The sequence below is a fragment of the Condylostylus longicornis genome, unplaced genomic scaffold (assembly GCF_029603195.1).
Source record: "Condylostylus longicornis isolate FDR11 unplaced genomic scaffold, ASM2960319v2 ptg000004l, whole genome shotgun sequence".
Classification (NCBI taxonomy): Eukaryota; Metazoa; Arthropoda; class Insecta; order Diptera; family Dolichopodidae; genus Condylostylus; species Condylostylus longicornis.
This window is the reverse complement of record NW_026577973.1, coordinates 3,949,595-4,237,952: the sequence shown is the minus strand read 5'-3', so window position 1 is coordinate 4,237,952 and position 288,358 is coordinate 3,949,595. Positions and strand designations below refer to the sequence as shown.

Here is a 288,358-nt window from a genome sequence, read left to right as displayed (position 1 = left end):
AGTAGACGAAGATGTTACTAGATATAATTTTGTACATATTACTGTTTTGCGGTAACCATAATCAGAGAATTCGAAAAAACAATGCGGTACTGGAAAATTTTATGCGTTCTTTCTCTTCTATCACAGAGACTGCAATATAATTTTTAATCCGCTTCCTTAATTGTATTTTTTATGTGGTGTTATGCATACTTTAAAAAAACTGAATAATTTGTAAACTTATGTAGCAATCATTTATAAAATCTCCAACGTCTCGATGAAAATGGTTTCTGCGTATTACAGAAAATGCGGAAGAGTGCGTACCACTTCGTTAAAAATTTATCTTTTATTGGCCGATGAGATATCAATAAACCCTTTGAAAGAAATTGAAATTATGATTGGCAGTATTAGAGTACTATTTTCGTTTCTGCATCATCAATACAAATTCAAATCTAATCAAATTTATATATGAATGAACACAATGTTCAGAATCTTATCGAAAGTTTTGACTTATCCAATCATATTTTATTACCCCCAAAATATTTACATAATTTTTAAATGCACATGGTCACTTTGAAGAGAAGATGATCATAAGAATATTTTCACTTTATTAAAAGTCACAAAAAAAATTTTTTTTTTTAGATTTTTAATTTTTAACATTTTTTTTGTAAACGCAAATTTGAACTAAAAAAAAAATGTTCAACAAAGAAACTTTTAGTTAGTCTGCTTTTCAATTTCAATATTTTTTATTGACTCAAAAAAAATTCATTAGTACTGCAGGTTTCAAAACAAAATTCTACGTTTTCCATAAATTTTTTTAATCTCGGAGTTTAGAGAAACTTGACATCGGCGTTAACTATAATTCTCAGTACTTTGATAGTAGTGTACTAGCAAGAACACTTATGCGGTACTGGAAAATTTTATGCGTTCTCTCTCTTCTATCACAGATACAGTGATATAATTTTTAATCCGCTTTCTTAATATTAAATAATAGCAAGACCACTTTTAGGGGTAAGTTGTATGATACTTACTATACTTCCTCTCTAATAATGGTTAATTGATATTTGGTTTTAAATTAAGCTATGCCAGTAGTCATATGCGTAACTATCCGAAAATGCAATCTGTACTTATTCCTTTTTCCTTTCTGCCCTTCTTTCTCTTTCGCAATTAAACTGCACAGTTTAATTTTAAAATTATTTAAACAACAAAATTTTCGTAAGTTTTTTTGAAAACTCTTTCTTTTTTTCAATTTCTAATCTCAACTGAATTTAGAATTTTCATTCAAAAATCATAAATTAATTTTTAATACTTGTGTAGCTTTTCTTTTGCCTTCAACCTTTTTGTCTAATCTGAAATGTAGTAGGTATTTAAAAAAAATATAAGTAAAACTTATTCTTTATGCTTTATTTGTAATATCTACTTAATAAGTCAAAAAAAAAAAAAACAAATTTCAATAAATTTTCAAAATTTATTTTATTTGTATATTTAGTGGGACCCTAGATTTTATAATATACCCAATAAATAAATGGTATAACGATACTAAGGGGCATAGTCCTTAAACTTTTCTATTAAATAACTTATGGCACGTACACACACTTGTTTATAATAATATATGTAAATATGTATTTTTTATTGTATGTAGCTATAAAAATGTTACCCATAATTGTCCCAAAGTTTTTTGATAAAAGTTTATTGATAAACTATGCGAACATTTCTGATATTTCATTTAACGGTATAATTTTTAACACGTTCAACTTTTTCTTTTTCATATATTTTTGTTTTAATTTTCTCCTCTTTTCTTCTTTTTTATTTTTTGTATTCCTGAAATAATTTTTATGAATTATGAATCATTGTTATCACGTTTTTGACCGCCATAAAACATCCCCAAAAGTTATTTGAGCGAAAATTATAATTTTTGTTCTTTTCTTTCTATTTATTTTATTTTTTATTAGAGCGTTTTCTTTTTTTTTTCATTTTATATAAGGATATGTGTATCTAAGTATAAGTATGTATGTGTTTAACTAGATACCCTACTTATAATTACACTCTCTAATAAAATAAATCATAAGAGTGAAAAATATTTCCCTTTTTTGTTTTCTTTCTTCTTGCGCTATAGTTTAAATGTAGAACTCAAGAAAAGTGAAATTATTATATGGTAAAGTAACAGAAAATGATAAAATTAAAAGATCATAAAATTAAATTCAACAAAAAAAATGAAGTTTATGTTTTGTTTTATTTTTATAATGTATGTACATACTTTAAAAATGAAATTAAATAAACTGAAAATGAAATTAACATTAAATATTGCCATAACACAACAAAAATACTATGCTGTGCCACTACAGCTATCTAGACAAATAACAGGAATAACGGGAGAAAAACATTTATTGTAGTTTTGTTTGATTCTCTCACTCTTTTTTACTATTTTTTTACGTTTTCATACTATTCTTTCGTACATAAAATCGTAAAAAAAAGGACTTCAAATTACGTTTTTAAGTAATTCAAATGACGTCATTATAGTCTTGAGTTACACATACTTATTATAAATAAATATCGTGTTAAGGACTATTACTGTTTAAACGCTCTCAAAAATATTAAAAAAATAATATGAGTAAAAAAGTGAAAAATAAAAATTAAAACTAAGAAAAAAAAAATACAAGTACGTTTTTTTCTAACTATAATAGCAAAAAAAAAAAACTCAAATGCGATTATATGAGTGAAGGGGACGGTTAATATACTTTACAGCAAAAATGTAATTAAGAAAATGAGGTGAAGTGAAAAAGAAAAAAAAATGTGAAGAACAATTATAAAAACAAAACTTGTCAGAATGACATAATTACTTAATTATTACCACCTATGAGTTCAACAAGGATATTAATAATGAAAAGGAATGAAACAGAACAACAAAATATACGAAATGAAATCAACAGAATAATAAAGGAATAAGAAAGAAAACGAAAAATAACAACAAATTAAAAATAACAAATGAATAATAAAATAAGATGATAAATGTATAACTGTATTTTTACTTCTTACTTTCTCTCATATTTTTTCTTTTCAAGTGAAACAAAAATTAGAATAGTAGTTATTATATTTTTAAGTTTTTCATGTCCTCTTTTAAAATATTTACATTAAATATGGTGTCAAAATTATTTTATAATTACAATGTGTTTCAGAAATTGCATTTGATTTGATTTCGACACAACATAAAATAATTTTCGAGAAATAAAAATCTCACCCAAATGTTAGGATTCAATTACTAATTTTGTAGCTTTGTATGTTGTACTAAACTGCAATTGTAAAATTGGATATAATTATTCAAGCAAAATAAAATAATAACCTTTTATTTGTCATGAACTGCAAAAATATTAAAAAAGTCCATAAAATACAACGGTAAATAATAAAAAAGAAAAATATTTACTATTATATTTGAAAATTTCCTGACTTTGAAACCTTCGGTAACAACTTCAGTGACTTTTAAGAATTGTATATGATTTTTTATCTTTACTTTATATGAAGTCTTTCTTTGGCCTACCTTTGGGTAATTAAAGAATTTTTTGTCCATTGACAACGACATTTTTTAGAGCAAATTAGGGTGTATAACAATTTCTCTTTAAAAGTTGATTCTATTTAACTTTAATTCTATCTTTAAAAGTTAAACAATTTCTATTTCTTTAATTGTTTATAAAATAAAAAATGCAATTTGATGATTAGTCTAATCATGTTCCACTCAAGCTCAAGTATAGTATCTAATATTGGTGTTTAAGTATAGTAATTGAGTTCGTAACTCTCAATAAGTCAACTTAAACTATGAGAAAAAAAGTTGTTCGATATTTTATTTTGAAATAAGTTTAATCAATGTTCGAATTTCAAGCAATTTCAGATATTTCTTTATGTTGCAGTGCTTAGCTACTCTTTATACCCGTACGAACGTATGTTCGAAGTGTATACTAAATTTGCCTTACCATTTGTAACGCTAAGAAATAACGGTCTTAGATATAGACTCAAGTGTATGTTTTTGATCAGCGTCGAATTCTGAGTTGATTTAGCTTTGTCTGTCCGTCCGTCCGCCCGTCCCAACGATAACTCAAAAATTAATTGAGCTAAATTCACCAAATTTTCACAAATAATTTATTGTAGTAAGTGCCAGAACCCTATTTAAATTGGACTTGATCGGGGCACTGGTTCGGGTAGCTGCCATACAACTTTAAAATTTATTAGGCTATATCTCAGAAACTATAAAAGCTGTGGTATTGAAATTTCACACAAACGAATATATTAGTAGGGCCAATGTGTTTGATAAAAGTTGTTCAAATTGCTTGGCTCTTTCTGGTAGCTGCCATACAACTTCAATAGTAGTTTGGCACACAGTATTTTAAAAAACTCAGTACTGAAATTTTGCATAAATTAATATCGTAATACGGCAACTTAAATTCATAGTCTGTCCCATAGTCAGCTATTGTATATTTATTCGCACATAGGATAACAAATTCGTATGGGTATCACAGAGTTGACAAAGTCAACTCTATTTTTTCTCGTTTTCTTCTATAGTTATAAGAGAAACTTTGTATTTCATGTTTAAAACAAATAAAAATTTGGTTAAATTTGTAAAATAATTGTTATTTTACAATGCATTCATAATTTCACATGATCACAAAAGCATCATATTATGCATTTTGTTTGAATAATAATGTGTGGGTTACACTGCTATTCGCAGTTCAGCACAACAGTTCCAATAAGTCAATTTTGGTTAATTTAAATACAAATAAAATTTTTTTATATACTATAAGCGTATATACATATGTGGATACTTGGGTTATTAAATTGTGACTTTTAAATATTTCTCTAAAAGGTTTTTTTATTGAATCTCAATACATAAAATTTAAAAAACAGTTTCAATTGGATTTTTTTTTTTCGATAACATTACTATATGACTTGAAGGATAAGGATTTTTGAAGTATTCAAAGCAATTTAGCAGGTTTTTTAAGTATGTAATTTTGCTAATGAAGTTGTTGAAGTTTATATGTTTTGTAAAATAAAAATAATGAAAATATGCCCATATCATTGAAAATGAGAATTAGTTTAAAATGAACTAGGTTTTTGAGTTGGTTTAAAAATGTAAAAATTGCTACAAGTATTTAAGACTCTCAGAAACAAAATGAGGTCTTTTTTTATATTATGTCATGAATCCTCTCCTAAAGGTTAATTAATAATAAGGACAACACTACAATACAATAAAATTTAATAATGAGATTAAAAAATATATTTTTCAAATTTCTTTCTCTATTTTTTAAGAAATTCGATCCTGTATTCAAAGCAGTTGTTATCAAAATTATTCAAAGCAGTTTGTTAAAGACAGCGAGAAAATATTTTTCCAAAGCAACGAGCATCAATTTGCGACTATTAAAAGAGCAGTTCAGACAACGAATTCGGGTAGCTGCCGTACAACTCCACGAGAATATTTTAAAAAATAATAAAGATGTTTATACGGAATTTTGTATAAGTTTGTCCAATTACATTCTGCATAAGCTCTAAAAATTTTAATGGAATGTTTGAATTTGTTCGGGTGCATGTCATAAAACGCTAAAAGCTAATTTTAGATATTCAGTAAAATAAGTAAGCTAGGTTCATGAAATTTGGCAGTAATGGGCCCCATTTTAAATTACCTATATCCTAGAAGTTTTTGTAGTATGGCTTGACAGGTTCGAGTTACTGCCATACGATCAAGAAAATTAATTTTAAATATTTTAAAAACAAGTTTTTATGCTCACATTGCCAAGGTGCAGAGTATAATTCTGTCGGATCAGATCGACTGACACGTTTTCCTTGTTTTAATAAAATGTTGATATGTGTAATGTCAAACTAAAAATATCTATACTCAATGTTTAGTATCGAAAATGTTGTTTATTTTTAATTTTACATATGCTTTTACACAGTTAATTTAAACACATTAGGCCTGTATGTATAAAAATGTCATGTTTGAAGTAAACTTTAACCTTAATGTGTACATGAAAATATTGAACGAACAATAGAGGTTATGTGATGGCACCAAATTTCGGATATCAAGTGTTCTATGGGAATGCAGTCCTCTATATGTTAGGGCAGCGTAAATAAACTATTTTTAAAGAAATAAACTCGTGTATGTCAAACTCGGGTGAACCGATTTTAATGAAACTTTATATTATGTGAATTTATATTGACTGTATCACGAATTGATAATTTTTTGGGATATATCGGAAACTTGACCTTTTTCTACACCGATTATTTATTTTTATGCAATAAAGAGAATTAATTCACGAATTAATTACAAATGTATAAGATTTGGTTAATCAAATATATAAATGTATAAGATTATTTATAAATAATTTTAATTTTACATTTGTGCTGTTAAAATTCTAATAAGAGTAAGTTTTCCACTCACGTTATCGAAAAGAAATTTACGAAACGAACTACTTATTAAAGTTGTACAGAACTTCTGTTAAATTTTTTTTCAAATATTTTTATATATTATAAAATAGTACTTATGTAATATCTAAAATCACAATGAAACTACAATATATTTCTAATAGAAATTTAATTTTTTAAGACAAGCACAAAATCCTTTAAATTTTAGGAATTCTTTAATATGAAAATTTTATAGAGATAAAATATATTGTAAAGTGAGATAATCTTAAATTATTTTGAAAAATTTTCATTTTTCTTAAAGAAGAAAAATATTTTGATAAATTTCAAAAGAATATTAACATTAAAAACTTAAAAGCGTTAAGTTTGTAAATAAATTTCGAAAGAGATTTAGAAAGAATTATGTGATTATATTTAAGCATATTAAGTGGAAATATTTATTTATTTAGTATGAAGTGGAAGAAATTCCTTTCTTATTTCCACGAAATCGAATAATAAATGTTATCGGCATTATTTAATTATTAATTTCTGAAATTTCGATTAATACACCGCAATTACATATTATTTATTTGAAAGATAGACTATATACGTAGACAAGAACACATTTATTTTTTTAAACAAATTTTTCTTTCAACTTTCAATTTTTCCCTTATTTATTTATTTATCTAACTAATTAAATTAAATTTTAGTTTCGATCGTAAATTGTTTTCATACCTCAACCTCGTTAATGTTCGATATTAACACAAAATGTATAGAGTAACTATTTTTATTACTTATTTATATATGTATGTATTAGAGCCACCTTTTCTATTCAATGATATAATAAATCACTAGATACCCTTATACGAGTATATTTTAAATATATATACATATATATAAATTTATATAAAACTATTACCATTTTATTTCAATCTTAATATAAAAGAGGAAAAAAAATATTGTTTTATTTTAATGATAAAAAATGGCACCCCTTTTTTCTAACTTAATTATAACGTACAATGAATTTTATTTAAGGATACTGCTCCTACTTTTAATTTAATAATAAATTTACTTTTTTTTTCAATGATGACACAGCTTGATTTCTTATACTGTAAATGAGTGTTTTATGGTTTCTATTTGTTAGACATAGGAAACATCTATATATCGATATCTAAATAACACTATTAATATTATAAATTATATGTATAATTTTAATGTAAAAGTAAAACTATGGCAACTAAATTAATTATAATTGAAAACTTTGAAATTCTTTTTCAAATTCATAACAGAAAGTAATGATCTGCGATAATTTAAAATAACTTCTGAAAATAATTAGCGAAACTGATGAAAAATTATGTTTAAAGCAATTTAGAAATAGAAAAGTATAGTAAAGTATTTATACATAGAAATGACAAAATAGTTTATGCAATTTAATTATAATTTCTTAATATGGTTAGCTTGTTGAACTTAGCAAGAAATGAGGTTAGCTTGTTAAATTTACAAATAAAGTAGTAAAAAATACATTTTTGAAGTAGATAACGGTATTTCATACTTTAATTGACGTAGACTTACCCTTCTACCTACATTAAAAGATATTTTCAAATATATATTTAAATTAAAAAAAAATAAACCTTACTGACGATTGTAATATTTTGACGGCGATTTAAATAAATAAAAATAAAAATTAAAGACAAGGCAGCTTTAATTTATTTCTGTTCCTAGTTCGTCCACGATGTTTATTTTTCACGATTTCAATTATTTTTCGCAAGGTCTTTGTGCCATAAAAATGTAATTTAGTACTTTAGTTGTTCCATTTACGTTGAAAATTCACCGTCTTTTTGTACTGTTAACTTAAAGAAAAATCCGTTAATTTTTTTTATAAAAGGGATTTTTCTTCCTCCATATTTATAATAGATGAAAAAGCGGCGGTTCATAATATAAAGAAGATATTTTTAGAGCATTAGGTAAAGGTAAAAAAAAATTTAAATTAAAAGCTATGAAACCAGGTAGCAAAAATATTTACTACTCATACCTTTCATATTGCTTATTTTATAAGTATATGAAAGCTTATGGCAAATTTACATATAATAACAATTTAAAAAGACACCCATAGAAGAGAGATTTAAGGGTTCGTAATAGCTCAATGTATTTTAATTCTATTCGATTTCTAAAAATCAGGTTTGTTGTATTGCATAAGTATAGGATACAAATAAAATTTTATTTAAAAAAACAAAGCTTTCATAAGAGTCTGCTTAAGCATATGGTTTGTGTCTTTGTTATTTTCATGTTTGAAATTACTTCTCAAATTTTCATTACTTTTTCATTATACTTTTTTATTCTGCTACCTTAATTTACTACTTGGGTGCTTATTTTGTTTAAAAAACAGCTAAAATAAATATAGACTTTTAATTAGAAAAAAAAAAATAACAAAGCAGATGCGAAAAATTATTAAATTATGAGAATGCTTTGCATCGTCTCAACGGAAGTGCTTCAGTTTTTTAATTACTTGTCCATTATGAAAGTCGGCGTTATTTTTGTTGATTTTGTATTTGTTTTTTCTTTTTTTTTCTTTCGTACCTTAATAAACAAAATGAAAAATTTGATCCACTATATTTTCATTCTTTTTTCTAAACATTAAAAAAAAAAACTTCTTTTTTCCTTTATAATTTTTACATTCAGTACAGTAGTAGCAGTATATAAAAAATGGAGAATCTAAACAAGGATATCTACTATTAAAGCAGCTCATAGCAGCCGTAATTAATTAAGTAGGTTTAAAATTAGAAGAAACAAAACAAGAAAATGAAAACAAAAAAAAAACAAAATAAATTAATCAATTATATTTTTACAGCCTTTTCACATAACAATTTCAGAGGAGACCTTTGAACACATAATAATTTCATACGGAGATAGAGTGAATCTTATATACCTACTTCCTTTAAATTAAGCATAAAAGTAAAAAATTGAGTGCAAAAGAACATATTCAAAATTGCCTAGCAATTTGAAGGAAAATTTATAATTAATTGCATTAAGAAAAAAAAATTAATTTATTTTAAAAAAGGTATAAAATTTTAAAATCAAAAATGCATTATCAAGGTAAGAGAAAAAATACCTTTGAACACCTAAAATTCAGGTAAGCTTTTATCATTACGTAATACGTAGTTTTCGCATTAGTATGAAGTTAAAAGAGATAGCAGTAATAGTGAATAATTGTATGAGACAATATTAATTCTAACGTTTAGAAACACGTGCCAAAATCATGCATAGTTCTGGCAGTACAAATGCTTTTTTGAATTTATTTTCATATTACATTTTATTCAAAATTTCATATCCGTATCTTTTTGAGCAGATGAAGCTCTATGATCATTAATTAGTCAATCATAATCAATCAAATTAAGCTCACAATCAAAATAAAGTTGGTTTTGTTGAATGAAATTTGAAGAAGTTATATGTAAGCATCAAAGTATCCATGTATTGTAAAATATGTTGAATAATCAAAATGATTATGCTTTTTTTAAAACCCTCTTATTTATGATAAAGAGCATTTAATTTTTTTTCACTTTTGTTTTTGTTTTAAGTGACGGATTATGTTCAACATTATCACAATGGAATGCGGAATGGATGGAAATTTAAATAAATTGTGCATGTATATATGTATGCATATTGTTTGACTAAAATATGTATCACATTGTATACATAATATGCTATTTACATTTTCATTAACCTACAATATTTAAATGATTTATATAGCTAAAAAATATAATTTTAATATACATAGTTAAAATAATTTTATATGCCCCTGAAAATATGCAATTTTATTAATAATTAAATATTTATAAAATTCAAAAGAAGCCATTCGGTTACGATTTTTTTTTATCTACTCAACTTGAACACAGTGTCAAAATCCTTTTCATTTCTGAATTTCTTTATTTATGTCTCTAATTTTAGTACAAGTTCATTTAAACAAAAAAGCATGCTAACAATATATAAAATCAAACAGAATTTCTTTTGTTTTATTCAATAACATATTTTATAGTATTGTAGTCTTGTAAAATTGGAACAAGTACAAAATATTGTTATATTTTTTATCAAACGAATGTAAGGAACACAATTTAATAAAAGTATCATTCGTTATTAAATCAATCCTTGATGTAGGTACAAGCATTATACTGGAAAATACGTATACCTACTCACTTGTATGTGTATATGTATGTGAGAATTGAAAATAAAATAGAAGAAAACCTTCATCGAAATTCATCCTATTTATGATTATTTTCTTTTTTTGTTATATTAAAAAATTCAACAAATACAATAATAAAATGTATTTTAGCTACTTCTGAACAAAAAAATGACAAGACTTTTCGATTCACGTAGTGGTTGAATTGAATTCAATAAATAAGAGAAATGATAAACTCGAAAACTCGATTTATATAAGTAGATGTTTCAATTCTGTACATTAAGCTGAATTGGTTTTAGGATTATCCCTTTGCCAAAGGACTGTAACAATTAATATATCTATCGTAGTTTTGTAATTTTAATAATTAATACATATATAAAACTACTATCATTTGATTTGAAATGACCGCTTAACCTTCATTTCCAAGTTGTGACTCATGATTAGAGATTGATTAGAGATTTCTTACATAGAAATTTCCAATATCCAAAATATTTAGCTGTAGTACTTCTCATTGATCTTTCTCGACTTTCCCTTTGTTCCCGGCTTTTATCTTATCTAAAAAACTATAAATACAAAACTTATTTCTAAAACCTTTAAGATTGCTCATTGACTATGTACGTTTACATTGTTACAATATGAATGTTAAAGAATTCAAGAGCAATATATTTAGAATACAAGTGAGACATTATTGCTATTGAAACATAAAAAAGATAAAAAATCAATATAAAATTTGTATTCAATACAACCTATCTATACTTTTGAAGCTAAATTTCAATTTGAAGGACATTAAAAAGGTCTTCTATGAAGAATTTTGAATAGCTAATGTTATATTGCTTTTTTGTTTCCTAGATTTTAAAGCTGTTAAGGTATACTTATAGTAAGATGCTTGGCATTTAAATTAGTTTAGATATATTATATAGATATAATATTATGTATAAATTATGCATAGAAAAATACAAACTTGTGTGATTAAACATTATTATAGGAAAATGTAAATAAAATTTCGTTTACGTTCTCCTTTTTTCAATATTAAGAGATGTAATTAATGTAAGGGCAAACATGGAAGAGCTTAATTATTACCAAAAGTTTTAGATGCAAATGACATGTTATGTAAAGAGAAATTTTACAGGGTACTTATGGGGAAATTTTGATATATTTGTAAGTCATAAGATTTTAAAGTTAATTGTGTTTTTAAGCTAGATTCAGGTTTTTAATTAATATTTGATTATTGTACATAATATTAACGGATTAAGAGTAATTTTTGCAAATATATTATTATTCATGCAAATTATTGGATTCTTTAAATTTGTGTAATCCAGTAATAATGATCCAAATTTTTGAATTTGTGTGTACTAATCACACTAATAACAAATTTCATTTATTATTACCTTAATTCATAGAAAAAACCTGCTATTTTTTCATTTTTTCTCCTAAGGAATTCAATTAAATTTTCTATTGATTTGCTCATTTGATTTTTCGAATATATTTCTACTTCTTATTTCAGGTCCTCTTTCAAGTAATTTTTTTGATTCTGTTTTAGTTTATGTTAAGTGAGAGAAGACATCGTACAAAAATCAAATGTGATAACAAGGTAAATGACCGGATTAACCTAGAAATTATGCATGCTGTTTATATGAACACTATATTCCACATTCGGTAGACAAGTTATTGAAACTGCTATCATTTTAAAATTTTGTTCACTTCAAACAATTTGATTTAACGCTAATTTTGAACACATTCAGTTTTATGTTAGGAAATAATCTTTACCATACATGAAATAATTTAGAAAATTATTATCTACAAAAAGCGCTAAAATTTCATACTAAACTATATTATTTATGTCTTCGAGTAAGAGATTTTATTTTTATTACTAAATAAATTAATTATAAACAAAATTCTATAACATTTTTTATTGATTTCATACGAGTATTATAATATTAATAATATTTGTTTTAAATAATTTTATATCTATTTTTTACACTTTCATGTGACAAGGATATTTTATTTTTTATTGATCTCTTAAGAATAATTTTGTTAATTGATTTAAATTTCCCAACATAACTATAAAATAAAGAGAAGAAGAATGTTATGTATGGTATTTTGTACAACATGTCTGCAATATTTGTTTTCATATTCTCAACATAAATATTATTAACCTCCGACCGCATATTGCTGTAATAATATTCATTTATTTTTAAATGCTCCCTTAAGAATATATGAGTAAACTAGTGCATGGAATTAAGTTCACAATATCTGTATATACAATATATAGCATTTATTTCGATTTAAAGTTCCGAATGAGTGTAAAAAGAACTTAAAAATTATTTTGGGCAATTAAGATTTTATTTCAAAACTAATATTTAATATTTATTTTTATATTGGATAACTACTGCTATACATTTGCGATATTCTAGAGATGTTTGTGCTTGAAGCTTTTTGAAGATGACTAATTTGAAAAACATTAAATTTGTTTGTAAGCAAAAGTTTACATATATACGACTGTCGCTAGGAGAAAAATTATATTTAATGGCTTTTTAGTAGCACGAACATTCATTATGTGTAGTAAATTTTAAAATTAAACGCAATGTTTTGCAAAAGCTATTTTATTTTTACCATCATTATTATGAATGACCAACTGCATAATATTGCCCAACGGAAATGTATTGTTAAATTTTTGGAAAGGACATAAATACCATAATTTTAAATTAAATAATTAAAATTTTTAAAAAATATTCAAATTGTCGTTTAGTTTGCATTTATTCAACTGACTAAAATAAAACTGTTATACAAATATGTGATGTTAAACAATAATTTAAGATTTTTATTTTATTTATTTTTAAAGTTTGACCTCAAATTTGCTATATTAGTTAAATTAACCAATTTTAAACATAAAACTTTTAAGATTACAAAAAATTTTGATTTGTCGTCTGATATTAGTTGACGGTATCGAAATTCAAAGGGACTTGTAAGATAAATAGATCTTATTTTTGTAAAAGATTCATTAGATCCATTTTTGGAAAGTAGGTTTCTTTTACGTCAATTCAGAGAAGATATAGCAGAACTTTAATAGTTTATTTAACAATGACAAAAATTTTATTTCACTATAGTGAATTTAATTTTATATCCTTTGGAAATCAATACCAATCAAATATTGTCCAATGATAGTTTTCGATAACCTGCTTTTTTTCCTATAAATTAATTTTATTAAACTCTTTCATTACCTATAATATAACATACCCTTATGCATTATGTATACCCTGCTGTGTTAAGGAAGCTGTATACCCTTATGTGTTAAGTAATCTAATTCACTGTTTAGGTATTTTGCCAAAATTATAAATATTTTTACTTAATTTGCCTAATTATTCCTAAATTTGTTTCTATAGAACGTTACGAGTATTTCATTCCTTAAAACGCTATATAAATACAAATTCTAGAAATCAAGTGTTCAAAGAAACAGTTGTGCCATTTAACAAACAATGGGCTTAGTTGACTTAATTTTTTATCGTCAATTTATTTTAATTTTTAATATTATATACGTATATTATTGGTTTGTTGGAATTTATATTAAATAATTTATGTTTGTACTCATTTGTTTTTAAATAAATTTTAAATTTCAATCTTATTTGCATAATTATTTTATACAATTCGTGTTTAAATTTTAAATTAACTTAAAAAAATATACACATTTACATAATACCATCAATTCGTACTTTAATTTATTAAGTTTTCTAAAAAGTTATAATTATTTTTCTTTAAAAATAAAAAACAAAAAAAAAATGAAACAAAAAGTAAGAGAACTATTAAAACTTTTTGTGTCCATGTTATATTCCAGATGTTGAACGTCCTTAACACAATTAAAAGGATATTTTATATTAAAATAAAATTTAATGGCTGTCTTTATTTTATATTGTATAATTATATTGTTGGTTGTACATGTTCTTGTGTACATATATTTTCTTTTATGTCGAAAATTTTAATTTTTTTTTTGTATTTTTAGATTCTTGTTGTTTTTTTATTTATTTTTCGTAATCCCATATTAATTTATTAGTTAACATTGCCGTAAAATAAGAAAATTGTTTCGTATATCCTTTTTGTGTAAAAATTGACTATTGGTGGTAATTTTATCAAAATTGTTATTATATATTTAAGTATTATTATGTTAAATTAATGTATATATGTACAAAATATGTATACAAAATGAGAATGTATGGTTTGTTCTTGCAGCTTAGAAAGAAGGGTCTTTTTTTTTGGTAATTTGATATCTCATTAATTTATTTTGAAATTTATTAATGGACTGGAAGAGAATCAATTTCAGAAGTTTCGTAGAAAATATCTTTTTTTTTTTTTAATAATATTAAATTAAATATTAATTAAAAACAATGTATATGGATATTATGTTCAAAACTATATTGTAATACAGAATATCTAAGTATAAATTTGTAAATTTATAAGGAAATTATGAAAGTATAACTAACTTTAATGACAAAAATTTTAGTGTTTTCGTAATTTTTGATTTTGTGTTTTATAAATCGCAAATAGATGCAGGTCAACAGTTCAGAAAAGGATTTGGTATTATCGGAAATACAAAGAATTATCATGAATTTCGGGAAAATTATTTATTTCATGTTAAATTTTAATAAATTAAATTAACTATAATTATATAATACGAGTATAATATATAGTTATATTCAACTACTATACTAACTAAGATTTATGTGGAAATTTCCATTAAGATAAATTTATGTGGAAATTTAAAATATTTTATTGAAAACATTCTCAAATTTCATATCGTATTCTACTAAATAGAATTTTCTAACGAACATATTCCATAATCTGAAGTCATTTTTAACAATTAACTAAGTTTTCAATTGAAAAGTTCATCTAAAATTCTAAGTATATTACATGTTATATTTAAGACAAGAATTTCTCGTAAAAAGAAATGTCTGCAATTGTTTAATGAAATTTAAAAACAAATTTTTTAAATAGTTTTAACTTGTACAGTGACTTTTATTTGAGAGGTGTATAAACCTAACAATTTAGTGCAAGAGTCGGCAGTTTTCGCCCAGCGGGTTACGTGCGGTCCCATGAAACTAGTCAGTGAATATGGCGGTTCATCCAGCAAGTGTAGCATTATTTCAATTCGCCAATTTGCTACTGTTACACTGAAAAAAAAATGCATAGCAAATTTTGTCATATTTTATGGTAAGGTGTTTATAGTAAATTTTCATATAAAATGTGGTAAAAATTTTCATATACCATATGAAATCCTACTATTTTATAGCATCCCATACAACATACATAGCAAAATTTACATATGGTAAAAGTTGTTATATGTATAGCTAATTTAGCTATGTTATTATCAGGAATATCACAATAAAATATAGCTGAACAAACACAATATTTTTTTACATATAATGCTATAAAATATAACAATATCCTTTATGTATTATATGAACAAAAATAATGTTACAAATTGGTTTATACAATATTTTTATAGTAACTCATACAATATTGTAGTACAATTTGCATATGGTAGAAATTGTTATATGGATAGCTAATTTGGCTATGTTACTATCAGAAATATTACAATAAAATATAGCTGAAAAAAGACTAATTTTTTTATAGGTAGCGCTGTAAAATATAGCAATATATTTTATGTAACATAAGAGACACAATAATGTTATATAATAGTATATACAACAATTTTTTTGGAAAGAAAAGTTCGATTAAAGTTCAAGACGCTAAAGGTAATTCAACTATGTACATACATATGTATTTTATATTGTTAATGACATACATATATTGTGTGTATGTCATTATAAAAAATATTACCATAAATATCTGATTACATAAAAAATATTACATAAAATATCTGAAGAAAGTTTCCCTATAAAATACAATAAGTTATTATAAAAAAATAAGAGTATTTTATTTAACAGAGTGTAAAATATTTCTTGAAAATCAAAGACGTTTAAAATTAAATGTATATATGTATGTAAGTATGTAGTTCAAATATTTCAATTTCAGAGACCTACTATTAAGCATAAATATTCTTACAAAAAAATAGATAAACAAAAATTGTTTCATATTAAAACAATAACAAAAATATTTTACTGTTTGTGAATCATGACCGTCAGGAATGTTAATGTTTTTTTCTCTTTTTTAACTTATTTCTTGTTATTTACTAAGAATTTAGAGAAAAAAAAATAGATCAAAAAATAGCCACATACATATAATGTACATGCATATGTATTAGCATACATTAGAAATTTGTAGCGGTTAGTGAAGCAATTTCAAAATACAGAGTTGGCTATATGGATGGACAAGTGTTCATTTTTTATAATTACGTACATATATCAGTATTGGCATAAGTATATGTATGTAGTTACTTTGCTTCCAAAAATCAAAGTATATCTATTCAATAAGTAATTCAATTCGTCCAATGCCGTTAGTTTTCTAACGAAATGGAAATAAGATTTGTGTAGGTAAGAAAGAAACAAAATATTCCAATTAAACGAGTGAAATAAAAGTAAATTAAGTAGGTAAAAATTTTGTTATTTTTATGTTGATAACAACAGAATTTATTTTTCATAATAGCTTAGTATGTTACTTTTCATTTTAAGTATGTTACTTTTCATTTAAACGTATATCTACTGCTTTCATACGAAAGCAGTTGATATACGTTTAAGCCTTCATGTACACATGTATGTACCTGGTATAGCAGATACACAGTATCAGGTAATGATATAGAAATAATGAGATTTTATTCTTATTCTTATTTTATTCTTACCCTTTCCTCTCCCAAAAATTCCTATGTGTATAAAAATGGAAATAAGAAGGTATACAATAGGCTTAACTCTTTTAGCTAAGGGAATTTTTGGTATACAAATAGTGGTGAATGATTGCACCAGTGCGATGTAAACGCAGAGTCGAATTACTTATTAAAATAGACATACTTTGCTAAAAATGTCAATCTTATGCACATATTGATACAAATTTGCTTATTAAAATTGCTCAAATAAATATTCGTCAAAGTAACGCAAAAATATTGTACATACATATGTACATACATAAAAAAGAAAGCGAAATCTGATTTTTCATAATGTTTTTTTAATTTTTCGAAAGAGCTAATTTTAAGTCTGTTTTCATACCAAGAATAAAAAGGTTTTTAAGCTAAACATTTCTCCTTCTATTTTTTAATATGTACAAACATATGTATGTATATACACACATAAATAATTATATTTTTATAACATATCACACTTTAATTTTTAAAAATTTTTTATTTTGGCTTGTTTGAAAAAATTTGGTATAGAGTAAAAATTATTTTACAGCTAGCTAAAGTAAAAGCATGTTAAAATGAATAAACGACCAAGTTTATTTATGTATTTGCCAATTTTATGTGTAAATACGTACATAAGTATGTATGTGTTTATATAACACTGCAAAGCCTTATATGTATGAGCATTTTTGTATTTGCATATTTGCTAGTATGTATGTAGGTACGAATGTTAAATTGACGACAAGTCAAACCATATCATATTCAATTTACAATATTTGTGTTTATAATAGGGATGGCACAGAAAAAAAAGTATCCTAAATTTTTAAAGAAAATTTGAAAAAAAAATTAAAATTTTAATTTTTGCTCTTGTATGTATGTAAATATAAATTAAATAAACTAATTATACCCTTTCTTTTCACAACATATGTACATACATACATAAAAGTAAAAATATGCCATTAAAAATGGCACTACCGAAGATATATTTTATTTTTAAGGGCATATTTTTGCTTTTAGGTGTGTTGTATGGCAGGCAACAGAAAAACTGAAGAAATTAATTAAAAAACTGAAATAAGCATTTACCTTTTTGCATAGAGGTAAAAATATTAATTTACTGAAATTATTTTTAAATTTATAAAATTTTTCGAATTTTCAAAACAATGAATGTTTTAGGTAAAATTAGTAAACCTGCATATATCATATTGTCAACCCTGTTTACAACAGGTTCATACTCGATTGTAAAATAGATGTGTATGTATAACTCAATATGCATATAAATATTGAGTATGTATGTATACATATATTTTGCGTTTTGCTGTACATTAACATAATAATGTTATTTCAACAAGAAAGAAAGAAAATTTTTTATTCTTATATTATAGTTTTAAGAAATGTCAAATTCTAAAAAGAAAATTCAAATGCGTATGAAACCTTTTCTAAAATTAAAAATCTCAATCAATTTTCTAAAATATAATTTCCAGCCGATTTCACAATTCACTCCTTTTTGACAATGTATCAAATACTTATTCGCATAAACAAACTCTGGGTTATTTAGAAAATATGTTTTAGTATAAGTAACGTAAAGTAAGTATACAAAACTGTGGCATGAATATCTCAACAGGTTCAGAAATTCTTTTGTACTTACAGCACTTTTAACACAGTTGAAAATAATCGTTCTTACATACTAAATAATAAATGTGCAAATTTTTAAAATATATGTAGGTGATTATGTATAGTTTGACATTTCTTTTTTCTTTATTATATTTCTATAATGTATTAATCATTATCTAACAATTTATTTAATTTATTAAACAATTTTATAAAAGAAACGATCTTATTTAAAGAAACTGAGGCTGTTTCTATGTTTGGACCGTGCTGATTCGTAAGTGAATCAGTTGAATACCTCCAAACAACCTTTAAAAATTTACAAATATCGATTTATGTACCTATGTACATGTTTAAGCAAAACATTAAATGGAAAACGATATTAATTATAAAAGTGAAGAGTAAATTATAATTAAAATTTAAAAATTATCGAAACTACTTCCGCAATCAATCCGTAAAAAAAAAAGACATTAATTTTGTTGAGGATATAATATACATATGTACATAATAATATGCACACTCTGTTCCTTTAATTGAAAAGTATTTAAATAATTTAACATCATTCATAATATCTATTTAATATGTTATAAAATGTTATGCTCAACAATTTTTTTATAATGTATTGTACATTATTATTTTTTCTTTTTATGGAGTAAAGGGTTAATTTTTTTTTTAAGAACAAAGGGTTAAAAAAAGTTAAATAATGTTGTGAGATTATTATTTTCTTTATTGTTTTCTTTCCCTTTCCAAAAACTAAGTTGTGAGAAAGAGGAAAAAAACTTTGCTAATTATTGGTGGAGTATATTGGTCAAATGTCATATTTTTGACTATTTTTGCTTAACATTTTAATAAAAATAAAAATATGCAAAAATTTTGGAAAAAGTTTAAAAAGCTTAAGCTTTAAAAAATTAAAAAAAAAAATAATGTATTTAAATAAAAAATAAATTTTAAAAAATTACAATTAATCAAATTCTTTATTCCATATAAAACTGAAACTTATTCCATTATCATCCATATGGCAATACTATTTGCAACATCAAATATCAACAAAATATGTTCTGATCAGTCCAACAACAAAATGTCCAAAAAAAACAGTTACCTCTGAGTTTTTGTTTTTTGTCAGTATATGTACGCTTTGCTCGCATTTTTGTCAGTTATATTTTATTGATTGTGAAAAGTGCGCGCATCTCGTGTTAACAAGTTTTTTTCGTAAAGTGTGAAGTGTTTTTGTTTGAATTATTTTCAAAATTAGAAAAGAAATAGTGCTTTAAAATTAAAAAAATAATATTACTAAATAATAATACATTACATTATTAATCATTAAATTAATAATATTACTTCAAAATAAAAAAAACTAATTACATACATAAGTACATGTTATATGCCATTATAATACTTGTACGTATTATATATTATATTATACTATATATTATCTTACATTATATTATATACATATATATGTATATATATGTATATATTTCATACAAATGTATACATATGTACATACATCCGTGCAATGGACACAAAAGAATTTTTAAAGGAACCGTTGGGGCTTTCCTCATTTACTGGATTTTTTTTGAGTAAGTAAAAATTTCCTTTTACTTTTAAGAATTTAGTTAAGAGTGGCAATCTAATTTTTTTTTTTTTTTTTGAAATAATACTTAATATTTTGCATATTATTATGTTAATAGTATATACGTACATACCCACATGTCGTCGGTTTAATCTAGTAGCAAATAACTCATTTTTCTCTACTTTACAGGAGACAAAAAAAACTATTTTGTGACAATATTTTATATGGTTGCTTGTGAATGTTTATTTATTGTAGTTAATTTAATGTTTAAAAAGAATTTTAATTAGAATATAACCTTTATTTACCTTCATTGATTTATTTACCTAGAAGAATGAGTTACACGAAGTTATGAAAAAATTTATGACAAAAATGAGTTATTTGCTATTAGAATTAAGCCGACGATATGTGTATATGTAAGTGTACTGTGCTTATGCTTATTGTATATGGACGCCAGGTTTACCAAATATAATATAAAGATTTATTTGAAATGAGATTAAAGTTACCCGATTTTTGTTTAATTAAAAAATTTGTTAAAATTTGTATTATTATTATGAATTTTGTTGCATTGACATAATGCTAAAAACCTTCAACAAAGATGTTTTTGAAAAGAAATTTTTATTTCTGAAAACTTTAATTTTTTTTTTTTTTGGTTACGTCACAATTTACAATTTTTGAACATAAACTCATATAAATTAAAATTACCTGAGGTTTGGTAACCGTGATGCAGCCATAAATACGTATTTAATAGCTAAAATTTTTTTGATTTAATACAAAATTTTAAAATTTAAATATTATATTTTAGCGGAGGAGTACACAGTTCAATCTTTTAAGTGTCTACACTACGAAGAATTGAAAAATTTTCTCCCAAAGAGTGGACCACGACAACTTTTCTGGAGCGCGTTTCAAAAAGAATTTGGTAATTTAGAGGTAAGAGAAAAAATTATTTTCATTAATTTATTTGTACAGTAGCAAACATTTTTAGACTACCATTTTGTTTTTGTTTTTTTAAAAAGCTTTAAAAAAATATTTATTAAACCTTGTGAAGGGTATATTACTTTTGGTATAGACATATGTTTAAACATTTGTACATACATAATATTGCTCAGCGCCAAATTCTTCGTTGTCTAATTATAGGTCGCATATATTCTAGAAGAATATTGGCTTGACAGGTTCGAATACCTGCCGTACAACTCCAACAGCTTATTTTAAATATTTAAAAAAAATAATAAAGTTAGGTTCGTTAGATTTAGCATTTATGTGTCCAATTATAGGTCACATATATTCTAGAAGTTTTTATGAGATGGCTTGACAGGTTCGGGTACCTGCCTTACAACTCCAACAGCTTATTTTAAATATATAAAAAAATAATAAAGTTAGGTTCGTAAGATTTAGCATTTATGTGTCCAATTATAGGTCACATATATTCTAGAAGTTTTAATGAAATGGCTTGACAGGTTCGGGTACCTGCCGTACAACTCCAACAGCTTATTTTAAATATTTAAATAAATAATAAAGTTAGGTTCCTAAGATTTAGCGTTTATGTGTCCAATTATAGGTCACACATATTCTAGAAGTTTTTATGAAATGGCTTGACAGGTTTGGGTACCTGCCGTACAACTCCAACAGTTCATTTTAAATATTTAAAAAAATAATAAAGTTAGGTTCGTAAGATTTAGCATTTATGTGTCCAATTATAGGTCACATATACTCTAGAAGTTTTTATGAAATGGCTTGACAGGTTCGGGTACCTGCCGTACAACTCTAACAACTTATTTTAAATATTTAAAAAATAAATAAAGCTAAGTTTGTTTTTTTTATTGTTTTCATTTATGAGGTACTTGTTTTTTTCTATTTTAACATTTGAAAATTTTTGAAGAAAAATATTTTTATAAAAAGCTAAAAGTAATAAGAAGAGGTTTGTTTAATTAATTCAAAAGATATAAGAAGCAAAAACAATTGTTTCGTTAATATGAAAGTTTTAGTCCTTATCTCTTATATTAATTAATAAATTTATAATTTTAAATATATTTTACTTAAATAATTAATATTTTTATTAGAACATATTAGTACTTACTGAATAAATTTACAATATTATTTTTTTCGAAATTATTAAGTTTTGTGAAAACATTATTTTTATTTTTCCGAAAAAAAATTTTTAAGAAAAATATTTTAATATAAATATCCTTTTATTTACCTAGATGATATTCAGTGTTCTTACGTATTTGTGAATGACGTGCTTTATACATTGGATAGGTCATTAGCCGCCATTGACGTTTGTTTCAAAATAATACATGCAGTAAATGTAGAATATCAGCAGGACTGTGAAATTATTTGGATGTTTTTGCAGAAGTTTGTGTACGAAATATCCACGAAATATGATAAAACATACATCAGAGTTAATTCATTGATGTTTAACTTGGCTGTGTAAGTCAACTACTATTTTTTTTCCTCTTGGCAGTATGATTTACAAATAATTTTTTGATACAAAATTTGATTGGTTGTTTAGCATATTGTTCAATTATTTGTATTCAAACTTATTAGTAGTTAAACTAATTCAAATTATATCAGTATTATTTAAGCTTTACCAAAAAAAAATTTTTTATCAAACTTTTTAATAATATTAACAAGAATATTAATTTGAACTTACATCCGACTAAAATATTATTTATTTGAAACAATTTTAAAATAATGGATTGCTTTAAATGTTCGGCAAAAGAATTTAAAAATGTCAAAACATTTTTAAAACAAGTTTCATATTTTCATAAAAATGAAGCTATTTTTATTGATTGATTTTTATTAGTTGAATATACCGATAAATTTGATTTATTGAGAATCGATGAATATTTACATATACATATTTACATAAAATTAAGTCGGAAAAGTATGTGTTACAATAGTTTTTTTATGTTTCAATTAGTCGTTAACAAACTTAGTATCAATTTTTGAAAATTTTGTGAATATAATTTTGCTTTTACATATATCTTTCGTAATATATATCAAAAATAATAAAAATTTAATTATGTAAATGAAATAAATGCTTCAAAATTTGATAAAATAGAAAAGAATTGCTTATCTGAAAACAAATTTTTTTGTAATATGTAAAATGATAATGTAAACTATACTGTTTATTACAAAATATTTAATATGTATGTGAACTATGTTAAAAAACATTTAAACTATCTTACATAAACTGTGCATCTATCTTAAAAAACAATATGCACAATGTATAAAATCCGAAAAAAAAATAATAAATATAAATATATTCAATTTATGAAATACGTTACCTACATTGTGAAAAATGTAAATGATTTTCTAATGTAAAATAAATCTAAAATTAAATGTAAAATAAATTCTTATGTATTAATAAAATTACCAGAGTTTATTTTATAACAAATTTTTTAATGATATCTGCTATATTTATGGTAAGGATTCATAATTTATTAAGAACTCGCATAGTTATTGCAAAGAATGCAATATTTTTCACGTACTACGGTTCTACACATGTTACCAATACACGTTTTTCATTGCATAATTTACAATATATATAGCAATCGCTACAATTGTTAATAATGAAAAATGGTACGTTTGATGCGATTTTTTCATATTTTATATAGTAGTGTTTCCGAAATGCATATGATATTCTGCAATTTATTTATACTAAATATGACAACATTCATAGTACTGTTTACTATTTCTCATAGCACAATTTTCAATACTTTTAGCATTTTATACTATAATGCACATTAATAAAACACATAAGGTATAATAAAATTTGCTATATTTATAGTAACCATTGCAATTACGTGTAACAACAAGCGCTATGTTTATTAAAACTTTCGTTATTTTGTATGACAAAATCTGCTATATTTATGGTAAGTATTCATATTTTTTAAGAACTTGTACTATTTATTATAGTAAAGATGGTAATATTTTTCATATTTTACTCTTCTACACATATAACCAATGCACATTTCCCATTGTACAATTTACAATATTCATAGCAATTACTACAATTGTTAATAACGAAAACTGCTATATTTGATGTGAGTTTTGCATATCGTACATGACATTGTTTGCTAAATTTATATGATATTTTACAATATATTTATATTTAATATTGCAATATTTATAGCATTATTTACTATTTCTTATAGTACATAATACTGTTATACATAGTAAATAATGCTAAGGTGTATTAGATATATGAACATTTAATATAGGAAAATATACTATATTTTTAGGAAATGTGGCTATTTTGTATGGAAATTATTTGCTATAAAAATATAGCAAATACAGCTATACAATTCCACTATCCCAAAATATCCTATGTATATGGTAAAAATTGTACATAAATTATAGCAACGGCAGTCATATTTTTTTTCAGTGTACTTTTAATGCATGTAAAATTTTAGAAATTAGAGCTTTTGAAATTTTAAAATACATGCCAAGATATAAGATACCAAGATCTTTTAAATTAAGCTGCGTCATTCGGTTAACGTCGAAATCAATCTTTTCGAAAAATATCTTTTGTTTTTTATGTGAAATTTTTAGTTTAAGTTTTAAATGTTGTTTATAGAATGTTTTGCGAACATTTTGCATTAATTTCATAGAAACACTGCAACCAAATATACTAATATTAACTCCTTCTTAGCAATTTATAACAAAATAAAAATGTTCCTAAATTGCGTTCCTTATTAATTTCAAATTAAAAAAAAAAATGATATTAAAAAGATTCTATGTGATAAATGAAGGGTTAATGAATTCATACTGATGCGGTCACCCTCAAGTTCAATCAAAATGAGAAGAATTTTTTAATTATATTTTGAATACATATTATTGTAAATATATATATATATGTAAGTACGCACAAAATATGTAACATAACTCTCAAAGACAATGAAAATAACTAATTTTTTAAAGTAAATGTTTTGATATTTAAAAAGAAAAAAAGGATTAAATACTTTTCTTCATGTTTTGGTAAGGAAAAAAAGGAAATATTTTATAGGTACATTATTTTTGTTAGTGGAGTAGGATTTTTATTTAACAAAAACAAAAAATGGTTAATTAAAAAATAAATTTTGTGGCAAATGAAAATATAAGATTTTTATTTATTTTATTTTTAAAAAAATTCTTTTGAAAGAATATTTGTTTCAAAAATGAAAAAGTAATAATTTTTCTTTTTGAAAAATCTTTTCCAAAAGGTATTTGAAAAATTTGCTTTGTAGTTCATTATTAATTTAATTTGGTTACCTTTTTACAAAAAACACAAAACAATAAATTCTTTTAAACTCAAAGAAGTGGTCTAATTTCGAAATATTATTCATTAAAGAAGGAATCATAGAAAAATTTAAATATGACATTAATTCATGTATGTATGTGGATATGTAGATTGCCACTCAAGAAATGGTTTCATTTTTCCAATGGTTAAATGAAAAAATCTATTAGGAAATCGATGTAATAGGTGTAACAGTAAAATTATAGGGAAGTACATATTTACACATGTATATTTAAATTTAAGTTCATTGATTTAAAATAAGGTTTCTTCGGAAATTAAAAGATTCATACGTCACTTCACATCCTAACAACAAAAACATGAGTAAAAGTAAAATTGGAAAGATAATTGGAAATTTTAATGTAGATAAATTCCTCATTCATTCATAAATGATTAGTAATTTCAAACAAGTTATTTTCAAGAATTTATAGATTCTTAAATAAAAGCTACTTAAAGTTCGCTGTCTATAATATTCTAAATTAAAAAGCACGTTATCTCAACATCAGATGTTTCTATCGTAAAGATGATCTCTTAACTTCTTTTTTACCCATAGAAATTAAAATTTCCACATAAATGAAAATTGGAAGTATGAAAAAATACACAAAATTTCAGTCCATGAAAATAATTTTGAATTATTTTCAAATTTCACCAGAATAATTCACTAGATTTCACAATTCAGTAGAAGTTTAGCAGTTGGATAATAAATACATACATATATAACACCTGATAATACTCTATTAATGCATTATTCAACAATAATGTGTAGTATTAGTGAGCATAATATTGTTTATAAGAATTATGAGAAATTATGTATAAACGTACTTCGATTTTGAATAACATTCTTTGAACTTGAAAAATATATCAAATCAACTTAATACAATAATATTAGAAAACATGAAATTCGATCAGTCATTAACCAATGTGGTCAGTTATTTTAATATTTGACAAACGATATGAAATCAACTTTATTTTAAATTCTACGCGATTTACTCGTAATAAAAATAAAAACAATATTACATGCCATTTTGTTTAATAATTAATATTAAACGTAAATTATGACGTTGTCTGCTTTTTTTTATGGTTTTGCTTTGATCTGAATCTACAAAATATTTTATTTGTACATTCATACTTAGATTTTTGTATTCATTTATCTTAGAATAATTTCCTTGAAATTATAAAAGTGTAAAATGAAACGCTTTTTTTTAAGGACTTTAATATTAATGTTGAGTTAACTGAAAATTCTAAAATACTCCAAATAAATTTTAATTTTTTTTTTGTTTTTTAGCACATTTTCGAACAAAATTTAAAAAAAATATGCTTATTCGTTTCACACTATTGCTTCACTTATAGACATAAATAATTTATTTCATTAAAAAAAAAGTTTTCTCCTAGTTCCGATCTATAGTTTTTCAAATTTAGCAATAATAATTCAATTTTCAGTTTTATAATTTTTTTAAAGCTATAAAATTTTAAAAATTTTGACCAAACAAAAAACTAATGACAAATGCATTTTCAGCAAAAAAAAATGTGCTTGTTTATTTTTATTAACTTAGTCGGCCATCAAATTCAATTATTTTGTAAACGCTTCTTTAAATTTTTGTTCTCATACTGAAATTCAAAGTATCTCTATTTTATATTATATGTATGGATATATTCGGAAATAGATCTACGATATATCAGACACATTGTATCATTGTATGAAATGTCAACAAAAGAATTTGACGATGTATTATGTTTAACATTTATTTGATATGTGTCTGAGTCGTTGTTAATATTGAAATGTCCGTTCAATCGTCTGTTTAGTGATCTCAGTGCTTTCGTTAATGCATAAAAATTTAAGTCCTCAATAGTCAAATAGTACAATATGTTTAATACAAAAAAAAGATGTAATATATTAAAAATTAAATTGAAATTCAATTTTCCAACTTTTATTTGATGATTCCCAAGAAACCCAGCATTTAGCTTTTCATTTCTTATTTTAATGAAATGGCATAAAATAAAGAATAAAGTCGTATCACGCGAACGCTTTATAATTTAGCACGTATTCTTTGGACAAGTGAAAATACTATAATATTATTAAACTTACTTTCATTCATGTACGAATATATTTAAAAAATTGCATACGTTTAGGATGACCTGGAATTTAAGGGTAAATTTTGTGAGTAGAGAAAAATAATTTTATAAAGTTTCTAGTAAAGATTTATAGATGTGTCTGAAATTTCAGATTTTTATCTTGAAGGGTCTAAAAGTTTTGTAACAATGTCCACGGGCGAACGGACGGCGAACAGAGTGAAACTAATAATCCATTTTTTTCAGAATTTTTTGAAAAAGTGCTTAAAAGCAGGAAAGAATTACATATTTTCCATTTAAAATATCTTCCGCAAGCTTGTATCAGTAAATGTTTCGAAAACACATTTAAACCACTTTTTTAAGCATGAGCTCATAAATTTTTTAAAAATTTTAATACGAATTTAAACCTAACTCTAAAATACGTAGACAATCATGAAATCTAGTTTCCTTTTCAACATTTCCTTAGTCGTGTTATGTATTACAACAATGCAATAAATAATTTGTAAAACTGACTAATACCTATGCATTATAATATGATTTTAAGGATAATAACCACCTGTAGGTTGCATTCTATTATATAATATATGTTATACTATACGTATATGCATTATAACGTGATTTTTACACTCATATAGCCATAGTAACATAAGTTCAAGTATGTTTTACAATTAAAACAATAGAAGTGATTATTAAAAATATATAAACCTACATACACACATATATGTGAGTACGTTTTTATTAGTCTTACATGTATGTATTTCCAGCGTAAGTAATATGCTGACACGTAAAAAAAACAAATAAAAATTAAATAATAGCTTGGAATTCCAGTGAATGGTAAATAGAAAAATAAAAATTAATAACATAGAAGATTCAATACAAAAAAGCTGTGACCTATTTTAATTTAATACGGTAAAAAAGGAAAACAATGGTTCTGCAAGATTGTTTTTTCAACACTCTTTAAATTAAATTCACAAGAAAATTTAGATTTAATTTTTATTCCAGCATATCTTTTGAATTTAGTGATATTATTTTGTATGTGTAGATGCTTATATAAATTTAGTTAAACTGAAAAGGAAGCAATACTATACAATCAAAATGTGACTGGGGAGTAAAATAATAAATTTTACTATTAAACAATTTTTAGATGGAATGTTCAAATTCTGTATATTTAACCTTATATTTTCAAGAGCAATAAAATAATTTATTATTTAAGAATAATAATGTGTTGATTTATTAGAATAGCTTTTTTCTTCTAAAAAGCTATGTACCACCGCATTTTCATATTAGCTACTCAAAAACAATTTTAACAGTAAAGGAATTCAATACAATACACACCTAGAACATTTTATTGTAATTCTCTTTCACATTTAATTGTATATTTCTTAAAACATGATGTATAAGTACATGAAAAAGAATTTTTCATTTTATTTTTTTTTTTTTCAAAATAAAAGATTTTTTTTCTAAATTCGATTCAATACATTTAAATATGAAAAGGTTTTACAAAAACGAATGTTTTTAAAATATAACTTTAGAAATACAATAATACCAATTCAACTAAAACCCACTTTTAAATTTTTGAACTCATAAAAATGTCACCGCGCTCTAATATAAATATACCCGTTTTAAAAGAAAAGCCAACACAATAAATGATAATGAAAAAAAAAAACAAAAAGAAAATAAAAAATAACTGCATGCAAATAGAATTTGCAGTTAAATAATAATAACAAAAGGATAAAAAAGGAAAACATAGAGAGTCCTGTATATACTAAAGCGTAAACCACATTAAGGCGTCTTGAACTCAATTCAACTTAAAAAACAAAATAAAAGAATATTGAGTTCAAGAATGTAAACATAAAAAAGGAACAAAAGAATAACGATAAGGATCAACTTATTACTGGATTCCATTTCGTTAAATAACCTATAGATGGGAGCGTTTATTTATTTTTCATACAGATGTGTACGTAGTATCTTATAATAAAGTTGGGTCAAACCAATGGTTTGTATTGTAGCACTTTTCCCTTCAACAAGTGAAAATTCTGCTTTTAAATACAGTCTATGTATAGCTATCACACTATTAAAATTATTTTCATTCATATACAAAACTATTTCTAGGATTGCATATATTTAGGATGACGCATATATGCAGTCTTTGAAATAAAGCAAAAATTAATATAAAAAGGGGTTAACATAATGCTCGATTTTAAGGGTTAATTGTGTGAGTTAAGAAAAATAATTATATTTTTTAATTTCACGGAATTTACCGTTAGCTTTTTGCGTTTATAAAAATTTGGAAAAGCTTGCGGTTTCGGAAATATAAGGTGTCAAAAATTCAAATTTTACGAATTTCAAGAGGTGATAACTTGAGAGGGGGTGGAGATGGAAAAAAATTTTCTTCTAACAAAATGAACTATTTATTAATATCTAAAAGCTCCTAAAATTTCAGGCTTTTACAGTCTGGGGTCTAGAAGAAAAACGAAATCAAAAATTTGGAAAAAAAGGACTTTAAATAACGGTAAAAAAGGCCATTTTTAAGGTTTTGGGGGGGTATAACTTCTAGAGGGGGGGAGATAGGTAAAAATTTTGTTCTACGGAAATAAGTTTCTAGTGAAGATCTATGTACGTATCAAATTTCAGCTTTCTATCTTCAAAGGTGTAGAAGTTTTGTAAACAGACACACGGACAGACGGACGGACGGACGGACGGACAGAGTGAAATTAATAAGCACTTTTTTCAAAAAATTTTTTGGAAAAGTGCTAAAAAGAAAATGAATGTCATTTAAAATTGTTTTAAATTCATTGGTTCTTTTTTTATCATATCGCAACTTTCATCTATATCACAATAAATTCATTTTTATTTATTAACTTCTTTTTTAATTCATAACAATTTTTTTACCTTTCTTATGCTTTCATTTTATTTATTTATTTTAGAAGATCTATATGTACAAAAATAATGCAAATACATGCATAAAAAAATACGAGACTAGATAAAGTGTAGGACTACCACACAAATTCATGTTTATTTTTTTATAATAGCGGCAATTGTCTTTGAATTTTATCACTTTGACTAAGGGGTTTTTTTCAATCAGGTTTGAAATAAAATTTGTTTATGAAATTGTTAATTTATTGTCCTTATTTAATTCGTAATTTTTAAGATTTTAAAGCCAAATCAAAATTTTTAAAGTCAAAATTTAATTTCTTAAAATAAGTTCTCATAATGTTAAAACAAAATTTTTGTAAAAACTGCATGGAGAATTGATCTAATAAAGAAAACGTTCAGTTACAAACTGCAATTTAAAGTGGAAATAAAATAAAATTTTTCCATTTATTTTGTAAGCACATTCCTTGAAATATTTTGTGAGCACGTTTAGCTTGTCAATTTTAAATTTACAAAATAATATTTAATTAGTACTTCTTACCTGATAGTAATTATTAGGTGCTACTAATTATAATTTTAAAACTTTCCTAATTTTTACAAGTATCAGAAGCCATACACTAAAAAATTCACTGATATTATATTGGTAAAGCACATAATTTTAATTGCAAAAGAATAAACGTCCCGAACATATTTAATTCATAAATAAAATAGTCTTGGCTATAATTGATTTTAAACCGTAGAAAGAGCCAATTGAATTTACCTCAACATCTTCATTATACTTGTGTGATCTCTTTTTTCCAAATTTAATTCAATTATTCATATTATACTTTCAATTTTGTTAAAATTTTACAAGTGGTTGCGATAATACCGTTTCCAAGTTTTTTTTTTTACCTTTATATTTTTTATTTAATATTAGTTTAGTTTTTTTATGTAAGTTATAAATAGCCCAATTTAAGTAACAAAGAAAAAAAAAACTAAAATTCAATTTTAAGAGGCTTCCATAAAAAAAGCATTATACAACTAAAGTAATAAAAAGCTATGAGAACTTTCAAAAGATTTTTCCTGGTCTGATGATTTTTAAAGAGCATTTATAAAAAACTTGCAAAAAAAGGAGAGGGTTGACTAAGAAAAAAAAAACACCGAAAATCAAAATTAGAAATTAAACTATATATACATATACATTACTATATCTTTGAACACTCAAAGAAAATTTGTAGTAAATTTTAGGAAAATTTAAAATTATGATTTTTCTATCACAATGAGTGCAGCAATTTTTTACTAGATAGTTTTCATCTCGGACTTCATTAAAAAATAATAGGAAATAATTTAGGTATTAGGATTATAAAAGTAAGTAACATAAAGCTGTTTTGAAATTAATGGAACATGGACAAAAGCTATTCTGAGCTGACATTGAAAATCTTATTATTTCTAATGCGTGCTACGGTATTTTTTCGTGCTACGGTAACAATACCGTAAAACATTTTATATAAAGTCTATTTTAGTTAAAAAACAAGTTGAATTGTTGAATCATAAAGGTTTTGATGCTGTAGTCAATTTCAACAAAAATTTTTAATAGTGTAGCAGAATATGTAAGAATACATAGGTATGTATGGTAGTACTAAAATGCATAGAAGACAATATTATACTATGGGAGGAAATATTATTGTACGTAAACTATATAAGGAAATGTTTTATAAAATAAGATGACGGCAGTTAGACTGATATTAAAGTGAAAATGAATATTTTATTAAAGTTTTTATATACCATACGATTATAGTACCATCAGTATTATCACGTGATATGCTGGTACAACATTGAAATGAATAAGAACGACAGTAACAAGAAGAAAATAGTACACCAGAAAAAAAGGAGTAGAATAAAAAAACAAAATATAATTTTTGTTCACAGTTTTTTCTCCTAAATATCCTAAAAGGATAAAAAACTGCAGAATTAAAATGGGAAAAAAATCTTTTCTTCTTTATTTCATATAGAAGCTCGAGTTCACCATTTTATGGTTTTATCACGTTTTTAATAAAATTGAAGAAAAATGGGCTTACTATTTTTAGCCTGTCCATTCGTTCTTAATCAAAACTTCTGTATCTATTTACAAAACTTCTACACCAGTTTAGCGTAGCAAGCTGAAATTTTATATGCAAACGTATCTTGCCAAGAAATCTAATTCTCTAGAAAATCTTTTTCATTTATCTCCGGAATTATGAAAATTATTTCCCATTTGATAAAAAAAAAATACATTTTTCGGCAATTTATTGTGTCGAAATCACCAACATTTTTGAATTTCGAAAATGCCGAAAAAAGTTATTTACCTTTATTGGGACATTAACTTACATCTTAAACTGATTTTTTTCTTGATCAAAGTTTCATTTTAGTTTTCCGATAAATCTACCTTTACGCTTAATAGTTAAAAATGTTTTCAATTAAAATATCTCTCTTTTTAAGGTGTTTTCATTTCTTAAAAGGAAATATGCTATTTTATAAACCCTTTATTTGAGCAGAAATTTCTTCATGGCACTGCTCTGAATGCTGTTAAAATTTTTATTAATATTGAGTATTTTATAGTTAAGAGACTGTTGAACTCACCTGAGTTTTTAATGGGTGGGTAAAAAATTTCTTATTCTTTTTTTTATAAAAGTCTCTAACCTTGGGGAGGAAATAATATTAAAACTTTATGAAGTACATCTTAAAATTTAAGAAAGTTTTTGTTTTCCTTCTAATTTTAAAGATTGTTAAAAAGAAGTACAGGTACTTGCATGGTTTACATAACGCATCTATACAATAATTATAGGCACAGAGTATTTATAGTTACATTTTGTTTAACCAAAAAAAAAAAAAAAGCCATTAAATGTAATGGGTTAATAATTGATTTTTGTTTGCTTTTTTTTTGTTCTTAATATGACTGAGTTCTTTTAACTCATGTTAAGGATGAAGAAATTGGTTTTTTAAGTTAAATTACATAAAAATAAAGAAAAGAATAAAATTAACATCGAAGACTTGAATTTTTAATATAATTATTTTTAAAAATTTATAAAGCATTTACCTGTAAACAATGTAGCTGGTTATTATAAAGTTTATAAGATGAATATTAAATTAATATTTTATATAATAGGAAAAGAAAGGAAGAAATTGGTTAAAATAAAGAAGTTATTAGAAAAAAATTAGTAAAACCCTTCTCGGTGTATGCAATGCGGTCGATAAAAGCAATAATAATAAAAATTCATAGAAGGGGTCATTAACATTCTATTGTATTCAAAGAGTAATCAAAATTTTATGTTTCTCATTGTAATAATAATCAAGTTTAAAATTGATTTTTAATTTTGAATGTGCTACTTTTAGAAATTTTCGGAAATTAATGGCAGTTTTTGTGTTATAATAACCTCCAAAATAGTAATTCTAAAAATTCATCAAAATTTTCTGGGTAATATGTAATTAACAAAATCTATTAAGCGTATTGAGTTTATTAAATGAAACAACAAATTTTTGCAAAAATAAGAAGTTACCCGAAAAACTTCATAGTTATTAAAGGTTACTTACATCACTGCTAAAATTACAATTGTACAAAATACGGAGAATTATTTGTATTTTGAACACTCATAGGAATATAAGAATTTAAACAAAAAATTACACGTAATATGAGTAGTTTTATAAATTTGTCATTTAAAATATGCTTTCATATTCAAATTACTTTCATACTACGCGTTGCCTATTTAATATTTATAATCATAATTTGTTTTTACACTTGACTACGAACCTATTGCACAAACCACTTCTTTCTTCATTAATCAACTTATCAAAAAATTTGCAAGATTCTGTCACCGCAATATTTAATACGCTAATAAAATTAATTTTTTTAATAAATTTATTAAAAACGAGAAAAAAAGTAGAGTTGACCTTGTCAACTCTGTGATACCCGTACGAATTTGTTATCCTATGTGCGAATAACTAATGTGCCATAACTAACTATGGGGCAGACTATGACTTTAAGTTGCCGTATTACCATATTAATTTATGCAAAATTTCAGTACTATGTGTTTTTCAAAATACTGGTTGTGCCAAACTACTATTGAAGTTGTATGGCAGCTACCAGAAAGAGCCAAGAAATTTTAACGAATTTTATCAAGCACATCGGCCCTACTAATATATTCACTTGTGTGAAATCTCAATATCACAGCTTTTATAGTTTCTGAGATATAGCCAAATAACTTTTGAAGTTGTATGGCAGGTACCAGAAGGAGCCAAGTAATTTCAACGACTTTTATGAGACACATTGGCCCTACTAATATATTCGTTTGTGTGAAATTTCAATACCACAACTTTTACAGTTTCTGAGATATAGCCAAATAAATTTTGAAGTTGTATGGCAGCTACCCGAACCGGTACCCCGATCACGTCCAATTTAAATAAGGTTCTGGCACTTACTACAATAAATCATTTGTGAAAATTTGGTGAACTTAGCTCAATTAGTTTTTGAGTTATCGTTCGGACGGACGGACGGCTAAATCAACTCAGAAATTGACGCTGATCAAAAACATACACTTGAGTCTATATCTAACACCGTTATTTCTTAGCGTTACAAACGGTAAGGCAAATTTAGTATACCCTTCGAACATACGTTCGTACGGGTATAAAAACTAAAAGTGTTTGCTGCAGTAAGGCTCAAGACTTTATTTAAATGCAAAAAATACTCCAAATGCAAAATAAACAATGTGTATAATTTCCAACTAAATTAGCTCATACTCGTATAATATAGAGACGAACAATGACAGAATTTTTTTTTTGCAGCAGATAATTTAAAATTTTTTACAACAAATTTATTTAAATATTCATATTTCAATAATCTGTTTTAAAATTTGAAAATTATAATTTATCTATACAGTAATGTTTGTCAGTTTTATAAAACTAAGAAAAGTTTTAAAATTTTTGTGTTTTAATATTGTACTGAATATATGGCGAGATAATTAATTACATCATGTTAGCCAAGTTAAAAGAGTTATTAAGAAAAGAGAGAAAATTACTGGACCATTACTCAAAAATAATGATTTTTTTCGAAAATGTCATTGTATCAAAATTTTTAAATTGCATAGCATTGTGTCTCATTGGCAAACATTAAATTAGCTTCAATATCCTTTCTGTTTCTTCCTTTTCTTATCATTAGAGGTTAATTTCAGAAACACTAACAAAAAAAAAATTTAATGTGGAAAATTTCAAAAAATTTGTTTCCTGTTTTTTACATTTTATTTTTTTACAATAATTTTGCATAACGAGCAACACAACACAAGGATTGCAAAGTCAAAAGGGATGTTTTGTTTTTCTGTTCAAAATTCTAAACAAAAAATAAATCAAAAACCACATGATGCCATTTTATGAAATTATTCAGTGATTTTCTTTTTTTTTTTTCATTAATTTTCTTAACTTTATTCTTCTTCCTTTAAATTCATTATCCTGTCTAAATTATCCCTAATTAATGTCATATTCCTTTTTGTCACAAATTGTGGTCACAAAAGCAATTCCGTTACATAAAAATGAAAAACAAAAGCAGAAAAAAATTTATGAAAACAAAAAACTTAACTTAAAGACAACAAGAACAACAAAAATTGTAATGATTTTAACTATACAGAAAGACCCAAACTTCTTTTACTTTTTTTTTACTTTTTAGACCTAATACAGTCAAGGCAACAGGAAAGTTTTCATCACATTGTAAGGTCAAATATGAAAAATAAAAACTAAATAGCAGAAAAAAGGGGAAAACAAATTTTTTAATTATGAATTGGTGAAAAAAAAGGACTCGAACAGGATGGCTTTGAATAATGAATGATAAGAAACAAAACAAGTTGAAAACAACGAAAAAAAAACAATGACAAAAAAGCAAAGAACTTAACTTGGTTAAAATGCAAAAATAAACAAAAAAAAGTATCATTAATTTTCTTTTTATTCTTTTACTTTTTGTGAAAGTACAGAGTACAGAGTGGTCATCAGAGCGGCTGCTCTAATTTTATAACTTAAAATAATAAGAGAAAGTTTTAGAGGACAGTCATCTTACATAATTCTGATTTCTTGAGTTTAATACAAATTTCGATTGGTCATTTTACATTTTGCATTGAATTTTAATATGTTAAAAATTGTAAAGCAGCTTTTTAAAGGGATATTTGATTAAATAATTCTTTGTATTTTCCAAAAAAAAAACACTATTGTATAAAAATTCATTTAAAGTCAACCCTCACTTTTATGAACGAAACATCTTCTCTAAATATTATTGCAAAATCGGAAAGGTGTGGAACTATTATGAATTATTCCTCCTTTTAAAGGGGGTTTCCGATGCGGCAACGAACCAGCGAAGGGACATTTTTAATAAAAATCAAATTTTTTCCCCTATTGTCCTTACAAAAAATATATTTTTTCATATCAAGATGAAAAAAAAAAACAGAAAGAAAAGCAAAAAAAAAAAATCGTAATAATAATAATCATAATAGTATTACAGTTATTTTTTTGTGGCATTTAACAAATTATTCAAAAGATAGAAAAGAAAAAAAAGGGAATGGAATAGAAACAAATGAAAATCAAAAGAAAATAAGAATAAAATATTCAAAAAAAAAAAAAAAATGAACGGAATGAAAACGGAATAAAAAATATTAGATCATTAAAATTTTGGGTTATTTCATTAGCACAAATTCTATTATAATTTTCTCTCTTTAAATGTACTTAAATATACGTATACATACAAAATATAATTGAAGCAAACGTTCGTCATAAAATAATTTAGAGGTCTTTTTGTTGGTAATTAAAGAACGAAATAAAAAAACTTTCCTTAAAATACTAAGAATTATATTAAGGTCATTATTTCTATACTTTTGTATTTCATATTGAAATTTTACTGAAATAGAAATTTGAAAAAGTTTTCTTAGATAGAATATTAGGTATGCATGAAATGATTAGCTTTGATGAAAATTTACGCAAATAGAAGGCTCGGCAAGTTCTTTAAAATTTTTGTACTGACTTCTTGTAATTGTATGTATCAAATTTTTCTGAATTTCTATTAAGAATTCAATAAATTTCACCGAATAGAGCTCCATTGTGTTTCGTTTTTATTTAAGTTTTCTTTTCTCATAAGTTATTGCCGATTTCGTGCTAATTGGAACTAATAGAACGTATCGATTGGAACTAATCATAAAGTTGACCTTATTTTTAATTTTTGACTTTTATGATTTTATACAAATAATTCTCAAGAATTTGTATTCAATATTAAAGCAAATATAATATAAAGAAATTCAAAATTGCATATCGAAAATTTTCAAAATTATTCATGTATTTCAAAATGTAATAGTTTTCTAGTTAAAAACGGGACTTTTAATGATTTTGATTGAATAATCAAAAATTCTAGTTAAAAATTTTATTAAAAAAGTACATATAACGGAAACTTTTATTTTTTTCCAGTACTCATTAAAAATTTATCGCGTTATATAACTAAACGAGCGCCCGCTATGGTAACCATATCAAAAAAAATAATTTCTCATATTTCCAAAGTTTTAATATAATAAAAATGATAAAAGAAACAATACAGCAGTAGTGTGGTATTCAGAAATATGGAAAATTTTCAAATATACTTGTTAAATCAGTGGCCTCAAACACAAACCGCCTAACTCGAGTTAAGACAAAAATGAGATATGTTTACCAGCGAATTCTCCGCTTTGAGTTTCATATGCTCACAAAATTTGGTGGTTCTACGACTGTTGTAGCCGGAGTTATTGTCGAATTCACACATGACCTAACTCGAAATGGTAGCTATGTGCACTTGCACTAACCGCCTATTTCGAGTTAGGAGCAGAAAACATCTTTTTTATGTTTTTGACAAACCACTTATTTCGAGATAGGCTATTGTTGCAAATCAAAATTAGTGACATTTTTTTTTATTTGTATGAATTTTTACAACCGCTTATCTCGAGTTAGGCTTTTGTTGCAAAATTAATTTTGATTTTTTTTAAATACTAACTCGACATAAGCGATTTGTGTAAAATAATAATTGGTGGTTTTTTAAACTCATCTCGAGTTAAGCGATTATTGCAAATACAATTATATTCCAAAAGGCTTCTTATGTTGAGTTAGGTTTTTATAACGCGTGCAAATAAGAACCAAAAATCAAAGTTAAGCGTTTAGTGTTCGAAATAATACATGATTAGTATAGAATATTTTTTAGTTTTTTATAATAAAAAATATTTTATAACGCTTAACATAGTATTATTTTATGTGATATATAGTGTAGGTACTTTATATTTATGATTTACATTCAGCGACAAGTAAAATTGTTGTATTTTTTAACACAAAATATAAAACATCTGCAGAAGTTACCTGCATTATTAATGCTCTAATTACCCAAATATCCCATGTTTAAGATTTGAATTTTTTATTTAACAATAATAATCTTGTAGGTCATTTCGTGATTTACCTGCGGCAAATGTTTTTTTCAATTGACGGAGTTCCCATGTTAAAATGACACGTGGCTAGCTACCTGATGGTAGATTGTTTTGCCTTTGTGGTCTAACATAATTGTATTATTAAACAAAGTGTTGTCTTATTACGCCCTTGTAAAACACATGTTATTAGGAAGATAAAATTTTTGTGTTTAACAAGAGTTTTTATTTTAATTATTGTATTACAAAGCAATACTGTTATTATACACTAGTAAAACACATTTTGTTAGGAAATTCAAATTATTATAATATGCAAGGGTTTTCAATAAATAAAATTGTTGCATCTGGGAATAACAATATTTTGTTATACTTTTTATTACTCATTTCCAGTGAGATAAAATTTCTTCGATTTTCAAATATTTATGATATTTTTGTTATTTCGAAGGAAGTATTTTTTACAAAGACAGTTATTTATTATTGTTTTTAAATGTGCTGATGTTGGAAATTGTTAAATAATGCAAAAATTATCCAATATAAACTTTATTCACGCTTAATAAATGTACATTAAAAAATTTGGAACTTGCTAGGAGAGCTGAGATGATTGTGGCGGATGTTATAGGTATTGCAATATATTTGAAACTAACAAAACGGATTCAAAGTGTTTTAAAGCATAGAAATTAGCGAAACTGGTCCTATAGTAAATAAACAAGTATTTACACAACAGATCTTACTTTGAAAACCGAAGTTAATACAGTTTTGAAAACCGCAATTGACTTTGGTCGTGGTGAGTGTATTAATGATCCTGATTTTAAAATTGACAACATTCAAAAGCAAGTTTTCGGGTCCTATTGGGCATGTGAACATATCTGTAGAGATAAAAAAATATGAAGGGCTTTCTACTTTTATTCTTTTAAGAAAAATCCTGTTACAATTTGCCGAACGGTTAGAAAAATTCGCTTAATCTTTCGCGACCGGGCTTCCTGAATGCACTCAAGTACATGAACGCTCGAAACTGACTCTTGGTCAATTTGTACGGAGTCTTAATTGAAAAGTAAATGCTGACAGCTAAAATAAAAATGTTGAGCAAACTTACAATATTCTTTGTTTATTTGATAATCAAATACTTATATACTCTATGATAGGAGAGCAAATTTCGAACCAATTTACTTTGCCACAACTTTTTACGGAGATCTATATACTTTTTACGGCAGAACTTGGAGAAAAACTGACGAACAAACCATTTTCTATACGTAATTAATAATACGTCTCCAAGATTTAATTTTCACAAGTATCGAATTATTATTTTCTATACGAGTTCGAGTTCACTATCAAATTTGACTTTTCATTACAGTAGTTGTAATGACTCACACTCGATTTTATTTTGTTTTTGATTTAAAAATTTTAATTAATTCGCATTTAGTATCATTATGAACAAGTAAGAAAGTCATATGGACTATAGTACATAAATAAAATAACAAACACAAAACTCATAAACTCATTTTAGAGATTACTTTATGTGCTCATTTTTACAATAATGTAACAACTTTGTCAGATCCGTTGCACAATGAAGCCTTTTTGTAATTAAATTACTTTTTGAAATTCTCTTAAGTGAAAAGAGTCGCACCACAGATTTCAAAAAATTGACTTCCAAAAATATTTTACAAGAATAGTTTATACAAAGATTTTTTATATTTTAAGACGAGGTGTTAACTAGTTAGATTTTCAAGATATGCTCCAAATTGAAGAAGAAGAGAAAATTAGTACCAAAAAAGAAAAACTTAGAGTACTTGATGCAATTTTTTAATCTGTTGGTTTACAAATTTTACAAAACGAATAAGACTGGAGATTTAGCAGATACTCCTCCATATTTAGTCGAAGAATTCGAGAGAGAATAAAAGATACTGTCACCTTTCTTAAATTTAATGAAAAAATTATTTTTAAACTTTTAGAAATAATTTTTACTTGAAGTTTATTCATTTCTTACCTCAATTTATGGTTTTTATGACAATGATTTGAAAAAAGAGTGAAAAATCAAATAACCTAAAAATAATACATATATTTCTTCCCTTTTCAATATAACTTAAGTCACCTAAAACCATATTTTCAGTTTTGCAACAACAGCTTAAGTCGACTTAAATTTGACGAAAATGCAAAAGTAATTTTTCACAAATCGCCTAAGTCGAGTTATGCTTTGCAAAGTGCTTTTTATAAATTTTGTATAACCGCCTATCTCTCTTTTTTCATAATTATGAGAATACTATTAGTTGTTTTACTTCAGATTATGAGTTAATCGCTTCCTTTTTTAATTATCTTTCAATCAAAAAAAAAATTGGTTCAAAAAACTTCATAACTTTTTTCAAAATTTAATTTAAAGTTTAAAATGCATTTATCTTGAAATCACTAAAACAGACTTAAGTCGTTTGTGCTTGAAGCCACTGAAATACTCACATATATACACACATGTATATACATAGATCAATTTGAAAGTGCGAGAATATTGAAAAAATTTACTATTTAACTTTGCATAATCAAAAAGATATACTATATTTTTAGCTTTTTTAATAAAAGTAATTTAATAAGAAAAAAAGGAAATTTAGTACTAAATGAAATAATATTTTACAAAATATCTTTTTCAAAAATTTTAATTGAAATAAAAACTTTTAATAAAACTTTATGAATCTCTTATATTTAAAAAAAAAAATGAAAATTTTATCAAATATATACAATAAAATTTGGTCAGTTATTGCACGATAAATGAAATCAGAAGTAAATATGAAAAAAAAATTAGATCAAACCAATAGTAGATAATAGGTAGAATTAAATCAAACCGATACAGGGTAAATTTCGAACAAGTTGGGAGCCGTCTTTAAAGAACAATCGCCTACTCAAATTATCTCATATTAATATAATACTATGTAGCTAAAATATTTATTCATTTAGAAAAAATTGCATACTTCTTGGGGGAAAACAAAATTTAAAAAAAGCGTTACGAATTTTGCTACCTTTAAGAGCCAAAAGCGTGAAAGGCGAGATAGTAGTAAAAAGAGATATTTGTGCCGACAAAACCATTTCTTAATTTCCACAAAATGTTATAATCTTTTACATGAAGTATAATAGTATACCTTAATGATTTCGGATGGTCTTTCCAATTTTTTGATATTCTACAAAGTACTTCTAAAGGACAGAAGGTTAGTAAAAATTTGCCGATTTGGAAGTAGGTTTCCCGCGCAATTTGTATATAAAATTGATGGTTTCTATCTCACAGCGGTAGCAAATTTGTAAACAAAAGTAAGACGGAAAAACGAAAAAAAATTAAAAGGGAGACGGCCAGTGTGAAATTAATAATTTTGTCTAATTCAGAAAGAAAGTAAATGATTTCAGAACAAAATCCAAACACGAAATTTAGTATTATTCTGATCATTTTTTAAAATTTTGCTGTAAATTCAACCGCTAGATGCTTTTATTAAATTACTGTTTTTAATTGATACAACTAATACTATTCTACAATAATTAAAATGATGACTTATAACTAGATAGAATGGTAGTTTTTAATTATATTTTTTTTAAAATTTATTGGAAATTTAAAAATTTTTTATAATGCAATGAAAGTTTTTATTATTAAAACTTAAACTAAAATATTCTCTGAGCTGCATTTAAATGACAATAATTGTATAGTCATATATACATATGTACATACGTATAATTAAACCAAAGATGAATAATATTGAACCTATTATTGGAAACTAGATGAATTTTACAATTAATTTAATCTGTGCTGTATATGTGAATACAAAAAATCCTTAATAAGAATTCTTTAAATTCTGTTTTGAAAATTTTATATACACAATATAATATTTTAAATAATAACAAAAAAATTCTTCAAAAATCCTTCTTAAATACACACATGAGGAATGTAAAAAAAATATTTTCAGCATATTTTTAATTTAATTTATTGCATTATAATTAAGGGCACCGCTTATTTTATGTTTTGGGAGAGTTTTAATATAAAATTTTACTTATTATAGTTACTAAATAAAATATAATATGCTCGTATATGTAATCATTTTGAATAATATAGTTTTTTTTATGAAATTATGTACACAATATTAACGTATGTATATTATATAAATATAATCAAGAAATAACGAACCCCTCAGTATTAATGTACCAACATAGTAAAACTTCACGTTAGGTTTGCACCACTGAAATGTATGAGAAAAAATAAATTACAATGACATTCTGCTTTTTGCTGTATGATAATATATATATGTATATACGTTAGTGATATCATTACATTAATTTTTCCTGAAAATTTCAAAGAAAAAAATACTAAGGTTATGCAAGGTATCATATGAAATAATATTGCATAATATACTTACATATATGGGAGTAGTTTCAAAAAACGGGATAAATAAACGTTACCTAACTTTTATATCATTCGTATTATTATTATAAATAAAAAAAAACAAGAAGAAAATAATAAAAAAAAAATTAATTTTTTACTTTTTTTTTGTTTTTACTCAAAACTTTAACACAATACTGCACCAAAAAAAAATCACGAAGTTAAAATTTTCCGCTCTATAAATCATCTGATGATTGGTGCATGTATGCACTCATATACTAAATAAATATATTAAATATATTAAACACACATATAGGCACATACATGCACTTTCATATAATATTATATATGTATTATATGTATGTATGTTTGTATTATAATATATGGTGTAATAATGTTTTTCACATTTCAAAATATTCAAACTTATTCAGTTTTGATTGAAGACAAAGAAAATTGGGGAGAAAGAAGGTGTGTTTTTTTATAGGCGAAAATTATTATCATTACCCTGACCCGAATATCATTTTGTTTTATCATGTTTTGGATGCAAGAATTTTATTTTAAATGCATATTATAATTTTTATATTCCATTAATAATATTATATTATTCCAATAGATCAAGGAACAAAATTCGGAAAGTAATACAAGAATGTTAGAACATGCAATAAAAGTATTTTGAAAAAAAAACTGTGGTAAAGTATTTGTTTCTTAGAATAGTCATTAATGTTCTCTTTTAATATACACATATCATGTAAAAAAATCTATAATTTTCAAAGCTATTACCAAATTTAAGACGATTTGTTTTAAATTTCGATATGATATTTACTATAACAGAATATAAATTCTTTAACTTTTCAAGTTTCCTGAACTTTTATACAAATTGATGTACCATGCATTCACTTAAGAATTATCAATATTTTGCTGAAATAATTGCTTGTTGTAGATGCCATATAAATATTGTTTTCCATAAATTTACACATTTCGTAACAATACGATGAATTAAATTTAAAAAAAAATTATTTTAATTTTGAAATTTTAGCTTTCAGGTATTCCTTATGGCTATTAAAATCAGATGGGAAATTTTATTTTAATAATGGGTACGTACGCATATATGCTGTTGTACTAAAAAAAACTAGGGTGGTTTTTTTTTATAAACATGTTAAAATTTAATTATTAAAATTTAAAGTGAATCGTAAGGCTATGTCAAAATATTTTGGAAAATATTTTAAATATATGATTATGTGCTTGCTCTACATTAATATTCTACTATTATGAATAGTATGGCAAATTAAAAGGTCTGATTAATATTTCAAAGTGATTTTTTGGTCAAAAAACTTGTTCAAACTTCAAAATCGTTTTTTGAACGATTGGATTTATATATTGCGTTATACATTTCACTAATTAAATGATTACAATAATGGAAGAACAATTCTGTATAGTGCAGAATATCCGCTACATTTTAGGCAAAAAAAATGTTTTACATTGAAACACAACATTTAAGATTTATAATTTAAAGATAGTAAAAAATTATAATTCAATCACAATAGTAATTTTTAATTAATAGTTAAGTAACAATAGCTAAAGGCACATAAGATAAGCAATTTCTAAATTTTAACATAAGAACAAACATATCTAATTTTCTAGCTACCTATTTTAAATTTTATTAACCTTATAAAAGGTGAACATTCTTTTGTACTATATAATTTCATATAGCATATGTTTATTGTTATAGGTCATTGTATGATTTTTTGCAATGTAGGCACTCATTTAAGCATAAGTACACAATCATATGTAAAGTAATTTTGATGATACCAAAGGAGCGTTTATAACGTTGCACTATCCTAGTAGAATATTTTGAAAAGTGATTTTTTATGTTATTCTTACTCATTTTGCATGCTATAATATATTTAATATATTAAAATAATGTAAATATAATATTATGAATAATTGTGTACACACAATTGTACTCAATATGTGTGTATTCAATATTGCTTTTGCATATAAAAATTTCGCAGTGTGTTTTCAATACCATTATTTTTTTTTCTGAAAAGAGACTCAAATATACATTTTAATATTACGCCTCATTAATTTATTTTCTTTACAGTTTTCATATAATATGGTTAAAAAAAAAAATTTTATTTTTATTATGGAATATTGCAGTGTTACCATAATAGGTTAATTATATTATTATTGAATCCTAAATAAATTTTATGGTAATATTAAACTTTTTAATACGTATTTTCATAATATTTTAATCCAATAACCTGGATTAATGTATACAATCATATATGAGCATATTAAAGCAAATTAATCCTTTTTTCATTATTAAAATATGGAAATATATAGGTCGGGAATAACCATATTTTATTTCGATTAAATTTGAAAACTCAAGAGAATACTAGGCTATATTTTAATATTTATATTTATAAATAAGCATATTATACATACTGCAGATGAGTATTTGTTTGACTGTATATAATTATCTTTTTGTTAAACATGGCAATCATTCATGTGAATAATAAAGGGAACTTACTGATTAAAAAATGTTCAAATATAGAAAATATTTTTAATAATTTATTTTTATTTAAAGAATGACAAAAAATCACTTTCTAGACTTTCTGGAAACTTATCAAGAATTAACGTTTTATTTAAAAAAATTTATTAGAAACAATCAAATTGAAATTATTATTGAATATCTTTAACAGGTTATTTATAAAACTGAATAAGAAATCATTAAAAATTATTTAATTTAATAAGATATTCAAATTTTTTTCATACTTGTATAAGAGAAAATTTATTAACATTATCTTGATTTTTACCCCTAATTAAAAAATTTGTGTTTTTTCCACCTATTTTTCCCTAGACATGCCTGCATATATGGAGTTTGATAGTGTGGGGTATATGCTTGCTTATATATGAAAAAAATACTTGTTTCTAACAAAAAAAAAAAATAGATTAATTTATATGTACTTCAAATTTAAGCTTATAATAAAATTAATATTTAACACAAAATTTTTACAATTTAGCTTGTCTTCAAGATATTTTATGCAGACAATTCCGTTATGGTTTTTTGCGTAAAATTTTTCAATAAAAGGTGCAAACGTTCTCATACATATAATTTTTGCTGTTATTTTTTATAACACTTAAAAAGAGTATGAGTTGAAAACCATCACGACATTATAAGTTTTCAAAACCCATTAAGATTTAGATTGTTTTTAAAGAATGGGCCCCTATTGGTTGGATTAATTATGGCGGTTTTACAGTTTCTAAATGCTTATACTCGTATATATATATGAATCCAGTACGTACCAACAACTCAAACTTCGAAGCATATCTTTCATTGTTTGAAGGTAGCTTCATCTTATCTTTATTAGAGAATGTGACATCACCTACGGAAACATGGTGATTTATTGTAATCATAAGAGTACATTCATTGTGTAAGCATGCAAGCAAATTGGATAAATTTCCCACAAACAAAAATGTATTCTTAAGTCTCAAAGTATCAAACATTTTCTAAACGAGTGATTTGAGTTAGGTAGATCAATTTTTATTTTACTATTTTGGCTCTACTTATCAGTCCAACTGATTTGTATATCAAATAAATTAAGAGATCTTTCATTTTTTAATATAAAATTAAAAGTCGCAACTAATATAAGTCATGAAACCACTGATGAAGAGTTTTTCCTATAAAGTTTTCTCTTGATTTAAATGCAAATATGAATGTGAAACAATCTAAAAGCAAAAATTCAAAAATCATATACTGTCCAAAAATTCGGCTTAACTTTCTTCAAAATGACTTGATTAGAAAAACTTGATGTTTAATTGTTAAAATGTCACACTGGCATGAAATTTATTAATTTTTATTTAGCCATTCAACATATTTTTATAATAATAAGAATCCAGTAAGAACAATCAATGCATTTAGATAATTTTAAATTTTTAGTAATTCAAAAAATTTGTTTGTGTGTATATATGTGTATATTTTAATACAAATAAAATTAAAGCGCACAAAGAAAATTTAAAAATTTGTAATATGTATGTAAATAAATATATGTGAGTGAAAAAAACACCAAATTAAAAAATCTGATGTGATCAGCACATAACCGACCGCATTGTGTATTGTCTAGTTAAATGAAAGTGTTACAGAATATTATAAAACTGTCTGTTAAAACTTCTTTCCAATTTTTAGGACATTAGTAAGCTTATAGTTAATATACCTAGAAAAATGTATATTTGGCTCTTAGTAAAGTTTCGCTTTGTGCTACCCGAATTCCCTGAAATTCTCGCCAGTTAGTTTCGGTAACAACCAGAACTCAAATATAAAATTTCAAGAAATTCCATCAATTCGTTCCGTAGATATGGTGAAAAATGTAAAATCGGCCCGCAAATCAGTTCTCGAGCCCTGATCTTTCCAAAAAATTTATATGTTCATTGCTTTAATATGAGGAATTCATATATTAAATTTCAATGAAATCGTTTGATTATTTCTCTTTATATACACAAAAGTGTATGTTTGGCCCGTAGTAAACGTCTAGTTGCCGATGCCTGATTTCTTCCAAAACATAGGAATTTTCGCGGACGGTCGAGCTGAGCTTATATATAAAATTTCAAGTAAATCGGTTGAATATTTTCTTTAAAATGTTCCAAAATGTAAAACAGGCCCGCTAAAAAGTGCAGTTCCCGAGGCCTGATATATATACCAAAAGTTGATCAATCCGTCGCATGGTGGAAATAAACTTACATATAAAATTTCATCAAAATCGGTTCAGCCGAAATTGAGATACACGCGTGCACACACAGACCGACAGACCGACAGGTTGCTAAAAATAGTTTATTTACACTTCCCTACTATGGAGAAGTACGTTCCCACCGAAAACTCGATGTGCAAAATTTGAGCCATCACATAACCTACCCTATTCTTTACATAATACAGTCGGTAAAAAGGATAAAGAAATGTTATTCTTTCTTTTTTGAAGTTTTATTACAGTATTACTTTAACTTTTACAAATACAAATACCTACATAATATATAAAGGTTTTTAAATTCTCTTTTTAAAATGAATAAAAATTTACATGGAAAAGGTTACAAATGCGAAAAAGAAAAGATAAAAATTATTTAACATTAAAATGAAATCAATTAATGCCACAGGAGATTTTCTTTTGTACAACTGAAACCCATATAAAAAGTCAAAAAGCCTCCAATATAAAAATTTGGGAAGTATATCATAAGGTACACTAATAATTCGTAACTGAAATAAGTTTTTTATTTGAGATTTATTTATTTAATTGAATCAAAAGCAATTAGCAATTCAATTTTTATCAAAAAATTAATTTCATAATTTTCGGAATTACACAAAATGAAATTCGGAATTCCTGTATAATTCTGGAATTATTGCGAAAAAAAATTCAAAAGGACAAATAAGTGTTCAAAATATTTCAAACTAAATAAAATTTCATTTATATTTAAAAATTTTAGTGAAACATCACATAACTCAATGATTCAATGAAAAAATGTTGTTATGTACAAAAACATTTCTTTTAAATTCTGATTTTTAATAAAGTTGGGTCAAACCAATGGTTTGTATTGTAGCACTTTTCCCTTCAACAAGTGAAAATACTGCTTTTAAAAACAGTCTATGTACATCCACCACACTATTAAAATTATTTTCATTCATAAACGAAACTATTTCTAGGATTGCATATATTTAGGATGAACGATTTATGCAGTCTTTGAAATAGATAAAAATTAATATAAAGAGGGGTAACAGAATGCTCCATTTTAAGGGTTAATTGTGTGAGTTAAGAAAAATATTTATATTTTTTAATGTCATGGAATTTACCGCTAGCTTTTTGCGTTTATAGAAATTTGAAAAAGCTTGCAGTTTCGGAAATATAAGGTATCAAAAATTCAAATTTTACGAATTTCAAGAGGCGATAACTTGAGAGGGGGTGGAGATGGAAAAAAATTTTCTTCTAACGAAATGAACTATTTGTTAATGTCTAAAAGCCCCTTAAATTTCAAGCTTCTACAGGCTGGGGTATAGGAGAAAAACGACATCAAAAATTTGGAAAAAAAGGACTTTAGATAACTGTAAATTTGAAAGGCCATTTTGTTTTTCTAAAGTTTAACTATAGTATATCGCGCTAGGGAAAGCAAGTGCTGCCTTTCTGCGTTTGCAAAATTTCAAAAATGCTTATGGTTTCATTGCAACAAATAGTTAAAATGGGCCATTTTTGTGGCTTTGGGGGGGTATAACTTCTAGAGGGGGGGAGATAGGTAAAAATTTTGTTCTACGAAAATAAGTTTCTAGTAAAGATCTATGCACGTATTAAATTTCAGCTTTCTATCTTTAAGAATGTAGAAGTTTTGTAAACAGACATACGGACAGACGGACGGACGGACAGAGTCAAACTAATAAGCACTTTTTTTCAAAAATTTTTTGGAAAAGTGCTAAAAAAGATTCTTGCTATATACACAAATTATTCAATGTTGGTATTATACCTGATTTTTGTTCGAAATGTTCCAGCAACAAAAAAACCACTAATTGCTTAAACATTTTTTGAAGTAATACACGATAGATTTTTGTAAACATTTACCAAAATTTTGAATCTTATAAAACTTATCTAATATGCTTTAAACTGAGGCTTATATTATTAATATTATTACAGTTTTGTAATTACAGGATTAAAAGCAATGAAGACTCCTACTTTTCATATTTCAAATTTATTATTTGATATTTTTATAAATACTTTTATAAAATAATGCTTGAAATATTACTATGTCGCAACCCCATATTTTTTCAAGTTTAGAGGAAAGAAGTGTAAAGTATAATTTTGATTTTAACATTACAATCGTTGCAGAAAATTTTGTATCCAAATTTTCTAGTTCTTTTAAAGCTAATTTAAAAAAGGGAAATCGGTAGGTATGCTTTTTGAATTTAATACAAAAGTTGAGTAGTTTATGGTATGCCAAGTTATATTTCGTTCTTATTATTATTTTAAATTTTTCTTCATTTTCTCTATTTCTTGTAGATGGTGTAAGTTATATTATAATGAAAATCTTCCATTTTTTTCTCTTTAATTAATACGAGTATATCCCAACTTATAAAACAACATGCATGTGTTTACATTAATAACTTCACGATTAAACTGTTCTATTTCCACTTATACTTATTTAAAATAAATAAAGATATGAGTTTCTGTTGTAGGCTAATCTAGTTGTTCGACCTGAAAAATATTAATAGATAAGTTGATGTTATAACTCGTCCGTATGATACTTGAATTTTTTTGTCTAGAATTTTTATTTATTTATTCTTGTTTAATTTCAGACAATTTATGTAAAATTTACAAATTTTCGAATTTTCAAATTAATCGAAAAAACTAATCTGTCTTAGCAAAAAATAAGAATGCAAAGAATTTGAAGTTTTCTTATGCAATTCTATTTTTATTTAGTTAGTGATTCTATTATTTTATATAGCCCAAAACTCAATATTTTATTTTAAATTTTTCTAATGTCCCTTAAAGTACCTTCCGATTTCGATTTGGTTAATATATTTTAATTACATAACAAAAATCACAACCTACACTCAAATGACACTCATTTATACACTCATATGCCTTATTTCGTAATTAGAAAATGCGCAATATTTCAACGATAACACTAAAATTGCTAAAATTATTCGCAACTTACTGGAATTATCACTCTCAAATTAAGCAAAAATATTAGTTGGAGCCTTACAACACTAAAGATTAAAAAAATATACATACAGTAAAACTTTTAAATTACATTTAACTTTAAAAAAAAACGAAAAGAACAATGAAAACAAAAGAAAATTTTATGAAAATGAGGATAATGACACCTGAAAAATGTTATTTCCCTTCTTTATATTTAACTAATTCTAAATTTAATGAATCCTTGCTGTAGCCAAATAATAAAAAATTAAACCAGAAAAAAGAAAAGGCGAAAAGGAAAAATTTAAAGATATTAGAAAAAAAATGGAAAAGGTTCAAATAAATAAAAGTGTCATGATTTTCAAAGGATATTAAGGTGAAGAATTTAAATTGATTTTATTATGAATTCAGAGACGGAAAAATATTTTAATTACAGCTTATCTTAATTGGGCTGAATATAAATTACCCTGGAATGTAGAAAAATAAATTTAAATATAGAGAGTATAAAATACCATTTCACCAATTTAATGAAGTTTTAGTAATAAAGTAGAATTCGCAATGGAACTAGAGCTTTAATGAAAATTCTGTGCCAATTTAAGCAATATATTATTATTCATCATTAAATATTTTTTTCGAATTCCTTTAAATAAATGAAAATTTATATTTACGAATAGACCTGAATGCTCATCAAAAAATCATAATATGTAATAAGCACCTATTGTTTCTTTTCACAATATAAGTTCCAAGACAAATAATATTTATGTTCAATAATTAGTTGACAAACAAAACTTACATTAAATTCCAGAAACTAATGAGATTAAAAAAACTCCTCAAAAACTAATTACGTAACTGATGTGAAACTTTCCTTCCGAATTTCTATTAAGTTTCGGAAATTGCTTCTCATTTTTATTAAAAAAAAATTATTATTTTTAGTAAAATAAGAGATTTCGAAATTGAAGTTTTCAATTACTTTCAAGGCAAAAATATCAAGGTCAATATTAGTCTCGATCGAAGGTCGGCGAATACATTCATATTTGGGTAATGAAATACTCTGTATTTAATTCAGCAACATTTTTGAAATCCAAACGTTCAGGTATGTATGTTTAAATATCAGTTTGGATTTTAATTCTTAACAAAAACTTATATACATATGTTACTGCAGCCTTATAATAGTTTTCGAAAATTGTAAAATTTGAGTTGGTTTTTGATTTTTTTTAGATATTCAGAAAAAATAATCATAACAATAAATATAAAATTGAGTTCCTATAGACAAAAATAAAAAAAAATACTCTAGGATCAGAAACTTTTTTTTTAATATGAAATTGTAACTAATTTGAAAATTAATGCCATATATCTACAGGCCATCAAGCTAAGAGAGCAAATCAAAAATAAAATCCAAACTTATATGGAGTTTAAATAGAAGGTGTGTCGGAAGTTATTGGTGTGCAGGGAATTGATCAATATTTTTGTCTCCACTGATTTTATACATATATTTTTTTTTAAATTGAAAATTTAAATTTTAGAAACAATCGGTTGGTGAATTCCATCTGAAAAATGCATCTTGTCTTCCAAATGGAAGGGTAAAATTGAAGTTAACTGAATTAAAGAGTAAAATTTTTGATTTTGAATAAAAAATATAATTTAAAAATATATTGAAGAAAAAAGCAAAAAAATAATAATTATAACCTAGTTGGCTTCTAAAACTATACTGAACAAAATGAGATTCATAAAGAATACTCAAATATTTCACAAAAAAAATTAAAAATTATTTCAATTGGAGTGTCAAAATTTCGGAAAATAAAAAAATTTCAGCTTGGAGGCCTGGTAGATATATGGCATTATTGAAAATTTATTTAAGCATTTAAAAATTATTTATTATTTTATCTTATAAATAGTACAAGTATGTATGTATTATTATAAAACATTTTGTTAATGAATTAATACCAAAAATATGACAAAACTAAAAATATGCTAATCCATTTTTATATTATGAAAATATGTACAGAGACTAGGATTTACAGATGAATACCTTTTGAAATTAATCAATATAATTTTCTTTTACTAACACTTTATTAAAAAAAAAATATTTTTTTTAGGAAAATCCTTATGATATTTTTAACAATTAAAATTATTCTTATATTACTATATTATGTGCTATAATAATGTGAAGATATAATATCCAGTTTTCAGCATAAAAATATAAAACTTATTGATTTTTTTTTAATAAATTATAAGTATATAAAAGTTATAAAAATATCTGAAGAGCTCTCAATATAATATTGAAGATTTCTATTTAATAATCATAAATTCTTAACCTGAAAAAGTTTTAAATACCACATACACATATACATATATATATACATATTATATACATATTATATGAGTAATATGCATATTTATAAAATTACTTTTAATTGAATGAGTTTTTAAGTAAAAGAATATCTTATATTTTCACCTGTACAAAAAGAAAAAAACATAAAAAAATAAAATTAAAATATGAAAAAAAAAAGATAATTAGCATATCTTAGAAAATTTCTTATAAAACGATTTACCCCTCAATGAGCACTTACTGAATTGAATCATATTTAATGGATCACTTATTTAGCACAAAAATTAAAAAAAAAATTTTATTCTTTGTTTTTCTTTTTCATAAGTAAAACAAAAAAAGAATATTATTTAACCTTCGCACAGGTAAATGGGATATTTTGATTATATTATAAAATTGTAAATTTAGGTGAATATTTATTGGATGATACAGAGAATTATAAAAAAAAAATTCCAATCTGAGAAGAAAAACTAAAAAATATTCAATTTCCTATAGGTACTCAATTATAATAATTGTAATTTTTTATATAATAAACTTAATCACAATTCTCCTGCATATTGTAAATTTTAATTTTATGTAAATTTATTGGTGTAATCGAGAATTTTTACATTTTTAGTGGGCATTCTATGTTGTATATAAATTAAAAATGATTTCACCTTGAATATTCTTAAGTTTTTTTTTCAACATCTTTGAAATTATCTGTTATACTCGAATATTTTTATATATTTTTCAATGTTAACATTATTCAAGTATATAATTGAGTAGATAACTTATGAATAATAAATTAATTTTTGATAAAGTAAAAAAACTTGTTAATTACTCTTAAATATAATTTTACTTTCTTATTCTGTTAAAAATACCAATAAAAATCAAAATTGGACTTCGTATTTTTAAAACAACTTGACAATAATTTTAAAATTGATGATATAAACACTCCGGATTTTAATCAGGCTTTCGTTTTATTCGGAATATAAAATTGATAAAACGCCTTGTTCTCGAAAGTTAACTGCCACTAAAAATAAAAATATCATTCTGTGAAAATTTTAATTTAAAATGAATTGGACGGTTTCTCAAGTTTCTAAAAGACATCTAAGAAGAACATATATAATAAATTGCCATTTTATATGAAATTTTGAATACATGTGTCCAATTATATTCTTTATATGCTCCAAAAATTTTAATAGGATGGCTGCACCGGTTCGGGTGGTTGCCATACAACTACAAAAGCAAATATTATATATTCAGAAAAATAATAAAGTTAGATTCATAAAACTTGACAGTCGTGCGTCTAAGGGCAGATATATCCGTGACGTTTCTATAGAATGGTTTCATAGGTTCGTGTAATTGTTATAATTGCATCTTAATTAATATATGTGTTTTTATTACGCTATAAATATATAATTTAAATTTAATAAATAAATCAATTATTTTTATTAAATTTCTAAACAGAAAAAATAAGATTTCATTAAATTTAAAATTTACATTAGGTAATAAAAATTTATTTTTTAATATTTTTATACTTAATGTAGGCATAATTAAACAATTTAAAAATGACAAATATTATAAAATTTAAAAATTAATCTTAATCTTATTATCTTTTTTTAGACCATAAAATCCAATAAAAAGAAAAGAATATAAATTTAGAGAAATTTTTATGAAATTATCTGTGAACATTTTCTTTAATATTTAATAAAGATTTTTAAATATGTTTATAGGTATTATTATTGGGTATAATGTGTAAACATAATAGTCAATAAATTTTTCACTTCAATTAAATTTTCAATAATTAAAAATATCTCAAATATTTATATATGTACATACATATTGACAATATGTTGTTACATAATATAATATGTAAGTAATTGTAGATATGCACATATTATATATGTAAATATGATACTGCACAGTAAAAAATGCATTATACAAAATGTTGAAAGTTGATGCATTAATGTATGTATGTATGTATTTTTAGAACAATTTTTTTTTCGAATATTTAAAAAATATGAATTATTCTATATAAAGTTCTTTAAAAATATATAAAAATATTATTATTTTACACATAATATATTATTTATGCAGCTTTAAGAAATATAAAATAACGTACATTGCTTAGCATACAGGGTGGATTAAGTACAAACTACTACTAGCAAATAAGAGTTTAATTGAAAGTATAGAATTAGAGTGACGAATAATTATAAATGTAATATTTTTAGTAGTGTAACCGAAAACCGCGCTTAATAGAATATCTTATAAAAAATTTGGTTTTTCTTTAATAAAATACAATTTATACTGACCTTATTGATTCTCAAATATTTAATTTGTTTTCTTTTTTACATTTTTTGACAATTTGAACTTATTTCTGTTAAATTAATTGTGATTCTGGCACTAAACTTTCACGAGTGATTTCTGTTTCTGTAAACGAGGGTTGCTATTGTAATTAGATTAAATCGGACAACGACTTCGGGCAGCTGTCATACAACTCCAACAATTAATTTTAAATATTTGGAAAATATTAATATAAGATTCATGAAATTCGACAGCTGTGTTTCCAATTATACGCCAGACATATCTGTGAAATTTCTATAGAATAGTTTCACAGGTTCTTAAAAGTGCTATACAACAACCAAAAACGAAAGTATAATTCAAAATTTTGTAATGCAGAAGTATAAAAATGATTTTTGAAAATACCTTACACAATTATTTTTGATTCGATTCTTAAGTCGTTACTCTATAGTCTTTCATATTGAGTTTTCTACTAATATTTTGTCGCAAAATATTAATGCTCGGCTTTTGACGTTTATAATGTCAAAAACCAAACATACCACAACAATTTTAAATTATTTATAATTGAAATTATAATTGTGAAAAAAATTGTGAAAAAAGTGTGCACGGATGCTTAATAGTTATCAATAAAGATATAAACTTAAAGCTTGTTTCAATATTATAAAAACTAATTTATTATACTATATCTTATAAGCCTTTTACGTAGATTTGTACATATTGAAAATTTTATAAACTTTTGACGTAGTACAAATTAAATGAATTCGTAACTTTTGTTCAACAAAACTGTAATAGTGTGTAGGCATATAAAAATGAAATTTTTAACAACAACTTTATTATATTTTTCAAAAATTCTTACTTTTAGTTTTCTTCAAAAGTCTTTTTCTGGGAAAATTACAAATGTTATAAAAAAAATAAATATATTTTGATATTCTTAGTAAAATATGGAAAACTGTGTACAATATAGGAAAGTATATTAACTTTCACTTTAAAACGATTGAAATATGCAATTATAACATTAATATCATAGAGCTTATTCAGGTATTATGGAGCAGGCTGAATGCTTCTAAATTATAGTTAAATTCATAAATTTGTTTTTGATATTAATTTTTTTGAATTACAAATCTATTCTAGAATTTTATTTACAGAAAGTAATAAAAGCTAAAATAAAAAATATTAATTAATAAGTATTTTTCAAGCAAAAGTTAGAAATTAAAATTGATTTTCAAAGCAGATATTTTTAATTTTCTATAATTCTAACGAATTTGCAAAATAAAATTTTAAATTTTTTCTTGTTTGATCGCCTAACATTTCTTAGTAAAACATTTTTCTGAGTGTGAGTGTATGTATATACATAAAATCATTCGAAAAAGTCCATTGATTGTTAAATTAATATTGTTATGTATACGTTATACTTGTACATATATTATGTATAAGCTTGTTTGTTTTATGTACGTGTTCTATATACATACATAGATAAACATAGGCATGGACATTAATTTTCTGACATAAATATTTTAAATTTAATAAAATTTTCAATCATTAATAAAAATAAAAATGAAAATTTACGAATATTATAAAATATAGGAATCAAAAATTAAAAAGGAAAAAAAATTTAGTATAGAAAAATATCCAAAAAAAACAAAAAAACAAAAAGGAGTGAAAAAAGTTTATTTTTCAACCATGAAACATTAATAAATTTTCTGATTTATTTACATTATTTTTATTGGTAAAATCATCAAATAAAAGATAATAAATAAATCTAAAATGAAAGCACAGAGGAAAAACCTATAAAAATTTTCCCATAAAAGTTTTTTTTTTTGCTATATTCTACGTTTACTGCGTTATAGCATGTTTAAAAAAAAAAAAAAATTTTTTTTTTGCTACTGGTCATCAAAAAACCATAGGGAATGTTATATTTAACATAATATGACAGTTACAAATATGTTCATAGTATAAATATGTGTTTGTTTATACATACATATGTTGAAAATATAATGGATGTTCATGTTACACACATGAAGTGACCATTCATTATAAAAAATCATTCCAATATTTTGAAATGATGGTTTTGTGGTTATGTAGTTTAAAATTATTCATATTTTTTTTTTTTTTTTAATTCAATATAATTATCATTTACTTAAAATGAATTGCTTGTAATTTAAAAATGATTTTTTATCTATCAACATTTTATAATCATTACGTTAAAAAAAATGCTTCATAAAGGAAATTGTAGAATATTTTAATTTTTTAAATTTAATCAATACATTTGATTTCAAAAAATAATAATTATTATTACATTTATAGCTTACATTTAAAAAAAAATTGTCGTTAAAATGATTAAAAGTTGATTAATTACATTTAATGTAAAGTTAATTATGACGACCATGTTTAATATTAAAAATGAAGTTTAACAGGGTGTAAGAAAATTAGGCAAATAGAGTAAAGGTGAATAACATCACAGTTTATTACCAACCGTATTGTGTAAACAATATGTAGGTTATGTGATGGCAACAAATTTTGAATATCGAGTTCTCGGTTGGAATGCACTGCTCCATAGTGGGGAAGTGTAAATAAACTATTTTTAGCAGCATGTCGGTCTGTCGGTCTGTATGTACACCCGTGTATCTCCAATTCGGCTGAACTGATTTTCCTGAAGTTTTATGAGTTTATTGTGTGTAATGCATGGATTGATCAACTTTTGGAAAGATCAGGCCTCGAAAACTGATTCGCGGACCGATTTCAGATTTTTCACCATATCAACGGAACGAATTGATGGAATTTCTTGAAATTTGATATTTGAGTTCTGGTTGTTACCGAAACTAACTGGCGAGCATTTCAGGGAATTCGGGTAACACAAAGCGAAATTCTACGAAGAGCCAAATTTACATTTTTCTAGGTATGTTAACTATAAGCTTACTAATGTCTTAAAAATTGGAAAGAAGTTTTTAACAGACATTTTTATAATATTCTGTAACATTTTCACTTAACTAGACAATAAACATTGCGGTCGGTTATGTGCTGATCAAATCAGATTTTGTTTTTAAAGTGTAAACTGGAAAATTTATATTTCAAACTGGAAATTTTATGACTTAAACTTCTCTAATTTAAAAACTTCCTGTTTACTAATTTTCGACTTTTTTTCGGTTTAAATTGCATAAATATAGAAATTTTTATATTTAAAAATTAAATTAATTTTTTTTAAACTGAATGATCTAATAAAATCTTATGCTTCTTTAAGATTTCTAGACAACATGATCTAGAGGTCTTACATGATTTTTGTTCAATAGGATTTGGCTACTCCATTTGCCGTTAGATTGCAAAAAAAATTTCGTAAATAAAGATATCGCGCGTACAAAAAAAATCAAACTTTCCTAATAATAATTTTTAAATAAAATTTCCAAAAATAAATCGTAAAGAAAAAACAAACAACCATAAAAAGTAAATTTTTTTTTTTTTAAAAGATGTGATGAAAATTATGAAGAAAACCAAACATTTCCTGTTCCTGTTTTTATTTTCTCTTAACCAGTATGCACAATATTGTAATTCATGGGACATAGCAAATTTCAGCATTTCGTGTTAAAAAAAATAAAAGTAAATTAAAATGTTTTCGGCAATTTGTCTAATTCAATTATTGTACAGATTTACGGAGGTTTGTTTTAAGAACATTAGAAGTTTAGATTAGAAGACATTAGAAGCGTAAGGAAGTGATGACTAACTAATATGAACACTTTTGTAATTGGTTTGTTTTGTAAATATTGAAATATTTTATCTAAATCGAAGATAGCAGTAAAATTAATCTGCTTTTCGATTATGAAATCCGAAAATAGCATGAAACAAAGAAAACTGTTTCTAGTACGTAAAAGTTGCTTCAAGATATTCAATAAATTAGCTATAAGATATAGTTATGAATTCTCAAGACGAATATCTAAATAGAAAATATATGTATTTAATAAAAAGACCTTTTTAACATAACCTTTCTAAAAAATCTAAAAAAAGCCCCAAAATTATAATGTTCTCTTCAATATCTTGACAATAAAGAGTTAAAGCATTCCTTATTATATAATATACTCGTATATGTTTGTGTTTATTTATATCTCTATCGATATCAAATTTTCTTCAATAAAAGAAATAAGACTTCTCTCATCAGTCGATAAAATTTATTCGGTGAATAACTGCTAAATTTTTATTATATGATTCACTCATATAATAGCTGGAGCCTTCATCATATACGTAGCTACTAGTTCTTATTATACTAGCTTTTTATTTTCATCATATTTCAATTTATTTTAACCACAATAATCTATTAAAGATAAAAAAAACAAAAATGGTATCGAGCCGTGTAGTAGAAAAGAAAAAGGGAAAAATAAGAAAGTGGGGGAGCATGTTAAATTTATGACGGTTCATAAAAAACAAATTTTGCAGTCTTCTTCCTTTTTACAATTTTATTAATTTTTTAAGTTAATATTTATTTCGTCAAATATTTAAAATGAAAAAAAGTTAAAAACGAGAAAAAAAATAGAGTTGACCTTGTCAACTCTGTGATACCCGTACGAATTTGTTATCCTATGTGCGAATAACTAATGTGCCATAACTAACTATGGGGCAGACTATGACTTTAAGTTGCCGTATTACCATATTAATCTATGCAAAATTTCAGTACTATGTGTTATTCAAAATACTGGTTGTGCCAAACTACTATTGAAGTTGTATGGCAGCTACCAGAAAGAGCCAAGAAATTTTAGCGAATTCTATCAAGCACATCGGCCCTACTAATATATTCACTTGTGTGAAATCTCAATATCACAGCTTTTATAGTTTTTGAGATATAGTCAAATAACTTTTAAAGTTGTATGGCAGGTACCAGAAGGAGCCAAGTAATTTCAACGACTTTTATGAGGCACATTGGCCCTACTAATATATTCGTTTGTGTGAAATTTCAATACCATAGCTTTAATAGTTTCTGAAATATAGTCAAATAACTTTTGAAGTTGTATGGCAGGTACCAGAAGGAGCAAAGTAATTTCAACGACTTTTATATGCCATATTGGCCCTACTAATATATACGTTTGTGTGAAATTTCAATACCATAACTTTTATAGTTTCTGAGATATAGCCCAATAAATTTTGAAGTTGTATGGCAGCTACCCGAACCGGTACCCCGATCATGTCCAATTTAAATAGGGTTCTGGCACTTACTACAATAAATCATTTGTGAAAATTTGGTGAACTTAGCTCAATTAGTTTTTGAGTTATCGTTCGGACGGACGGACGGACGGACGGACAGACAAAGCTAAATCAACTCAGAATTTGACGCTGATCAAAAACATACACTTGAGTCTATATCTAACACCGTTATTTCTTAGCGTTACAAACGGTAAGGCAAATTTAGTATACCCTTCGAACATACGTTCGTACGGGTATAAATATACATACATATATATATAAAATAGGGAATTCAAAAAAAATCAACCACAGATTTAAGAGGAAATGCGCGGTTGAGGCCATTTTTGTTTTTTAATAGAACGTTTTTAATTTAAAACAATTGAATTAAGTTTTTTATAAATTAAATACAAAAGTCAATATAAAGAAAAGAATAGTTTTAAATTTGCATAATTAATTTAAGAATATTAGCTACACCAATTGAAAAGTTCACGTTCTCATAACATACTTTTGACGCTAATGATGAATGTGTTAGAAATGGCATGAAAAGTTTTCTATATTATTTCAAAAACGTAATCAGAAATTATTAAAGAACGTAATTAGATATTTCATTGTGAAAATCTTTTAATAACGGTAAGTATTCTTTAAAGAATTCCGAAACAGTGCCAAGTTTTTAATAGTATTTTCCGCTAAGCTGAATCGTATATTTATTGTTCTTTTTAAACTTAACTACTTTATTACTTTTTAAAATTACTTTTTTTGGGAAATATTCCCTAGCATACTTTTTTGCTTACATACATATAAAAATTAAACATGACTAAATTTTGTATTGAAATATTAACACTAAATGTAACAAAAATGATAAGTATGTAATTTAGTCATACTATTCTCGATTCATATATTCCATAACGCCCAATTTATAGTAGTATTTCCAATCAGTCAGTTCAAATTATTTAATATCCCGTTCATTGAATCTAAAATCCAATATGTCTGTTCAGTTATCATAATATACTCAGTTATTTCATGTCTTATATAAGTGCCACATAAATAACGCGTATAATGATAAATAAAATGTGATATACATAAATACGGTCAAAGAAATTCGGAAAAACTGTGTTTTTTCCGGTTGTATTTTTTTAATATATAATAATATTTTTGAAGTGATTACAATAACAAGAATATAAATCACAATAATAATATTACAAATTCCAACATAATTATACTTTCGAAATAACTAAGGTAGGAATCCATTATAATTACAAAATGTGAGTATATGTGGTAACAAAATTCAAAAAATGTTCAAACGTATTAAAGGAAAAAAAAGCCCATACATAAAACAATAGAGTTAAATTCGAATACATGTGTTAACAATATTATTTATTTATTCGTTCCTACATCTTTGGTTCCTCTTTATAAGAAAATATAATAATAATAATATGTTGTTGTTTTGAAATATTATACGAGTAACCCAAATTTATTGAATTATTTTCATATTTTCTCATATAATATATCACCTTAAATGGATTTCTCCACATTTGTTTCTTTCCTTTGGTTTTTTTGTCCTTTTTTTATTTTTTTGATATTAATGTGACATAACCTGCCTAATATATTTCATATTTTGGCACCCCCAAGTGAGCTCAGAGGTCAATAAACATACACAAAAATAATTTGTTTTTTTTTTTTTTTATAATTTTAATATTTTTTTGGTATAGTGTCAAAAAACGTATAAGAAAACATTTTTCACAGTAACACACTAAACTAAGAACAAAAAAAAGCAATTTAAATATATTTAATAATTTTAAGAATAGTGTTCAAATTTGAAGAAATTCGTCTGTTTGTTTTATCGAGAATCGGTATATGCTATACATAAAGTATAATAGCAGAATGGCCTTTTATGAACAATTTCTATGAAAAATTTTCAATTCTATTTTAAATCTCGCTAAATTCTTTATAGAAACTAGCTTATTTAGTGGTATGCTCTTCGAATTTAGATTTGATTTTCAGTGTTTGAAACACGTAACCGCACTGTAATTCATTTAATGGCTTGAAAAATTGCAATCAAACCCATTTTTCAACTGCATTATTTTAAAGATTCATAAAAAAGAACAAAACAAAATATAAAATTTAATTATACACAAAACCATTTTAATTTGTTTCTTATTATTCATAATAAATTTGGCACCTAGTTTTTAAGTCATATTTTTCAGTTCTTTTTAAAAATTTTACAAGAGATGAACAAAAATCGATAAATTTTCATTTAAGATGCAATATTTTGTTTTGTCACTGAAGTTCAAAATTAACATGAATATGAAAACAATTCAAGAAATTTTAAAAATTGAATTTATTAAATTTTATATATTAAATTTTAAAAATTGAAATTTTAAAAATTTGAGGCAAATGCAAAATTCTGTGGCTTTATCCATAGTACAAAGTTAATGTACAAAAAACGAGTTCCTAACTGACAATTTATTCAACTATAAAATTCTTCACTACTAACATTTCATTTTCTTTTTTGATTTTTGACGTTTATTTACAATAAATTCATATACGTAATATATGATATGAAAATGACACCTTCATATGACATCTATAATCTCATTAGAATATTATACATTATATTATTATTATTAATCGTAAATTTCTTTTCATTTGAATTCGCGTGATACCACCAATCCTTAATTTTTCACTCTTTCATTTTATTCTAGTATAAAGTATAAAATATTTTTTCTTATTTTAAATATACTTTTAGATTTTTTAGGACTTTAATCTCACAAAAAAAAAATAACCTTCACAAAAAAAAAAAAAATTTTAAACCATCGCGGAAAAACGCAAAATCCAGAAAAGGAAAAATAAAGTTGCCACTCCCCTGTGACAAAAAATGAAATCGTGCTATAAACTGTTAGAAAGAAATGAATTTAACATTTCCATTAATTTTAACTACAGAAAAACAAAATAACAAAATAAAAGCAACAGTATGTTGAAATTGAAATTGGAATGGAAATGTTAAAAATTAATGCTGAGTTTTGAATAAGAAATGAAAAGGAAATAAATGATATGAAAAAAAAAAATACATAAAAAAATGGAAAAAAAATTATCCTATTAAATATGGCGCTGAAAAAACCGAAAGGAATTTAGCTTTATAATTAAGGTGGGTTAACATTCCGCGAATTTACACCATCATTACAAAAAAAAGCAGGGGTGGAATAAAAATTTTTTCTTTTGCTTTTGTTTTCGGCATTGCTCACAACAACTTAAAAATAAATTTTCTTGTCATCAAATTCTGTGATTTTAAATTGCTAAAAATTTTTTTTTTCTTTACTTGAATTAAACAAAAAGAAAGCAAATATATAAAAAAATAATTACATACATAAAAATTAATTTAGAATTTTTTAGGATTATATAGGTAGTTATTCGCAATTCCACAAATTAAATTTTCGCTATAATCTCAAATTAAATATTCTTAAACCAACTTAAGGCACTCTTGCATCTTTTACATTTCTTTTATACAGATCTGTTGGTGTTAATGTGTTGGTATTCTAACAAAATTTCGAAAATTTAAATTTTGATTTAAATATCAGGACATAAGCGATAAATACTCAAAAATGTTAAAATTTTCAGAGATAAATCCTTAAATTTTATATAAATAATGCTGCAAAATGAGAAATGGAGAAACAAATTTTCTATAAAAATTTTAAAAATATTAAAAGTTTGTATAGTTTTCTATTTCCTAAAGTATGTTTGTACCTAATGTATTATAAAATCCTATATTTACACACATACATGTATTTACAAGATATTTAGTAAATGTTATTGATGCAAAAGTAAAGTGTAATGAAATCGAAAAAATAATGTTAACAATTTTATTTTTGCGTAAAATTTATTTGTTCCCAGCGTTTTGATTTCTTACATAGACTTGCATATTTACTCGTACATTTTGTATAGGTACTCATATAATAGTGTATATTTTTAAATTTCTTATTGTTAAAAAAATGGGATTGAAAAACGTCTGTTGGACGAATATCAATTACAGCTTTAAAGCTGTTGAACTTAGAGCAAAGTTTTTTAAATTGATAAATCAACATAGCAGCATGTAGCGATAATTGGTTTTTAAGCAATAACTGCTCTACACAAAACTTTGGATTGAAAAACTGAAACATTTTCAGAGAATTCTAAAATTTCACTGTAATTTTTAGATGAAAAATTAGAGAATTTGACATAAGTTTCAAAACAGCGGTATTGAATTGATGGTACCGACAGAGATAAGTAGAAGCTATGTAATAATATAGAACTTACAGTTTATTTTACAAAAAGCTTGTATTAGTTCGGTATTTTAGTTAGGTATTTTAAGAAAAGCTTGTATGAAGATTTAATTATAGAGAACTCCAAATACGAATAAGATTGAATCATGGTCTATAGACAGATTTAGAAACATTTTGTATCTATTTAAGAAGCTTGAATTTTTGTTATTGCATTTTATTTGAATTGCAGCATTTTCTTTTTAGATTTTATTTAAATTATTTTTTATCAATAATAAAATAATAAACTTTAAAAAACTTAATTTTTTTCTTTGAATAATTCAGTTTTCATATAATCATCCCATTCCTTTAAAAACTTATTCTGTAATTTGAACATACTCTGTATACCCACTGCTTTAAGGTTATTTTTATTGAAGAATATTAAAAATTATAACGAATTTAAAAATTTATATGACCCCAGAATCAGCAAATTTTTTTTATGAGAAAATTATTTATCTAAATTGAAAAGAGAAAACTTTATTTTTCTAAGAATATAACTTTGATGTAGTCCGGAATCCTTTTCAGAATTTTTTAGAAACTTCAGCATAATATTATTTTCAAAGTTTTGCTATTGCCTTCAATGTAAGAATACGATATAATTTCTTAACTTTTCAATATAATAAAGCTGGGTCAATGTAATGGTTTGTAAAGTAGCACTTCTCTCTTCAACAAGTGAAAATACGGTTTTTAAAAAGTACGTTCTACATTATTATAATTCTTTCATTCATATAACAAATTATGTCAAATATTGCATACATTTGGGATGATATAAAAAAATTGAAACAGGCGTCAACACAATTCTCGAATTAATTGTGTGAAGTAAGAAAAACAATTTTCTTTTTCAATCGCATGGTAATTATTGCTGATTTTCTCTATTTTTAGAAATTTCAAAAAGCTTGCTTCGGAAATGTAACGTGCCAAAAATTTTGAGCGATAATAGCTTCAGAGGGGATGCAGGTGGAAAAAAATTTTCTGACAGCAAAATAAATTTTTTTATTATTATCTAAAGACTGCTGAAAATTCAGACTCTTACAACTTACGGTCTAGAGGAAAAAAGATATCAAAAACTAAAAAAAACCGGGTTTCAGATAACGGATAATTATCTTAGTAGCCATTTATACTGTACTGGGGTAAAAGAAACCAACCATTGCAAAATTTCGTTTGCAAAATTTGTAAAATATTTTAAGTTTCTTTAAAATAAATAGCTTAAAAGTGGAAATTTTAGGTTTTTCAGAGGCTTAAACTTTTAGAGGAGGTAAAAATTTTTCTCTACGGAAATTAATTTTTAGTAAAGATTTATGATTTATATATGAAATTTCAGTTTTCTATCTTAAATGGTGTAAAAATTTTGAAAACGGGCCAACGGACGGACAGACGAAATGAAAGTAATAAGTACTTATTCTGAACATTTTTTTGGAAAAGTGCTAATAAACTGACAACGTGATAATTTCAATAATAAGCTGACTGTCGGTGTGTGCGAGAAAATATTTTACTCAATTTGAGATTTGAAATTTTAAATGTAAGTTTATTTTGGCTATGACATAGATTGATCAGCTTTTGGGATATGCAGGCCGATTTTGCTCAATCTTTTCTCTTTACGCATATAAAACCACCAAGCAATTTTCTTAAAATTTAAATTTGGGGTGTTAAAACAACGAACCTCTAAATTTTTTGAAAATATCAGGGCTCGGAAACCAAACTATTGGCTGATTTTACACTTTTCACCACATCTACGGAACTAATATGATCAGAGTGAAATTTACAGTTCTCTAGGTATATTAACTAAAATTTTAAATTTTCTGTTACATTTTTGCATTAACTAGACAATACAAATTAGGGTCGGAATTTGTCAATATGGAATGTTGAATATGAATATTGAAATTTGTCAATATGAATGTTGAATGTTCAAATACCAATTTATTTTCTTGTTTCTCAATTAAATTCAGTTTTTTAAATGTAACTTTATGGTGTCAACTTTCGATATTTGAGCAAAAAAGACTGAAAGATTCAAGTTTTACTTACTATTATGACAATTAAGATGTGTAGTATTTTATACCGGAAATATTTGGCGTACAACATAAAGGCGTACAACACTCTACATCTATAATACTTCTAATTGATAAAGGAATAGAAGAGCTTCTTTACTTCAGTTGTCACATTAGATTTTCTATAGAAAAGAAGTGTCAAATTCTAAATGCATATATAAATTTATAGATTAGTGGTGTTTCCTATATATTAAAGAACTTTATGTGCTGTATTGAATTTTGCAGTTTTTCAAATACAAAACTGTGCTTAATATATTTTTCCCGACTTAAAGAAATTTAAAAAATTTAAATACAATGTGAAAGCGTCTATCCACTTATATCTTCAATTTATAATATTATGCATAAAAATTTCAAGGTTATCATAATACAAGTAATGGAGGAATTTGTTATACAATTATTCTTTAAAGCAATTTAATCTTTTGTTTTTTTATATGCATTAAGATTCTTTAAACTTATCTAAATTCACAAGATCTTTTGTAAAAACTATCTGCATGTTCTTGCAGTAACTTTAAAATTATTGTCATTTCTGTTAAGTCCAGAATTGCTTAATGAATTTTTGAAAATTTTAAATTTCATACATTGTTATCCCGCAGTCATTACTGAACAACTACGTATATCTATCCTCATTTATTTTATTATGGATAAGATTTCCTGCAATTATTGTTGCTATTATTATTAAATTGCTATTCACAAATTTAAACCTTTTCAACTGTACAATACTTGTATGCGGTTTTTATTTATTTTTCTCGTTAAGGATAAAATTGAACGAGATATGAAGTTATAAGATGAACTCAAAACCTAAATTTTCAAATGAATTGAAACGAATAACAATAGATTCACCCTTAGGTGGGATTATAAGTTAACCTATATAAAATTGTTACAATTATATTGTCCATATAATTTATTGGAAAATTCATTTTGACCGGTTTATAACCTTATTTTGTTTTTATTTTCTTTTGTTTTGTTGGTTTCTTTTACAATTTCATTGTAGTATGCTTTTCGAGTTCCTTTAGGAAAAATATTTTCCAATTTATAACTAACGAAGTGCATTATTGAAGGTCCTTTCAGTTTTATGCGGTTGTGTATTTTATATGAAAATTAAAATGAATGAACACTCCGCTTAATTTCACTTCCCCTTAGTTTTTTAGAAAAACTTGCTCATTGTGTTGTGACCCATAAAAAATTTTTATTTCCCATTTTTTTAAACAAAACTATTATTTAAAATAAATTTTGTATATGTATTCGTCAATTCGTAAGATAATACAAGATTATCTCATGAGCAACGTTTGACTTAAGACACTGTTATAATATTCAGGCGATAATATTCATAGGTTAGAAAACGAAATACTTTCTAAAAAAAAGTATTACTTACTTATTTGTAAACTAACTCGAAATGAACCAAGCGTTTGTAATAAAGCATATTTCCTTTCAAAAATTCAATTTGTTTCATATTACATTATCTCATGAAAAAGGTACACTCATGGGAAAAAGTCAGTAATTCTGTTGTAATAAATGTCAGTTTGCGTTCTGTTGAGGAGATGGGTTGTGGGAATATCGTTTAAATAGTAATATCTTGTAGACATTACCTTTTTAATCGATTAGTCTATTTAAAAAAAAAAGGCGCCTTCAAATTGTTTTTCATAAAAAGAGTTTCGAATAAAACTCATTGATTTTCATGTGAAAACATTACATTATTATCACTTATAGTATCATGTACTTAACTTCCAATTTAATTAATACTTTGGATTCCCGCAGGTTCTCTTAAGAATTGTACTCACTTTTTTAAATTTAAAAATATTGTTCAGGAAGTCACTGAATGTAGTAATTAATATTAACATTGCAGCTAAATCTATTTTATAATAAAATTGGTTTCATATAGCATTATAGCCGATTTATTCATTTTAACTTGAATTTGCCCCCAATTTTAATATTAAATCGAATTTTGAACTTTGATTTCTTAATGGATTTTGCAATTTTGCTTCTTTGTCAAATTAAACACTTGTTATCAGAATTTTTTTGAAAGTAACAATGCTTAGTATAAAAGTTTTATGAAAATATAAAAGTTTATAAAAGTTTTATCAAAGTTTCTTGAGAGTAGCAACGCTTAGTATAAATGATAGTCTTGAGATATTATGTCACTTTTTAAGAGTAGGAACTAGTTTTTAATTTTGTTAATGTCTTGGAAGATGGATACACTTTATATTGAAGTAGCACTAACAATTTTTGTTTTTATTGGAATTATCCTATAGATAATATTTTGAATTAAGCTCAAATAATTAAGTGACAAATTTCTGGAGAATATACATGCCTTATGTATATGTGACTAATTTAACTTTTTCTGCCGTCGACCAGAAACTTTGAATGTTGAAAGATAGAAACTAAACATTTGTCTAACTTGACTTTTAGATTTTTGTAACTTGTCGCGAGTTTTCAATTCTATAAAGTGTAAATGATAAAAATTATAAAAAAAAAAAACTAATTAAAGGATAAAAATTAAAGTAGTCTAGGTCTTTGTGTTTTTTTTTATTTTTGATTCAATCATTGGCGATTTATTAATGAAATCAATTATTAATTAGTTGAAAATATTTATTTTTAAATTTTTCCTTTGTAGTCAGACTTTTTCTTTAAAAATAATTAAAGAGTTTTAATAAATTTTATCAACATAATATTTTAAAAATGGTAGAAAATTAAAAATGGACGTTTGATAAAACAAAAAGAGGAAACATTCACTCTTATATTTAAAGTAAGAAAGTAAAATTTCCCATTTTTAAAAAGTGAATCAAAGAGAAGGGGAGAAAATTTCATTTGAAAAAGAAGATGTAATTTTTTTCTTCTTTTTCTATTTTTACATTTTTCACTCCAATTTTCTCTCATTTTTTTTAACGTTTTTATAATAATTTGCATATTTTTGTGCGCCTTTTTATTTAATTTAAAAATTGTGCTGAGATTTTTTTTTCTCGCATTTATCCTTTTAAATTATGTTAATTTCAAAAGATTAAAAGAAAGGCTATAAAAAATGAAAAATCTTTCTTTCTTGGAAAAAAAATTTACAAATCTTTTTACTGTCTTTGAAAGTCCCAGCAATGAAAGATGCTTTGCCTTAAACATTAAAAGGAACTTAAAAAAAATGAAAGGATCAGAAATTTGTTTTTGATGAGGTTAAGAACATGAGGCGAATGATTTTTTATACCATTTTTTTTTTGCTTAAAATATTTTTTATGTAATAAATCTATTCAGATTTTTTTTTGTTTATTTTTTATTATTATTATTATTTTTATTATTATATTTAAAGAAAATTTTGAAGCATAGAATAATATAATCAAAAGATATTATTAAAGTTTGAAAGCACATGGATTGAATTTTTGATTTTGTTGATTTAATTTGAAAACTTTTTAAAAAATAAAAAAAAAATTTCTTTTTTTGTTATTTTGTTTTCTCTAAAGTGTGACTAATAATCTATTTAAATTCAAATAATATTTATAACTTTGCCAATATTCATTGCAGCCTCATCAGTTATTTAATGTAAAATATTTGTATATATGAGAGAAAATCAAGGACCGTTAAATAATGACGTGACTTTTAAGTCATAAATTAAATAATCCATTTGACTTAATTAAGAATTAAGCGAGTAGATTGAAGTTAAGAAAATTTTTTTTCAGAATTATGGCTTTTACAATTTGATTGTATGGATTTTTGTTATAAAAATTTTATAATTTTTAAGAATTTTCATTGGTAAACTAAGTGCTTAGTTTGAGTTTAAAGATTTAATTTAAAAGTGGCGACAACAATAAGATTTATTTATAGTGCCCTATATGACGTGTTCAAACTCTAAAAAAATGTCATTTTGCTCGTTGAAATGATTAATATAGTGCAGCACCATTTAAAACATTTTTAAAATAATGTGCAAGTATTTGAACTCCAAAATAATAAAATAGTTAATTTTAACATTATGGCAGTTTACATAATTTATTATAAGCATTAAATTTAGACAAAAACATCCTTGCATTTTTGATATTGTGTTACAAAAGTTTAAAAATATGGTAATGAAAACTATGTTTTATAGTCCGATTCATTAGTTTTAATCATTGGTATATTTTATAATATTGATATCAGTTTATAATCATTGGTATATTTTTTGCATTGCAAATAATATATTTTACCATTTGATATGTGTTTTAAATTTGAAGTTCTATGTAGTACCGCGATAATTGAATTGTTCGGTAACGAATTTGGATTAAACTCCAATTTATCCGTTATATCCAAATCGATCTACAGGGTGTTTCATATAAGGTTGCCAAAATTTCAGGGATGATTTTTTGATCAATTTTCAGCAAAAAATTGTGTGTGTATAGCGGGGAATTGTGTGTGTATAGCAGGGGGAACTTGTATGATCGCGTGATTCCAAAGTTATAACCGTTTATTCATATGCAGGAGAAATCCAGATCTTTTTTAACAGGCTGTAGCTCGAAAACGAGTATACGAGTATATGCAAATAATCATCCCTGAAATTATTTGCCACCCTTATGCCAAACAGCCTGTATATTTAAAATTAACTTAAAACATATGTATAACATAAAAGTTATTACAAAAATTAAATTTTCTAACGAATTAAACATACATAAATACATAAATTATATCTAAATACTATGTTCAATGAAAATTATGATTTTGCAAGTATAATTTTTGTATTAAAATAATCAAAATTGATTTAACATTACAATAATTAAATTAAAAAGCACTTAAATCAATTGCTTTTTAACAATAATAATATTATTTCGTTGGAAAATTCTATTTTTTATAATTTAATTAACTTTATTATTGAATTTCAATCACAATATTTGAATCATGTAATACTCGTATTGTACAAAAAACCTAATTGTTAATAAGGATATATTTATTATTTAAAAAAATTGCTATTATTAATGCATTTTCAATTTGATTGTTATACAGTCATAAATATACACACAATATTAATATAAAAATAATACCAAAAATTTGAAAATAATTTTATAATTCTATCACTTTTAGTTTATTAACTCCGACTACGAAAAAATAAAAAATTCATTTAAACTCGCAGCTTATTTAGGTACATTGTTAGTGGAAGACTTTAAGACGGAAAGAAAATCACTTTTATAAAGTTCTTTACAAAATGTACAATAAAAGGAAAGTAGAAAAATTTAGATTAAAAATATAGTGAAAATACTACAACAAATAAAACAGCGAAGAGGAAAACGGAATCTAGTGAAAAATAATTTCATCACAAGTAATAAAAAAGAATAAGTCTGCATTTTGCTGGATGAATTTTAATATTTTCATTGGAGTAAAAAAAATCTTTATTTGTTTTTAATAAAAATTTAAAAATATTGCAATATAAAAATTCCATTCATAACATAAGTTTTAAGTTTGATTTTAAAATTATTGTCGTATAATTAAAAATTCTTGTACTATATTCGTAAGGGAGCTATATCCCCTCGTGGTATTTAAAATATTTTCAGAATAGGTTTATTTTGCACTTTACTTTTATCCTAATATTTTGTCAATAAAACCGATTAAAAGAATTTTTTTTTTTAAATCTAAATGAACAGGGAAAAGCAATAGACTTTCATACTAAAAGCAATCATATAGCATAGGGTAATAACATGTCACGATAATGCTATTTAGAATAAGAGAATAAATTTTGAATTTAGTTTGTTAACGAGTATGAAAACAGTTTGTCAAAATAATACTATATTTTTTTTGAAACATCGTAATCAAATTACTGATTTATTGCTGATTAATTGAACAATTAATTGCTGACAAATTACTGATCTTAGTAGAAATTTTCGACTGATCACAAGTTTTGTTTTTCAATTTCAAGCAGTTGGCTGTCTATAAAACGTTTTGAAATCCTTTGAAAATACAGAATTTTGTAAATTCAGGCACATTTCTAATCAATGCAGAATTGAAATGAATTCTACAGGAACGCGACAATGCATATTACAATTTGGAGGTGTTCTTTATTAAATCAGCTTGGGTACAGTTTCTGATTATATTTTTTTTAGCCGAACTTTGACAAATTCTTTCGTAATATATAAAGAATTGTCCTAGGATTTGCACAATTCACTATCTCGCTCCATACACAAATTTGATTTTGATTTAACTATTTTTTTCTATCAAGGAATTCGCAATTTTCATAGAGATTTTTTCAAAAATGGACTTCGCCGTTTTTTTTTCTATTTTATTTATTTTTTTTGTCATTAAAAAGGAAACTGACGACATTTTTTTTCCATTTGAAAATTCTTACATCTTGATTTCGTAATTTTTCTGATGACAAAGTAAAACAAAAGAGGAAATATGTATGTATATAGGGTGAAAGAGAAAGTAAGGGAAGAAAAATGAAGTTTATTTTTTTAATTCCTTCAACGATAGAAGAATAATTTTAGAGAGAAAAAGGTTGTCCATATGACGCTGGATATTTAATTTAGTTATAATTAACTTAAAACTGCAAATGCATTATACAATGATATACTTTGAATGCAAAAGAAAAAATCTAATTGATTGAAATGGAAGTGTGCTGCCCAATATTTCTTTTAATATTTCAGTTCATCTGTGTTTGTGTTTTAGTAATGAATGTTAGCGAGAATTTGCGAATTATGAAATGAGAATTATTTCAAAATTGAAAATGACTATAAAGTAACCAGGCATATAACAGTTCTTACTTAACAATTTTAGTTAAAGAAAAAATAGATACCTACATGAAATTACAAAAAAAAATCTACTTTTTTGCATTTATGGATTTTTATCTATTGACAAAATAAAAAAAAACCTATTTAAAATTAAATTTATGCTAAATAATACTCCGACTTTTATTTGATATTTCTGAAATAATAGCAAAAGTTTTCATACTAATTGGTTTCAGATTTCTAACGCACCTATAAAGACACCTTTAACATTTTTATAAATCAGATTATGCCACAATTTTAATATTCTTTGTATCAGATACAAAGCAATCAAGGTTATTAAAGTCAACTTATTAAAATTATATCTGAAAAATTTTGTTTTGGCATTCTTTCTTTTATTCATTTGTTTTATAAGAAAATATCAAATAACACAAAAAGCTAATTTCACGTTAATAATTTAAATTAAATACAAGAACTAATTTAAAATTAATTGGTTCAGATGCAATTATTTTTGCAATACAAGGCATCCGAATTAATTTGAGAAACTTATAAAAATAGGAGCTCCAAATACGTGCATTTGCTGAACTTACAAATATTCGAAAAAAGAAAATTAAATATTTTGAAAAATATTTTTTACAAAATGTTTTTAATAAATTATTTAAAACTTTCATTTTTAGCACTTTTCCAAAAAAAATTTTGAAAAAAATGTTTATTAGTTTCATCATGTTCGTCTATGTAAACATATTCACAGACACCTTTGACTGTAGAAAGTTAAAATTTTATTATGTACATAAATAGAAAGTTTATGAGAAACTTATTTATATAGAAGGAGACTTCACCTATCTCCCCTCTCTAAAAGTTTAAAGCCATCCCAAACTGTAAAAGTGTTTTTTTTTATTATTTAATGCAACGAAGCCATAAGAATTTTTCCGTCTAAATCCGTTTTTTCCTAATTTTTGATATTATGTTTTTTCTAGTTATTCTAGTTTATTTCGTTAGAATAACATTTTACCTTCTCCTCCTACTCCCAAGTTATCGCCTCTCATCAAAATTTCTACAAATTAAAAAAGCTTACTTTAAATGTCATGTCATTAAAAAAAAATAAATATTTCTCTTAACTCACACAATATTTAACCCTTAAATTCCAACATTATATTAACGCTTCTTAAATTTTTTTATTTCAAACATTGGATACATTGCTCATCCTAAATGTATGCAATTTCTGAAATATATTTGTGTACGAATGAAAATAGTTTTAATAATGTCGTACATAGCCAGATTGGTTTTAAAATCAGTATTTTCACTTGTTGACAGGAAAAGTGCTGCATTGCAAACCATTGATTTGACTCAACTTTATTTCAAATTATTTACAACATATTCTTGCAAAATAACTTTTTTTTTTGGAATTTAAATATAAATATCTTTTTTTATATAATTTCATATATTTTAATTTTTCTTTATTTTAAGGTTATTCAGAAGACTTTTTGTAATCACTTTTAAATTTCTTTTCATATTATACGAAAACATACTGTGAAAATAAATTATTTTGTTAAAAAAAAAATTTCAAAATGAAATAAAAAAATATTTTTGTATACAAAAGGAAAATATTTATACTATATTTCCTTGGAAAAATTAGTATTGAGTTTCACTATTCATTTGTAGTAGTTGCACTACACTAAAACAAAAATAATAAATTTTTTTTTATTTCAAAGAACTATGTTCGATTGCATTAGTTGTAGCTGAATGGTGAAACGAAAATTTTGCGTAGAAATATCTTCATTCGTCTTACATATTTATAATTCAATTCTCTCTGCTTCCAACTAGCTTTGTTGATCCAGTTGGGTTGAAAAATAAAAATATTTCTTTTTCACTTTAAACCTTTAATATTCTTTGTATCACTAAATTGAATATTTGATATAAACATCAGCAAATTTCTGGAAAAAATAAATTTTGTTGAGAGAACGAAAAAAAAAATTTGATGCAGCCACCATTCTAACCATAAGCATATAGCATTATAAAAATGTATTTTAAACACTTTTTCCTCTCTTTAAATAGTTTATTTTCGCTTTTAGTAGTGGTTCGTTTTATGTCATCCTGCGTCAGCTACTTCTGGTAGCAAAGGGAACTCTAATATTGAATTTTAAAAATTTTCAGCAATTAGTTTCTTAAATATTATAAAAAATATAAGAATACTCAAAAAAAGTTATAAGTTAAATGATTTAACATCCTAAAATCAAATATTAAGCGCTTCAATTATTTCTTAAAAGTGTAAAATCAGCCCATGAAAATATCCACTCCTTGAGGCCTGCCATGTTCCAAAAGTCAATAAAATTTTAATACAATAAATTTTCATCACAGCCAAACTTGAAATATACGTGTGCACAAACAGACCCATATCTCTCTAAAAATATTCTACTTAGGCTTCCCTACCGTGAATAAATGCTTTTCCACTGAAATCTGGATCTTAAAAATGTGGTACATAAATACAGAACTTCCCAGTATTGTTTACAATGGAGTTGGTAAACATATGTAAGCATATTACGCATAATATAATATATGATTCGCACAAGCCTTATTATGAGACTTGCAAGTTTTTTAGAGTGATTTCGTAATATTTTTAGATGCACCCAATTACGAATCCTGGTGCAATACTAAAATTTACTTAAGACGAGAGATAAGGCTTAAGTGATTTGGAATTTGAATTAGAGTGAATAATAGATCAAAAACTTGTTCGAAATACCGAAACAAAAGCGCAACAGTTTAACTGACCAGAATGCAAGCTATAATCTGTAGAATAATACTTTAAACAAAAAAAGAACAAAATGTGATGGTTTAATTTTTCATCTTTTAGTTTTTCGTTTCTTCATTTTTGTCAATCTCAAAGAAAACTACGATACTCTATTTTATAAATAAACAGCGTCAATACTTTCGTTTTTCATAATATTTCAATTTACTAGATAAAAGTTTCTTTAAAATCTTACAATATTATAATAATAAACTCTTAATGCAGAACTTTATTTCTTCAAAAGATTTTAAATGTAATATAACCTACTTTCATATTACATATAAATGCCAGCTTATATACATATAAAAAAATTATAATAGTTTTAGTTTATTAACCTTATTTCCATCTTATAAACGTATGCAATGTTTGCATTGCACAAACATATACACTTTCATATAAAAATAATATGCAAATGCATAAGATATTTAAAAAAGAATGTATAAAAAAAATTCTTCATTTAAAATAGTTTTTGCTTTTTACATTTTAAGATATTTTTGTGCTACAAAGTTTTTTACATTTTTTTAAATTTTTTTTTACATTTTCTATTTTTGAAGCTTTTCATTTTTAAATTGTTTCAACTCTTTCTGTTTTACTTTAAATATTTCACTTTTCATCTCCTTTGCATTTTTTTTTTTAATTTTCCAAAAGATTCGGTTTTCTGCAAGTTCACACTTTGTACAATCACGTTCCTAAAGTAGAATTTCATTAACTTTAGTCTATTTTTTAGCTTCCTTGTTCTTTATGTTTTCTCGTCCTTTTTTTTTTATTTTTTTTTTTGTATTTTGTTAAATCGTAAGAACGTTATACCATTAGTTTATTATATTTTAAAACTATGCGCTTATTTATTTGCCTATATACATACAAATATAAGTGTTGATATTATGCAAAATATACACAATAATATATATTATTATATACCAACTATATATGTACTCGTAATATAATATCTACATAAAGCGTTATGAATCCTCATAATGGTTATGTACTTAAATTTTCCCTCTTACTTTTCATAAATTGCTCGTTTGGCATGATTTTTACCATCTGTATTGGATTTTTAGGGCAAAAATTATATATATTTATTTAAGCATAAAAAACGTATGTAATGAAAGTGAATAAAAAAAAAAACAAATTGTAAAAAAAAATGCTTTTTTTAAACTAGTCCTTTTAATCTTTAAACATTACATTAGTTTACACTTTGCGCCTATTTGGTTAGAGAAATACAAAATTTTTTTTTTATTTTTTTTCTTTCTGTTGCTCTTCCGCATATATATTTTTACATACTGCATACATTTATATTTTAAATTGTATATAGACTTAGCAAATGCTTGTATGTGAAACATAATATGAAAATTTGTGTGTTTGTATCCATAATAGAAAAAACGAGTAAAAATTTTTTTCTATACTTCTGTTATACAAGAATAACTCGAAACGATGGATTATCCTTATGGAAATGGGAAAAGCCTTATAGAAGTGCATTTAGCATACATTAGATTAGCTTTGATATTATCCTTATTTCATATAACATGATCTGATACAATATCTACGTACATTATTATTGTTATTATGTATGTATATATATAATAGTATAGTTGTATAAAAGAGTTAACTAAAATTGCTGTTGTAGCAAAACTATATATAGAGGAAAATAAATGTTGGGATAATAGAAAGGAAACAGAATAATTTTTACTGTTCACTTGATAACGGTAATTTACTTTATTTTTGTACACATATCATGTATTACATAAGATGTGCAATAATATGTATATCTTTTCATACGGTGTAGATTTGGATATTCTTTTTGCATACATACATAATATTACATATAGCTATCCTTTTATATAAAATATCATAATTGTATAACTTATTGGCTTTTTGACACAAATTTTTAAAAGGTTTTTCAGTGTTTCGTTATCAAATTTATTTTGAACATGTAACATGTTATTTATACATTTTTGCGGATATGCAATAAATTATATTGAGGTGATAAGATTTTAATAGCAAGAGAAAATGATCCTTAATAAATACATTTAATAGTCGAATAAAATTCAATACATTTTTATAAATGAAATAGAACGTAATTGATAAATTCTATTGTAAATTCAAAATTAAGTGGAATCTGTCTGGATTTAAAATTATCAACAATTATAACGTGGTACAGAGCCTAGGTGGCAATATATGATGAACGTTCATGAGAATTTTTCAAAAAAAAATTCAAAATGGATTTTAAAATATGTCAAGCGCTTCAGTTAAAAAATTTTAAACAACTTTAAATTTGACGATAAACCATTGAAAAACTGACTTTTCCGAATATTGGAAATAAAATCGAGTTTTAATTTAGACATTATTTCCACAAAAATTGCTTCTTTCTTCTGTAATATTTAAAACTTATATACCTATTCGACTTTACTTCAATTTTTAGCACTTTTCCAAAACAATTTTGAAACAAAGTGCTTATTAGTTTCACTCTGTCCGTCCGTTCGTGGATATGTTTACAAAACTTTTTACACTCTTGAAAATAGAAAGCTGAAATTTCATACTTTAATTTCTTTCTTCTTTCTTTCACAAGTTGCTCCTCTTCTACCAATGACGCCTGCTATTGTAGTTCGCACAACAGATTCTGGTAACTGTCACACAACTCCAAGAGGTTATTTTAAATATTTCAAAGGCTAATAGAGATATCAAATTTTATAAGAGTATATCTAATTACATACAAGACAGAATATGTCTGGTAGCTGACATATAATTCCAAAAGTTAATTTTGAATATTTGGAAAACAATAAAGTTAGATTCATGAAACTTGGCAGTTGTATGTCCAATTATGGCTCCATTATGATTTCAAAGGTTCGAGTTATTATATTTAAGCAATGAAAGTTAATTTAATATATTTAAAAAGGTTTTCTAAAATTATTGTATCTGGATACATGATAAATTTAGTGGTTTTTTTAATTGTTTTAAATTGGTTGAATCTACCACGAAATTCACTTATTATCGCAATCTAAAACTATGCTGAATTGTTTAATTTAATTAGCTTTTTCTAAATTTTCTGCTTCAAAAAATTTTTTTGTTTTCGAAAAGAAAGTTCACTCTACTTCAAACGCTTTTATCAAATTAAACATAACAAACACTTTGTTTAAACACTGAAGCTGAAAATTGAGTTCGTTGAGGTGGACACATAAATCTCTGAAAAACATAAGTTTATATACCCATTCAGGGTCCACTATCTCTTCAAATCGTTGAAAATCTCGTTCTGTTTTCAAAAACTGTTCGCGTGATTTGTTTTAGTACATCAGGAAACCATTGTAAGCCGATTCCACTTCAACCAGTAGCAATGAAAATTTTATTTTACTTAAACTACATTCAGGTATAAAATTAACCATTTTAGTTACTTAAATCATTATACTCATAGAGATGTATAATACAGTGAAACGGTATGATTGAATGATGAATTTTTTCAGAGAAACTTAAAAAAACCCATTAATAAAAGAAAAATAATTTTTAAATTACGTTGAGAACATTTTCGATAAAAAGAAAATTTGTTTCAATACAAAAAAAATTTCTTAATAAATTAAGTAACAAACATACAAATAGTTAAAAACTTCTCATGCGTGTTATAGAAAATTTGAAAATTACCAATCTCGACACGTGTGTATTGAACCTGGTTATAGATTATGACAATATTTAAATTATAATGTAATTCCATAATAATGGGTGAAAAAGAAAGTATTTGCAATTTTTAAAAAATGCATACTTTTAGGGGTCTTACAATATATTCAACGACTTAACTAAGGAACTATTTATTCATTAGTCAAATAAAAAATTTAAAAACTTTTGCAAAAATCTTGTTCAAAATTTTCTAACTGGCATTATTACAGTTATATTATTATTATTTAAACCAATTTCATTAATTTTATTAAAGTAATTGAAAGTTCGCTATGTTATAATATGCTGTTATACGATTTCATGTTTTTGAAATTTATTTTCGTTTATTTGCCTTTTTTACCCTTTTTGCCTTTCTTTTTTTTCTGTTTATAAGGACCTAAATGTTGTCTAACCATTGTACCACGCCACCATGACTGAATAACGATAGTTGATTCAACACGTTTTTCTTCTTCCCGTAAAGCATCCTCTTCTAGACGTTTTTGTGCTGTGTATTCTTCAATAAATTCTTTTTGTTGTTTATGAATTTCTAAATGCTCTTCATGATCACTTTTTATTCTATTGATATTATCGAGTAATTCTTTTATTTTATTGTTATGCTTTTCAATTTCTTCTTCATATTTCTTAGTCCAAAATTTTAATCGTTGACGTAAATCTTCTATTCTTTCTTCATAATATTCTAAAAAGAAAGAAAAAATGGGATTTAAAATTTTGATTGAAATAATAATTAAGAATTCAAATAATTACTTTCAACATTTGAAATTGCATTTTCTTCTTGACGAATTTTCCAATCATAATAACGTAATTCATTCAGTAGATCCCTTTCAACATTTTTAGCATATAATGTACCTTGATCAAAACGTGTTGCTTCCCAATTTTTAACTAAATTTACTTCAATTTCATTCACTATTTTTATATTCTGTGAATGAAAATATAACATCATTTAACAAAAAAACTATATTGAATACAAAATTCAATATAATTTACTAAAAGAATAACTTACCGTCAATTCTGCTCTCAATTGCCTAAGAATATCTTCACGATGATAAATTTCTTTTGCTGCATTTGAATCATGATGTTTCCATTTGTATCTAACCTCATTATAATGTTTATGTGTTTTATTATGATTAATAATTACTTTATCTTCATCATCTGCCTCATCAATTGAATCTTGAATTACTTGTAATAAACGATTAAATGTTCCTTTATCTCGTATTTCTTCCATTATTTCAATATAAAATGTAATTAATGAATTGCTACAATTAAATTGTAATAAAATTTAATTATCTTATTAACATTTGAACCCAATGTAAGGGTATAACATATTCAAGCAAAAATTTTTTCAATTGGGTTTTCTTTATTGCCAAAATATTTTATTTTCTTTGTTACATGTACGTACTTTTATTATTTAGTTTATTTGCTTGCCAATGTACATTCTGGATAGTGCAAGTTTTCAATTAATTATTAAAGTCAGTTACATATATAATTATGAGCTATAATGATTGAATTTTTTTCTTGTTCACTCCTAGGGGAGCATAGGGCTAGTTGATGATATCATGCCCAAGTATCACAGCGTCACAGAGTTTTAACTAGGTAGGTGACTAGACTGTCGTAGTTTAATTATGGTTCAAATAGTGGTTCCAAATTCGAAATAGAAATTTTATACTTGATACATATGTCATTAATAATAAATTTTATATCAAGAATCGAATTGTTATCTAGAATTCAGTAGCGTTCTAGTCGCACTTCCTGAATTTTTAACAAAGTAATTCTCTTTTGATTTTCTCAGCATATTAGATGTAGAATTCAGGTTAGAAACTTTAGAATGTTAAATTTAAATTAATTGGACTGAAAGTAAGTCTAACAAAGTCGAATAAAATTCAAGAACCAAAAGATGATTTGAAAGTCGAAGATGGTATCGAGCCACAACGGGAAATTAGTCGTTATTACATTGATTGTGTTTAACAGTGTTAGTTAAAAACTGGTTCTATATGAAAATCACTACAAAAATATTAAAATAACACATTAGAATTACAGAATTCTATTCTAAATATCACTCTAAGAGTTTATATTCAAATGACCATTTTTAATTCAGTGTATTTTTGGTATCTAATATTTTGATGTAATTTTCGTTTACTTCAAAGATATGCGTTACGTTCAAATTTTTCAAAATTTTTTCACACTAAAATTTGATCATTTAAAAATTATATTGCCATTCGTCATTTTTCACTCAAATATTATACCAATCTAATTTTGCAAAATTCCGACAAGGCATACCGTGTATATGTCACTCGTAGACAAAAAAAAATTTCATAATTACCTATCTAGTTTTTCGTATTACTATAATTGCTTTGTGCAAGTAAACTAAATAACTAATAGTATAGTTCGGCTAACAAAGAAAATTAAGTATTTTGCCAGTAAAAAAAACCCACTGAAAAAAATTTTTGCTCGGGTGTGTTATACCCATGTGTAGCGCTTAAATATTAATAATTAAAATTAGAAATTATATGATTGTGTAATATTTACATACGTTTCTTCTTCAACTTCTTGTTCATTCATTGCTTCCTCTGAGGGACGTAGTGGATCTAACTGTTGATAAACGGATTCATGTATTTTACTTTTAAATCTTATTTCACATGGGTCTTTAACTTCCATTTCACATGGTGAATAACGTCCTTTATTAGTTATTTTTAATTGATCAATCGCACAATTGAATATTTGTGTTACTAAATATATTTGAAGTGGGTCCATATTGTGTGTATTTAAACAATTTGGTACAATTTCATTTTACTAATTAATTACAATATTTTTGGATGTAATGTTTTGTATTGTTATGCTACAATTGTGAATATTTGAGAAATGCTTATTCAATTCATTAATTTATTAAGAAAAAACTATGGAAACATTTCTAAAGTTTGGTTACCATATCCACCGAAATAAATCAATAATAATATTGAATTTAATAAATGAAATTATTTTTATTAAAAAACAACAATAAAATAGAAATTTAAATGTACTATGAAGGTTGGTTTATTATGTTTTAAACCAAATTCACATACATCTATATAATTTATTTATTTTTAACGCAAGTGCAAAAGTGAAAACGGTGCAATTAAAGAGCTTCCTTTATTTTGAACCTGTTAACTTACATTATTTGATATTATAAAACGAAAGCAATTCATGAGCATATTTTGTCATTAGATTTAGTACAATATTTAACTTCATATTATATTTGGTTTGATATTTAGCTAATTACACATTTAATTCTTAAAGCCTTAAAATAAATTTAAGCGTCCGTTTACGGTCTAATATGATTTTTTTTGTAATTTTTCACGCTTAATTTAGTTCAGTTAGTTTTTTTTGCTATAATAGCTAGTTGCTTCATAAAATGAAGTTCACAATATTTTTTTTTCAAATTAAAATAATAATTGATTCCGAAAAAATTAATTAATTTAATTGTTAGCAAATATGTATAGTTAATAATATTAAATCCTGTATTTATCTATGCAATATTTAATTTCAATTTTGTTAATTATTAATAATTTGTATAATTCAATTTAAATGAAGCATATAATAAAGTAATTTAGGTTAGATTATGATAATTTCAATGAAATAATGAGGAGTCCTTTTTTTTTGCGATAATATTTAAATTAATTTAAAATTTTAAATTACCTATAGTATTTACATAAAAACATTTAAAATTCTCTTATCCCTAATTATGATTTTTGGTGATCACATTTTATACAATAAGAGAGGTTATGTGATGACACCAAATTTCACATGTCAAGTTATTGTTGGAAACGTTAAGGAAGCGTTAATAAACTATTTTTAGAAAGATGTCGGTATATGTGTACTTTTTTATGGATCGAATTTACATGTTTAATCATTGTTTATAATGTTTATTCAAGAGGTTAATTGAAATTTTATACATAATCTTCCTGTAACAATTCTAGGAATAATACTTAACTTTTGGAAGAAACCAGGTATCAGCACCTAAACTTTTATAACAAGCCAAATTAACATATTTGCGCTTACAAATAGAAATAATCAACCAATTTCCTTGAAATTCAACACTTAAACTCATGGTGTTAAAACAATGAACTACATTTTTTTTTTTTGGAAATATAAGGGTTCAGAAAACTAAGTATGTGATCCGACTTTACATTTTTTACCTTGTCTAAAAAACTAATTGATAAAATATTTTAAAATTAACTCAGCTAATTTTTAGATTTTTTTAAATACATCGGATGGCATAATGGGAACCTGCGAAATTTACATTTTTCTAGGTATGTAATATAAAAGAATATTAACGTCCTTAAAATTTGAAAGAAGAAATTTTAATGTTTCAAACTTTTTCGTTAAATTAGACAATACCTTGCGGTCGCTCATGTACTGACGTTATCAGGTGTTATTTTTATTTATTTTTCATAATCAAAATAGAATAATATTAATATTTTAATTAAAAAACGAAAATTTAATAAATCAGAAAGATATATTGGCTCAAGCATTATTAGAGAGACATTTTGTTTACGTGATGTTAATATAGGCTTTTAGAAAAATATCCGGTAGAGTCATTCTATAAGATTTAGTAGCTCCTTATAATGGTTAATTTTGTCTTAAAATATATTGATTTTATTCATACGCAAATTTCTTAATTAAATTAAAAATTAAATACATTTGCAACGTTGTTAATTTTATTTAATGAATTTAGGTATACCTCAAACTATGGCGGGATTTTCAATTATTGCAGCTTATTTTTTTCTGTGAGATTTTGCAAAACTCCTATAAAAGCGTAAAAGTAGAAAGTCCTTCTTTTCCTGAAAAATTAACTCGGGCATTTTCTCCGAGGTAAAAATTTGCAAATGTTATTTTTAAATTTCATTTAAATCAACCTTATGTTGGAAATTGAGTTTTTATTTTTTTCTTAAATTTAAAGAGTAAAATCAACTTATATCAAGGTAGTGTATAAAACAATAGAGGGGTTGGCTGCAAACTTAAAAAAAATTCCAAAAACTTTTATAATAGTTCTAGAAAAATTGCTAAATGCATTAAAACTAATGATTTTTCCATATAAATTCTACATATCCCTAAATATTATTTAACAGATATACAATGTTGTTCAAAGAGATTCAAAACTTTTTCACACTATTATTGTATAATAAAAATGACAATAATGATAGTAAACTATTAAAGTTATCCTGGATATTTATTTAAACTTTTTTAATATTGTTCCTGTAAAACATATGTAGAATCTAATATAAATTGTCGAAAAAAACTTTTCAAGACCATATTGTGTAGGAAAGTATCTGCAAAGTGAAACTTAACGCGTCATTACAATCAAACAGGATTAGAACACTTTCCGATATTGTGATTTATTGATGGCAATTATTAGAAATTCCTGTTCAATTTATGAGCAACTTTGAGCCATAAACCATTTATTTAATCTTTTTTTATATAAATGAATTGTCAATTTTATCTTCCGCAAAATTTTGTAAACTGTAAATATTTCCAATGTAATTTGTGGAATTTATTGATTAATTTAAAATTGCGCTTGATTTAATTTTAAATCAATAATTTGGTGATAACTTATAAAAAATATTTTCCTAAATTCTTCAACATACATGTCGTATTTCAATCCGATCCCTAATTCACTTCTTTTTTGATCAATATTCTATAACATAACCTGAATTAATTTCCCATTGTATATTACGACAATCACTTTAAATTAAGATGCATTTAGAACATATAAGGAAACATTTGTGATGAACTCGGGCTGGTTCTAGTGAGGGAGAGACAAAAACATTATTTTTTTTTAATTTTTTACATATTCATAGAAATTTATTACTCAACGTATACCTATGGAGCCAACAACAACCCAATATAATACAAAAAATTTTTTGTTTTTATGGGGCAAGTTCAATAAGTATCTTGGAAACTAAAACTGATAAGAGAATTTCGATAACAGAATCTGAAAGAACACGCCTCAAAACACATGGGACAATTTAGGTGATATTGGCACAGCCCACACTAAGCTAAAAGTGCAAAATATAGTAAAATTGAATAACAAATTTTTTCTTAACTCTTTTATCAGAGTTTTGAACCATTAGAAGAGGGGAACTTTTGTCGATTAACGGAAACCTTGTTACGTGTAATTTTGAAATACTTTCTCTTTTAAATCTTATACACATACAATATATAGATATTAGATATATTGTACATAAATATAACTAGTTATATAACAACTAAACAATTAAAAGAATAAAAAATTATTGAAAATTGAAATATATAAAAGTGCAGAGGAAATGATGAAAAAACTAAATAAAGTAATTTAAAAAAAAAATTCTTACGTTCTATAGAGAATGTCAAAACTTCAATATATTTGACCAAACTTTTACATATAACTATTATTTTTCCCTTCAAAATTTTTCTTTATTTTCTCTTTTTGGATGATTTAGTTTGATTTGGTTGACAACAACAAAAGTTAAAAACAAAATTCTAAAAACTTTCATCCCTTATTGTTTTTATTTTTGTCCAACAAAAGATTTTTACTTTTTTGACAAGTCATTTGTCATTAAGAAACGGTGACATAGTGTCATGACAACATTGCCATATAATATTGAAAGAAAACAATCGTTCATTTGTTGTTTCTAATATGGGTAGGAGTATGTTTGCGTATATTCTTTACTACAATCAATAATAAAATACATTTATTCGAACATTAACTGGAAAAAATAAAGGAACAAAGAGAAAAAATAAAGTAAGTAAAAAAGGATATAGAAAAAAAAAATCAAAAAAAAGTTTTTTTTATTTTCCTTTTTGTAGATAAATTACTGTTAACTACTTTAAACAGGGAGTGCAGAAACAATTGATGAAAATTTATAAAAATAATACAAAGAGAAAATTCAATATTAAGAAAATAAATAAAGTTGGGTCAAACCAATGGTTTGTATTGTAGCACTTTTCCCTTCAGCAAGTGAAAATTCTGCTTTTAAATACAGTCTATGTATACCTATCAAACTATAAAAATTATTTTCATTCATATACAAAACTATTTCTAGAATTGCATATATTTAGGATGACGCATATATGCAGTGTTTGAAATAAAGCAAAAATTAATATAAAAAGGGGTTAACATAATGCTCGATTTTAAGGTTTAATTATGTGAGTTAAGAAAAATAATTATATTTTTTAATTTCATGGAATTTACCGTTAGCTTTTTATGTTTATAGAAATTTGAAAAAGCTTGCGGTTTCGGAAATATAAGGTGTCAAAAATTCAAATTTTACAAATTTCAAGAGGCCATAACTTGAGAGGGGAAGGAGATGGAAAAAAATTTTCTTCTAACGAAATGAACTATTTGTTAATGTCTAAAAGCCCATAAAATTTCAAGCTTCTACAGGCTGGGGTCTAGAAAATAAACGACATCAAAAATTTGGAAAAAACGGACTTTAGATAACGGTAAATTTGAGCGGCCATTTTGTTTTTCTAAAGTTAACCTTTAGTATACCCCGCTAGGGGAAGTAAGCCACTGCCTTTCTGCGTTTGCAAAATTTGAAAAATCCTTATGGTTTCATTGCACTAAATAGTTAAAGAATGGCATTTTTAGGGTTTTGTGGGGGTATAACTTCTAAAGGGGGGGAGATAGGTAAAAATTTTGTTCCACGAAAATAAGTTTCTAGTAAAAATCTATGTACGTACAAAATTTCAGCTTTCTATCTTCAAGGGTGTAGAAGTTTTGTAAACAGACACACGGACGGACGGACGGACGGACGGACGGACGGACGGACGGACGGACGGACGGACAGAGTGAAACTAATAAGCACTTTTTTTTCAAAAATTTTTTGGAAAAGTGCTAAAAACGAAAGAGAAGAGTGGCTTTTACCTTTTATTAATTTTTCTTTTTATTTGCATTGTTTCCACTAACATTTTTTTTTAATGTTTCTTCATTTCTTTATTTTTGATTGATGAATTTGTTTTAAGTTTGCAAATTCGTTTTTAGCACATTTCAAAAAAAGTTGGAAAAAATATGCTGTTTAGTTCCATTCGTCCGTGCTAGGCCTCTGTTTTCTATATTTCTACATATTTTAAGATAGAGACCAAAACTCTTATGCATACAATGGATTTTGCAGACATGCTTATATCTATAAACGAAATTTTCAAATTTTTCCAAAAACAAATTTCAAATTTCGGAAAAGTAAAAAAATAACATTGTAATTCTTCTGTTACGAAACAAAATTTAGGCCAAAATTACCAATAAAAAGGCTGTGGAAATCTAAAATTTTAATAGTTTAACTAGGATTAAATTTTTTACTACATCCGTTTACTCCAAGTTATTGAAACTCGATATTAGCAAAATTTCCGTTTTGTTTTTATTTTTCTGCAAGCTTTCTATAATGTTGTGGAAGCTTTTTCAAATTTCTGTAAAAAGAAAAAATATATTTATTTGAATTACCCTGAGTAGCTTTCTAATTCGACCACTTTTTCTATTTTAGTATCATCCGTCATCAGTCAAAAAAGTAGATAAGTAAATAAGTAGAAGACAGCATTATAAAAAATATAACTTACTTGTTCACTTGTTCAAAAACATGTGCCTCTTTAAAAAGTACCGAAATATGAATGGAAATTTCGAGAAATTTATTTCTTCATATTTATATATTTCACTATGTTTAATTCTATCATTCAAGTACATTTAAATTTTAGAAATTTTGACATGGTATTGAATAAGTCCTTGAGACAGGATTTCATTTTAGTTTTTCATTTACTTAAACATTATTGTTTTTATATTGAAGAGCATTTGTAAGTAAAACTGATAAAATTTAGTTGAATACGACGATTTGAGTAAAAGTTTTTTAAAATTTATCGTCGTTACCTTTGTTTATAATTATTTCTTTTATTCCAAAAAAGAAAAAGGATTCGAGTTTATATTTGTATAAATGCAAAATTTTGTAAAATTTAAAATATTTTAAAAGAATCCAAAAAAAAAACTATTTATTACTTCTGAGGTTTTTAACTTACCTACATAGAGAAGAGCAAATAAAGTTGCAAATGCAAGTGTTTACAAGTTAATTAAAGATTTGGAATTCAACAATGAAAAATTCAAGTTATACCAGATAAAGATAGAAAATTATAAAAAATTATTAAGCCATTTTTAATAACAAATTCAATAAATGGCACATTCGAATAAAAAACAATTCGACCACATTCCATTGCGACATAATTTCCTCGATATTTCAAAATATTCTTGGAAAATCAAACAAAATAATGAGATAAAAGACCTTCACTGAGCATATTCAATGTTTCAAAAATTCATTTTAAAGTAATAATGAACACAACTCAATTTATTACACTTTGAAATACAATATTTGAACTTGAAATATTTATAACACCTACGTGTATCAAACGCCTATCCAAACCAATATCTACTTTTTTTTTAGAAAAATTGATTTCTCATTTTCTAATATAATTTGTAGGTATCTAAATTGTAAATTAAAATTTAGAATATTTGAAAGATAAGGAAAAAAAAGAGAAGATACATTGTTTGCACCAAATTTGAATAGTGAATGTGTTAGCAATGTCAAAAATTTTGTTGGGAATAATTTTCCAAATTGTGAAAGTTAAGGAAAACAATTTTAATTTTAATATTCGTTTTTTATATAAATAAGAAATATTTTATATAAATAAGAAGTCTGATTGTTTGCTATTTGCATTTTATAGTATATATGTCGAAATTTTAAAGTTACATTTGGGTTTCTTTCTCTTTTATTGTTATATATATTATAAATATAGGGTTAAAATATCGGAACATTTTGATTAAGAAATTCGAACTGGACTATTACTACATATAATTTTGATGTAATGTAATATTGACATAACAGAATTTTCTTTTTAAATTTAATTGGGTTTAATTAACCAGTAGAAAAGAAAGTCATTTATTGGTTTTGAAATATTTGTGCTACCAATTTAAAAAACGAAATATTCTCATGTGTAATATAACGAATAGTATTGACTTGTATGACATACCGTTGATAGAAATGCGACAAAGACTAATTTACATTGCCAAAATTTGGAATGTAATTATACTTCCCTTACCATATTCTAAAAAATATTTATTTATGTAAAACTTATTGAATATGCGTTTCAAAATTGTATCTATTCTAATCACAATATTTTCAAACGCTATCTATCATAATAAATATTTTCTAAGTTAAACGAAACTAACTCCCTGTGTTTATCCATTTAAAGTATTAAAAAATTCAATGATTAATTTAATTACCGCAAAATAGTTTGACAATAAAATTTTAAACATCAAATTTCCAATCATTACACTACATTATTTCTTTCATCACATTTTGCTCTGCGTGAGTTATAAATATGCAAAATATATGCGCTTTTTTTCAATTTTCAAAAGTTGAAATATTCTCTTTACAGTTTCTAATGCAATTTATATAAAAGCAAACATTGAGTTCAATAAATTTTGAAAATTTTTGAAGCAAGAATACTAGCTACCAAGTAGTAGGTTTAATTGAATAATTTTCAATCTTGTTGAACCAAGAAAGTCATAAATTTGTATTTTTCTCAAATTGATATTGAAAAACTTTAAAACTAAACCATTATAAATTTATAAAAAGTTTGTTGTATTAAAATTTATTTGGGGAGCTGGAAGGCGTTTTTAAAGAAGTCGAAAAAACTCGTTCGTTTTCAGTTTATTTCAGAAGATATATTTCTTGTGTTCTTTTTTGTGTTTACTCTTACTCAAGTAGAAAAAAAAAATTAAATTTTATTTAAACTTTCTTGGAAAAAAATATATTAAATAAAAATATTAAATATGTATACAAATATACAAATATTTTAACTAACAAGTACTACTTGTACACAAAGTAATTTTAGACAAAAACAAAATCCATATGTACGAAATATTACGTTTTAATAGTCTTAGATGCCTATACCATAGTTATTTTTTAATCACTTTACCCATCACAAGAACATGAAAAAGTTAAAAATGTTGTCTGGTTGACAACAAGTATCATTGAAATGAAGTAGTGAAAATATTGGTGAACCTGACAAATTGAGAAGGAAAAAAATTCTTTTTAAATTCTCGTTAAAAATATTTCGATATAAAAACCATTTAAGATATTCAAAAGAAATGAAAAAGGAATTTTTTTTCGATAATCTCAATTTTCAAAAAATTTACTTTAAAAATTTTAAGCTTAAAGTTAATTTTTCTGAATACTGTAGGATATTATAATGCACAGAGTACATTTGAATGATAAATATTTAATTGAGAACCCTATTGTTGTAACATAAACTGGGAATTTTGTAAAAATACTGTGCTTTTTGGAAACTTTTTGAAATATATAGAAATATTTTTAACATTTATCGGAAAGTCAATTAATTATGCTTGGTTTTTAAAAAATTTTTTTCTATCTCCACCCCCTCTCAAGTTATCGCCTCTTGAAATTTGTAAAATTTGAATTACCATATCATGAATATGCAACGTTAACTTTAGATCAACAAAATCTTTGATCAAAAGAACTGCTTCTCTTTGTGAATAAGTTCAGTGCTTTCACACCAACTATAATATTATAAAATACTTTTATTGACTTATTTTTAATTACTTGTTGCTCATTTATTATTTGATCAGTTGCTTATACCCCACAATTTAACACCATAATTAGGGTGACTATGAAAAAGTGCGTAGTAGATACATCTTTTGACACTTTCTGACAATAAAAGCGAAATATTACTAAAAACGTTTTTAGAAGAACGTCATTTTGTGTCATCCGAATTCACTGGCAAAGAGAGCTCTGTTTAAAATTACATTAAATTTTAGAAAACTTTGTTAATTAAGTCCTTAGGTGTGCTAAAAAATGTAAATTTTTCTTTAAATTAGGTTTCCGAAAATAAAATAAAGAGGATTCACAAAATCTTCAACACTACTGGTTATGGTTGTAATAAGAGATCTATTTTTTCATATTACTTATTTAATTCTTATTCTTTAACGAAAAATGTAGTAGTTGAATCAACTTTTTAGGATCAAGACGCTTTGATAGATCTTTGTTATTCGATAATGTAAATAATGAATTTCTTCATGAATTTTTTCTTAGGTGGATTATAAGACCTATATACTACACAGTGCCTTGGCTAATGTTTACAAACGTTTGAAAAAAATTAATATAGTCCTCGGAATTCAATATATCCCAAAATTATAAGTACGAGTATGTACTGATGTTAATAAATCAAATAACATGCAGAAAATTTTTTCATTTTATAACATAGTGTTATAAACGAAAATCTAATTCTAAATTCCTTTAAAAAAACTAAAAAATAAAAAATGGATTGAACATTTATTAGAAAAACACTTGACAATTATGCAGTTCGATTAAATGCATTCTGCATTTATTATTTTTATTTTTTTTTTTAGTTTTTCCAAATTTCCATAGCGAAAAAGAAAAATCAAAAAAAGAAAATAAAAATTACCATACCGAATAACATTGAAATTTAAGCTTAAAGCTATAAAAGAATAAGCAAGAAACAGTTATTATAGCTGATGCATAAAAGTATTGACAATTTGGATAAAACTTTGAATTGCAAATATCAATCCGATAAGGATAATTTTTTGGAGAAAATGCAAAAAAAAATAGAAAAAACACAAAATTTAAAGTAAAAAACATAGAGAGTAAAGAACTTTTAATGATACTGACATACATACAAACATTTACGATAAAAAGAGAAAAAAAAACCAAAATATGAGAAGTGAGAAGAAAATAAAATAAAAAAAGGAGACTTAAATTCTCTGATATTGAACTAAAAAAAATTTACAGAAGAAAAAATAATACAAGTGGAGGAAGAGAAATTGCTTTTAAGTCCAAGGATAATCTTAAAAAACGAATCTTTATCATCAAAGTCAATTTCACGAACACAGAAGTCATTTTAATGATTCTGTTTCAAAATAAGTACATATTATAATTTTCTATATAAATATATAAATTTTTTTCTTATCTTTAAAAAGGATCATCTAATTTTTCTTCCTCTTTTCGTGTAAAATGTTGAACATTTTTTAGAAGTATGTGATGGTATAGCAGTGTTGTTATCGCATTTTTTTATTATTTTATTTCTGGGATAGTATAGAAATTGAAGTAGAAGGACTTGAGAATTTGAAAGGCTGTCTTCCATCTTATTTCTAAAACTAACACATTCCGATTTGGGCGGATATTCTACATTTTTTCTCTGTTTTCGCTTACTTCTTTTTTATTTCTCTTATGCATTAATTTTTTTTTCTTTTAAAGAAAAGGAGATTTCCCTAAAGGATAAATGGATGAATATTATGTGCAAAATCAAATATGTACATATATTAAATTAGGTTTTAAAAAAAATTGAAGGAATATAATGTATGAAATATTATTGAAGAAAAATGAATAGGCAAAAAGTTGTAAGGTGAACTTTAAGATATTTTGACAAAAACGGGTAAATGTTATTATTGATTGCGGCTAAATTTTACTTATTGATTTCCTTAAACGAAATTTTTGATTATGACCAAAACGGTGTATTAGGCCTATCCTGTTTGCTAACATTTCCAATATCAGATTTTTCTTTGCACACTCCTTGGAAAGTATTATCGATTACTCCTTATTTCGTGGTTCTCGTTCGTCAATTCAATAAATTTTTTTTTCAGGTTTGTCGTTCATTGCATAGTATGGTTCTGGGTTTGATCACTTTTGTACGTGACTTAAAATTTTTTTATGTAAATTTAAAAAGTTATGTAACTCAAACCATATGTTGGTTAGTTGCATTTAAGTTTTAATTTGATAAATTTAAATTAACTTGTTTGATATTATAAATGGAAAATTTTTTATTAAATAAAATTACGTTTTAGAAAAATTTTTTTTTTATTTATTGTAATTTGGAAAAAATAACAGTAAAGGATATTGTGCAGAAAATCAAAAAGAAAAATAGAATGGATAAAAAATTACTCTTCTCTGTTATTCTTCTTATTGCATTCTATTTTTATTCGATATAAATCAATTTTAGGAAGATGAAAGATGGAAACATAAGTATTAAATTGATATTCCGTATATATATATATATATATATATTCTTATTATATTCTATACTATGTAGGTATCTATGTGTTCCTATCTAAATACAAACACCATGTTTTATTATATAATTTATATTTAAACATATGTACTGTATATAATGTATAAGATTAAATAAGTACAACATACTATAAAATACATAGGTACAATATAGGATTCAATAAAGATTTAGGTCAAAGGTTGATATTGGCGATTATTGTTTGAAGATCCAATAATAATCAATCATTTAAGAAGATGATGATGTCCTGTGCATACATTTCAGTTTTTATACAATTTTCAAAGAACAAACGCAAAAAAAAAATATTCTGTAAAAAGGACTTTCAAAGATAAAAAAAATAAGTTTTTTTTTATTTGACTTCTTTTATATGTATATATAATTTTTTTCTCCTGAGACAGAGAGGAAGAGATGAAATAATGAAAAAAAAAGAACAAGATATCCTTAAGGAATTTGTGACAATATAGTAGTACAAATCTAGTAACCTAGTACCTACATACCTATACGAAGTTGTTGATTATATACCGTTTGTATACATAAAAGAATATGGTATAGATGAGACCATTTTAAAAAATAATTTTATTTGCGTAGGTAGTTAAATGGATATCATCGATATAATGGGTTATAAAAATAAAAATGGTATGATTATATAAGTATAAACAAGGAGAAAAATAAAAATAAGGGTAGAAGGAAAATTAAATTTTCATTTTATATAAAAGAAAAAAAAAATTTATTCTCAAAGAGTCTAAATTAACTTTAATATTAAATTTAAAGAAATTTTCACAAATAAAGAATTTATTTTCAAATATAATCTTTTTTTTTTCTACAATAAATAATTTTTAAAATTTCATGTGATTGTTGTATAAATTTACATAGGGGGTGAGTAGAATTGTGTTATCAAATGACAAGATATGTTTAAATTTTTTAAATTATTTGCAAAAATATGCATAAAATTTTATGCTAAATTTGTTTTTTTGGTTTTTTTTTGTGTCTCAAATGAAAATTTCAATATTATGAGAGTAGAGTTGATTCTATGAATAATTTAAAATATCAAAAGTATAATCTAAAATTTAAGTTAAATGAAAAAAATTTTTTTCAAAATATTTTATAGTTTATGGCAAAAATTCACCATACGTACGAGCACAAATCAATAATATCATGTCCGATTAATTTTTATGGGTACAAATATGGTGGTATTATTAATTAATGCATACATAGAGTCACTTATAAATTGGTGTATAATTTTTATACGAGCATAAATTTGTTTTATAATATTACATCAATTGTTCTATTCAATCATCTCGCAGTCATTCTATATGTGTATTTAATTTTACTCATAAAAGCAAACAACGTGTTCACTTTCACGGGTACTTTTAGTAAAAATAAAATTATATTTTATATTAAGGAAGATAAAGTGACAAAAAGCATCATATAACTGAAATTAAATTTAATAAATTTTAGTGTTCAAAAATTGAGAACTAGTTGAATATATAGCTCAAATAATAATATTATGCTTAAATTGTGTCAAAATGCACTTTTTTAAACTTACTTCCAAATACAATTAAATGAGCACTTCTTTCAATTAGATTTATCAAACTTTGAAGGAATACCTATAATATTTATGCATGTTTTTCATGTTCCCTGTTTTTATAATGTAAAATGAACTTTTAAAGTTGAAATTGTTATATAATCGGACGATTGTTAGAATAGGGGTTTCCTTTTATTTTGCATATCATTTTATTCTCAAATATTTGTTTAAATAATAGTAGCTTAAGTAGCGCAGTAAATATATTTCAAAACGATATAATAAAATTTTCCTTAGTTTGAAAATTAACACTCGTCTCTTAATATAGAAGACTATGAAAGGCTCTTAATAAAGAAGACTAACAGAATACAGAATATGTTGGGTTCAACAACAATGAGTAATAACTAACCCGCGATGTTCAGGAAATTCTTTCATTCTCTTGCTCTTATCGCTTTATTAAAGTTGTGAATTTAAAATTTATACAATTCAGTTAGATATATTTATTAATATTTTTTCATTTCCTGAAAAGTTTTTGAGTTGAAAATGTACGTTGTTTGTGACAGAACCGATAAGTCTAATCTTTGAATACACGAAGAATATGGTAAAACTTTGATTTCTTTATAAGTAAGAAATACATTAAATTTTGAATTTAAATTCTATCTAAAAAAAAGAACGCTACGTTGCCCCCCGTGAGTAATTCCTCGTAACAGAACGGCTTTAAATGATCTATGTACACGTTAGTGTTTTTTTTTATTTCAATATTGCTACGATATCGTTATGAAGATAAACGAATTTACTAGTTCTTTGATTGCGTGGAAAAAATACGGAAACTGAAGATTGTTTTAGCCGAATTGCAACTAAATCACTTATTGTTTCCTTTAATTGTGTAACCAAAGCATCTTGATTTACTTGAGAGTTTCAAACATTGGGCGTAGACCAATTGTACAAGTGAAACTTTCAAATCATCTTTTATCACAGAGCAAATTTCTAACAGAATCATTGTTGCATGAACCCATGACGCAATTAAGGTCCTTTCATCGCGCGCTTCGTCCTAACATCAAATCCTCAGAAGCCTCGTCCGTTCCCTAAAAAGTTTACATCAAATTGCCTTCTCTGATCTGTGATTATAGTATAGGGAAGTCGAACCTTGACACAGAGTTTTAAACGAAGACTTTCGCGATTGTTGAAACGATTATGTGGGATATGCATCGTGTCGCCTTGTGAATCGATCGATAATTGTGATAGTGTGTAGAGTGTTCATATTCGTCAGAGATTGGAGAAAGTCTCACAATATCAATATAAATAGTTTTAAATCGTGAACTCGATGGAAAAAATGTTCACAGGTGTTAATTTTTGAAATTTGACGCTGAAAATAAATTTTGAAATTTTGGGTCAAATGTGACGCTAAGTGATTAACTCACGTGTCACCTGAACTTCGGGATGAAACAAAATTTTGTAATTCTTGTACAAGAATTTGAAAATTAGTTTAATTATCATATTAGTAGCGTAAGTTTTTTTTCGTGCCACATCATCAATTTTGTTTCATTATTTTGATACACAGACACAATTTTATAATGTCATTATTTTGATAATTTCATCGTTTCAATAAATAATTATATTGATGTGAAAGGTGTAAGAACTTTATATTTCTATAGCAGATAAATTCAAAATGGCCAATCACTGCATTAAGTTTTAAAAAAATTTTAATTTAATTGATTTTCTGTTATACTCTCCACTTTACATTATAATTTTATTCTTTATTATGGCAAAATGATGTCAATAAATGGGTTATTAATAAAAGTTCTCCAGAGATTTAAATTTATGATGCAGTGTTTCACAATTTATCAAAAGTAAGCGGATATTTCTGACTTATGAATAAGTTATGATTATGACTTTAGAAGAATTACCTATTGTAGAATTAAGAAAATAAAGTGAAAAGTTTGAAATTTTCTGTTTCGGAATTTTAAAGCTCGTTTCATACAAGTTGCAAAAAAGGTCGCAAAGTTCATTTCAAATAAGATCCCACATAAAAAAGATTAAACTTTTATATATTGTGTTTTTATACTCTGGAATAACACTAACATTTCATTTAAATTAAAGCAAATATTTTAAATAATTACTTTTTAAACAATCCTATAAATATAAATATTTCGATGGAACATTTTTTTAAGAATTTCCGAAGATTTTTATTACATAAGCAGAATAAAAGTTTAATTCGCAAGACAAAATTGAAAAAAAATGTAATTATTTATTTTATTAGTGAAAAAGAATATTTATTTATTATCTAAATATTTATAAAATATATGTACTGTAAAATTTATTTTGGTTTGGTTTTTGAAAATTATCGATATATGTATATAGTAACCAGCAACAATACACAAAATTATTGAAAATTATGTCGATAATTTTAAATTAAACAAGTAAAAACGTTTCAGTCGGTATAAACCGATTGAATTATACCCTGCATCTTTCGTTGTTGTATAGCAATTACTCAAACCTGTGAAATCATTCTATAGAAACTTCACGGACATGTCTGACCTATAATTGGACATCCGACTGCTAAGTTTCATGAATCTGACTTTATTTAAACTTTTGAACTTGTATGGGAGCTACTCGTAGCTGTAGAGCAATTCAACTAAAACTTCGGAAATATATCTGACCTATAACTCGACACACAACCGCCAAGTTTCATGAATCTGACTTTATTATTTTTCCAAATATTTAAAATAAGCTTTTGGAGTTGTATTTCAAGTACCCGAACCTGTCAAGCAATTCCATCAAAACTTCAGAAATATGTCTGACTTATAATTGGACACACGACTGCCAAAGCTCATGAATCTGTCTTTATTATTTTTCCAAATATTTAAAATAAGCTTTTAGACTTGTATGGGAGCTACTCGAACCTGTCAAGCAATTCCACCAAAACTTCAGAAATATATCTGGCCTATAACTCGACACACAACTGTCAAGTTTCATGTATCTGACTATATTATTTTTCCAAATATTTAAAATTAGCTTCTGGAGTTGTATGGCATGGCAGATACCCGAACCTGTCAAGCAATTCCTCTAAAATTTCAAAAATATATTTGACATATAATTGGACACATGACTGCCAAGTTTCATGAGTCTGACTTTATTATTTTTCCGAATATAAAATATTTGCTGTTGGAGTTGTATGGCAGCCACCCGAACCGGTGCAGCTATCCCATTAAAATTTTTAGAGCATGTGTAGAATATAATTGGACACATGTATACAAAATTTTATATTTATAGCTTAATTAGTTTTTGAAATATTTAAAATAAACTCTTTGAGTTGTATGGCAGCTACCCGAACCCGTTGTCCGAATTAGTCCAATAACAATAGGGCTCGTCCTTGGCACAAAAGAAAAAACTTGTGAAAGTTTTGTGTCGATTGCATTATTCGTTTTTGAGTTATCGTGCGATCGGACGGACGGACGGACGGACGGACGGACAGACGGACACGGGACATGTCTAAATCAACGCAGAATTTTACGCTGAGCAAGAATATATGCATATGTCCATACCGCAGATGACTCCTTCAAGTAGTTACAAACTCCATACCAAAGTTAATATACCCTTGTTATTGTGCTATAGACTCAAAATTGTGGAAGAATTAAAGGAAGCTACAATTAAGTTTCGACCTTAAAACTGAAACTTTTATAGACTCAATTCAGTCAATTCTGTTATAAAAATTCTTAACATTGCTTTTCCATGTTATTCATGTTTCCAGAATTATTTCTGTGAGGCGATTTTCTCTTTAAAAAAAAATGTTTTTTATAATTCTTTTTAGTTGTTTTTTTTAATTTTTATAAATAACGTAAATTTGTTTTATATATTTTCATCAATTTAAGTAAATTAATTTTTGGTTGGTTTAATCTCTCGCAATTCATATAATTTGAGTGCATTTTATAACTTTTTTTTTACATTGAAAATAGGACAAGAAAATATTTTTTTTCGGACACATTCAATACTATCGATTTCAACAGTGTGCCAAAAAATACAAATTAAAAAACAAGTAAAAACGTTTCAGTCGGTATGAACCGATTGAATTATACCCTGCACCTTTCATTGTTGTATAGCAATTACTGAAACCTGTGAAACCATTCTATAGAAACTTCACGAATATGTCTGACCTATAACTGAACACACAACTACCAAGTTTCATGAATCTGACTTTATTATTTTTCCAAATATTTAAAATTAGCTTTTAGAGTTGTATGGCAGGTACCCGAACCTGCCAAGCAATTCCACTAAAACTTCGCTAATATATCTGATCTATAATTGGACACACAACTGCCAAGTTTCATGAATCTAACTTTATTACTTTTCCAAATATTTAAAATAAGCTTTTGGACTTGTATGGGGGCCACTCGAACCTGTCAAGCAATTCCACCAAAACTTCAGAAATATCTTTTACCTATAATTGGACACACAACTGCCTAGTTTCATGAATCTGTCTTTATTATTTTTCCAAATATTTAAAATTAGCTTTTGGAGTTGTATGACAGGTACCCGAACCTGCCAAGCAATTCCACTAAAACTTCGCTAATATATCTGATCTATAATTGGACACACAACTGCCAAGTTTCATGAATCTAACTTTATTACTTTTCCAAATATTTAAAATAAGCTTTTGGACTTGTATAGGAGCCACTCGAACCTGTCAAGCAATTCTACCAAAACTTCAGAAATATCTTTGACCTATAATTGGACACACGACTGCCAAGTTTCATGAATCTGACTTTATTACTTTGCCGAATATAAAAAATTTGCTTTTGGAGTTGTATGGCAGCCACCCGAACCGGTGCAGCTATCTCATTAAAATTTTTAGAGCATATGTAGAATATAATTGGACACATGTATACAAAATTTTATATTTGTTCCTTTATTAGTTTTTGAAATAATTAAAATAAACTCTTTGAGTTGTATGGCAGCTACCCGAACCCGTTGTCCGAATTGGTCCAATAACAATAGGGTTCGTCCTTGGCACAAAAGAAGCAACTTATGATAGTTTGGTGTCGATTGCATTATTCGTTTTTGAGTTATCGTGCGATCGGACGGACGGACGGACGGACGGACGGACATGTCTAAATCAACGCAGAATTTTACGCTGAGCAAGAATATATATATATGTCCATACCGCAGATGACTCCTTCAAGTAGTTACAAACTCCATACCAAAGTTAATATACCCTTCACGAAGTGCAGGGTATAAAAAGGAATTTTGAAATTAATATTTTTCTTTAACTGATAATATTGCATAACAATATTAATTTTTCATTAATCAATTCTTTGAATGATTAATGAAAACAGGAGAAATTAATATTTTGCAATTAATTTTATAATTATAAAAAAAAATATTAAAATGTACAAAAAATAAGGTGTAAAATAAAGGAAAACAAATTAAAATAAAATTGGTATTTTGCCAAAAGCACATTTAATTCGAAAAATCGAAAATGTGCAATTTAAAGTTAAAAAAAAGTTTAACCAATATTGACAAGGTTGAAAGTTCGGATAATACGAGTAATAAAGCGGATTTATTAATTTCATAGTAGTGAAAAATGTTATTTGGGAACAAGGCAATGACCTTCGGAAAATTGTTCACACTTGTAAAATATATTTGAATACTATAGCAAAAAAACAATTAAATTGGTTAAAAACCAAAAAATCTATGCAAAGTTCTGCAAATTTGCAACTCTGCATATTATGAATAAAATATGCTTTTAGGCCTATTGAATGAAAATTGATAGAATTTTGGGCAATATATTTTACGTACTCGTATTAGGTATATGAAGTGACAAACGACGAAATTCAGCGCACTAACGATAATTTTACAAAAAATCTTTTACGATATTCACTGAATTTAAAAATTTCGAATATATTAAATTACATTAAAAATATCCTGTTAAAAATATAATTAAATTAAATATTATTTGATTAAAGTAATAAAAATTATAATATTTTTTTATATTCGATTAAATTTACTTTGATTTTTTTTATTTGAGTGTTAAAAATAACCTGGTTTTATTATTGTTTAAGCAAAATATTTTTTTTTTAACCATTTTTTAATATTATAATTTTAACCACCATTATAAAATATTTTTCATTTGTAAATTAACCAAATTTTCATATATTTATTTGTGTTGTGCGTTCATTATTATTACAGTAATGAAAATAATGAAGATTTTGAGAAATTTAAACAAAAATTGTGTAATTTTACAGATCAATAATTACTTTCAAGTTTTTATATATGTATACAAGTATAAACCCACAAAAATTATTTTTTGTTCGCTCTATATTAAGAATTTCATCTTTAGTTATTATTATTGAAAGTAGGTTATATTATTTATATAAGGTTGAGTTGAATAAAATAAAGACATAACCAAAATAATCAAGATATTCCAGTTCAGTTATTCAAAATAATTAAGTTAAGACAAATTCATTTAAGTCTGATATAAAACTCATAAGAAGCTATGGCTTTTGTCTATTTTTTCGGTTTTTCTATTTTATTTTTTATTGATTATTAACACAATTTTATTTGTTTGTTACTCTATATTGTGTTCTTAAATTGAAAAGTTTTTTAATTAATAGCGAAAAATTCGCGTCTTTATCGCTGAAAACAATAAAAATTTAAAAATAGAAAAAGAAAATTTTTCGCGTTTTAGCTTTTTATGTATGTATGTATATAGAATTATAATATTCTGTCTTGAAAATAAAAATTATTATTAGAATTTTGAATATCGGTATGTACATATGTATAAGAAAAATCAAAATGAAAACCTCAATGTAAACTCTTTTAAAATTGTAAGGCTATCCATATTATACATACAACTTAAATATTATTTATTTTTTTAATACAAGTCTAGACGATAAATTATATTGTTTGTGTTGTCAAAGCATTTTGAATGTTGCTAACCATTTTTACTAGATATTTAAACACACAAGATGTATGTAAGTATGTATAGTAATTTGTATATAAAATTTTCCTTTTTTTTTGCATGAATAAGTTATATGAAAATTGAGTTAAATAACGAAGAAAATTTGTTTATACTTTTACAACTTTGATGAGAAAATACCAAAAAAAAATGAAAATAAATGATAATGGCAAATTGAATTCAATTGATGACAGAAAAAATAAAAGGGGAATAAATATAACAGGCTTCCCTATTATACTCATTAACGCAATCAAAATTAAAATCCTTTTTATAGACTAGAATACAATAGTATCGTATAATAGTTTAAAGTTATTATAATTTTTTGCTCGAAATAAAATTTTAATTGCTAATTTTAGGATATTTATTATAGAATAATAGTATTTAGGTAAACTTCAATTCGGAATATTTCTAAATCTAGCAGATTTTTGTATGAGCAAGACGTGAAAATCAAAGTTGTATAAAGAACTACAAAACCATATTCTGATTCAAAATAAGTTTGAACCCATAAAATTTTATATTTGGAATTTGGACAGCCTTGTATATTAGATATTTCAGTAGTAATTAAGATTTCATTTTAAAAAATTTAAATTTTGGATTTGGACGAAACTCATGGGATTATTTATTAAAAATTTTATATGTAACCGAGTTTGTGAAATACATAAAGAGTACACTTTGTTGACTTGAAAACATATTTTTGTTTTGATTTCAATATTAACTGCATTGTGGTTAATCCGTTAAAATCATCTTATATACTAATACACTTTTATAAGTATTGAATTAAGAAAAATCAGTTATTAAAAGTACATACTGGTATATAAAACTGAAATAGTCACTTTTTTATGACACAATGAAAATTTGAAATGAGTTTTAAAAGGATAACAAAGTGTGTTTTTTAAATTATCTTGTAAATACTCCTGTTACTACGCTCTGCAAAGAGTATATTAAAAGTTGTCAAATAAACAGTTATTAAAGCCTGATGTCACTTTTAAACATTTCTGTTTTAAAGTTAATTTTTTTCCAAATTTCAAGCATATAAAAGAAATTAAAATTCTTAAAATTTTATAATTTTTCTTTTTTATAAATTCAAGACAGTCGGCAACAATATAACAATCTTTAACAGTTTCACAGTATAAGTAAAATTAAAGTTTCATTAAATTTTTTTTAACAGAAAAAAAAGATAAGGTGTGATAACGGTAAATTATAATTAAAGACTGATAAATTGTTGCAGTGCACATACAGAAAGAAAAAAGCTCCAAACTTAAATAACAACGACACTGTAACAAAGCAAGAACACCAAAATAAAAAAAAAATACTTTTGCATAAGAAATAATTTTCAAAAGTAGAAAAGAAAATAATCATGAAAATTATGACTATAAAGTACTCTAAATTTACATTTTAATAAGGATAATGGAAATATTTTATAATATAGTCTTTTGCTATGCTAGCATAATATTTAAATATTCTTCACTACTCGTATATTGCACGTAAGTATATTTTATAAATATAATAAACTACATGTACTCTACTCAAAGTATTCGTACAATTTTTTGTTAAAAAAAAAAGTAATCATGTTTTAAGGTAACCGAAGATGATAATAAAATAGTCGCGTGATTACATTTATTTTTTTATTACAATTTATGATTTACAACATAATAAGAATGCGTGATTATCCTCAATTTACTTCATTGTTACTCACAACATAAACCTCAAAATAATGACGTTGAATATAAATCAAATTTAAGAATTTTTTTTTTTGATATATCAATAAGTAATCAAGGAGAAAAGTGTTTTTTGTTTTGACTTTGAATCATTTTATTCAATTAAAATATGGGTGAAAAATTTTTGTGTATATGTGGGTATTTAACTATTGGTACGTAACATTAGTGTGGGTCATAAAAAATAAGGTTTCTTTATATTATGAATTTTACTAATACAACATTATAGTTGCGGAATCAATAAGAATGTGCCTATTACACTACTAATTTATCTTAATGGAAATTTCTTCATGCAACTGCAGAACAGATGGATGACGTAATCAAAGGAACGAGTTAAAGGCAGAAAAATTATTCATTAAAAAAAATTTCTCCTCGAAGTGGACCATCTGTTCTGCAGTTGCATGAAGAAATTTCCATTAAGATAAAAAAAAGGTTTCTTTAATCTAGGTGGTGGTTAAAGAAAGTTTTAACTAAATATTCTGGAACTACTACAATGACAAATGGATGGATGTTAAATTTTAGATTGCATTGTTTCTATAATTGCGAGAAAGTCAACAAAGTATAAAGTAGCTATTGCTATTACTCATTTTTTTATACAAATTCATTTTATTTATTGAGACCTACGGAGACAAAATTTCATTACTAATACTAAAGCAAGAGTATAATAAAAAATCTTATTTTTTTTTTCGAATATACCAATAGCCCACCCTATCGTAATTATACCGTTATTATTAAAAACAAGACGTACATGTTATATGTAAGTTGTAATAAAGTAAGAAAATAAGTTAAAAATAACTTATACGTACGTTAGTCAATAGTTTAAATAAGTGTTATAATTTCTTCCCCCTTTCAAAACTAAAAATATAAATATGGAATAACATCGCTGGGAGAAATATTGATTGAAAGGAAAGTAATTTTTGGCATTGTTGCGTTATTTTTTTTAGAAGCATATTTTCGGTTTGCATTTATATTTCATGACACATTTGTATTTGTTTCATGATACAATTATAAAATAGCATGCAAGAATGTTTTTGAAAATAATGTTTAAAGTTTGTTTTTACTTAATTTAATTACGTCATATGTACATGAGATAATTTTAGGTATTTTGAAAGAGTAATATCATCTCATATTGTTTTCCAATTCGTATCATGTCGGAGAAGCCTGATTTCATTGATTAAGAGCTTGAAAACAGGTTAAGATGATTCGGATATCAGGCAAACACCTTATGTTTTATAAATTATTAGGAGGTTGTTATTACGTACATAATAATATTTCCCTATTTAAACATTACATGAACACTCTCTCATCTACTCTTCTTTTATTAATTCAAAATGAAAATGCTTTTTGTTAACACAATCTGTTTTTGACTTATCAAAAATGATTTAGTTATAAGTATATCAAGCAACTCTAGGTCATTTAAATAATTTTATAATTTGTATTGTATTAATGACACACCTGGTGAGCTTAAACAATTCATATGTGTATGTACATATATAATTAAAATGGTAACTTGTATATTATATGAGATTTAAATACATTTTCGCTTTTAAAATTAATTATAAATGCAAATTTTAATTATATGATGCGATTTTTCACCCTTTTTAACCAAAAATACACCCAAACAATTTTAACATTTTTTAATGTACGAACGAATAAATATACGAATAATTTAATAAATTTTATTTCCATATAGATATATGTATACAAAAATTTTCTACATAAAAATTTATAAAATAATATTTTCCTTTTTTTTCTTTTTTAAGGTTTTGTAAATGGTGGGGCTTTACGTAACGTAAAATTAATTATAGAACCTTCATTAGTTGAACGTGGTAATCATGCAATATTTAAATGTATGTATGATATTCAAGGTGCATCACTCTATTCAGTAAAATTTTATCGTGGTCAACTAGAATTTTATCGTTTTACACCGGATGAATTACCCGGATATAAAGTGTTTCCGTATCCGGGATTTCATGTAGATGTAAGTATAAAATAAATATAAAAATTCATGGAATTTTTTGAAAACAAAATTTTTAGGGAAATTTGTTGTACAATATAGCACATTATAGGCACAAAATATTATATTATTATATTTTGTGTATAGTATTGCATTAAAATTAAATTATAAAAAGTATGTGGTTGTAAGTCGCGTCGCGTGCTACAAAATAATAATTATTATGGAGGAAGAAATGTGGGTATTAAAAACATGTAAAAACACCTAATTGTGTTTGTAATTATTTTTTAATGTTTTATTTGGAATTGTTTAGATTTTTTAAATTTTAAAGTATATTTTTTTTTTCTTAGTATATTGCTGGACAAGCAAATAAGGGAATAAATTTTCAGTAATTTCTTTATAATAACTTCTTCTTATTGGTTTTGGAGAGCACCAAATTAAAAAACGTGACATTAATTATTAATTACAGTTGAGTTTTGGGACCATTTTGAGTTTAATTAGTATTGAATTGATTATTATTTGACACCAAGGTATTTTACCTGGCAAAAATTAATATAACATCGAAAACGCATTTCTATTAAATTTCTTATAACAAGTTTTCAATAAAATAATTTAAATTACTAATTTAGACTTCTATAATAATCTAGTTGAAAGAAATACCGTCTTAAAATTCAAAAAATAGTCTATATTTTTTTCTCATTTTATAAATCACAAAATATTTTGTTAATTCCGAAGAATTTAACATTTAAATATTTACATAAATTTTTTGTTAAAGTATAAACTTTGCCCATGTAGGATTAGAGAAAAATTTTTGAAAATATTGTTGACCATAAATTCTACATGAATAATTTTTCTGAATTTAAATTAAGTTTGATTAACAATAGATTTCTATATAAAAATAATGTCGGTCTACTGAACTTTATATGTAATTTGCATTTTTAACTTCTATTTTTAACAATTTTGTATCCTTTACAATAAACCACATTTACCACATACAAATTACGCTTAATAAATGGAAAATAAAATAGGAATAAATTATTTTGGTTATTGCAAATGTAAATAAAATAGTTTACAATTCAATGGTATATGCTGCATACTTAAAATCAAAAAAATTAAACAAAATATTAAAATAGGTTCTAATTTACAAAATTGTTATTTTTCAATACCATGTTTTAATTTTAACATGGAAGCCAATGGTGCTGGCTTAAAATCAATTTTAATTCCTCCTTTTCATGTAAGATTTCAAAAGTCGTCCCACGCTAATTTATTAAATTTGTACATCCTTACCAGCTCTTATTTTGCAAAAAATATCACACAATTATTTGAAAATTGAAATTTTTAGAATAGAGGACGATTTCTTAGGGTCAGTATTTAATTTAGTCGTTTCATTTACTAGTTCTAACCGGAAATTTTAATGAGTTTATTTTTGAGTGAAATTAATTGTGTTTTAAAAATATTATACCCTACATTTCAGTCTATTCCTTTAAATATGAATAGAATTCCAAATACAATTACTGGTACAACTATTATACAATATTTTTTATTATTTTCATCATTCTAGATTTCAATGTCAAATGTATCTCAAGTTGTTTTACGTAATATCGGTTTTAATCTATCTGGAAATTTTTCATGCGAAGTAACAGCTGATGCACCATCATTTTCAACCGCTACAGCATTAGCATTTATGCAAGTAGCTGGTAAGTACACTATATTAAATTATAAAATAAAAAACAAAAAATTAAAAATTAAAAAAGAAAAGTCATAATACAAACAAAAACCAAGCTGTTTCAATGGATTTGAATAATCCTAGAATGTAAATGTAGTTTTGTTATTGTAAATGTAAATAGCAAAATAAATATGGAGATATATAAAGGACTTTGGAAAAAAAAATGTAGAGAAATGTTTGCAGTTTATAAAAGTTTAAACACAATATTGACTTTAATTTTATTCTAAAAATATTTGATTTAGAATTTGAAATTGCAAGTGGAAAATTAACTATAATATGTAGGTATGATATTATGCATATTATAAATTTTTATCATTTATATAACAGGAAAATGTCAATGCCATTAATATTTTTATCATTGTTATGAAAGCTTGCATTTTATATACTTATATTGCAAAATAAATGTTAATATATAAATCTTAAGAACTATAAATTTAAAATAAAAACTAAAAATGTATCGGGATATGAAAATATTTCGACATTCACTTTAAGTAAATGAGTTTAACAACAAATCAGCAATTATTAAAGAAATTTGAAAAATGGTACAATTTATTGAGAACAGTTAAATTAAGATAAATTATGATAATAAGTACAATTTATTGAGAATTGTTAAATTAAGATAAATTTTTTACCTCCAACAGAATTTAGATTAGATTAAATTTTTAAGGGAACCGAGTAGGAAAGGAGCAACCCCCCGAGTCACCGCAGCCATTCCTGAACCGACAGAATTTAGGTTTTTGATGAAAATTCCACCACAACATATTAATATTGCTGCATGGTCAAGTGCAATTACCTCGTCAGCGTTAAATTTACATAAATCATCTAGTATTTTTATATAATCAACGATATTATTTTTCCGAACAGAATCACAAGTTTTGAAAACTGTAATAAAGAGTTTTCAATCCCTATTTCTCACTAAAACCCACTTAAGTTCTTTTGTAAAGTCTTTAACTTAACTTATTTGCTGAACAATAATTGAAGATTGCCTAAAGAAATTATGATTTTCTTAACGTCAATTGTAACGACATAAGCAACATATTACTTCCAATTCTTTATTTTAGAATGCTTTTAAAAATATTTAGTTGAAAAAAATCTTAATATTCTTGAAGTACATTTAAATTAAACCCTTTCAAAATTAATTATTAAAAGTTATTTAGCGATTTTACAAAAAAAACACAAAAAATCATAAATAAATATTAAATCCTAATTACCGTGCTACTTTATTATATAAAGTTAAAATCATCCTTAGAATCCACTTTTATATTTATAATACTTTTTTAATACAATTATGTATTATGGTGTAAATTAAATAATGATAGGGTTTTACAAAATTAACTCAAAATTTTAATTAAATAACCATTCTTATAGTTTATTCATATACAACACCACCACCACAGCATTAAAAACACTGAAAAGGATTAACAATGGAACAATAAATTTTCATATTTTTTAAAATTTATTTGTTTTTTTATAATATACTTAATTTAATCACGTAGGAGTGGTTAGCTTTTTAGATTTGAAACGTTTTGTTGAGAATCGTGTAAAATTATAAAATGAATGCAATATTTTTTTTTGCTTTACATTTTGGTTTTGTTTTTGTTTGTATTATAAGAGGTTAAAATAAATATTAATACTTTTCATAATTTACAATGTCTGGAATATAATCATAATAATAATAATATAACACTTAAATAATTTAAAATTAAGCACAAAATCAAATATTCAAACAAGCAATACTGAAAGTCTTATGCCATACCATATTTTATTGTATAATGGTGTTACAGCAAAATTTAACGTTATTATGTATTTTACAATTTGTACAACTTTATAATGATAAATAAATAGTCATTTTAATAATGTTAAACAAAAAAGTATTGCGAGATCTGCTAAAATAGATTTAAATTTATGTCAGAAAAACAAAAATTGTATGAAACTACAAAATTATTATGGGTCCTTTTTCTAAGGGTTAAAAAAACAATTTTTTTTAATTTGAAAAAGATATTTTATTTTAATTAAAGTAAAAGTTTCGTTTTTCGTTCTAAGTATTTATTCTTTCCGAAAATATTCGGAAAACTATCAATTTTGTGGAATTTTTTATCAAACCCTTTAAAATTATCAGGTTTTTCAAACTGATTTGTAAAAATCTCATTTATTTGAAGGATCCAATATAAAATCAGATTTTTATTGTTAAATTCAGTTCAGCTATTGCTAACTAATTGTTAAATTCAGTTCAGCTATTGCTAACAATATGATTATTCATTTGGTTTTTCAAAAGATTATCTATGACATAAAGAAAATAATATTGTATTGGCAAATGAAATAGTTTCAACGGCCAATATAAACAAGACTTAAACTTAAAACTATAAATTCAACGAATGGAGTCATTATTTATGCATTTGTAGTGAAAATGGTAAAAGGAATGAATTACATCTTAAATGTTAAAACATACAAAATAAAATGGCAAAATAATAACGTAGTTTATTTGGGAAATGAGAGAACATGGGAATTTGCTGTAATGGGAAATTGCTGTAAATTAAAGAACTTTTGAGCATAGCTAAAATTTATGCATAGCATAATGTTACAGTGTATAGGATATCAAGGACAGACGGTCATATTTATTATATATATAATTTTCAAAAACAAAATTTCCAAAAAATTTTTTTTTCTTGAAGTGGTTTACATAATTAGTTTAGAAAACTGAAAATTCAAATAATCAAATTTTACTTAAATTCACGTAATTATGAAAAACTTTCATTACTTTCTTGTATTTTTGCTAGACTCAAATTCAAGAACAATGAAATTTTTTGAATTGTTGATGATTCTTAAATTTTTTGAAAAGGTTACTTATTAATTTAATATTTCCATAAATTTCACAGTGCACCATAATAATATCTATGATCGATGTATATGTTTTGTACTTGTAGTTATAAGGTATTGAAGGTGGGTGTTAAATTGCTTTTCAATTTTAGTATGTACGTGAACTAGTTATTTTAGAAAAAGGACAAAAATGTTTCAAATATTAGATATTAAAATTTTCATTATGCCAATTTGTGTACAAAAATAAATTTTAAATTTCTTATAGAATTTCTTTAATAGAAAGTTTTTTCCTTTAAAATTTCATTTTTTAAAAAAATGTGCCTAGTAAATTTTTTATTGGAACTTTAAATTATTTAAATGTTTCACAAAGTTTTGAATGAAAACGTAACTTTAATTTTTGTATTATTACGGATATTTCAAATGAAAAAAAAATTTGTTTCGAATTCAATTTTTCAAACAAAAAAAAAAAAAATATTTTGAACTTTCTTTTCAGCAGTTCAGAACTTTTCAGGTGAAAATCTTTTCTTTTTTTTTTGCAATAAAAAATTTAAAGGTTTTTCTTTTTTATTTAAGTTTATGGAAGGAAAATATTATAAGTTTTGCGGTAAAAAAAAAAACCAACATTTTCAATATTTTTTCTTATGTGATATGAAAATGAAGAAAGTTTTTATTATTGCCCCAAATTTTTCTCAAACAAGTGTGAAAAACTTCAAATTTTTCTTTGTAGGTTGGCAGCAATTTTTTTCTTTTTATTCTATTTCTCTGAAAATTCGGAAATTTTCTTTAAACTTTGCAACACGTTTCAAATTTTTGTTTTTAATTTTTATTATTTAAAAATTTAAAATTTAATAAATTTTCATTAAGTATTTAAATTTTAAATAGCGCATCTACTGGACAACTATTTTTCTTATCCCACTTCCTAGAGAAAACTGAAATTAGCTGTATTCAAGCTTAGTTTATTTACAGCTATGGTCAAAAAAATAGAAACACTTAATATACGTTTTTAATTTCTTTCATATCTTTTGTTGAAAGATGGAATTAAATGCCATCTTTTGCAAAATTATTTTGCTATATTATGCTCTATTGTGAATAATATATTTATTGTTACTAAAAAACTTTAATCTGTGGGAATTCACCATTTGTAAGTAAAAATACCGTATTTCATCTGGTCAAAATAATAGAAACTCCCGACGAATGTAGCTTTATTGATGAATAAAACTAATTTTTTTTAAATTATTTTAGCAAATATTGAAGAATATTTAAATTATAATACTCAAATTATTTAATTTTTTGAAAAAGTGGCAAAATATTGCAGAATTATGGGTCGATCGAATCATTGTAGTATTAAGGAAAAAGAAATAATTAAAAACTTAAAAAACCAAGGAAAAAGTGTAAGAGAAATTGCCACAATTATTGAACGTTCAGTACATTTAGTTTTTAACGCTTTAAAAAGTACTCGTAATAAAAGTCCTGAAACACGAGGAAAAAAACAAAAACAAGTGAAAAAATGAACAGAAAAATTGTAATGATATGTAAAAAAGCCCCATTCATATCTTCAAAAGAAATTTTAAAAGAATATGAGGCTAATATGAGTGATAGAACCATACGTAGAATATTAAGCAAAAATAATTTATTTGATCGCAAAGCTAGAAAAGTTCCCTATGTCAGTAAAAAAAATATTAAACATAGAATAACTTTTGCTAAAAATCATTCGGAGTGGATTGGGCCAGAGGGTGTAAAGAAGTGCCGCAATATCCTTTGTTCGGACGAAACAAAAATTAATTTATTTGGGCCAGATGTTCCTACCTTCGTTAGACGTCCACCAAATACTGAATTAAACCCCAGGTTCACACGAAAGAACGTAAAACATGGTGGCGGCAATATAATGACTTGGGGTTGTTTTTCTTGGTATGGTGTAGGGCCTATATTTTTGATAAAAGAAAAGATGACTCAATATCATTATCTAGAAATTTTAGAGAATATTATGCTTGTTTATACGGCAGATAATACGCTTTTGATTTGGCACTACCAACAAGATAATGATCCCAAGCATACTGCGCGAAACGTACAACAATGGTTTTATGAAATCAATATTTTGCTAGTAGAATGGCCAGGGCAGTCGCCGGATCTTAATCCAATAGAAAATTTATGGAAGCATCTACAAGAAGCCGTTTCTAAAAAAAAAGGAACAAAAAAGGAGCATTTATTGCCAGAAGTTAAGACTGCATGATTCAATATTCTCGTGGGAAGGTGTCAAGCTCTAATTAACTCAATGCCAAGAAGATGTAGGCAAGTTATACAAAACAAAGGTTTTCAGACCAAGTACTCGTATTAACTACGTAAAAATGAAATAAATTGAAAAAAAATCTTTTAGACATAAAAATTTGTTAATCTTTAAGCTTAAAATTAGGTGTTTCTATTTTTTTGTCCAAGACAAAAAAGCAAATTTTTAAAGGCAAGAAGTGGAAAAATTCTTCTGTGTTTTTATTCATATGAATTTTTAAATTTTTTGTTAAAAAAATAAATTAAAAAGACCTTATTTAACACTTCACTTTCGATAAATAAACATATTCAACTTGCAAGAAAAATTTTTTTTTACTTTAATTAATTTTAGGAACAAAAATATTAGGTGTTTCTATTATTTTGACCATAGCTGTATATAGGATTATGTCAAATATAGACGGCAAATTATTTCAGAAATGATTCTTTGATCAATTTCAAGCAAAAAAATTGTGTTGATGGAGGGGTTCAGATATATTCGCTTTCGAGCTGCAGCTTGTTGAAAAAAAAAGGTACCAGATTTGTTCTGCATATAAATAAATGCTTATAACTTCGGAACCATGCCACTTAGAGTAACCACATTTTACTATGAGAGTAACCATGAGAGTAACCATGTTTGTGGGCTTGTTTTACAGGCAATTGATCGCTCTTTATTTTTCGTTTAACAATAAATTCGATCTGTATCATAGTTTTCTAGAAAGAGCTCGCCATAGTTGCAATTTTTATTTGACATAAATGCTGAAAGCTAACGGTAAATATAATGAAAGTAATTTGAATAATGTGGGAAGCAAATTTCTTTAAGAAACTGTTCACTAACTGAATAGAAAAGTGCTGCATTACAAATTTTTGGTTTGACCAACTTTGTTTTGTGAATTTTGGAAAATTTAGAAAATAGTGTAAAAAATTTCAGTCCTCAAAAGCTTCAGTAAAAAACCTTAATATTGAAGAGATATTTTTGTAAGTAAAATTTAATAAATTTAAAAATCTTTGATTTTTGATGTTTTTTTTTAATACAAAAGAAATGACTAAAAAACATTAATATTAAAGATAAATCTCCACTTTGGGTAGTGCTGCAGGTAAACATGATTATGATTTTTTTCTTTTCCATGCGGGTATATTTATTAAGGATTTAAAATCAAAATTGTGTAAAAAATTATTCATTGTAACAATTCAAAATTGTTTACTATTGCCAGGGTATCGGTTTGCTGTAGTATTGTGTGTACATTATCGACTTCACCTATTCAAATTTATACAAATTTAAAATGACCAATATGAAAATTTTTTAACCCAATTAACACACTGAATAAAATAAATAAATCGATTATTCATTATAGCTCTATATTTAAAAACAACCTAGATTTATATTTGTATACTATTCAGCTATTTAATTCTATACCACATTCATAAATTGAAAAAAATGTAAAAATATTTTTCTATTTAGAAAATCTGAGAGAGCGTGAAAATTTTTCCTTCAACGCAGTAAGTATTTAATGTAGCTATTTGAAACGGTATTATTCTTCATATTTTTAACATTGTATGAATAAAAATGGAAATATAATATTTACGAGTACTCATATTCACAGAATTTGTATATAAAAATTATAACACGTTGTAAAAGCAAACGCTTCAAAAATTTTATAATTGGAATAAAAATTTTTTTATTATTTTATGTTGTGTATTTATGCTATCAGTATGTTTTCCTTAATTCCATTATTGAGGTTTTCTTTTGAATTTTACTACAAAAATTAAATTACAAAATTGTTAGAAAAACGAAAACAAAAATATAGTATTTATATTGGTACCTGTTGAAGAAGGCTAGGTTCTGATTACGTGCAAGTTTTTTTAAAAATAGTATATTAAAACAATATTAGCTTAAATAAATGGTTAGATTATTATTTATAGATACTAAATAAATTGGTCATAATTTTTAACTATTTTATTTTTAAAATAATAATTGTAAAAGGTGTCCTATATACAATAAGTCATTAAGGTCTTTTGTAATGATAACAATAACATCTAGGTAGAGCAACTTCTAGGCAGAAAAATTAACAAGTTTTTCTACACAAGCTGGACTTAAACCCAGTACTCATAGCTTTTTACCCCTCCGCAACACGTGAGAGTGGCAATTTTTTTTCCATTATACCTAATACGAGCAGAAAAGGTTCTCAGCAACTTGTGAATGTCATGAGTTTTGATCAATGAAAAAATGTATAGATTTTTTAACTAGTATAGATCAAATAAATTACAGAAAGCAATTCAAAAATTACTTTACTACTTTAATTTTAATATGCTTATTTCAGAAAATTAAAATTACTTTAACATAATCCAACAAATTATCAAAACTTTTACATTATTGATTTTCTTGATTGTCTCTAAAGTTTTTATTTTGAAAGAAAAACAAAAATTAAATTAAAGTTAAAGAAACTCAAATAACTAACAGAGTAATCATATTTAGAAACTTTTCTTTGTCTCCTTATTCTATTATTTTATCTTTCACATACTTGAACTTTGTGAGCTGGACAACTTATTTCATATCTACTTTGTATTTTAACATCTGTATTTAATTTTTATTTTCATAATACAATAATTATTATTTTTGTACTTTGTAAGAAGTAAAAGGTAAATGGAAAGAAAAGAGAAAAATATATTATTTTTCGGTCACGTAAAACATTAAAAATTTAATTAAGCGATAAAGAATCCCTGACCTTTTTATACATACCTTATGAAAAATAATTATAGAATGAAAGAAAATATTTGAATCTCTGCAGCAAATGCTTTTAATTTTTTTCAATTGGTAGAGAAAATTTTATGATTTCCGATGAATCGGGGTCATTATACGTTTATATACCCGTACGAACGTATGTTCGAAGGGTATACTAAATTTGCCTTACCGTTTGTAATGCTAAAAAATAACGGTCTTAGATATAGACTCAAGTGTATGTTTTTGATCAGCGTCAAATTCTGAGTTGATTTAGCTTTGTCTGTCCGTCCGTCCCAACGATAACTCAAAAACTAAGTTCACCAAATTTTTACAAATAATTTATTGTAGTAAGTGCCAGAACCCTATTTAAATTGGACATGATTGGGGTACCCGTTCGGGTAGCTGCCATACAACCTCAAAATTTATTTGGGTATATCTCAGAAACTATAAAAGTTATGGTAAATTTCGCACAAACGAATATATTAGTAGGGCCAATGTGTCTGATAAAAGTCGTTGAAATTACTTGGCTCCTTCTGGTATCTGCCATACAACTTCAAAAGTTATTTGACTATATCTCAGAAACTATAAAAGCTGTGATATTGAGATTTCACACAAGTGAATATATTAGTAGGGCCGATGTGCTTTATAAAATTCGCTAAAATTTCTTGGCTCTTTCTGGTAGCTGCCATACAACATCAATAGTAGTTTGGCACAACCAGTATTTTGAATAACACATAGTATTGAAATTTTGCATAAATTAATATGGTAATACGGTAACTTAAAGTCATAGTCTGCCCCATAATTAGTTATGGCACATTAGTTATTCGCACATAAGAAAACAAATTCGTACGGGTATCACAGAGATGACAAGGTCAACTCTATTTTTTTTCTCGTTTATATATGTAGATATACATATACGATATACACCTATATCGTTTCCAATATAATGTCATATTAGCAAAAAATAATTTTTTAATCTATTGCCATCAAAATGGTATTTTATTTAAAGAATAATTTAATAATAACTTTATATATATAAGCACTAGATTTAATATTTTAACGTTTTCAATAATAATATATAAAAGAAGTTAAGATATAAATTAATTTGAGAACGCAGCAATATGTTTTCCAATATCAGTCATAGAGGTTTTAATGGAGTATTGTTACGTGTTTTCTAAAAGTTTAATATTATTACTATTTTTATCCGAAATACCAACCACATGCCAATCTAAAGCCTATGGTTTTTTTTCAATCTCTAAAACGGTACGGGATTGAAATTTTAAACTAAGTCTTGAATTCTAAACACAAAATTAATTTTATTTGAAAATTTATTATTATATATTATATTAAATTAAACACTTTAAATAAAATTTAATTTTTTAACAAAATATTTTTTAGTATAAAACAATTTCTAAGTTATTTTTATTGAAGAACTCATAAATTCGATTTTTGATTGAGTACTCTTTGCGGCACACCATAAAGAGAATCGTTTCTTCATAATATTATTTCTATATAATAAATTGATATAATAAATAAACATAAATATTATTTCTAATTTATGTTAAATTGTAAAATTTTTTTCAATATTTCATTTTGAAAAATTTCAATAATTCTGCTTACAATTTATTTATTATTTTATTGATAGTTTTCCATTAAATTTTCAAAATTTAATATTATTGGCGTGCCTAAATATTAATATAAATAAATAAATTTTCAAATTCATATAAATGATCTTTTATGCTTATACATACATATTATAAATATTATAATGAACTTTATACTTTTTAATTATTTACTCCACAAAATTATTGATGTGGTGGTAATCCGCGCTCACCTAAAAATTTAAAAATTAATTTGCTAACAGTCAGAAGGTGATTGAAAAATTTTATTTTCGAATAGCGATAAGCATATTCGAAAAAATGCAAGTATAATAAGCATGTATGTATATATTTTAGTTTTTAGCACTTTTCTAAAAATTTTTTTGGAAAAAGTGCTTATTAGTTTCACTCTGTCCGTTCGTCCGTCTGTATATGTGTCACACCCTTAAAGATAGAAAGCTAAAATTGTATATAGGAAAGCTATATGTACTTAGATCTATACTAGAAACTAATTTTTGTAGAACAAAATTTTCACCTATCTCCCCCCCTTTAAAAGTTATACCCGCCAAAACCCTAAAAATGCCATTTTTCAACTATTTATTGTAGTATAACCATATGCATTTTTTAAATTTTTCAAACGCAGAAATATATAGGCTGGCTTCCTCAATTGCGGCATACTATACTTGAACTTTAAGAAAACAAAATGGCCGCTAAAATTTACCGTTATGTGAAGTCAGTTTTTTCAAATTTTTTATCACGTTTTTCTTCTACACCGTACGTTGTAGAAGTACGCCAGAAATTTTTTTATCTGTTAGACACTAATAAATAGTTCATTTATTCTCTCAAGTTATCAGCTCTCAAAATTTGTGAAATTTAAATAATTGGCACCTTATATTTCCGAAACCCCAAGGTTTTTCAAATTTCTGTAAACGCAGAAAGGTAACGGTAAATTCCATCACATTAAAAAATATAATTATTTTACTTAACTCGCACAATTAAATCTTAAAATCGAGCATTATGTTAACCCCACTTTATATTAATTTTCGCTTTATTTCAAAGACTGCACGTGTGTATCATCCTAAATATATGCAATCCTAGAAATAGTTTTGTATATAAATGAAAATAATTTTAATAGTGTGATACGTATACATAGACTGTACTTAAAAGCAGTATTTTCACTTGTTGAAGGGAAAAGTGCTACAATACAAACGATTGGTTTCACTCAACTTTATTTTGTGCAATTTTAAATATTATGTACCCACGTTATGTTTTTTTTATTCTTCGTGTAACCATAACACCAACCACAACCGAAACAAACGTAAGCCAAAAATTTACTATGAAAATTAAATTCCTCTTTTAATGCTTGATTATCCTGAGTTTTACATTGAATGAAAATTATATTTTCTATTTCAATTTAAATTATATTTTTGTATCGACATCCAGATCTAATTTTAGTCTTTTTAAACATTAAAACATATTGTCGAAAAATTTCATTTAATTCCTATTATAAAGCATGTACCGGGAAAAAAATGTTTTTTAAAGTATGTACGTACATATATTGTAATGTATACGTAGAATTAAAAATTTGTTTTAGAAAATTACATTGAAGTTTTATTAAATTAGGATAAAACAAATTTGAAAAACAAAATTTTGCAAACAGGATAGCTTTGGTTAAAAAGTTTTCTATTTTGTTAAACAGAAGCATTTTGTTTCTAATAGGTTTTGGGTTAAAATATTTAAAAATTATTTAAATGATTGATAATTGTATATAATGAACTAAATATTTTACGTATTAGTGTATTGACCAGAATTTTTTGGTAGAAAATATTTATGTTTATACAATATTCGAATATATATAAAAATAAAAATTATACATAAATGTGAAGTTTTCTAATGAAAAAAAATCGAATTAATTATGAAATATTTAAAATTTTTACAGCAATATTTAAAATTTCGTGGAATGCAAATTGTGGTTATAAATCTACTGGGAACATGTACACCAACCGTAGAGGGTGTAGAGAGTCCCAAAAAAATATTCGATTGTGACTACAAAACAATCAATAAAATCAGTTGAAAATGTCATTTTTTCTTGCAAGTAGAAGTAATGTAAAAAACTTGAGTGGCCCATTCTCATACTCACATAGCACATATTGAGCTTTACTCTATTAAATACCAATTAAAGCGAAACTTAGAATATTTTTTATTTTCCTTTATAAACATACATACTAGTTTCATTTAAAACAAAGCTCTTTCTTTATTTATATACCTCCATTTTTTTGATTTTTAATAATTTTAAATTCTTTAAGAGATACCTACTGAACTTATGAATTTTAAAATAAACGTAAATATCTAAAAGAAAATACAAACAAATAGGGCGTGGTTATTAAATGTAATGCCTACTAAGCGAACTAACATTTGCAGTTGAAATAGTACTAATAACAGTAAAAAATATAAATTTGTTAAGCAAATGATTTTCTAAAAATTTACAACGACTTGATTTTCCTTTATCATTTTCCAATGTAGTTTGTCCAAAAATATTCTCCTCAAAATTTTTATTTTGTTCATTTTTCAAAAGGTTAAATATTGTACTTCTCTATAACATAAAAGTAAGTTCTAAAGTTAGACCATCCTTCCTGATACACTTTTTTGCACAATATCAATAATGCGAAAATAAACTTTAAAATTTTACCTTTTTAGTGCCCATTTGAGATGCAAGTATACATATTGGATAATATCAGCCTTATTCTCGTATTAATATTATATTATTTTTTTTACTCTGTAAGGATTGAATATGTTAGCCGACCGTATTGTGTATACAATAGGTAGGTTATGTGATGGCAACAAATTTTGCACATCGAGTTTTCGGTGGGAATGTACTTCTTCATGGTAGGAAAGTGTAAATAAACTATTTTTAGCAACATGTCGGTCTGTCGGTCTGTGTGTGCACGTGTGTATATCAAGTTCGGCTGAACCGATTTTGATGAAATTTTATATGTAAGTTTATTTCCACCATTACACAGATTGATTAACTTGTGAGATATATCAGGCCTCGGGAACTGCACTTTTTAGCGGGCCTGTTTTACATTTTTGAACATTTTGAAGAAAATATTCAACCGATTTACTTGAAATTTTATATATAGGCTCAGCTCGACTATCCGCGAAAATTCCTATGTTTTGGAAGAAATCAGGAATCGGCAACTGGACGTTTACTACGGGCCAAATATACATTTTTCTGTATATAAAGAGAAATAATCAACCGATTTCATTGAAATTTAATATTTAAATTCCTCGTATTAAAACAATGAACATATAAATTTTTTGGAAAGATCAGGACTCGAATCGGCCCGTTGATTTGCGGACCGATTTTACATTTTTCACCATTTTGAAGAAAATATTCAACTGATTTACTTGAAATTTCATATATAAGTTTTGCTCGATCATCCGCGAAACCTCCTAACTTTTGGAAGAAATCAGGAATCGGCAACTAGACGTTTAGTACGCGCCAAATATATATTTTTGTGTATATAAAGAGAAATAATCAACCGATTTCATTGAAATTTAATATTTGAATTCCTCGTATTAAAATGAACATGTAAATTTTTTTGAAAGATCAGGGCTTGAAAACTGATGTGCGGGCTGATTTTACATTTTTCCCCATATCTACGCAATGAATTGATGGAATTTCTTGAAATTCAATATTTGAGTTCTGGTTAACTGGCGAGCATTTCTGGGAGTTCGGGTAGCACAAAGCGAAACTCTACTAAGAGCCAAATTTCCATTTTTCTAGGTATGTTAACTATAAGCTTACTAATGTCCTAAAAATTGGAAAGAAGTATTTGACAGACATTTTTATAATTTATTGTGCGGTCGATTATGTGCTGACCACATAAAATTTTTTTTATTGCTATACTTTTTTTAGCGACCGAATTGCTTACAGTAAGGAAGGTTAAGAAGACTTACTTCCTTGCTTACAGTAAGGAAGGTGTTAGGTGGGAACACACTTCTTAATAATAGGGAAGCGTAAACAAATTATGTTTAGAGAGGTGTTGATCTGTCAGTCTGTCTGTCTGTGCACGTGCGTATCTCAAGTTCGGTTGAGCGAAATTTAATGAAATTTTATATGTTAGTTTCTTTTGGCTATGTCACGGATTGGTATGTATCAGATCTATGGGACTTGACGCTTTTGGGGGTAGTTTTAGATTGTTGTCCATAAACGTCCAGTTGCTGACATCTAATTTCTTCCGAAAGTTAAGAGGTTTCGCGGACGGTCGAATGAAGCTTATGTATGAAATTTCAATTGAACCTGTTGAATATTTTCTTCATAATGATCAAAAATGTAAAACAGACCCGTTAAAAAGTGCAAATAGTTTATTTCCACTTCCCTACCATGAAGAAGTGCGTTCCCACTGAAAACTCGATATCCAAAATTTTGTTGCAATCACATAAGCTACCTACTGTATACACAATGCGGTTGGTAAAAATTATTTAAATTGCATATTAAAGATTGAATATTTTGTGAAGTAAATATAAAATATAAAATAATTCAAGATTTTTTTAATGTGAAATTTTTCTGAAATGACCTTCTGAAAAATCTATATGATTGAACCCTTCTTGTGTTTAGTTGTGCTCATTCAACAAATATACTAGTGTTGTTTCAAAATAATTAATTGATTAATCAAAATTTCATTAACTTAAGCCTTGTGATCGTTTGTAGGAAACTTTATTATAATTGAATCATATTTTCCTTTTTATCTTCATGAACGTTTTTATTGAACCACAGAAAAAGGTATAATGTACAATAAAAAGATATATGTAAACACTTAAAGCAGAATGGTTATATGAATAGAGTATATAAACATTATTCACTGTTAGACGTAGCAACTTTAGCTACATGATGTTGTGTTTGTGAACACTTTTGTAAAATCTTTTCTTCTTCTTTTATCTCTCTGTTAAAAAATATTGAAAGCTAAATAATATATGTAGATGTAAAGCACATTTTTCTTTCAATACATTTAAAATAAAATCGTTAGAAATTTTATAATGAATTTATAAATTATAAGAAAATTTATAGTTTTTTTTTAACTAATTGATGGTTATTCTTCTCTGACAATAATAGAATCGTATATATGTATGTACTTATGTGTTATATTTTCTATATATAAATTCTATTATACATTTTTTATTCCAGAGAAAATTTTTAATGTCCTTGAAAACGTATTTATTAATTCTTTTTATAGAAGATACTTTCCAAAAGAATTATCATCCGCAATATAAATCAATATAAAATTCAGTTCCATACCTTTATATTAGTTATTATGGAAAAAAAAATATTTGAGTAGAGTTTTTCTTTTTTGATATTTAGAGCATAATATACCCACGTGTATGATATATGTAAATAATATGTAAATGTATGTGTACCTTATAATATCTATTTTGAAGTATTCTGTCCTTTCCATTTATAAAAGTCAATAAAAGATAGAAAAGAATCTTAAAAAAAGGTGAAAAATGTAAAGGTAAATTGTATGTGTTTGGGTTTATAATACGTACCTATATACAAAAAATAAATTATCTTTGTAAGAAAGGTCTTCCATAGGTAAGAGGACGATATCCATTTAGTTCTTTTTGTCCCTTTTCTTCCTAGTATTTTTTTTTTGCTTACAATTTTTATTTACTTCATAGGAACTTTCATATAAACAAACATTTCGTTGACCGGACTGGTTTAGTGTAAATACTGTTGGGATAAAATTTCGTTTAAACAAATTATTGATATATTCTTCCGTTATTCTTACAGTATGTTTCATATGATATAGAATTTATTTCAATATTCCTTAACAGTGTGACAGTCTAAAAAAAATTATTTGAAATAGAATTAGAAAGAAATAAATTAGTGTTTACACCTAAAATTATAAATTTGAATGATTAAACTAAGAGGAAAATATGTTTTTCGGCTTTTTAAAATTTTAAGAATCTACTAACTTTAACAATTGTTTTGAGGCCTTAAGAAAATAATTTTACCAAAATCAATGACCCTACTATGTAATTACACTTTGTCTTATATTTCTGACGTATCAATTTGTTCTATTTACAACGAATTTACGGCATTTTAAATTAATAATCACCCTGTTTTATTTTTTAGTAAATTATCTACGGTTTTTTATTTTTTGCTTTTACTTTCTTCTTTTGTTTATTTAATTCCATTTTAAGGGCAAAAATTTTCTTTCTTTGTTTTACCTTTTAAATTAGCGTACCTTTTTCGGTACCCTCATTTCTGAAAAAAAAATATATATCTATAATTTCTTTTTCCGGCAGTTTTGTGGTTGAAAATCTCAACAAAATACTATAGAAAAGATCTGCCTCAAATATTTAATAAAAACTGGGTATAAAAAATGAATTGAAATTTAAGTTTTAATTTTGGGTTAAAAAGAAAACCAAAAAAAAAAGCTCAAAACAAAAACTCTTCATTTCAAGTGCTTAAAAGATGTATGTATATCCAGTTAATATTTTGAAATTGCTCATTTTACCATAGCAGCACATCATTACAGAATTCACAGTATTATCGGAGCGAATATTAGAATGGAAATGCAAAAATAATGTTGATCTTATGCATTTGAGCGATTTTAATTAATAATTGAATTTTCATTTGCATATTTTTTAAAAATGTGAAATATAAATATGTGACATATGATGGAGGAACAAAGTTTCGACGACAATCGAATTTTGTCTACGTTATATAATGTTCAACCTAACAGATTTTAAATAAATTATTATATTGCTTAATATTGCTAAATAAGTTAAATTTATGATAATAAGTGATTTTGGATTTTGATACATTTTGTTGAATGGGTTTAATACTTAATCAATAATTTGTCAGTCAAGCCCTATAATTTTGTTATTGGATGAGTTATTGCCCGTCTTAATAGTTCTGTTTCCTAAAAATCTAATATGGGAAAATCTTTTATTATTAAAATAAAAAATTGTATGTATTTCAACAATGTATGTGCCATCATTATACGTCTTCACTACAAAAAATTTCAAACAAATCTCAATACAAGTTTTGAAAAAAATTAAAATCTCTAAAGCATAATATCGTCGGTTAAAAGGCAGAAAGCACTAAGTGCATTTTTCGAGAATTTGGATTTCATAGATAAATTAAATCAGAATAATATAATCTTTGTTGTGTCAAAAAATCATGCAAATCCAAAATATAGTTTATAAATCCGGAAATCAAAGAGACCAATCCCATCGCACTAATTGATTAGTTTTACAATTTTACGATTTTTTAAAATTGAATTTAGTCAAAACACAGTTTCCTGACTTAATGCTTTCTGCTTTTTAACCGACGACATACAGATATACAGCTAGAAAATTAGAAAAAGCAAAATACACTATCATATTTGTTTACGGAAGCCACCCATTTATATTGCAATAAAAATGACTCTTCAATTTAATAAATTTATACTCTTAAAATTTAAAGTCCTTGTTATTATTTATTCTCCATAATCTATATTCTTCTTTCTATGATTTTATAAATTCTTTACAATATACTTTTTAAAAGTTTGCCATTATAATTCAAAATATTTTATAAGGAGTGATGAAAAATTATAGCGAATTTGTAAATTTTGTAATATTTGTAAAATATTGTTATTATACCTAAAAATAAGAGTATGTAATATCCATATAAGTATTTCGATTTACGTACATATACAGAATTTTATGAAAATTGTATAATATTACGACACGTTATGACAACGTGTCAAAATAATTTCAGTACGTGAAAATATAAAGAAAAAAATAATTTGACAATGATTTTTTCGTTTGATTTTCTCCCGTATCTCTCATCAATTTTTAAAGTGATACCAAAAAGAATGATTATGCAATATTCGTATATTGTACAATTTTCGGTACAAAATTCAAATTTTCCCATTTCTCATTCTAAATAAATATTCGTATTCCAAGAAAAAATTTACATGCATATTTAGATTATATTGTAGGTATGAAATTATATGGGACCAAATACAATATAATTTTATACCATCGTACATATTTTATTTTAAATTCAAAATATTTTAAGTACTCAAATTTAATTTTTAGTCAATTGACAGTGAAAATTATTACAGAATATTAATAAAAAAGATTTCATATAATTTTTAATTTCAAGTTTTAATTTGAATTTTCGTTTTTCAGAAATTTATTAAAGAAAAATATTTTTCGTCGAATTTTACTGAAAATTTAACGGTTTATTTTTATTTCATAGAACATAGCGGAAAAATTTTAACTTTGAAAGTGAAAAAATTATTTATTTTGTAATTAAGCGAAGTTAAATTTTTGAATTTTTGTTTTGTGCTACAAAGTAACAGCAGATTATACCTAAACATAAAGTAAACGGAGACACCTTATAAGGATATGCAATTATTAAACTTGCAATGCGAATATTTTGTATATGTGTAATATAAATTTTTAGTAAAAATATATTAAAACCATTTGCATTGTAATTGGCAGAGTATTTCGGGCAAACCATTTTTTAAAATATTATGTAATTTTTTCATAAATAATTGACATACATTTCGCGGATTTTACAAAAATTGAAAGCAAATAAATTATTGGTATATTCGGAATGTAGACTACGGAAGCAATAACATCGAAATGGAAAAAGTATAGCTAAAATAAAAAGTGAAAATATCCAAATATCTAATTTGGAATTAAAATTGTGATTAGAGAAGTCGAAATTTTATTTTTTTTGACTTTTTATGCTTTCGATTTCTCACGGGAAATGAAAAAAAAAAAAATTATATGAAAAACGAATAGATAATAAAAATTTTTAATTATTTCTTCATCTTTATAATGAAACTCATATGTCTATGCGGTGAAGTATTTGTATACCGAAAATATTTTTTGCTCAGACATAGTTTAAACTTTCATATACTACAATTTTTTTTATCTCTTCTCTTTTCATTTGTCCACATTGTAAACCATTTTCAGAAGCGTTATTCTATTATACATACAAATAACACAAAAACCAGTTATCCTTATTTTGGTAGGGTCTAACAATAATAACATGAAAAAAATGAAAAAATAAAGGAGCATAAAGAATACAAGAAAAACGTAAAAGTGTGCTGGGGAAGGAATGGTAAAATATTACGCTTTAACTTCATTAAAATGTGATTCTTTCCACTTTGTTTAACCGCAATTTACAGGTCATTTTTGAGTTACTTTTAAATGTCACATTTTATTTTTTATTATTTTTTTTTATGCTTGCTCTTATTGTTCTTCGTCCTGTTTTTTTATTACACACTTTTTTTTTATTTTTTTTTTGGCATTTCTGTGTGTTCTTTTCGTTTATCAGTTTTGCTAAAGTCGATTGTTTCCGAGTTTTAAAAGCAATTTACTCGTTGTGTCATTTATTCATGATATTTGAACTTTAGAAATGGCGTTGTTCTTTTTTTTATTTTTGAATTTTTATTGTTTTTTTTTTTTTATTTAAACTTTATATTTTAGACACTTACCGTCTAACTTATGTCGGTATTTTTGGTTGTGATTTTGGTTACAATTTTACTTTTCATTTTATTTTCGTTGTCATGGATTTGTTAAGGATGAATAATATTATAATCTCGATAATCTGTTGAATATAAGTGAATTTTATTTTTTTTTGGTAAAAGTTTTTCTTTGAAAATTTCACAAAAAAATGGCAGAAATATACGATGTGTTTGTTTTTTTTTTTGCTTCTTCATCATACAATTTCCTAATAAAGGTAATTTAATGGCATTTATATGGCGATAATTGAGCAAAGTTCACCTTCAATTGTTAGATTTTTTCTTTTTATCAAAAGATAAATTTTCTTTTTTATTATTAAGTTATCGGTTGGAAAAATTTAATATTCAACAGGTGTATAATAACATTAAAAAATGTTACGATGATAATTTAATTTAATAGAAATTGATATTTGTGACCAGAAATACTGTTACATATGGTCACTAGAAAATTTTTTGTTTTCAAATTGAAGGATACCAGTTGAAGGATTGAATAATACGTTTATTTATAAATTGAAGAACTGAATTATATTCTTTATATCTTATATGGAAGGGTCAGCATAGGAAGTGGAAGGCAATCTTAATCGAAAATCTAATGGAAATGGAAATTTGTAAATTTTTTATTACATTTGATTTATTTTTTTTTTTGTTTTCGCCTTCACACTGCTTGTTATTGGTTTGCTAAGAAATTGTCTTTATTTATTCAGAACAAATAATTAGAATTTCAAGAAATAATCAAATCTTTTTTTAAATAAATTAGAGTGTTCACAAAGTGACATTGGTATGTTTTTATAACCAAAATAGCTTTATTGCGTTTTTAATAAATTCTTAATAAAATTTTCACTAATTTTATTAAAAATGTTAAGATTTCCAAAACTACGTTGAAATTGGCAATTGAAGTAACGCTTATTAAAATAATTACATTACTGCACTGTCTTGATATTGATTTCTTTTGATCATTTAAATTTTAATGCAATAATTTTTCACGGTATATGTATGTAGGTATATTATATAATTTGTATTGAACGTATTAAAACAATTCATATATTTTCGCATTAATTAAAACTATAATTTTTATACACTTTCCATTTTTTCCGTTTCAGTTTTACCTAAAGGACATCCAATAATTTGGACAGATCAAAATCATTATGAGCCGGGCGACATTTTAAGAGGAAATTGTACATGTCCACCATCACGTCCCAAAGCTGTTTTAACATTCACATTAAATAATATTCTGGTATGCAATTTATTTAATTATTTTTAAATTTAGAACAAAAATAACTTTACTCTATAACAGTTTAATTTTTTCGTTCTAAAATTTAGTTATAACTTTCTGTACATTTAAACTGTTTCTTTTAGTTTAATGAAATTTCAAATTTTATAATACAAAAATCAAATAATCATAATATAATTATAAAATAAAAACAAAAAATATAGTAAAATTAAAATAAATTATTTTATTTTTATTTTTTTTAAATAAAAGTTTTTCTATGCATATACGCGAATTCGTTAATTTTTATAGCTATTTTTTTTTTTCATAAATTTTAAAATAACTATCCTAGAACAATTTATTTTAATTAACAGAAAAGTTTATTAACAAAAATTGTATATTTTAACATATGTAAATTGTTTAACGTGCTTAAGCACTGCAACTGTAATTATGTAATATTTAAATGGAGATACAAAATAGGAAGCAAAAACATCACAGCAATAATATGGTAATTTTCTTTCCATAACAACTAACAATTTGTAAGCAAATAATTATAAATAATGTTAGTAGCGAATACTTCTGGTCTTTATGAACCTACTTTATGGTTTTGATAGTAAATTTATTAAATGCTAAATTTTAAAGTTTCATAAAGAAAAACGTAATAATAACCAACTCAAATTCGAAAATAAATACCACATAATAACCACATTTCGAAAAAATATTTTCACTTAATATATAATCAAAATTCGTTAGTTCTTAAGACCTTTAATAAAGTTTGTTAACTTTTCATTTACCTCCAATAATTTTCGTCAATCAAAAATTTTCACCTTAATTAACGTTCCTATGAAACAATAAATAACTTTTCGAAATAAAACTGGTTTTAAGTAATGTTTAATTCCAACAACCATTTTGTTATTCAAGTTTTTATTTTGAAATGAACAAAAATTATGCTAGAAGGCGCAAGATCATAGACGAACAGAATTTTTTCTAATTTTTCTAAAAATTTGCTAAAAATATTTTATATTTCTGGAACTAGATATAAATTACTTTTAACAGTTTGCTTGAGAGTTCGCACAGAAAGCAATGTAACGTACATATATATATTGCTTTAAAATTTTTAGCAAAAATGTTAAGGTTTTTCATTATTTCTGTTATTTTCTTTCCCATTAGTATTGAAAGTAAAATCATGCTCTTCTAAATTAAAACAATGCCACTGACACAAAATTCTAATTGACATGCATATTAAACCATAATATATTTCATTTCAATTTTATACGAGTATTGCTATTATTGTTTGAATTAATATGTTGTTATGTTATTTATACAAATTATGACATAGTATAACATAGTACGATGTTATATCAAACAAAATAATTTTTTATTGCAAATTATATTTTTCAAACTGAATTTAAAACACCTTAATTCTGAAATCGCAATTGAATAAAACTTAATTCCCATTTTAAATTCCCAGGGAAACTCAGCAATACGAAATTCTATTTATATACACGAATCACAAAAAATGTTTCTTAATATTTCATTTATAAGTACGCGTCAGCACTGAAATCTCATATGTGTATGAACTGCACAAATACACGAATTTTAATACAATGTAGAGTATGTGCGTTATATGTTTGTATTGTATAAACATATAGCATAGTATACAATGAAATATTGTTAATAAAATAATAAGAAAAAAAAAAAAATAAAGAAAAACTTGTGCGGCAGGATTCTCTACGGTTAGTGAAAAATTTAAATTGAAATAAATTGACATGAACATGGCATGTGTTTGGTTGAATTCTCTCTGCTTCTAAAAATTAAAATGATTTTTTAATTACATTTGAATAATTGAAAGTAATTTTAAAAAGTGAAAAAGTTAAAATTTTATAATATTAATAATATAATTTACGTACATATATGCATAATTTTTATTCAAAATAATTATAATATAATTATTATGGAAAAAAAATACTAGTTCATGAATTCTAACATGTTTTCATCTGTGTTTGTACAATATATATCTATATACTACAATGTTTATATAGGTTTGTTATTGTAGGTCTTTAAGAGTAAAACTTTATACGAGGTTTATAAATAAACTCACATAATTATTTAAAATATGATTCTAATACACATATCATTTTTGCTTTCCCGTTGAAGCGAAAAATTCATTCAAAATTTCTATAAAATTAGATAGAATAAAACAAAAATTTAACAGGAACGTATGTATAACAAATGCTCTCACGGTTGTCATCGCAATTTAATTGTGCTGCTTTAAAAATTTATGTTTAAAATCCTTTCAAAACTATATAGTTAAAATAATTTTAAAGTACATTTCAACATTATTTTGTGTTATGCTAAGCATACTACATGAGTTAATCAAGTTCTGTTTCCTTTTTAGCTTAGAACTCTTATTGTGTCTAATTAAATGCAAACATAAACGTTTATTTTGCTACAATATGTAAAACTTTAGTTGAATATTAGTGTTATTATTAATTTTTTGGGAAAAATATTAATAACGAGAAAAAATAGAGTTGACCGTGTCAAATCTATGATACTCGTACGAATTTGTTATCCTATGTCCAAGTAAATATGCTATTGCTGACCATGGGACAGACTAAGATTTTAAGTTTATATATAGCTATATCAATTTATTCAAAATTTCAGTACTGTGTTTTCAATGTTTTCTAAGATATGGCCAAATTGCTATTAATATTGTATGGCAGCTACCAGAAAGACCCAAGCAATTTCAACGATTTTTATCAAACACATTGGCCCTACTATCACAGCTTTTATAGTTTGTGATACATAGTCAAATAAATTTTGAAGTTGTATGGCAGCTACCCGAACCAGTACCCCAATCATAGCCAATTTAAATAGAGTTCTGACATTTACTATAATAAATCATTTGTTAAAATTTTTTGAACTTACCTCAATTAGTTTTTGAGTTATCGTTGGAACTGACGGACAGACAAAGGAAGATCAACTCAGAATTCGACGCTGATCAAAAACATACACTTCAGTCTACATCTCAGACCATTATTATTTAGCGTTACAAACGGTAAGACAAATTTAATATACTCTTCGAACATACGTTCATAAAGGTAAAAAATACTGAATTAGAGAGAAAGAATACTTTGGATTTTAAAACATTAAAAATTGTTTTTTTAAATTTGGTTACTTCCGAATACTTGGGGAAAATATTTTCCGTTTGGTGACCTGATAAGCATATAAGGCATTTTTTATATGTAAGATTCAAAGTTTAATTTTTGAATTAAAAATAAAAATTTTAATTTATCTAGCAATATTAGCGTCCTTATTTTTATTTACAAAATTCTATAAATTTTGTTTAAAATTTTTATTGCATGCAATTAAGAATGTTGATTTTACATTGATTTTTATTCTTTTCAGTTTCAATATATCGAAACTTTTTAGAGACCTGTGAAATTCTATTTGATTGATTTTAAATTAGTTGTATTTATGTTCTAAAACTTTCTTACATAACACATTTCATTCTTTTATGTTATAAAACGAAAATGATGAAACAATTCTACTTAAAAACTCAGTAAGTACCTATCGAAGACATTTGTTGTTTTTGTTCTAGATATTTTTTTTGTTAAATTATATAGAACAATATAAAATATAAAAATAAAAAAGTTGTATATAGTAGGAAAGATATCCTACTTAAAAATAAATCCTTTTTTTATTATTATATGAAAGTGTAAGATAAAGAAGGGGGTTTTTAAAGCGTTTTAAAAATAAATGAGTGCTAAACTGTAAATAATATAATGAACTGAGTTTTTAGTTTTGAAGAGTTTTTTCTAGAATTCCTCGTAAATCATTCGTTCCTGTTTTATAAAAATCTTTATAATTGTTCAGTAAAATATTGCCTTAGTGAAATTGACCATACCGTTTGTGTTGGTTCTGCAACGGTCTGACGGAACGCATTCTTTGTGTGTTACCGACAATGGGCGTCAGAAATTGTAATTGTTTCAAATGCTTTCTCAGCATTGAGAAACTAGAAGAAGAGGGTTAATGTGATATGTTCTTATGCATATATCTACGTCTACCTAAACCTTAACTTTGTCTGCCTAATTAATTACAGTCCCTGTTTTATTCGTTCTTTATTGTAATTTCCATTAAGCTTAATGTACTAAAATTGTAATCATTCTGAACATAAGTTGATTTAAAAATTATTCATATTTTTTGATAGTTATTGGTGATTTGTGTGCAACAATTTTTATAAATCTTTGTGCTTCAGTTTTAGCAACAAATCTTTAACATTTCAAATTTCAAAGCTAAATGAATTATTTAATTTTATAAACTGTTTTATGGATTCCTATAAAATTTAATATTTGACTACATTGAACATCAATAGACATCAATAAAGGTTTACGAATCTTATTTTTCTGAAAAAGAAAATTTTCAACAATTTTAAAACTTTATTTTACATTTTTAAAATTAAAAAAATTACCTATTGTAAGGAGTTTTCTATGTATACCATACTATTTATACTATAAAAAAAGTTGTAAAAGTTCTTGTTTTATTGTATAAATTTAATTCACATATAGTTTAATGCAAACAGTATAAAAACAAATCAGATTCACTTAAGAAGAAGATATGTGTGTTTGATTTTGTGAGAGATGAGACTTTAAGAGTGGGTTTTTAATTTAATTACAATGTTTCCTTTTTTTCCGTATTTAATCTTTGCTTTATTCTTTCTCGCTATTTCAATATTTAAAGATTTAATGCATACTTTAATCTTAATTTATATTAGGTTAAAAATATTCAGATTTAATTTTTTTTTACACTTTTACTCAAAGTTATTCTAGTAAACGCGTAATAGCTAATGTGAATAAATTTAAACATGAGAATAATGTATGTTTGTATGTAAATGAATTAAACCAAATTTTTCATTTTGCATAATATGCATTATGCAACCCAAGTTTTATGTGTGTATTTTACGTTCACAAAATCAATGTGGGTTTTTTTGAAAATTTTAATTGAAATTCTTTATAACTTGTAGTTTATAAAAAATGTTAAAAGTACATAGAATTTTATACAGCTGCACATGCATATATACAGTATATACACATACATGATGTTATGTAGATTGCGGCTTCAATATAACTATTATTGTGTAGTATGTGAAAATTCTAAATGAGGAAAGAAATGTTATATTGAAAAAACTTATTTCTTACAACAAAAAAACAAAAATTCATTTTTTTTTAAATATTAAAAAATGTTTTAAATTTAATTTTTTTTATTTTTAATGTTGTTCAACAATCAGTGGGTGAATAATATTTGAGGTGGATTAATGTAAAAAAAGTTTTTCTCTTAATTTCAAATAATTTCAATCCGAAATATTTTAGTTTTAATATTGCTAATAGCTTTCAAATATTTTTACGCGCTGAAGGTCAAAATATTATGTTATTTAGGATTATGTTAGTTATTATTTCAAATATTATCCAATAAAATTCTTAAACTGAACAGAAATACGAATTTATTCGAAGATGTTTTGTCAAATTTTAATATTAATGATAGACGATTTTCGACGGATATTTTAAATAGACCTGATTTTCGCCTGCAATTCAGGTGTCAAATTCCGCTCTACTCCTCTTCAGTTTAATTTGATTTTCTTAATTGATTATACTTAAAATAATATTTTACAAAGTTTCTGCTGCACTAAGAATCAAAACACCAACGAACTTTATTGAATAAATTTATTAGAAACAATGCAAAAAGTATATAAAAAATCGTGATAGCATCTCGTCAACGTTTTATTGTTAAAAATTCATAACAACGTCTTTTGGTGATTTTGTAGTTAATAAAAATGTTTAAAGTATGTATTTACGTAAGTACTTCATACTACAACAATCTATATGATTATTTTAAGTAAACCATTGATTTCAATATCTCAATAAATACTTGAAGATAAAAACCATTCAACTAGTCTCCCAAATCATTTGGCTTAACATAATCTGGTGCTTTTGTTGGAAATATGAATGTTAAAAAACTTAGTTCTGGAAATATAAATAAAATTCTATTGAAGCTTTGAAAAATAACAGCCGGCTTATTAAAGTATTTTGAAGTTAATAGAATATTATATATTATTTTCGAGAGACCTCTTTTCTTGTACACATTTTCAGAATCTCATGCAGTACTGCAAATTTTCCTTCTTGCAAAGCATGTATAATAATTACCTGTTACAACACAGAGTTACTGATAAAATTGCTAGTGACAAAATGTTGCTAATAATATATTATAAAAAAAAAATTAAAAACTCAACTTTTCGCTTTAGTTGACAAGTGGATTTTCTTTTTGTATATTTTATATACTTACATATATAAACTATGTAAGTATATTATATTTTTTTGTTATGCATTTATTACGTGGAAAATTTCTTAAATTATCCGAAAGACGAAGGAATTCATTAAAATGTAATTAACTTAGAAACATTTTTTTTTTTTGCAAGATTATTTTTCATTTTATTCGCTTTCATTAAAACACACACACTTCCACATAAATAGTGTTATACTTATATATAATATTATAGAGCTACATTTATCTTCTGCTTAATTTCACTCTCATACTCGTTTGTAAAAAAAACAAAACCAAGGTTTTTCTTATTTAACTTTTAATAAAATTTCCCTTACGTTAAAGGATTTGTAAAAAAACCTGTTATACTTTTGAATTAAAAATAAAAAATCGTTTAAATTAAAACTTAAGAAAAACACAATTTTAAGATCGTAATTTTAGTAGGAAATCATCCAATAAATTTATGACTCCTTTAATTTTTAAAAATTTTCCATTTATTTTAATTCATGTCAGTGTTTTATACAATTTGGTCAACTTTATAGAAAATTTCTGCTCGACAATATTAGCCGCTTATTTTTTTATGTCGACAAGAATAAATCAGTTCCAATTTTATATTAAGATAATATCGTACAAAATTTCTAATTATACATATACATATGTATGTACATACATAAAATTTTGGGTACCAAAATGCATATATACAATATTTAAATCTAATTTGGAAAAGTAGCTGAGTTTAGTTTAACTCAACCAGATTAGAGATTATAGCTATATTATAAGGACTGGAGGACATTCAATTCGATGGCAGACTTTAAAATCAGAAGTTTTCCTGCGAAAGATGTACACAATATAGTTCCAAAAATTCAATTGATTTCTTTTAGACTTTACTCAAATAATTTCTAAAACAGTCGTAGGAATAAAATATTTCAAAACAAGTGCGTGTATACAATACAAAAATGTTTTGCTGGTGCGTATGGTTATGTGCGTAGGCATACAATATCCAATACTCGCAGTTCGTTTTGGTTCGAGCAAATTTGTAATTAAAATATTAAGGTAAGAGAATTTTTTTTTTGTTTTATTTTTTTTAAGTCATTTATTTCTTTTTTTTTTGTTAAGTCTGTTTCCGTAATATTTATTTGTCATTCTTAAAAAATGTTAATTTAATTGTGGTATAAATGCGCGAAGATATAGAGGGAAATGAAAAAAATGTATATATATGTAAATTTATAATGAATGAAAAATTTCATTTGAATTCATTAAAAAAAAAACAAAAACGACAAATAATAAGAAATAAGAAAAATTAACTTCGCAAAAAATTAAAAAAAAAATTTACGAAATAAAAAAAAATTAACAAAAAAATTGTGTAAAAGAAAAATATTCTTTAGAAAATCACTGTGAATTTTCTTTCATTTGACACGTCTACATAACAAACATTTTTTGTTTGTTTTTTGGTTTCTTTCGTTTTTTTTTTTTTTTTCAAAAATACCGCGCGTATACAGTTCCGATGATTTTTTTTCTCTTATTCTGGGTAGGTACCTACTTGCATATATTTTCTATTCTTATATACATAATGCTTATTTGATCAATATATTGCACTTAATAGACCAAGATTAATTCTAGTACCTCAATTTTACAAAAGTTCGGATTTAAATCTAGAAATATCCATTGGTTGACTTAACTGTCTGTTCGCCAACTTTGTAAACTTTCATTTGAAAACGGAAAACTAACTGGGAACTTGATACTTGACGTAGATGTATGTTTATTTTTAATGGTAAGTAACAGGAAATAAATAAAATTGACTTATTCTCGAAATTTTTTGTACAGTATGTTCTCGAAAGAGATGCAAAAAATAAAGCTTTCAGGGAAATTTTACATAAATTTTATTATACTATGCATCTTTTGAGGTCTTCTCTAATATATGTATGTGCGATATAAATTGTGCATATACCAGAGAAGTACCGTGTTATAATATCGGAATTTTACAATATTACACTATATTGAAAATTAGGCACGTACCACTTATATCAGACAATCAATCCAATCACATTCATCATATTCTACTCTAAATTCTTTTACTTGTACAGATGTATAATGTAGATATGTATACATAATTGTAATGAAATGAGGAAACGGAATGTACTACGGAATGCTTACCTTAAATAAAAAAAAATATATATATATTTTTTTCATTTTTGTCATTTTTACGCTTATTTTTTTTTTTTATTTTTTTTTATTCGTTAATCTTGACAAATTGCTTAAACATCGTTTTCCTTGAAATTGAATCCTTGTAGAGCTTAAGATTTTTTACTTTGCTATTTATTATTGTTCTTGCTATTTTTATTGTAATTTTTTGCCTTTACTTTTTTGAGCTCAAGGAAATTCATTAATAAAGATTTTCTGAGCTCTAATTACTTCATGTTGCTGATGTTGCTGCCTTATACAAATATTATATAGGTTATATTAAAATGTACTTACATAATATATATTTAGCAAAAATGAAAATACAAAAATTTATGCATATAATGTGTATGTAAATATGTTTTTGTGAAAACAAAAGTTTGAGAATGAAGTAAAAATGCATGAAAATTTTATTCCACATTTTCCAATTAGATAAAGTGGAAACATGAAATATACACATTTTTTTCGATATTCGTACGAAAAAAAAAATGTAAAATGAAGTTTATTAATTTGAGATTTATGTATAACAAAGTATATAGATATTCGAAGTAAATAATTTTTCTACGCGTACCTATATAAAGAAAAACCTATGTATCTACATACATATAAACAACTTTTGTATTAATGTTCTTCTTGATTATTGTTTTAAAGTGTTCTTTTAATTTGATAATTCAATTTAAATTAATTCTGGAAAAATGTAATATAAAATGATTAGAAAATAAAATTTGAATAGAAAACCAAAAAAAAAGAAAATAAAAAAATATGAATAAAATTGAAACTAAGTCAAGAAATGAATTTTATATTAATTTAAAATTATGTTTTAAATGTCGGTAAAATAAATTCTCATTTTCCTTTTGGTCTCTGGAAAAATCATAATTAAATAATAATTTTAATTAATTCTAAATTAAAGAATTTAAACTAATTAAAAATTTATGCTTCTAAAAGAAGAATTGTCTAATGAAAATTTCATTAGACAATTTCGTTTTAAAAATTATGCCGCATTTTGAAAATTCCAAATTATGACTATAGGGTATTCTATGTCCTTGTATTTGAAAGTTATATAAAAGAAAATTTCGTAATGATAATATAAGATAGGGGAAAATTCTTTTATACACCTACTTGGATTTTTTGGGAATATACATGTATTAGGAATATTCACATAAACATTAAAATCTATTTATGTAATAATGTTAAAGCTTTATATAGTGTTGGAAAAAATATATAAATAAAAGAGAAGCAGCTAAAATAATAATTTTCTTTAAATATTAAATTTTGTTTAAGTTCTCGAAATAAAATGGGTATTTTATCGATTTGTGATTTATAATACATATAAATTGCAAAAAAACTTAAAATTTTATTACGAAAAATATGTATGTATAGCTTGGTTATAATATGTAGCAAGCTTTGATTAACTGTACGGTATAAATGTACTTTGTTAACATTACAAATTTTAATTTTTTTTATATTAACAAATTTTTAAAATTATTTCAACACAATATCAATCAGAAAAGCAGTAGCTGATGATAAAAAATTTGGAAAAACTAAAATTTGCGAAAAGTTTAAAGCTTTTCTTAACTACATAGCGTTATTTTTAGAAATATACTGGGCCGCAGTGCTACCCAAATATTTTTATACCAAAAATTAGATCTTGCGTGATGGTTTGAAAATTTTTTAAATCGTTATTTATTGAAGTAAATATGAAAATTCTGTTTAGATACACCATTTTGGTCGAGACTGTATTTATGTATTGGTATTATTTCACAGAGCCATCAGTTTGTGTAATTCTTGTTTTTCGTTTCAGTATGAAGAAGTCTAAGACAAATGCTTTACTTTCATGTATTAATGAGATATACTACCATTGTTATTACAAAAGAAACCTGTCGTATTGTGATAAATCTAAATGCGTTTAATTTGATTAAAGACTGAACTTTATATTTTAATTATTATATAGCTAGAATCTATATTAAGCTATACAATAAGAAAACTAAAAATAAAATATATCTTAAGATAAATCCGCTCACATATACATATAAGTAATGTTATATAGGTACTTTATTGGGATTAAACATGTATGTGTATATATAAGTTGCGTTGAAATTCCATGGGAGGAAAATATGAATAAAATCATACTATATAATTATCGAATAATAAAAAATAAAATTTTAACATAATTTATACATAAAATTGATAAAATTTAAAAAAGATTTTGTAGAAATAAATAAATATGGTTAAAACAATAAATTTACAAAATATTTTTGTAAAACAAATAGACACAGTTGAAAACTCATAACAAAATTTTAAAAGCAAATATACACTAAAAACTCATCACACAAACATACCTTCAGTTGCTGCTGGAGTGCTTAAATACATAAGTAATTGCAATTATTCAAAAATGGAAAAAGTACTATCTACATAATATGTATGTATATAGTTGATACAGAAGTTGCTAAAATAAATTTGTTGCTAATTTGAATCATTATTAAAACCTAATCTAACAAAAAAAGGAAAATCAAAAAAGAATTTAGTGAATACAATGTTTTGGTATGCAAAGAACAAAAATTATTCTCACTAACATTGTAATTTCCATAAAATAATATAAAAATACATATACACATGTACCACAACAAATAATTCATTTAAAACAAATTTTCTTTTGCATGTGAAAATACAGAAATTTTTTCAATTCCGTAAACATCCCAAATTTTCGTTTCGTTTTTACTTTAAATAAAAGAAAAAAATTAAACATGAACCAAAAGTTTTCCTCAACATTATTACAAATTCTCTACCATTTTATATTACGAGCACTCGAATGTTAGTTAAGGGAATGTTAAAAGCAAAATATAAATATTTAAAAACTCATGGATCTAAGACGACTGAATTCACATAATGTAAAAATATAAAAAAAAAAAAACATAAGAAAAATCATGCATTGGCTATGAAACATACAGAAAGACACCATGATATATATAGGATACTCGAAAAAAACCTACCACAATGTTAAATAAGAAAAACTTGTGTGAAATGGAAAATTGTAATTCTAAATTCTGAGGAAAAATCAAAGTCCTTATGTCAGATTTGTTTGTCTGAATTTTTTTTGTTTTTGTGTTGTATTATTAGTATTTCTGTTTTGTATTTTTGTGTTGTGTGACCAAGAATTTATGGGGTTAAAAAAAAAAATAGAACATTGAAACAAAAATCCGTAACGGCCATAAAGCTTAACGAGGTGGGTTATTACATGAGTCCTTTTCATTGTAGATTTATAAACAAACACACATAATATGTACAATATTTTCTCTGGTTGTGTTGATGGGCAGAGGAACGGCGGAAATTATGATGGAAAACATGTTAAAATATTCGTTTAACGTTTAGGAATTTTACTTTTGAGAAATGTTCAGTGAAAATTTTTGCTCTTAACTTCATATAATCTATAGAATTTATTAAAGCATTTCGTAGTTACTAATTAATTTTTAAAATTAATTTTGTGATAATAGGATTTATTGTTTTACAATAATCATTAGAAATACTTAATGTAGGTTGGTATATATTATAGTTATAACTAATATACTCGTTTTATTTAAATATGTAGATTTAATTAACCTTGTAAAATTTATTAATTTTGTTTATATTAAATGATAATTGTAGCCATAAATGCATAAGTCTTTGCTGTTAGAATACTCTATAATTTAGTTTTTGAGATTTGTTGCTACTTTAACAAATCCAATATTTGTTTATATAGGACAAAATATTCTTTCTTATTCTTAAATTATTTTATAGGTAGTTGCATGAGATACAGAGATCAATCTATTCATTTGAAATTCAAAAATTATTGGAATATCAAAATTTTGCCAATTTGTATGACGTAAAATAATATTGACTTCAGTAAATTAAAAATTCAATGGCATATACAAAAATTTGATATTCTTTTCCATTAGTGCATTTTTTTTACATTGCCAGCTAGTCTTCCACAGTTTAAGACGTTTCTGTAGGATTTTTTTTATCTCGTAATTGTCATAGGAAGCTGAATTAACTTTGCATATCATTTCATAATTTATATAAAAATTTAATTTTGAAATTATTTTTCGTAAGAACTTACCTTCAAGCTTATATTCAGAAAATTCTACATTAGGCTCATTAGTTTTAAAAAGGAATTAACGAGAATTTTACAAAAATAAATTAAGTTTTTGTTTCGCAAAAAAGTTTTTATTTTTATAAATTGCTATTACGAAATTCTAAATCTTTGGACAAAAAAAATATTGGGCCTCACCTATTTGATTTATTTTTAGAATTCAAAAAAGAAAAATAAACTTTACTAAAACAAAATTTAAAAGAAGACGAATTTAATCATAAAAAGATTAAAAAATTTACAGACAATTAATGGCAAAATTTTTGGTTTCCAAAATATGTTGGTTTTCTTTTGTTTCCACCCTATAGTTGAGATACACGTGTAATATTAAAGTTAATATTCGTATTTCAACTGAAATTAAAAAAAAAAAAAAAATATGTTTTTCGGAGTTATCCTTCATCTTATGGATGTGATTTGAATTTTTGTTTTTAATTTTTTTTGTGTAAAAGAAAGGAAATTTTGCTTTTAGCACTTGCCACAAATTAAATGTTTTTTTTTTTTAACAAATTTCTCTGGTACTTCTGTTTTATGGCATTTTTCTCGAATTTTTGTTTGTTTTATTGTAATTTAGGCATACATGCAAGTATAACAAATTAATCCTATGTTAGGTCAATATTGAAATCATTTCTCAAAAAAAAAAATAAGAAACAGAAAGGACAATGATTTTTATTTTTAAATTTCTTTTTCGTTTTTTTTTTAAGTGTCAAATGTATTGAAACGAAAAGTAGGATTAGCTTTTTTATTTTGGTTATGTCTTTTCGCTTTTTGTTGTTGATTCGTGTAACGTTTGTTATTTTTGTTTTTGGTCCATAATATGGTGTTCCTTTAGCACACACTGTTAAAAAAGTGATGTGGTGGTCAAGTTTAAAACATATGAGTAATAAATTTAAAACAAAAATGTGTATAACTATTTGTATAATAATTTGGGTAATAGCATTTAACGACTCCCTGAAAAAATTGTTATAAAAGTAATAATAATGAATATGGTGACAAGATTAAAATGTTTAAATTATAAAAATTTCAATAGAAAAGTTAATAAGATCGAAACACCAAAAACATGCGTTTTTATATCTTGAATTTGCAAATTAGCGTTGGAAAATTATACAGTATTAAATATTTTATGACTTAACTATGTATATTTATCATATCATATTATACGCATATAGCCCACACATGTCTATGGATTTTGAATTCGAAGGCAACAATATCATGTGAAAAAGCCATAGAATGGTGTTTTGTGTACACAATTTTAGAAATTTGCCGCAAAACTTAGGATTACCATTTAAATAAAATTATCTACCAAGTTTAATCTACAGAATCACAAATTAATAAAATAATTATGATAACCCATATATATGTATACATATAATATACAATTACACTGTGCGTGTATGCACCACGTTATATGTGAAGCCAATTTAATTTTGTACGTATATATATATGTATAAATTATTAAGTACTTTATAATTTAATATTAGAATTTCATTATTCGGTTAATATACTAAACTATTTTGATTATTAGCAAATGAAAAGAACGTCAACCAACTATATTTTATTATTTGCTTTTATTTTGTATATATTATATACTTAGACACAAAAAATATATGAGAATTGTACACATTAATATTTATTCAAGAATTCTGTTACACTGGAGTAATGCAACAATGTGATCTGAAAACTTCATACGAAAATTCCGAGTTTAATTTGTGCACAAAAATTTGTAGGTGTAAACTTTTCCAGTTATTCTTCAACAATTCTTTTAGTTAAATATATGGGCTGGGCTAGAATATTAAAGAAAGGAAATAAAGTACACTTTTATACCTCTAATTCTTACAATGTTGTGTACATAAAAAGCAAAAATTTTGTTAATTAATTTGTTTATAAATGACATATGATGGATGGCATCTTCGGTGTACACACCCCTTCATTGGTTTTGAAGTCATTTATTGTAATAATATGTAAATATAATTGGAAATTTCGTTAGCGATTGATTTTAAGTTACGATTGGTTCTATTACCCCCGCCTGGTCCTTTTCTTTCTCTTGTTCTTAACAATGAACACAATTTGTTTTTTTATTTATTTTTAAGGTTCTGAAATTTGTTTTCTTACAAATTTAATATTCAAATAAATAAGTGACGCTACAATGTATTTCTCCCGTTCTGTTTTTTCTTTATGTCACTACCGATACTGTTTAAAATTTTGATTATAAATGTTAGAAATCCATTGAAGCATACAAGCTAGTGAGCTAGTAGAGAAATTCTAATTCTAATAATATTAATTAATTTTTATTATTATTAACTTTTTGCTGTACTTAAAATAGATACGAAATTCAAAATTTTGATGTAGTAAAATATGACATTTCGTATTTTATGTTTTTGCATTTGTGATGCTGTCTACAATCAGGAGAATGAAATTTTCTATATTACGAGTATTTATGTTTGAAAATATTTTCGATTTCGATGATACAATAAAAACTTGTGCAAACATTTCAATATTTATTCATCTACCTACAAAATATATATATGTATAAGCATATACATAATATGTATGTATATTATATGGCATATATTGCTTAAACAAACAATAATAATTGTAATTGAATTTCCATTGAAATTATCAAATTTATTGAATTTTGTTTTTTAAACATGAATCGAGAGTATTTTTGTTTAAGTGTGAGTATACATACAAATTCACAATAGGTATACAGCACAAATGTAACAAATTATTGTTAAGAATAAAAATATACACATATTACATTATATAAAAATTATTATGTACTCGTATAATTTTAAAGATCAAAAAATTTACATTTCTTTTCAATAAAATATTGTGTATGTAATTTTACAAATGCACAATAATATTTTGCCATTTAAAATAACTTGTTTGACATTCAATACAAATATTAATTTATATAAAGTTGGGTCAAACCAATGGTTTGTATTGTAGCACTTTTCCCTTCAACAAGTGAAAATACTTCTTTTAAAATACAGTATATGTATACCTATCACACTATTAAAATTATTTTCATTCATATACGGAACTATTTCTAGGATTGCATATATTTAGGATGAACGATTTATGCAGTCTTTGAAATAAAGCAAAAATAAAGTTGGGTCAAACCAATGGTTTGTATTGTAGCACTTTTCCCTTCAACAAGTGAAAATACTGCTTTTAAAAACAGTCTATGTATATCGACCACACTATTAAAATTATTTTCATTTATAAACGAAACTATTTCTAGGATTGCATATATTTAGGATGAACCATTTATGCAGTCTTTGAAATAAAGCAAAATTTAATATAAACAGGGGTTAACATAATGCTCGATTTTAAGGGTTAATTGTGTGAGTTAAGAAAAATAATTATATTTTTTAATGTCATGGAATTTACCGTTAACTTTTTTCGTTTATAGAAATTTGAAAAAACTGGTGGTTTCAGAAATATAAGGTGTCAAAAATGCAAATTTTACAAATTTCAAGAGGCCATAACTTGAGAGGGGGTGGAGATGGAAAAAAATTTTCTTCTAACAAAATGAACTAATTGTTAATGTCTAAAAGCCCCTAAAATTTCAAGCTTCTGCAGTCTGGGGTCTAGAAGAAAAACGACATTAAATATTTGGAAAAAAAGGACTTTAGATAACGGTAAATTTGAACGGCCATTTTGTTTTTCTAAAGTTTAACTATAGTATACCGCGGTAGGGGAAGCAAGCCACTGCCTTTCTGCGTTTGCAAAATTTCAAAAATGCTTATGGTTTCATTGCAACATATAGTTAAAATAGGCCATTTTTAGTGCTTTGGGGGGGTATAACTTCTAGAGGGGGGGAGATAGGTAAAAATTTTGTTCTACAAAAATAAGTTTCTAGTAAAGATCTATGTACGTATTAAATTTCAGCTTTCTATCTTTAAGAATGTAGAAGTTTTGTAAACAGACACACGGACAGACGGACGGACGGACGGACGGACGGACAGAGTGAAACTAATAAGCACTTTTTTTCAAAAAATTTTTGGAAAAGTGCTAATTAATAAAAAGTGGGTTTAATATAATGTTCGATTTTAAGGTTTAATTGTGTGAGTTAAGAAAAATAATTACATTTTTTAATGTGATGGAATTTACCGTTAGCTTTTTGCGTTTATAGAAATTTGAAAAAGCTTCCGGTTTCGGAAATATAAGGTGTCAAAAATTCAAATTTTACAAATTTCAAGAGGCGATAACTTGTGAGAGGGTGGAGATGGAAAAAACCTTCTTTTGCTTCTAACGAAATGAAGCACTCATTAGTGTCTTAAAGCCTTTAAAATTTCAGGCTTTTAGAAGCTAGGGTCTAGAAAATAAACGACATCAACAATTTGGAAAAAACGGACTTTAGATAACGGTAAATTTAAACGGCCATTTTGTTTTTCTAAATTTAACCTATTGTATACCGCGCTAGGGGGAGCAAGCCACTGCCGTTATGCGTTTGCAAAATTTCAAAAATGCTTATGGTTTCATTGCACTAAATAGTTAAAAAATGGCATTTTTAGGGTTTCGGGGGGTGTAACTTCTAGAGCTCCCCCCCTTTAGAAGTTAAAAATTTTGTTCTATGAAAATAAGTTTCTAGTAAAGATCTATGGAAGCATTAAATTTCAGCTTTCTATCTTCAAGGGTGTAGAAGTTTTGTAAACAGACACACGGACAGACGGACGGACGGACGGACGGACAGAGTGAAACTAATAAGCACTTTCTTTTAAAAAATTTTTGGAAAAGTGCTAATAATATAATACTTAGTTGACAAAAGATGTAGGAAATTCTTATGTTATTATTAGTATTTAAATAAATAGAAATTACGTGGAAAATCTGGGATATTTCCAAATTCCTAGAATTGTTTTTAATTACCGTATATATGTAGTGTAGGTACATTATAAAATAATAAATAAAGGTAATATTTTATTCCATTGGATTCTTTTGTATGTCATTTCATCCATGCTATTTCAGATTTTGTCATTTTTTGTAGATCTTTTGATTAGATTTTTTTTAGAGGAGTGACAAAAAGTTGTAAATTAATCGTGAAAATGCATTTTATTTAACGAAAAAAAAAGTTACGCGAATTAAAAAATTGATTCAATAATAAATCTTAAAATTAGCAATTATGTTAAAAAAATTGATTGCTTTATTATTACTATAGTTGGTTTGCAAATTTAGTAAGCCAAATTTTACAAATCAATTATATTCACATTTTCTTAATTTAAATTTTGGTATATTGTCTTTTAAAATATTGAATATTATTTTAATGAAATACTAGTAGAAATACTTCTAGTTGCAGTGCAATCATCTTTGTACGACGGTACGGCGATAATATTTTTAAAAGTAATGCAATTAAAAGTTATTGCCGCATATGTTGCTCGTAATCAAAATCATTTAATTACGTTTGTTGTTGAAAACAAGTTGTATTTAAGTATGTAAAAACGAAATGTTTGAGAAACCATATAGGTATATGTAAGTATGTGGCATGACGATAGATTTACACAAAAAAAAAAAATATAATAATTTTTTTTCTTACTAAAAAGTTTTCCATTATTCTTTATGAAAGATGACAAATTAAATTGCTTTTTTTCTCTATCTCTCTCTCTCTCTCTCTTGTGCTATACTTAGTTAGTCCTTTTAGCTTTGTTATATTTTTGTTCTTTTTTTTTTATTTTTGTATTTTTTTTTCAACTTAACTAATGGAGGAAAATTTATTGTTGAACTTTTCTCATGAAGAACATATTAATCTCCTCTGGAAAGAGCGAATCGTTCATTTTGTGTGTACTTTGCAGAGAGCTTAGCTATGAGTAAATTAAATCTTTTTTGTTATGATTTTATTTGTTTTTTGCTTTTTCATAATGTGTATTGTGTTTGTATAGCTTTGCTTAACATAAGTAAAAGAGACAAGAAGACGTAACAAAACAAAGAAAATACATGTAAAGAGAGGAAAATTTTTTTATTTCTTCCTCATTTTTTCATTTTCTTTTTTTTTTTGGTTCTCAATGTTTTTTTTTTGTAATATGACAAATGATTTAATTTGATGAATAATATGTTTAATTTTCAATGGTGTATTTATGATGGTTATTATTTTATTTTAAGAAAATGTATTTTACTTTCAAATATGAATAAAGTAAAATAAAAAAAAGAAATAAAAATAATTTTGACTACTTGAAGAAAATTAATGTCCTTTGAAATATGATTGTCCTTTGTTATTCATTTATTCATTGTATTTTTTTTTTCATATAAATTATGTACTTATTTGTATGTATGTATGTAAAAAGAAGAGATAATTGAATAAAAAATGATAATTTTGAGTTAATAATTTTTCATATAAATCGTTTTGTATTTAATGAAACATTGTATTAAAATATTTATAAGATTTTATTTGTTCTTCTTTTTTCGTTTTGTTAAATGACAGAAAATTAACTTAAATTGTCAAGACATACGAACATATATTATATTCATAAAATAATAATAATATGTCTATCAAGATTACGTACTAAATTAGAAAGCATAATGTAATGTTTTCTGTTTAATTTTGGTTTTTATAATTTTTATGTCTACGTTATTCTTTATACGTTAAAAGTTGTTAACCTATAAGCAAGCATTACATTGTTTAATTTAATTAATTGTAAATTTTAATAAATGACATTAGAAGTAAATTATTTTTCTCTATTCAGAATTTGACACTAGAATTAAAAATAATATGACAGAATATTTTTTTAAACAAATTTACACAATAATATATTTTTTTTTATTTTAGTATTCTATCAAAAATTCATATAATTTTTGTATTTTCCCTACTTTACTACTTATTCAAAAAATAATATTCAATGACGGAATAACATAATCAGGTAAAAATATATCTGAATTCTAAAAAAATTGTAAATTCAATACGATTTTCTTGCTTCAAGTATATTTGAGAATCGCTACAAGAGAAACATTAAATATTCCTATAGAGCACAATAATAGTTTAAGAATTCAACAAGATCTTACAAGAAATTCTGGCAAATATTACAATGCTAACCTTATTCTTCCTTGCATATAAAATGCCATCCTTCATTTTTTGCCTTTATTTTTTAAAATAAATTCCTGAAAATTTTCATAATATTTATTCTACCATATAATCTATTATAAATTTTCACAAATATTATTTATAAAACATTTGCATACTACTACAAAACAAAAATTTTCTTACATATTAAATTCAGTAGCGTATTAAAAAATAACTGATATTATTCAAGTTAACTCCTTTTTTTCTTTAACTTATATTAAAAAGTCAAATAAATACAGAAATTTTTATATAAAATTTACCTTTTAATTAAAACAAAGAAAATAATTTTTCTCTCTTTTTATTCAAAGAAAAAAGAGAAAAAATAAAGAAAAAGCAATTAAATTTTAATTTTACGTATATAAAAATATAGGTGGGAGGTAAAATTTTTATTAAAACGTGAAAAAAAAGAAAACTGGTTAAAAAATGTATGTAATTAACGTTTTCATCTAGGTATAAAGACAAAAGTTAAATTCCACATTTCTTTAACGTTTTTCTTAAATGTATAAAAAGAATTCTTACAAAAAATGAGAAGAGAAAAAAAACCTTTTGAGTATTTTTGAGCGAAGTTTATAAGGGAGAATCGGAAAATTCTTTAACTTTTTATTAAAAACAAAAATATTTCCGGAACTTATACAAATATTTGTACATATTTTTCTTACAAGTAAAAATAATGTAGGTGTGGATGTGTATATTTATATAACAAAGTGCATTGCTATATGCCATTGTATAGGCCCTCATGAGTAGAAAAAACTTTTGTATGGAGACGAACTTTACAGCCCAACAGGTTGGGAGTTACACGGACTTAAAGTCAATTTCGACTGATTTTTTTAATTTTTGAAATTTTAAGAATAACTCCGCGACTGTGCAATACACGCGCATTTACAAATATGATTTGGAAACCTCAGAGTAAGGGCTTTCTTATGAATATCTACATTAGTTATAATTTGTTCAGATTTCGGAAACATGACTTTAAAGTTTGAAAAATTTGAAATTTTAACTTTTCATTTTTAAAAAACATTAATTTTCTAGGTGATGTAACATTGGAGCTTTCTTCAATTTTAGCACAGGTGGCAACTTTTCAAGTGAGCTTCAATTTGTGTATAAGTTATTACGCTACCTGATCACTCTATATATAAATAATATATTTTTTCATTTGTATTAATTTGAATAATAATTGAAATAAATATGAAAAATAAACAAACTTAAAAAAAATTGAATATTTAGCAATAAGTTGTCTGGTCAACTTTGAGGTATTATTTTACATCAAACATTTAATCGATGAATTAGTAATATTAAATGCAATAAAAAACAAGCGAAAGATTATATTCTCATTATGATATTCAGTTTTAATTTGTTGTATTTAATATTTTATAAAAAGTTTGACATTCATCAATGTTCAATTTTAAATGAGCAACATAATGTAGTTTACGCTTTACACTTTGCTCACATATTTATTATTAAATATAGGTAGATGTATGGTGTGCTAACAATGTGTATACTAAATAGAATAATATGCTAAACTTTATAATCAAAAGTTGGTTAAATTTATTAAATTTACTAAAGGAGCCAACACATTTAACATGTTTCATTGCACTTGCAAGTAGAGAATTTAGATTTTTGAAAAACTATATTTGTATATATGTATATTTCTGAACATACAAATTTATATAGATATACATTATGGTATGTAAGTGTTCTGTTTTCGTAAATTATGTGTATTAACTTGCACCTACATTTAAAATGATTATTTTTGCTAAACTTATACAAGTAACTACATAAACAAATATTTCAAATTTAAGAATTTCTTGAAGTTTTTAAACATAGCAGAAATGTGAACAAAAATATTTCTCTTAATAATATTTAACAACTACATAATGTGTAATTTTTAGTACAAATGAAATAAGGGATCCAATTAAAATTTACTCTATCGTAAGTTATATTACCTCGAATTAGATTTTGCTTCCTATAAATTGTATTTCCATTTTACAAACTCAATGTAAAAACAACCAAAATGTTCGAAAAATTTTGTTCAATTTGTTTCTATAGTATTCAATTTTGTTTGTGTATAATTTAATAAAATAAATTCTAAACTTTTTGAGTAAATTTAAGGATTTTAAGGATTGGTATTTAAAATAGTATCTACTGTATATTATTTCAACTGTAAAAAAAGTACATTTATACATGTAATAATACTTACAAACTATAAAAACCTAGAAAAATTTGAATAGATTCTTTTACATACATACATACACAATATGTATGTACATTTTAGTTTAGACAAAAAATTATAAAAAGGAAATTTAACAACGTAGATATCTTAATCGACTCCATTTTAAAAATTTAATTTCTGTTGAGGCGTAAAATTCCTAAAACAAAAGACAAAAAAAAATTGTCATAAAAAATTGCCTAAAAATTACTCTTTTATCTTTAAAAGTACCAAAAAAATTTTGAAATTTTTTCTTCTTATTTTTACAACTACATACATAACATGATATAGGGAAATATACCTACACAATATTATTCCATTGTTGTATGTTTTATAAATAAATCTACACACATTCACATGTACGTTCGCAAATATTATTTTGTGCTTTTATTATTTACTTGTTTTGTACTTTGTCTAAAGAATATTTCCTTTTTTGTAAATATAAATTATGCTTATTAAAATTCAAGGGCGGAAATTAATTACTCCGGTTTTAATCTAATACGTTAATTAATATGTAAAAAATTGCGTTGTTTGTTTATACAAAAAAAAAATTTAACAAACATAAAAAACAAGTAAATTTTTTTTTTGTTTTCTTTACTCATATGCTATTAGAACGCAAAGGACCTTTTAAATAATATTTTATATCCGCGTAATTATTTATTTATATACGTACATATTTTGTATGCACATACATACATACTTATCAATTTGAAAACACCTAGAATCTACATATTCCTATACATTACAGTTACTAATACTTGAAATATTTAAACATTTTTTTAATTATGTATAAATTCTAGATGTTTGTGGGTTGGTGAGTGTTAATCATAATTTAATAATAAAAAAAATGTTTTTCTTTTTAATTTTTAAATAATTAGGATGTGCAGAATAACGGGGTGTAAATTTTACTTTAGCAATAAATTAAATTTTGAATAAAAACGGGAAGTTGAAAAATTTAAGCAAAAATTAAGTAAAACTTAAGCAAAGCAACCCAGTTCTCTAAAGCAAAAACAGAACAAATTTCTAGCAAAAGGAAGTTTTTTAGTAGAGAAATAAACTAAAGTGTGTAAAATTACTTAAGATTTTTGAATTTTCAATTGGTAATTAAAATACTTTTTTAAGAAATTTTTTTTATTTTATTTGGCTTTCAGTATTGTCAGCCATGTCCTTTAAAGATTGGTTAGAGTTACAAAAACGCGAGCGAATTCATAAGCTATGCTTCTTGAAATTTTTATTTATTTTTTATAAAGTGTCGATTATGTAGTCCGACAAGAAAATTTCGGGAAAAATTAATACTTTACAGTTCAACGTCGCACTTAATGAGTTCCTTGAACTTGGGTGACTTTTTTGTATCGTAAAAAATTTTTACATTTGAATATTATTTTTTAGAATTTCATTTATACTAAAATTTAATAAAATATTTATTAATTATCAGTTAAGATATTATTTTATAGATTTCTTAAATAAAACTAACACAACAAAACTTTTTTTTATGAATTGCGATAAATTTAATTTAAAATATTTCACTCGTCTCGTAGCTTTAAAAATTCCATTTCCTCACATTTTTTTTTATTCTTACCTGTTGTCACGGAATTATGCAATCATAAGGTTAGAGAGATAATTAATTTAATTTCCTTTTCTTTATAAGAATCTTAATTTCGTAAAATATTTTTTTTTTTTATTTTTTAAACAAAAAGTAATGCGAGTTCTTTGTTAATGTTTTTGTTTAGTAATTAAATTTTTGATGATAATTAAAAAAGAAATTTAACTAATGTCATGTTGTTATTTTGCTTTTATCTTCTACTATTGAAGGAAACTTGGTAAGAAAAGATAATTTCAAACATTTTTTACCTTTTAAACAAATTAATACTTTTGTAGAATTAAATATAAATCTTCTGCAAAAAAATTCAAAATTATTGTTCTTCGTTGTTTTATTTATACGACATTATTCGAGTTGTTTAATATTATGTATGTATTACTGGAAAATGTGCGACATTAATGAATATTATTAACCGTTAGTTGGACAGAAAATTATTTTAAGAAATAAAATTTTTGTGTAAAAAATTCGACCAATATAATTTAGTCCAAAATAAAATTTCCCCTCTGAATTAAAACCGTACGAACTCTGAAAGTGGGAATTCATAGATTGCCGCACCGTTAACTATTACTTAACTACATAGCTGTATTAGAAATTTTTTATTTCGATTTAATTGAGTTAATCTTTCGCAAGGATCCAAAATATTTCAAGCTCATAACACTTGAATTTTGGGTGACTATGACAGGTTTAACGATTTAAGTGGTTAAGAACTAATAAAATCGAGTCAGAACTTATTTCCGACTAACTTCATAACGTTTAATTTTATATATGCTTACGATAAAAAGTAATCATGTATAGTAATTCAGATTATTTTTTATAGTATCACACCTACATTGCCTTTGATATGATATAGTATTATGTAATTTGAAATCGTAATCATGAGTGTAATATAGAAAAAGCAGGACCGACTTACAATGAGTAGTATACGAATTATCTATTACAGGGGTAATGCTAGTGGGCGAGAATAAAAGAAAAGTGATAACAAAACACTTTCAAACTGTGTTATAAGCACGAAAATATTTAGACAATAAAATAATAAATATTTAGACAATATCGAGAATCCATTTTAAAAAACCAAAGCGAACTTAATAAAACGAAGTTATTCGGTTTGATGTATTACCAAGAACGGGATCTAATATTGAAGTTATCGTATATTGGTGAGTGATTTAACCATTAAATGACTAGACGAAAAAGAATTTTGCATTTAGTTTCGTAATTTTTATTTGCGTGGCTCCACTACGATCCCTTACCAATTTGTTTTCCTTGTTCACGCGGACATTTTCATTTTTATTTGTTTTAATTTATTTTACTGTTTAGTCATAAATTACACAATAACAAATATTGTGAGAGCAGATTTGCTTAATATTTTGCGAGTATTAAAACAAGTGAATGAGTTTCATAAATATTTTCACTATTTTTTTCATAACGAATTCATTAATTTTAATAATTATAAAAATTGGAAAGATTTTGGAATATTTCAAGGATTTTTTTAAAATATATTATTTAATTTTAAATTACTTATAGCTAGATATAAAACAATTATAGTTATTTTTAAAATATTCCACGAAATGAGTAAAAGAACAAGAATTTTATAATATAACAACTCTTGCTTTTTAATGTTATATTAATTAACAAAAAAGCAAAATTTTGAGAAAAAACTTAGAATTCTTTTTATAACATTTTTTTTTATTTGTGACAGCACGTGAAAATGAATGATTCTTTTTTTTATAAAATTTAATTTTTCCGCGATTTATTACAAAAAAAAAGTATATGCATATACAAGCTTGTGTATATACATACATATGTATATCCTCGTATACAATTTTTAAACTTATAGAGAAAAAAAAATAATAATTCGGGAAAATTAAAGTGGGTTAAAAGTAGATGAAAACAAAAAAAAAAAAAAAAAACAAAAGTTTTTTCAAAAAGTTTCAAGCACGCAAATTAAAAGTTAAAAAATTTTTTATTACAAAATGTTTTCTTCGCTTAATCAATTAGGTAATGAAATAATTTTTGATAATTACATCTGTAACTTTAATTAAACACGTAAGGATATACTTGTGCCATAAAAATGGAAAATTATGACAAGATATGAAAAAAAAATTAAATAAAATAATAACAATAATTATAAAAACCATTTTATTTTCCTTTTTGTAATTTTTCAATTAGAGTATACGCCAAAATAATAATAAGTTAATTTTGTAGATTTGATGGAAATTTCTTAAAAAAGATCTTGTAATCTTTTTCACATTATTGCGTTTCTTAATTGTTCGTATTTAATTTTAGGAAATTTTTTTTTATTCATATTAAATAAATTTTGTTTTTAAAATTAAATTTAAGGTCCCTATTAAAACTTAATTTTAAAATTATTTTTCAACAATTTATGTAATGCCAATACAATAAAGGAGGTGTAATGAGTATTAAAGGCACTATATATCATGAGTCGATTTTTCAGCAGAAATGAGTTTTTTCATATTGGAAGAGTGTGAATAAACTACGTTTAAAAAAAAATGTTACCGGTCTGTCGGTTTGCCTGTCTGTGCACTCCTGTATGTTTCTAATATTCGGCTCAATATTATCATAAAAGTTTATATCTGATTTTCTTCAGTTTGATTAACTTTTGGGATGTGATACGGCTCAGAAACTGAACTTTTCATATGGGCCGATTTTACGTTTTTGACTATTAGATAGATTTTTCTGAAATTTTATATATAAACAGTTCTGGCGTTACAACAAGCCACTTAACTTTGTGTCAAAGTGTCAACATGTGGTTTTTTACCACGGACTGAATTTAATTTTTTATTCAAATACGAGTATTATAAAGAAATAATCAACCAATTTCCTTTGCTTTCTAAATAATAAACCATTAAATGTTTTAGGAATATTAGGGCTAAAAAATAGAATTTTCACAACGAAATTAACTGGGCAACTTTGCAAGGAAATCGGATGACATTAAGTGGCATCAAGAATAAAATTTACATTTCTCTAAGTACATAGATTAATATCACTTGAAATTTTTCATATAATTGACGATATATTCTTGAAGGACATTTTTATAGGCTAATCCAGTAGGTTATGTTACTATGTTAATTTACTGTTGTTGTATAGATGTATAATTATTTCTGAAAGAATTTAAATTTATTTCAAACGAATTTGTCATGAAATTCGAATGCTGTTCAATATTTGCGAAGGAAATCTATATATGATCACAAAAGCCAATTTTTTTCGAATAATGTTCATAGGTTATTATAAAGACGATTGTATAAAAGTATGGCCACAATTTTGGATTATAAACACAATAAAGTTTTTTTTTTTCTCCTTCTTCACTCCTAGGAGGAGTATAGGGCTAGTGCGTGATATCTATCATGCCCTAGTTTCCATAGTCATAGAGAGTTAGCTAGGTAGGTGACTAGCCTACCGTAGTTTTTATTTATATTAAATATTTCAGTTTATTAATATTTACTGTTTATTTTTCTTAGTCTTTAGTATCGAATTTTATGAATATTTGAAAATTACTTGTATAATATTTATTAGTATTGCATATTAAATTATATAATATTGAATATAATTTTTATAGTGACCTGACCGGGGTTTAAACCCGTGACTCTTCGGTTAAAGGGCCGGTGCCATAACTACTGCACCCTTGGTCAGATACATAATAAAGTTTAATTTAGATAAATTATAACGGATCATAAGAGCAAATTTATGTTTTGAATAAATTTTCAAATTCCTCTCGTTATAATTTTCGTTCGGCAACGTTATAGTAACTTCTTTAATAATTTCACTACAAGAAATTTAAAAGCATAATTGTTAAATTTTTCTGCGCTATAATTTTTATTGTGCTAATTGGAGTTAAGAATGTATTAAACTTTCTTTTAAAAACAAGAGCACTTAATTTAAAGTTTTAATTAAAATTATTTGTGCATGAATTCCAAATAGGTTTACAATTTTATAAAAATTAAATTGTAATTAAATTTGAAAATTTTTTGCAACCATTTATTTTTTGGCGCTACCTTTTTGATGGTCTTTGATATTTAAAGAATTTCAACAATCTTCCTCCTCATTAGAACCGTTGCTCTTTTTTAACTTTTCATTTTTAATCCTTGTTCTTGACTTTAATGTTTTTTATTATTTTTTATTATCCTTTTTGACAAAACGTTAAGTATGAATTTGTAAATACTAAAAAACTCAAATCTATAAGATGAAACTATCCAATTTTAGTTTGACCTTCTTCATTTTTCATATTATAATGTAGAAGTCTGTTATTTAATTAAATTACTTTTTTTAAAAAACTTAAGTTTTCTTACTTGAGATCAATATAAAAGAAATTAGGCAAATAAATTTACACATGCAGAAGACTTTTTTAGGCTTGCATGTAATTGATAATTTTTTTTCATTTAGAAAAATTTAAAATATTTTTTTATACGATATGTTTTTGGAACTTTTCGAAATAGACATATTATGTCTTATTTGTTCGTCTGTCCGTCTTCTCATCTGTGTATGCAAACCTTTTTATTGTACACAAAAATATTATACAATATCTTGGTGATTATGTTTTTATACTCGTATGAACGTATTTTCGAAGGGTTTGTAACATTAATAATTAGGAATAATTGTCTGAGATAGACACTCAGGCATAAGTTTTTGATCAGCGTCGAATATTATAAGTCGATTTAACTTTGTCTGTTCTTCTGTCCGTTCATCCGTACGTCCCAACGATAGCTCTTAATTATTATTAAAATTTATTAACAAAACAAAGATAAGATACAATTTTCCGTACATTTTTCAATTGGAAAACACTTTATAACATTTTGGTGTCTTCGCAGAAATTTTCTACGGGCATAAATAAATTTTTTATATCATGAAAATTCTTCTTTTTTTTTTTTGCAATAATATTTTCAAATTTTTTGTTTTTTTATCGTTTTATGGAATAATATAATTACAAAAGATTTATGAATGTCTACGCACAAATGCCAATATAAAATGTTTAATGTTAATTTTATGGCAATTTTATTCTGGACAGACCAATAATAATGTTATTTGATTTCGTATTCCTTCTGATATTTCAGTTATTTTTCAAGGTAAATAAAATGTTTTTTGAAATAGAATGCAATAATTTTTAATACTTATTTTCCATATCGACATTTTATAATTTTTTTTTCTTATCTTTATTAAAAATGAAAAAAAAGTAACAAAATAAAAAAAAAAAAGATTTTTTTTTGAAAAAAGGGACTTTTTTTTATATCTAGAACATAAAAAATTTATGATAAGCTTAACTTTTGCACAATCATTCATTCATATTATTATAAAAAGTATAAAGATATTTTTGTCCTTTTGAAAAGTCTTTAGCATTAAGATACTTGTGGACTTGTAGAGAAATATCCAAATGGTTTGAAATTTCAATTTATTTTTTTGTTTGAAGGACTTCAAAAGACAAAACGGAAAATTTTGAATTTCAGTTTTCAATTTGATTGGTAGGTAAGGTACGTAACAGAGATGCTTATTTGGTTTTTACTTTCAATTCCAAGTGTAACAAAAGTAATGGGTCTTGCAAAGATAATCGTTTAAAATTTTATTTTAAATCCAATATTTTTGAGTATTCCTGGTTTTGGCGAAAGCTGCCAAATATTAGCAGCTAATCCTGTATTAGAAATATTCCATATAGAAAAGAACATTACTTAATGAAAAACAGAAACGTCGCGCATTACCTATCATTTTTTTTTCAAAACCAATTTTGAAGTTAAATAGTTTAGAACAAGCTTTACGGTTTTTATTATAATTCGAACCATTAAAAAAGTTTTACTGTGCCTACCTATTATAGATGTCTATAGTATTATCTATCTAGAATCAACTTTCTTTAATAATATTTTAGGAAACTTTTCACATTTTCTCAAATATATTTGTAAAAAGGGATAACATTACTAAAGACAAAGTAATAAAGTTAATGGAGTTGCCAAAAACTAAATGAAAGACAAGTTTATAAATACTTTGAGCATTGATTTATGATGAATTTCCGTTGCAATTACATTTAGCATTATTTTGTTTTCTACTATATTATGAAAATGCAAACGATATGAACACTAAATTTTGCCGATTGCAGTTTTTTTGCGTTCAATTTAACCAATATTGCATTTCCAATACAGCCTTCGATTCAAATTGAAAAGGACATTTATTTCTTCAATACAATATTTGTGATAATTTTATTTAAAAATTTTTTCAGCAACAAGAATTAAAATTTTTCAATAAATTTCACGAATATGAAAATTAAATAAATTCGGAACATTTCTGTGCGTCTCTAGAAGATTTATTTTGTATTTTTTGTTTTTAAATTTCCAATATTTTTATAATTTAAGATACGTTTAATGTATTTTATGTACAAGGGTATTTATGGTTTCGAAATTGAATGACCAGGATATAAAAATGAAAAGTCGTAATTCTGACACAATTTTAGTCCTAAATGAGATAAAAATAAAATAAAACAAAAAAAAATATTTTCAAAAATTTTTTTTTGTACTTTTATGAAAGCAATTTCCATTCTAACTCTTTTTTTTTTTTGTTTTATCTCAATTTGTAATAAAACATAATGTTATTTTTTAAATTATTCATTTTAATGTAGATAACAGCAACAATCGAATTTATTCTGTAACACAATGTACATATACACGGTAGTAAAAATATATTTCCTATATATGAACATACATTGTATACGTGTACGAAAAAAGGAATTCTTTAAACAAAATAATAACAAAGCCATCTAATAATTTTAGTACTTACTCGGGTTTACTACAGCATTAGAATTGGCTAATTTTATAATTTCTTATAGTGATTGAAAATATTGAACAATATTTAAAAATTTATAAAATATCACAAGTATTTTTATAAAGACTACTTCAATTAATGATTTATGTCTTATGGTATATTGTACTCGTATTTATGTATGTATTCATAATTCAAAAGAGTGGTAGACATAATGGTTTTGATATTTTAAACAAAAATTTATGTTAAATTTAATATATTTCCAGTTTGTTTAAATGAATGAATGCCTTTTCATATATGTACGACTTTATTTGTATAATATCCTTCTTAGTTTTTATATAAAATATAACACTGTCACGCCTAATTATAAATACACATGCATTATATTAATTTGCAAATTTTTCTGAGGATCTTATCGTCGAATTCTGAGTCGATAACTCAAAAACTGATCGAGCTAATTTTACCAAATTTGCACAAATGATTTATATAGCAAAAAGGAAATTCCAGAGCACTATTTAAATTGAATATCATCGAGGTACTGGTTCGAGTAGCTTCCATACAATTTCAAAATTTATTTAACTATATCTTAGAAATTATAGAAGAAATTTTGAAGAAGCGAATTTGATGATGTGGCCATTATTTTCAGTTTTGAGCTTATTCCGAAAAACTTTTACAAACTTTGGATTTATTAAGTTTGAAATTCTTCATTAAAATATTGTAAATTAACAAAACGTTTACTTAAACATTTGATGATAAATATTCAATTAGATTGTAATAGCAAAGTTAAACGAGAAAAAGAATAGAGTTGACCTTGTCAACTCTGTGACACCCGTACGAATTTGTTATCCTATGTGCGAATAACTAATGTGCCATAACTAACTATGGGGCAGACTATGACTTTAAGTTGCCGTATTACCATATTAATTTATGCAAAATTTCAGTACTATGTGTTATTCAAAAAACTGGTTGTGCCAAACTACTATTGATGTTGTATGGCAGCTACCAGAAAGACCCAAGAAATTTTAGCGAATTTTATCAAGCACATCGGCCCTACTAATATACTCACTTATGTGAAATCTCAATATCACAGCTTTTATAGTTTCTGAGATATAGTCAAATAACTTTTGAAGTTGTATGGCAGGTACCAGAAGGAGCCAAGTAATTTCAACGACTTTTATGAGACACATTGGCCCTACTAATATATTCGTTTTTGTGAAATTTCAATACCATAGCTTTAATAGTTTCTGAAATATAGTCAAATAACTTTTGAAGTTGTATGGCAAGTACCAGAAGGAGCCAAGTAATTTCAACGACTTTTACCACACACATCGGCCCTACTAATATATTCACTTGCGTGAAATCTCAATATCACAGCTTTTATAGTTTCTGAGATATAGCCAAATAACTTTTGAAGTTGTATGGCAGGTACCAGAAGGAGCCAAGTAATTTCAACGACTTTTATGGGGCATATTGGCCCTATTAATATATTCGTTTGTGTGAAATTTCAATACCATAGCTTTTATAGTTTCTGAGATATAGCCAAATAAATTTTGAAGTTGTATGGCAGCTACCCGAACCGGTACCCCGATCATGTCCAATTTAAATAGGGTTCTGGCACTTACTACAAAAAATCATTTGTGAAAATTTGGTGAACTTAGCTCAATTAGTTTTTGAGTTATCGTTCGGACGGACGGACGGACGGACGGACGGACGGACGGACGGACGGACGGACGGACGGACGGACGGACAGACAAAGCTAAATCAACTCAGAATTCGACGCTGATCAAAAACATACACTTGAGTCTATATCTAACACCGTTATTTCTTAGCGTTACAAACGGTAAGGCAAATTTAGTATACCCTTCGAACATACGTTCGTACGGGTATAAAAAGTAGTCTACCAATTCCACGGTTTGTTCAATAGCATTTTTCAGGCTAATAATTAAGTTGCAATTTTTGCATAAACTTAGGAGCAACCTTAATGAAATTTGGACACTTTAAACCAGTATAAACGCATTTAAGCCAGCATTTAAATGAAAAAAATGAAATTAACAGAAGTATATGAGAATTTTTATAAATCAAAATAATTTCATCGTTCACTCTACTGACCAGATATCAAATAATTAGAATCAAACAAATTACAAAACAAAATTTGCGAGAGCTCCACACAATCTGTTTTATTTGTAAATGTGTATAGATTTTTTTTTTGCGGTAATAACAATTTATATGTAGATTTCCAAGTTTAACAGGTTTATTATGATTTATCACTTATCATTTTATTGTTATACACAATCGAATTTTGTTGTGTGCTTTCAGAGTATCGTGAATGTGGGAATATTGATAAAAGTTTTTAGATTTTTTTATGGGAAAGTCTAAATTAAATCTTGCGTTATGTGGCAAATTTAGAAATCTAAATATCGTAATTCTGGTTGAGGATGCAGTTCAATTTAATTTTGTTCTAGAGAAATATTGTTTGCATAAAGAGGTGAGCACTAAAATTTAACTTTCTACCTTATGGGGCATTAAAATTATCTAAACTTGTGAGACTCACAAACAATCTGAAAGTATTAGTAACATTTTTCTCAAGGTTTTCTAAAAACAAACCAAAAATTAGTTCATTTTCATTTAATAATGTGAGATAATTATTTGTATTGTCCTAAAATCGTTATACTCATAAATGTTTATTACGTTAAAAAATACTTTTAATTATAATTGTGGAGTATTTTGTGGAACAAAAGACCCATAATGTTAATTAAAAATTTTTTTATATCATTATAAGTGAAATTTAACATTTAGGGGAAAAATGTAAGGAAAAAATGTTGAACTTACACGAAATTTTTAATTAAATATTATCATGGCTGTTGTACCATTAAATGGCACAGTTTCAGCCATTAAAAACATTGTCGACAAATTTTTGTTTTTTTTTTTCCATTTAATTAATTACATTGTCAATTTTATAATATAAAGAATTATTTAAATGTTTTTATTTCATGTTAATAAGTTGTTTTGTATATTAAACAAGTTACAAAAAGAATTTATAAAATTTTAGATCCTCTGCAAGAGGATCAAAATTATTTACAAATTTTAATTATGTACAAAAGCATGGTTTCGAACCATATTGTTTCATAATCATTCATGACTCCCCAAATCAGGTAAGACATTACGATTCTAAAGTTTTTATGATATTCAATAAAAGATTAAACGATTCAATCTTTTGCAAATATAAAGATTATTTTTTTTAAAATTAAGACTACAGTACTTTAGTAACAATTAGGGTATATGTATATGTAGGTAGTAAACTACTTCAACATTTTATAAATTCTTTTTATAAATTTTCATAGTCAAGTATAAAACTCGTTTATTTAAAATAAATTCATTAAAATTGTGAATTTTTTTCCTCTATAATTTTTCTTTAAAAAAAAAATTTGCTTAATGACTTTAGAGCTTAACATAAAGAAAAACATTCTAAAGTACCTAACTAAAACCTATAAACTACTTTTTTAACATTTTAGAAGAGCTTGCAAAAAAATTGTAACTGCATTAAAATGTTTTTTTTTTTTTATTCTTTATTAAATTACACTTTCTTTTTTATAACAAAATGAATGGACCTTGGACTATATTTTAACAACAGTCAACAACAACAATAACAAAAATAAAACTTAAACACATGCATAAACATTGTTACACATAAAAATTAACATCAATAAAAAACAGATATCATTTGCTTCTTTTTAACAAAATATCCTTGGTATCCTTAATATTTTGTATGAAATTATGTTTTAGGTGTACTTTTGTATACAGTAATAAAAAAGAAAAAAAAAATTAAAGAAAAAAAACCCTTTAACATCTTAAAAAATTTATTATGCATCAAGACATTTTCATAGTAACTGAAACAAAAAACCATAATGTGTTTTATCATGAAATTTATATTCATGTACATACTAAGATACTATATGAGTATTATACTAATACTTATATTTATACATGTGTGTATGTATTATGTAATGTGTAGTTTAAAGTGAGTAGAATATGCACGTCATCGCCATTATTAGTGTATTCAAGTGCATATAAGTTAGTCTTATTTAGTACATACTCAACATGTATTTTGTAATAAAATTGTTGTAAGTTGTACTCAGTTCATATCCTTGTTTACTGTTTCTTTTTTTCTTTTTAATAAATAAATCAAAAATGTTTAACGGTTGTATATACTAAAAACCTTTCATTCTTACAATTTTATTGTGTACAAAACACTATTATAATAATTTCTATTTTTTATTTATTGGATGATTTTATTTTTGTTTTTTTTTTTTGCTTTACTTGCTAAAATGATTCAAAACTAGCTGACAAAAAAAAAAAAAAAACAAAAATAATTTTCATCATGGAATTGAGTTTTTCCTTTATTACGTATTTTGTCCGACCTGTTAATGAAATTTTTTCCTTCCTGTGGTATAAAGTTAAATCCAAAGTTGAAATGATTTTGTAAGATTTACGAATAATTTCTTGAAAAATGACAAGAACTAGCAATTTGAAACAAAATTTTGCAAATTATAAATTAGTCAGGTAGATTTGGACCTCATATGATAATCAAATTTCGAAAATAAATTATTACAAATTTAAAAATTTTTTAACTTATACCTAATAATAAATAGGTGGTGAAAATATACAGCCTTATTCTACTAGACGCGTCGCCAGATTTGCTATTCTACTACACGTGCGTCTCACTATTTGTCACAAAAACCGTAAATAATGTTATTTTGCTAAACGAATTTTTGAAAATTATCTCATTTTAGTGTCGACAATTTTCAAAAATTCGTTTACGACTGAAAAATAAAATCTAAAGAAAATAAGAAGTAATTTCATTAATTCAAACGTAACCAATGAGGCGGGGCGGCAATTTTAAATCTTAATCGAGTTATTGGAAAATTCATTTTCCTAATTTTATTGTTCATTTTTATTTCTGCTTTTAACCAAAAACCAAAAGTTCGAAGACAACTTTCTTTTTTGAATTTAATATTTGTTTTTATTATATACTAGCATATTTGAGGGCGCCAGAGGCACACGTCTTCGGTAATTTTTTTAAGTATTTTCTTTTTATTATTTAATCGGTTTTTTACACTACAAATACACTTTAAAAATCTTTTTTCTGTCACCAGTTTATTTAAAAATAATTTTCTCGCTTCTTCTGTCAAATAACATTACGCGTGTAGTAGATCACATTTCATGTCACAAATGTGACGCGTCTAGTAGTATAAGGTTAATACTATTTCAAATTAATAATGTAATATTATTACGCTAAATAGTTTCAACTTTCACAATTTTTATTCAGAATTTCGCAATTTAGTCTACCATGGTAGACTGAACTATTGAGAAAATAAATTAAAAAAAAAAATAAGAAATTACAACAGTTCTTAAAAATTTTAAAAGCTATTCTTAAACTGACAAATTAGCTGCATTTAGATGAAATCAAGAATATGGAAATAATATTCAGATAGATAATTTTCTATACATTTGTTTGACAGCTTTCTATATAATTCAGAATAAGAAATGTGCATGTATTTATATAAAGTATGAAAATGTTAGTTAATACAACATTTCTAGATCTTTAATTTGATGAAATACACACTATTTTGTGTCTTCTATATGTGAGGATCTGAGAAGAAGAGTGGCGTAAGCTACAATGTGGGTCTAATCAGAATATTTTTACAAAAGCAAAAGTACTTTTGTGAAAAGTAAATAGGAAAAAAAGTAGTTCGAAACTGTAAACTAATATCACTGATTCTAGAAGATGTACATAACCGATTGCAGCAAAAAATGTCTTTTTTATTTGTGGCTTACGCCACTCTGCTTCATATTATATCTTAAACTATATCTTTTTATATCTTTCATGTCAGACTTAATTTAATTTATTTAACACTTTCAAAGATTTTATTGTTTTTGCTGTATTAGATGTTTCTCTATTTCGAATTTATTTTAAATATTTGGAATAATTAAAGAAATAGGACACAACATAAAAATACGGGAAAATTTTTCTTATGAAAAAATGGGCAACTCATTTTATGGGGTATTTGTTGTCTTACAATAATATTCAACATAATCATCATCAGTATCACAATTTCAGGGTTTCCATTTTTTCTTTTTTTTTTTTAATATCATTTTTCAAAGAAGGCGGGAAATACTTTCTGTGAAAGGAACAAAAATTTATGATAGTCATAATTCTTTTTGGTATTTTTTCTTACTGGTATATTTTTTTTCAGTTTTTGTTGCTACTCTTGTATAATACTTTCTTGTATAGTTATTATATTAAAGTCATAATAGTTTTTAATATTTTATTTCTCATTTTTTCGATTTTCTTTTTTTTTTTTTCATTTTTGAAAAATCTCTTGTCTTGTACAATGTCTGTTGTAGTACTTGTATGTCTTCTTCCATAATTTAAATTAAAAACTTAAGAAAACTTTTAAGTCCTCTCTTTACTGAACGTGTAGTATATTTCACTTTACGAATATAAGTTACAAACTTAAGGTACCTACTTATATTGTTTCTGTTGTAAAATAAAATAATGTTGTAGAAATATTTCATTTTTAAATATAAAGAACACTGGATAGCTGATGCAATACTAGGTATTTATAGGAAAAATGAAAAATTAAACAAGCCAAGGAAAATTAAAATAACACAGAGAAAATTTCTGTATACAAAAGAAAAACATTTGGTTTTAATATTTTTGCAAACAATAAGTATGAAAAGAAGAAAAAAAAATGATAAAGGAAACAAAAAAAAAAGGAAACACTGAAAATTATGTTGTAATTAGAAAAGTTACTAATTTTTGCGCCCTAAGGAGATTAATTCTGTTCATGGAGAGTTTGTTATTTCTGTGTTTTTTTTTACTTTTTGTTTTGCTTGCCCTGACATTTGGGAATTCTCATTTTGTGTAAATGAATAAAAACAACCTATGTAAAAAATTAAGAGGTCAGTAATTAAGAAGTTAAATATAAATCGGAATACAAGTTACAAACACAACTATAATAAATATGAAAGGATAATTAAAGAGAAGAGAAATTTTTGTCAAAAGTAGGTAATGAAAAATTTTATAAAACAATATTGTTGTTTTAATTGCTATAATTGTTTTTTTTTTCATGTTTTTTTTTATCAATTTAAAAATTAAGGGAACTTTAAATTATTTGAAAAATTTTTAAATTACTGGGACATATTATGCAAAATTTTTAATGAAGAATTTTGTTTTTAAGTTTTGAAATTTTCTACTTTTTAAATAAATTTGGATTTTTAAAATTCGGATTTTTTCCAATAAAACCTAACCAATTTGCCGAAATTCCAATAAAACCTAAATAATTTTTTTATTTCAATTTTAAAAAATTCCCAATTCTAAGCTTTAAACTATTAAATAAAAATTTATTGCCAAAGAAGCTGAGATGCTTATATGATTCCAATGTATCATCTTTGAGAAAAATAAAAAAGTTTGATGTAAACAAGTCATAGCCGGCCGCATTGTTAAAGCGTTGCATAAGATTATAAAGTTATTAGCTTATTGACTTAAAAATAAGTAAATTTGAGTCTTAGTATACATTTTAAATAGCTTAAAATATAGATATAGTTCTTTAAATAATGTAAACGGCAAATAAGAAATGCACAATCAGTTCGTTGGAAAATATCTAATTACTTGTATGTGAAAGAAACAAATTAATTTGCTCAATAAGAGACAATTTGCTGACACCAGATTTCTCTACAAAGTAACATAACCCCATTAATTATTTTGTTAAAAATACTAAGAAACGTAAAATTGTAAACCTATAGCAAAGGTCCTGTTTCCGAGATCTGACGTTTCTCATAAGCTGATTAAACTCATCATTCTTAAATTCAGATAAAAATTTTTGTGAAAGTAAGTTAAACCAAATTCGAGGTACAGTGACTACCTCAAAACTCATATATCTCTCAAGAATCTCAAGGCTTATCTCAAGAATCATTATTGGGAAGTGATTTATAAAATAGTTTATTTTCTTAACCGTATTTATGTAGAAGTTGCTTTACTTTTACGTAACAAAAATTTTATTTTATAAAATCTATTTCAATTTTTGTGGAATCCTTTAAACTCTCTGCAGTAGTTTATAACGTGGTTAGGATTGTAAACTTGAATAATATTACAATTTCTTTTTAAATTCAACATAAAATTAGTGATTCAAACTATCAGAAATTTACCATAACCAGTACTAAAATATAGTATATTTAAAATAAATGCATTTCGAGAAGACCTTATTAGTCAACAGATTCACCATCAACTTGTATTGGCAACTCACTTAATTCTACACTACTAGTTTTCTTTCCAACCCAATTTTTGATAAACATATCTTGTTTTTTTAAATTTTAATACAACTCATATGATTGCAAGATTTTTGTTTTAAAACAAAAATATTTCCAAATACAAATTATGCAGAAGATACTTTATTAGTATAGTTTCAATTAGAAATTCAATATTTTGTTAGAATAAATTAAAAGTTTTTACAATATTCTATTCCGAATGTTCATTACAATATTTTTGTTATGTAATTTATATGGAAATCGAATCAAAAAAAAAAAACAAGAGAAGGAAGGACAAAAAAATTTTCAACTTTTGCCTATAATTTTTAATAATCTTTGTAAAAGTTATAAAAACTTTGAAATAAGGATTCAATAAAGAAAAGGAATAATTTAGTTTTGTTTTTTCCTATTTTTCATTTGTTATTTCTATTTTTCATCTCACGTAAAATGATTGCTCGAATATAGAACGTATAACATTATTACATATTTGCTACATAATGTATCCTTCGAATATAGTGTTGCCTATTTGTATTATTTTACTTTATAGTTACGCATACAATATATTAAGTTTCCTTAGAATTTCCCAATTAGTAGAAGACGTGTGTACCATACCGAATTAAAAATGTACGTTTATATACTGCGTAACATGACACAACTTTATAGATACCGTTTTCTTGTATCGTTTATTTCTTTTCTTTTCTTGTGCTCTTTTCATCGTAATGAACGTATAAATTGAAAAAGCAAAAGAAAAAAAAAGACAGAAAAAAAATAAAGTCGGAAAAGCAAAAAGGATCATCTTTCTTGTAGGTTTCTTTGTTTTTCTTTTACTCTTTAATATTTTTTTGTTTTTCTTATGAAAAATACATGCATGGTGAAATATTCCTTGATTAAAAATAAATATTACAGTTATTCTTCCATTTATAATGTCATAATTTTATTGTAATAATATTTTCAATATTACTTTTTGCGTCTCTTATAATTTTTTTTTAATAAAATTTGTTTCCTACTGTTAACTATAACCTATTTCAGTTGTAGTCAATTGTTTGTATACTTATTATGAAATGTTAACGTTTTAAATTTAATTTAAAAATTTAATTTGACTTTCAGTTTATTCTTTTTACTGAAAATTAAATTTTGAATGACATTATTGAAATCGGAATTCTTCTTTAAGTCAGTTATCATTTGAATTGATTTGAGATTCTAAAATTTATTGTATTGCTGTCAACAAGAACGTATTCTTAAAATTTTAGAATTTTGATTGTAAAGTATTATTAGATTTTATGAATCTTAATAAAAAATGCGTTATCGTATCTATATTGTTCTATATTAGTTACAAGTTAACAAAAATATATACTTGAGAATTTGTTATGACAACATCATTCAAATTTATGTAGTTTGACCTAACTAAAATTTGCATATCTCTAGGGGTTTATTTGGTACATATAATATATAATTAGGCTAATTCAATTCTAAATAGAAAAGTCATTTCCTATATAGATTAATATTCATAAATAGCAAATAAAAAAACAAATTCAAAGAATTTATTAAAAAGTTTTCGTGTCAAATCAAACTCTTCACAAAGTACAATAAGTTAACGGTTTTTAATATCCTATAGTGGTTTGTACACATTTTCTACTTGAATTTTTTTCTTTTATTTTTATTACAACCGATGTTAGTTTCATTGTATTCTTGTTCGGAAAATAAATTTCTAGTATCATGAATTTTATAGTGTTTATGATTTTAACAGAAAAACAAAAAAAGCACAAAAACTAAAACACAAAAAAAACGAAAATGAATAAAAAATTTTTACACAAAACCCAAAAAGGACTGGTATGTATTAGGATCAAAGTTGAATATCTTTGAAATGTAACGTTATGTTGCTATTATATAGTTTAACAGATTTATATCCTATACAATATGTCATACTCACATAATACACAAGAAATATTTGTAAGAAAGAAAGGATACCAGAAAAAAAAAGAAAAAAAAACTGGAAAAAAACTGAAATAAATTTACAAAACAAATATGAAAACGTGAATAATTTGCAGTAAATATACTAATATATCCTTGTAACATCCTTATACTGTTATCCTTAATTTCACTATTTTTCTTCTTTTGTGTTTTCCTTTTTTTTGTTTTTTCTTCTTACATACATATGTTTTCTTTCAGAGCCTACAACTATAATTTTGATGTATTCTTTTTGTCAGGTATATAGTTTTTCACAGTAAATTTCTTTAGGATATTATCTTTTTACTCTTTCGTACATTCCCTATACAATATATTCCTTTTCATTATGTTATTGTCGCTGTGTGTTGTATTGTTAATATTTTTCTTATTTTATTTTGCTAGTTATAAAAAACATGTCATGAATGTTATATTAAAGTACACACATTTCCTGTGAAAAAGAGATATGTTTCACCTTAACATTGAAATAAAATATGAATAGATTCTTGTTAACTGTTTTTGCTTGTGAAATTTTTGAGTTTCCATATTACGAAAAATAAATTTCAAATATTATAGATTTTTAATGTAACTGTAATTAGTGTAGTAAGTTTGTAATTATGTAAATTTTTTGGCAGTAATTATTACTATTTTTGTTCTATAATCAAATTTCTAACCATAAAACTGAAAGATTGAAAATATTACTATTATGTAGTCGTGCCAGTAATTTAACTATATAACTTTATAATGAAATTTAATTTACTTACTTTTAATAATTATTGCAATATAGAATTGTTCTAGAATAACATTTTGCAATTTATTTCGTTCCTTTTGTAAAAAAATTTTTTCCGTAAAATTTCTATCTGTACGATTAGGGATTTTAATATAAAAATCTTTTTTGGCACAAATGAAATATTGCATCCTGTGTACAATATAAAAATTTAATTGCAATGCTTGAAATTCTTGTATTTATATTAAAAATTCTTATGAAATCAGCACTCATTTTAAAATTTTTATTAAATTTGAATAAATCAAATATCTCATTGTACATTAACTTTTAGACACTTCTAAAAATTGATTACAAATTGACTGTTAAAACTGTCAGACAATTTAAAATTAATAGTATATTTCAAAAAATAAAAATATTATAAATTAATTAATAAATTTTTTATATCTCAACTGCTTACAATTCTAATTAAGTTTTACACCATAATTTTGATATTTCATCTTAAAATTAAAGTAAGGTACTTATAAAGGATGGTAACCTTAGAAATCTACTTTTGGCTTTTAACATAGTTGTTTTTTTTCTTCTCTTTCTCAGTAATATTGCTACACAGCATTTTCTTTACCCATCCCTTATCTTTTTTCGTTCATTCATACAATATTTATTAAATTTGGTGGATTTTTTTTTTGATTCTTATTTTGGCTTTTTGAACATGGTGGAATACTAAAACAGTATAAAACAGTTTCAAAGTCATAAATGTTACTATAGAAAACTTCATATACATACATGTATGGTTTGTATTGTAATATTGTATATTGTTTAATAAATTGTGTAGTGTCGTCGGTTTAGATTGATTTATTTGAATTTTCAAAATAGAATAAAATGGCAGAACAAAACAAGAAAAAAATAAAACCAAAATGAACAAAAACGACGTGTATAACTAAAATAATAACAAGAAGTTTATGAAGCTGTTGAAATGATTGAAGCTTTACCTATATTATATGAACTTTTATTTTATGCTAGAATTATTTATATTCACCTATATTTTATGCCTACATGAACAAAATATATAAAAACTTACACTACAATTAGAAATGAATTTTAGTCTTTTCTTTTCTAGGTTTTCATTTATTAGGATCTAAATTTAATGAAAGAATCAGATAACATTAATGGCAGAAAAGAACACGAAATTTACTTTTTAGATATTTTGAATGTTTTTAAGAATTTTTCTTCTTTTTACTTTATCACATATTTTCCACTACGTTCAATTTACACTTTCGCATATGTGCTTAATTTATAAATTGTTGCTACCATACAAATGTCAATATTACTTTTGTTAATTATCTCTATGGCATAACAGTAAATTACAAGAAAATATTCGTAGTTATTTTGTCTATTTAAAAATTTCTGTCGTGCAATATAACGCTTGTAACATTAATTAGAAGAAAATTTTCTCAGAAAACCAAAACGAAAAATAGAAATTCTTGAAAATTAAACTTTTATTATTTTTTACTGATTCCCATTAAGGAATTTTTTTTTGAATTTTTTTGGTTAACCGTGTAGTATACTTTTAGTGCTTTTTGCAATTTGAACAAAAAATTTTATTTTAACATAAAATAAATTTATTTTTGTATCAGGTAATAATAATATTGTTGGTAAATTATTTTTACATTTAATTGAAAAACTGCAATGTAAAAGTTAGAATCTCGAAATCAATGAAATGCATTATTTTTCACCTATGCAAAAATGATACAATAGAATTTTTAAAAATACTTGAAAAATAAACATAGAATTACATTAAATTCCGAAAATACAGTTAGAATATTTATGATATAACTAATTATTATAAACTGATATAAGTATGTAATTTGAAATATCAAATATGTAACCCAGGTTTAATCAAATTATTCTGCTGAATCGAATAAAATCAGGATTTTTTTCGATTCAGCAAAAAACCTTTTACATCCCAACAACTCATTTTATTATCCTTTTAAAATTTTACATTATTAGGCAAATTTTTAATCCCGTTTTAATTGAAAAATATCAATAGCTTAATTTTTATTTTCAAAAATCGGAACATTTTTTGTACTTCCTTTTCAGCACTTTTCCAAAAATTTTTTGAAATATTGCATATTATAGTTTCACTCTATCTGTCCGTATGTTTACAAAATTTCTGCATCTTTGGAGATAGAAAATTTGTATTTCATACGTACACAGATCTTTACTAGAAACTTTCTCCCTCTAAAAGTTATAGCTTATAAAAGTCCTATAAATTTCATGTTTAAACTATAGATATATTGCTGCGAAGTCACTGGTATTTTGCAAATTTTGCAAATGCAGAAAAGTAGTGGTTGCCCTCTCCTACTGTGGTATAGCATATTTCAACTTTAAAAAACAAAATGGCCGTTAAAATTTACCGTTATCTAAAATTTATTTGTTCCAAATTTTTTATGTCGTTTTTCTTCTAGACCAAAGCTTGTAGGAGTCTGAAATTTTTGCACCTCCACCTAGCCTTAAGTCATTGCCTCTCGAAATTTGTAAAGTTTGAACCTTTGGCACCTTATATTTGCGAAACAAGCTTTTCAAAATTTCTTTAAATGCAGAAAGCTAACGCTAAAGGCCATGCAATTAAAAAATATAACTGTGTTTTATTCATGCAATTAAACCTTAAATTCGAGCGTTATTTTAACATCTCTTTATTTTTATTTTGTTTTATACAAAGATGGCATGCATCACCCTAAATGTATGCAATTTTTGAAATAGTTGCGTGTATGAAATTAAAGTAGAGATTAAAAATTTTCTACAAAATTTTATCTCTAACAATTAGTAATAATAGAAAAACACTGAAAGTTTACTGCTTGTGCGGAAATTTCATTTCATATTGAATTTTGTATGAGCGATAACTAGAAACTTTTGTGTTTGGATTATTTTCGCTTCTCCAATTTATAATAGAACATTAGTTTAATTGAATCCAATGTTATGATCAATGCTAAAATGATGGAGAATTACAATTGAAATTATACATACTAGCATGTATATTGTGTATTGTGTAGTTAAAAGCTATCAATAGCTTCCTCTGTATACAATTTCAAATTTCAATGGACCAATAAACACATGTATTACAGATTATAATAAATAGGAGAAATAAAAAACAATGCAAATAATGCTCAATCTTTATTATTTTAAATTTTCTAAATTAATCGTTATTTATATTAAAAATATTACTTTTCTATCGTATGAGTGTATAGAAAAACCAATAAACAAAACTATTTCGAATAACATTATTAAATTGTTTTTTCGCTCTACATATTTTTTAAGAAATTATATGGTACCCTCAATGTGAAAGTTTCTCTTTCTTTTTGTTCAAATAAAAACTTTCTTTTTATTATTGAATTTAATTGAATTAAAGTAGGCAAGGTAGAAAACAAGCAGAAAAATAAATATTTTATGCAAAAAAAAACAAAACTGGGAAAAATGCGCCTAACAAACTACGTAATATCATCAATATAATAAAATATCCTTTTTTTAAACATTTAAACGTATAACACGTTCATTACTTTATTCTTCTACTTCTATAAGTGCATATGTAAAAGTATGCAACTCCAACCACAAAATTTTTCATTTCAATATTCTATCCTACCAGACTTTTTGTAGATAATATCACGGGTATATGTGAATTTTATGTACTGTTTACATATAGGACATCTAGTTTGCAACGTATGCACATTGTATACATATACTCGTACATACTTCAATTTTATAAAAAAAAATAAAACCATTTTTCTTTTGTTTCTCTTTTTTTCGAATTGATGTTCTCAGAAAAGTTGAATCAGCATCACTTTTTGCTTTTTTTTTATTTCTAAATGAACAAAAGGTTATGCTCTACATGGTTTCCACTTTACATTACACTGATTTCAACCAATGTTTTCTATAGTAAAAAGAAAAGATCTAGCAATTTAAGAAGGGGATCAGAAAAAAAATAATAGCGGAGAGTATTATGAAAAAAAAAGAAATAAATAAATACTTTCAGCCTCGAAAAAAAAGACTTTATTCTGCAATTGAGAACTTGTATGTGCACTCTATGTTTATTACAGAGTGCTGTCCTTAAAAATTATTTCCTAATCTCAGGAACTGCACATAGAACTTAATGTCATCATTATTAATATAGCTTAAATATTTTTTTATTCATTTGTGAAGTTTTCAAATAGTCAAAAATATTATTTTGGAACGTACTACAATCACTTATCTGAGAAGAGAAACTCATAGTAGAATTTTGTTTTAGAATTAATTAAACTAATTTAGCCGATTATATATGCACATAAATTAATAACTTCCTGCATAAAAAACAAAAATACAAGTAAATTTATCAAGCTAAATTGACATTCACCCGATGTTATTTTAAACGTCTCATTGACCCTTATATTTTAAATTTTTAACCACTGCTGTCACGGGAGCGGAGTTGTGGTCCTCTGTACCTCCTAAGTTTCTGGTGTATATCAGTGTGATTTTTCTCGAGTGGGTGTTGTAGCATCATGCCCTGCACTCAGGGGGTGGGCAGGGGGTACAATTAATCTTTTTACGTGATTGCGGTGTGCTGTTTTCCCGGTTTTACGAATCTGCAAATGTAAAAATCTATAAATCAAACCTCATAGTGAACATCAATTACAAACATATAAATTTATTTCTTAAAAAGATCCACTTTTTAGAATTAAATTTCCTTGCAAAATTTGGTAGTAATTAGGTAATTTCGATAAGGATTATGCAAAATTTCCTAAAAATCATTATTTACAAAAAGATTTTGCAAAAAAAAACAAATTGCAAATTATTCTTACCTTCAAAATTATCGTAAAGGTAAAACTGATTGGGTCTGACGAGCCCCAAAAGCTCATTAACATTACTATCAAAGCTCCTTGTCTATGGTAATAAATTAATATGAGCAACTGTTATAGAAGACAAAATTTTATTTCAGTTGCTCAAAAAATTTAAATAACTTTAAAATTATAAATTCAGTGACAGATTTTCTTCTAAATTACATTTTTGCCTAATTGGGATTATAAATTGTAACATAAAACAATACTTGTATTAAATTTGAGGTAATTTTTATTTATTCAATTGCATATTACATTAAAACCAACTGTGATAAGTGCATTTTAATACTTAATGTAGATATTGTTGATTTTTATTTGCTTAATTTTAATTTATAATAAATGTGCAACAGAAAGGATAAAAATTATAAAGAATGAATCAAAACTAAAAGCATCACACTGTATATAAAAAATATTCTTGTTTTTCTGCATATTCAGTTTTGTGAATATTTTTTTATATGTACAATTTACGAAAACTTTGGCAATTTTCACGTTTCAATTACGTTTAGAGCTTAAAATGCAACAAAACAAAAAAAAATGGAACACAAATATCATACATACGTGTATGTATATATGTATATACTCATATGAATTACATATTTTTATTTTTGTTGAAATGCAGACATACACCTGCATAGAGTGCAAGAAATACATAATATGTTTGAATATGTGTTCATTCTATACGTAAAACAAAAAATTTTTTTTTAACTTTCGTCCAAACATTTAAACGCATTCAGCACGCTTGCCATTCTAATACATTCATGAATTATAAAAAAAAATCTAAAAACAAAAAAAAACACAATATTTTTTTATTGAATTGATTTTTTATAAAACTCATAGGGAAACAAATAAAAATTCACGAAGGAGTTCAAAATAAAAAAAATTTATTTATGCGGATTTAAAAAAAAAGGCGAGTTTATGCAATGGAAATTGCGGCAATAAAATATTTGAATCAAACCATTTTAGAATATTAATATTTTTAAACAGTTAACACATACATGGATACATACAATTTGGAAAAGTGTGAGACAAATGCAAAATATTTAGAAAATAATTTTTTAAATTTAAATCTATCAGCCAAGGTTTATATAGAAAAGTTTTTGAAGTAAATTAAAAACTTTCTATGTTGGTTTTTTCATTTAAACTTTAAGTGGAAATTGCAATAAAAAGTGAAAATAAAAATTTTTATTGAAATTTTAAAATATTTAATAATCTTGTACAGAATTCGCATTTATTTTTTTTTATGAAATTAAGTCTTTCCGTAATATTTTACTTTGCGTTTCAGGTTCTATAATTTATTTATCCAAATTTTCATATGAGATTTCATATAATAAATGCTTTGCACCTTTAAAGTTACTTTTAATTGGAAGTGAGTTTAAAAATAATTGCATTTACATAAATAATAATTTTTGAATAATATTTCAATAATTTCGCTTTAATATGACAGTAATTAAATATTTTTTCCAAAATATTCTGCTGCGATTTTTTAATCTTATTGGAAAAATTCGAAAAATGTTTGAATTTTGTCAATTTATTAGGCTGTAGTTGTTTACTAAACCTTTAAATATAAATTTTTTATAAATATTGTGATTAATATAGAATTAATGTAGATTTAAAGACTCATTCAATAAGTATCATTCATTTTTATTAAGATTTCTTAGTAACAAGGTAAAAAAAATAAGATTGCTGTAAAGGGAAATTCATAAATTTGTCTTTAAGGCTTTTGCCTATTATTTGCTTTCACAAATATTATTTGTGAACGCAAATAATGGGCATAATATAATGTTTACCTAATCTTAAAAGTATCTGATGTGTTAACCAAAGTTCTTTTGTGCGTTCCGCTAATAATTTATTGTCAGAATTACATGAAAATGTTGACAGATTTTAATACAATTGAACTACGATGATGTAATTAACTAGATTTTACTATAAAACAAGTTACCATACTTTTTTTTGGATAAATCAATCTGAATTGGCAATTGGTTTTGCATAATATGCACCATTTATTGCTGGAAAATCAATTTTTTTTTTATAAAAAATGAATACGGCAAACCATAAAAGTCCCTTACCAAATTATTAAGTCATTATAGAAATGTTATTTGTCGATGGTTGTTATATTAAATCGGGGTTTACTCGTTAAAAATTTAACAACAAATTTTTAACATATTAGAACTTTAATTAAAATATCCAATAAATATCCGCACAAAAAAAATTGTAGTCATAAAAAGAAATACTGGAAATTAAGAATTTTTCCAAAAAGGAAGAAAAAATTAAGAAAAATTTATTAGCTTTAAACATTTTTTTTCCAACTGAAACAGCAAAAAAAAAGCACAAAGCATTTGAAAAGACCTAATTTTTTAGTTTATAACGAGTTCTATTTATGTTTTAAGAACAATGGAAAGTACAAAACCATTGTAAAATCTCATTGCTGCAATCAAGTTAATGAACTGACTTTGTGTAGGCGAAATTACTGAAATTTATGTCAACAACTTTTTGTACTTATTTTGCTCTTAATTAAATATAAAAACTTTTTTTTTCTGTCATTTTTTCCGTGTAAATTAGTAACATTTGAAAATCCCATTTTTAAATTTTAAATTGACTAAAAATTTTTACAACATAAATAACGTTGTGCACTCGTTTAATTTAAGAAAATTTCAACTTGAAGTATTTTCGTGTTCGGCTTATATGAAATTTAAGAGAAGAGTATAGCTACTCGTATATTATACGTACATACGTACTCTTTTCTTGCCTATATTCCAAAATTCGAATTTAAGCTATAAGTTTAAAAAAAATTTCGTTAATGTAGTTGTTCCATTATCGGATTTTTCCAAAAGACAATTTGGTAAAATTTTTACAGAGGTTTGCTCGATTTATTTAAAAATTTAGAAAAACATTAATCAAATTTGACCCGATTATACTTGAAATTAGTTACGAAGTTATCAAACGTTACATACTCTTGATCTTATGCTAAGCCGATTTAGACCAATTTACTTCTTTCTTATGAGTGGTATAACAAAGTGTGCTGTCACATTTTCATATGGCAATTAAAATAACAATTTCAGTTTTTACATAATTTTCTCGTACAAGTTATAGAAAAAGGAACACGTTGACCAAGTAAAAAACGAAATAAAAGAGAAAAAAATAAATCAGTGAAATTTTGTTATGATCAACTTCCTTACTTTAAGTTCTTGAATTTCCTTCCTTTAGTTTGAATCTTTTATTGTATATATTTAAAATTTTTAGCCCTATATTTTTAATGAAAAACGATAAACTAAAGAAATATAAAATAAACCAGTGAAAAAGATTCAGGAAAGAATAATTCCCAAGATTTTTCTATTTTCCTAGATTTTTAGAGATATTAAAAATCTCATAAAAGAAAAAAAATTTCATTTTAACAGATTTTGTTCCTGAAATAAATAAATCTCCTTGTTTATTATTTTAAAACAGCCTTGCCATCTATCAACCTCCTAAACTTATACACAGACGCTACAAAATATTTTGAGTTTTTGAATTCTTTATTTCTGCCCTTTTTTGAAAGAAGTTTTCAAAAGATGTGTTTATGAACTAAATGCAGCCAGTCAGTTTGCCGATGAAAAGTAAGAAGATTAAGTCTATTAGCCAAAAAAATATTGCCCTTTTTTATGTCATCCCAGAAGTATGCAACGAAAAAATATTCATTTATTTAATTACTGTGTTAGTGCGTTATTATGTTACTGATTTGACATGACACCCCCATGATAATTTAGCAATTGAATTCCAAAATATTATTATTAAATTAATGCAGCAATATATCCCGTCCATATTTCATATAATTAAATCTTTAATTAAATTTTGAGTTTCATTGAATGACTAAGACAAGAAGTCTACAAACGGAAAAAAATATGGAATTCCAACACATGTATTGTATGACCGGTGTATAAGCTGAACCGAAAATTATAACATCAAGATTGTCAAAAAAATTTATTGTCTCATAGAAAATTATTGTCCTGCAGTTAAAAGATTTTTAAATGCGGCAACGCTATAGCTATGAGGTTTTAATTTCATTCACATACAAAATAAAACACCATAGGTTAAATTATAATATGATATAGATTTAACTAAATTTAAAGAAAAAAGGATAAAAGGCCAAATACTTAACGCACTTAAATTAAGTTAAATACGAAAAGTTAAATGAGGTTAAGGACTGATTTTAATGTGAATCCTTTCATTTTTTTTTTCATTTTTTATATTTATTTTGTTCTTTTAGTTTGTTACGCTTTCATTCTGTTACTAAAGGCGGCCAATTTTTTTCCTTATTTTTAGCACTTTTCCAAAAAATTTTTTGAAAAAAGTGCTTATTAGTTTCACTCTGTCCGTCCGTCCGTCCGTCCGTCCGTCCGTCCGTCCGTCCGTCCGTCCGTCCGTGGACACTTTTTTTGTTTACAAAACTTCTACACCTTTGAAGATAGAAAGCTGAAATTTAATACGTACATAGATCTTCACTAGAAACTTATTTCCGTAGAACAAAATTTTTACCTATCTCCCCCCCTCTAGAAGTTATACCCCCCCAAAACTCTAGAAATGGCCTTTTTTAAATATTTGTTACAATGAAACTATAAGCATTTTTGAAATTTTGCAAACGCAGAAAGGCAGTGGCTTGCTTCCCCTTGCGCGGTATGCTATAGTTAAACTTTAGAAAAACAAAATGGCCGTTCAAATTTACCGTTATCTAAAGTCCTTTTTTTCCAAATTTTTGATGTCGTTTTTCTTCTAGACCCCAGACTGTAGAAGCTTGAAATTTTAGGAGCTTTTAGATATTAACAAATAGTTCATTTTGTTAAAAGAAAATTTTTTTCCATCTCCACCCCCTCTCAAGTTATCACCTCTTGAAATTCGTAAAATTTGAATTTTTGACACCTTATATTTCCGAAACCGCAAGCTTTTCCAAATTTTTATAAACGCAAAAAGCTAACGGTAAATTCCATGAAATTAAAAAATATAATTATTTTTCTTAACTCACACAATTAACCCTTAAAATCGAGCATTGTGTTAACCCCTTTTTATATTAATTTTTGCTTTATTTCAAAGACTGCATATATGCGTCATCCTAAATATATGCAATCCTAGAAATAGTTTTGTATATGAATGAAAATAATTTTAATAGTGTGATAGGTATACATAGACTGTATTTAAAAGCAGAATTTTCTCTTGTTGAAGGGAAAAGTGCTACAATACAAACCATTGGTTTGACCCAACTTTATTTTTTTATAATTATTGTTTTAAACAAAAGCAACCAAGCGATTTTATATTTTAACTTAATGAAAGAACAAAGCTTAAAAAATAAGCAAAATTTTTAATGCAATTTTTGAACAACACAATTGTTGTATTATTCAGTTTTGATAGAAGGAAGATAAACGAATATTTTTACGATAACGAATTAAAAATGGCATTCAACTTTTTGCATTCACAAAAAAAGGGGAGGAAAACAATTTGTGACATTTATGCAGTTTCTTTGTGGCCTGCTTTAAAAAAAATCATCTTCTAATATTTATTTTTTGTTGTTTCAGTTAAAAATGGAAACTGCAATAAAATTCTTTGTTCTGGTGGAGAAGGAAGATCAAAGATGAACATATAAAAAATTTTAAAGAAACTTTTTAATATTTCCGATTACGCAAAAAAACCAATTTATTTTTTGTGTATCTTGTTAAGGCTTAATTAACAAACTGTTTATTTTTACGATTTGGAACAATAATTAAAATCAGAGTCCTTGAAATTAAAATATGCCTAACATATAAAATTTTCCTGCAAAATTCGAGATTTTTCCTGCTTTGCATTACTTACTGGGAAAGAAATAAAAGACAGTAATTAAAAAGTCTTTTCATATATTAGTAAGCTCATCTTAAAATTTAATGAGAGTTTTCAAATTTAATTATTGTTACCGACCGCATTATATCGAGTTTTCGGTGAGAATGCACTTCTCCATAGCAGGGAAGTCTAAATAAACTATTTTTAGCAAACTGTCGGTCTGTCGGTCTGTGTGTGCACGCGTGTATCTCCAGTTCGGCTGAACCGATTTTTTTGAAATTTTATGAGTTTATTGTGGGTATGGCACGGATTGATCAATTTTTGGGGTATATCACATCTCCGGAGATGAACCTTTTTGCGGACCGATTTTACATTTTTGCGTATATAAGGAGAAGTAATCAACCAATTTCCTTGGGATTTAATATTTAAATTCAGGATTTTAAAGCAATGAACATATAAATTTTTTGAATGATCAGGGCTCGGAAACCGAACTGGGGGCCTATTTTATGTTATCATAAAAAGCTTACCATATCTACGGAACGGATCGATGGAATTTCTTGAAATTTGATATTTGAGTTCTGGTTGTTACAAAAGCTAACTGGTGAACATTTCAGGGAAGTTCGGTGACACAAAGTGAAGTACTTCTTAGAGCCAATTTTACACTTTTCTAGATACGTTAACTAAAAGCTTGAAAGTGTCCTGAAAATTCTAAAAAGGTTTTTGAAACTCATTTTCATAATCTTCTGCAACACTTAGACTAAACTAGACAATATACATTGCGGTAGGTTATGTGCTGACCACATCAGTTTTTTTTTTTAAATAACTTACCATTCTTGGATTTTGTTTTAACACAATAGTTAATCATTTGATACCATAATTTTAACATGAAGCAAATTATTATATGTCTTTATGTTTGTATGTTATGATGTATATCTAATTTTGTACATATATAGTAATTATGTACTACACTAGTACATTAAAGCATAAAATACTGTAAGTGATTTTTGTAAATCTCTAAGTTACAGCAATTGATTTTTTTGTGACGATAAAAATTAAATAAGTACCCTTCTTCTAAGAAATCATTTTAAAAATGATATTGCAGTTATAGTGATTTAAGTAAAATTTTCATCAATTCACTTAAATTCAAGATCAAATCATGTGTGACTTTACATTTTCCTTAATGTATTTTCATGCTATCCTTTACAATACATAATATTTTATGTCATGTTATAAAAATTGACATTAGCGAGAAAATAATGTTAATGTTTAGTAATTGTGCTTACACATTCACATATATGTATGTACATATGTTAAGCATGTATCTACGATATAAATAGAATAGTTGAGTAAGGATGAAATTTTCAAGGAAAATCAAGTTTCTATTCGGAAATGCTTCTGAAAATTAATGTTCTATTTGAAAATGTTCGTCTTAATTGGGTGATATACAAATATAATTAAAAATTCGCAATGGTTAAGTCAAAGTGACAGAAACTGTATTTATACATGAAGGTTATATTCACTTCGGTATGGAGTTTGTAACCAGTTAAAGGAGTCGCCTCCGGTATGGATATGTCTATATATTCTTTCTCAGCGTAAAATTCTGCGTTGATTTAGCCATGTCCGTCCGATTGTACGATAACTTCAAAAAAACGAACAATGTAATTGATGCCAAACTCACACCTGTTGTTAAAATCGGACAACGGGTTCGGGTAGCTGCCATACAACTTCATAATCTGATTTTAAATACTTAGAAAAATAATAAAGTCAAATTAATGAAACCTAGCAGTTGTCAAATTATAGGTCAGACATATATGAACAGTTTCGATGGGATGGTTTGATAGGCTTGAAAATTATTTCAAAAAAATTAAAATATTTTTATATTTCTCATATTTTCAATACTAGAATTTCATATATAATTAGAGCTAAGAGATTGAAGATATTAGAGGCAGAAACGAAATTCTACTAAGTGCCGAATGTACACTTTTCTAGGTATGTTATTGAAAAGCTTATTAGTGTCCTTAAAAATGAAAGAAAATGTTCAAAATCCATTTTCATAATCTTCTGTAACACTTTTAGTAAAGTAGGCTAGGTTATTATGGTAGGCTATGTGCTGACCACATCAGATTTTTTTTTATAGTTTTAGTATAGAACAAAATTTTTTACAAAAAAACATATAAGATTTGTGTTACTTTACTCTATTTTTTCATTGACATCTTGATTATTAAAAGTTAATTAATTTAATTTTTTTTCACTTTAATTTCAGGTGAGTTTAGGAGCTTGTTCGTGTAAGAGTTGTAAGTTTGGTAGAAAATAAATTTTGAAATCTATTATATTGTTATTTCTTAATATGTTTATAAATACGAGAAAACTGTTTTAAACTAAATTTAAAAAAAATATCTTATAGAAAATTTTAATATTTCAATTTACGTTACTAGAGCCAATTTTGATTGTAATTTTAATGCGCGAGACATTCATTTTATTGGTGATTGATTATTTTAACGTGCAAAAGCAAAATCCATTTTTCATGAATGACACAAAAAATTAAAAATCATTGCTTTCACTTAAATGTATAAAAGGAACATAATATATTAAATGAATAGCTTATGTATATTACCGAAAAGTAGGAAAAAGATAAAACACTGATCGATTTGAGAAAAATTTTGGATTCAATCGCTCTCAGCTTTAAAGTAAAGCACATTATCATGGATATGTTGACAAAATATTATGATGGTCTTTCTTTAGCTTCAATAACAATAGGTAAAGGTAACACAATTCACAAAAAGGGGAAAAACTTTAGTCAAAAAATATAAAAGTAATTTCAGTATTATAGATGTTATATTATATTAAAAGTACTATAGACTTTCCAGTTAACAAAATTTGTCTATTATTGCTTTTTTTTTCGCTCGTCACAGCTTAACCTTATATAAGTAGATTGTATAAAACCGTTTTTTTAAAATCAAGAAATTATTAGCGACGATTGTACAGACTTCTATTACGTTTTCCACTATTCTGTTCTTTCAAACTAGTGTACCTACATATTATATCATTGTGTGTTTATTGAAATAGATTTCTTATAATCAAAATGATTTCAGTCATGATTGGCAAGCGTGCAGTTAATAAATACTTACGCATTTAAGCGTTATTCATGCTGAAAAAAGAATAATAATTGAATAAGCTGTACAAAATTAAAAGGTACATGAAAAAGTAATTGAAAATTATATTGAATTAAATGCTTTTAAAATTTCAAAGAATCAAAGTATACATTCCTTTTTTTTTCGTCTATAAATTATAATCAATTTTATTGACATATGCCAGATTTAATTACATACTTTCTAAGCAAAATATATATTGAGCGATTACTTAATTAAGAACTTAATAAAAAATAGAAATTGAATTCTATTGGCGGAGCCATAAGTCAACATAAAATTTTAATCCTTGTTCTCTTATCAATTAATCTAGAATGTTTCAATCATATTATTTTTTATATTACTATAAAGGCAAATATTATTGAATTAATTTCTAATGAAAAATTGCAAAAACGAGTGATTGCGTACTAAAAACATTAAGCTGGCAAATTTATATAAACTTTTGAAGAATGAGAAGCTTTTTAAAATAAAAATTGTGAACCTTTTATTGTGTGAAGTTGTTGAAGCAATATGAAAATGATAAAATTATTTTTCAAACAGTTGAAAAGGTAAGTGGTTATTCTCTTGATATTTCTTTGGCACAAAATTCAAATAGCTAAATTGTTCAATTATACTAATGTAAGCAATTGGACTTCTGCATGCAATGTTGGCAGCCTACCATTGTTCCTATTTTCTATTAAATATTTTAGGTATTTCGTTTGTTGTTACAGGAATTATTATAGTTATATAACAATTAATTTATTTATGCTTTTGTTTTCAAGGAACTTTAAATCTTTTTTTTTTGTTTAAAATTTGCAAAAATTTTTGTTTTTTTGCTAAAAAATTAATTTATTTTAGATTAAAGAAATGTAACTGAATTCCAATATCACACGTGTCCAAATCAAGAATATTACTATATGATCTTATAATTGTGACCTGTATAAATTTAAATGCCTAATTCGGTGATAATAATTGTTATTAGTATGATTAATAAATGTCAGTACCTACGTAGATTTTGTCAAAAGTTTTATAATATTTTAAGAAAAATTTTTCAATACTATTTACTTGTTACATTTTTATTTAAAGAAACAGAATAACTCATTTTTACTGTTAATCTTCTAATCAGATTAATTTCATTCTTTTAAGAAGAGACAATTCGGAGAATTTACAAAAAAATCGTCTTTTTAGAATTTTTTCAAAAAATCTAAAAAAAAATGCTTATTAATATCACTCTGTCCGCCCTGTCCATCTGTCCATGTGTCTCAAGATAGAAAACCGAAATTGTATACATGTATTGGTATTGACTGGAAATTTATTTTCTTAAAATTTAGAAAAGTTTCATTTACCCCCCCCCCCCCCCCCCTAGAAAAAAATTTAATAAATTTAAATTAAAAAAATATAATTATTGTTTTTAACTTACGAGTATTTGTTTAACCGTCCAATTTAACGAACATATAAATGCTTTTTTAAATTTTTTTCCCCCGTCATAAATGCATGCAATAGTTTATATTATATAATTTAGTATAAAATGAAATTAATTTAAACAATGTAGTAGATTGCTTTTACAAGCAATATTTTCACTTTTTGAAGGGAAAAGTGCTTTCCTGCAAATCATTAGTTCAATCCGGCTCTATGTTTTTCTATTGAAATTTATTGTTTCTATTTTTTTACTGTACAAATAATAATAAAGAAACAACTTAAATAAATGAAGCCGAAAAATCAAGGTTCAACTTGAATAATGTTTTGTTCTCCTGTTTTGTCAGATTAGTGACAATTGATTTAACTGTAAAGTTACGAAGAGATGAAAATAAAAAAGTTGTTGTGCTTTTTTTTTTGTTTCCTTTTTTTTTGTTGACAAAAATGTACACGAGTATAAAAATTTTGGTATGAAAGAATTAAAAAAAGAAAAAACTTTCCTTTTGAAGAACTTGAAAATTATTTTGACAAAAAAGATTTTTTCTTCTGTATTCTTTATACTGCTAGGATCAAAATTTCCTAACATTCCATTCATTAAATACAATCGGTTTTATTTTTTTTTTTGTTTATTTTCTTATTTATAAGCAAAAAAAATTCCATTTGTTCACATTCCTTTTAATGATCTTTATTATTTTTACTGCCCCGAAAAACCTCCTCCATTATTTTTAAAAAAAGTAATAAAATTTTCTGAAATTCATGTGTGTATTTTATATGTCCTCATTACAAATGGAAATACCTACTAATTCGTATAGTAAACACAATATTTATGTGAGTGTGCATAAAAATTTGAGACATTTTATTTTAAATAAAAAAATTGGAATTTATATGGTTGTTATGTAAGGTAAATGGTTTGTAGTATGAAACATTTTTTTTTTATTTTTAAGGTTTTTTAAATTAAGATACAAAATATTTTCTTTGTTTTCCTTTTATCCTTTATCCTTTTTTATTTTCTTTTCCATCAATTTACTTTTTGTTTTCATTTTATTATTTGTTCTCATCAAAATTGTATCTCAATTAAATTAAATTGGAAACGATAAAATATATAAAAAAAGTGAAACATGAACAGGAAAAGTGATGTTATTGTGCCGGAAACTATAAGGTTGATTATTATATTCTGCTTAATTCAAAAAATATTTTATTAAAAAAAAATGGTGCAATTGATATTTTTCTGAGTAAAAAATTTAGTTCCCAAAACTATACACATATTGATTGCAGACTAATTTTTTGATAGCGTTTGTAAGCTTCCAAAAATTGAAAGTTTGTAGTTAAAGAGGTCGTATTCAGAAAATTATTGCAAAGTAAATAATTTCAATTGCTTTAGATTGAAAAATCAATGCTTTAAAAAAAATAAAATTGTGGAAAAATTATATTATTCTAGTAAATTGTAAATTAAATTTAAAATGAACACAAATAACGCTTATTCGATCCATATGACTATCGTTTAGTTAGAGATACTTCAATTTTTTTTTACAATATTCAATTCAAATTAATTCACTTTCATTTAACTGTATTATTGTAAGTTATTGTAAAAAGAAAGTTATTATTAACAACATTATTGTGATTGGATATTATATTTGGATTTGGATTCTTTTTGAGTTGCAGATCATTTTAAAATCAAATTAATTGTTATAAACTTTTCTTTTATAGAAATATTTTACCGGAAAACTTTTATATTTAATGTGAAATTTTGTTGAGCATACAAAAACAAAATTTTAAAAATTTTTTTAATCAAAAAACGAGAAAAAATAGAATTGACCATGTCAACTCTGTGATACCCGTACAAATTTGCTATCCTATGTGCGAATAAATATGTCATAGCTATGGGACTATGGGACAGACTATGACTTTAAGTTACCATATTGATTTGTGACAAATTTCATTACCGTGTACTGAACTACTACTGAAGTTGTATAGCAGCTACCAGAAAGAGCCAAGCGATTTCAATGAATTTTATGAATCACATTGGTCCAACTAATATATTCGCTTGTGTGAATATATGAACCACAACTTTTATAACTTCTGAGATATAGTCAAATAAATTTAGAAGTTGTGTGGCAGCTACCAGAAGGACCCAAGTGATTTCAACGACTTTCATCAAACACATTGGCCCTACTTATATATTGGCCTGTGCGAAATTTCAATATCACAGCTTTTACAGCTTCGTAGATATAGCCAAATAACTTTTGAAGTTGCATGGCAGCCATCAGAAGGAGTCAAGAAATTTCAACGTCTTTTGTCAAACACATTGGCCCTATTAATATAATTACTTGTGCCAAATTTCAATACCATAGCTTTTATAGTTTCTAAGATATAATAAATTTTTTAATTGTATGACAGCTACCCGAACCAGTAGCCCGATCATATCCAATTTAAATAGGGTTCTGGCCATTTACTATAATAAACCATCTATGAAAATTTGGTAATCGTAGCTCAATTAGTTTTTGAGTCATCGATGGGACGGACGGACGGGCAGACAAAGCTAAATCGACTCACAGTTCGACGCTGATCAAAAACATACACTTGAATCTATATCTAAGACCGTTATTTCTTAGCGTTACAAATTAAAATATTTCTTAAAAAGGATAAGGTCGTTTTATATTAGTAAAATATTTTAAGTAAAATTTATTGTAAGGATAAAAGTATAGAAGTTAGAATAAACTAATAAAAGTTTAGATTTTCAAATAAAATTATAACTTTTTTTTTAACAATTGTTTAAAAATTAATCGAACTGATGTTAATAATAAGATTATGTTAAAGTATAGAACATCAATTTGCTACTAATAATTATGTTACTCGTATTTAATTAATATAGGTGGTTTTTTTGGAGTTTCCTCCTAGAAGTATTTGAGTTATAAAATTTTCAAGTGATAGAATTTTTTAGAAATCTGGTATAATTCGTAGTACATTAGAAATCCAACGTGGCTTAAGTTCGAACTTCGAAGCATGTTATAAACTGCTGATGCACTTTTTATAATTTAGTTTTTAGCACAAAAAACTTATTTCCGTAGAAGATTTTTACCTATCTCCCCCTTCTACAAGCTATACCGCCCCAAAACCATAAAAATAGCCTTTTTTAACTATTTGTTGCAGTGAAACCATAAGCATTTTTCAAATTTTGAAAATGCAGAAAGGCAGTGGCTTGCTTCTCCTATCACGGTACACTATAGTAAAACTTTAGAAAAACAAAATGGTCATTCAAATTTACCGTTATCTAAAGTCCTTTTTTTCCAAATTTTTGATCTCGTTTTTCTTCCTTCGTTAGAAGAAAATTTTTTTCCATCTCCATCAAGTTATCGGCTCTTGAAATTTCTAAAATTTGAATTTTTGACACCCTATATTTCCGAAACCGCAAGCTTTTTCAAATTTCTATAAACGCAAAAAGCTCACGGTAAATTCCATCCCATTAAAAAATATAATTATTTTTCTTAACTCAAACAATTAAACCTTAAAATCGAGCATTATGTTAACCCCACTTTATATTAATTTTTGCTTTATTTCAAAGACTGCATAAATCCTAATAAATCCTAATAAATCGTTCATCCTAAATATATGCAATCCTATAACTAGTTTCGTAGTCGTGCAAAATTTTAAAAAATTTTCAAACAATTTTTGTTTTTTTGGCAGTTATCCTATCTAATTTCTATGTTTTATTTAGGACAGTAATAATGGTAAAAATTTAAAAAAAAATCTAACAACAAAAGCAAAATTCTATGACAAAATAAATTTTTTTAAAAATTCGTGGTTTATATTCAAGAATAATACAAAAGAGATTCTATATAATGGTGTTGAAAATTACAACTTGTAAATATAAGCTTGAAAATTTTTAGGAAATTATTTGTATTTACTTCGTTAAAAAATATTTTTAATAACCAATAACTTGGTTTATTTTGTTTACTGTTTCCTTTACAAAAATTCTATGCTGCAGATACTTTTAATAATGTACTTAATAATCAGATTTACATATTGTATTTGTATTTCATGAGCAGACCTCGATTTTGTTGGATGTTGTAACAAATATTGCCAAAGGAAGAGCATAGTAATATGAAGTGCAAATAAAAGTACACGTTTACTTAATTAAAAATTTAAAATATTTTCACTTTCTTATGTCTGGATTTCAATAAATGAATAACAAAACTCGAATGTTGTTTAGTGAATAATAAATACATATAAATATATGTATGTGTAGGAAAGTTGCAGTATGCGTATAAAAACAAGTAATTTTTAACTACCGTGCTAAAAATCAACATGTAATATACATGAATTACAAAGTATACCCTTTTAATTTAGCTAAAGTTAAAGTATAGATTTTACAAAGGGAAATGTCGAACAGTAACATTATCCGAAATTTCTGTTATAAGCTTAACCTGTATTAACTTATGTAGAAAACGTTATTTTCTTTATATAACCAGAACTAATTAAAGTTCTTAAAAAATAAACTTTACTCATTCACAAGTAAGAACCTGACCATTGGTGCAGTGGTTATGGCACCGGCCCTTTAACCGAAGGATCTCGTGTTCAAACCCCGGTCAGGTCACTACAAGAATTATATTCAATATTATATAACTCAATATACAATACTAATAAATATTATACAAGTAATTTTCAAATGAAATATTCGATACTAAAAGACTAAGAAAAATAAACAGTAAATATTAATAAACTGAAATATTTAATATAAAATAAAAACTACGGTAGGCTAGTCACCTACCCTAGCTAACTCTCTATGACTATAGAAACTAGGGCATGATAGATATCATGCACTTAGCCCTATACTCCTCCTAGGAGTGAAGAAGGAAAAAAATCAAAACATTCACAAGTAAGAATAAATTAAAAATCTGATTTTTTATAAAACAATTTAATTCATCCAAAACACATCAAAGTAAATCAACCAAAACACATCAAGTCGAAACAAATTGAGTTAGTCTGGCAAACTAATGATACCCAGATGATTTTTATTTTTGAATGTACTTTTTAAATAATTAAAAATGTTAATATCAAATTTCAAAAAATTAGATTTTCTTTTGTTCTAATTTGTGAAAGGATGGTATGTATACTTAATTAGAATAAAATTAGTTTTTTATAGCTTTGACTCATAAAGAGTATGCAATAATTTATAATAAGCAAGATCAAAATCTACTCTTCTTTTGCGCGTTATTATCGGTAAATTTTTTAAAGAAACAATGATCTTCTTTCATAACAGATTTCTTCCTGCTATTTTTGTCATCTTTTTAATGTTTCGAACAGGACACTCTGTGTTTATATTTATTCCTTTTAAATATTTTCTCAAAGTATAGAATCCTTGAAATATTTCTAATTAGAGATGCAACTGGGATATATGTATATCTATAAATTGTGAAATCTATACAATGTTTTTGTATATTATTAGTTGTAGGAAATAGGAACAAGTCATTATTCTTCCAGAACGGAATATTAGTGCAAAATTTTAAAGCCTCAAGCTTTTATTTATATTTTTTTTGGTTTTTAATTGTCAAGGCATGTATATTGTCTTCCTTTGAAAACATTATTTTGTATTTCATAAAAAACAAAATAATATACGTATACATATACGTATTTATATAGAGAATAGCATTTTTGCAATGAACTAGTGCACATATTGCATAAATTGTGATTTCTTTATGGAAAAATACTATAAAAATGTTTTATAATGACAGCACCATTGTAACAGGATACAAAATCTTATATAGTTGTGTTTTATTTTAATTGAAAGTATGGGTTGTTTTATACCACCCTTTTATAAAGAATTTTTCATTTAATGAGCAGTTATCATTATAAACGTTTATATGGTTATTTCAGTTTTAATGTAAAAAATAACGTCTATACATAAATGAACAGAGATAATTTTTGTGTTATCACTGATATATTAATACAATATATTTTTATGTAGGCACATATAAATTGAGTATATTCATTATTCGTTGAAGGTTATCTATCAATTAGCAGACTGTAGAAATACTAAAACGTAAACTACATTGTAAACTCATTCAATATGAAATTTTAGTATAGAAAGAACGTGCTACGAAAGGTATATTCTGATTTTAGAAAATAAATTCTGATATTGACGAGATTTGAAACTTTGATAGAGAAAAATTTTATTTCAAAGCGAAAATATTTTTTAAACGCGTGCATCTTCCCCTATTTTTTACAAAAAAAAATATTTATTATACCCGTACGAACGTATGTTCGAAGGGTATACTAAATTTGCCTTACCGTTTGTAACGCTAAGAAATAACGGTGTTAGATATAGACTCAAGTGTATGTTTTTGATCAGCGTCAAATTCTGACTTGATTTAGCTTTGTCTGTCCGTCCGTCCGTCCGTCCGTCCGAACGATAACTCAAAAACTAATTGAGCTAAGTTCACCAAATTTTCACAAATGATTTATTGTAGTAAGTGCCAGAACCCTATTTAAATTGGACATGATCGGGGTACCGGTTCGGGTAGCTGCCATACAACTTCAAAATTTATTTGGCTATATCTCAGAAACTATAAAAGTTGTGGTATTGAAATTTCACACAAACGAATATATTAGTAGGGCCAATATGCCCCATAAAAGTCGTTGAAATTACTTGGTTCCTTCTGGTACCTGCCATACAACTTCAAAAGTTATTTGGCTATATCTCAGAAACTATAAAAGCTGTGATATTGAGATTTCACACAAGTGAATATATTAGTAGGGCCGATGTGTCTGGTAAAAGTCGTTGAAATTACTTGGCTCCTTCTGGTACCTGCCATACAACTTCAAAAGTTATTTGGCTATATTTCAGAAACTATTAAAGCTATGGTATTGAAATTTCACACAAACGAATATATTAGTAGGGCCAATGTGCCTCATAAAAGTCGTTGAAATTACTTGGCTCCTTCTGGTACCTGCCATACAACTTCAAAAGTTATTTGACTATATCTCAGAAACTATAAAAGCTGTGATATTGAGATTTCACACAAGTGAGTATATTAGTAGGGCCGATGTGCTTGATAAAATTCGCTAAAATTTCTGGGCTCTTTCTGGTAGTTGTCATACAACATCAATAGTAGTTTGGCACAACCAGTATTTTGAATAACACATAGTACTGAAATTTTGCATAAATTAATATGGTAATACGGCAACTTAAAGTCATAGTCTGCCCCATAGTTAGTTATGGCACATTAGTTATTCGCACATAGGATAACAAATTCGTACGGGTATCACAGAGTTGACAAGGTCAACTCTATTTTTTTTCTCGTTTTTAAAATAGAATAACATTGTAAAATTGCACAGCACAAAATTTTACAGTAAAAAATGTTAATGTTGGTTATAAATCAGTAGGATTAAATATTTTAGTAATAATAATGAATTCTATGTTTGCATAAAAACAATATTTTAATTACAAACATGTGAGTTGAGATTTTGTTCGTATTCATATACTCGTATTCCTACATTGCATTTTTTATAAACATACCCTAAGAATTTATATGAAAAGGTACTGCTAACTTTATATTAAAACCGAGAAAAAATAGACTTGACCGTGTCAACTCTGTGATACCTATACGAATTTGTTATCCTATGTGCGAATAAATATGCCAATTTCAATAAAAGAATTTTCATAACTTCTAATATAGTCAAATAACATTTGAAGTTGTATGGCAGCTACCAGAAGGAGCCAAGCAATTTAAGCGACTTTTATCAAACACTTTGGCCCTACTAATATATTCATTTGCGCTAAATTTCAAAATCAGAGCTTTCATAGTTTTTAAGATATAGTCAAATAAATTTTGAAGTTGTATGGCTGAACCAGTACCTCGATCATATTCAATTTAATTACGGTTCTGGCATTTACTATAATAAATCATTTGCGAAAATTTGGTTTTTGAGTTAATGTTGGGACGTACGGCCGGACAGACAAAGCTAAGTCGACTCCGTATTCGACACTGATCAAAAGTATACACTTGAGTCAATATCTCAGACCATTATTTCTTGGCGTTACAAATGGTAAGGCAAATTTATTATAACCTTGGAACATACCCGCGAGCGGTATAATGAAACACGTAGAAGACCTTTGTCTATCTACGTGTTTTCGAAACGTTCCGTTGTTTTTTTGAACCTTTATTGCTAGAGTTTGGATTATACCGCGCAGATAATTGTTTGCCAATTGGAATTTATAAAGTTTCTCATTAACTTATAAAATTTTAATACCAAAGCTGTTACATTTTATGTATCAACAAAAAAACCGATTTCATTGGTATTTTCTGAACTTCCAAAAAGCTGAAATGTAAGCTAGTTTTACAAGCACCGCAACAGCTATAAATTTTGGGACATTTAGTCGCCAACTTTTAAATTATGAGATAAGTTTTCGACATACGTATGTATTAAGATCCTTGTTATAAATAAAAGTAATAAAATATGGATCATATTAGCCTAAGCTTTATAAATAACACTACGCAAACGCGTCTCTTGTTCCTCCTCTGCTCCCTCTTTTAGAATTGAGGTTAAAAATATTTTATAGTAAGCGCGTCGAACGTATTCCTTATCCAGTTGAGCTCAAATTTTTCGGAGCACTTGCTTGAATATACTTTACACACATTCACAAGGAAAAAGGCAAGTCACATATTTTGACTAAGAAGCAGAGTTTTTAAAACAAAGGCTTGTAAAGTAGCGGTGTATATTGTTGAACTTTGGTTAATTAAATCTGATTAATATTTGACAGCGCGATCCATATGGCTTTGTTTTAGCAACACTTTATATTAAAATGTTTTTGATGAAATGTATTATGAGGTTTTATAGCCGTACGAACGTATGTTGGCTTAACGTTTGTAACGCTAAGAGATAATAATCTAAGATATAAGTGTATGTCGAATTCTGAGTTGATTTTCACCACCAAATGATTTGATTTTAAGATTACCAAATTTTCACAAATGTGTTTTATAGTAAATTCCAAAAGCCTATTGAAATTGCATTGATTGCATTGAAAATATTCAGTTCAGGTATCTGTCATACAACTTCAAAACTTATTTAGCTGTATCTCAGAAATTATAGAAGCTATGACATTAAAATTTCACAAAATCGAACATATTATTATTAGGGCTGTAAAGTGTAATAAAAATCGTTCAAATTTGTCTTACAAATTATTGTAATACAACTTCAATAGTTGTTTGGTCATATCTTAGAAACTATTGAAATAACAGTACTGAAATTTTGTATAAATTAATGTGGTAATAAGGCAACATAAAGTCATAATCTATCCAAGAGTAAGCTATTGTTCGTCCATAGGATAATAACAAATTCGTATTGGTATCAGAGATTTAACTTGGTCAATTTTAATTTTTAAACTTTTTATTACGTAGCGTATAATTTCTGGAATAGAATTTACCCACAATATTTCACGTATGATAAAATTAGTAGTTTGATCGTAAATATTGAACATAAAAAACATTTTTAACGGCTGAATAAATACGACTAATCAAAATTGTTATACATATTATAAAGTCTTATATTTTAAAAACTTTGTAATATGTAGACAATTTTCAAAAATTATATTTAATTTCATGGAAAAATAAAAAAAAAACTAATGCTAAAAATTTATAAACTTTATTTTCAAATTAAGTTAAAAATTAAACTAAAATTGAAAAACTAGAAAAAAATTGAAATTAAATTGTCTCTTTCATTAAAACAATTAAAAATTAAATTCAAATTATGGGTATACAATGTAACCATGTAAATAGAAAATGTTAAAAATTTTATAAAATTTAGAAACAATTTACTAACCTACATGCATTATAATTTATATCTAACTCTACATACATTATAATTACATATCGTCGGCTGAATGCTGTTTTGATCCATACGCCACTTTCAAACTTTCAAATAATCTTCTTGAGTGGCATAGCAGCTAACCGAATCCATGGTTCGAATTTGTTCCCTAAATAATTGTGCAAAGCAACAAAGGCACTTTTCAAAATCAACACAGAATCTTACGCTTACAGGAGTATATGTTTAAATGTCTATACAGCAGAAAATTCTTTCAAGTGATTACAAACTTCATACAGAAGTTATTTGGCTTGTCTTAGAAATTATTTAAGCTATAATATCGAAGTTTTGTAAGAGCAAATATAATTATAGGGGCTGTTAAATTTAATAAATATCATTCATACAGAACTTCATACAGAATACAAACTTGAAACAGAAGTTTGTAATCACGTAAAAACCATTGTTCAAATTCTTTCAATCTAATTAGGTTAAAATGTTCATATTTTACGTATGTTTTTAATTTAACATTCTTATTTTCGCGATACAATAATTTTTTTAATACAAGTATATGAAAAATAATGGAAAAGAGAGAACAAATTTTTTTTATATGTTTGTGCTATTTTGATTCATATCCATGAATTTTTGATTCACGTCATACAAAGCGAACATTTTTGATCGAAAAAGTTAATATGGATCAAACTCGCACTGGGCCTTCTCTAACTAATTTGCTATAACTCTCGATCCCTTTGTCGTAATTGCACAAAGCCTTATAGTCAAAGTCTTGAAACTACAATAAAACTAGTAAGTAACAAAAATTTAAGAAAACCGATCGTTTAATTTTGAAATAAAGAGTTTTTAAACTTCAATAGCGATTTTCTCGATTCAAAAGTCATGGCGTATGGATAAAAATAGCACTCAACCGACGATATGTTGCGAAAAATACAATAGCACGTAACAAAATATTATAAACAAATCTATGTAGGTTAAATAAAACTAAAATTACAATAATTAAAACAAACAGAGCATACACAATAAAATTAATTATTTTCAAATAATAAATTTTATAATATTAGTTACAAAAATTTTCACGTTACGTATATAATATGTATCTGAATACATACAGCATTATTCAACAGAAAGAACTTTACCATAATATTTTATATGCTTTATATATTATATTTCTGCACAATCAATAAAGAATACAAAGTGTATTTAAAATACTTGAACTTTAATGTCCGCCATCCATGTGGATTGAAAATTAAGGTAACAACTCATTTAGAAGCTCTTGTCTATACTTTTAAAAGAAAAAGTATGAAAATATCATATGATTCTAGCGTTTTTGGAATTAAAAACCGCCCGCAATGTATATATTGTCTACTTGAATGAAATTGTTGCAGAAGATGAAATTGCGTTTTAAACACTTTTTTACAATTTTAAAAACGCTTAGTACGTTTTATCATTTAAGAACAGAATTTGGTTCTTAGTAGAATTGCACATTGTGCCGTTGAAATCCCCTGAAAAGTTGGCCCGCAAAAAGGGCGAATTTCCGTAGCCAAACGTATTCCAAAAGTTGATCAATTCGTGAAATAGCCGAAATAAATGCATATATGAATAAAATTTCATCAAAATCGGTTCAGCTGAACTTAAGATACACACGTGCACAAAAAGACCGGCAGACCAACAGGCAGTTTTGGAAATTTGGTACCATAAGTCATCACATAACCTACCTTATTGTTTGCAATACGTTCGGTACAAATCCAATTTTAATGCCTCTAAACTATATTTACTGGATAAAGCACTTGCTAATATAGGTCACCTTTTTTTTTTTTTATAACATCAATGATAAACCCATTTAATGCAATGTTTTTGAATTTATGTCCGTTTATAATATTATATTACATAATGAGCTCTTATGAGTTTCCTATGCACAAAATTAAAATTATGATATAAAATAATAATACCAATATGCTAAAAATTGGTTTCACACTATTTTCATACTATGTAATACTTATGAGAACATATAATGCACATGTGTACTCGTACATACACTATATACATGAAATAGGTACTTTATGATGATATAATAGAGATATTATATACACTACTGATTGCGGACAATTAAAATAGGATGCAAAGACAAATTATTTTGACACTATAGACTCAAAATATTCCTGCGTAATGTTGGGGAATTAAATTTATAATTAACTTTATTGTAAGTATAAATTGTAATTGGTTGTTACGGAAATTCTTTGCTTCAGTTTTTTTTTAATCAATATTTTTAATTAAAATGAAATGTATGATACATGAAATTCTACATTCTTCTACAAGTTTTTAATCGAACTATTTGGCTTTTCTAACACTATTTGGCTTTTCTAATAGGTGGTAACATTAAAATTGAGGGGTTCAAAATGGGGTTCAAAAATATGAAGACTTACTTCAAAATTTCTACACTTAGTACTTGTTGGAAGCCAAAAAATATTATTACATATAAAAGGAATTCCAAATTTATTTTTTCAAGAATGTGCTTCATAATTTTTTCAAGAATGAGATGCGCCCATTTTTATTATATTTGTATCAGATGTAATTGTATATACCTATGTAGTTGTATACTTATAATATATCAAAATATAAAGTTAAAACGTATATGCTTTGCAATAATGTATGTATAAAACTTTTACTGAAACACAAAACACACAAAATTCAACTATTTATACATATAAGAGTACATTAAAGCAGAAATAGCTAATTTTCAAACAACTGTTATAATTTTTAGTTGGCGCCATTTCAAATTAATTTCGCTTTTTATTTTTTTTTATATTTGAAACTAAATATTTGGAAAAATAATCTAAATTTTCATCAGAAAAACAATTTTTTTATACATACTTATATGCGCATATTAATATGCATGTGCATTTTAAATATAAATATTAAAAAAGGGCAGTGTTGGAAAAATTTCGGTAAGATGTGAAATCCTTAATCAATATTAGCAAATTGATACTGTTGTAAGTTTAATTTTTGGATTCGCATTAACACATTCTTTTGCGCTGATAGACTAGTTAAATTAAAAATGCGATAATTTTATTTTTTATACTGTGAAATAGGTTTATTTTAAAAAAAAACAGCCTAGCAATAATAATTGAAGGGCCAGCGTTTGAATTAAAATACTATTTTTGACCTTCTCTGTATTACACATATTATCGTACCGCATATAACGCTTTACCTTAAACCACGTTGAAAATCGAACGGTTCAGGTTTTTAACACTTTTGTTTTTTAAATATGCATGCACATGGTTCATTATATACGTATACATGTATAGTAAAATTTTCTTATACAAAAAGAAAATGTTCCAAAAATAAAATTGTTTTTATACTAATTACGAAATTGCAAGGGCAAAATTAGAATCAACAAATTATAGAAACGTATTTTTTTTTTATCTAAATGTACAAAGCAGGAGAACTAAAGCCAAAAAGTTTTTTAAATGGTAACATACATTCCAATTAAGAACACAGTTTAGAAATAATACAAGTATACATAAACATAAATTCACAAACATTTTGGTTATTTTTAAAGTGTTGGTCTCAATTGTGATAATTAACTTTAATTTAACAGGAAATAAAATAAATATGTAGCTAAAATATAATGTTGTGAAAAAATGAAAAGTCCTAGAAATAAAATTTAAGATTTTTGGAATCTGATTGGAATAATGAACACACAATTTACATTTTTAAATAATGGTTGTAATTAATACTTGTGGCATGGTTATACTTAAAACTGTGACAATTGAAGTATTTATGTTTTCCGCATAAATCTTACTCCTTACTTTACCTTATTTGTACAAAAATTAATTTTTTTTTTAATTTTTATGTATATTTAAAAGGTATAGAAAACATTAATTACCAAGAATAACTACATACTAATCATTTTTAAAATTTATAATTTATAAATATTTCTCTTATAAATATAAAATTTATAAATATATTTCTAAAGAACACTCACGACACGACATTCACCTCTTCCTTGGAGAAAAATGAAGAAATAATGTAAAACAAAATTAAATCAAAAGGTTACAATAACTTTATTTTTGTAAATTCAATCTAACAAAGGAAACTGTAGTTTTGAACTGTCTACAGTCTTTACATGTGAAAGAACATAGTTTTAAAAAATATTTTTAAAAATAGAATTATATCCTTCACAATTGTTATGCAAATCAAAAGACTTTGCAGGCATTACTTTAACTTTGACGTAAAATATAACTTTATGTGCAATAATAGAAAACTTTAATAATTTTGCATATATGTGAGAGAAAGCAAATTAGAGAGAAAACTAAGAAGCTTGTAACCTATATAGTACATACATATGCATTTGCTTTTTATGAATACATATAATGAGAACTTACGGGCTGATAACGTTAGACAAGGTTTTAAACAAATAATGTTTTAATGGTTCCCTAACAAAAGTGATTTTTTTTTAATGGATTAACCTCATGAGGTTGATGACATTGATGAAAATTCAAGAAAAATTATTCAAATATATACAAAAAAGTACAAATTTCTGAAAGTTTTATTAATTTATTAATTTCTATAGGAATTAGGTTTAAATTCTTAAACGTTTAAAAAAAGTCAATTAAGCGTCAAAATTGTAGATTTTTTTTTTACATGCAGACAGTCTGACGTAGTAATTCAGTAAATAAATTTGATGATTGTACGTTAAAAATAATATAAAAAAAAATTTTCTTGGTTAATTTTTAATATGTAAGTATAAAATTATTTTAAATCTAAAAAAATTTTTTTTTTGTTTTGACGTTTACGGATGATCAAAATTCAAAGTCAATTACGAGTAAAAAGTTTACTACATTTCTGTCCGTAAAAGTTTTATACGTCAGACAGTTTGCAGACTGAAAACAAAATTTTGACGTTAAAGAATTTGCGGATAATACTTTTAAAGGAAAAATATGCGGACTTCTTAGCTAATTTTGCCTATAAATTTACTCAATTTATAGTGAAATCGGATTAAAATTCCAAGACCATATTTTTATATAGTATAATCCTTTAAGATAATTAATATCTTCATCATGTTCACTCAAATTTGAAATGCAGATTATTCTACCTAGTCTCATACGTTCAACGTACTGCAAAAAAGATATATTCATTGACAAGTAAAAATTTTAAAAAATTTGTTACACGTCAATCATTTTTGTAAGTATTTCTTTTTTCTTGTTCTAACATTAATTAAGCAATAATTGACATAAAAGCAATTTCTGTCAAACCTTGTCTTTCTTCAATACATTGATTACTCTATAGATTCTTTTCCTGTTTGACATTTTAGAATTTACAACTTCAATTTTTTATCACAAACATTGAATTTTTATTTTGACTACACAAACACATAAATTATGTATTTCTATATAATAATAATAATATTATATACTTATATATAAACAAACTAACATTGAATAATTCAATTCTTATTAATATAGAATTATTAAATTAGGTCCTTTCTATTTTAAAACAATTTATTATAAACTGTCATTTTGAAAAAGTTAATAATTATTTACTTTTAACATATATAACATTATTTTGTATTTATAGATTAAAATGTATACATATATTATATATGTATATAAAATATTATATAAACTGTAAATAACAATTAAGATTTTAATTATCTATTTAATTTAGAGTTATAAATGGTTGACCCTTATTTACCAGGTGCCTTAACTTTTTCTTATTCGCATTTATATGGAAATAGAAAATAATAATTGAAAAATGTATAACAAGGCTAATAAGTTAAACCATCGTATATTATTTTCAACATTCTTTCATAAAAGAGAAGCATTGCATCCGAATCAAACTTTCTCCCTTCGGTTAAAGAAATTTGCATTCAAAATTTGCATTTATATTATTTTGATTTTTCGTTAAATTCGTAAACTGAACGTTATCTCAGACAGTTGAATTATTTTAAAAGTTTATATACTTAAGATGCTCTTACTGAGACAATGAGAAAATTTATTTTTTTTTTGAAAAAATCTAATATATGAAAAAGATCTCTAACATTTCATCACTTAAACAGATTCATATTGTTATACTTGTAATATTCAAACAAAAAAGTTCATTATCCCAAGAAGATGTCAAATCCCAAAATATTTTGGAGCAAAGTACTTTAAGACATTTAATTTTTATAATTGTCAAAAAAAAGGCCTGATTTCACTGATTTCGAAAATAAATTTATTCTATAATTTATTTTTCACAAAAATCAGGATATTTTTGCATGATGATACGATCAGTTATGTGCTGTTCACATCGGATTTTTGTAACTAAAACCACACTGCACATCAGTGTTATTTTTATAAATTAGATACGGATTAAAGATTACCCTATAAAGTTATGTTAGAAGAGATTTTACAAATCAAGAAATAATTTTTCAAAAATTGTCAAAGAAAAGAAAAACAAAAATTTTGTTTTTGCATCATTTTTTTGTTATGTGGAAAATTGTCAACTTAAAAATATCCTTTTTTAAGACCACCATCACAAATATAAAATAAACATGATAAAACCCAATATAATATAATTATATAACATTAAATTTACATACATATACGTTTGTATAAAGATTTGTTATGTTTACATAATATAGTTAAAATGACTATGAAACTAATAAGGAATAAAAATAATAATATCCAACTTCCTAATGTTAACCGCAATAAATTTTGAAATGGATTTGAAGGAGATTCTAAAAAGCCTATCAAGATTAATGTTTTTGAATATGAAACCACAATTAATTTCCGTCTTAAGATTACGACGACTATAAAGTGTTACGTACATTTATACATTAAATAGCTAGCTACTAGAGGAATATTTTTTTCAAATGCAAACACACACATTTATAACAAAAAGTACATATAAACATACATATGTACCTATGCTACATATCGTATTATTTAAATATATAAAATATAAATATTTGCATGTGCTATAAAATATGTAAGGCTATTAATATAATATACGTATGTTCGTATGTACTTAATTTATAAGGATGAAATGAAAATAATTTGGAATTTCTAAATAAAGGACCATTAATTTCGCAAAAATTCATGTTCCATACAAAAATAATTTCGTAAAACACTTGTAATTACTTTTTCTTACATTCATTTACACTTGTATGCATGTGTATTATGTGAAATGAAATGTTTTTGAATAATTACAGAAAAATTCAATAATTTGTTCAACAATCTTAAATTACCTTACGAATTCCGTAAAAGAAGTCTCTCACCCAAAATGTTCTCGAAGTATGTATAATATTAGAAATGGATATCATGTATGTATGTAAATGCCATGATATATTGAAATATTTTGTTTAAGTACGGTGATATAGTTAATTTAAGTTATTACTTCTGTTTTACAGTATATTTGCCCTTACAGAATTCTAGATACAATTAATTTTAAAATTCAAATAATTTTTATTATTTATCATAATAATTGCAACACTATAACAATATAACCAATAGTACGTACAAGTGCCTTTGCACGAGCATTATAAAAGTAAAGAACTATGTTAACTTCATAACAATTTGAACATGTGCACATTACTATCAAAATAAGTTATGAAAATCTCTCTGTTGGTTCTATGCTATAATATAAAAATTTAATATTTTAAAATTGTAGAGAATAATGGTCATTTAGATTGGAACGATTGTGCTTGCTCCATAAATGTGACGCGTAAAGTCACCCTTATGAACCAAGCAAAATCAATTCTCAACATATTGAGCGCACACAAATTTTTTCTAGCAAAGTTCCTTTACTTTTGTTATAGATCTTCAAGAGTTGCAAAATTTCGGTAATATATTATACATACTTGAGTGATGGGCAAAAAAATGAGTGATACTTTTGCTAGCTTTCAATTAGTTTTGTTTTTCGATATTTCAAGGTAATTAATAATTTTTTTTAATTACAAAGCATAATTTAAAGCCATATGTAAAAATTTTATACTGCAACAAATACTTAACCTTGATTAACTATGGCTTGTCACAATTATGTCGAATTCGTGTGAACGCGTGTATAAAAATATAAATTGTTTTTATTTTCGCACTGAATCTAACATTCTAATGTTAGATTCAGTGCGAATATAATATTTAAATATTTATGTTGAATTATAAAATTTAAATTCTCACCTAAGAGATTCTTGCTTAAACTTTGAAGTTCAAATTATAAAATTGCCATTAAATAATGTACGTTATAAAAATTCGGATTTAAATTGTAATAAAATTATTATTTGGAATAAGAGGCGGAAATACCATATTTGTTAAAACGTTTACATAAATCTAGGCGCGTTTCCAAGACATACTAGATTTTTTGAAGCCAATTTAAGGCAGTGATATATTTTTTTCGTTTTCCATATAGATACACATAATATTTTTATTTCTGGTATTATTTAAAAATTATTTTGGATCTTGGGGCTTTTATTATTCTCGTAATTTATACTCTTCGTTTATAAATAAACACATATACATATTATACACACAAAACTCAATGCACAATCCCATATTTTACATAATTTATTTATACTTAGATATACATTATACTAATATTTTATACACTCATCTTTTCGATGTACATGCATATACTCCCTTCATGGTCTCAGAAAATGTTATTTAAAACTAAATAGCGTATAAAATGGACCATTTATGATAAAATATGGTTAAGGGTAATATAATTAGGGATATGACAAAAGTTACACAAAAGATATTTAATATTTGGTTTGATAAAATATGAAAGTTTTCTTAACGATTATACTTAAAAGAGAAAACTTGTTTTCATAATATATTGTACATATTATACTATAAACGAGTATATGCTAATATGCATAAATATGTAAATATGTACAATACGTATACATAATAGCCACAAAGAATACTAGTTTACATGAACTTATGTATGTGTAATAAATTAATGTGATTATTAAATTTTTTTCGGAAAGTTCGTCCGGCTGTGGGTCTTTTCATAAAAGTTCAAACAAAAAATTTTAACTTTCGAAAGCAAACTGATCTTTGTTATAAAAAAATATTTCTCCGGAATACGAATTTTTATAAAACATTTTCTGCTAAATTTTTATTATCATACATTAAAGCTCTAAAAGTTCTATTAAAGTACTTTTCAATTCCAATAACGCGAAAAGTTTTTTCTCAACGGAGATCTTGAAAAACGTTAACAACCGTCTTTTTCCTAATCCGTTTTTTTGTCAATTTGAAAGTTATGAATTTGGAAAGTTATTTTGTGAATCAAACATTGGAAAATTTCAATTAGCGGCCAGTTAATTAGTTTTCTTAAACTCTTACATAGTTTCTAGAGAATTAAAAAAATTAACAGAGAATAGCAAATTAACTTTATTTTTAATAATGTCAATATTTTTTGAAATTATTAAACTGAAATTTGCTGCATTGCAGGCCATTTCCTTGATCAACGACACTTTTCGAATATGGGATCATTTTCTATATATCCTTTTTATATTTATTATGACGAAAAGTCGATTTTCTTTCAGATAGAAGGATTTAATTTTTTGATTTGATTAAAAACTATTTTTAAAGAATGATATTCGATATACAAATCACAATTCTGAATGTTTGTTTGGTGTATTTTTTAAATTCTCAGTTTTATATAATAATATTAAAAGGAGATTTATTTAAATTTGTAATTAAATAGAAAGGAAAATCACAAATTTTATGATGTTTTCATTCGAATGTGTGTAAGTTAAGGGATAATTTTTAACTATATAAGTATAGCTATATGCCTATATATGTGTGTATTTAATTAGAAGAAGTTTTATCATAAAACGTTAATGATTGGGTTTTATGAAATTATAAAACTATACAAAAGTTAAATTGGCCAAAAGGAAAACATGCTGCATGCTATCATTAAATTTTTCTCTCATTTTTATTATATTAATTATATTAAATACTCTATAAAACTTAAATATTTTACAGATTTTTTAAAACTTCCCTAAAATTACAAGAGTTATTTATACGCCATCATATAAACGTAATATGAAATCGAGTCAAAACAAAAATTTAATGTTAAGAAAAGTTAATTAGCCTTAAATGTTAAAATTGTTCTAACAATCATTTAACTACTATTTGTTAGGATATAAATGAAGTACCATGTATACATGTAAATATAGATATATTATGGTGTCCTTTTGAGAAAGATCTGTTTAGTATGTTAAAGGATTTCCTTTATTATCTCATATCAAGCACATTAATAATATTTTCATAATATAAAATGCTTCTGCATATGATATGCCTATTGGCCAAATTGCAAGCATATTACTACGTTATTGTGTCTTGAAACAATGTTTTTGGTAGTAAATTTTAATTCTATGTGAACCATTTGCTTTGCAATTGTATGTATATAAAATAGAAATTATTTCATTCAGATGTTTAGCAAAATGTATGATATTATTTCATCTAAATGGGAGACATCGGTATGTAACAATTTAAACTGTATTTTATTAGCAATTTTACAATAATTAGTAAGGTAAGTACACATATTGTACAACAATATAAATGATGTAAAATACATATAAAAATATACATATATGTTGTAAAATTTAAATCTGTTATTATAAGAAAATTTAAAAAAAAAGGCAGATTAAATGTGGTTTAGAAACCGCACCAACAAATATACTTATAGTTTTATATACAAGCAAATTTCAATAGTTTCTATTATTGCCTTTTAGAATAATGTAAAATAATTTTGTTATTCTATAATTTTCAAATATGAAACACAAGCAATTATGATTAATTATAGATAATTTATGTTATTTGCTTTTGAAACGTAATTTTAAAAGGTAGAATTGTTTTTATTTCTTGAATTCTAGTGTAACTTTCAGGAGATAACCTTTTAATAAATTTAAAATGGGTTACCGTTAAAATTATCTATAGAATCGATACATACCTATGTACTCTTAAAAGTATAAATTTTTGTAACAAATTCCGAGAACATTAAATGCGTTTCACTAGTCAACATGAATCCTTAATTGCATACTAAGTTTTTTGATTTTAAATGAGAATCTGGTGGTTCCCTCTGGAAAGGGAAAATCATTAATAATTAATGTTTCTACTCTAGGAATAAAGCTGATATTTTGAGGACATTTTAAAAGAAGCAATTTTGTAGACAAAATAAAAAAAAAACAAGTGTATAGACAATTATCAATAGGATAATTAATGGCCTATTGGACTAAAAGGGTAAATAAAGTTTTATTTTAATTTAAACATCTTGGCTTTAAGCAATTTTGAAGAGTAATTTTATATAAATAAATGCAAATTTTAAATTAACATTATGTCTTCGTTATGGACAGACTATTCCCTCTACAACCTATATCATTCTACAGTCGCACAATATTACTCAGGACATTTTTTATAAATATAATATTACCATTAATTTTTCAAAAATTATTTTATTAATTACTAACTAAATTTTTTCAAAATTACTATTATAATTTTTTTCATCAATTAATTTACACACATTTAGTACCAAATATAAGCCTAGAATAAGATTATTATGAATTTTACTAATACAACATCATAGTAGTGAAATTAATAAGTAATGTGCTTATTACACTACTAATTTAACTTAATGGAAATTTCTTCATGCAACTGCAGAACAGATGGATGACGTAATCAAAGGAACGAGTTAAAGGCAGAAAAGTTAATTAAAAAATTTTTCTTCTCGAACTGAACTCGAACCAGTGACCTACCGCTTTCTAGGCGGACGCTCTACCAACTGAGCAACAGAGGCATGAATACAATTCAAAAAAGGAAGCAAAAATTATATTTAATTTTTCCCGGTAGATTTGTTATTATTCACAATTGTTGTGAATGGAACACGTAAGAGTTAAGTTTTAGACCCTGAAGTCGGTTAAACCTGATGATTTATTATTTAACTAGCACCTTTGATGACATGGAAGTACTTTTTTTCAAAAACAATCTTTAATCAAAATAATATCCATTGAAAATTCGCGTAAAACTTGATGATCAAAGAAATTCTAATTTTGTTGCAAGACATGCGATCGGTTAGAATATTAATTAACATTATGTTAAATTTTACCAAATAAATTTTTGTGCTTTTATGAAAGCAAAATGTTTTCAGAAATAAAATTGATGCACTGTGCTCAAACAAAATGAACGTTAAAAGAAAAAAAAAATATTTTTTCTAAAACAAATTATACTTTTCGTATGACATCATATTTCTGATTGCTTGCTGTTTTATACAATCTATTGGTATCAATATATTGTATAATGACTATAAATTTTTTTTTATTAGTAAACCTAGTAACTTTAGACAAATTCCAATAAATCGGATATCGCATGATATACATGAAGCAAACCGAAACAAATCACATCACAGGATTCATCAATTGGTTATTTTCAAAATAATTTTTTATTCTATGTTCCAATCTATGATAGGAAGCTAAATTAGTTAAAAGTGTATAACAATTACAGAAAATGTATGTCATCTGCCATTATATAGAAAACTTGAAAGTTCCGAAACTGTAACACCCTTTTGTTCTTCATTTAAGTCTGTAAATTACTACTGCATTACTAAAAACTCTAGATTTTAGTTGTAGAGTTTCTAGTAATGTAGAACCCAAAATATATTATTTCCATCAGGGATAGATTGCACCACAACCTCCTTTACCACCCTGTTATAATGTCGGTCTGTCAGTCTTTACTGTACGCGTATGTCTCGAATTTTACTGAACCGATTTTGAGGCCTCGCGTTAGTTTTACATTTTTTGATTATTTTAAAGAAAATATTCAACGATTAGCTTGAAATTTTATGTATGTGTAAGTTTCGTTCAACAGTATCAGAAATCACCTAATTTTTGGAATAAATCAGGTATTAGCAAGGAGACGTTTACTACAATTCAAATATACGCCTTTGCGCATATAAAAAGAAATAAATCGACCGATTTTCTTGAAATTTAATATATGAGTTCAGGCTTTAGAAAGAATGAACTTATAAAATTTTGAAAATATCAGAATTCGGAAACCGAACTAGGACCCAATTTTACAAGATTTACCATATATTTTATTTTGTGGTATTACTTTTTCAGTGTTCCAAGCTTAAGCTTATATAACATATGACATTTAAATCATTTACAAAAAATTACTTAAGCGTTTAGTTCCATCTCTTTATTCGCAAAGAAGTTTCCAATTTTATTACAATGATCATATATATAATTGGTAAAAGCAATGTTCGAACTTCTAATTTTGTTCTGTTAAGCGTTTTCAAAGAAGTTATCCGCACATCAAATTTTAATAATTTCTTTTGTAAAAATCCAATAAGAAAATAATCGTCACCATGACCGAGTAGACCACAAATATGAAATGAAAATTTTTGTTAGTCTTTTTTAAATTCAATTTATTGTTTTCTTTTTTCTAATTTTTTTTTTCTTTTTTATTGACAAAATCAAATTCTAATTCCATAAAGTTCAGTTAAAATAACAAAATTATTTATGAAAAATAATAAAAATAATGAAAGAAGAAAAACAATAACAAAAGTAACAAAAAGAAAATATAATAAATTTATATTGACTTTGATTTTGTGTACGTATATAATTATGTATGTATGTGTGTAGTCCTATATGTATCCTTTAATAATAAAGACCACGGAACTTAATAAAAAAATTTAAGAAAAAAGGAACTGGCAGAAGGCAAAATTTTTTTGAGAGAAAAAAAAGTAAAAATTCAACTTTGTTATGGCAGTTCTTTGATTGGAAAAGTTTTTAGCGAGAAGTGAACAAAAAGAAGAAACAAAATATGAAAAAACGAAAAAGGAATTTATTTTTATCCAATGCTGCCATACATTTTCCACTCATATTAAATACTTTCATCGTTCTTGTTATTATAATCAACGTAATCCACTCTGAAACTCTCTCTATACGATATTCTGGGAGATTCAGAAATATTCAGAGAAGAAATGAAGAGAATATTTTTTTTGACTTTATATTGTCAATTTCAAATAAAAATCAATTCAAGTTTTTCTTGTTTTGTTTTACTTTTTTTTGTTATGCAGATTAAATCAAGTTTCTTTCAAAAGGTTATCTTCTATATTATCTACATTCTGCCACATCTTTACTAAATGCTATATTAATGCTAACTATAATATTTAAAAACCTACATAAATAAATCCGTGGTAGTGGTGTTTATATTTATTGTACAGGTTTGTATGCAATTCACCGCAATATAAAGATCTTTGTTTGGTTTGCTTATAGCACGTCTCCTTTCGCGGAAATTCATGTATTATGAGTTTAAAATAAAAATTTTTATTCGTGCAATTTTTATTTCTAATTTAGAAAATTCAAAAGAAGAAAAAAAAACTTTTTTTTATTCTCTTAAATTCGTGTTGTAAGTGTTGTACAACGGTTATACTTAAAATACATGACTAAAAATTGAAAACGGAAATATGTAAATATTGTATTTACCTACATACATACATTTATATAAAGTAAAAGAATGTTTATTTTGGGAAATAGAAACCTTAGAGTCAATACATTTGATATTTTTTTTATTCTAGCCTTAGTAAAATTAAGCTGAAAATTTTTTTTTTTGCTTTCTATGTATAAAGGCACTAAGCCTAGGTATATAACACCAACTTTTCTTTAAATAAAATATTTCGGTAGAAAAGTTTCCAAAATTTTTTATATCTAATCTCACATAATGTGATTTTTTTTTTTAGTAGAAATGTAATTTTTTAAGAAAATGGAAAAACGAATTTATCGTAAAAGTTTTTTGATATAGCATGACGATCAATAAAAAGCCTATCATGTAATTCGTGACACCGTTATAAATTTCGAATATTATGTATTATTTATAATCTAAACCTGGGGTCTAATTTATGTACAACGAGAGTGGGTAAAAAAATTGAGAATGATACCTCTGTAATTAAATCTTACGAATAATAAAATTCAATTATTTTTAGAGTACTAAGTTTTGTGAAAATTGCAATCATATTACTCAATTGTAGTTTGTGGGAAATTTCAGAATTGTTTAAAATATTATAAATTAGTTTCCGAATTCAAGCAATATTTCAATGATTCTTCTATTATTGCATAATATAATTTTAGGTATAGCTGATAAGCAAGCATGGTTTAAGTAGAAGTTTGTTCCTAAAAAAATTTTTTTATTTCATTTCCAACGATTTACTTTATTACACCTAATTGAAAATTTCGACCAACAGTATGGAAATGTAATTTGTACGATAATCAAGTTAATATTTTCTGAATATAATTTCACTTTAGTATTGTTGTTTAAATTAAACTAATTTTGATATTTTTTCTAGATTTCACATTTTTTTCAACTTCGCAACAAAACTATCAAAATTCAAAAGTTTTGGAAAATCCAGCTAAGTTATTAATCTTCTTTTTTTAATTATATTTTATTTAATAGTCCCTCTCCTATATTTATGCTATAAATTGAACATTTTTCATGTAAGAGAAGCAAGTTAGCATGTAAGTAAATAATAGAAGCAAAAATGTTAATTTACTTAGACCTTGTAAACTTTAAAATTTCATAATTAGTATTTTAATAAAAATGTCCTGCATTTTAACATTCAAACACACACACATTTTCATTACTAATTATGATCCTATATCCATTTACATAATTATGACATCTGTATCATAAAATTAATGTAATGCAACATATTACTTATAAGTCGAGAAATGAAGCATCTCCCGCTTACACATTTCTTAAATGTAATTGCTAAACCTTGAAAATAATCACATCTCCCATACTAAGCCGTTCTGATTTTTCAAAAATGTATTCTAAAATTTATTTTATATAAAATATATAAATTTGAGAATATGTGCGTATACGTCAAAACCCTCTTATAATCACAATTTTTATAACCACGAGATAGGTATATTAGATTTAAATTTAAAATTGAATTTTAAGGTAACGTAACATAAAAATAACCATGAAAAAAAAATTTTTGAAATGAAACAGTATAGCAACAAGGTTTTTATGAAAAATTATTCCTGGCACAGCTAAATTTTATTTATATAAATAATTTTATTTCGCAAAAATTACGTTGCCTCCAATATAAAATCTAAATTTGCAATCAAAATAATATCGGATAACGAAAATCATGTTTTGTATATTTCATATACCACTCAAAAAATTTGTAATAATTTTATCCTTTTTCCTTAAGATAAAATTAAATAATCTGACACTAGTCAGAAATCCTGAATTTAGTAAGGCGTTTCCCGTATACGATTTCAAATTCATTCTGAAACTTATATTGCAGTTTGTTCGTATACAATATCTGGATGTTATAGCACGTTTGGTTTTACGTATACGCCTACATTGTTTTCCCATTGAAAGAAATAACACGAAATCATATCGGAAACTAAGAAGTATTTTGTTCCGATGAAAGGATTTCAATGTTTTATTTTTTATTTTATTTTTATTATAAAATTTTTTATTTGATTTTAACAATTTTATTGAAAACGTATTTTTGTTACAAAATGCTGGAAATGAAATCAGAATTTTCTTTTTTCTTATACTCGTATACATTCAGTTTTATCGTGTTTTTTTTTTTTGATGGAAAAAATTTTGGCATGTTTTTTTTTATGCAAATTTTATGGATCTGTTTACCTCAAATAGAGTTTTTAAATCTATAGTGGGTGTTTGAGATTGAATAAACTTTTGAAAGTTCATTGAAAAATTTTTTAGTTTTTTCAGAATTCAAGAGATAAATGTGGAAGTATAGTGCTTTTTTAAATTATGTTACTAATATTTAATAAATATACTACAGTCTCAGTTCATGATTGATATCGTTACATATTTAACTCATAAATCAGTTGAAAAGACAGTTGCAGGGGGGTGGAAATTTTTTTTAATTTAATAAATCTGAATATTACATTACATTACCCCTCGAATTTTATAACATTTGATCATTATAAATTATGTTAATCTTATAAAATCTTAATTTTTAATTCTTATTAAATTTCGATTTTCTTAATTAAACTATATCAATATTTATTTTAATATAGTTTAAAGATTGTACTTGTTTATTTTATATTCTTTAATATCTTTTCTTTTTAGAACAATATTGCCAAATGCTATAACATTATACTAAATTTTTATATATATAGGATGACTACTTAATAAATTGAATGACACATCCTGTCATCAATTATTATATTATTGCTGTATATACAAAGGTAATTTAATAAAGATGTTGGAAATTTCGTGATTTAAATTCACAAAAACAATAAAAACAGAAACAAAAAAAACTAAAAAAATTGCTGAAAAAACATTAAAGGAAAATATTTTCAAAAAAAAGGGAATGAATTTAATGCAATTTACCTTGTGGTCTTTTACAAACTGTTATATACAAGAATATTAAAAAAAAATAAAAAAAATTCTGGAAAAAGATTAATCATGAAATTAGTGCATATATAGATATTCAATACTCTTATGCATCTAATATAATTTTAATTTCAATTAAATTAGAGATCACAAAATATAAGGTAAGACAAAATTATTTACCTTATAAATAAGTAGTATATTCACACTCTGTGTGATAGATTTAAGTGTAAACGCTTTAAAAACAAAAAAAATGTTTTTTTGTTGAAAACTTCAATTATTAAAGTCAACTAGTTTAGTAGTTCTGTAATTTGCACATTAAATTTGACTACTATTAAAAAATTATAGGAAATGTAGAAGCAAAACTAAAATGAAACGAAACCGAGAGGTACCCAAATTTTGAAAAATTATTAAATGAAGGCATTAAAATTTAGGCACAAATTTTTTAAACTTAATAAATTTTTGGCAATTTTTCAAAAAAATTAGAAAAAAGTACTTATTAGTTTAATTTTGTCGTTAAAATAGAAAACTGAAATGCAAATAGAACTTTATTAGAAACCTATTTCTGGAGAAGAAATTTTTTTAACTTAAAATCTTAAAAATACTATTTTTGTACTATTTATTGTTAGAAAACTACAACCATTCTTCAGATTCCGCAAACGCAAAAAGATAGCGACAGATTTCTTCCAACATGATGCAGCTTGGGGTAACATTAAAATGTCAACCCATCCAAAAATTCAATTATTTTTATTACCACACTTACTTAACCGTCTAATTCGACCATTATGTTTAATTCATTTTTTTGTCTCATCCTAAACGCTTTAATGTATTTTGGTGCTTTGATAATAAGAAGAAAGTGAGATTTTTTTAAAAGCTATATTTTCAACTGTTTAAGGGAAAAATACATCTCTACGAAGCGCTTTATTCATTTTCACCCCACCACCTTAAGAAAAAATTTCAGTCGGCTTCGTTTTATTTTACATTAGTCTAATCGAGTTTAATTTTAAAGTTGCGAAATTGCAGATTTTAAAATTAATTAGCTGTTATAAATTAACTATTGCAAGTTTTGGATTTAATTTAAAATTTTCCGATTTTTGAGTTGCAAATATTTTTAAATAATTTTAAAATTGATATGCTTTTATAAAAAAAATTTATTAAATTTTCATTTTAATCACTTGTAAATGAAAAATTGACATTTTTATTGAAAATCACTAAAAATATAAATTTTTTTCTTATAATTTAAAAATTTGACATTAGTTTTACAAAATACAAAATTTGGATAGCAAATCAAATTCTTTTAACATGCAAATACAATTTAAATAAAAGAAAACTGTATGAATGTAAGGTCTTACGTGTATGCCAACACATTATGTATAAAAAGAAAATCTGAGAAATTGGAAAAGTTAAGAAGTTTTAATAATTTTGTGTTTGATTAAAAATTAAAATGAAAACATAAAAATTTTTATTATAAAGTTAGCTGAAAAGCACCCACAAATTTAAAAAAAAACAAAAAGAATTCAAATTTGCAATGAATATCGTCTTTTATAAACAGCAAGCCAAGATATTTTCATCTAATGATGTTCAAACGTGTTCAATGAAAACTTCTCGTTAAAATTGTATGGGAAATTTTTTGTTTTCTACATAGTGTTTTTATTACAGTGGATTTTATTTTTTTTTCTGCTTCAGCCTAATATCGTGAAATTATGAATATTGAATGAATAGAAAATCAGGACAAAATAAGAAGAACAAATCTTCTGGTTAAAAAAGACAAACTTTTTTGTTATTGGAAGTGATTGGGAAAAATTAAGTTGATTTTCTATTTTCGTTATCATGCAAACAGAATGTTAAACAGCTTACCGAAAAAAAGAATAAGCTAAAAGAAAAACGAAAAAAATTCTTGATTGACCAGGTCAACTTTAGGGTATTTTGTGTGGAAAATTTTTCTTTGACGTAAGTTTCTTTAATTTATGAAATTAAATTTTCAACAAAATCTTAAAATCAACTTAACTTTTACCAAATTGATTGTTGACTGAAATTTTTGTTCCAGAGGAAACAATTCAAGTGAAAATATTATTTTTGTTTTCTTAAAGATCAATTATAAAAACATTAAGAAACTATTTTTTCTAGAAATAATATTAATAGAGTAATTAACTCACTTTTCGATTGTAGCGAATTGTTGTTGAGTTATTGCGCACTATGAAACAAGCTTTCATAAGGCTTGTAGCAACTCAATTTTGAATCCAAGTCAGCTATTAAAAGCACCCATTATATTCTTGATTAAAAAATTTTTTTTTTGTTTTTTAACAAGCCATATCGTTTCGAATTGATATTTCATATTTGAACTCTAATACAACTATTAGGTCAACAATAAAGAAGAAAACAAATATATATACTTGATTAGATAAGCATTATAATCTTTAAAATTGTACCATTAATTCCTTCTTTAAAGTTATTCCAAACGTAACGAGAAAATTTTAATGTATTTTAGGAAATTTAAAGCCTTCAAATTCTTTTTATAATATAGAAAAGAAAATTATTAAGAAAATAAAAAATATGTTACATTTTTCTCAAAATTAGACGCCCATATTAAAATTTTTTTTACTCAAACTAATTTCATTGATATTATACACATTAGGCATACTTACATTATTACATTCACTTGTGCATAATTTATACATATACAAAATATTGTTATAAACCGTGTTAAGCTTTCAAATTAGATTATAAACTTCATAAAGAATTTTTTTATTAAGTAATATTATATATAACAAAATAATTTTAAATTAGTAGGATGTACGCATACTAAGAGAACGTTTGAGATTTTTTATCTATAGATCGTTATATACAATAAATTATGTAAATAATATCATTTTTTCAAATTACTGTTCATTTAAATTTTTTTTATTTTAATAATAATATATAAAATAAAAGCTAAGCAAAACAAGGATTAAACAAAAATTTTTTTTTTTTAAGAAAAATGCAATTATAAACAAAATTTTTTTTTTCATCTGCGGTAATTGGAAAATTCTGAAAATATTTTATTTAGCTTAAAACAAATTCTGACTATTAAAAATATATGAATTTAATTTTTTTAATCATTGTTCATTAAAAAAATTTCGTGGAAATTCCACAATTTTAGTGAAATTCCACAATGAAAAATTGCTTTCATTATTCAAAAAAATTTTCTATATAATTCAATTACAAACTTTCGAAAAGGTAGTTACAATTAAGTGTATCAATTAAATATTTCTTGGAAATTCATTCGCAATTCTAGTTCGCAAATATTATAACATATTTGGTGAAACTATGGCTACCAATTAATAAAATTCTTTTTATATTTACTCAAATGCTTTAATAACTATGCAAGTTTTGAATAATGTCGGTTATACACATTTCAAAAGACATGCACCAATATTGTTATTATACCTATATTTATTTGTTCATAGGATTTTTAAGAGAGAAAAGATCCCATTTTTGATAAAGTACAAATAAAACCACTCTGTTTGTGCAGTATTCCGAACGGTTATTCATCTCCAACCATAATGAAAACACATTTAATTTATTCACTAATTTGTAAATCCAAAATTCAATTTGAATATGTAAACCTTATTTCGTGCAAATCGTAAAAACTTAATTTCAGTTAATTTAATCTGTCATCCTAGTAAAAACACAAAAATCTCATTCTTGTCGTTATAATAAAAATAATAATTCTAATGTTTCTTATTTTTTGTAATTTTAATCATTTTAATTATAAATTTAAAGCATAACTGATATTTTTTAGACATGTAAATTAAAACTTTCTTAAGGTTTTTCATTGCAATTAATCATGAACTTTTGCCGGTCTTATTAATTATTATAAAACACGTCATTAAGGTACGAGTATAATGTACTTGTATTTCCTTAACTATATACTTTTAAATTCATCTTAATTAATGTTGAACCTTGTACTAATTGCTAAAAAAATTTTCTACTCACAGTTTGCCTTTAAATTTGTAACATATTTTTACATTTGCGACTCTTTAGTTAGTTAATTTCTTTGCTGTTTAATAGCCTATATATTTTAAAATTTTTAGTATGAGCAGAGTTATGAAAATGAAAAAAAAATTTTATTTTTATCTTAATGGTACTCGTACTTTTCTGTATATACACTTACATACATAATATAACAGTTCTTGTTTGATTAGAGTTTTCATTTAAAAATTTTAAATAAATCTTAGATTAAAGTTACTATATTTATATGTTGTGCTAAGGCTCCTTATAAAATTGCATGTACAATGCCATTGCCAGTGTCAATGACAATTTTAATTTGAGAGCATTACAGTATTAATGTATGTAGTGAAAAATTAATATTAAAATAGAAAAATATTATTATTATTTAATTTAGAGAAAAATAAATTATCCTCTTTTTATGACATTTTAATAAAAAACTTTAAGAAAATAAAATATTTTGAAATAAAACAAATTTAAGATTGAATAATTGGTACGCTGATTTTATTTTTATTAAGAAAATAAGGGAATTAGAAATTAATGTGAAAATTTACAATAAGCACGTAATTTAAAGTAATTTGCAGTTTTTACTAACCGCATTGCATACAAAATGATAGGTTATGTGAAGGAACCAAATTTTTCACATCGAGTTTACGGTAAAAAACGTACTTCTCTATGGTAGGGAAGTGAAAAGAAAATATTTTAGCAAGGTGTCGGTCTGTGCATTTAGAAAGCGAAAAATACATATCTGCCGACATTTTATTATTGTGAAATGTTGCCTTTTGTGCAAAATTAATTCCGACACAAGAAACGTATAACATAATCTGAATTTGAAAATTAAAGCGAAATTTTGTTAAAAATTCTTATTTCAGAAAAATTATAGTTTTTATTAATTTATTCCTTCTGCTTTTAGTGTAAATTAATTTTGATGGATACATGGAAAATTCGAAATATTTATAGTTTTTCTATTAAAGAATAGTGTTGAATTTCAATTAAAAAAATTCTGCGTATCCTATACCAAACATTTTTAGTTTAATTTTGCAATAAAATTACTACCAGCATTCTTTGTTTCTTTAAAACAAAAGCTTACAAATTTTAGATTTAATAAAAATATCATTTAAAATTTAGCCGCAACTATCTATAGATATCGCTGGCTTCTTTTATATTATATAAGAATTAAATTGCATAATACAATAAACTTAATATGTACCTTGGAAAAGATTGTTCACTTTAAGATCATAAGAAACTTTTCTTTATATGAAAATATAATTTATAAAAAAAAGCGATGTCAAATACATTGAAAAATATCAAAGATTTTGTTATTATAAATTCGGTGCGATTTGTTTTCTACATTTTCTGTTTTATGTGCGATAAGAAAATTGTTGAACAATCAACTAAACTGTAGCAAATACAAGTACACCCATTGTGTATACCACTATGTATAATTGTACGTGATATGATATACATTCACTTAAATAAATTATATATACATTTGTATACTATATGTGTATATATATGTATATAATATTATGTATGTATATATATAAAAAATAAATTTAATTTGGGTAAAAGTCATATTTTCTCGATCGATAAAAATCGTATAGCATTATTAACGACAATTGATCCATTTTATCTTGTTAAATCTTATTAGTAAATTTAGGAAGAATTCAAGAAGAAAAATTCAATTTTCCTTAAATTGAACAATTTTTTCAAATATATATGTATACACATATATGTGTATAATATAAATGTGCACATTTAAGAAATTTCATTCAATTTTTGTGATAAAACTAAATTTCTTTTTTTCTTTTTCGTAATGATTTATCATTTAAAATGATTTTTTTATTCTAACGTACTATATACAAATAATAACATATATACTTATACTTACAAACATATATACTTACATACATTATAATATACTTATACTTTATAACCTGGAAAATACAAGTGGATATATTAGGTGTACATATAATTTTAAATGGGGCGTATATATATATGTGTACATAATGGTGATGGATTACTGTTATATTAAAGATATAACTATTTTTAGTAACTGGCTCCCTCATTGTTCTTATAAAAGAATCATTTATTAAAAAGACATTTCCTTTTTATTTATTTTACTTTGATTTAACTTTATTTAATTTTTTTTTATTTTTAGTTTTTTTTTTATTATTAAAGTCTTTAACAGAAATGACTTACCGGTACAAAAATCATTAGCTATGTATAATACATTCATGCATATAGCACGAGAAAAAATGGAATGTTTCATTTATTGTCTATACATAAGCGTATAAGTAGATAAACATTAAAATATAATAGTTGTTCATGTGTATGTAAAACACCAAAAATATCATATGTCCTTAAAGATAAATTTCACTTAAATGAAATAAAACAAAAGATGGCAGAGAAAGGTATACATGAAATAAAAAAAAAGAAAAAGAAAATGTGAAATTAACTGCTAACATTAACAAAGAGCACATTTCCTTAAAGTTTATGAATGAATATCACAATAATGTTGTCTATTTGTTTTTTTTAAATACATTAACAAAAAAATATTTAAATACCCTATGTACGTATATTGTCAAGAATATTTATGTACCTACGTCTTTTAGGATCCTATCATAATAATAATGTTTTGCCTCTATGCCGACTAGAACTATTCGCAGCATTAATTTGTAACTCACAATTGTTAGTTTATTATAATTTTTTTTAATGAATGAGTAAACACCCACTAAGCCATACAACCACTAAGTTATTTTGACAAAAAAAAAATATTGAAGGGGAATTTCATTAGCTGAATTTTTTTTAAAAATTAAAAATCGTCATTAGTCACACGAATATTTCTCAATTTTTCCATAAAAAGACTTAAGAACAATTTTAAAATTTTGAAATTTTTTTAATAATTAATTCTATGCTTTATTTAAAATTTTTCAATATAATTTTTGTACTTTTCTATATGCAATTTTTTTTTTCATTTTTGAAAAAACTTAAAGAGCAAGTAAGCGCCAGTTTTTGCAGTAATGTTTTAAAAATTGAAAAAGTTATTGAATTACATGTGTTTAATTATCTTCGAAATACAAATTGTACCGCTTGCATTGAGTTAGCCAAAATGTGTAATCACATATACATATGTACAATATATTAGCAAGTATTGTTTCTTGAATCCATAGTTCTTCTAGCTTTCAATCCAATTTTCATTCTTTTAAATATTTGATTTTAAAATAATTGAATAAGAAACATTGTTCGAAAACCTTTGGAATATTTTTCTTATTCAAAAATTATGTACAAGAAGACTGTAATGTTGTTTAAAGAACATCTGAATAATGCCTTCAATAAAAAAGCTGTATAATGTACCACATACTTACATACTCACATGAACCTCTTATGTATTAGGGATAATACAAAAAAAAAAAGAAAAGGAAATATAACATACATTCAATATCAGCAAAGAACATAAGAAATGAATCAAATTACATATTTTTTATTAGAATCGAATGACGATGTCTGTGGCGGGCGCCCAAATGAACCAAATAAAAAAAGAAATATTGAAGGAATATTGCAAACGAAAAAAAAAAGAAACACCCCATTCTCCCTTGTTCAAAGTGAAGAGAATATCAGTTAGAAAATTCAATTTGTATTTGGTTTGAGGTTAAGTTAGAATATTAAAGAGATAAAATGAATACAGACTTTAAGAGTTACTTGATATTACAATTACAATACATATTTTCTTTAGTTTGTTATTATGTATTTTTGCTTTTTTTTGTTTTCATGTATTTTTACTTTCAATTGTTGATTGCTTATGATCCCTTGAGACTCATTCGAGTGCCGAAATATTGATAAAATTTTAATAAAAATCTTTATGCTTTTCTTTTCCCATACGTACATATATATACATATATATATGTTATATATATATACATATATATATATATATTATATACATATATATATTTTATTTTTTGAGTTTTTTTTATATTTTATATTTTGGCATATCAAAGTACATATACATGGTATTGCCAGACATTAGACATTAAAATTGATTTTTGTATTGTTTTAAATTTATATAGAGAAATTTATTCAATTTTGAAAATATTTGTTTTTTTTGATGTTTCACTTTTCATTTTTAGAAACTTGATACAATCTATATTATGGGATTAAGAGTGATCACTATAATATAGAAATTTAAATATTGTTTAGGTACATTTAAATTGATTGAAGGCTGAATTTTAAACTTTAAATAAATAAGTATTTTCATGGTATATATTGAAAAATGAAATCTTTATGTTGATCTAAATGAAATTTAGATTTTTAATAAAATTTTTTATGAAACATTGTTATGAATGTGGTCAATAATATCAAATGTAATCAACTATAGGATTCGATGAGTCCAAGGAATCTATTTATATTACAAAATTTATAAATTTATGCAATATTTTATTAACAAAAAATGGATAAACCCTTATATCTATAGCGTACACAATGTAAGTTCAATTTTATTTTTCGTCCTATACTCGTATTTGATTCTCTCTCTCACCCCTATAAAGCTATGTTACAGGTTAAAATTTTATTGCGTTTTTATATGAATGTGAGTGTTTATGAAAATGTAGTTTTTAGCACTTTTCCAAAAAAATTTTTGAAAAAAGTGCTTATTAGTTTCACTCTGTCCGTCCGTCCGTCCGTGGACACTTTTTTTGTTTACAAAAGTTCTACACCCTTGAAGATAGAAAGCTGAAATTTCCTACGTACATAGATGTTCACTAGAAACTTATTTCCGTAGAACAAAATTTTTACCTATCTCCCTCCCTCTAGAAGTTATACACCCCCAAAACCCTAAAAATGGCCTGTTTTAAATATTTGTTGCAATGAAACCATAAGCATTTTTAAAATTTTTCGAACGCAGAAAGGCAGCGACTTGCTTCCCCTTGCGCGGTATACTATAGTCAAACTTTAGAAAAACAATATGGCCGTTCACATTTACCGTTATCTAAAGGTCTTTTTTTACAAATTTTTGATCTCGTTTTTCTGCTAGATCCCAGTCTGTAGAAGATTGAAATTTTAGGGGCTTTTAGACCTTAACAAATAGTTTATTTCGTTAGACGAAAATTTTTTTCCATCTCCACCCCCTCTCAAGTTATAGCCACTTGAAATTCGCAAAATTTGAATTTTTGACACCTTATATTTCCGAAACCGAAAGTTTTTTCAAATTTTTATAAACGCAAAAAGCTAACGGTAAATTCCATGAAATTAAAAAATATAATTATTTTTCTTAACTCACACAATTAAACCTTAAAATCGAGCATTATGTTAACCCCTTTTTATATTAATTTTCGCTTTATTTCAAAGACGGCATATATGCGTCATCCTAAATATAGGCAACCCTAGAAATAGTTTTATATATGAATGAAAATAATTTTAATAGTGTGGTAGGTACACATAGACTGTATTTAAAAGCAGAATTTTCACTTGTTGAAGGGAAAAGTGCTACAATACAAACCATTGGTTTGACCCAACTTTATTAAGGTTAGAACTGCAAAGCTTTAAAAGGTCTATATTTAATTTGTACATGAAGCTTTAAAAGCTTTGCAGTTTTAGCATTAAGTGCTGCATTTTTAAAAACAATCTTTCCTTACTTAATTCTCGTACATTAGTATTTATGAAATCGATCATGGAACAATTGTGTTTTAAAATGCTTATATTATCTATTTAATTAAAACACATTTTTAATATTTAAAAAAATTATTTAAAATTTCTTTAAGAATTTAGGCAAAAATTTATTAGGTATTGTTAATAAATCGTCGGTTAAGAAGCAGAAAGCATTAAGTCAGGAAACTGTGTTTTGAGAAAATTCAATTTGAAAAGATCGTAAAATTGTAAAACTAATCAATTAGTGAAATGGGATTGGTCTCTTTAATTTCTGGATTTATAAACTATATTCTGGATTTGCATGATTTTTTGCCACAACAAAGATTTTTCCGAATTCTCAAAAAATGGACTTAGTGCTTTCTGCCTTTTAACCGACGAAATTTAAAACTTCAATTTTAGAGAATTGAAATTTCCGAGATTAATTTAAAAACTTTTGAAATATATCGGTGAAAAATAATACGCCCTTATTTGTTACAACTACTTGTAAAAGGGCGAGATGTTTTGTTATAGTTAGTATAAAAATAACATTGCACCTGCAAATTAAAGTTCCCAATAAGTTAAAAATTTTAATTGAAGAACTTCAATTTTAACTGGTATTTTCTACTTGACTAAGTGCGTATTAGAATATTGAATGTCTTTAAATTTTTAATCTCTAAATAAAGATTTCTAAAAATTTTTAAATTTTTTATCCTTAGCTTGCAAATCATACAAGATAGCTTTTAAGCAGAAAAACTGTAAAAAGAAAAATATTCGATAAAATAAAATGCGGATTTTGTTCTCCTCTGCAATATTGCGATAAAAAAGAAGCCTTATTTTTTTTTTTCGTATTTAACAAAAGAAAAATTAAATCAGGTCAAACCGATAGTTGAAAAATTAGCGCTTTTCCCTTGAACAAGTGAAAATATTGCTCTTAAACACAATTTATAATATTTTAAACTACTTTTGTTCCCATAACAAAATTTTAAAAATGATTGCATATATTCAGGAAGAGTAAAAAAAAAAAATTGAAAGAATCGAGTACATAACTATTAAATTTAAGGAATAATTAGGTTTAAGATAAACAATTATATTTTTTGGTGGCAAGGAATTTCCCGTTAGCCTTCTGTATTTATAGAAATTTGGAAATACCTGCAGTTTCGGAAATACATGGTGCCGAAAATTCAAATTTTACAAATTTTGAGTGGTGATCATGAATGTTGAAAAAAATTTTCTTCTTATGAAATAAACTATTTATTAATATCGGAAGACTAATAAAATTTGAGTGCGCTACAAATTATCGTTTAAAAGAATGATAATATCAAAAATTCAGAAAAAAAAATTCATTTTAGATAATGGTTAATTCGAACGACCGTTTTCTTATTTCCATATATGCAGCTATGCTATGCCGCGGTGGAAAAAACCAGCAACACCATTTTAAGAAATTTAGCAGATTTTAAAAAATTTTTGTAGTTCCGTCACAATGAATAATCAAAAAATTGGATTTTTGGGACTATGTCGATCTATAACATTTAGAGTGGTGGAGATAGGTAAAAATTTTCTTCACCGGAAATAAGTTTCTGGTAAAGTTCTATTTATATAAAAAATTTTAGTTCTCTATGTTAAAGGGTGCAGAAAATTTGTGAACGGATCCATGGACAAATGGAGAGACGTACAGGCAGAGTGAAACTAATAAGCACTTATTTCTCAAAAAATTTTTGGAAAGTACTAAAAAACGATTATTTTTCATCTCTCTTTAACACTATACAATAGTTCTATGACCTCAATCATTTATTACCTTCTGTGTGACTCCTTTTGGACCAATATCATTTATTTACTTTAACAGTAAATGATAGTTGTAGGTTTTTTTGTTCATTTCATTTTATTTTTTTCATTTGTTTTTTCTCTCTCCACTTTCTTAAATATCTATAGTTTCCCTTTTGTTGTTTTCTTATTGTTTTGTGTATTCTTAATGGACTTTTTTCTCCTTTTTTATTTTTTATCATGTTCAAATTGTATTTGTACAAGTTTTTCAGATTCTTGTGGCTTTTTATACAATAATGTACAATAGAAATTTACAAAAGGATAGTCATATGATAAAATAATTTTTGATAAAATATACTGTGAGGGAAAGAATATGCAATTTATCCTTTTGGTTCATCGAATTTATTCTATAGTATTTTTGATTTTTTTTTTCAAAGTGCAAAAGAACTAGTAATTACTGTAGGTATGTATGTATTGTATTATGTATTAATATTGTACAAATTTATATCGTTAATTTAATGATATTACTTTGATATTTCATGAAAAGTTTTATGAAAAAAAAATTTATAGAAACATACCGGTCTTTGATTTAAATATTACTTACATTTAAAAACACTATTTTTGACAACATGTATAGTAAACCATACGTATACATGTAAAGTGTGAGGAGATCTAACTCATCTTAGAAAACAAAAGAATTAAATTGTGATTTTTTCTCTCCAATTAGACCAACTTGCGTATTTGATTTACAACAGAGAGGTTGTGAAGTTATAGCAACATTAATAAAATTCGACAGTAGGTGAAATATTAATTGTTGACAATGGAAAAATATAATCGAAAAAAAATAAACAAAACGTAAAACATAGAATGGGATTAAGGATGCGACAACATTTTTTTTTTATTTTCCAAACGATATTTTGGTTTTAATCCTTTAAAAAGGACCTTACATTCTTTCTACATTCTTTCTTTTTTAACATAAGGTGCAGGTTTTTTTATTTTGCATTTATTCTAGAAATACTTTTTTAAGCTTAATATGATTTTCTAACAGGTTTTTGAAAAAATTATCAACTGCAATAATATTAAAAACTTTAAAATGGGAAACTGTCAAATGTTTTCAAATAAAAAAAAATAAAATAAAAAAATTCGTATTATATTAAGATAAATGTATGTGTCATGCAGGACTAAACGCCATCATATAAATGGATTATAGAGCTATAAAAGTAAGAAAAATCGAAAATAGATTTCTTTTATTTACAGAGTTGAAGAACTGTTGAAATTAATTGATTATTTATAAGTGATAATTTTTTTTTCACCTGAATCACTTATAAAATGATCAATTCTAAGTAGATTACATAATTAGGTTTTCATGTGCCAATAACATCTGACGAGGAATTAAAGTGCACATTTAAGTTCGATATAAAAGGATTATTTAAGCAATAAGTGTGATGCGTGTGCCGATATTGTGCTTGAAAAATTGTTAAACTTACTAATTGGTTTATAATCTATGTTTTATGTTGTAAGTTTATTGATTGATCATGGCTTTTACACATTTTAAAATTACAAATAAAGTAAATATTACGAATTTTAAACAAAAAATGCGAGTTACAAAATTTTTAAGATGAAAATATTTTGGATTAATTGAGATAATTTACAAGAGTGTTATACGAATTAATTAGTGTTATCAGATTAATTTACAGAGTGTTATCTGAGAGGCGGAGATCAGGGTTCGGAAACTAAACTGGAGGCTGATTTCATATTTTTTACTATATCTACTGTTCAAAATGTTCAAAATGCATTTTCATAATCTTCTGTAACACTTTCACTAAACCAGACAGTATACATCGCGGTCGGTTATGTGCCGACCACATCAAATTTTGTTTTCATAATTTAAAAGATTTTCCGTTGGTCTTCAAATTACCTTTTAATATTTTTTTGTTGTTAAAGATAATTCAGTCGTAAACTGGATGGCTACAAGGAAAACTCGTTATTTTACTCTAAGTAAAAATTACATAAGCTGCAATAACAGTACAGGCAAACCTGTACCACGTTTCACATAATTAACTTGTAAAAAATTAATATTATTAAAGACATTGTTTTTATTTTATTTCTCCTTATCAGTTTGAATATTTTGCGACTTTTTATTTTAAATTTAATTGTGATCACAGATCAGCTTAATGTTGTGTGGTTCTAATTTCATTTAAGCATTGGCTTAATAAGCTTCGTAATGTCAGATATAAATTGTAAAAGCTGCTTTAATTTCCTACAACTTATTAGTTTTGATATATTTGATATGACAGTAATGCTTCAAATTTCACTATAATCAATCGACTTTCCATTTTTAATTTTATAATATTAATGTAATAATGATAAGAACAGATCAATTTTTGATTTTAAATCAATTGCGTTTAATTACTAATATTTAGGTAGTATTACGGTATAACTCACAAATTTTAAGAGGCGATAACTTGGGGTGGTAGAACAACAAAATTTTCTTCTAATGAAATGAACTTTTTGTTAGTATATAAGAGCTGCTAAAATTTCAGACGCATACAATCTATAAGAGCTTCAAAAATTTGGAAAAAAAACGGATTTTAGATAACGGTAAATTTCAGCGGTCGTTTTGTTTTTTTCAAAGTTGAAATACGTCATACTGCGGTAGGAGCAGCCAGTCATTATTTTTTTGCATTTCCAAAATAAGAAAAATGCTTATGATTTTTCGGCAAAGTGCTAAAAATGTTGTTGATTTACTTTTGACGTTAGTGTATACATATAGTGTATTTTAAAACCACTGGGAATTTGACATGTAAATTTTAATTTAAAAATAATTTTCTCTTTCATGTTTTAATTAAATTTTTTATTCTATCTATTTCCATTCTGTTACATACATAAATCCGTACTTTTTAATAATTATCCGCCAAAAACGACATTTTATTTTTATTAATTTTTTTGTTTTTTAAATTTGTCACCTATACGATATAACGGTATACAAATAAATCTTAAAAATAACTTTGAAACAAAAATACGATAATTTCAACAACAAATAAACAAAGAAAAAAAAATTATATTATATAAACACGTTCATAATTTTAAAGAAAATAGAAAAAAACGAAAAATCTTAATAAGCTACCTTTCATGCACGTGTAAATTTTAATTTAATATATGCAGTCAAACTCAAGGAAGTACTCATCACTTCATAATATTCTATCTTACATCAAACATGTATATTTATGTGCGGTAATGTGTATATTGCATAATATTATATTATTATTTATGTATACGAGTTATAAATTTTTACAACATCAACATACTTAAAGTATAGGTTTACTCAAACTTTGAATAAATTTAAATATAATAACATCTAAGCTAAAAAATTAAATTAAGTTGACTTAAATTGCGACGTTTCTCTTCATTCAGTCTCTAATAGCACCAAAAAAAAGAAGAAGAATACAAACATATATGCATGTATATAATATATGGAGTAAATTTGAATACATAATGTATATCCTGTATGAAGATGGTAAATGTATCTACATAATAATTGAAAATGAAAGCCTAACACATTTTGTGAAGTGCAAATGGAATTTTTTGTCATAATATCCATTTTATTTGTATTACTCGAAAAAAATAAAAAAAAATTACAAAATGTTCTCCTTTTTTATCCGAAATGAAATATGCTAAAAAAAAATCTCATCACCAAAATACGTTTAAATTTTCATTTAAATATTTAACTATAGATATTTTTGTATCTAAGCATAAAAAATTGTAAATAAGAAGAAAAAAAAAATTAGGAAAAAAATGTTGAATTTCAAATGACTAAAAATGACAAATAATTTTTTTTATAAAGAATTTATAACACAGCTTTAAACTACACAATTATTTTCTCTCTCTGGATTATTGTGTTAAATGTAGTGAGAGGTTTCATATTAAACGTTCCGTCATTTAACGCAACAAGGATTTTTGAAAGTAAGCAAAAAGGAAAAATTAGAAAAGTGTAAACAAACAAACAAACAAACATAAGATAAGACTACATTTATATAATTATAGGGAAATAAAAACATGAAGAATTATAATTTTGTTTCGCCAAATAAAAAAAAAACTGACACTGATTTTTAAAGAAATTATTCGTGGTAAGTATATAAAATTTACATTACTTAAATATAATAAATCTTTAACTGAATAATTATAGCACAATTTGGTTTTCTCTTAAATTTTATAAATTATTGTAAATTTTTGTCAATTTGTTTTGTGAAATTGACTAAAGGTTTTTCGATTAAATTGATTTATTAAAAAATATTGAAAATTTTTAAATAAAAAAAAAAACCCTTCTTGGATTTAATTAAAAAAATTACATTTAGTTACTATATTTAAATTTTCTGCTGGGGTCTTACCATGTAATTCGATTTTTGTAAAATTATTTACATATTTGCAGAAATAGAAAGTTGATACTATACAAAGTGATTGGTGCTACCTTATCATTATTCCGAATAATAAAATCTTGTAAAAAAAACGAATTACATAATAAGACCCCAGAATTGATAAAACTTACTCTTAACTTAGAAATAATTTTTCTTTTAAATTAAATAGCTTTCAATTAAAAATATTTTGTATTTTCTAATTTAATAAAATTGTACGGTTAAAACAGAAATTAAACCAAAATTATTCTATTGATTTTATAACCTAAATTTGAATCAATTGTAAAGCTGACCGAAACTTAGAAAACAATATTAGAAAGAGAATTAAAAACGTAGGTATATTCTTATATCTAATATTAAATATAATTACCATGTAAATAAAATCACCATTTGGTTATTGTAAAAGTAAGTTATTTACGATTCAGAAAAATTCTATAAATGAAAAAGGAAAGTAATCCTTAAAAAAATTTCAAAAGTATGACCAAATTTATATGCGCTAGTTTTTTACAGTTTTACGCGATTGATTTGCAACATATATACAAATATAAATGTGGAATTGCTGAAATACAAATATACAATTCTAACATAATTACAAATATATAATTCTAACAGATTTATTTCGCGGTTGTAAAAATGTATTCTGATGTGATATATTAATTTTTTGTTCTTTACTTGGAGATAACAGTGTTTCAATTTTTATACATTTTAATCATAACATTTATTTACTGTATATATATTTACTTGTAGAAGGAGTGTGTAGTTAATGTACGAGCACAACTTTTATATGTACGTATGTGTCTACATTAATTACGTATAATATGTAAAACATTTAAAAACTTTGCACACCTGTTTTTTGCTTGGTTCCTTTTTTCTCTTTGTGTTTGTTAAAGTTCATAATATTCTTGTTTAAATTTCTTGAAACTCTTCTGACAGCATTTTTCTTGTTGTTGTTGCAAAATATACAAGAAGATATACAAGATATTAGGAAAATGGTTTCTTCTTTCTTTATCAAATATTTTTTTTTTCGTTTATTTTGTTTTTACTTTATTATATTTAACTTTTTGTGTTCATTATCAAATATTTTTGGTATGTTGAAAATTTTTTTTCTCTTTATAGAAATGTAAAGTAATCTAAAGATTATGTTTTTGGAAAATGTGATGAAAAAAATTTAAATACACCTTAAAATCACAAAAAGAAAATTTTAAATCTGAAAAAGTCTAAAAAAAATTCAAAAGTGTGAGTATGTAATTTCGACTTGTAATAGATACTATTATACACATCTTGTGTGTATTTTTTCATTAAATGATTTTGTGTATGATGTAAAGCTTTTATGATTTACGCTGTATATTTTGCGAACACATCTTGGGGTTATTTTCTTATTTTATTAGTAATTGTAAAATTATTGGCTTTGTCAATATTGATATAATAAAAGTTAAAATTTGGTAAAATACTGCCAAAAATCGTATCCTGCCCCTGGAAGTATGCAATTTTTATTTTTTTATTTTGGATTTAAAAGAAGTTGTAAGCATTTAAAATTTTTATCTTAATTTAGTGTAATTCCATAAACAAAAATATTTTAACTCAATTAAACATTTAACACTGCTTTAAAGTGAACTGCAATCGCCATTTTCTTTGTTTAAATCTTAATTATGTATTTTTCAAACACAAATCAAAAGTTGTTTATCGAGCAAATTTGAAAATATCATACAAATTTCATATGAACGCACCTTTTAAGTTTTTTAATTTGTAATTTTTTTTTAATGTTATTTTTCAATTTAATTGAGCGATTGTTATTCAGAACTTGTCATTCATACTAAACTGCGTCTTTCATTCAAGGCCTTTTAACTTGGCTAAAAGATATATTTGTTCTGCGAGATACGGAACGAGATATGTGTTCTACTTTAATGGAAATATGCCACTTACACAAATGTGTTGTATTCCAAATTTTATAATAGAAAATCAAATTTTATAATAGAAACCACATGTCACTTTTTCTACTTTCAATGAATGAAAAAAATAATAAACAATTCATATAGACTAAGTTAAGAATAATTTTATTCTAACAAGGAACAAATTGGTTCTATCCAAATTATTATTGTAAATTCAATTTTCAATTTGGATTCTCTAAAAATTAATTTTCAGTGGAGATAAGTTTTGGTTAACAAGTAGAACACCGAAATTTTAAATGAATATGCTAAAAGGTTTTTTTTTTCAAAGTAAGCAATTTTTAATTTCAAATACAGAAATTTTTTCCAACGAATTCTATTTTACCCTGCAACAACGTAATACGTAATAAAATAATTTTTTGACGCCTTCATTCATAATCAAAAGTTGAATTTATTCAATATAATCAAATTCTATTTTAGGAAAATTCGTAAAAAAAATTGTATCTTTTATAAAAGAATTTCTATTATAATTTGAAATACAAAAAAGGAATGTTTGATTGTGTTTGCACATCCTGGTTAATATACCTTCACGTATACTTATTGGTTAACCTAAATTAATTCACGATATGGAATTTTTAATCTTCAAAATGAACTTCTTCAAAGAAACAAATTGAAATACATCTTATATCCAATTCGATATTGATATGATTCAGATATTGTCTTGCTGATTAACTTTAAGCAATCTTAACAAAAGGAGAGAACAAATTTTCTATCGTTGAAAGAATTTGCGAATATGTTTCTCATGTTGTTTTTTTAAAATAGAAAATTCTCGGAAAAAACAATACTGTAGGTTTTGGTACTTCGATTGTTTTGCTTGTTAAACTTGAGTTTTCCCATTTTATAAGATGAGATAAGAAATTTCATAAGTCTAGTAGTAATTATTTTCTTTTTCGGAAGGTACAATAATATTAAAAATGGGAAAATAACTAAAATTTCTGTTGAGAAATATTGTTGGTTTTTCGTTATTCATGATTAATGCAGGACTTTCATAAAAAAGCAAGTTATTTATTTTCAATGTGAAACAAAATTTATTTCTGGTTTTCATTCTTCAAATGAACGTTTCGTTATTATTAAAAAAAAATTCTTTAATTTATTTGTCCCTGTTTGAGGAATTTTTTTTATATACTACGCGTTGCTTAAGAACTTTCTCATAGTATATCGAGAACTTTCAAATCATGAAAATCGTAATTCAAAATTTGTCATAAAATAAGTGAAAGAAAGAGATTCAAATTTTACATTCGAAATAAAAATTAATAGTTCATAAAAAATTAGATTAAGATTTCATAAAATAATTTATTCATAAAAACATTTTATTAAACTATTATGCGTACTTAATTATGCGTAAGTACATATTTAAGTACTAAGGTGTACTACGTAGGAACTTTTTCAAAATACGTTTTTTTACACCAATACTAAATACTAATTTCGAGCGGCCCTTTTTCTGTGATATAGATACGGCCCTTTTTCTGTAAATGCAGGGTCGAAATAGCAAAAAAAGTTAAGTGCTTTCTTAGAATGTTTCTATTCCAAAAACAGGTATAGTGATTAAAGACAAATATGCTAACCGCACGTCTGTTGCTATTATCAATTTTAAGACTATGACTCATTTCATGACTCATTTCAAAACTTGTTGATTTTCATTATTATAGCTAACGGTTTATTTGCTATTATCATATAAATTAAATTAAATCATAGTACAGATTATGGTAGGAATGAGGCGTTGACTAGGATTTTTTTAGTCAGGTCTGTATAATAAAATTTATCTGAGGTCTGTACTTCCTAGGAATTTGATTATGAGTTATGTAGCGGTGGTCTTGTGGCTTAATTCATTTTTCTTTCTTGCTAAAATAAATAAACCTTTTTGCTACAAAGATGGTTTTTCTTTTCAAAAATTAATTTAATTCTCCACTCTTACTAATTCTCGACTTTATTTTTCCTCCCTCATCAAATGATGACAATTTTGCTATAGGCAATCTGCCAGTCACATTTTTATGCGTCTAAATGATGATTGGTTTTGGTTCATTTATGCAATATTAATTTACGTGACAATTGATTCTTGGCCTAACCAATATGTGTGAGAGTTTTTTAATATTAAAATAGTGTTCGAATTTCAGTTGAAAGCGTTTTTTCAATATTTTTGTTTTCAATTATATTTGTTTTTCTAATTGTACTTTTAATAAAAACTTTACAGCTTACAAACAATTTAAAAAAATATATTAATTATTATATTAAAAAGCTTGATTTTTAATCATTTTCAAGTACAGTTATCAATAAAGAAACACTTCAATAAATTCTTATTGCAACTTAGCCATAAAATACAATTTATTGAGATGACAGCACTATAAAATTCATTTATTAACTTTGATTTCAAAAGGTTGAAAGCATTATTAAAAGGAATAAACACAACTATTTTGTATATTGTGTGTAGTGTACTGTATATATGTATATATGTATAAGTAATGAACATTTACTGAGTAATACCTATTTTGCCAAATCATTTTTCTATTTAATAACAATTTTCATCTTTCAAAACGATAAAGAGATTTTTTTAAGAATTTTATTTTTAGAATATAATAATCAAGAAATATATTGCATATTTTTATAAAAATTGAGAAAATCTTAAAAATTCTTTTTTTTTTACATTTAATTATTAAAAACTTTTTTTTCCAACAATGGAAACAAACTTTTTATATTTTATTCTTTTATTTAGTTTATAAATCATTTACATACATAATACTCATATACATTTATACATATTATATTTTCTTCATATCTCACTTAAATCCTAATTTTATAAAACAAAAAATAAAATTTAAAAAACGATTGTGTAAAATTTTGTAAATAATAGACCACAATCAATAATAAAAATAAATACACATATGAAAAATGTTATCCTTTTTATTTTGAATTTTATTTTGTTATACTCGTTATTAGTAAGTTTTATAATTGTTATAAATAAAATATAAACTTTAATTAGAAATGAAAACTAATTTAAACAAAAATAAGCAGAAAAATAAAAATAAAAATAAAAAGGATCTCAAAATATTGTTCTCTTTTTATTTTCCAACAAAGAAATTAGAAACCATTTCTATTGTTCTCATATTATTATATGTTATATAACAACTATACGTTTGTTTGTATAAAGAACGCATTGTATATATGTAAGAATAAGTAGGTATTATAAAAAACTTTAAAATTTATATAAAAACCTTAATGTTGAATTTAAAATAACAATTTATTGTTAAAATTCACAAAGTTTTCCTCTAATATTTAAATATTGTATTTTCAATATTAAGAACGACATAAATAGTTTTACCATTCACACGTAAAAACATAAGTATTGTCTTTCATTATCAGGATAAGCCAATTATTAAAATTTTTATCATATTTTTTTGTTCGTATTTCTTATGTTATCGTAAAATTATGTATATCGTTGAATAAGAATGTTTAGATTCAATTTTCGGCATTGTATACAAAAGCTAAAATAATTTAGTGTGATTAAATAGGTAATGCTAGATATTAAGAAAGCAATAGCTTTAGAAAATAATTAATAAGAAATTAAGCTCAACGTTCTTAAGACAACATTCTTGTCAAAGGCTCACAATTTTATTCCATTCATATCTAATTTCGATGATCAACAATTTCAAATAACTCTATTAATCTAAAATTTCATAGAATATTGAAAATAAAACCTGAATATTGATGAAACCAGCGATAACATGGATAGTGTTACATTAACTACGATCTTACGCGATAATATTTATTTCAAATTAATGTTAGTAATAACCTCAAAGTAAAACAAATTAATAAAATCTATATAACTACTGTTAGATTACTAATATCTTTCAGTTTTTATTCGATCGCTTCTTGTTAAAATTTATAAATTTTTTTAATGCTCATCAGCTTTTTCTTTTTTGGATTTAATAACTTTCGAATTTTATTTCATAGAATCTTACTCGTATATTTCTCATACATCAGAATTTTCTTTTAAGTGTTATACCAATAAAGTCCTTGGGTATATACTTACATATTTTCTTTTTTCAACTCAACTTGCTTTAATTTTGATTTAAATTATTTTTCTTTTTTTATAAGCATATTTCTTTTTCTCCAAAAGGATTATATAAAAACAAAAACTCACCCTCAAAATATGACAAAAACAAGAAGAATAAAATAAAAAATCTGATGTGGTCAGCACATAATCGACCGCATTGTGTATTGCCTAGTTAAATGAAATTGTTACAGAATATTATAAAAATGTCTGTTAAATACTTCTTTCCAATTTTTAGGACATTAGTAAGCTTATAGTTAACATACTTAGAAAAATGTAAATTTGGCTCTTAGTAGAGTTTCGCTTTGTGCTACCCGAATTCCCTGAAATGCTCGCCAGTTAGTTTCGGTAACAACCAGAACTCAAATATCAAATTTCAAGAAATTCCACCAATTTGTTCTGTGGATATGGTGAAACATGTAAAATCGGCCCGCAAATCAGTTCTCGAGCCCTGATCTTTCCAAAAAAGTTATATGTTCATTGCTTTAATATGAGGAATTCATATATTAAATTTCAATGAAATCGGTTGATTATTTCTCTTTATATACACAAAAGTGTATGTTTGGCCCGTAGTAAAAGTCTAGTTGCCGATGCCTGATCTTTCCAAAAAATTTACATGTTCATTGTTTTAATACGGGGAATTCATATATTAAATTTGAATGAAATCGGTTGATTATTTCTCTTTATATACACAAAAATGTAAATTTGGCCCGTAGTAAACGCTCAGTTGCTGATACCTGATTTCTTCCAAATATTAGGAATTTTTGCGTATGATCGTGCAAAGCTTATATATGAAATTTCAAGTAAATCGGTTGAATACTTTCTTCAAAATGGTGAAAAATGTAAAATCGGCCCGCAAATCCGTTTTCGAGCCCTGATCTTTCCAAAAAATTTATATGTTCATTATTTTAATACGAGGAGTTTATATATTAAATTTCAATGAAATCGGTTGATTATTTCTCTTTATATACACAAAAATGTATATTTGGCCCGTAGTAAACGTCTAGTTGCCGATGCCTGATTTCTTCCAAAACATACGAATTTTTGCGGACGGTCGAGCTGAGCTTATATATAAAATTTCAAGTAAATCGGTTGAATATTTTCTTCAAAATGTTCAAAAATGTAAAACAGGCCCGCTAAAAAGTGCAGTTCCCGAGGCCTGATATATACCAAAAGTTGATCGATTCGTGCCATGGTAGAAATAAACTTACATATAAAATTTCATCAAAATCGGTTCAGCCGATCTTAAGATACACGCGTGCACACACAGACCGACAGACCGACAGACCGACAGATCCACAGACGGACAGACCGACAGACCGACAGACCGACAGGTTGCTAAAAATAGTTTATTTACACTTCCCTACTATGGAGAAGTACGTTCCCACAGAAAACTCGATATGCAAAATTTGTTGCCATCACATAACCTACCTATTGTTTACACAATACGGTCGGTAAAAAGAATAAATTTTCTAGGGATTTAACTTTTCTTCTTGTTTTAGAATAATATTTTAGTTTAAACCACAATTAAAAACAAGCAAAGGAAAAAAACAACAAAAATTAAAAAAAGAACAACAAGGACAAAATATAAATAAGGAATTATAAAATATTAAGAAAAAGAAAAAACGAAAACAAAATAAAAAACTGTTGACCGTATTAAATAACATCCAATCACCCCACAATTATGACTACTTTATAAGAATCTTAAAATATTTTAAAACAAAGTAGAAGAAGATACAAAGTCCCGCAAATAAATCTTAATTAGAAAGTTTTTTTTTCTCAAGAAAAGCATAATTTTTGAATAAATATTTGATTGAAATACACGCACACGAGCACAAAAAAGAAAAAACAATTAAAATTTTTTTTGTTCTAAATTTTGGACAGTGTGTTGCTTAAATATGAGTGTGTTGCTATAAATTTTCATAGTTTCAAAAAAAAATCATATCAACCGCAGACGGTGATGGTCAATTAATTAATATTGAATTAAGAAATAAAATATCTAATGTAATTAGCATTAGATATGTGTATTATCACCGCAATGTGTATTATCTAGTTAAGCAAAAGTTTTACAGACGATTGTGAAAATGCCTCTTGAACACTTGCTTTAAATTTTTAAGGAAGTTAGCAGGCTTTTAGTTAGCATCCCTAGAAAAATGTACATTTGACTCTTAGTAGAATTTCGCTTCGTGTCACCCGAATTCCGTAAAAAATTCACCAGTTTGTTTCGGTAACAACCAGAAAACAAATATATCATTTCAGGAAATTCCATCAATTAAATAATTTCAATCATCAGTTCGGTTTCCAAACCCTGATCGTTCCCAAAAATTATGGGTTAATTGCTCCAAATTTAAATATTAAATTTCAAGGAAATTGGTTGAATATTTCTCTTCATATACGCAAAAATGTAAAACCGGCCCAAAAAATTTCCAAAGGCCTCATATATTCCAAAGGACCAAAGGTTGATAAATCCGTGACATACTCAAAACAAACTCGCATACAAAATTCCATTAAAATCAGTTCAGCCGAACTTTATATACAAGCGTCCAGAAACATACCGAAAGACTGACATCTATAACTTTTGCAAAATTTGACAAAATTAAGAATCAGTCATTTTGGTTTTGAAAACAGTTTGCCGTTATTTATTCAAAAGTCGAAGAATTTCCAATTTAAGTTCAAGTTACACTATTCTAAATGTATTTATTTTGAGATTTGATACAAATTTATCGTGTGATAAAGTTTTAATCGTATAAAGTTAAAGTTTTGTTGAATAAAAGTGAAATTCATTAAAATTGTCTGAATAAAAGAGTTGAAACATCAAAACTTATTAATCTCACAATAACTACGCCTTAAAAGAAAATTTATAAAATTTTTAAACTATATAAATTTTTAGGGTTAATAAATTGGGACAAAGAACCTCAACTTTCAGAGCTTATTTTGGAAAATAACGTGGATATTTTGAAAGAGTTCTCTATGATATAAATTCCTGATCTTAAGTTTGTGGCAATTATTATCAAATATTTTTTGTTTTACTCAAAGATTGATTGGCACTAAAAATTATTAAATCAAACCTTTCAATTTTATATATTTGAAGGACCCTGTGTTTATTACATACTTTTTGAGATAGTTTTAAGGAAGGAAAGAAAAAAGATTTTATAAATGGTGTTATGGTGATGTTTTGTTTAGAATCTCCTTTTTCTACTTTTTATTTTCATTTTCTTTTACTACAATAATATAAGGTCAAATTACCAGAGGGCCTAAAATTGTATTTTCATGTAAATTTTAAATTTTTACATAAAAATAAGAAAAACACAAAACTATTCTTAAGTCTTTTCCTTCTTATTTCTCCATCTTAAAACTAAATCATAAGATAATTTATGTATGTATATAATATTATATATATTTTATAAGTGTGTATGAATATACCTTATAAATAGAGATGTGGGTACATAACATTTTATCACTTCAAAATAATTTCCAAGTAATAAAAAGATTTTAAAATACTCAAACCATAAAATGTCTCTAGAGAAAATTTAACTAAGAATTTTTTACTTGAATTTAATTTTAGTTTCTCAAAAACATTTAGTAAAACAAAAAATATTATATTTTATTTTTTTATTTTGTTTTCTGATTCTTGAGTTACGCATACGTTAGTTGAAGTCTAAGAAGAAAATTAGTATTTTGTTAACCTTTTAGTGCGAAAATATTATTATTTTTAGTTAAAGAATTTTTTTTGAAATATTTTAGTGCATGAAAATTATATTTTACAGTTTAACTAAAAAATTTAACTTGTTGAAAAAGTTTTCCGTTTATTTCAGAAAGGGTTAAAGTGAATCCTTGATAACTTAACTTCACATATACATTTTTTAAAAGAAAAGTCGTCTTATGGTTCTAAATTTAATGCTAAGTTTAGTGTGTGTTTGTGTGCGTATAAAAATAAATTCTTAAGAAAGGTTTCTTTAATAGACAATAAAAAGTATTAAAATTTTAATCGTTCTTCTTCTTATTCTTAAATAAACCCTTAAGAAAATTAAAATCTTGAATAATTTTTGTTTTAAAGAATAGCATAAAATCTTTATGTTTTTCTTAATAACTAGAGTAGTTGAAAAAAGTGACTTCATTTCACATATCTTGCGTTTTTTATAGAAACTTTTTTTTTTATGCAAAAGAGTACACAATTTTTTAATTCAAAAATCTTTTTAAGAATTGCCAAAGACAGTTAGCCGAAATTTCGGAAAAAGTAGACTTTTCACGAGGATTCTCCTTTCAATTCTTTGAATTATGATTTCGATATTTTCTCAATTGGTTCCAACTCTGGTTTTTCTGATTCAATTAAATATTTTAATTTCCAAACATTCCACATTTACTGACAGCGTCTTTACTGACAATGTAAATTTTTGTTGTAAATTTACTAACATTGTAAATTTTAAAAAATAAATAAAATTTGAGGAAAAGTTTGCTTAGACAGAAAAAAATAATGAAAATAGATCAATTAATTTAAGTTCTTAATTTAACTCTAAATTCTTGAAAGTTTCTCTGCTTAACCAATTCTTAAAACTAAATATTTCGCCCTCATATTATTATACCGTATGTAAGCAATATTTATAATAGTTCACCCTTATAGACGTGCAAATTCAGAATTTTGAACTATTATCCTTCAACTTTGTAGATTTACTATTAAAGCAATCTGGTTTCAATAATGAATTAAATTTATTTTAACCTATTATTTTGTTAAAAATCATTTCAAGATTTCTACTTATTTTACTGTCATTGAATCAAGAAATTTATATAACACTTTCTTGTTATATGATTTAGATATGAAAGTTGTGCAAGTATTTTACTACAAATATATTTGTAAATGAATTTTAGAGCCCATGATGAAAATATTAACACACACATACACAAATTAAATTTCAATCTTTCAAATAAATTTTTTTATGTACAATATACATACATAAGTACATAATATTAAAAAAAAAATTGTGTTTGTGAGCTGAGCACTTCATTTTTTTTATTATTTTTATAAATACAGCATAAGTAACTCATATTAAACAATCACGTTTCTCTACATTACAGATATATTTTATTCTTATGTTATATTAAAGGCATTATCGTTAAATGAAATAGATCAAAAAAAAAATTCTAAAGATAAAAAGAGATAAAAAACGAGAAAAAAAATAGAGTTGACCTTGTCAACTCTGTGATACCCGTACGAATTTGTTATCCTATGTGCGAATAATTAACGTGCCTTAACGTTATAGGGCAGACTATGACTTTAAGTTGCCGTATTACCATATTAATTTATGCAAAATTCCAGTACTATGTGTTTTTCAAAATACTGGTTGTGCCAAACTACTATTGAAGTTGTATGGCAGCTACCAGAAAGAGCCAAGGAATTTTAGCGAATTTTATCAAGCACATCGGCCCTACTAATATATTCGTTTGTGTGAAATTTCAATACCACAACTTTTATAGTTTCTGAGATATAGCCAAATAAATTTTGAAGTTGTATGGCAGCTACCCGAACCGGTACCCCGATCATGTCCAATTTAAATAGGGTTCTGGCACTTACTACAATAAATCATTTGTGAAAATTTGGTGAACTTAGCTCTATTAGTTTTTGAGTTATCGTTGGGACGGACGGACGGACGGACGGACAGACAAAGCTAAATCAACTCAGAATTCGACGCTGATCAAAAACATACACTTGAGTCTATATCTAACACCGTTATTTCTTAGCGTTACAAACGGTAAGGCAAATTTAGTATACCCTTCGAACATACGTTCGTACGGGTATAATGACTACATTTTAAAAAAAAAATTATGTTGCAAAAGGTTACTCAAAATGGGCAATTATATGAAAATTTCCTTTGGAAACTGCAGTTGTTACCTTGTTATTTAGAATGTTAAATATAAAGTGTTATTCCTTAATATCCTAAAATTAAAATTGCCATTAGAGACAGTTTTTTTGTACAGGAAATTTAAATCCATAACCAGAAATGCTTCATAAGTAGTGTTAATTTTCTTTTAAGCTAAGAATTCAATAAGAAAGAAGGCGTCTATAGAAAATAGTTTTAATTACAAAATAAATTAATTAATCTAAACATTAATAACTACCCATTTTATAAAGGTATAAATCTCATTAGTAATAAAATGATATTCCTCAGCTAATTTAAGAAAGTAAGATTAAAGAAAATGAATCACCTTTTATTTCATTACTATCTTTACTACATTTACTATATACTCGTAGAGTCATTTAGGTATGTATCTATGAAATAAAACTTTCTTAAAACATAAAATTTCATTACTCAACGCTGAATTTTAAGAAGGATATAAAGTGTAACGATGATGTAAGATGTACGTACATACATAGATGAATATAGGGTTTGAAGGCAAAGAGAAAATTTTACAAACAAAAACAAAAGTATGTAGAGGTACTTGTTTTCTCTCGAAAGTGAATTATGATAGTCAACATTGTAAATCTGTTCTAATTACAATGATTTAGGTCAATTGAATCTTAGAGAATAAAACAAACAAAAAAATAAAACAATTTCTATATAAGAGATAGTATTAAACTTTTAAAATAGTTTTTTTTTCTTTTTAAATTCGTAATAGTTGAAAAATGTAGAAAATAATATTGTTTTAAGTAACAGGTTATTGAGTAAGAATTTAGGTTAAATTCAAGTTCCAAATGTATAATAGCTTAAATTGTACTAAGAAGAAAGTTGAACTGAAAGTTATTTAAAAAAAAACGTTTTTTATTACTTATTCAATTTAATTCTCAACTATTTTATGTAAGAATTCAAATAAACCAACTTAAAGTAGTAAAAGTACCTAACTGAGTATGTAATTTTTATGAATTTTGAAATCGATTGACTCAAGACTTAAAAAAATCTGTCAAAATTTTTTATGATTTACGCGATTATTTTAATATTTTAAAACAAAGAAACTGTGCATTGTGTTAAGGAAAATGTTGTAAGATAAAGTTTACCAAAAGAAGAATATAATTTTGAAATTTTAATTTAGAATTCTTAATAAAATTTGACATAAACATTGCAAGAACTAGAACAAAGATGTTGAAATTAGTGGGTTAAGATTTTATGCCTACTTAAGCCAAATGTAAAACTGGAATATTTTAAGAATAAACTTTTTGATCTACATTTATAATAACGCCTTTACTTTGCTTTAAAGAAAAAAAATTGGAAAATGAAGAACAATATTTTTATATTTGGTAATTGTTTTGAATTTATTTCTTAACTTTTGCTCAAATTATTTAATTGTATACTTGTTTTACTGCTAATATTACATTTTTTACAATTAATAATTTAGAGTTTCTATAATATTCGAAGATATTTCAATTCCATATCGAAATTGATATTAAAATTTAACAAATTTGTTTAAAAGAACTTATTGCATGAAATAATATCAAAGTTATTTCAATTTTAATTTTATTAATTTCTATTATAGGAAAAAGTAACTATGAGAAAACTGAACAACATTTATAGAAAACTTTTTTACGATCAATATCAAATATTATGAGCATTTAAGGTAAACGTGAGATTAATTTTCAATTTTAAATTCATTTTGATTCTTAACGTCGCATATATGTATCTATTATTTAAAATCAATACACTTTTGAGAAAATCTTATATAAATTATCTACGGAAAATAGTTTATGAGTAAAAATCTTGTTAATAGCATTTTTATATCTTCACTATAGTTATGATAGAATTTTTACAAGTCATAAAAATTATATAAAAACGATAATGTGCAGAGGTAAGATAGTTATTCACTTATTGATTTACTTTACGACTAGAAAGAAAAGACAAATTTATTTTACATAAAAATTTAATAAATTTACGGACTTTTAAGTTTAAAATTTGAAAAAAAGAGAAAATTTATTTTATGCTTCATCATGTAAGTGGAATTTAAAGCAAAAATAAAAATTATAATCTTTTTATTATAAGATGTTCTTTTGTAGGAATAAGAATGAGTTCATGAGTAGATTTAAAACTTTTCGATCCAGAGCCTTAAAAAAATCTTATTCGAATTCTCCTTTCTTGATACCTTACTGCTGAGTAGTTGATATTCTTATTTTAAGATCGGAAATCACCGTCCGGACTTGATAGTAAATTCCCTATCTGTTGCTGATGATCTGTTAAAGATGCGTGTTGAAGATTTCAGTATTTTGACTCAAATACACAGCGGTTGTACTGGTAATTTGTATTCATCGTTTTCTTTTCAATTTTATGAAATTTCCCCGACTTTGTAGTGTTCCAAGTAAACAATAAATTGTTTTTTTTAAGTAATGTGGGACAAACGAACTAAACTCACAAATTTTAAAAGAAAAATGGATTTCATAGAAAAATAAGTATGTTATAGCTGAATATGGAACAGACTATAGCTTTATGGTGCCATATTACCATATTAATTAATGTAAAGTTTCAGTACTATGTTTTAAATATTTTCTTAAATATAGCCAAGCTACTGTTGAAGTAATATGGCAGGTACCAGAAAGAGCCAAGCAATTTCAACGATTTTTATCAAACACATTTGCAGTACTAATATATTCGCTTGTGCAAAAGTTCAATACTCAGCTTTTAAGTTTCTGAGATATAGCCTAATAAATTTTGAAATTTTATGTCAGCTACCTGAACCAGTAACCCGATCGTGTCCAATTTAAATAGGGTTCTGGCACTTACGACAATAAATCATTTGTGAAAATTTGGTGAACTTGGCTCAAATAGTTTTGATTTATCATTGGAACGAACTGACGGGCGGACGGACAAACAAAGCTAAATCAACTTAGAATTCGACGCTGATCAAAAACATACACTTGGGTCTACTTCTCACACCATTATATCCTTCGAACATACGTTCGTATACGGGTATAAATATTAGTTTGTACACGAGATAAAGTGTGTTGTTCTAAATTAATTAAGATAAATGTCTAATCTAGTTTAAACTTCTGAATAACAAAATTTCTATTTAGCAAACCGTTCAATTCATAAACTATTCATAATTTGACTTTGCATGCATAATAGTCATACTTTCGCAAATAATCATATTTGACTTTTCATGCAAGTCATACATTGCTGGTAAAATTCACGAATTCTTTTTGTTTATATATAAGTACGGTAAACACTCCTTTTTCTTGAAAAGAAATTCTTTGCTTAGGGGTAATTATGTGCATGAATTAAAATTAATGCTATTTCCAAAACATATAAACTAAATTCGTGATTTTACATGAGATTATTATACAATAAAATATGATATCATTTTAATTAAGTAGCGAATATTAAGTCATTCTATGATTTTAATCATTAAATTTAATTTATTTTTGTGTTTTTATGTTTTTTTCGTTTTTTCGACTAAAAATTTTTTTTCATTTAGTTTACCTTGAAGCCATTCGTTATAACTTATATTTTTTATTTTTTTTGTTATATTTTATTTTATAATAATTACGAGTATTTAAAATTCTTCATATTACGTACATACACGCTTACCCATTAAAAATTGGTGTGAGAAGTGAGAAATTATGGAACCATTTTACAGGTAAATTAAATGAAATATTATAGAAGAGTACTTGAGCCAACAACTGTAAAACTACAATAAATTTAAAATTGGCTTAAAATTTATTTTAATTTGTTTTGTTATAATTTTTTAATTTTTTCCTTTATATATTTTAAATAATAATTTTTATTTGGTGTGTGTTTGTATGTAATTTACATTAAATAGTTGTTATGGTCCAATATTTTATTTTAATATTATAATATCACATATTACGTATGTATATATGTAGAACCAATACATTTTATGGTGTTTGTGTACTTTAAACGATTTTCTCCATAATGATATAATATCCAAAAAAATTTTTTTTTGGGTAAATTTTCCATTTTTCGTCGAAAAAAAAATAAATAAAAAAAAAATTTTCTTTTTTGTTTAAGTGGTTGGTTGAACATTTGCCAAAGTAAATTTTTGCCTTCATGTATTTTTGGGGCGAAATCAACAAAAAAACATACAACTAATAAAATGAAATTTTTTAACATTAAAGAACACATTATATGCATACAAACATTTATATATATATTTTAAAACCTACCCCATCTCCAAGTATACTAAATATACTTTGCTAATGTTAATATGTACAGTGAAAGACAGAAATATTTGAATTTCTTAAAATTTCTACTTAACAGTTACGAATTGGTATTAAATACTGGCAAATTTGCTCGAACATTAATAAAATCATAAAGGTTAATTGATAATATTGACAGAATATCTGCCATTGATAGTTTGTCTTCCACAAGAATTATTTGTTATTATTTATTCCAAGTAAATTTTATATTGTTGATACTTGACATTTTGTGAATCAAATATGATCGAAGTAGTCACTTACCTTACGTTTACTTTCCTTATACAATGCCGGTTCCCATTATGAGCCCATTATGTAAATTTAATAATAACAAAGACTATGTACGTTACACTACCTTATGTATTTTCGTTATTCTCATCGAATCTATTAAAGTAAATAATTATTGTTAGTCCTTAAATTTTTAATTTTGACTGCTTTTAACATGCACAGACACACGGTAGATAGTGTTTACAATGCATATTTATGTATGTATTTTTATTTTATTCCATTTGTATTATATTATAATAATTTATTATATTATTTTTGTTAATCCTTAGAATATTTTCTTATACAAATACAATGCTAAATATAACATGTACGTTATATACAAGTAGTACACAAAAATGAATTTTTGAATTTGGTATTTGTTTTTTCTTTTTTGGATTATCTTGATGAGAAAAAGAAGTGCTATGACGATTTTTATCTTTAAAAGATTCATTTCATATGCACATTATAATATGTATATTAAGTTTGCCATCTGTTTTCAATAACTTCGCTTCTTCTTTTTGAAAATATCCAATAACTGACTTAAAATTTACTTTTGTTTTTATAGATCATAATATGATTATATGTAATATTTACAACTTAATTACCTAATAAAATAATGACTAGTCGAAAACCGAGATACGGATACTATAAAGACTTTACTAGTATTATTTGATAATTTGTTAAAAATTTTAATTTTGAAATTAATCTTAATGATAATGAAAGAAACAATTGAATAAATCGAGGAATGAATCAAAAGTATTAAAACAGAAACCTTAAAAGTAGGGAATTTTTTGGCTTAAGGTTAAACTAAGTAGATTAAATTTTACACCAAATCGTTAGGACTGCCAAACCACTGTTCATCTATTGTCCATCAGAATGAGACATAATTTTGTTTTATCGAAGTGTATTTTAAACTATTTAAACCTGAAATATCACCTGAACTTTTATATCGTGAAATTAATGCAAAAAATTCAAAATGGAAAACAAAATTTAGGAAACGTAGGCAAACCTAAAATTCATTCACATTTATTATAATTTTTTTTTTTTTAGAAACAAATTGAATCGCAATATGTCGTTGTACATAATATTATGTGATTATATAGATTATATATTCAAATATATACCGTTATATATTTATATTCAAAGATTTTATTTTTACATTATTTCACTATTTTTTTTTGTCTTCATTTTTTTGTTTATTACTTTTCCAGACATTTAGATGTTCATTGGTGCCATAACACTAAGATTAAAGAGAGTGTTACAAACAGTAGAGATGCAATATGCAATTACCGTAATTAGTTACCCTTGGCAAATTGTGTTAATTACGTTAAAAACATGAAATTTATAGTTTTTAACTGATACTGGATGGGGTAACAAAATAAAAATTAAAGAAAAAACAAAAAAATAAAATCTCAAAAAAAAAAAAACAAAAAGGGATCCATGAACAAAAATTTTTCGATAATCTACATGAAAGCGAACATATTCACACACACTACACATATACATTATTGTCTATACAATAATTATGCACTTACATTATAATTAAAGTTAAAAAGGACTGCATTAAAATATATATGAAATTTTTTCAGAATGATATCCTTTTAGCACAAAAAAGGAAAAGAAAATCAAAAATAAAATAAGAATTTTTTTTAGTATACATAAGTTTTTTTTGTTGTTTTGTATTTTTACCGTTTCTTTTCATTTTATTTCGTACATGCTTTTAGAAAAGCAATGGATATGTAGATATGTGTTTTTGCCTATAAATGTAAATTGTGTACATATATTAGTGTCCATTGTTCCTTCATGTGATTATGTAAGTGAAAATTTATTTTTGCTTTCCTAAAAAAATAAAAGAAAACAAAAAAACAAATTCCAAATTTAAGTGAAATAATTTTTAATTATACAGAAAATTTATAAATTTGTTATTCCTTTATTGCTTTATTTTTTTTTCTTTTTGGTAAAATGTCCTTAAAAATTTTGTTTTATATTTATTATTTTGCTTGCTTTTTTTGTTTGTAAGTTTTCTGGACAGTTAAAGAAACTTTTTATTTAAAATGACATAAATTTATTTTAGGAAACTTTAAAAAAAAAATTAAATTTGTACTAAAAGATAAGAAATGCACACTCAAGGATTAAAGAGAAATGAAATAAATTTTAAAAATGGGTCTATTAATTACGATTCTAAAAATAAAATGCTTTCGTTTTTTTTTTATTTTTGTTTTTTTTTTTTTTTAAACTACGGATTAATTTTTATTTTGTTTGGAATTTCAAAAAAAAAAAAACTATATTTTAAACGCCAAAATGTTTATTTGCAAGTTTTTACTAAACTTTGTCCAAAATAGACGTGAAGGAAATATGTCATTCGCGTTTTGTACGTTTTATATAAAAAATATCCACATTTTTTCGATTTTTGTGTGATGTAAAAATATTTCAATTTTCAATACAAATTCCGAAAATTTTGCATCTTATGTAAAAACTGCCAAAATTTTCAACATTTTACGAAAAAAGAAAAGGGTTTTTTTACATTATGTAAAATATAGGGTTTTACTCATTTTATGTACTTTTACATTATTGTATTAAACATACAGGGTTTCTTAAGTTTCAGGTAAAAATAGTTACAAATTTTTTTAGCGCTTTATCAACAAAAAATAAGAGAAGTGCTTTATTATTTTCACTATATCCTCCTGTCGTATACATCTAACCGTATGTCCATCTAGGGTTTAAATGTCCGTCTTTCCATTCGCCTTCCCGTCTATTAAAATAAACATTAAGATAAAAAACTGAAATTTTGTATACAAAGAAATCTTTAACTCCCTCTCTAAAAGTTATAGTCACTTGAAGTCCTGCAACGATCATTTTTTGCATATTTACTATATCGAAAATTAAAAACAATAGAAAGCTATAAAAACAGCACAGCGGAACATTGAAATTACAACATGGTAGTTAAAATTAAGTATTGGGTCAAAATTTCTTGTTTTATTTAACCTATAATTTTTCTTTTAGAGGATAAGCTGTAGCACTCTAAGCAGCTTTTAGGCACTGATAAATTAATAAAAGAAAAATTTTTTTCCACTTCCTTCTTCTTCCAAGTTATCGCGTTTCGAAATTATTAAAATTTTAATTTTCCTCATTGCGCTCCCCTAAAGAACAAACTTTTCAAATTTTTGTAAAAGCAAAAAGTTCTCTAAGGTTTCAATATATTGTGAACAAAAAATTCAATTATTTGTCTTATCTCATTTAATCGAACTCGTGACCATTACTTTAACGTTTCTTTTAACTGTAGTAATTCTTTCTTCGAACATTACCAAGCAACAACTGGAAACTTATTTTTCAACTAAAAACTTGAAAAATTTTTCATTTGTGATGAAAAACAAGTACCCTACTGCTTTCTAGACAAGCGCTGTACCAATTAAACTGCACAATTTCCGAAATTGTTCTTCACATTGCTTATTCACATTGATTACGTCATCCATCTGTTCTGCAGTTAAATGAATGAATTTCCATTATTTATTCTCAGGAGAAATTAATAATAACGATAAACAACTACTAGTTGTATTCTTAATTTGTAGTATTTAATAATTTTGTATTGCATAAAATAATTTTCATTTATTAATAAAAATAATTTAAGTATAAGATTTTAATTAGAAATTTTATTTTCCATTTTTCAAGGGAAAAGATAATATTCTTTTAAATGAATAAAATCTTACAATTTTAAAGGTAAGTTTTCTTTTAGCCAGAAAAAATCATTATTTCATTTTTTAATCTTTTAAAAAATAAAAAAAAAATATTAAAAAATCTGAAACAAATATTTAAAAAAAATTTTTAACAATAATAATAATAAATTAATGAACCTATTTCGAATAAAATGAAAATCCCGGTTAATTAGTTTTATCATTAAAAAGAAGAAGTTTTAAGGACTTTCTTTTGTTTCCTTTGATTCTCTTGTACTTTAACATCTTATATTATTTTCCTTATATTAAATTCAATTACAATATCAATAATGATTGTATTTATGTTCATTTCATGATATCAAAAGAAAAACAATTTTTCTATAACAAAATGTACACAATACTTAGTTATATGTATAACATTTCTAAATTAATTCCAAAGGAATCAAGAAAAGTTTACAAAATTATTGTCAAAATTCATAAAATTTTTAAAAATTTTGCTCATCAAAAGTATAACTTAAATTCTTATTGAAAAAATTTGAAAAAGCAGGAAAACCAAAAAAAGAAAAATATTTTCTGTTTTTGTTTTTTCTTTTTTTTTGTTAAAGAACTTTTCTTCTATAATAAACTCAGCTACTATCTGATTATTTCAATTTCCAGCCTATTATTGAATTTATTTCTCTATATATTTTAGTATGTTCGGTTGTTTTCGAATATAAAATCAAAAAAAAAAAATTATTTTGAATTCTGAAAAATTTTTATAGAAAATTTTGTTTTAAAGCCTAAAAATTTTATTCAAAAGTAGCTGGATTTCTAATAATTTTCTTTTTTCTCAATAAATTTTTCTATATAATTCTGTAGATACCAAAAATATAGATATTATATAAGTGTATAACATTTAAATAGAATGTTTATTCAACTTTAAATAGAAATCGCTCAATCTTTTTGCTCCATAAAATATTTTTTTTCTTTTTACTTTTTTTCATTGTTCACTTAAAAAACAAAAAATGCTATTATCTACCTGGGATGATTATTTTATTTTTGAGAAATTATTTTGAAAGGAAATAATGAAAGAGAAAAAAAAACCGAAAAATATTTTCTTTTAATATTATTTTAAAGCTCTAACTTTGACTACAAGTTTACTGATTTTTTCCACTTTTTTTTTCTTGAATAATTGTGCCAGGACTGGTAAAAACGTGACTTGTATTCAAAATTTGAATAATAAAAGAAAGCACAAAAAAAAACGAATATAAAATATAACAGAAAAGTATTCAAAATTTATATAAGAATGGAGTGTCTATTATAGTAGTAACGAGACGAAGAGGGAAGAGATAATGATTTTCATAAAATAATAAAGAAATTATGGGGAAAAAAAATTTACTACGAATGTGTAATATTAAAATCAAAATTTTCTTAAATTTCTATAGCAAAACATGTTCAGGTATAAAATTTTAGGGTTTGGAAACAAAAACTAAATCCTTAAATTGATTTAGTAGTTGCCTATTTTTGTAATATATAAATGTGGGTACAATGTAATATTTTTCTTGTCTAGTATAAAATGACTAAAAAAACACAATTTGTTGCTAGACCACTGGGTACAATGCCAATTTTTTTTCCCTTGTTATTTATAAATTATAGTTGGAATATTAAAAGTAGAGCTTGTTTTTATTTTTTGTGTTGTAGTTAAGTATTAAGATCTCAGACTATATTGAGATAGTCTCTATAAACTTTTCAGGTCATACTTAAAAATTTTTGATGCTTTTTTAATATACATAAATTGCATCAACAAAAATAACTAAATCGTAAATAATCTTACAATTATTTAAGCTAAATACCAATGAAATACAGTTTGGCGTATACCAACTAAATTAATTGTATCTAAAGAAATGCAGAAAACACTTAAGTGCTTCGAACATGAACGCTAGCAAATATTATAAATATAAATATAGATACAAAATTCAGTAAATTTAATAAATGAATTTTTACTTCAAAATCATATCTTAATTAATTATATAATAAATAATTCTATCAATAAAGATGGCCCATTCTCAAAAGTTCATGAACGGAAAAGAAAAGAACGGTCTAGTAATCTTTCTAATAATAATATTATGACATTAACATTTTTAATATTATTTTCCTTCTCACAAATTTCAAGAACAATATATAAAGCAAAATAGACTTACGAAACTAAAAAAAGGTTAACCTTTAATAAAATATTCTTGAATATAATTTACTTATTTACTTTTTTTTTTATAAATTGTAGGCTAAAGTATTTTCATAAAACTAAATTTTTAAATTGAACTGTTGAAAATCATTTCATACACATTAAATCATAACAAGTCGCACTCCTAAAAGTATGCAAATGTATTCGCTTATTTGTACTATAAAAACGTAGTACATATTATGTTACACATCATGTTATACACGGAAAATCACATGTTAAAATCATTACGTACATACATTGATATTTTTCCTAACTAAAAAGTTAATTTTGGATCTATTTAATAAGAATTGAATTTATATAAAATATAAATGAATGTGTCTAATTTTAGATTAAACTGAAATTAGTTAAATTTGTCATTTCGAACAAAAGTGAACAAATATTCTGTAAATGAATGTAGGAATTATCAGTTTGTAATTCAGTTGTGTTTTACCCTTCTTTCATGTTGTAAAAAGGTGCGAAATGCTGTGACTTCAATTATTATTGCTGTGATATGTGAATAAAATAAAAATTTCCAACTTTTACGTGAGCAGGATTTGGAAGACTTTGTCTTTATTTGAATCGGTCATAGTATTTTTGAAATAAAATTTTAGGTAAGTAATATATATAGTTGTATTTAAGCCTATTTCAACATGTTTCGTGCTGTAGTAAATTTTAATACAAAAGTCTTGCAGGATGAAAATGTTACAATATTACAATGCATTCAACAGTACACAATTGTACACAAGTCCGTGTTCTTCTAAGGGTGCGATGATTATGCGCTTTTTTACAAACACCATTCTTTGTATATTGAACATTACGTTCATTTCCAGTTCATGATTTCTTTATAAGAGACTCTTCAACAAACTAAAGTCCTTTTAATTTTCCTTTTTTCTTCTCTTTTTTTAAATTTTTCAATTTTTATATATTTGTTTTTTTTTTTTTTTTAATAATTTTTGTTGTCTATTATTTTGTACTTAAAGATTGTTTTAAAAATTTTCAATGTTCTTTCCTGTCAACAAAATCTTTTGTCCTTATTTATTATTCTGTTTATTTAGTTTTGTTGTCGTAGTTGTTGATGATGTTGCTGCTCTTGTTCTTATTCTTGTTATTGTCATTGTACTTGTCTTACTGTTTTTTTCTTTGTTTTTACATTATTTTTTTTATTTTGTTTATTTTTATTTTGTACTAAATATCTTGTTCCCCTGTGTCATACTCGTTTATATTTTTCTTTTACAAGATATTTTTATGTTGTGATGAAAGTTAAACAAGGTCCTTTCAATAATGATTTTTAAGGAAAAATAAAAAAGGAAAAAATTAATATGTTAGGAAACTTATTTGTACATAAGGTAAATATATGCAATATAAAATATTTTTATATAAGCAACACCAAAATGTGTAAATAATAAATATATTCATATTTATGGTGTTAGTCAAGAGAAAAAAAAATAACAAGAAACAAAATAAGAAGTCCTTGAATGAGGTGAAAAACAACAACAACAAAAAAATATAAAATAAAATTATTACAAGTTAAAAACAAATTTTTGATATTTTCTGTGAAAACTTCTAAATGTTTGAAGGGAACAAAAAATCATATTTTGTGTTTTGTTTTTTTCTTATTAAAGAAATTTTAATAACATCTTTAAACATCTTATGCTTTTCTAGAGCGTTAAAGAAAAACTTTCAAGTCTCTCACTTTTATAAGAAAAATCTTTACGTTGAATGTTAAAATTTAAAAAAAAGGAAAAATTTCTTTATTTTGTTAAAATTTTCTTACATTTTTCCATTTTGGTTGTTTTTATTTTCTTTTTAATAGTAATTGAGTTTTAAGGTTTTTTTTTTAGGGACACGTTTACAAATTGATTGACATCAGATTTAATGTTAAGATTGTACGGTTTTCTTTTTCTATTTTTGCTACCTTCCCTTTTCTCTTCCTAGTTTTACTTCAATTCAACTCTCTCTTTTTCATTGTTTTTCTTAACATTCTCTCTGTTCTTTCTTCCCATACTTGAATTGCTGATAATATATAGAAGAATAGTAAAAAAAGAGAGAAAGAGAAGTGGAAATGTTAAAATAAAATTTCTTTATTAAATTTTGTGTAAAGTTTTTAATGTTTACAAAATATAATTTTCGTACTTGAAGTAAATTACAAAATAAATACACATATATTTTATATTAATAGTTTATAGGTATATAACAAGTACATAATTTTATATTATTACATGTCGAATATTTTATGTTTAAATTTTTTAAATTTTTGATTTCAAGCTGCGTTTATGATATTGAAAACAGTATTTAACGATAATAATAGCTACTTATTATATATATATATATACATATATATAAAAATATGCTTTTGTGAAATCATTTAATTTGCGATGCAATTTTCTAAGAATAATATCACCAAATATTTTAAGAAAATTAGGTTATGATTTTAAATATAGTATATATAATGCATATTGGATTCCATGAAACAGCTCTAGATAAAATTTTTCAAAAAATTGGAAAATTGTACTATTTAACATAATTAAAAATATAATATGGTTGTAATAAATGAAATTTTGCTATGTTACAGAATTATGTAGTGATATTCTTATGAAAATTTAACCATAAGATTGATTTTTAAAAAATTTTATTATTATAAGTTTTTTGGCAATGCACTTTTCATAAATATAATATAAAATTTAAGATTAAATCAACACAAAATTCATGGTTACAATCTTAATTCAGACAATCTTAGAACATGTTGTGTATTTAGTGAGTAAATTTCATTTCACTTCAATGGGTCGCATAATCGAAATTATTTCACTTATAGAGTTTTTCTTTTTAAATTTTTCCATAATACGAGTATCGAACTTATTTCATTATTGGCTTTAATTTTGTATAATTAAAATCCTATTAAAAATTTTTTAACGAAATTTCATTACTTTATTTAATATAAATTTTTATTTTATATTTGTTAACTGATGTCTCATTTGCCAACACAAACCATTGAGTTTGAAAAAGAAAATCTATTTTTAATTGAAAACACAGGAAATAAATATTTATTCGTTTTTTATTATGCAAGCTTTTATATAATCTAAACAGAATTTTTTTAATAAATTCCAAATGTCAATAAAAAATTAATCAGCCCCAAAAAATATGCAAATAAAATGAAATACGTATTACGTTCCGAAAATATTGAAAAAAAAAAACGCTTCAATGTCATTCCCAAATAAATAAAAAACGTTACAATTCTCGTAATATATAAAAACATTACACCCCCACAGAGCTTAAAACTTAATTAAATTTTTTTAAAGAAATTTTAGAATAATTGTTCATTTACTTGTCTTTTTAATAATATAATATTATTTTATTGGTATTTCTGTTTTTGGAAATCTGTTCGTCATTTTATCATCCAGTAAATAAAATAAAACGAATCACATATATCTGGGCGAGAATTTAAAATCAATTCTTAATCACAGCATGCATCACAATTCATGTAGACATATTCAATTACAAAAACAGAAAAAAAAAACATAATAAAAAATATCGAAAAGCCACGTGTACACCAACATTAAATAATTACTGTATTTGCAAAGAAATTAATATTGAAAAAAAAAAATGGAACACCAGAAAATTTTTGGCGACTTAGAGGAGGATGAGAGGACAAAATTAATATTTTATAAAGAAAAATTAAAACTACTGGAAAGTTAATGGAAAAGCCAAATTTTTTAATTGAACTGGCACTGTTGGAATAATCAATTTCTACTTTTCTCTTTCATTCTCCTCTTTTTTGTGAAATTTTTTGATTAAGATATTCCCTTTTAAATCAATTTAATTGAAATTTTTTCCTCATTAAATCTTTTTTTCCTCATATTGAAAATTGTGGTACCAAGGAATTTATTGTCCGTATAAATGAGGAAAAACTTGGTTAATAGGAAAAGTTTATTTTTGAACTTAAAAAATTTCATAATTACAATGTAACATCAAAATATAAAAATAGCAAAAAAAAAAAAGAAATAAACATAAGAAAAAATATAATAACAACAAAGAATAAGAAAAGGACCAGTAAGGACAACGGTTTCAGTTTAGAATGGTAGAGGACTGGTACACATGTTTTGACAACGGTCACCTAAATTTATATCATTGTTACAGCCGACGAGTTGATTATTATTTGATTTTTATTTTCATTTAATCTTCCTTTGAATTTATTTTATTAATTTTTTTCTTTTTGGAATTTAAAAACATAAAAAATTGAGACACATTCTTAAATTCTTTCATTTTTAGTATTTTTATCCTCCCAGCATACATGAAATAAAAGTTAAAGGATTAAGTTTATTTTTATTTTACTCCTTTTTACGTGTTCTCTTTTCCAAATAATCTTTTGCTTCTCACTTTCTTGTTTTCCAATATTGTTGTCCTGCTGTTGCTTTTAATATGAGGCAATTAAAATGAGTTCGGTACAAAAATAGAAATTTTTTTTTTTCTTTCAAAAATGAGGCAAAAAAAAAATTGAATTTTACTGAGGATTTTAAACTTTTTAATGATTTCTGTTGTCCTGTGTATTTGAGTGCTTTGTTATTTTTGGGTTTATTGAAGAATACGAGAGGTTAAAAATTATGAGTGTAGCCTATAAATTTGGTTTTTCTCTTCATATAATGGGTCTATAATATAAAGAATGAACAAAATTTGTTAAAAAAATTATGTTGATTATAGATTAAATTAGCTTAAATATTTAATTGAATTTTTAATCTTTAAAGACGATATAACCTTTATCTCCCGACGAAGAGTCTGTAATAAGATCGTAATTTTAAAAATAGCAAACTAGTGTTTTTCTGGGTTCACACTAGTGTTTCAGTCGTGTGGTTTTCTATGTAACTTCGTGTTTAACCTATATAAAACTCTTTGTTTTTAGGTATGAGGAATTATGCGTAAAATCATAAGAAGATTAATTTAAAGTTCTTATGTAAAAAACAGCCAATTTTCCATAATTTATTTTTTTAGACATTTCACAAAAATTACTAAAGTAGTGACATCTGTAAAACAAAATTAAAAAATGTCATTGTTGCCGTCAGCTGTTCTTGTCAACTTTCACTGTCAACTCATCATCCCTTAACTATTTTATATCAAAATAATTTTGTATACTTTAATAAGTTCACAAAGCCTGTTTCACTCGCCATGTTTCATGAGTACAATTGTAAAATAATAAAGTTGGTTCAAACCAATAGTTTGTATTGTAGCACTATTCCCTTCAACAAGTGAAAATACTGCTTTTAAATATAGTCTATGTATACCTACCACATATTAAAATTATTTTCATTCACATGCGAAACTATTTATAGGATTGCATATATTTTGGATGACGCATACATGCAGTCTTTGAAATAAATCAAAAATTAATATAAAGAGGGGTTAACATAATGCTCGATTTTAAGGGTTAATTGTGTGAGTTAAGAAAAATAATTATATTTTTTAATGTCATGGAATTTACCGTTAGCTTTTTACGTTAATAGAAATTTGAAAAAGCGCGTGGTTCCGTGGCGTACAAAAATTCAAATTTTACAAATTTCAAGAGATGATAACTTGAGATTGGTTGGAGATAGAAAAAATTTTTTTCTAACGAAATAAACTGTTAGTGTCTAAAAGCCATAAAATTTCAGCCTCTTACAACCTCGGGTCTAGAATAAAAACGTCATCAAAAATTTGGGAAAAACAAATTGTAGATCACGGTAAATTTGAACGGTGATTTTTTTGTTTTGAAGTTCATCTATAGTATAGCAAGCCACTTCCTTTTGCATTTTCCATAAGCATTTTCCAACCAAAATTTGGAAAATTCTTATGGTTTCACTGCAATACTAGAAAAATTACATTTTAATGATTTTAGGGGGAAGAAAGGTTAAAATCTAAATTCTTATAATCTTTCTTATAAGGAAATAAAATTATGGCAAAGATCTATGTACATATTAAATTTCAGCTTTCTATCTTCAAGGGTGTAGAAGTTTTGTACACATGTCATCGGACGGACAGAGTGAAATTAATAAGCACTTTTTTTCAAAAAATTTTTTGGAAAAGTGGTAAAAAGGGATCAAGATCGACTCAATTCGATTTTATCGTCCTGTTCTAATATTATGAAGCCTTCAACTACCTGATTTGATTTAATACTGGTTTTGCATATCTATACATAATTTGAGAATTTCTAAATATTTTGCATATTTTTGGTAGCTACTTACATAAAATAAATATGATAAATAATTTGTTTTCGACTTATTTTTTCCTTTTGTTCATTCAATGTATAAAGAAAGTAAATTGAAAATATTTGAGGTTGTGATTAATAACTTTTTCTTTTTAATTTCATATAATATTTACCTTTGATTACAAAACCACAAAAATGTCAATAGATTTGCGAATATTCAAAAGTTGTAGTATATTTACATAATCATATAATTCGTAAATTTATTTAAAATTCAAGAAAAAAAATTTTTTCAAATTAAATACGCCAAAATTAATAGAATTTCGCTGTATAGAGTGCATAGATAGAATATTTAGATTTTATAAGTAAATCAAATTCTTGTACATTCGAACAATATCAAGTTCATTACGAAAATCAAATACTTTTGTTACAGTGATATATCAAATATTTGCTAAAGAAATTGAAAATTCTCACTCGTACTTTAATCGAATATTGAATTATTTTTTCTCATTTTCCCTTTTTTGACTTCTTTATACTTTCTTTAAGTGTTTTTTTCTGCTTGTTTGTTGACTGAAAACCGCACGTATGCAAAAATTTTATTTGCTTTTAACATTCCGACCCTCTCTGTTATTTTCTTATTGGATTCAATGTTATATTAAATTGATAAAAATCGAACAATTGAATTGTAATTGAACTTTTTTGGTTCATTGATTTTTGAAGTGAAAAAATTGTTTACACAGTTTTTTTTCACAAAAGCAACAATAACAACTAAAACTTCAACAAAAATATTAAAAGGATTCATTTCAAAAATTTTTACAAGAAAATTTACAAAAAAAAATAAAATAATAACAAAAAAAATTTCGCCGGGAATTTCCTCTCGTTTTCTTTATCTTTTCTTTAGTTTTCTTACTTTCCGTTTTTTTTCTGTTCACTCAATTTTGTTTGTAAGCAAACACAAACATATCAATTTAAATATGATATTTAATTATGTATTCATATTTATATTTGAGCGACTGTATGTAGAAATATTGGACATGAGAACAAAATCAAGAATGAAATGTTTAATTATAGTTGTATAAATATGTAATATTGAACTTCATATAATACGTACATGTGTGTTATTATGGTCGAGAGCCGGTGAAGGTTATAACACTTAAGAACATTAAGCGGGAGCTGGCTGATTTTTAAGTATTTTACAACTAAAATTTTAGATGGAAATTGTTTCAGATTCAGTTTTGCTTTTTTAATGATTTTGCTAACGTCAGTTTACCAGATTGTTATGATTTTTTTACCCTTCTTTCAGCTTATTATTTTTTTCAGCCAATTTTTTTTATTCCAATTATTTCAACTTAAAATGTTACATTATTAAGGTTAGATGTGATAATTTAATTTAGTTAATATTATAATTTACAGGTATAAAGCAATGTGAAGAACAATTTCCCGGCCATTTCTTTATTCTTGTGTGGGTGAGTTAGTGAAGCGTCCGCTTAGAAAGCGGTATGTTACTGACTAATTTCCAATTCAGTTGCATGAAGAAATTTTTGTTAGTTTTATACATACTTCTTTTCAATATCAATTAAAAATTTAAATTATAACTATTAAAAAAGCAAATTTTTTAAAAGTGTCATCCTGCGCTTATATATGAATTTTGTGTACTTTTTAGTCAGCTGTAATTTACACCACATGTACTTAAGTATTTCAAAAAAAAAAAAATTAATATACATGTGATATCCTTTACAAAAATATTAAAAAAGAAATAAGTATATTTTATTCCTTTTCAAATTTGAATTTATTTCACAGATATTTTCATCATGACAATGTTTGTGATTCGAGCTACTATTTCCTTGTTTTTTTCCTTTTTGTTATAATTTTGTATTATTCTTTTGTTAGCTTATGTCCTTACTAGAATATTATTGTTGTTGACTTTTTTAAATATCTGCATTACAAATAACACTTATTATTACACATATACAGGGTGTTCCAGATATTTAATTTGCACGTGTTAAATTAAAATAATAAAAGAACTTTTTGCTTTGCCTTGCTATTCTTAGTAAATTGTGTCTCAAAATTGACGTCGATCAAAAACTTCGTCTATTCACATTATTTCTTAAAAATTCGAGGTATGATTATCCTGGTGAACTCTTCGAATTATAAAAATAAATTTAAAAATATGATGCTTCAGACAGATTTTTAAATCCATTAACTGGGAAAGAGAAGTGAAAAAGTGAAGAGTGTCCTGTTCAATAAAGTCTCGTACACCCAGTAAAAAGAACATATAATATGTAAATGGTGTACAGTGAAATAATAAATACATGTATTATGTATGACGTATTTGAGTACAATATAATTACATATATAGGTTTGCTTAGTTATGGAAATTGGATTTGCTTTGTCAAAGCATTCATATTTGAATGCATAATCAATACTCATTGTTATTCAATTTTTGCTAGAAAATTGTATTTGTATTTTGTATGTATTGAAAATATTGGAAAAATATGTGAGGTTTCTTGTTTTTGAAAACAAGATAAATTGCATCCCAAGTAGATAATATGATCATAGTTTACATACATAATATGAAAAATTATAATAATATTAGTGTACTGCAATTCAAGTTTCATTTTTTAACTATATACATATTTTAAAAAAGGCACAAACAAAGAAGGTACCTCTTCTTATTCCCCCTGAATATTACGAAAGCTTTTTTGAAAATTTATAATTTAAAAAAAGCAAAGCAAGAATTATAAATTTTTTTGAAAAGCAAAGCGAAATTATAATTTTAGATTAATTTTCTAATGTATAAACCTAACGAAGACGTAATATTGTTGTATTTCAATTTAAAATTCTATAAAATATATTTTAATTACAAGTTGAATTAGGAATTTTGTTTTGCTAATTATTCAGTGTGCTATATTAGCTTGTTCTAATATAATCTAAAATATCGATTGATTACATTTTAAGTTACTCTTAACTTGGTTAAAAAAATAAATTCAATTATTTTTAAAATGAATCTGGTATTTTCTTTGTAAAGCATTAAATACAAATTATCAGACTCAGCATTGGACTTTATAATGAATTCAACATGACAATTTTGAGTTGGGCATTCTAATACATACGAAATATAATTTTCCTGTAAAATTAATCAGAAATGGTATTCTGAAATATTAAGATTTTCCCTTAGCTAATATTTTCACTTTTTCTTAAAATTTCTAGTAGGGTTGTTGGCTTCATATAAAACCATAAATATTTATTTTATTCTAAAATTTTCATATTTTTAAATCCTTCCACATCATTAAAATTTTTACAATTATTGCTAAAGTTATATTGTTTGCGATTGAAGAGATGCTCATAGTAAACCCAGGGAGCACACACAAGAACACAAATTCATAAATAGATAGAGGAATATTGCACTATATTTGATTTGAATTAAAATTATTTGATTGTTAGTTCTCTTCATTTTTTTCATTCTCTTATACATTTTAAGGACATGAATTCAATTCTTATGCGACATAAAATACTGATAATATTTTCTATAAGTTTACATTTAAAATTTCTAACATGTTTATTTTTTCAAACTATTATAATATTTATTTTTTTTAAAATTTTTTTTTTTTTTTTGATTCTCCTTAAATTGTTCTGTGCACACCTTTTGTGCATTCTTCACATTTTCGTTTTTCAATATTAATTCTTTTCTCTACTTTATACATATTCTTTTTTTATTTTGTTCTATTTTTCTTCAAAACTAGGAATCCTATTCAATTTTGACTTCCAATTTTTTGCCAATACAACTGAAATAAAAAAACCAAACGAGGTAAGTAAAATATTCACATAAAAAGCAGCATCCGAAGAAAAATAAAAGCTGAAAGAAAAAATATGGAGAATAAACGTAACCCAAATGCAAACAAACATACCAGTGGGAACAAAAAAAAAAAAAATTGCAAAGTTTTACAAGAGTACAAAGAAAAAGTTACATACCGTCACATATAGGCAAATAAGTATTTTTATATTCATATAAATATAACAAACAGTAAACTCTCTGTGATTCAATTCGGAAAATGTAATGGTGAAATTTACAATTCGGGAAATTTACTAAGGTATTTAGTATTGCAACGAGGCCATATAACTATGACAATATGGAAAAACAATGGAATTAAAATTAATCATTCTTGAGAAAATATTTTAGACTATTGTTTGTTGGATCACCGCATTTTCAAGTTTTATTAAGAAGTGTAAGAAGTTCGAAAAAGTTAACTCATACATAAACCTACTTTTTAATTTTATATCAACTTCAATCCTGTGAAAAGGTGAAAAGCCTGTAGCATGCAATACTCAATCACTTCCGACAAATTTTTTTTTATTATTCGACGAATTCCACGAATTTTTTTTATTCAATTATTCGACGAATTTTTTTTTATTTAACTAAAACTGTAATATCTGCATACTTTACAAATGACATTCATGTTAAAACTTCTGTTCAAGTGGCATTGTTCATATTATCGGAGGTTTATTATGTATATATGAATGTATTTAGGTATTTACAAACAAATCTATAACTATGAGAACACATGGTTCTTTTATTCTAATTTTTTTTCTTTTATACCTCAAAATTTACAATTCAAACCCTTTCAAATTTAGTAGAAAATTTACAACAAGCTATATAGATACCCCGTTCAGCAAGAATAAAACATCAAAAAATAAAAAGTGGAATAAAAAATTTCAAAGAAACTACCGCAACAGTAAAATTCAATCTTATGTAAAAAAAAATAATATTATTTGTATTGGAAATAACAATACAGTTAGTAAGGAATTAAAAAAGTGAATTTTAAAAATAAGAATGTAGCTTCGTCAAGTGAATTCTAGATCAAATATTTGAACAGTTTTATTACAAACATTATTATACAGTTATTAAATATAATTTTCTTTAAAATTATAAAAATTATTTTTTAGAATAAAGAAAAATTTTAGATGACGGTATAAATTACCATTTAGACACCGGCAAATATGCAATTTTGTAAATTTTATTAAATAAGAAAATACTTCATATAATAGAAAATTCAATTCAATTCATAAACATATTACACATTACATAGACTTCCTAGAAGAAGAGATTTATGTAGCAACACATTATTTGTAATCTACTTGTAGTAACTAAATTCATGGATGAGCTCAACGTGCTATTAAATCTATAAGATATTATTGCTTAATTTTGAAAGCTTCAGTCATTCGTTGATTAACCAATAATTTCTTATCCAATTTTAATATATATTCCTAACATTAATGATAAATCATTATATTTTAATTTCCACAAATCCTGCATAATCATAGAATAAAATTCAAACTTTTGTAGTTAATAGGACTTCCAGTTTGTGACAACAAATTTTCTTCCTTTTTCGTTTGAAAAAATTTTCTTTCTTTTTTTGAAATTCAGTAGGTGAATTTTGACACACTCTATACGTAAACACGAGACCTACATAATATACAAAAAAAAACATTGTAATTTCTGATGAAGCATACAGATTTCATACATATAATGATGTATTGAAAATAATATTGTAATAAATAATCATATAGGTATAATCATGACGTAATACAATATCAAGTTTCTACAAAAAACAATCTTTATTCAGATTTGTTGTAGCGAAAACTGTCATCTTGCACGAAGAAAAGAACAAAATAACAATGACGAAAAAAAGTATAAAGAGAAAGAAATTTCTGGAAAAGTAGAACTCAACAAATAGGAAAACAAGGAAAAAATTCTAAAGGAAAACTTGTGGATGAAGAAAAAAAAAAAAATATTCTTTAATTCAATTGAAAGAATTGTGAAAATGTGAAATTTGTACATAGTTTCAGGCGGTTTCCTTAATGTATACGTATATTGATATAGAGTAACACTTTTTTTGTTCTGTCATTTTCATATTGAAGTTTTTATAGTATTCTTAAATGTGAATATTTCTGAAAAGATGTACATAAAAGGATAAATAAACAGGCGTGCAATATTTGATCTTTCGTATTGTTTAAATTCTTCTTTATTTAATTCTTGAGCATTTCAAAATAAAATGGAACAAAATGAGTAAGTAGAAGATAGTTTAATAATCTTGAATTCAATTGAAAGCAAACAATAAAATAGTTCAGAAATATTATCGTTCACTTTAAAATAAAATTTTAAATTTTCATAAATTCAATTGAATACAGTCTTCGTTATACAGTTTTATTTTATAATTGATGAAATTTAAATTCATAATATCATACATATGTATAATATTAGTGTTAAAGAACGGGTATGATTTGATACATTTCGAAGCATTTCAGTAGGGCAGTCATTTGAAAACTGGAGCCATTTCCCATATTTCATAAAAACACAATTTAAAATACTTCAAATTTTCTTACTGTAAGTTGAAATAAGATCACAACTTGGTTCCTAGCTTTGAGCATCAATATTTTTAAATAATTTTTTTGAATTTAAAATGCCACTTACCATTTCAATATAAAACGAACTTCTCAATTTAGTTTTAATCAAATTAACAGAAGAAAATACCTTCTCAGCTGCCGCACAATGCGCTAAACTGAGGGAGCTTTGAATAAATTTTTTATGTTTTCAACAACAAACTCGATCGACATCAATTAAAATGTCAAAAATGGAATGTTATCGTCTATTAAAAAAACCCTACACAAACATATTTCATCTGCTGATGTCCACGAATTTTCGTAAGTTTGGTTATTTCACACTTTAACTGACTAACTAATTAACTTGACTACAAAAAGATAGGTGGCGGCTTTTGAATTAGCAGAAAAAGATATATATATGTACATAACTTCGTTAACCAAGGCTTTGTCAACAAATTTTTAAATATTGAAAAATTTTTTTTATTCAGAAATTATATTTTTTTTAACTGAACAATTTTTTCAAGAATAATTATTAATATTGTTTTTGGTTCTGACTGAAGAAAAAAGAAAATCGGAGCCAAAATGCAAAAGTTGGAGCAGATGACGCAAATTTTTAAATTGGAACCAAACAACAGCCCTGCATTTAATTTTATTAAATACTTTATTGTTTTCGTTTACAAACTCTTAAAAATAGTCCACATTATTTTGTAAGTTTAGTTTGTAATTTTTTTATCTCAGTTAGCCCTGTAAGATTCCCAACATTAAGGTCGAAATATACTCGAAAAAAAATTGTTTGCATCACTAGGACTGCGTCGGATTCATTTTACAAAATATTCATTACAAATTTTCCGGGGAGCGGACAGGGACCAGTTGGTAATAATTAGTGATCTAAAGTCATTAAAGTAGAATACTTATTATAAAAAAATTGTAAACAACACTCAAATTGAGTTAAATTTGGAATTTTTTTTATCCTACTTCGCTCCTAGGAGGAGCATAAGGCTGGTGTATGATTATTTTATATAACCATGAACCAGTTTCTGACGTCATTGGGTTTACTAGGTAGGTGACGAACCTACCGTAGTTTTTTTTTATATTAGATATTTAAGGTTATTTATATTTACTGTTTTTATTTTGCTAGTATTTTTAATATTGAATATTTTTGAAATATGCCAATTAGTTAATATTAATTTTTTTTATTTTTATATGTAATGTGCGTATAAAGCTATATAATATTGAATATAATTTTTATAGTGACCTGACTGGGCTTTGAACCCGAGACCCTTCAGTTAAAGGACCAGTGCAATAACCATTGCACCATTGGTCAGGTAAAATATATAATATAATTTTATAATTTTTATATAGCATAAAAACCGTGCTTAGCTGACTTAGAGCTGACTTAGCTGGCTTACAGATTATACGACATAATTTATAGCCATTCTTAGGCATACAAATTATACAGTACTAATAGCGATGCTGTATAGTGTAATTCAATTGGTTAAGGTTGACTGGAAGATTTTTACTTATTATCAATTCTTGTTTTTTGTAAGCTTCAATATTTTGGTTAGGTTTTACTTATCTTAACCCACTTCATGAAAACTATACACTAGCATCAAACTATACTCTCAATTCTACACTTATCTTGTCGTCTCTTTATAAACATTTCATTAGCTTTATTCACCAATTTCAAGAACATATTAAAACTTTTATAGCTTTATAGCTTAATGACAAAAAATCTTTTACATTGCTCAATAAAATTAGAAAACTGATCATGAAATCTTATCTTCCTTCCATCAAAATATTTCCAAACTTACGTACAATTATTTTATTTGCAATTTATTCTAAAAATTTATTTGAAAAAAAAAACCCTTTTTATTTATTTAGAATTTGCAAACATTTTCTTCTTTTATTTATTTTATTTTTTCATTTTAAAACTTTTATATTGATGATTTTAAAAAGTTTTCCGCTTCACACAATTTCATGTTAAAAATAATAAGAGAACAACAAAAAGAAAAAAAATGGAACTGCAAAAGTGTAGGGGTATAATTTTTTTTTCTATTTTTATATTTTTCTTCAAAACCCATGATTCGATCAGATCTTTAGGGATTTGGGTTTGATTTCTTTCTAAGGTCTTAGATTTTTATAATAAAAAGCAAGATTAATACAATAGAAACAAAAATATAGCAGGAAAAGAAAAATAAATTAAAAAATAAGAAAATCAGAAAAAATTTAAAGAAAATTTTATTAAGAGATTTAATTTTATTAAGAGTATTCTTTTTTATATACAATCGTTATCAGTGTGACTATAAAAGGTTAAAGGATATTCTTAAAATATAAGCATTAAAAAAATTCTGAAAACGAAATAAAAATAATAGTAGCGTTCTTGTGATTTTTCACAGTGCAGATGCACAAATAAGTATTCCAATAATAGTTTCAGTATTTTAAAAATTTTCAAGGATAATGCCTTGTTTAATTTGTTTTTGAAAAGCGGTCGAGTCGGATGACTTAAAGACATCTTATTTCAATTATCATATTAAATCCGGATACCAAAACACTTCTTACCTAAAGTACAACATCGAAGAATATCTGAGAGGTAAAAATTAGTTCTTATCACAAATAGTCTCTCTGAACTTCGAAATTTCCTTTACATACAAGTTGTGAGATAAAATTATTTTTTCTCTTTTTTTTTACTGAGAGCTTTATTTTTGTTTTTTGGTTATTTTAAAGCGATGTTATTTAAAATTGTTGCAAGAGATTTACTTAACCTTAAGGAAATTTAATTACTGATTCCTTACAATTTTATTTTAAACAAATTTTAATATATAAAAAATATTATAGATGTTTCTCTCTTAGGAACAGTACGCGATTTTATTCAATGTAATAAACCTTGAGCATCCGGGATATTCTGAATATATTAATATAAGACAAACACAATGTTCTATTCAATTTTTATTTCAGTTCGAATTTTTTATTATTCAAGAAATTACTAATGTATATGGTACAAGAAAATATTATGTATACGTCTATACATTAGAGATATATATAATGAAGGATATAATTTTTTATGTATCAGTAAATTCAGTGAATTCAACTAAATTATTTATAAAAAATCAAAAAGTATTTTAGGATGAAGTAAAAGATTAACTTAAGCTTAAACAAAAATTTTGCATCATAATATTTTTATGGATGAAGGTCACATAAATTTATTATTTCGATCATTATTGTTAAAAGTTCTTAAGGCAAAAAAAAATTGTATATAAAAAAACAAGGAAATATTAATAAAAAATACACTTGTGTGATTGTTTGTAAAAAATCATAAAATTTCAAATCCCATATATTTGATTCGAACATAGGGTAAAAAAATTAAAACTCCTTTTTATGCATGGTTATGTTTTTTGAATGTTTCAATTAACAAAGCTTTTAAAAAATTATTTCATAAAAGTGTTAAATTCAGAAATCAAATAAAAGAAAAGCGGGAAAATGCAAAATTGTTTTTGTTTCTATCGTTCTATTCAAAGATATAATTCAATCAAATTTTTTATTGAATGAACATTTTAAAAATAAAAAAAAACCAAAACTGAAACAGTAGTGTCATCTCTTGTTTTTATGAAATTTTAACCAATTGTTCAAGGACCCAGTCATACAATGTTTTTCCTAAATTAATTATAAAAACGAAAATTTTGCTTATTGCGTTCAAGGAATTTTAAATTTACTGTAGAATTTATTTACTATAAAATATACGTATTTCAAGCGTTGCATATAAATTAAATAATTTATTAAATATATTTTTTCATAAAAAAATAATGAAAATGTGTTAGCATATTAAGGCATCTATGAAATTCTAAACATATATCCTAAGTTATTGTCCTACAGCTTTGGGGCAAAAATTTGGTCTCCAATATTTTGACATAAACCATAATTTTTAACTATTTGTAGGAGTTAACCCACAAAAACATATCGTTTTCGGGCTTTTCTGCACGAATATACCCAAAAATATAAAATTACCCTATTTTCTTCTTTAAGTCTTAAATCTGTGCTTTATAAGATCAATAATCGAAACAGCTTGATCATTAGGCTTATGTATTTCAAGCATTTTTCTGTTTGGAGAGATTATAAAATTTTTCCACGTTTATAACAATATAACAATATTGATAGTACTCGTATTCATAAATTCACATTATTTAATTAATTTTCTACATAGCGACGGTGTTTCATAATATTCAGAATAAAAATTTTGAATTGAAAAGTTCATTGTCTCTTAAAAGAGCCAAAAATTTTTGTAGTATGTGAACAAAGAAAAATACCTACCAATTCAATTTTAAATGAAGATGATATTTAGGTTATTGCTCTATAGCTTTCATTCTTTATTATAATATTAAACTTACAAAAATCTTTACAAACACTTAAACGAACAAAATTTATATAAAAAATTTAAAATTAGCTGAGATATTTTAAATATAATCCATAAAAGAAGCTCTTTTATTTCTCAGTTAATTATGTATACATATTGTGCTAAGAGAAAAAGGGAAATTATTTAACTGACGAAAGTACCATTCATACTATAATATTATACGAGTATACACAGGTTCATACAATATTATATACAATCTACGTTACATAACATTTCGTTTATTAAGAGGAATTTCGATTTAGTATACTTAGAAAACTAATAGTTATGTGGAGAGAGCTAGTTAAAAAGGTTCATAAAACTAGCGAATAACACATGTATGATGTAATATGTGTGTTTATGCCCAAACACAAGTTACACATTTTAAGTTTTTATGTTTTATTTTAACAGCTTCCAGTAATATTCGACATGTTAATAGTATAATAAATTTCATTTTATTTCACTACACCTAAATAGTTGAGTACTATAACGTTTTTATAGTTTTTATTTGCAATCAACTTTTTAATTTTTTTTTTTTAATTTTCCACTTCCTTTTATATCCTTTAAATGAAAATATTTTTTTTTAAAGTTAAATTTTATATAAATTATCTTTGTATGTATTTTTTTCTCTGTTTTTGACTTGAATAAACATTTAACTGTGGTTAAAACTTTATATAGAGAGGTTAAGTATTTTGAGAAATTGTTATTACAAAATTAAATGGATGAAATCTAAAATATTGAGTAGATATATGAATAAAGTTGGGTCAAACCAATGGTTTGTATAGCAGCACTTTTCCCTTCAACAAGTGAAAATTCTGCTTTTAAATACAGTCTATGTATACCTATCAAACTATTAAAATTATTTTCATTCATATACAAAACTATTTCTAGAATTGCATATATTTAGGATGACGCATATATGCAATGTTTGAAATAAAGCAAAAATTAATATAAAAAGGGGTTAACATAATGCTCGATTTTAAGGGTTAATTGTGTGAGTTAAGAAAAATAATTATATTTTTTAATTTCATGGAATTTACCGTTAGCTTTTTGCGTTTATAAAAATTTGGAAAAGCTTGCGGTTTCGGAAATATAAGGTGTCAAAAATTCAAATTTTACGAATTTCAAGAGGTGATAACTTGAGAGGGGGTGGAGATGGAAAAAAATTTTCTTCTAACGAAATAAACTATTTGGTAATGTCTAAAAGCCCCTAAAATTTCAAGCTCCTACAGGCTGGGGTCTAGAAGAAAAATGACATAAAAAATTTGGAAAAAAAGGACTTTAGATAACGGTAAATTTGAACGGCCATTTTGTTTTTCTAAAGTTTAACTATAGTATATCGCGCTAGGGGAAGCAAGCCACTGCCTTTCTGCGTTTGCAAAATTTCAAAAATGCTTATGGTTTCATTGCAACAAATATTTAAAAAAGGCCATTTTTAGGGTTTTGGGGGGGTATAACTTCTAGAGGGGGGGGAGGTAGGTAAAAATTTTGTTCTACGGAAATAAGTTTCTAGTGAAGATCTATGTACGTATGAAATTTCAGCTTTCTATCTTAAAGGGTGTAGAAGTTTTGTAAACAAAAAAAGTGTCCACGGACGGACGGACGGACGGACGGACGGACGGACGGACGGACGGACGGACGGACAGAGTGAAACTAATAAGCACTTTTTTCAAAAATTTTTTTGGAAAAGTGCTAAAAACTATATTTGTTCTGTTTAAATTTAAAGCAACAAAAATGTTCTAATTGATAAAATTAGTTAAATCAAAATTTCATCTTTCGTAACCATATATTTAAAATATTTAAAGAACAAAATACTAAGTAATTAAAAATTGTTTTACGCCATGTTGCCAAATTGGTTTTTATTGAATTTAATAGCCCCTTGGAAATTGCTGAGTTTTAGTGCAAGAATATGCTGAATTATCGGTCATAGTCATAACCTAAGTTAATATATTTAGTATTTTAAAAATTTTCTGTCCCTATCAAATTAAATTTATTTAAAGTAAGAAAAAATCTGATGTGGTGAGAATATAACCGACCGCAATATTTAAAAACTTAAAGACGTTTTATAGACTTCTTTACAATTTTAACGACACTAGTAAACTTTCAGTTGAAAACCCTAGAAAAATTCATATTTGGTTCTTAGCAGAGTTTCGCTTTATTTAGCTTTTTACTCTGTAATTTTTAATTCAAATATTAAATTTCAAGGAGATTGGTTGATTATTTCTCTTTATTATTCTCGAAAATGTAAAATCGGACGAAGAGACAGACAGGAAGACAGATCCACATACCGAAAATTTGGTGCCATCAATGCAATGCGGTTGGTAAAAATGTAGAACTTTGAGTTGTGTATCTTATGTGCCTAAATAAGAATAATAATGTTACTTTTCAAAAAATTTTAAAGTATTTCCACCTAAATCTTTTAAATTTTTACTTTTTATAATGAAAATTTTAAGAAAATTTTGTTTAAGGATATTTTTCATTTAACTTTTACACATTTTTGCTTTTATTCATTATTTAAATTGTTTTTCATTTCTTTGGCATAAGGTGAAGAGCGAAAGATTTTGTTAAGGTGATGTTGAAGATTTTGTTAGTTTTATAACAAAAAAAAAACTTTTTTTTTTTTAATTTCTGTTTAAATTTCTAGAAAAACATAATGTTTTAAGTGCTTTGGTCAATTTTATATTGATGTAAAGTCCAAAACAAACTTTTCTTTACTTTTTTCCCTTAAAACTCAGTTCGTTTATATTGAGAATGTGGTAAAAGGTAATTGCCCTTGAGGATTTTTCTTATTTCATTTTCTTGAAAGGATATTTCTAAGGAAGAATGAAAAAAAAATTTTTTTTTTTTCAAGTTACGCTGTGATCAAAAAGAAGCTATGAAAAACTAGAGGACAGCGTAACGTAAATGATAAATTTTTAAAAGTTAAATATTTACAATGTAATTAAGTTGCTCTTATATATTTTGTAAATGATGCTCTTAATTTTCTTTTTTTTTTCGAAACTTGTAATTTACATTTTTTGTATGTTAAACAAAACTTTGCCGTTCATTTCTTAAATTATTTTGGTGTTGTCGCTTATGTTTAGTTATAAAAAATTTAATTTTGTTTTTTTGTTTCAGAAAATATTGTTGTCATTTTGAACAATTTTCCGAAAAATTAATTTTGTTCAATTTATGTTTCTCTTTGTTGTGTTACATTTTTTTAACATTTTTTTATCAGTCTAATTTGAGCAACTATTGAAAAGTGATTAAATAAAGGTGCAAAATAAAAAAAAAATTGTAAATATAAAAAAATTTTTTTCATATCCTTTTCAGTGTTACTCATTTCATTATCACTAATATGGGCGAATTAATTTTAATTTCCATTTGAATTTTTATTCAACTCAAGTGAAACTTGGACAAAAAGAACTGAATAATGTCGGAATACTATTAAAAGTTATAGAATACGTGGACGTTGACACCTTCATTTTACATCAGAAATATTGAATAAATTCAGGGAATTGTTTTATAAAATTTTGATTTTGTTTTGACAATTTTTAAACAATAAAATTATATAATTACGCTATCAATTGGTTCACACTAAAAATAATTTTTAATAAAAATAATAAATCGGTAATTTAAAAGCGTAATTAAGTACTTAATTTAATTAATTAAGTAATATCCTTAAATATATATGGAATATGAGCATTCAAACATATTCACTCCATCGCACGGCAACCATATAATATTGTCTCCCTGCACATTGAAATTCGAAGCAAAAACTTTATTAATGAGTTGTAATTTATTATTTTAGTTTTTCTTTTATTAATTTAGGGAATCTATAAAAATTAATATAAAATTTCTTAAATTAATATAAACTTGAATATAAAGTCATAATTAAATTTTAATTTAAGATTCAAATTTATTCAAATTAATATAAAATTTATCACATTACTTTTAATGTTTGTAGCGAAAAGAAGACCACATAAAATTTTTGAAACCACAAAATGCGCTAAAAGTTGCATTATACTCGTATGTATAACAATTTTGACTTGATGAAAATTAAATCAGCAAAATTTTTAATCTTTAATCTAAGTAGTGATATTGTGGAATAGTTGTGTTTTTTTAAAAAGATGAAAATTTAAAATTTATTAACTGAATAACATTACCCTTTTTCATGCTTATTATCAGTCCTTTTAAGAACCTGTAAATTATTTTTTGACTGAATCCGCTTTTCGAAATCTTATTGCAGAAAAAAAAATAAAGTTTTTTGGCAATTCTTAAAAATTTACTTTTGATTTTCATCAACTCACACACATATTTTATGGGCATATCACAGTTAAAAAGCAATAAAGTTTTGCAAATTTCTTTGTATTAGTTTTAGACAATAGTTAAGAATTAACATGAATAATTTTTACCCAATTTAAAATTTTATCTAAAATAATCCTTATATGTTATGTATAAGAATATTATTTAAAAAACTTTAAAAATTTAATTTTTTTTTTATCTTTTTTAAAATACCTATTTAATTTCAAAACAAAGACTTTTGAGATTTATCGGTAACACAAAAGTCATTAATTTTCATCCTTAATCCTTAATAGAACGTTTAAATTGATACTTTGCATTAAATTTTGCGTATAAATTTTATTTTTACGCTTTTTTATTAAAATTACTGATATTTATATAATAATATATTATATAAATAAATAATGTATAGAATATTGTTATATACATAATGTCAATATGTACCATCAACAATTTGTATAATATAATATATTATAGCTACTTATGTTAATAAACTAAATATTATTATAATATTGTATAAGAGTTTGTATATAATAATATTGTATTGTATTTGTTTTCTTCATAACCTTAATTTATATTCAAGTAAAGTTGTTCAATTCATAAGAGTCACATTTTATATATATAGTATAAAATTAATATCACCAATTTACTTAAAAAATATCCTTTTTATATTTGCTTGAGTGGCCTTTAATCACTTATATTCTATTATATAATATACAAATTAAATATAATATAGAAGCAATATATATTACTATATCTATAGTTATATAGATAATACATTGAGGGTATTTTTATAACAATGTATATTGTATTTATAATATGTAAAAGATATTCAGCTATGGTATAACAAGTAACAAGTTTTTGACTATAACAAAAACAATTAAATACACAACATTTTATTGAAGAGTAAAACTTTAATTAGATAGACAAATAATATAAAAATAAACTGTGGTGTTTTTTTTTTTTTGGTTTTTGTGTTTAAATATTGAAAATAATGAAAGAAACTCGCACTTTTTATTATTCTTTGTATATTCATAAGAAAATAATTATATATACAAAAAAATGTCCTGTAAAAACAATAAATAGCTATATAGAATGCTTGGTTAATGACATGAAAAAAGACAATATTATTTTTACAAGTTTAATATTACAACAATTTTATTAAACAATGCCAAAGTACGAAATTATAACTGAAGGTTATATGAAAGCAGGGCATAATTGCAAATGTTAATATTGTTGTAACAAAATATTACAATGGCATTATGAATGTTCTCTAATTTTGATGTTTTTTTAATTTTCTTTTAAGAAAATTATGTTAATTATATTCTGATTGTGTCTACTTTGGGCGAAAACGAGAATAAATAATTGTAACAGCAAAAATTATGTTTGCTTGTCTTGTCTACATGCAAAAAAATCGTTATTATAATTATGTTGTGAAATATATGCATTCTTAATATTGTAACATTCAAGTATGTTATACTATAAGCTATTCTCACTTAAGTTATGAATATAATATACATATTTAATATATAGGAATACCTCAATAAAATGTTATCAGAATATTGTATGCAGTATCAATACATATTCTTAATAATTATACTAAAATGAGAGAATGAAAATTGACCCTTTGCACTATGAAGTCACCTCTGGCGTGACAAAAATATTTTTCTCTAAAACTCTGAAGTCACCTCTGGCGTCACAAAACTGTTATTCATGCCTGCGCAATTCAATTATTGTTAGTATTAAGTGTATTCTCCAAGTAATTCTTTCATACCTAACATATGATATTAAAACCAGAAAAATTAAATTAGAGTTGGCCGGAAACAAATTAGAAAAACAATTATAGTGCAAAGGGTTAAGATTAGCGAAGTCGATTATTAAATATATTTAATTGATGCTTATATATTGATTGTACTCTTGTATTCTGATGTGATTTTCTGGGTGAGAATTGAGAATCACAAAAAGCTAACAAATTTAGCTTAATAAGAAAGACACTCTTTAATAATAGTATCTAGCGTCAATGAAACTAGTATACCATATAAATCCTAATGTCTTTAAAATGTTGGTTAGATATGGTATCACGATTTTGCCGTTTTCAAAAGGAGAACCAAAATCAATGACTCGAACTTTAATATAACATTCTTACTTTCGTAGCAATTTATTTTATTATTTCTTTTGGTCTCATTTACCTATTTTTTTTAAAAAATCTAAAGCTGTAAAGGGAAGTTTTTGATCTAAAAGTATCTACTTTTCAACTTAGAAACAGTGTTTTCATTTTCAAAAATATCTTTATAATTTTTCCAATAATGCTAATATTATTTTTTCCGAAATAAATTTAATATTGCAGATACTTTTAATTTCCAATTCATAAAAAATTTATTTAATTCGAAAAAGAAAAAAAACAAAAACAAATTTATAATAATTTTTGGTTCAATTGAAAGTGAAGAGAATATTTTATTTTAATAGCATTAAAATGTGAGAAAAAATATAGAATTCTACAAAGCACACGATGATTAAATGAGAAATATGTTGCACATTATTTATATAAAAAGTGCCTTCATTTTTAATTTGGCACACAATTTTTGAATAAATTTCCGTATCATTATTTTTTATCCTTTATAAATAATGTTATACTTAATCTTTTTGTTTTGTTCTTCAAAAACACATAAGTCACATGAAAGTAACAGTAAACAGAATTTTAGCTGTAAAAAGATTTCACATTACCGAATATAAAAAAAATTTCATTGTGATATTCTTTAAAATTTGGTAAAACTCTTGTACATTTTTAAACTCTTTCAGCAATGCAGGTACTTATATTTTTTATAGATATTAATTGCGATTTAATACAAAACTAAGTATGTTGCAAATTGAACAGATTCGTGCAAGGAATTCTAACGAAGTATAACAAAAAGTTTTTTATGTATTATTGCAGTCGTGTGACAAAAACTACCGATAATAAAAGCCACATATAATGAATAAATTTAATTTAACAATTTTTTTAACATTCTAAAAAACGAATTCATACAATTTAAGCATCTACGTTATATAATGCCAATTTTCTACAATATGAAGATGCTTAATATTTTAATACTTTACTTCAAAATATCGCATATTTTTCAGCCAAGTTTTAAAAGTGAAATATTGCCACAATTATGGAAATCTACATATATTAAAGTATTAAGCGCCATACATATTTCGGACATCATTAACTGGATCATTATATGCGTAACAAAATGGCTAATATTGGAAACAGTAGTTTTTTGAATCAATATTGTCAATAAAAAGTATGATAAGTTTTGAAAATTAGTGTTGTTTCAAAAATTCGTAAAAAAAATTCTTACTTCCAATTTTTAACAAAAAAATCCTTAATCTTTTTCTTCGGAGTAACAAGAATAATTTTATTTTCAATTTAATAAACAAATTTTTGTTTATGTCAATTATTGTTAAATGAACTTAAAATGTCTAGTCAATTTATATATAGATAAATACGTGTACATTATTTCAATGGATCACTTATTTTACAATAACCCATGAGAGTGTCGAAATTTCTCAAACAAAAAGTGCCTATATCTACAAGTTTGGATAAAATCAATGCTCTGTATAATAGCAAATTTTTCTCTCACAATTCGGTTTGTTAAAAATGCATAGTACTTTTTGTAGATATATAAAACAATTTCAAAGAAGAGACATATCGAAAGTATTAAAAAAATTTTTATTTATATTATTCGAAATATTTTGAAACAATCTATGTATACAATCTCTATAAAAACAATCTATGTATACGTTACTTACTACACTATTAAAATTACTTACATTCATACACGAAACTATTTCAAGAATAAATTGCATACATTTAGGATGAATGATTTATGTAGTCTTTGACATAAATTTAAAGAGGTGTTAACATAATGCTCGATTTTAAGGGTTAGTTGCGTCAGTTAGATATTAGATTAAGAAGTATATTTTTTAATGATATGGAATCAACCGTTAACTTTCTGTGTTTATAGAAATTTAATAGAATAACGTTAAATTTTAACCGCCATTTTGTTTTTGAAAGCTCAAATATAGGATGCCACGATTGAAGAAGCCAGCAATTTCTGCGTTTGTAAAATTTAAAAGATGCTTATGGTTTCGCTGCAACAAATAGTGGAAAATGGCATTTTTAGGGTTTTTGGGGGATATAACTTCTAGAGGGGGAGAGAAAGGTAAAAATTTTCATCTACGGAAAAAAGTTTCTGATAAAGGTCTACGTATATATTAAATTTCAGCTTTTTATCTTCAAGGGTGTAGAAGTTTTGTAAACATATCCATCAAAGTACAGAATGAAACTAATAACAACTTTTTTTCCAATTATTTTTTTTAAAGTGCTAAAAAAGGATATATAATATTTTAAAATATGTTGTACAATGGAAAGGCAACGAGTATAAATAAACACGCTCGTTCAAAAATAAAGTAACATTTGATGGCCAAAAAGAACTCAACATTAACCTATTGGCTATGTTTTTAGGCCAATTTGAATATAAGGATGCTTTAAATTTAATGGGAATAACAATTAAAAAAATCGTTTTATTTTCTCTTTATTGTGCATTTAATTTACAGATTTTATTCAATTTTTCATTTTTTGCTTTCCTTTCTTTAACATTTTGTTGCTATAAGTGTTTGTATGATTTTAATTCTGTATTTTCAAAAATTTTCTAGAGAGATATAATTAAATAAAAAGGATCAATAATTTAATATTACAGAAATTTCCATTTTGAGTTTAGTTTAGCAATGTTAATCCTTTAGGACTGTTATTTCCTGAGGGTGTTCTGAGCTAAGGGGTTGCATTGCCCATATCTTTTTGTAATAATATGTGATCTACAATGGACTATTAAATGTTACATATATTTTCATTCGATCGCAACAAATCTCAGAAAATGACTTTTTAATTGAAAAAGAACTGAAATTACCAAAATTCTTTTACTTTTTTACTGTTACTGAAGGTTTCATGAAATATTAATATATTAAAGCTAAAATTTATCCTTAACAAATTTACTAAAAGTATAGATAACTCTTTCATGCGTTTGATAACATGAAGTGAGGTACTCATTTTATATAGTTAAAATTATTTTTAGATTTCTTCATTAAAATAGTTTAGAGAAAACAGAAATAAAACACTTGTTATCAGATTTGTTACCACAATTTATTTTCAATTTCTTACTTTCGTACTCCAACTTTAACATAATCATTTTAACGAAAATCTTATAGAACTTTTTAATGCAAAAATTCTATATCATCTATAAAATTATATAGAATCTAAATTTGGTAAAATAAAAAATTACAAATTTTGAAAATCAAAATCGAAAAATTCTCCTTTACAAAAGTCCTTTTCAGTTTATCATAAAGTTGAAATCATAAAACAAAAATTATTCTATGCAAACAAAGAAAACAATGTATTGGATAACTTTACCTATGAATGCCAATACAATATAGATTATAGAATGTATACGTAATGATTAACACACATCTGCACATATTGCTACATTCACATTCACATAATTTTACAAAATGAGAAATTAGATACTAATATGAAATGAAAGTCTTTACATTTTATGTTGCATAATCCTTAAATTTCATGTGGTGAAGTATTTTTGGTAACTGATGAAATCCTAAAATTATTTTCAGCATACGTAGACTTTATAATATCAGTTTTTACAATTATGTAAATTTGAATGGGTTACTGGTTTATTGGCGAAAACTAAAGATATCCTGATAAGCTAGACAATACAAAAGCTTTTTTATTGTCATTGTGATATTGGTTCACTTTAAATCTTTACAAATTTTACTTGACAAAGGAAATCAAATGTCTTTAGTTAATACATATTGTGAAAACATGTCTTTAGTCGGTTCATATGCAAGCTTTTCATTTGAAGACACTTTTAAGGCCAAAATAAAGTTATTTAAGAGCTAAAATGAAATTTGTTCAAATCAACTAAAATGGAACTTGAGCAAAAGTTATTTTTTAGCGAAATACGTTATCAAATATCAAACTATTGTATGCCAACGATAAAAGCAAAAAAACTTCGGACTGGCATGATCCTGTGTATAGCCTCTTATTCTCCTGTGTATAGTCTCAGAATGGAATGGCATACATACTCGTATATAATTTTTGCTTTCGTTAAGTATTTGAAAATGATAACATGTTAAATATATCGAAATGAACCCCGCACAGAGTTACCACATTTAAGAGTAACAAAGTAATTTTACTTCTGAGATTTAATTTAAGAACACACCAACACCTTCTGTAATTTTGACTTGAAAAAGACGACGCAAATCGCAAGTTATCTTTACCAGTTGTTATCCGTTTTTTAGTAAATAGTTCCAAAGTGATATATTTCATGAAAAAACCAAAATTTTTATAATATAATACTCGTATAATATATAAATTAAAAATATGTTTTTTGCTCTAAATTTTAGTTTGTTTGAAAGTTAGCGATGAATCGTCGAAAACGACGCAAATCGAGGTTTTGATGTTTTGTATTAACAGGTATAGGGAGATATTTGATTTCTAATATACTGGATTATATACGTAAATTATATTATAAATTTTAGAACCCTAGTTATATTCTCTTATTCGGTCAATTAACAATAACTAAACAATTTTGTATAGAAATTAACCTAAAAGAATAACGTACGTGTTTTTACTACTACAAATTGATCCAATATAAAGAAAGCTTTGTGGACCACCCTATTGGACATAATTATATGATGAAAATTGTAATGAAAATTTCCGAAAATTATTGTAGCTTCAATTCAACTACTTGTTGCAAGTGTTTTATAAGTTTGTAAAATAATATATTATACTTAAAATTGTATGAAGTATAAATAATTATACAAATATCTTTACATTTAGAAAAACACGCAATAATATATATAGGGTGATTTTATCTTTTTTTACATAATTTTATTTTTATGGGACAAATTTTAATTTTAAAATTTAACAATTTGATTTAGAATTCGATTTGCCAATTGTTCAACTATGTGTACATATTTATAAAATTACTAAAATGTACGAGGTACGAGCTTTACCCTTTTGGCAATCGAAGAGCGCAGGAAAATAGCATCATTTGTTAATAAACGGTTCACGATTTTATTTTGGTGGACTTCAATTAGACCCGTTAATTGAATTAAAGTTTTTAAATTAATCTAGCACAAAGTTTCATATTTGTAAAAGCAACCGTTGGACTTATTCACCAAGTCAATAACTTTTAAGTTATCCGCCGCCTTTCCGTTTGTCTATTTTTCTGTCCGTTCGTCCGTGTACCAGTGTTTCTCTTTACCCTTTAATATTGTAAGCTAAAATTTTATATACAGACATTTTACTGGAAACTTATTTTCATAGAGGAAATTTAGATTATTACCTATCTCACTTCCTCTAAAATCTAAAGTCCCTCAAAATCCTAAAACTGAAATTTTTGGCCAATTAACAAAACCACAAACATTTGTTAAGTTCTGCAAACGTAGAAAAGCTGTGATTCTTCTACTTATTGAATTTTAAAAGAGCTTAGTTGAACTTTAAAAGAACAAAATGGCGGTTAATATTAGGCATTATCTATTATCAAATTTTTGATATCTATTGATAAGCAATAAGAGTCCAAAACATCAAAAGCTTTTCGATGCTAATAAGCAATTTATTTTGCTAGAAGAATGTTTTTTTCTACTTTGATCCCATCTCGATATATGAAAAATTTTAATTTTCGCCAACTCATATTTTCGAAAGTGCAAGTTCCCGTAAATTTTTAATATATAGAATGCTAACGAGAAATGCTATTCCATTCAAAAATGTAATTATTTTTCTTAACTCACGCAAATAACCCTTAAATTCGAGCATTAAGTTTATGCCTTTTTTTTACACCTCATCCTAAATGTATGCAATCTTTTAAATATTTTTGTGGAGGAATGAAATTAATTTTAATAATGTAGTAAATTATTTTTAAAAGCTGTATTTTGACTGGTTGAAGAGAAAAGTGCTGCTTTACAAACCATTGGCCTAACCCAAATTTATTTAAATTTATTTCTGCTTTCTTGTTTGTATTTTGTTGGTCTACTTGATACTAGTGTTCGTTCAATATAAATTGTTATTATTTTCAGCTCTATGCTTTATAATTTTTTTCCATATTGCTTATGTGATTAATATAATCCTTATTCTTTTTACCAGATGTTTATAATTTGTTACTCTTTTGATCTTTCTTAACTTTATTTTAACATTATTTGATGGCCTTAAAATTTATTATAAAAAATGTTAAAATGGAATTTGCTTACTTATTTGATATTTGTAGTATAATCGTTCATTTTCTATTTATATTAGATTATATCCTAAAGTTAAGATGTATAAGTGTTTATATATGTACGTTGGTTTTTTCTGATTTCCTTCTGAATTTCACAGAAGTGTCTTAAATGACGAAAAAAACTAAAAATTTACAGGGTTGACAAAAATATTTCGAATTTCAAATTAAAATAACACTAAGGTTTTGTTCTTGAATTTTAATATTATGTAAACTCGAAGATGCATTATAATGTATTGTGGTTCACCTTTATTGCCAATTTTTTTTAATTACACTTTTGAATAGTAATACTTGAGTACGTTATTATGTTGAGATATTGCTTACTCAGGGTTTATATCTTGAAATAATTTCTGGTCATCAAATTGCATTTCAAAGAATTTGACTGACGTATATATAGTATTCTGCAGACTTTTTCTCATTAATTGGATGTAAAATTGTAATTTAATTCCGTGCTCGAAATAAATCTTACTTTACAGATTAGTTATAAAATAAACTTTAAAATTAGTTACTTTAAATCAACTTTATTCAGCTTTCATTTTGTGTTTGTGTTTCGTAATCAAATTTATCAATATAACTTCATTTGTTCAAAGTAATATTATAATTAGTTATGTATTATCTTCTATTATTTCAATTCAATTAAAAATTCATTTTCTCGTAGGTAAGTCTAGGTATTAATATTTTTTCATACATATTGTATTACATACAAAATGTTATACATATAGTGTAATTTTTAGCACTTTTCCAAAAATTTTTTGAAAAAAAGTGCTTATTAGTTTCACTCTGTCCGTCCGTCCGTCCGTCCGTGGACAATTTTTTTATTTACAAAACTTCTACGCCCTTGAAGATAGAAAGCTTAAATTTTATATGTATATAGATCTTTACTAGAAACTTAGTTCCGCAAAACAAATTTTTAGAATTTATACCCCGCCAAAACCATAAAAATGGCATTTTTTAACTATTTGTTGCAATGAAACCATAAGCATTTTTGAAATTTTGCAAACTGCCGCTGCCTTTCTGGGCTTGCTTCCCCTAGCGCGGTATACTATAGTTAAACTTTAGAAAAACAAAATGGTCGTTCAAATTTACCGTTATCTAAAGTCCCTTTTTTCCAAATTTTTGATGTCATTTTTTCTCTAGACCCCAGCCTGTAGAAGCTTGAAATTTTAGGAGCTTTTAAACATTAACAAATAGTTCATTTCGTTAGAAGAAAATTTTTTTCCATCCCCACCCCCTCTCAAGTTATCACCTCTTGAAATTTGTAAAATTTGAATTTTTGACACCTTATATTTCCGAAACCGCAAGCTTTTCCAAATTTCTCTAAACGCAAAAAGCTAACGGTAAATTCTATGACATTAAAAAATACAATTATTTTTCTAACTCACTCAATTAACCCTTAAAATCAAGCATTATTAATTTTCGCTTTATTTCAAAGACTGCATAAATCATTTATCCAAAATATATGCAATCCTAGAAATAGTTTTGTAAATGAACGAAAATAATTTTAATAGTGTGATAGGTATACATAGACTGTGTTTAAAAGCAGAATTTTAACTTGTTGAAGGGAAAAGTGCTACAATACAAACCATTGGTTTGACCCAACTTTATTTAATTTGATTTGTAAATTTCTTTTTGGAGCGCCATGCTTTACTACATTATTTAATTATATAAGAAATTTATTACAAATATTAATATTATTTCACAATTTTTCGCAAGAGCAGTAGTTTAAAAAATTATCACTTTAAAAAATGAATTACTAAAAAACACACTGTGCATATATTTTGTAAAAATAATAATAATAACAAAAATGTTATGTTACATGTTGGCTTAATGTTAAAAGGATCAGTTTAGTAATTGCATTGAATCGATTTTTATTATATTGTTGTCACCGCGGCAACCACAAAATATATTAAAATATCCTTTTTTCTTAGAAAAATGTTTGTTAAATCGAATCATAATCTATACAATAATAACATAATACTTTATAACAAAAATATTTTGCATGTACATGGATTGCTATATTTTTATATGACACACATGCATATATGAAACTATATTGTGCATAATAATGTAGATATATAATGTAAAATATACGAATATAATATTATAATGTAATACACAATATATGGAAACACTTATAATATTTCGTATATATTCGTTCTTGCAAAATAATGTACAGATATTGTAAGTAATCTGTTAAAATACAAGATCAATACATAAAAATATTTTAATATGTTCAAAATTTTGTGTAACATTCATTGGCAGTTCATTTTCTCAATAAATTATCTTGTATAACATTATGATGATATATACTCGTACATACATACAGACGTACGTTTATTTTCACAAAAATATACAATATCACATTTTATAATAAATACATAATATTTAGTTAAATATGATTGCTTTGAAAAATATATATATACTAACTATATATACATGGATAATACAAAATATATTATACATTATTATGTGGTACGGAATATATAGGTGCATATTATGTCATATACATAATGTGCTTTAAATATATTCAATTACACATCTGATATGGTATTTTAATAGAATATTTTGACATCAGTTCATCTCTTTATTTCTTTATAGCTAGATCATATGAGTGTTAATATCAGAGGAAATAATATTTTATTTATAACAATATGTTGATATATAAATGATATATAATATAGCAATACAAGTGTGTAAAAGTGATATTTTAAGAATATCTTTTCATTTATTTTACATGTTTACATCAAATGATGAAAATATTATATGTACAAGTACCTGATAGACATTAGAATAGTTTTCACCAATGAAATTATTTATTCATTTGGATTATATATACCTATATAAAATTTGTATACTTATATAATATATAAATGGATCTTATTTCATCAAAAGATTTAAGGATTTGTTTCAAATATTGTATAACATGAAATAAAATTAAATTGATATTTCTATAATTTTGTTAAATACATTAGAAAAAGATTATTACTTACATGAATGTACATATGTATGTATATAAGAAAATAAGAAAACAGTAATAAATATTTTCTCAAATGCAAATCAATATTTAAAGGATATTACTTAATAACTCTCTTATTACTCAAACGGGAATTGAAATGAATTGAAAATATAAAATGAATATACAATAATAATAATTATTAGAGAGTTTGTAAATTGTCAAAAAATTTCACTTATTATAATAATGACTTTAAATATAAGTTTCATTCCCGATATACACATAAACTAATGTATAATTAAAATGAAATTTTAGAAGTTAATATTTTGCTATAATGTAAGATGCAACTTTCATGCAATTTTTTTTTTTGCCTTTTAATCAATTTAAATTTTAAATTGAAATATTTATTTACATTTTGATAGTAACAAATTTACATTGCTCAAAATCTCAAGCAATTTTTACATTTTTTAATATTATTCTGGCATTAGTTTTCTAATGCATTTATTTATAAGATTCGATTCATTCTTTAGATATTTTATTGTTGTTTAATCTTCTAATTGAAATATATGATTAGTTTTGTGATTAAAAGACTATTAAAATCAAAAGACTATTTGGGTTGGATAAATTTTATATTAAATTTCATATTCTTGAATAAATTGGGAAATTTCACGAAAGAAAATTTAAGAATGTTAAAATTTTATGTATCGGGATTTTAATGTTAATTAATCAGCGAACAGTCAGGATTTAATATTAGTCAGTCAGGAGGTAGGGAAAGATGTTTTTGAATTAATGTTAAATGAATACATTCAATTCTAGTTTACAGATAGTTTGGTCATCTTATATAATTTTTAAAAATAACGAAAAATTCACACTTTTGTCGTATTTTTAGCCTCTGTAGTTGAAGGCATGGAAGTCTTAACGAGAGACAGGCAAAGTCCTAGGTAGCGGTAGTTAACACTTCACTGCTAAGCCAACTACTCTTTTTGTAATTGGCATAGTTGTTTTCTATTAATACATTTTTTAAATTTTCTAAATTGACAGTTTTCATATAAGAATAACTAATACTCGTAAAAATTTCTTCATAGAATTGAAGAACATAGAATTGAATTCCGTAGGCAGAGCGTGCGCCAAGAGCGTTCGGTAGTTGACTGGTTCTAGTTTAGTTTGAGGATAAAACTTTTTAAATTACGTCATCCGTCTCTTCTGCAGTTGTATGAAGAAATTTCTATTCGTTATTCTTATAAAAGTTAATAATAAAATTATAAAACATAATAATAAAACAACTATACGTTGTATAAGTAATTAGTAACATTTTTGATATTTTCTTGTTGTAACCGCGCCTATGTTTCGCCCATTATTATTTTTTTTAAGTTTGGTTAGCAAGCGCTTCGTGTCAGTGGTCTTATTATTATAATTTAGAAAAATCAAGACATTTACACATTGAAATTTTAAATCATATCTCTCTAGAAAACAAAAAAAATGTAACTGTTTCTTAGATGTTTTTGGATTAGAATTTTTCCTAATCCTAAGAATCTTTAATCGTTTGTTACACTTTTTCATATGAAACAGAAAGTATGACGCCTTGATTCACATTTTTTTGAATTTTGCTGTAACAATTTCTATATAATTTATATCTTGTCAACTTTCAAAATATCGTGATATCATTATGCTTTTATTGGCTGCAGGTTTTCATTTTAAACACTCCAATTATTGGATTCTGCGAAACAATTGAGTTACGATAATTTATCCATAATTTAAGCCATTCCATATATACAATGACGTATTGTAAGACTTGTGAAAAAAATTAGTTAATCAAAATGTAGGTATACACATACTAATAATTCTTTTAGTTTTTTAGAGTTTTGCAATTATTCACGAAAAGATATTATTTTTACTACTATTGTTGAAAATATTTCCATTACTTCCCAATTCTTTCTCTTAATTTTCATACATTTTCGAATGATAAAAGAAAATATATTTAAATTTTTCTCTTATTGTTCAACTAAACCAAAATATTTACATATTTTATTACATAACAATAATGTATGTAATATAAATAGTTACAATTTTTTAATAAATTGAAAACTCATAATAATTTATGAAATCCCATATTATTAAAAGCATGTTTTGTATTTATAACTTACATTGCATACACAACAGGCATTCATTTATGGAAATGTAATTAAAATTTTTTAATATTTTTCGTTCAGAGAATATTAAAAAAATTATAATCAAAAAAATTGTTTAAATTCAGCACAACATTTTTATTTTATTGCATCACAAAAAAAAAACCATCATTCTTGCTATGTTATCACTGCTTCTCTCTCTCTCCTCCTTTCTGCTAATTATGTTTTGATCTCCTTTCTGTATTCGTATAAGTGTACACTTTAATTCGAAGAAAACATGAATAATTGCACAAATGAATAACAATTTATATTTATTTATTATTTTTTAACAATAATATTAATAATTTAATTCTTTTGAAGTATGATTTACTTTTATACAAACTTAATATCACATTTATTATCGCTTAATTTATTGGTAAGTTACTATTGTTGTTATTCATACTGTTATTATTGCTATTATGCATGCCATAATAATCTCGATTTAAATGTCAGTATTTATAAATCAACAAGAGAAAAACAAATGAAATCGTTATTTTTATTATGTTTGCTGAGATAAAATTTGTATATCAATTTTAATGTTTTAAATTATAAATATTATGTATGGAATTCTGTATTATACTGAAAAATAATGAGGAATAATAAATGAAATACCTAAAAGTATGCAAATTTTAAAGAAATTATTTTCTCTGAATTTTCTTTGTTGTACTTTTGAAAGATTATTATTTTTACATCCGTATTCTCGGAAGGTATCATAAATTTGCCTTACCGTTTGAAACGCTAACATAATGATCTGAGATATAAACTTAAGTGCATATTTTTGAACAGCGTTGAATTCTGAGTCAATTTATTCATATCTATCCGTCCGCCCGTCTTACGAATTACTCAAAAAGTAATTGAGCTAAGTTCATCAAATTTGTACAAATGATTTACTTTGGTAAATGCCGGAATCCTGCCATACAAATTCCAAAGTTATTTGGCCATATCTCAGACATTATTCAGGGTTTAATAATTGAAAATTTGCACAAGCAAATATATTATTAGAACTGCAATGTTTGATAAATACCGTAAAAATTTCTTGAATGCTTTTGATAGCTGCCATACATCTCCATAAGTTGTTAAATAACAGCTTAGAAAACATTGAAGCGCTATAAAACTGAAATTTTTGCTTGAACTGTAACGTTGCGATTATCACTGGACATATAAAAAGCAAGAGTTTGTTTGAAACTGTATGTCAATTATTTCCGATATTTAAAATCATATATTCGTACGGATAACAGAGAATATTGACACGGTCAACTATAACTTTTCTCGTTTAATTGAAATCTATATAAATAAAAAAGTAAAGTTTAAAAAGGATGAAAACTTTAATGTTTAATTCTGAATGTTTAATTAGGATTATAATATATGTAGTTCATGCTCATATTTCAATTAAAATTAACAATAAAATAAAATTTATATTAACATGATTTTCTACAATTTTCCAGAAATATTAATTTCGAATCATTGTAAGTATACTTAATGTTGTTAAATATTATTTTTAAACTTCATAATTTAATAATAAGCTTATAATGTTACGGCAAATTAGCAAAAATTGTAAAATTCTTTGAGCACCGCGAGCGGTTTCCACGAACCAATTTAGTTTTTCGCGCGGCTAATATACTAATTAAAATTCACATTAACAAAATATTATTTTTCTTTCTAAAATAATGAGCAAAAATTCTTTTCCTTTAAAAAAATTATAATTATTATTAACCTTTGTTTTAAAGAGTTTTTTTAAAAACTGACGAACATTTTTTTATATTCGGGGATAGCTGCATGATAAGGACAGAGAAGAGAGAAATCTAAAAATTATATTCTTATTTACAAACTTTTTTTTTAATTTGATTTGAATGCACTTTTTACATTTACTATACACATAAATTTGATGCATATTTCAAGTTAATCCTACCAAATTTATGAAATTCTTGAAGTTTCGAAAATTCGAAAAATTTCAATATAACTAAAATAATTTGAAATAACCCGTTGCTAACAGTTATAATTCTTTTAAACTTGGATTTTGACTACACTTTTAGTTTTTAAAAATAAATATCTTAGCGATACAAATCGATAAAATATTTTAGCATGAAAGTCTCAACAATATTTACAAATAAGTTGGTACTCTACTTCTAATTTTTTTTTCTTTTTTATTCCTTAAAATTTTTTTTTGTTTACGTACAATTTACCAATATTCAATATCCTAAAAGCGATGGGTGGCATTCTATTTAGTCTGCAGCGGAAATTTATGTTTTTTGCTACTTCAACTTACCCTTGCACTCATGTTTCAGGTAACATTTAGAATATTATACATTTTTGTATATACATTTAAAGTAAATGTGTTACGAGTATGTATACATTTTACGTAATGACATTTTACAATACCTATATAGTTAAAATATAATATTAAAAATGTCGATATATCAAAAAGGCTCTAACTTGCAGAAGAAATTTTTATTGCAATACCATAAAAAAGTGAAGTTTGTGCCAAATGCCTCGAAAAACAAAAAAAATGTATAAAACTTTTTCCATTATATGAATTTTCCACAGTTTATATAGTCTGTCGTTTTTTCAAATATATAGAGAGAGCTATGAGTTCAAATTCCTTATTTTTTTATTCTAGTGTTTTTTTATTTTTTCTGATATTTTCTCGTAAAAACTTCCTTTTTTTAAGAGAAGTGCATGCATCGTAAGTAAAATTGATTTTAGAATATGAAAATGCTTAATATGATGCTGTTTTTGTTTGCCTCATAAATATTCGATATTATTAGTATGCATTGTTGTACTTTTGAATACAATTTTAAAATTTTTTTTTTCAGATTTCTTGTTTAGAATCATGATTGATTTTACTAAAGTACACTCATATATATTTTAAAAAACTCATAGTTTATTCTAAGCATGTTATGCGAGTAGTATGACTCAATTTAATTCAATATTTTTTCATTGTTCAACTATTTTTCAAATTCATTGAACTTGAATTTTTTTTTAAAGAACCTTGAATATAACTTGGATTTCTTCAAGAAATAATGCAGTACAAAAATTTCATTTTGTTTCTTGTTTAACAATCGCGGTCTTTTATTTAAATTGAAAAATGCAAATTGTTTTTGAATAAACGATTTTAACCATTATAGATTTGAATGTACGGCAGCTTCTCGAGCCAGTTTCATTAAAACTTTCAAAATGTACAAAGTGTGCTGTTCCTAAAAACATTGCTGTACATCATCGGCTGTCATGAGTAGGTAAAACTTTTGTATTGGGTTACAATACTCACAATTTAATAGGTTCCCAAAATAAATATTGTTCAAAGTCCGACTAGAATAATGTATTCACTTTTTGAGGTTTTAAGTGTAATCCCGTTTTTGTGCCAAATAATATGTTTTAGAAAACTCATCAGATACGAGTTTTCTCATAAAAGATTTTTAATTTTCAGGAAAAGAAAAAAGTCGAATAAATGGTTTTCTAAATTATATATTTATATACAAAGCTCAGATTTAATTTTCGGAAGATTTTAAAAAAAATTTATCATGAGATTAAAAACTAAAAAAAATTTTGACTGTAAGTTTTTTAAACATGAAATAAGCCTCAAAACCAATAAAATTTAAATTGAATTTTGATCAAGCGAACTGAGAGCTCATTGTAAAGGTCTTGATGAGCTTCATTTT

At 25.0% G+C, this 288,358-nt stretch overlaps 2 protein-coding genes across 2 annotated transcripts; one reads left to right on the top strand and one right to left on the bottom strand.

The window, feature by feature from the left end:
• Window positions 1-80,671: 80,671 nt before the first annotated feature.
• On the bottom strand, window positions 80,672-83,096 carry LOC129612620 (dynein regulatory complex protein 9). Its single transcript, XM_055526317.1, has 4 exons — window positions 82,876-83,096; window positions 81,333-81,601; window positions 81,093-81,236; window positions 80,672-80,925 (listed from the first exon to the last, which is right to left on the bottom strand). The coding sequence occupies exons 1-4, from the start codon at window positions 83,094-83,096 to the stop codon at window positions 80,672-80,674; spliced, it is 888 nt and encodes a 295-aa protein (XP_055382292.1).
• Window positions 83,097-96,336: 13,240 nt separating this feature from the next.
• On the top strand, window positions 96,337-245,473 carry LOC129612600 (uncharacterized). The gene is made up of 6 exons (XM_055526293.1): window positions 96,337-96,358; window positions 106,395-106,612; window positions 108,147-108,282; window positions 128,338-128,471; window positions 241,877-241,998; window positions 245,386-245,473. Exons 1-6 carry the CDS (start codon window positions 96,337-96,339, stop codon window positions 245,471-245,473), a joined length of 720 nt encoding a protein of 239 aa, XP_055382268.1.
• The last annotated feature ends 42,885 nt before the right edge of the window (window positions 245,474-288,358 follow it).

Bases quoted from the DNA above. Each gene is read 5' to 3' on its own strand.
- LOC129612620 (XM_055526317.1), bottom strand. From the start codon at position 83,096: ATGGACCCACTTCAAATATATTTAGTAACACAAATATTCAATTGTGCG. The intron at 81,237-81,332 runs GTAAATTATATT...ATGAAATTGAAG, and splicing joins GACGGTAAGTTATTCTTTTA to TAAATTTAGTTAAAAATTGG. The intron at 80,926-81,092 runs GTAATTATTTGA...ATAAAATAAAAG, and splicing joins TGCAATTTCAAATGTTGAAA to AATTACTCGATAATATCAAT.
- LOC129612600 (XM_055526293.1), top strand. From the start codon at position 96,337: ATGTTGGGTTCAACAACAATGA. The intron at 108,283-128,337 runs GTAAGTACACTA...TTTCCGTTTCAG, and splicing joins AGCATTTATGCAAGTAGCTG to TTTTACCTAAAGGACATCCA. The intron at 241,999-245,385 runs GTATTCATCGTT...TTACTTTTCCAG, and splicing joins AGCGGTTGTACTGGTAATTT to ACATTTAGATGTTCATTGGT.